Here is a 272,053-nt window from a genome sequence, read left to right as displayed (position 1 = left end):
TTAAAAATTCCATGTACAGGATGAACCTGTACAATACAGAAGAACTTAAACATAATGTATTTGACAGGAAATTGCTGGAATTCCTCAATGTGAACTACAGTGAGTGATGAATAATTTCCTAACGAGGTATCAAAAATGTGTGGAGAATGAAGGTGGACAGTTTCAACACCACCTTACAAATTTGGTATGTAATGAACCTCTTAACATTCTTTGTGTTACTGCTGTATGGTTTACCTTCTCGCTACTGACCTCGACTCACACACAGAAAATGACCGCACGCTCAGCCATAGTGAATACACTGCGTGCCGGAGTAAAGCACCCTGATGATCTGTAAATACCTACAAAAGAAAGTTCTAATTTTAATATAACGTTTATTGGTGTAATCTGCTGGTAGACACTGTGCAACAGTATTGCAACATTATAAACACAGTCCCAAACATGGCATCATTTGTTTACACCACCCCAGGCTCGCCTTAAATTCACTTTTATGAATCGGTGTTTGAGGTACATTATGAGAATATGGTGGCCAAAAAACCATCTCAAACAAAGACCTTTGGGAAGCCACAAGTCAAAGTCCCATACAGGAACAGATAATGAGAAGAAAATGGAGATGGATTGGGCACACCCTGAGAAGACCACAAGAGAGTATCACAAGGCAGGCATTGAATTGGAATCCACAAGGCATTTGCAGGTACATCAAAAGTGTACTTTTCCCATCACACTAAAAAACAATGAATTTTTCCTCAGCCTTTATATTATTAGTACATTTCCTCATGTAAAACCAGCAAATTGGAAGTTTATACAATAACTTCTCCTCTCTCCTTTATTTTAACTGAAGTGATGAAGATGTTCTCCTTTCCACATGATCCATGACGACTGGAAGAGTGACCAAAATGGAATGTTTTAACACAATGATGCAAGCCAAGTGCTGATAGATCACAAGCTACAAATTGGAAAAAGTGTCAAAGCTCGAGAAATTTCAAGTTATTCATGATCTTGAACTCAGTTGTGATGCACGTGGTGACTACCACTGTACAAGCTAGTCAGTAGAACAGGGGAATGATGCAAATAGATTTATATGAAAACGAGTCTTTTTTAAATGTTACGGTGCACATATAAGATGATTACAGTTTTGTAAAAACAGTCTTATATTTTGACCAATACGGTATTTCTTAGTTACTTGCAATTTTAGTATACTCAATGAAGCAGGTATTTATGATTGGACAGCAATTATAAAGAATCAAAAGTGTTTCTTTAAACTCACTTTTAAATGTAAAAGTGTGAATAATAGCATTAATGATGAGCTAATACTGTAGTAGCTTTAACAGAGGAAACTACTGTACAGTACTCCAGCAGTCTTCTTGAAATCAAATTTCCAGTACTGTGATATACCTTTCAGCATTATCAGAATACAGTGATTATACAGTATGTGACAGTCATTAATATTCTCTTCAGCTTATATAGGATTTTTCACAGAGATTGATCATGCCCTCAAGAAACATTACCACTGCATTGTTTACATTTCTCCCAGCCACCTCTCCTATAATTATAGACATGTAAAAAAAAAACTCTTAATAGCCTTAAGCCTAATGAAACAGTTTATGTAAGATTGTCAGTCAGGTTTAGTTGGAATTTCATTCCATGCATCCCTCTTGATCTCATACGTGGGTGAAAGAAGTTGAACAGTCAAATTTACTTCTGATATAAATGACTAATGTAAACTGATCACTTAACACAATAATTAGCTTACATTCAAATACAAAACCCACAGCATAACAGCCAATTAGAGACTTCGACTTGCCGACTGTTCAGCCAGTGTTAAAGGAGGTGACCGGCAATTATGTTAGCTGCTAAACAGACAGCTAACGTTCCTGGGCAAATAATGTTGCTGATTGTTTCAATATATACTATAAAAGGTATAAGGAGGGTACTGTATTAACAACTGGTCAGTAAACTATAGTAGTAAGGTGAATATTTTATCCATTTGTGTGAAGTAAAATCAAAATAATATTAGGGGGTGACTTCAAAGAAGAGCTACTTATCAGTATTAACAAAACTAGCAAAAGTTAAAGGGAAAGAGATGGGAGATGACTGTGCATGATTGCATGGTTACATTTCAGTAAGAATACTAGTCTATGTATATCCACTTCTTCAGCTGAATAGCTAGTAATGTGGCATTTGGTTCAAACCACCCTGGGTTCAGTTCCCTGCTGGAAACATCTGCATCATTCCAGGTGTTTGTGTTCATCTCATTACATAACACACTCAACAACCACAGTAGTGAATGGATCCCTTCACATAAGGTTTGTGTTAGGAAAGGCTGTAAAACTGGACTTACCCACACACATAGTGCTGATCCAAGTAATTGGAAAAAGGCCAGGAGGAAGAAGTCTAGGATCTAGACAGGCCATAAAGGACCATGACTATTTGTGACTTTGGCACTTAATGGGTTAGAGTCGTTGGATCTATGCCCAGCCACTGCCTTTCGTTGATGCAAAAAGAAACAGACCTAGATATTTAAAGCAGAGAATAAGAACTGACCCATTAACAAAATAAAACACCATTTATTTGATGCACAGGGAATCAGGAAGACTCCAAAGGAGCACAAGCTTAAAAACTTAACAAGTTCAACTTCAACTTAATTATTTCCTTTAATTCCAGGTGGAACATAGGACCTCAACGAAATTTCTCCATCCTGTTCTATCTGCCACCAATGCTTTCACCTCCCTCCATGTTAACTCCAGAAATCTCCTTGTCTACGGTTCTCTTCCAGGTAATCCTTGGTCTGCCTTGTCTGCGACTGCCTTGTGGATTCCAACTCAATGCCTGCCTTGTGATACTTTCTTATGGTCTTCTCAGGGTGTGCCCAATCTATCTCCATTTTCTTCTCATAATCTGTTCCTGTATGGGACTTTGACTTGTGGCCTCCCAAAGGTCTTTGTTTGAGATGGTTTTTGGCCACCATATTCTCATGATGTACCTCAAACACAGATTTATAAAATTCTGTAACCTTGTGGTAATGTCTTTGGTCACGTTCCAGGTCTCACTTCCATACAGTAACACAGATTTAACATTTGAGTTGAATATCCTTAGCTTCATTTTTATACGAATGTGAGGAGATCTCCATATTGGTCGTAACTGTGCAAAAGCTCCTTTGGCTTTATTTATACGACTCACCACATCTCTAAAAGTACTTCCATCCTGGTTTGCCATGCTTCCTAAGTAGAAAAATTCCTCTACCCTTTCCATATCCATTCCATCTAGAGTCAAGCTACAATTGTTACGATGGTTTATGCACATTTCTTTAGTCTTTTTGTTATTAATCTTTAAGCCAACTTCTTTAGCTTCTATTTTTAAGTCATTCAGTTTGATTTCCATGTCCTGAAAACATTCTGCAAGAAGACAGAGATCATCCGCATAATCCAGTTCTTCCAATCGGTTATTTAATCCCCACTGAATGCCACGCTTTCTATTCGTTGCCTCTCTCAGCATACAATCCAGTGTCATGATAAACAAGATTGGCGACAGTAGACATCCTTGTCTTACTCCAGATTTTACAGCAAAAGGTTCAGACAGCTTCCCTTTATCTTCTACTTAACAAGTATATCCATCATACATAGCCTTCCACATTATCCTCCGGTTGACAGAGTCAAAGGCCTTTTCAAAATCAATGAAAAGTATATACAGAGATGTCTGATACTCAGCAAATTGTTCAATGATTAGCCTTAGTGTGTTAATCTGATCCACAGTAGACCGACCTTCTCTGTAACCTGCCTGTTCTTGATGTAGTCTCCTGTCAATGGGTATGCTTATTCTGTTCAGTATGACTCTTGACATCACTTTTCCCCCATATGAGAGCAACGTTATTCTCCTCCAGTTATTGCAATCTGAGAGGTCACCCTTCTTCGGTATCTTGATGAGGATACCCTCTTCCACTCCTCAGGAAAGTGTTCTTCGTTCCAAATTAGTGTTAGAAGTGGCTCCATGATTTCCGCTGTTAAATCTGGATCTACCTTTAGGGCTTCTGAAATAATGTTATCTACATCCGGTGCTTTGCCACTCTTCATTTGTTTCACTGCTTGTGCACTCTCTTGTCATGTTGGTGGTTCTACCGAGATGTCTGGATCCTCCAAAATGGTTTCAACTTCTTCAGTTCTCGATTCCTCACCAAGATTATTGAGTACTTCCATGAAGTGATGCCTCCATCTTTCCAATTGTTGTGTCTCAGATGTCAAGGCTACTCCGTTTGCATCTCTGACTGGTTTCTGCCCTGAAAAGTTCCTCCTAGAAAGCTTTCTCGTAATGGCATATTGCTGTTGCCGACTCTTGCTGCTTCTTCTGCTTGTGTTGCCAGTTGGTCTGTAAACACTTGTTTATCTCTCCTCACTTTCTTCTTAACCTCCTTGTTGGCCTCCCTGTATTTTTCCATTGCTACTGGAGTTGACAAGTGCCTTGCACTCTCTTCGCTTTTGGATTGATTCCCAAGTGTCATCCGATATCCATTCTCCCTGGCTCTCTGTAGCCCACTATCTCTTCACATGTGTCATGAAAGAGTTCCTTGACTGTGTTCCATTTGGTATTTACATCTTCATCTGGTTGTTCGGCGAGGGCTTCAAACCTGTTCTTCAAATGTATCTTAAATTCATTTTGGACTTCAAGTTTCCCAAGTTTCTCGGAGTTGAAATGTTTCATTCGTACTGCTGCCTGTTTTACTGGTGCTGCCACCTTCAATCTAACATCAGCAATCATAAGGTGATGGTCGCTGCCTATATCTGCTCCACGTTTATTCCTCACATCCAAGAGTGAATGTCTCCATCTTTTACTTATTGCCAAGTGATCAGTTTGGTTTTCTGTGCAGAGATCAGGTGACACCCATGAGATCTTGTGGCAGTTTTTATGTGGAAACAATGATCCACCTATAACCAATCCAAAATGAATGTATAGGTCTATGAATCTCCGGCCATTATTATTTCTACCCAGGATGATTTCTCTTCCTTCATTTTCATTACCGATTTTTGCATTTAGATCTCCCATCAATACCACAATGTCCTTCTTCTTTATCCCTGCCAGTGTTGATGTCAGCCTATCATAAAACTCCTCCTTCTCTTCCTCTTCTGCTACCTCTGTTGGCACATAACACTGTACTATGGTCACAGGTCTAACTTTGGTTCTTATTCGTACAGTAATTATCCTGTGTGATACAGGGGTCCATTCCATTATGCTATTTTTTGCTTTCTTTGTGAGTAAGACACCCACTCCACTTGAATGCTGATCATTTTCTTCTCTTCCAGAGTAAATGAACACACCCCCCTCTTCCGTCCTCACCTCTCCGTAGCCTGTCACTCTTGTTTCACTCAACCCAAGTATCTCCAGTTTATACCTCTTCATTTCTGCCATTACTTCTCTCAGTCTGCCAGTTTCATACATAGTTTTCACATTCCAGAATTCGATTCGTGTCCTGTATTTCATTGCAAAAGTCGTCTCCATAAAATCCGGCCGGTATAAATTTCGTCTGGTTTCTGTAATAAGTTTAATTCAGGTGTGCGAGTTATTAGCCCACAGCACACTAAGTCCAGTGGAGGGGCTGCCTCCTGTCTGCGCTAAACCTCAGGATTTTTCTGTAGGGGTTATCTCCCTTAGCCTTTAAAGAACCCTCTTTATCACAAGGCAGTGGTTTCTTCTTTATTTATCCCCAAGAAGAAGGGTTGCCTCATCCACCAGCTTCGCCGTACCAAAGGACTCCTTGTCCACCGTTGCTGCCATTGAGGTCTTCACCACAGCCCCGTTAGCCGTCACTTTTCAGGGTTCCTGTAGGGCCTTTATAGCTACCGTAGCGGTCATGGGGCACACACAGTCCCCACTGAACATCACCCCTACAGGCAATCCCCTATTTCATGCCATTGCCCGCCCACCTCCCACGACGTGGACAAGGGGTTGGCCTTGTGGGAGGTTTAACAAGTTAGTCTATATAAAAAGTACTTGTCACAAACATCTAAATTAATAAACACTGTGACTTGTTTAGCTCTCATTCGAAAGATGATTTAAAAGAGCCCACTAGCATACTGGTACCTCTTGTGTGAGGTGGAAAGACAAAAAATCATATGATCTTGATGGCATAAATATTAGTACCTTATACTTGCTCAAAGATTCTCATTTTATGGGAAGCTGATATCTAAAACTAAGCTCCTCTTCCATGTAATCAGTGTTCTACTAGCATGGGCAAGGTATGTATAGGAATTTGTGTCTTGAAAATACTCCAAACACAGCTGTCAGAGCTGAAGGTATTATCTCAAATGCCGTCATGTCCACTTAAAAAAATAATATGAAGATTTTTACACACGTTAAAATAGTGCTAATGTTTTCAACTCATGTCTGTTTAGTATCATATCATTTGGCATTTGCAATATCTTACTTCACAACATGTCTCATCTCCAGCAAACAATGTTTGGCTGCCTAGCCAAGGTAATAAAGGCATGCTCAGTTCACCCAGAAGGATACAGGTCCAATTCCCAGGCAGGAAAGCAAATAAATGTAATTTTTCCACTTCTGAGAGGCATGTAACACTGAGGTTCAGTAAACCTACACAAAAATGAGTATCAGATTAATTCATGGAGGCAAAGGTGGCAGAGCATAGAGCCAACAACTCTAACCTAGTAAGTATCAAAGTCACAAATAGCAGAAGTCTTTTACCTTCCATTCCTCCAAGGGGTCTTTATGGCTTGTATGGCTTCCCTCTTTTTTTCATACTTGGTTTCCCTTCCTGTTTTCTTTTGCCAGTTTAACAAGAACCTTACCATTTCTCATTTTCTTTCATCTCTCTCCCTTTTTCATGAAACCTCTAGAATTCTGTTCCATTTCATTATACTGAACTTGATTCATGCTGAACTGACAGGTAATAAACATTTTGGCAATCTACTAACAATACTTAAAACTGATAGTAGAAGAAAAATGGTTGTATATTAAATTGGTATATTTTTGTATTAATCTTGAACACTGTTGGAGAACTGTTCAGATCTGTAAGAATCATATTACACTGCAGCACATATTGTTCGTGATTCTGCACAGTTTGTAAATATACTCAGGTTATTTATCTAAAAGTGTATGAGACTAGTCATCATACTGATGACGCCAGACTGTATAAATGGGACCAATAAAATGTTCTTGATATTATCTCAGAAATCAGTGATTTCCCATCATAGCCTTCAATTCCTGATAAGACAGATACCTACACTTTTCACATCCTTTAATTATTGACCTCAAAACTACCCTTAAACAACTGATCTTCTAAAGGAAAGGTCAGACATGCAGTTAAATTACATTGCATCAGTTATTCAATGGAAATGATTGCCCAGTGATAAAGGTGTGGGAAGAATGTGACAGTGAACATTTAGATATGTCTATTAATCTGTGCCACAAAAGCCTCAATCTAAACAGTAGGGTACGTAGGGTACAGTTTCGAGGAGTGGAGTAAACTAATATCAATGAATAATCATAATCACCATCGTCATTGTCTATTTACAGTTCCAGTTTACAGAGTACTGTTGATAAGGCTCTTACACTTTCCTCTATTCATGAATGTCATCTTCTTCTTCATTACATAGTCCAGTGTCTTTCCGTTGACCATATCCATCAGGTCTTTCAACCAGACATTTTCCTTCTCTCTCTCTTTCCACGAGCACTCAGACTGTTCTCATAGGCTCCATTCTCATCACCGTAGTCTAGATATGCTGACTAGTGATGGGCAGTCTGAGACGAGGTCTCGAGATTTCTCGGGATTTCTCGAGACTAGCGCAGAGAAATTTCGAGAGATCTCGAGAGCGTTGTCCCCGCATTGTGCGGCGAGCAGCGTGTCGTAGGCCTACAGGTAGTCGGAGCTGAATGTTGTCTGTGCCGAGTATGCGAATAGCCAACCACGGGCCTTCTCAATTTCGTACATACATGACAACAAGCGATTAGGGCTTTCATTTCTACCCACGTCTATTTTGACGCAGTATAACATAATTATAAAGGATACGAATTCTGGCATTGTATGCACTGCTAGGTACTTGAATGAGTGGTTTAAGTACAGAATCTGACTGCTACTGTAGGTACACGTACCTGGATACTAGAGGCGTGCATTATTCGAACTCGAGACGAGACAAGATGCGCCTTGCTACATATGCAACCACCATTACGCATGAGTGGAACGTGTAATATAAAATGCTTCAGTTTGCTCCAATTCTTTCGACAGGTAGGTGCACATCGTTATCAGAACCCACATTCAATAACATATGACCACTGCTTGTGTTAACCGATATTTTGGTGACGAAGGAAATAATTCCTTACAACGTTATAGAGTATTCGCGTCATAATTAGGTACTTCGATATATGACGGTGCAATGTGTAATTGTGTCTAGTTATACGTGACAACTTGAAGACGATGTCCGAAACGCTACGTAAGTCGTGGATGTCGGTTATTTTGAAGAGATGCCATATAGCACAGCCTGCTGTGTTGCTTATTCAAAAGAAGTAAAATACGTCGGCAGAAATACTTCTGGGATGATCCGGCACTTAAAAACACATAAGTTAATATGAATGAAGAGGAATCGTCACAGAACACCTTCCCGGTCTGGATCACAAGTAGCTACCCTGTCGACTAGTGATGGGCAGTCTGAGACGAGATGTCGAGATTTCCCGAGACTAGCGCAGACACTATTTCTCGCGAGATATTTCGAGAGATCTCGAGAGCGTTGTCCCTGCATTGTGTGGCGAGCAGCGTATCGTAGGCCTGCAGGCAGCCGGAGCTCAATGTTTTCGCCGAGTATGCGAATAGCAAATCACGCACCTTCTCCATTTCGTAAGACTATAACGTTCATTTCTGCCCAGGTTTATTTTGACGCAGTATAACATAATAATTATAAAGGATACGCATTCTGGCTTTGTATGCAGTGGTAAGTACACGAATGAATAGGGTAAGTACAGAAACTGACGGCTACGGTAGGTACACCTACCTGGATACTAGAGGCGTGCATTATTCGAACTCGAGACGCGGCAAGATGCACCCTGCTGCATATGCAACTACCATTACGCATGAATGGAATGTGTAATCTAAAATGCTTCAGTTTGCTCCAATTCTTTCGACAGGTAGGTGTACATCGTTATCAGACCTTACATTCAAAAACATATGACCACTGCTTGTGTTTACCGATATTTTGGTGATGAAGGAAATAATTCCTTACAGTGTTATAGAGTGGTTTTTTTGTGTGCTATTTGCTTTACGTCGCACCGACAGAGATAGGTCTTATGGCGACGATGGGACAGGAAAGGCCTAGGAATGGGAAAGAAATGGCCGTGGCCTTAATTAAGGTACAGGTTCAGCATTTGCCTGGTGTGAAAATGGGAAACCACGGATAACCATCTTCAGGGCTGCCAACAGTGGGGTTCGAACCCACTATCTCTCGGATGCGAGCTCACAGCTGCGCGCTCCTGACCGCACGGCCTACTCGCCCGGTGTTATAAGAGTATTCGCGTCATAATTAGGTACTTCGATATATGATGGTGCAATGTGAAATTGTGTCTAGTTACACGCGACAACTTGAAGACGATGTCCGAAACGCAACGTACGTCGTGGATGTCGGTTATTTTGAAGAAATGTCACATAGCACTGCCCGCTGTGTTGCTTATTCAAAAGAAGTAAAATACGGCGACAGAAATACTTCTGAGATGATCCGACACTTAAAAACACATAATATAAATGAAGAGGAATAGTCACAGAACACCTCCGCACGGTCTGAATCACAAGAAGCTACCCTGCCGACAACGATTGTGAGGCATCCAGGTAGGTTTACATCCTAATAAATTATACGGGTTATTCAGCTAAGAAGTCATCCTGACTTAACTTCATGAACAGTTTAAGATACTGGCATTCTGTCTTCACTTTCGTTAATGGTATTAAGGAGCTCATAGGTCAACATGCAGTGCTTTCCTAGGCTTTTGACAAAATTTATCGTCCACCACACATGTTTCCATATGAGAACTGCTGATCATAACTATCAAGCTTACACTCGTAGTTACTGGAACGTCGCGTCGCACAACTCGCAGCACACGAGAATCGGTCTCGAGAGCGTTGCCCATCACCCCTGCTGAATAAATTGGAGCCAAGTCGGGCATTTTAGACTACACGTTCTACTCATGTGTAATGGGGGTTGCATATGTAGCAAAGCACATCTTCCCCGTTTCAGGTTCGCATAATTTACGCCTCTAGCATCCAAGTAGGTGTTCATCCTATCTACAGTTATTCACAAATTATGGAGGTTTATTCAGCTAAAATGCCCACCTCAAATGAGCCGTGAACAGTTTAAGATACTGACATTCGGTTTTCACTTTCGTTAATGGTATTAAGGGGTTCATAGTTGAACACGCAGTACTTTTCCAGGCCTTTGACAAAATGTATTGGCTCACACGTTTTCATATGAGTACGTTATTTCACGCAATGACTGCCAATAATATACTATCAAGTTTACAGTCGTAGTTACTGGTACGTCGCACAGCTTGCACTACAGGAGGATCGGTCTCGAGATCTGCGACGTCAGTCTCGAGAGTCTCGAGCGAAAGCGTTGCCCATCACTAAGCTGACTGTCAAGCAGAGATGTAAGAATCCCAGCTTCCTGCCTCAATTTCTCCTTTCTTTACCTCTCCTTGTCTTCTGGATAATGGACCTCAAAACTCATCTCAGATGCCTGTATTCTTGATGAGTCTCTCTTCACAAGAGCATACCTTTTTTTCTTTTTTTAAAACCACAAGTCAAGATCAGTGTGAAGTAACAGTTGAGCATTGCTAATTTTACTTTCCATTGAATTGTCCCAAAACAGGGTCCTTGGTAGAAAACTCCTCTGTATCCTATTAGTGATCTCTCTCGTGGCTAAGCTGTCTCAGGAATTACACTGTTAAGCTAGGTGAAACTATCTATGCTCTCCAACTGGTCGTCTTCTAGTTGGCCATCATAGTTCACCACTTAGTCTCGCTTCCTAAGTGATATATAGATAATTTTCCATAGGTCAAGACTGGTATGAAGTAGCTGTTGAACATTGCTAATTTTACTTTCTTTTGAATCCTATCACTACCCCTCCCAAAACAAAAGACTTGGTAGAAGAGGAAACTCTTTTACAAGCTGTTTGTGATCTCTCTTGTGGTCCTAAGCTTTTTGTATAGTAAATAGTCAAGTTGGGAGATGTCCATTGCCCAGTAGACCATGTGCATTTCCATAGTGTGAAGACAATACTCAGTGGCTTCACTTTTCACAAGACAGATTACAGTGCAGTAGACCTTAGATTTCAGATGGTTTGGCATCTTGTGCTTATACAGAGTTCCAATAACTACTTCCCACTTCATGTAGGTTGCTTCAACTCAAACAAGAGCATATGCCAATGATTCCATCAACACCGCAGGCTGGATTCCAGGTACCAAAACCTGTTGCTCTTTGTTGTTAACTGATGCAATAAGCAGATGCACTTGCTTCCATATACAATAAAACCTCTCAATAACAGACACCTTCAGGACCGAAAGAATGTCCATTAATAAGGGTGACCGTTTAAGTGAGGGTATGAAACGGGTACCATTAAAAACAATTAGGAACACAATAATCCATATACTGTATGCGACAGAAGCCCTAGTAAATTAGTGTACTGTACAGTATACAGTACTGTATTTCTGCAATGAGCGGTACTCACATGAAAAAGTTGTAGATACGCTGTTGCAGCTGTGATGTACGGAAGAGACAAAACCACCTTCTAGAAAAACCTCTATCGAGCACACTGTACACTATTACCATACACAATGTTAAATTTATGACTAACATACAAATTTTTTGAAACTTTTAATCAATATGTAAATGTAGCAATCTATAGTAAAACATTAACTCTTGAAAAAGATCCCTAATATCTGTATGTTTTTTATACTTTGATTTATGAATGATATTTTCACCATGTGCAATTAAGTCTTGTGTCACTACCTTCCCCATCATTTTCTGTACAATAGAAGTTCTTCAGTTGCTTAACAAAACACAGAGTCTCAGTGTATGAGGTTATTGGCAGCACATCAATATCCATATTTTCTTCAATGTCAACATTAGCATTGCCTTCACTAAAGCTTTCATCAGAATCTTCATTTTTGTTCTCCTTCCTTTGGATTGAGTGAAGAATCATTTCCATGTCTCCACTTATACATACATTATCATTATAGACCATTATGCCTTTCAGCGTCCAGTCTGCAAGCCTCTGTGAATTTACTAAACGTCCTCGCAATCCTCTATTTGCAAACTAGTGCTGTGGCCTCATTTAGTTCTATACCTCTTATGTTTAAATCATTAGAAACTGAATCTAATCATCGCCGTATTAGTGTCCCTCTACTTCTCTTACCCTCTATAACAGAATCCATTATTCTCCTAGGTAACCTATCCTCCTCCATTCACCTCACATGATCCTACCACTGAAGCCAGTTTTTGCATACAGCTTCATCCATCAAGATTCTTAACATAGTCTTTATCTCCTAATTCCGAACACCCTCCTGCCATTGTTCCCACCTGTTTGTACCAGCAATCATTCTTGCTACTTTCATGTCTGTTACTTCTAACTTATGAGTAAGATATCCTGAGTCCACCCAGCTTTCGTTCCTGTAAAGCAAAGTTGGCCTGAAAACAGATCGATGTAAAGATAGTTTCGTCCGGTAGCTGACTTACTTCTTACAGAACACTGTTGATTGCAACTGTGAGCTCACTGCATTACCTTTACTTCAACTTGATTCAGTCTCACTTACTATATTACCATCCTGGGAGAACACACAACCTCAGTACTTAATTATCTGGATTCTGTTATAGAGGGTAAGAGAAGTAGAGGGACACTAATATGGCGATGGTTAGATTCAGTTTCTAACAATTTAAACATAAGAGGTGTAGAACTAAATGAGGCCACAGCACTAGTTTGCAAATGAAGGATTGTGAGGATGTTTAGTAAATTCACAGAGGTTTGCAGACTGGATGCTGAAAGGCATAATGGTCTATAATGATAATGTATGTATAAGTGGAGACATGGAAATGATTCTTCACTCAACCAAGGGAAGGAGAACAGCTATATATCACCAATCTGACATTCAGTTCTGTTGAATTTCTTTCAATTTAGTCTTCAAAAGGCTAATTTTCGTACCATACTAATTACACCCATTTTCAAGTTCCAAGATATTAGACTGCAGTCTTTCGGCACAATCTGCCATGAAGACTAAGTCGTCAGCATATGCCAGACTGCTTACTACACTTCCACCTAACTGAATCCCTCCCTGCCACTTTATACCTTTCAACAGATCATCATCTGGGTATCCCTCCAGCGGGCCAGGTAGGACTTTTGTGGACAATGTGCCTTCATTGGTTCCTATCGTTATAGAGTTCCTTTCCTTTCACATCCTGCAGTGTTGTTCCTTTCTCAATAAGGTCTGCATTTATTTGGTCCAGCCACCTTCTTCTGGGACGTCCAACAGCTATCCTTCCAGGTACTGCCATTTCCAAGTATTGTCTGGGGGTTCTAGTCTCTTCCATCCTTCGCACATGCCCAAACCATTTCAACCATGCAATAGGTAGTCTTTCCTCCATCGTACAGGTCACTTGCATGTCATTTCTAATGCACTCATTTCTATTTCTATCTCTTCTTGTTTTCAGCATAGCAGATCGTAAAATTTTCATTTCACATGCTTGCAGTTTGCTGCTGTCTCTTTTCAATAACACACAGGTCTACAGCCCATATGTTATGATTGGCAGGAGGTAAGATTTGAACATTGTTTGTTTGGCTTTTACGGGAACTGCTTTGTTGCACACCATGTTTCGTACCTGATAGAAGAACGTGGAACCTTTTGTCACTCTGTTCCAGATTTCCAATTTAGCACTCCCCTGGTTCAATACAATACTTCCAAGATAGCTGAAGCTTTCTACACATTCAATTCTCTCTCCATGAAGTTTGAGGTCACATTCACTGGGTCTTCTACTCAATTTCATTACTACTGTTTTCTTTTTACTTACAGTTAACTTATATTCTTTAAATTTGTTGACCCAACAATCTAATTTCCTTTGGACTTCTTGCTCTGTTTCTCCCCAAATGGTAACATCACCTGCAAACACTACTGCATTCAAATCTCCAGGTTCTGCAGCTTTAATTTCTTTAATGATTACATCCATGAGTGCAAGGAAAGGTAGTGGAGATATTGCACTGCCTTGTTGTACACCTCTCTTTGTTTGGAACCATTCAGATCTACCATTCCCTATTTGTACACTACTTTCACAGTTTTCATACAGCAATTGGATCTTAAAACTAGAGAACTTGGATTTCCTAGTTTATGCAAACATTCCCATATTTTGCTCCTTGCAACACCTGTCATAGGCTTTTTCTATATCTAGGAACACTACTATCAGATCTTTCCCTTTTTCCCAGTACTTTTCCATTAGTTGTCTAACGACAAACATTAAGTGTATTGTTCCTCTGTTGCCTCTGAAGCCGTGTTGTTCTTCTTCAAACTGATGTTCTATTCTTGTTCTTAATCTCTTCACTATGATATTTTCCAATATCTTGAGGCAGTGTGGTAGCAAGGTAATTCCTCTGTAGTTTGTACACTTTCTTCTGCTTCCTTTAGCCAACCATCAGAGGCTTTGAAATCTCCAATACCTAATTCTGCTGCGAATTCTAATGCTTTCGCTTCTATCATTGGCCCTAACATAAGGACATTCACACTGTTTATTTTATTGAACCTTTCTAGTGTTGCCTTGTCAATAAGAGCTACACTACTACTATGAAACCGTTTCATCCACTGTTCATTGCCAGTTAGGAGAGGTTTCATTGGAATTTCTAGTGACTACAATGTGTCTGTAATAGAGGGTGTCTGCATAAGAGGGGTAAATTACTCATATACAACATGGGATATTATCATAGACCTAGAAAATCATCTGTTAAGAAGAGGTGTGCGCCAGCACGAAGTGTCCATTAAATAGATTTTACTGTACAATAATAACCAAGCAATACACAATTAATGAACATCCTCACGTATTGATAATGTATCAAATTATATTTCTTTGCTGGCCAATTTTTGAGCGGTTGAGCATACACTGAGGTTGTAAACCAAGGAGAAAGGAAGAAGTTAGGAAGGAAGTGGAACAAATGTTGATCTAGTGCAAACATGAACTAGGAAAATGTGGCAAGTCCATTATTCTTGTATATTCATTTTAAAGGCCTGGGATATCTTGGCCAATCAGTCCCTTGTAGCTTACTATTGGTTGTGTTGCAATACAGGTCATGTAGATGATCTTGCATTCAGAGATAGTTGGCTGCTCTGAAGATAATTTCCTACTGTTTCCAATTTGCACAACATGTACATGGCTCAGTTGGACCTTAAGGCCATGGCCACTGCTCTCCCATTCCTGCACCTTTCCCATTCAAATATCACGAAAAACCTGGAAGTGTTAGTGTGATGTTAAACTACCAGCAAAATACACTACCTGACACAGCCTCGGATGTTGAGTGATCACTGTGAAGGACACGGAGATGCTGTGTACCCATGTGAGACAGTATTATCGGCACCTGACAGAGTTTGAAAGGGGACTCATTGTGGCTCTCCATTGACCAGCTGGTCAAATGTACAATATCTAGATTTGTGGGACATTCGGATGTGACAGTGGCTTGATATTGGACTGCATGGGGACGTGAGGGCAGGCATACTCGTCATCAAGGTTTGGGTCGACCACGTCTGACCGCCACAAGGGAAGATCGCTGCATTGTGCACAAAGCATATCATAACCCCTTCACATCTGCGCCTGCCATTTGAGAACAAGTAATGGAATTCCTGCAACATTCTGTATCAGAGACTAGGAGCAGTTATCTCATGAGTAGGCTGCTGTTAACACCACAACACAAACGGCTGCCATGATAGGGAAGCATGGACTGCTGATGAATTGTGTTGCATAATGTTCAGCAATGAATCACAGTTCTGCATAACCCTGATCATCTGCGAGTATAGCAGCGACCTGCGGAAATGTCCCATTCTTACAATGTTTTGGAGAGGCACGGTGGTGTTACTCCTGGAGTCATGGTGAGGGAAGCCATCGGGCATGACTTCAGGTAATGGCTGGTTGTAATTGAGGGAACTCTGACAGCACAACGGTACGTCACGGACATCCTACGCCTCATGTGTTGCCTCTCATGCGACAGTATTGTGGTCCATTTTTCAACAGGACAATGCTTGTCTACACATGGTATATGTCTCTATGAACTGTCAGCGTGATGTTGAGGTACTCCCATGGCCAGCAACATCCCCAGATCTGTCCCTAATAGAATGTGTGGAACCAGCTCCGTCAACTCTGTCCCAGTGCCAGTATCCAAGGTAAGTCATCTTCTGCAACAGCTAACTTTTGTGTAGTTGAGTGTACAAGTATTTAAAATAAATCAACAGATTATATTAATGATTCCTTCATTTATAGTAGTGATATTCTATGGTAAGTCAATATAACTGTTGTGCAATTCATTAATTCTTGCAAAAATTCCACATCATTTTGTCTTTCAGCATATTGGGGAAGATCTACAATGAAGTCTCAAGAAATGCAGTTTATGAAATTAACTGAATGAACATTTACTTCATAACTGCAAAACTACTGTTAAAGTAAATTTTATTCTTAAATTATATTTAATATATGGGTTCATATTCTCCTTCTCTTCTACTACATCATACCTGCCAACTTTTAGAAACCAAAAATAGGAAGATTTTTTAATTCTTGGATTTCATCATATATATTCCACCACAGTCTATGTGAAAAAAGGTCAGGATAAAAGGCATACATATCTACAGTTACAATGCGAATTGACCATTAAATTTAAAAACTTCAACTAAGAAAACATAAAAATGGTCACACAAAATTTACCTAATAACTCTCATTTTTGACACTTACATACGGATAATAATATTTATGTCACACCGACACACGCAACAAAATGCATAATACCGTATTTTCTCGCGTAATTAACGCAAATTTTTGAAGAAATATACAGGCGAAAACTTCGGATGCGTAAATTATTCAAGGACTTCAGATCTTTACAAATTATGTACAATTCATTTACATTTAAAAGATACATCAAATATAATATAAACACAATTGGTTCAACTCATTTGCGGTTATCGTCATTTGGCGTAAAATTCCGACGTGAGATTTTTTCTGAAAAGTCAAATAGGGTTCATCAGGAAAGTTAGACAGGTGGGTATGAAGTACCGACACTAGAAAATATTCTTCTCATTACGAGCTGACAATACGGCCTGAATGACATACCGGCAAAAAAAGAAAACTGTCCAACACGAGATGGGCCGGGCATCGAAGGAGGGACCCTGCTACATTACCCCAAACCGTTCGTATCCAATCTTGTACGAGTGACGTGTCCATCCATCCTTTTTCTTGAATACAGTACAAACGTGGATCACTCGCGGAAATTTAACTTTAAGCATTGTTTTTCATTTTAGAACAATGTAAGGTGCAAGCTTTCTGCCATCACCTGTTACAGCAAGCATTGCAGTACCAGTACATCGTTGTTTCTTGCTTCCGGAGCGCGTACGATAACACTGCATATTCCTTTCTTATCGATTGTTCGATTTTGTGGCATATGGAAACTGATTGGAGTCTGACCTGCGGTTCCTATAAGGGAGATCAAATATTCCTTCACTTTACGCTTCTCAATCACAAAGCGATGAAAATGGTTGAAATCATTCGTCATTTTTTGGCATAATGTTGTTCTTCGTCGACGAGAAAGTCCATTTCTCTTCATAAAATTAATCAAGCCTCGACTAACCTTCAAATCCGAGACACTGATTCCATGTGCCGCTGCTATTTATCATTCTTTAAAATACAGCATTTCGTGAGAAACGGCTTACCCAATATTGAGCAACAAAATCATATGTTTGAGCAGATACTCTACTTGTGCAAACTTGCCGCTTTTTGGTCCGCGAAATGCTTTTCGAGACTTGTTGGCCGCTTGAAGTGCACTTCTGTTACCGCGGTAGTGCATGTTTGATTTGGACACTGAATACTTGCTGCCCACTGCTCTATTCCCGTATGTTTCGGCGTAACTGATCACCGCGAGTTTGTATAATGCAGTATTACTCCAATACTGTGGACTGACAATTATGAGATCACAGAATGTCCCGTACCCGAAACACTCGTAAAACTAGTGCAGAGGGATTTCCTGACGGCTAATAACAGCACGTTGCCCTGTGTTTGGAATGCCCGCTTTCGCAATAGGAAGCCTGCTACTTGAGTACTGACATCTTTATTTCGAAACACATCCGGAGCTGAGTGATGGATGTTCGAAGTTGTGGGTGCGTCAAATACGTGGACATTTCCTTTTCTCCACTTTGGACCCAAAAATATTGGGATGCGTAAATTATGCAAGGGCGTTAATTACGCGAGAAAATGCGGTAGTTTCCTTAAACAGACGGTAAAATAAACGGAAATTTATAGGTATCCCTGAACACTTGGAGATGACGTTTGTTATATTTTTTGGCTATAACGAGAAAAAAAAATGCCAGAAACTGTCACCGACACAACACCCTTAAAAACATTTAACTCATTAAAATTATGCACTTAAATACGCGAAACTACCACATACTAAACAATTCAATATGTCCCATACATTATTAACATGCGACTTTGACAGAGGGGGAAAGCACAGAAATGCAAGGGAAGAAAAGTGGCCTACAACTCCGACGAAACTACGCACAGAAACGATGTTAACAGCGCGCGAACAACACAATAACAAACTCATTCTTTCGTCCCGATTAACTGAGTCGTAAGCGTGCGCTAGCATCTTGCTTGCAGGACGATCGCCGCCCCGAATCTCCAGCTGTATCAAGCGCACACGCTGCTGTGGTGAGCGGGAAACACGATACACGAAGGCGCCGGACGAAACACTCACGAAATAAAGTATCAAATAAATAGCTTGAAAATGAGGTTTCGTAAATTACATAAGCGCATAAGAATTTATCCTTTATCCTAGGGGAAGAGTATTGGCCGTACTAGAGGTTATTTTAGTCAAAAATCGGAAGAAGTAAAAATAAATCGGAAAATCGGAAGACGAGTTAAAAACCGGAAAGTTTCCGGGTAAATTGGAAGGGTTGGCAGGTATGCTACATGTACAAACTTTTCCTTTTCACCTCATCCTCTTCCCCACAAACAATGAAGAATGTCTCAAGTGAGTGTTAGTGTCTGTGTCCTTGATGATACAAAGCAGAAATAAGCTTGTTAGGGGCTGAGAAGAGACTATTTCTTTTTCCTAGTTTGTTTTATGCCACACCGACACAGATACTTCTATAGCAACTATGGGATAGGAAAGTGCTAGGAGTGGAAAGAAAGCGACTGTGGCCTGAATTAAGGTACAGTCCCAGGATTTGCCTGGTGTGAAAATAGGAAACCATGGAAAACCATCTTCAGAACTGCCGACATTGGAGTTCGAACCCACTATCTCCCAAATGTAAGCTGACAGCTAGTGATCCAAACCGTGCGGCACTTGCTCGGTAAGAGAGAGATCCAACAGAGCTGAAATTCAAGGGGTGCAGGCCAATGTAAGAAGGCAATGAGAACAGTAAGTGAAGATGGAAGTATTGTATATTCTCACTACTTTGTTTTTTCCAGTGTTGTCTTCATCTTCCTTTTATTTTCCACACTAAAGTGCACTGTATCCTTTGCAAAGGTCCCCATCCTTCTTCATAGCTGTCAGTCTTCCATTTACAAGAATAAATAAAAAAATAAATTACATTCATCTATTGCAGGTCAAGCAACTTTTGCGAGGTATACAGCATATACAAATACAAATTTTAAGGAAGACACCTTGCACTTTTTTTTATTTTTAATTATCACCCAATTTCTGTAAAAACATGTCTGAACATGAGACTAAACATTTGAATCTCTCTCTACAAAAATATTTTCTTTTCTCATCAAGCCACAATAAAATCAATGTTCTCACTCGATCACTGCAAGTGAAGTTTTATCCCTTCAATATTCGTACAGTGTTCTGAAGGAATGTACATGCCTGAAAATTTGGAAACAAATATTATGTTGTGTGTGACTAGAGCAGCATAGCATTGGCATGGATGGGAACAATATCTCTCCGTAACATCTTTTGATAAGACTTCAATGTTTGGTAGTAAGGTTCAGTATTAACTGCTGTATTCAGAAGTCTTACAGTTCCTCTGACCTTTGAGATTACACCAGACACACTTACTAAATTGTATCCTTCAGCAGTACAGTAGCAAAACTGACTAAACCAGAGGGTTGAGGATACACATTTCATTTATTCATATTTACTGCACTATTCTACCAAGAGAAGGCAACATTTAGACTACACTTTCTGAATCATATTTAATACCTTTTATTTTATTATACTGGAGTAATAACATCAGGAAGAAACGCAAACTTAACTTCACTGATGTTCTGGATGTCAGCACCTTTTGATTTTAGAGCCATTTTGTTTAAAATGACATTAGTGCTTAATTCCATAAAAATTGAACCAAATGTTCAGAAATCTATACAAGTAAAATTACAATCTGTACACTTCCAATTTTTGCCTCATACACGTCTTGGTTTAGATACATTTAAGTCAAAAGTACGTTCAGTTCAATGTTTATGTCAGTCTGTCTGCTTGTTACATCAGAGCAAAATAGCTCAACAGAATTTTGGGTAACTGGATATTTTTCAGTGATAGCCGGAAAGTGCGCTACACTATATACACACATAAAAAAATGTTTTATACCACCACCATGTCACATGTACCTGTAATGCTGGGGAAACCCTTATAGGCAACTGCATATGCAATTGCTATGCATGGTTAAGAGGGCTGCAGGTGTCGTCACCTCTTGGATAATTTCGTCCAGACACTAGAGCACTCTTACGCACCACATGTTGGAAGTACAGGTCGAACTGGAGGATCCCATCAGAGTGTCAACGTGTCTCGTAGGATGATCACACAATCTGACTGAACTTGTATTGTGATTCTGCATGAGCAAGGGCTGTCCGTTTGAAATGTAGCCGAAGTGATCTCCTTGCACGATAGTTGCATATACAGGTATGTGTGAGAGGTTGGTGCAAAACCTTTTCTGATGTGTATATAAAGCATAGCGCACATCCCAGCTATCATTGATTTGGAACTGCTTCCAAAAAAAACCCCCAGGAGTATGGAGGCTTTGCCTCGTACCAGGCGACCATGGTCAACAACAGTTGCTCAGGACTAATACCTTTGGATTCAGGCCCTTACGAACCCTGGTGACAAAGCAACGCAGCTGTGCAACGACTCTTGGAGGCCAATGGCATGGCTGTTACACCATCCTCAATTGTCTTCACGCCGTGAATCTGCATGCTAGACATCTGTGGCAATCTCCCTCCCCCCCTCACCTCGTAGCACCATGGTGCGTGGTAAAGGTGAGCAATGGAGCATGAAGGTTGGACGCTGAATCAGTGGCGAGGTGTCCTCTTCATGGACGAGTTGAGGATCACTCTCATCTCTGTTCTTCATCAAAATCGTGAATGCATATGCAGTTGCCTATAAGGGTTTCCCCAGCATTACAAGTACATGAGGCAGAGTGGTGGTACAAAATATTTTTAAATGTGCGTATATAGCATAGCACATATCCTGGCTATCACTGAAAGATATCCAGTTTCCAGAAACACTGAATGCCTCAATCATCCTACTCAACAGGTCCAGCAGAGAGGAAGGTCCATCATGGTTTGGGATGGAAAAATTTTTGGCTGCCTGACACCACTCATTAATGTTGAAGGCAAACTGTTGGCAGAGACATATCAGGACATCATTTGTGCTGTCTTTTCATCAACATGTTGGTGACTGATTCCACCTACAGGACGTTGCCAGAGTGCACTGTGCGCACCTATAAATAACTACTTCCAGGAGGTTGGGATTACTCTGATGGAGTGGCCTGCACATTCCCCGGATCTGAATCCCATTGAGCACGCTTGGGACCAATCAAAATGGGCTATCCGGGGTCACAGGAACCTACACTGGTGGGTGTCTGTACAAATGCCTTCAAGTAATGGGCTAGGCAGAGGACACCTAGATGAATTGGCGGACAGGATGCCTTGAAGGGTGCGAGCCTGCATCAGTGCCAGAGGAGGTGCAACTCAGTATTGAGATATTTGGACTGGTTTGCAAGAGGGCAGCTTTTTGAAAGAAGAGCTTAATTTTTTGTTCTGTATGTTTGTGTTTACAATACATTATGTTTCTTTGCTGTATAATGTTTCAAGTAACATGTACCTATCCCTAACAGATCATATGAGTTACTGTCCAGTAAAAACTAGAGTGGTGCAAAATGTTTATTGATGTATATGTTATTTGATCAGTATACAGTGATGTAAGCAATATTACGGAGGCCAAAATATGAAGTGTCAAATTTCACCATTACTATTAGCAGACTAGCAGTACTCAAAATCTGTATGTAACTAATGTTGTAGAAAATGCAATTTAAGATCTTTTATCTCTTGTATACTTTTACAGTATAAAATATTGTAACAGAGATATTCACAGATTTAGATTTCATAACAAAGTCCATCAATACCAAGCATCACTAACATGGAAATATTATTCATTTGTCATGCTAATGATTTAACTAGAAGCATTTGGGAGGGAAGAAAGGAAGGTTGGAGCAAAGAAAGAGTTGGATGCCCTATCACCTGCCCACAAGAAAATACATGTGATGGCCTAGCATATCCTATGTCTCTAAAATTAATCAATAACTACATAACAACAGTGACGAACTATTATTAGTTGAAGAGTGCTGTTTCTTCTGCTGCCACCCATAGATGACAGTACTACTACAACTGTTAAAAACCAGATCCATCAATAATGGATACAATAGCTAGTTATAATAAAGTTGAATTTTACTAAATAAATAACCTTCCTACTCTCACAGTGTTAGCAGGAATTGCATGCAGCTGAGTATGAGGCAAGTTAAGGAGGATTGTTAAAAATGGATATTTAGAAATAAATAATAACAATAATGTTACACACACAGTACACGTGAAATATTTTCCTTTAGTTACTTTTATTGTGTTGGGATTGTAAAATACATAGTTGTCAGTCACACCTCAATAAAATAAAATAACTTAAAAAAAGAAACATCCATTACTAAACAGGCTACAGTGTATTCAAAAAGGGACTCAGTATAATGCAATGTACATACAAGACCAGCTTGACAAGAAAATGAAGATAAACACATTCACTCACTCACTGATTCATGGAAGTCCTCTTGAACACTAACAAAGATGGCATCACAAAGATGCACTGTAATTTCACCAACAGTGAATAGACTGATATGATGATGTTCTGTACACAAGATGTCCAACAGATACAAGTATTTTTATGACTGGATGCTGATATTGTAGAGTGTCTGACATAAACCCCTCTCAAAATTAGCACTACTGCAAAGAACAATAAAATCTTTATTGAATAATTTTGAAGTTCAATACTTTAACTCTGTTTGTGACAACAAGAAAATGCTTAATAATGACAGTGATGGAGACAGGAAGGCCAACAAAGCCACAACCAGGAACTAGTTCACAGGAGGAGGTATGAAAAACATTCAAAAGGAAATGTTACATCATCTTTTTTAATAATATACCTAGTGAGCTGGCTGTGCAGTTCAGGCTGTATAGCCTGGAGAGTTAGAACCCAACTATTGGTAGCCCTGAAGATGATTTTCTATGGTTTCTCATTTTCACACCAGGAAGCACCTTAATTAAGACTACAGTCACTTTATTCCCAGTCCTAGCCCTTTCCTATCCATCATTGACTGTCAAAGTTGAAGTAATATTAAACCATTAGCAAAAAGTAATAATTATAATATAGATGTGATTGATGCCAATTTACAGTATTTATACTATGATGCTAGGGTAAAGGGCACTGCCTACTCTAACCATCCTTCTTGGATATTTTGATCATTAGAACTTACTTCCTGAATTCTAAAATATAAATCAATGATTAAAGTGACAGCAAAAATATCACCATTATATTTTCCTCAGATTCTTTAAAATAGATTACATAGATGTTATGGCACTAAATCAGACCTTTCCTTCTTTACTCATGACCACTGACACTATACCTGGCTATTTACTCTTGGCCAATAATTTCCTAGTTTTCTTATGTCAACATAATATTGCACTGAAAATAATTTTTACACCTCAAAAGGGGGTGTGATAGTTGAGTAACATTGTTACTGGCTTCTTACTAAGATGAATATCTCCCTCTGTAGATCAGTGATATAAGATCAAAAGGTTCAAACCCAGCAGAAGCAGCTGATTTTTGAAGGATGGAAAAAAAGTCTATTCTGCACTCCATGTCGTAAGATATAGGCAAGTAAAAGATTTCTGGTGACACATTCAGGTGTTTCCTGACAACATTAATTAAAACTCAGCCACAGATGCCCAAGAAACATACATTTCTCTGGCATTTGGTAGAATAAAATGGAACGTCAAAACTAACATGCAGCTAGTCTAAATGGCATTGAATTAAAATACCTGTACACGGTAGCCAAGCCCATATTATTATTATTATTATTATTATTATTATTATTATCATCATCATCATCATCATCATTATAAGAAGCCTGCCTGGTGTCCATGATCATTAAGGCATTAAGTCACAAATTTCACGAACAAAATATTGGCCGGCAGAGTAGAAGAGGTGGTGGTATATAATCTCTATTCACTACATTGCATGTCAAAAGCCTGGATTCAATTCCTAAACCTTTCAGTGTTCATACAGAGTGAGGGCATATGGCGTTGTTGATGGAAATTTAACCATCAGATGTGGACATAAAGCCTTGAGCAGACCCCTTTGTGCCTATTTAACAGGAGTAGACTACGTGCCAGCACCACGTTTCACCCTCTCCCTTCCATCTATCATACATTCCGCCATTCCTGTCATCTCATCAACTCCTCTGATGACGCTGATGTCACAAAGGGCATCTGGTTGTAAAAACTCACTGCGAAGATTCATCTCACCTCATACCCGATCCCATAGAGAAACGGGACAAGGGTTAGACACACATTCTAACAAGATGACTGTTTTAAATTCTGGCCAATGCAATTGAATTTTAGAAATAAAAAGTTATGTTTCCGTGATTTGGATTCCGCTCTGCGACTATGATTAATATATCAACAGTTGTATAAAACTGCAAGCATGCTTCATGTACAGCCACATCTTTCATTAGACTGAAATGGTCACAACACCAACATATGCAATATAAGAATTATAACCTAAGTCCATAATGTATAGTGCTGGTTACCTAGTCAAAGGGATAAAGATTTGCTTGGTTCAGTCAAAAGGACAGGGGTTCAATTTTCCACCAGGAAGTCAAAAAATTTAGAAACAGGACTTCCAGTTTTAGAGATACTCATGACCTTGGAGTTCACTCAGCTTACTTCAGAAATGAGAGCTAGGCTAATTCCTGGGGGAAAAGAAAAGGCACCACTACTCTTATCACACAAAGCCAAGTTTACAAGTAATGGAAACTTTTACCTTCCACTCATCCAAGGACTTTCATGGTCTTTACAGAAATGGTTTTGTTTTTGTCACAGTATCTACCAGGTGTTGCCAAAATCTAAATACTGCTGTAGGTAAACAAACTTGTATTCAGTGTATAAAAGAAACAAATGAACCACATCCTCATTTTATCATCAGAAAACAAGAAACTGTTTTTCTCTTCAATAAGTTTAGTAATCATGAGAAGAAAATGATATGAGCTAGTAATATACTTTAACAAATCACTGGAGTGATGAGTAAGGATTCTATTTTAGTATGAGGAGCACAGGTGTACCAGACATATTCTTAAATTTTTGGAAGTTATTGCTCCTGAGGCCAGGCTATTTACCAATACAAGCACCTATAATATTCATTAATTTACTCAGCAAAGAAAAATATATGGCAAGATCTTCAATGGGGCCCAATCCCACATACTTGTCCCAAATGTCACTTCATTTGTATAGACATTTTTTGACAGCAATACACTACTACTATTTAGCTGAGTACCATAAAATAGGTCATATTGGAGAAAACAAGTTATCAATCTCATCACTTAGAGTCAAGTGAGTTGGTTACATGGTGTGAGTCTGTATTTGTAAAGTTCACATTTGGGACACAGCCTTGAAGATGGTTTTTTGTTTTTACACCTATACAGAATACTGCTTAGAATCTTTTCATTTTAAGATCAAATAGATATGTATGCACAAGGACAGCAAAGAAAAATATATGGCAAGATCTTCACTGGGAAAATCATTAACAAGATTGTAAATGAGGGGTACAGATCTCTTCATATGGTTATGAAGGCATTTAGGGGTTGTAGTAACCTATTATGAACCCATACTAACTTATGCAGCTGGATTGTGGCCTACACCACAACGAGAGGAGAGTAGAATACAGGCAGCGGAGATGAAATTCCTAAGAGGCATTGAGGCCAAGACCAGAAAGGACAGATTTAGAAATGAAGAGATAAGGAAAAGGACAGAAATCTTGAAACTTTAAGACAAGATAGAAACAACAAAGCTAAAGTGGTATGGGTATATGATGAGAATGGAAGAAGAGAGAGTGCCAAAAAAACTTTCTCAGAGAAGTTAACAGAAAAGAGACCAAGAGGAAGACCTTGAAAGAAGGTGGATAGATTAAGTGTGGGAGTGCATAGAGAAGAGGGGAGGAAAACCAGAAGATGTACTTAAAAAAAGGAGAAGAGTGGTGGAGAGGCAGGCAGCGATGGAGTTCCTTGATTCATAACCCGACCTGGGAAGCTGGAAATGGGACATGATGATGGTGATGAGTAACGATGTAAAGGAGAGGGTGAATAAGTCAGTGGTAGCGGCCCAATTAGAGTAAGGTTTCAATGTATAGAACCCTCACAAGGATTACTTTATTCAAGATTCAAGAAATGGAAAAGATCCAAAGGAAAAGCAACATAATTTGTTCTGGGTAATTTTTGACGAAAGAGTAGAATTATAAAAATGTTAAAATGTTTGAGCTGGGAAGACTTGGGAGTAAGGAGATGAACTGCTTGACTAAGTGGTATGTTCTAACCAGTCGGTAGAGAGGTGGTGCGGAATAACAGTAGTAGACAAATAAGCTTGAGTGGAATTTATAAAGGTAGGAAAGATCATGATATGAAGTAAAGCTGGAATTCAATAGAATAAATTAGGGCAAATATTTGTTTATAGGAAGAGGAATTAGGGATGGAATAATTTACCAAGAGAGAGGTTTGATATCCTACTTCTTTGAAATCCTTTAAAAGAACCAATGATGGGGAATCTGCCACCTGAGTGACAGAATCAGTGGTAAATTAAATGAAATTGCTACCTTTAGCATCCCATACTTCATTAAATAAGGTTTTCTCATTCCTATCAATGGAGAATTAATTATGAAACAATGTGAAAGATACTATGACAATGAGGGCTAAGGGTGCAGGTGCTGGCAAGAGGTGGAAATGCTGGTATAGGGGTGACAATGTTGGTGGGTCCAGTGATGAGTAAACAACAGCCCTGGCGAAATGTTGAGGTGCGTGATAACAAAGCTCCTTAGATGATGCTGGAAGATGGCTAACAATGTAAAAAGGTGTACAGAAGGATCTGTAAGTTGAAACTGTGTCTTCTGTTGGCCTATATGAAGAGCAAAGTTGGGGAAGATTGAGATAGTCTAGAGGGTCTGGAGTAAGTCAGTCAATCAAAGTAATTTGGGGACACATCACCAAGAAATGAGACAGTCTTAATTATGCAAAGTGCAGGAGCTTGGGAATTGAACTGTGAAGTGAACTGCTTTGGGGATGACACTTTGCTGTGAGAGGCCACGCTGGAGAGCTGGAGTTCCCATGCACCAGAGGGCTGTGTGCTCAGCCACATTCACAAGTACAAACTTGAACGCAAGTGCACTTGTAAATAACTGTAAATAGTTCAATAAATTTAGTTGATAAAAACACACCACCTCTCTGAGTTATCATTTTAGTTTTAAGGACCCTGACAACCCACAACAATACTTAAAGTGAAGACATAAAACTGACCTCTGATCACGGGAAAGAAACTATACAAAATGAAAATGGAGATATCTACCTGAGGGATAATGAAATCAGAGAATGGTGATTATGTCTACATATGACTATCACCTCTTAACAACACAGGATTTTTCCTTGACCACAGAAAAGGACATTGTTTTACTTAGTGACTTTGCAGTCTTAGTTACGGCGATGATGGGACAGGAAAGGCCTAGTAATGGGAAGGAAGTGGCCATGGCCTTATGGTACAGCCCCAGCATTTGCCTGATGTGAAAATAGGAAACCACAGAAAAACATCTTCAGGGCTGCTGACAGAGGAGTTTGAACTCACTATCTCCCAGATGCAAGCTCACAGCTGCGTGCCCCTTACCGCATGGCTTATAATTAAAAGTAACTGGGTATTTTTATTAATTATATTAAACAGAGAAAATACTTCTTCAGCACATCATCAGCAGGATTACTATGAGTACTTGTTGAACATCTTGTATATGAGTGTGGATATCTCACAACTTATTGCATACAGACAATGATATGAGTCTATTGCTATCATTCACGACCACTAGTCATACAGTCATATTGCTATACAGAAACAAGAAAACAATGAGGTGAAACTACAGTCAAACACATGAACCTTTCACCTGGTTTATGGTTTTTGATGTAGCAGTGGATCAGCCCTCATTCTCAAAATCAGCGCATTGTTTATACTGAACAAACCACCTATTTGTGTGTCATTACATACCATACAAAGTAGAGTTATACTGGAAGATCCACTGGCAAATCTGTTAAGAGCTGAAGGTATCTGTGAAAGGTGGACCAGCAGAGAACAAGTGATCAGATGATAATTAAACTTCAACAACCAGACAGAAACTTCCTGTAAAACTTAACACAAGATGCAACATATGCTACTTGTCTTAACTAAGGAAATTGACAAATTTCATAATTAAGGTTCCATTAAAAGCTGACAACTAATAGGTATTTTTTTAGCTGTGTACTTCCTCCTGCTTCTTTAAGAGTAAACACTTAGCATTAAAATTGTTATAAATATCTCTAAAACATTTGTATAATACACCATTACAGGCTTGCAGTAAAAGTGCAACTGTGGTGGCCAATCATTTGCCTGGATGGTCTGTATGTCAGCCATTCAACAGGCGTGATTTAAAAAGAATGACTTCTAAATTATTGCACATGTTGGATGAACTAATCAATACCCATTTTCCTTCCCACAAGAAAGTAATACGCTCTCACTGACGACACACTGCATAGACCTGAATATAATTTAGTTTGAAGAGAGACAGGCATGTTGAATGACGTTTTTCAGTCAAGAGCTTGCAACATTTTACCCATTGTTACAGAAGCATGTTATCTGACTTTGCCAAGCTTTACTCTCTAATATGTATCTCCTGACAATCAACCTGAAAATGGTATTTCACTAAATGAATAGTTTCATCAAAGAATCCCTCATTTGTTTGAGGAAGAATTTCTCAGACAAATTGACCAAATCAATAAATGATTACCACACTTTTTCTTTAAGCTAATCTTCCTCTAAGTTTTACAAAATGTTCTTTCATTTACAATGACAAAGCATCACACAGTATCTTTAGTATTCTTTTATACTTTCAGTTTCTATGTTCAATAAACACAGGAACTAGAAAGATCCACTTGCAAACATGTAACAACCGGACAAGGAGCAAGAAGTTGTAAACCAAGGGGGGATTTACCTGTGTGGCAGGTATTGAGAATACTCTAGCAAAAAAATCAAACTTTATAAAAATCAGAAGGGTTTAAGAATACGTGAACATAGGAATGGAACATTAGTCATTAAATTTTCAAAGTTTCTCCTCATGACAATATTCTTGAAGGTAGAAATCAACTTGATAGACTAAATATTCTGGCAATATTAACACATAAAGGCAGTGATTTCAGAGTAAATCAATATGCAAGAGACTCAGTCAACCGAGTTCATACTTGCTTGAAGTGATCATATCTGCTCGGAGGCCTGTCTTCAAATTGCTCCCCAGATGATTTTTTTTTTTTTTTTTTCAACTGGTGCTCTCGAGCTGATCTTAAGCCATGTGCAGATTTAGCAACATTGCCTCGTGAAGTCCATATGAATTTGCCCGTGAAACAATCTGATTGGCTAACTTCAGCAGCTGATAAAATGGTAATGGAGTGAGATATCAAAATATCTGTTTCAAATTATTTATTAGAATGACCAAACCTCTAACGCTCATATACCTGGTTCACGCTGTTTCCGGCCACCCTGTATATCAGACTTTTCTGCATAGCTAAGCCAAGACGAAAGGATTATCGCTTCTAAGTGTGAATTCAATATCGCTACAAGGAAATTGTATATCCTAGCCAGCAGCAGCTGGACAAGAAAATTAGACTGGTAACGTGAATGGAGACTGAATCTTGGAAGAAATGAACGAGGGACTACAAGATGAGATCAAGAAAAGAAATTACACAATACCCAATTATTTGGTCTTATTGTATGAAGATTGGTAGAAAATTATTATGGTAATTGTGACTATAAAAAAGGAATTGTATTACAAATCGTTACATATTTTATGTATACTATAACTATTTATAATAGTTTATTTAAATCCGCCTTGATCAATACACTCATTAAATGAAAGAAACATTATTAATTAAACCATACATGTTTCGGGAAATCTCAACCATTCCCTTCATCAGTGGTTAGATCAAAGAATAACACAATATGACACAATCGTTTGTTTTACAATTTGAAGGAGTATTGTGTCCCAATACATCATATCAAAGAGTAAAGAGAACTTATGAAATATTATAAAAATGATCAATACATACAATTTTGATTGAACTGAATGAGAACACTATACAAATTTAGGATCTTCAAGTTTTTCTTCTTTTCTTCTTCTTTTTGTTCCTTAAATGATTATATGCTAGCCTAAACAGTGGGTTATCTTCTGTACTTTTTTCATTTAAACTTGATTCAGAATTACATTTTTGTGTAAGGTAAATTTCTAAATTTTCCAAAACATTCATCAGTTTTCCCTTTTTGGTCGAATGTAATAATTTCATGTCATTGAAAATGTCTGTAAATTTATGATTCATTTCAACCATATGTTCTCCCATTGCCGAATATCTTTTATGTTTGACCGCATTAACGTGTTCTTTGTACCTTACACAAAAATGTAATTCTGAATCAAGTTTAAATGAAGAAAGTACAGAAGATAACCCACTGTTTAGGCTAGCATATAATCATTTAAGGAACAAAAAGGAGAAGAAAAACTTGAAGATCCTAAATTTGTATAGTGTTCTCATTCAGTTCAACCAAAATTGTATGTATTGATCATTTTTATAATATTTCATAAGTTCTCTTTACTCTTTGATATGATGTATTGGGACACAATACTCCTTCAAATTGTAAAACAATTAATTAATAATGTTTCTTTCATTTAATGAGTGTATTGATCAAGGCGGATTTAAATAAACTATTATAAATAGTTATATTATATATTCAGACCAGTCAATACAGACCAAACACAATATTAACCTATCATGGTTAAGTTTATTAACATATTTTATGTCCGAATATATACCCTATATAATTTTTTGTGAAAATATTTTATCATCTTCTTACATAAATTCTATTAACTAAACTGTCACGTAAATTCTGTCATAGTGGCTTGAGTGCATGACCCTACCTATTCTTCTATCGTTTTCAGGAGGTTCAGGTATGGCTCAGATAACAGAGTACCAGATTTACAGTTTGCATATGTGCCCAGGACAATATTTTTCATCTTCTATCATATATAATTATTTTTATAAAATGGTTGAGGATTTCTCTGGTGCCTAGTTACCAGCATTTTCGGATTTTATCTTTTACAATTAAACATGGAGCAAATTGATGTTAAAAGTACTATTACGCATACCAATTGCAATGAAACTTCGTAGGATACTCAACTGGGACATCATAATAATAAGATACTGACAGCTAAAAAAAAAAAAAAAAAAAAAAAAAAAAAAAAAAAAAAAAAAAAAAAAAAAAAAACTTCGTTTCTGCAATTTTCAAATGAACACTGTGTATCAAAGACATCAATTGCAATGAAATTTAGTAGGATAAACAATTAAAATATCAGAATATCGCTGCATGCCTGCTTTGTTCCATAAGCTGTCCATAACATGACATGAAGAGTGTTTCTGAGCAGGAATTGGGCAGTTTCCTTGTGCTAATAAAACATAATAGCATGTACGTTTATATATAGAGATGAACAAGATTGCGTACTACATTATATTTTAGCTTCAATTAGGAAAGATACGTAAGCATTAAAATCCTAATATGGTACTGTATTTTGATATATTCATATACTGTATGTGTTTGTAAAATAAGATTGTAGAGCATGAAATTTTGTTTCTGTTGTCACCATTTCATTTTTTTTGTATAATGTAAACTTTCTCCAGCTTGTCCCAGATATTTCTAGGGTTGCTGGAGCCTCCCAGGCTCATATTTCTAGTTTTGGTGGGGGTTTAAGAATGGGTGCCCTTCCTGACGCCACGTGATTCTTGAGATTAAGATCTCGACCCAGGATCGATCGGGATTCAAACTTTGGCCTTCTGGGTGTGAAGCCAGCAGCTAAGTTACTGAACTAATCACGCTCGTTTTTGGTATCAAGTGTTTTATATAAATATAAAACAGAACTTTTGGTATATCAGTGCATGCGCAAGGTCACTGTATTTCATCATCAGCTAAATGCTCTGAGACACCCAGCAAATTTTCAGGAATTAATTATAACATTACCATTAAATTTTCTGCAAAACAATTATTACTATTAAATTTAGAATATATCAGTTAATGATTCACCCAAGTTTAATTCATATCTGTCTGTTAAACCCAAACAGTTCCCCTGATGTCAGAGGCCTCATGGATCCTAAAAATGTCATCATTATAGGTTATATGTTGTATAAAAATCCCAAATTTATGATCATCTAATATTGTGACAACATTTCTGACACAAAATTATTCTACCACTGATACACACAAAGTCATCAGGGATAAAACATGTGTCAATCAGCACCTCAAGCAAGCAGTCAACAACTATCAGAATATTACAAATGAGTTTAGGAATTACCATTAACTGAATGTTACAGCTGCTGCCCATACATCCAAGGCATCACTTCATCATTTATTATCATGAAGTGCTATAAAATTTATGATGAGGCAGGTAGGAAGTACACAGCCAGATGACACATATTTCTACCCTAAAATTAAAATGCATAAGTACTCAGAATAAATAACAGCAGAACAATCATCAGACGAAGGCAGTTTTCATTGGCGAGAGCATAACAGCATAGCTTTTTAAAAACCTTTTAAGCATGCATGGCTTCACAACATTCACACTTTCTTTCCTCACTGATGAACCTCCCTGCCATGGTACCTTGTCTTTATATCAGAATGTTGTTCTTCCTTTGTACTGAATTTCTCATCAATGCAAGTCATGTTATTTACATTAATTTAGAGCCACACACAGAAAGATGTGAACCCCAAGTTTCCATCTCAAAAATAAAAATTTAAAAAAACACAACGAACTGTAAGAAGATAATATGCAAACTGCAATGGAGTCCAAACCACTTGGCATTTGACTAGAATCTCTGTTTTGCATGGGCGATATTGATGGAAACTTTGTCTTTCTGCTCTCATCACACATCACCAATAAGTGTTTTCGATTTATTTACTTTTTCACCTTCAAATCCAACTTTTTGCAAAATTTGTGTATAGAGAAGAAAAACAAAACGTACCAGTGCACCTTTTTAATTACATATATTTAATCCATTTGGATCATTTTGTTCTTCAGTGTTTGTCCTGTATTGGCTTGGTATTTTGTCTCTCCCTTTCCTGTGTTCATGCAGCTTTCTCCTAATGCCACACTTCCCATTTCAACATTGAAGATCACTTTCAGGAAAGGTACCACCAAGCATAGTCGATGACTGCCCCTGGTGAAACTGGGAAGCAAAAACAAGCTTGTGGAGGGCTGAGAAGAAAATGCTACGAAGTTAACTGGAACTAATGAGAAAAGTACTCATCTATGAAAATAGCAGTGTGTAAAGATGCACAGTGTGTCCTTTCGCTGTCTCTTCTTTCTTACCCCTAACAAACAAAACAAAATCTCCTTGGTGCACATAGGCCATTGAGGCTGTTGGCTTGTTGGATGATCAGTAGATACTGGTACTGGAGTGCAGTCAGTGTGATAACACACTCAGTCACATTGCTTGGCTTCTCTCATATCATCTCCTTAGTTGGTCACAGTTCAGAATTAAATATTTTGCCCTGGGCCTCCGACTAACCCTAACTGACATGTCATAATATTTATCATGAATTAATTTTTATTCTCCTTTCTCCCAATTAGCTTTGAACTATTTACAATATCACAACGTATGTAATTGCTATACATACTGTATTTTATATTAAACAATTTCTTTTTAAAAAGCTTGCTGATTTCACCAATGTATGCTAAAGTATATATAGCTGAAGGGAACTAATGAAATATCCACAAGATGAACAGACAGGTAGGTGACAAAAAGTTATAAAGAGTTGACTCCAAACAGAAGCAAAGTTTCCATCACAAATAACATGAAAAAAAAAAAAAAAATCAACCCTATCTCAAATGTTTACAGGTTTGGACGATCCTGCAGACTTTAAAGAGTGAGAAACAAATGAACCTACAGTACATTGCATTAAAAACAGTAACATTATAGAACAAATCAGATCTTACTAAAGTCCTCTTGTAACAATGCATCACAAATTATCTGCGGTCCACCTCCAACAAACTTCTAAATGTCAAAGGACTACAAAAGTAGAAAATAAACCATTAATACAGAGCTTCTTAGGTTTCCCATTATCACCACTGCTCATACACCAAATGATTACATAACATTCACATTTCATTCAACACTTTCCAACATATTTTATAGTTTGCTTTTTACATGGAGTATACACAATATATATATATATTTATATGATACATCTAATACAACTGGTTACACAGTCTGATGGTTATGTAGACGACAACAGCAAATCAAACGTTTGTCGCTACTCTGAGAGGCGCAGGAAAGCTGCAAGTTGCTAGAAAATCAAAATCCTGGCACACTGAAACTAAATTAAGCAGTAACTTCATACTTGCTGGCAACTCTTCTCATGGCCCATAGAACAGATCACAAAATAGAAGCTTTCCAATTCCAAGGTTAGACAAATGTCTGCACAGGGAAGTTTTCTAGAAAATAACAGAATAGACAAGTTTACCACTCCTTCCCAGGTCTAGCTTATCCTAAAATAAAGTGTTCCAGTTCTACAGAAAGGGTAAGGGATCATCACTGTTACATACTGCAATGGAATTTCATACCCACTGATATAGAGATTTCAAGACTTCAACCACTTTCATCACATTCATAGAAATCCCTGCATATACACATAACATGACGGTATGCGACAGTCAATCCGGTTTTTTGTGACCATTGAAGAGTTTGAAAGTAACATAGGCCTAAAATACGCTAATGAGTGTAAAATAAAATAAATTTTTAAAAACACACAACCATGTCAATCTTCCTTGATGTTTGAGAAATTGCATATTACATGTATCACGTGCAAGATTAACTAATCCAAATATACTTTAAGAAGCTTTCATTTATGAGCTGTCATTCTAGGAAGGTTGGTTTTTGCCTCGCTAAAGTAATTAAAATAAATGTGATTAAAAAGGTTTAACAAAGTTTAGTTATATTCTCGTTCAATCATACTTTACGATAAAAGACAAACATGTAAAGTATTTTTTACTTGAATTATCATTATTAAGCAGTGGATTTCTATGACAAGTCATATTTCTTTCCTTAACATCATGTAGTCTTGTATTTTCAACACGTTTCCAAACATGATCATCAAAACTGAACAAGTTTTATTGCGCATATAAATGCATATTTAGACTTTTATTTTTAGTTTTGTGGCACATTTTGAACAAATTCTCATAACGACATATTTTGGTAATTTCCGTCTGAATTTTGGTTTATGAAAATCAGAGTAAGCTCTAGACATTATTTTTCAGGATAGACTGGAATATACTTCTACTGAAGAACCATTGAAAAGCAGTGTATGGAATGTTTCTAGCAGGTAAGAGCTATTGTTTGCTAGTTGGGTCAATTCCTGGAAACTAGGCTATTGTTTACACAGGAGCAGAGGCTATTCTGCAGTGATTTGTCATCGTTTGTATCTCTCTCCTTTGCTTTTCCTTCTTCCTACTTGAACACACTGAATGACCTTTGTTATTGAGGGAGTTCCACTCATTCAGTTGCATTCAGTATGCCCAAAACGAAAGTCTTGGTTATTGAGAAGTTTTGTTCACGGGTTTGGTGAAAACATATTCAGTAGCGATGCAGTGATATTATTCTGCAAATTGTGTGAGGTAAAAGTTACTGCCGAAAAACACTTCACTGTTCCACAACACTGTTATACTGCAAAACATAAGAATTGTGTAACAAGACATTCTGCACTCGAAAATAGGCAACGTCTGCTGTTCGAAACCCCGACACCAAGTTCACCGTGTTCACAATTTTCGCAAGATCTCGGCAAGACGATAGTTTAGTGTAATAATCCTTTAAATAAACGTAACTACCAAAGCTTCAGACAGTTTCTTGAAAAATATACAAAGCATCCTGTTCCTAACGAATCTACTACAGGTGTGGATGGAATATAGGTAGCAAATGTGATTGTCGGCATACTGAAAGATCAGTTCTCTTTGACAATTCAAGGAATCTGTTGTGGCCAAACGGAGCAAAGAGAGAACACATTTTTCTATTTTAACTGATGGTGAAGGCAGCCAAGGAATTTTAAAATGCTATACCCAAAAATGATGCATGTTACATGTCTTGCACATGCCTTGCATACAACTGTTAAGAAAGTGTTTGTCAAAGCTCTACTTCACATTCAGAAATTTCGTTGCCCTGATCTCCCCAGCCAGTTATAACTATCGGCGGACTTGACTTGATGCCGCAGTGTACTATTGCAACAACTTAGATGTCATGGAATGATAGAGACAAGGTTAGGTATGAAAGCTTCATTCAAATTGATCCTGCAGAACATCCTCCATAAAAACTACTCAAGATTTATTTTTAAGCGTTACGTTAAAAGCACACCTGGCATACAGAAGGTCCAATTTTAATTCTTTATCTAGAGCAATCAAGCAACTGGAATTTTCAGGTGCAGAACTAGGCGATACATTGGATATTGTAAAGTGCACTGAATAGGAATTAAAGCATGTGAAAAGAAAATAGCTTCTAGGGTGTACAGAAAATTTACTGGAAAAAAATAGCAGGATTAAGTGATATTCTTTGTGAAAAACCTTCACATTGGCAGATTTCCAGAAATTCTCTCCAAGTGACTCTGTTTATTATACAAGGGAAATAAGAAAATTAAAAAGAAAATGTAGAATAGTAAACAGGAAAATCAAAGAGGTAGTGAAAAAGGAAGCAAAAGAGAATTATATGAATGGATTACTTCAAGAGGGTAATGACCACAAAGGGAAATGGAAAAAGCTGTATTCATATATCAGGAATCAAAAAGGAAAAGGAATCCAAATTCCTACAATGGTGGGAGAAGGGAGTGAACACTATTTAACAGATACTGAGAAAGCAAACCTATTTAGTAGGGAATTCAGAGATTCAGTAGAAGATTGTCAGGAGTTGGAAAACAAAACAGAAGATAGAGAGGGAGACACACATAGGGAAACAAGAAGCTTCTCATTTACAAATGAAGATATTTTCAGAGAAATCAAACTGCTTCAGCAAGGAAAAGCAGCAGGAAGTGATCGAATTACTGGGGAGGTATTCAAGACAATGGGATGGTACATAGTGCCTTATTTAAAATTTATCTTTGACTATGTCATAAATAATAGTGTAATACCAAAGGAATGGAAGGTATCTATAATAATATCAATTTATAAAGGAAAGGGTGATAAAAGGAAACCAGATAACTACAGAGCAATCAGCCTGACCAGTATAGGTTGTAAAATACTGGAGAGTTTAATAGCAAAGTACATCAGAGGGATATGTTATGATAAAAATTGGTACATGAGGAGCCAGTATGGATTTACAGTAGAAAGAAATTTTCTTGTGAGGCACAACTGGTGGGATTTCAGCAGGACATATCAGATCAGTTGGATTCAGGAGGCCAGTTAGATGCATAGCCATAGATCTTTCCAAAGCGTTTGATAGAGTGGAACATGGAATATTATTAAAGAAATTGGAGGGAATAAGACTGGACGTAAGGGTTACACGCTGGATAAAAACATTTCTAAATTCAAGGGTTCAGAAAGTCAAAGCAGGAAATAATGTATCGCAGGAAGAGAAGGTTTGGAAGAGAACTGCACAGGGTAGTATAATCAGTCCGTTATTTTTCTTAATATACGCAAATGATTTAGGGAATAATATAACATCAAAAATAAGATTGCATGCAGATGACATAATAGGGAAATAAATAACATTGAGGATTGTTCAGAATTGCAAACGGACCTTGAGTGTATCCAACAATGGGTTGAAGAAAATAATATGAAGGTTAATGGAGGCAAATCAACTGTTACAACATTTACAAACAGGAGTTTTAAAACTGAATCTGAATATACTTTGGATGAGGTAGTTATCCCAAAAGATGGCAACTGCAAATACTTAGGTGTTAGATTTGCAAGTTATTTGCAATGGAACGGTCATGTGGATGACATTGTTGGGAAAGCATACAAATTGTTACATGTCATAATGAGGCTTCTTAAAGGATGCAACAAAGAATTAAAAGAGAAAAGTTACCTAAGTATGGTTCATCCATTATTCGAATATGCAAACAGTGTTTGGGATCCTCACCAAGAATACTAATAAAAGAAATAGATAGTGTGCAGAGGAAAGCAGCAAGATTTGTAACAGGGGATTTCAGGAGAAAGAGTAGTGTATTAGAAATGTTAAAGGAACTTGAGTGGGAAGGGAGAAAACTAGACTTATAGGATTATATAGAGCCTATATAGGAGAAGAAGCATGGGGAGAAATACGTGAGAGGCTTCAGTTGGAAAAATAATTATATTGGCAGAACTGACCACAAGTATAAAATTAGGAGGAATTTTAGCAGAAGCGATTGGGGTAAAATTTCATTCATTGGAAAGGGCGTGAAGGAGTGGAACAGTTTACCAGGGGTAGTGTTTGATCCTTTTCCAAAATCTGTACAGATATTCAAGAAGAGAATAAACAGCAACAGAGAAAATAAATGAAATGTTAGAGGGCATTCGACCAGTGCAGGATATTGTAAATAAAAAAATGTGTATGAATAAATTAATTCCATCCCCTGGTCTAAGGAGTTTGGACAGCCGAAGTAGGGGACTGCCTGTAGGGGTGAAGTACAGTGGGGACTTTGAGGGCCCTGGGACGGCTACGGTAGCTGTGAAGGCCCTTCAGGAACTCTGAAAAGTGGTGGCAAAAGGGGCTCTGGTTAAGATGCAGCAGGTTCGTTATGCTACTTAGGTTCCAAAATGGGTAAAAAATAAATAAATAAATGCAATGTAAATTTTAATCTTATACCAGTTGTATAGTATTATCTGAAGTAATTCCACATACTATAAATGAGTTGACTATGTTTGTAAGTACACGAGATATTATAAGTAGAATTTTGTAAGCAATATTAATTTATTAAGGATGAGCTGTGTGTTTAATAGAAAATATGGTTACCATAAATTGTATAATATTGTATTCTAGGAAAATTTTCTTCTTCTCTTGTTAACTTAAAATTTAGTGCTTGACAATACTGTATTTTAGTGTACCATTTGCCACCGAGGTAGACACCTCATTTGCAAATAAAGAGATTTTGATTTGATTTTGAAGTGATTTAACTCTATAAGGCTCCTTTTACTTCTTTTACTTTTCTTCAGCACCTACTCACTTTTAACTTTTATCCCCCTTTCCCACTATGAATGAACAATAGGAAATACAATCTTTACTGTACACTTCAGTCTATAAATTTAGACAACATTGCTGACTAATCAATCATAAGTTTCTCAGTTTTATATTTTTATTCTCCAGTTCAATTATTTTTTCATATTTCATAACTTTATATATCTACAGTGCTTTTTTTTTTTTTTGGCAAGAAAAGAGGTGGCGGTACTCACCCGAACTTCTTCATAAACTGAATCTCTACCGGGCAAGTTGGCTGTGCTGTTAGTGGTGTGCAGCTGTTAGCTTGCACCCGGGAGATAGTGGGTTCAAACCCCACTGTTGGCAGCCCTGAAGATGGTTTTCCATGGTTTCCTATTTTTACACTAGGCAAATGCAAGGGCTGTACCTTCATTAAGGCCATGGCCGATTCCTTCCCACTCCTAGGCCATTCCTTTCCCATCGTCGCCATAAGACCTGTCTGTGTCGGTGTGATGTAAAACACATTGGAAAAAAGAAATTGAATCTCACACTTTGCTCATATCTCCTCCAGATGTGCCCTCTTCTTCTCTTTACTACTGCCTCACTCTGAAGATATTTTCACTTAAATCAGGTTTTCTGGCCCTAAACTTGTAAAATCTTGGTACACCCTACAACCCAGCATTTTCTTTTTCGTGTAAAGCCATTCATTTCTCTGGAAGATATCATTTCTCTGAGTTGTCCAACTATCGGGCCCATCATGGTTAGAACTGCTTCCCTCTTGAACTGCAGTAACTCTAACGGTACTTGCGCTGTTTTCTTCACATTCACGTGATTCACTGTTCACAGGGTTAAGAAATACTTCAAAAGAATCACCATCATGCTTTCTTTTATTGCAGGTCGGAACAGAATATTCCTAATAATATCCAACTCATTCTTTTTGTTTCTTTCAAATAAAAGGTGCCGGTACTGCATACCGTTTCATACTGTCACAAAATATCTGCTCTGTTTCTTATCTACCACGTGCTGCAATTTTTAAAATCTTAATTTTCATATTCTTCAGAATAAGTTCATCCAGCTTTTTCTGTCTAACCAGGGACTGTGAACACTTTCCTATGTTTGAGAACATCTATGCCTGTTTTCTTATAATCTATTTATGGAATTTAGCAAGTTACCCTTCTATGAGGGAAAATGCAAGACTGTAATGGGACACATAGCCCAATACTTGGAAGGAAGATGAAGATGATGACCCTTCTATGAGCCTGTCTTCGATACATGTGTTTTGATTTTAATATCTACAAAATAAACAAGCTTAGAGTTTTATTCCTCTTATTAATCTTAGGTCATAATGACAGTTTCACATGGAATCCAAACCAATGGAATTTGACTTCCCATTTGGCCACCTTCATGAAAAGCTAGTGACAAAGCACTCAGATGGTTTCTGATGATATTCATCTGTATAGTAATCCTAGTGGGTGTATTTAGCACAGGGAAGATCCAAAGGTAAAGGAAGTCTGAGGTATGCGCACATGCTGCAATTTTTAAAATCTTAATTTTCATATTCTTCAGAATAAGTTCATCCAGCTTTTTGTCTTCTGTCTAACCACGGACTGTGAACACTTTCCTATGTTTGAAAACATCTATGCCTGCTTTCTTATCATCTATTTATGGAATTTAGCACGTTATCCTACCAGAGGATATCCTAAACTGCATAAATAATTTAGGCTAAAAACAAAAACAACGTGCTGGTCTCAGACAGTACGTTTTAATGAACTGTCAATTTCTCGGGGAAAGAGCCAATCACTGAATGCATGTTTTGTATTATTCCCTATTTGACTGTCACATATATGTATCTGTGTTAAGAATAATCATCACTCCATTAATGTCTGTAACTGTATTTTGGCTGGGACCTAAGCATAAAATCTTTGTTAGGCATGATTCATAGAATGTTGTTTCCTTTAATATCCTGAATCCGGAAGTGCTGTCTTTTGGACAACATTTACCATAGTGGCACAATTTGGTCCTGCAGGGTTTTCTAACATTCTGGAAGTCAATGGCATGTAGGTATTAGATGCCAATGATCTCAAATGGGATCAAACTTGCTATCTTGAGAAGAGAAGGATAACACCACCTGATTAACTGATTGTGCCATTGAGGCTGTCTCCCTACGAACTAATGCCAGTCACATAACATGAAATGTCCCAAATGTATCTAATATATTCTTTTGCAATAATTATAGCACAGCCTTTTATAACAGTTCAATGATTTCTGAATCACCATAACCGGTAGAGACAATCAAATTGACAAGAGACTAAGTGTAACAAGTACTACCTGCGCACCTTTTCTGGATAGATTTACACCCTAGTGCTGAACTGGTCGACCTCGGCAATCTTCGAGATTCGTACTGGCAACCTTTGAAATACAAACTATGAATCGCTTACGCATCGCTGTGCGACATCTGGCGTACACTTTACGTACCAGTACTGTTGTTATTTACACAGCAAAGCCAAACTATAGAATTCACTCTAGGAATAAGATTCGCATCGAGAAATGTTATATAATGTTATATAATGTGTGTGTGACACAGTTGTTGGCTTAAGATAACAAAGGTTTAGCAAAATTCATATCGATTCAATTCAGATTTCATGTCCATTCAGTTGGCAGTACTACTGGAAAAGGAATTGCTCCCTCCTTACTCCTCAAACCCGTACACAAATCTATCGATAAAAAGTGCGCAGATAGTAGGCACATTTGCATGTGAATGGTCAAGCTCAATCCCATTTAGAAACACAGCCAAATAAGAAAGTAATCTCTAACAATAATATTTACAAACATCAAGATACTTATTTGTGCCTAACTAAAGGATAGGATAGGCACATAAGCTGGTATAAGTAAATAATACAGTATAGATATTTTTAAGGCAAATGTATACACAAGAATTTAACTGACCATAATATCACTCTCAATTAAGGTCAATGAGATGAGAAGACATATGGTGTTCCTTTGACATACAGGTCAAGAACTTTTCAGAAAATTCAAGAATATGAAAATATAATCTTAAAAAAAGGCAAACAATTCCACTAAGATATATCAGACTCTGACAGTATAAGAAGAACATGATGAGAGACACTAAATTTAGAGTAAACTGTAGTTGTAAATCTTGTGAAAGTGTTCCCTTCAGTTACCTCAGTTGTTCCTTCAGTATAGGCTAATCACAACATAAAATACACTAATTTTAATTCACATGTTCTTTATTGTCGTATGAAAGATAAGAATCAAATTCTGGCAGTTTCCATAACGGAAACAGATCAAAATATTCACTACCCCAAACTCAGGAGGAAAGTTTTTGGAGATTAACTGCCATTTTCTATGCCCCTGAGGCACAAATCAGGAAATAACACCTATCAGCAGGCACAATATTCATGTTATAAAATGTAATTTTACATATTCCTTTGAAATAACTCGAGAAATAATAATATCATTATATGAAATACAAACTGACATTTAGAAACTTTTATATCTACTCCATCTTTTCTAAGCAAAACAATTTTCCCAAGAAAAGATGCAACATGAATATCAACTTATGAGTGTCAAAAAAGGATGAAGCCAGTCATCCATCCATATAGAGGATGATTTTAATTTTAATGATGTTCTTATTTGTGGGGCAGATGGACGGAAGAAATCTAAATTGAAGGATTTAATGTCTCAAGAAGAGCTACCAACAATTATGACATTTTAAATGCCAGGAGCTTACTTTATCTTTTTCATGCAACTTACACACAGTCAAAGACATGCTACAAAACTTCTCAAGAATGAATTGTAAAAATAGATTACAAAATTGGAGGCTTTTCTTTACAATATAGAAAGTAATATCCAAGTAATAAAGGAGCCATTGACTAGACATGAAATGAGCTAACACAAATATTAAATTAAAAAATATCATATACAATGAGATTTAAAGGAGATATCTCTTTTCTTTTGTGCATGTATAAACATCTGACTAAAAACAGAAATAACAAACAATCATGATAATAATACAACAACCATTCTTCCAGAGAGCACTACATCAACTGCTCACCAAACAGGTATAACTTGTGCAAGGATTCATGAGGTTTGGTGGGCAGTGCGGACAGTGCCAAAAACAGACAACACAATGAGTAACATATCATCCTTCATCAAAACATACAACAGGTCATTGTGGCTGAGTGAGAGAAAAGCAAATGGCAATAACTTGAAATATTACGTAGAAAACAACACATTTCCCTATCAGATTCCTGAACTTCTCGGTGCTAAAATATCTCATATAGCTAACAGAATTCAGCTACATTTAGCTGTTAGAATATCTAAGGAAAAATATGAACTAGTATAAAAGACATCAGATACATTTCAAGCTCCTAAAACTTTTGAAGATAGCAAAAGAAGCAATAAACATACTATACAATTTCCATTACTTTATAGTACCTTGTAATACTGAATACATTAAGAAAATTTCCATAAAACAACCTTCATAAAATAAGAAATAATCTTACAGACAGGTTCTCCTTCAAACTGCCATAACACTTGAGGAGGGAGGCCTGAAGGTACTACTTCATGATATCAGTGGACCTAAACATTCAGTACATTCTTAAACAGAACATAGATCAAAACATAAAATATTGCAACATACAATAAAATCATTACGAGCAAAGAAAGATTTAAGAGTTCCCTGTAATCTAAAATGGTTGAGAACAATGATTTTTACACACACACAAAAATTTTTAAAAATAAACTACACATACCCCATTTCTCTACGCACAACCTGTCCACTGTTTCTTTCAGCTCCTGCATCAGGGCCTGTGTAGGGTAGTGGTTTACACTAATGCCTTTCTTCCTCCACTGTGATGAACCAACCAGTAAAATTGTACTCAATAAATAAGTGCAAATATAATTTCATAAACTCCCAATGGCACTGAAAATATTAATTAAAGTGATCTGTTCCATATGTTTTTAAGCTGCAGTCTAGCCAGTCGTCCTATTACAGGAGTATGGCAAAAGCATTCTCATCAATATTTTTGGATAACTCAACAGCAATAGGTAATCACAAAGTTCTTACGATCTTTTTATGGTACCTCTCCCAATCCACGCAAGAGAGCAGAAGTATGTTAATGGTGTGCTTTAAATGCTCAGGTAAGAAAGTTAACAAGAGTAAAATATGTGTGTACAAAATATGTGGAAAGCAGAGATGCAAGCAAGAATGGATAGATTGTACATGCAAAAAACATATAAAATCAAAATTTTCGTTGCAGCCTTTGTCAGTAGAGGAAGGTCACTTACATTTTTGTTCTATCTCACACTAACGAAGGCTACAGTCAAGCTGTTAGAATAAGGATAAGAGAGAATAGATTAGAATAAGAATGGTAGTGGCCATCCTCCACTGTCAAAGGCTGCAGCCAAAAATGTTGGTCTCATGTGTATCTCTTATTCGCACTATTCACTCCTGCTTATAAGGCAAATTGCTGCTCTTTGACAGTTCTCAACATAAATGTAATAATGTACTTTAGTTCAATTGCAGCTTTCGTATCGCCTTGTGATTTTCTACTCTCCGAAAATTATTTTCATGTTTGCCAGAGCTAGTTTTATTATACAAATAATAATGTTATTTCCTTTAGGTCTCGCTAACTACTTTTATGGTTTTCAGAGACACCGAGGTGCTGGAATTTAGTACTGCAGGAGTTCTTTTACATGCCAGTAAATCTACACACACAAGGCTGACGTATTTGAACACCTTCAAACACCACCGGACTGAGCCAGGATCGAACCTACCAAGTTGGGGTCAGAAGGCCAGCGCCTCAACCGTCTGAGGCCACTCAGCCCAGAGTTTTATTATACATACAGTAGAAGTCCGCAATAGCGAGTACGGCATATAGCGAGAACTCTGTTTTAACGATAGACATTTTCTGTCCCTTGAAAATCCCTATATTAAACTATGTACCATCCTTTGGTTATTGCAAGAAACCAAATCCGTTATTACAAGCGAGTAAGCGTGCATGATATATCCGTTATTGATATTTATGCACTTCAACGATTATAATAAGTGTGATCGATCATCTTTGGTTAGTTTTCTCACTATGTGCACTAGCGAGCTCTTTCATTGAAGATCGAACATGTAAGCGATGCCGGAGTCAATGAGTAATACTCGTCGATAATGTTCCGTAAACACAATTTGAAATGAAAAAGAACGTTTCCGTAATAAATACTCAAATAACATGGCCGATAGCAGTAGCTAACATAGTAGAAATAAAGGTTGAAATAAACGATCACGTAATATTAATGCCATGTATTGAAATTAAGTAAGAATGTGATACACCTCAAAATACGGCACAGAGTGGATGACTGATTTCAGAGATTAGTTAATCCAGTAAAACCTCACCGGGATGTTTCTGCAGAGGAAAGAGAATGTGTTAAGCGAGAAAACTTACTGTTGAATACATAAATAAAAACTACCCAACAGTTATAAGTAAACACTTGATATGCTTTTTCTCTTTCTCAACATGCGTGCATTTTACGCCGTGTATGTACAGGTACTGTGAAAGGTATTGAATATCTACCATTTCTATAAAGATGATATGAGAGTATTAAAAGACGTGAAAAAGACGAGAAAGCAAATATGAAAACCTTTTCTTCTGGGGGTTATTAAATAACAACAGAGTAATAAAAGGTGTGTAAAACGCCAGACAACAGATATAAAAACATCTGCACTGTGGGTCATAAAAGTATCAGCGCATTATTGCAGATCACACACTCTTTCTAAACCAAATGTCACCTTAAGCCTCACGTTTTGGACCAATGGGTTATTAAACATTTTTTCTGGCCATGAATTACTTGAAGGTTAAACTCAGCCATGTGTCAGAGAATGACTTCGACCGCCAACTTTAATGCAACAACACTTTGATTGATTAAGAGTAGAAAATTGAAGGTGCGAGTTTCAACATACGCCCAACCGTTGAAAGATGCAGATGCCTGTCCACTTACCGTATTTTAATTTCGTCTTCATTAGGCAGCAATTCATGATTATTTCAGTATCCATACTACAAGACAAATATGCACCCACTAGTCAACTTCACATGATTATGTTCCTAATCCGCTACCCTTCACTGGATCACTTAACACAGAGTAAATTTCTAAATTCTGAATGGAATGGGAAATACAAGCACAAACAGGCTTACTGGGTTATTCAGCAATATCAATTAAAACCAGAAAGCAAAATTGAACTTTCCTGAGGCTAATGGCTTGCTTCCCGAAGTTGTAATTTACCCTCTAAAGTCAGGAATTCAAAGCCATTTCCCGTTTTCGCACAACTTTCCCCAATCTGCCTCTTGTACTGAGGGTTCTAATCTGCGTTGGAAATCACATTCCTTTCACAAGGGATGACAAAGAACATTTTCAGGGCTAGGAAAAATGCGATCATTTTAAATGGTAATGGTGAAAATTTGTGAAGCAGTAAGCCATATATTTTTATATAGATTTAATGAAACGTGAATCAGGACTTCGAAAATATGAGGTGCCAAGAGAGAAACAGTCGTATTGAGAAATGCATTAACGAGGTTTCACTGTGTTTTCTCGCGTTTGGTTAATTTCCGGCCCATGTCAATTTATAGAAAAAAGGTTATCATTACTGGCATTTGAAATATGTTTTCATGATTCACATGAGGTTAAGTTAGGTTAGGTGATGCTGTTTGAATAAAAAAAAAACTGAAACAATTGCCACAGAAGCCACTGGAGTGATAATACTACAATTTTTCAGAATGAAACTGAACATTAGTTTCACGTCTCGGAATTTAAAAAATAAACTAACGGGTAAACCGTGATATGAAATGCTAAAACGCAAGCGTTGAACAAACTGATTTCCGCTGCATACCGATTTTGATGTGTGTGAGCTTCATACCAGAATTTTACGAAAATGGGGTATAACGACGTTCCACTATAGCGAGTAAATTTTTCGCCATTATGAATTCTTGCTATAACAGACTTCCACTGTATTTAAGGGGGCACATACAGCTTAAGTGGTCAAAAAAAAAATGTATTTTTCTGTTTTGTTATGTGATTTTAGATTATACTCTTCTGTGTAATTCCATGAAAGAATTACATTAATATCTGCAATAGTTCTTGAGTTATGGCCTAAAACGTAATTTAAATCCCTGCAGGCACCATGCTCCATTCTGTTGTCACATAGGTCGGAACACGTTCATGCCTTGTTTCCGAGTTATTACTACAGGCAAATTCATATTTGCCGCGGGGACTGATTGTCATATGACTTGCTCACTTTCTCACACTTCCATGGCACTGGTAGCGACATCTACTTCCTTTTATTATTGTTTGTTACCATGCCTACAAAAGATCAGCTGTTTACAGATATTCATATGTGACTTCTGTTTTTATTACGTAAATCTATTGTCTAGCGAGTTGTGTTTTAAAGTGAAACATTGGAAAGAGGAAATCTTCCTGTTTACTATGGGAATGTTATTAGGGAAAACTGTAATTCTGTAAATGAGATGAGGAAAGCTATCTGGTCTGTATGGTACCACAAAGCATCTTCAGATGGCAAGCCATACCATTTTTCTGCCCAAAGGACCTAATTCTTGGTGCTTTTACCAAAATGCTGTAGTGGAAGGGCAAGTTCAGGCTTAAAAACACAAAAATAACATATCCCATTCTAGAATGGAGGTTGTCAAACCTGTGTATAAAGAATTAGTTAAAACAGATCTCCTGAAGAAGTGAGTAGGAGGTCACACCCAGAACAATAATGAATCCCTAAACTCCAAAATTTGGAGAATTTGCCCAAAATGGCTTTGCAGGGCATGAAGTGATAGGTATAGCAGTAAATGATGCTGCTATGACTTTCAATGATGGTATGCAGAGTAGATTGAAAGTTCTTGAAGAGCTACAACTTGTTCCTGGAGAGTTCTGCCTCCAGGCTTTCAGCCATATCAATGCTCAGCCTTAAAAGCCTTAAAAGAGCTCAACAATCGACAAAGGAGGCAAGGAAAGTAAGGAGAAGACTAAGGATGGAAAAAGGATCCCAGAGAAACTCACAAGAGGGAATCATGTATGCACCAGGGATGTTCTAGAGTTCATTCATTTCAGTTGTAACTTTAATGCTCATTTATCGCAACTTGAATTTTTCAAAACGGTTTCCCTTGTAACATGAACAGTTTTCAACATATGAGCATGAAAGTTTGTACTTTACATCACTTTTTAGTGTTCTAAAAAGGTTAATTAATTTTGTAGTAACATCATGGCCAGATCATTTTTTAAAAATATTTTTGAAATAAAATTACCTAAAAATGAATGTTTTAAAAAATTACTTAAAAATAAAATGTTTTAGAAAACTTAATTCAGTTTGTTTCCCAATTATTTAGGAGTATACAAAAATCAAAAAATATTAGAATCAGTCCAAAATTGTGGATGATACGAGGGAAACGCTACTCTTGTGTGAAAAAAAAAAAACCTGCAAAATTTGAAATGCCCAAAAACATCTTTAAAAATTTTAATTTTCTAAATATATAGATTTACAAGGACCCTTTAGTCATGCATGCAAAAGTTTAGCTAAGAAGGCTCTGTGGAAGCTGTAAAAATTGAAATTGAATGTTACCTATTTTAGATAGGTTTGAGCTGTCTGTGCCCCCTTAAATCCTTTATACAGAAGTAAGTGAGTAACTGTATGGCTTTTAATGCCACTAATACATCAAATGATTTATTAATATACAGGGATGAAACAACAGGGAGAAAATAAATTAAGATAATAGACTTCTACATGAGCAATATATTCTCTAAAAACTCTGAGGAGACTGTGCACTGCTGCAGCTGCCCACAAAAACATTTTAAAATTTTATGAATACACATTGGGAAAAAATAAGTTTACACACACTTCACTTGGTCAGCGTAAGTTTAGAAACCAGATTCCGGTGTTACATCTACGTTAGTAACATGAACTTAATTCTGGGAGTAAAATTGGAGTTATTGTTCCTTAAGTTTGGTTGCTAGCTCTATGTGGTTACTAGATATGCATACTGTTTGATAGTCTGTTTTATCATGGTGTCTGTACTGGTCAAATAATTATACTTTTAAATGATTGGTGTTTCAGTAATTAAAAAAAAAGGAAATAGCTCTGGCCTAAAGAAAAGAATTCTCCAAGAATTTTCCTCACAATGAAATAGAAAACCAATTCTGTAATGGCTGTCAGAGTGATTTAAAACCCATCAGGTTTTTTTTTTTTGGGTACACAGGTATCATTCCAATAGACAATGTCATAAGAGGTAAGCTACTTAAGCCAGTAAATAAAACTAAATGACAGTAAAAGATTCAGGTGGAAGGCACACAAACAAAAATTACAGATGTGTAAATTTATAATAATAAGGTGTCTGAGGACTCAAGAGGCAATGAAAAAAAATAAGACCCTACAAACTAAAAAGCCCCATGAAACTAGCAGTAGAGGGTCCACTTTTACAGTTGCACGAGAATAGCTCAAAAGAGAGATTTATGGCCTATAATGATGGATACCACTGAAGGAGTTTGTTATGGAGACTGTATAGCCGTAAACCTACATATAATACTCCATTCCTCTCTAAAGAACCAGAGAAGCAAGGAAATGCCATTTGGTCCTTGTTTCAATGACGGTGAACGACTGCATATAAAATATGACTGCATATAAAAATAATATTTTATATGCAGGCGGCTAACAAATGAAGGGACCGATTATCTCCCGGTATAAGGAGATCCGCTATACCAAGTGCCAACAGTCTCTTTGAGAGTGGATGAGCGGGTATGAGTAAGGGCACTCTATTGTCCTGTGCACAAGAAATTGTTCCCAAAGGCGGAGGAACCAATTTGGTCAATGGCATTAGGATGCAGAAGGCAACGGGAAACCACTGCATTAAAGATCCTGAGAGATATTCCAATAAATCCACATGGCATGGCTGCAACGTCAAGATCGGAGCTGGCCGTGTGGATCGTCTACCTCCCTTTGGAGATGACGTCTTAAAAAGAAGAATACTCCATACAGTTTGCCCATGGAATGAACTTGATTGGATCACTCATTTGCAAAGACTTTTCACTTTGCGACGAAATCGAAAAGTAAAACCTAGTGAAACATGCAAAGTTGAAAAAAGTTGCAAAGTTCGTTCGTGGAACAGGCCCCAGAACAGATGTTGCACCTTACATGCATAATGCCATGGGAGAGCTTGGGATTGCCTATCATTGTTTTGGTCCTAATATACTGTAAGACAAGGAATTTTACATTTTTGTGTTAAAATGTTATAAAACTGCAGTTGTTTTATTTTTTGCTATTGGCTTTACGTCGCACCGACACAGATAGGTCTTATGGCGACGATGGGACCGGAAAGGGCTAGGAGTGGGAAGGAAGCGGCTGTGGCCTTAATTAAGGTACAGCCCCAGCATTTGCCTGGTGTGAAAATGGGAAACCACGGAAAACCATTTTCAGGGCTGCCGACAGTGGGGTTCGAACCTACTATCTCCCGAATACTGGATACTGGCCGCACTTAAGCGACTACAGCTATCGAGCTCGGTGCAGTTGTTTTATTTGCGCATGTTACATTTAAAAAGTTCCTATCATTTCCCACTCGTACTGACTTGTACAGCGAACGTGCTTTCCAGCTGAGCTCAAGGTCATGAATAACCGTAATTTCTGAAGTTATGATATTTTTTCTATTTCCAGTTTGATTGTGATTAGTGATGGGCAGAACTGAATGTAATGCATTCTAGAACTTTTGAGAATCAATACTAATTTACGCAGTAGAAGATTTCCAGAAACTGACTATGAACAGTATACCAGTGACCAAATTACAATAGAAGATTAAAAAAGGGATTTTGTCATCATGTTGGGTTCATTTGTATCTAATGTGCTCTTTATTAGATTAGAGAATTAAAAACTACTTTGGTTGACTGTTGTTTGGCTTGGCATTATTACATTTTTCTGAGGATCAAAGTTGCTGAACTGAAAGAAGTTTTCACGGGAAACTGACAAAGTTTTCCCGATAAAACTGAATGTAAAGTTTCAAGATTTTTAACTCACGTACCGGTATTTAACGTTTGCAGCCTGCCCCGCGGTCTAACTTGCCTGCCTCTCACCCGGAGGGCCTGAGTTCGATTCTCGGCCAGGTCAGGCACCTTTACCTGGATATGAGGGCTGGTTCCAGGTCCATTCATCTTACGATTACCTTTAATTAAGGAGCTATCGACTGGTGAGATGGCGAACCCGATCTAGAGAACCAGGAATAATGGCCGAGATGATTCGTCACACTGACCATGTGTCACCTTGTAATCTGCAGGCTTTCCGGCTAGCAGCGGTTGCTTGGTAGGCGAAGGCTCATTGGGTCTGTATGGTTTAGGAGTATTTGTAAGATTATAATTATACTAATTTCATTTTTGTGATGTTTACCATATTGTTGATGGTTCATTCATTCCTGGATTTTCCGTTTTCCCGTGTTGTACGTATTTTTTATGTGGTCCCTCCAAAAACGGAGAAGCAACGTTCCTCTGTACCAGGAATTTCCCTGCGCTCTCCTAAACCTAGGCTGTTAATGAAGGATTCAGCATTTCGCCCCAGTGTGGCATCGAGCTTACCACTTGGATTGCCACACCTCTCTAAGATGGTGACTGCAATTGTGTCATTGAGCCCAAGCCACACTGTGGCAAAACACTGGTAATTTCATGACTGAAAAAGCCTAAAGAGCTTGAATACTTTTATAATACTGTATTTGCAACTGGTGAAATTACTGTAATTTATGGTTCCCTTTTGGGGATTTTATTCTCGATATCTTTTTTACTTTCCGACTTTCTGTGACAATTTAAGGGAATCGAATCAGCCACATGCATATATAACGCTTCATGGCTCACACATTTTCCCTCTTAAAACATCATCCGACCACCATCAATATGGCGACTCACGCAGAAACAATGTCTTGTATTGTATGTGATACAGACAAGGTCTCTTCCATATAAACATATGGTAAGTTGGCCTCAGGGCTGGATGAAACCTTTCCAATTCTATATTGATTACAGTCCCAATCCAGCAGAAGCTGGATGAGAGAAATGGATGATGATTATGTTGATGATAGGCTACTTGAAAAATTATGCTCCTAGGAAACTTTAGATCAAATAATTTATTCATACAATATTATGCGGGTACCATCTTGCACAACTTGCATAAGAGAGGTTCTTGGACATTACTATATGCCAATGACTGCCTAAGCCAATTTGACATGCATCTAAATGTCACAAAGAATGAATATTTGGGAACTAATCCAAGCACTTTCATCATCAAATGTCAAGACCTAGTGACAACTAGCCACTTTCAGATTTCAGGATCCCATTTGCAGAGCAATGGTGGCAGTGATCAGGAACTGTATGCAGTCTTATATGGAAACTTATCGCAAGGGTCCATCTTCATCAAAGATGTATCGTATTATGGTATTATCGTCCAGTAAGTTGTATAGGATAGAGTTGGCCAGACATCAAAAGTGCTGAATGTCCTCTACACACCATGTGAGAGTGGCACCTAAGGAAGTACAGCCATGTCCTAAAAGCAGCAACTGATACCCATCACTTAGGATGCCTACAACTTAACCATCAGGGGGCCGTTTTCACTAGGGTCTTATGGATAACCCACCCGTCTTACAGACAAGGTCTCTTCCCTCACGACAATCACATGTTTAGTCTACTGAAGGAAGCCCTGAAGAAGAAGCATTTCACTACCGATCAAATGGATCCTGATGCTATGGAAAAGCGGTTCAATCAGGAACCAGCATCCTTCATTGAGAAGGGTATAGAGAAAAGTGTTCAGTGTTGAGACAGGTGCCTAAATAGTGGGGATACACTCTCTCAAACTATAATCAGTATGCAGTCATTCTGACATAGTTTGCATTGTTCATTAAATATAGCTTCTAAACACCAATGCATGTTTCAATTGAACCACCATGATATTATAGCAGCCTGGTTATACAACAGGCAATAAATTCTGCATTTTTTAATGTTGCTTCAACTAATGTCAATAAATTAAATATCTACATAGACATCATTAAAGAAAACAATATATCGGGGCTTAGTTTTAAACAATTTCTACTACAATTGGCAGGTAATCCAAAAATTCTTTGATAACATTAATATTATATTGGGAGCCAGCCTTTTATACTGAAACTAAAAACTAATTAAAAGAGAAAAACAATTTACGAGTTAATGCAGTACAAAACTGTTAGTCTACAGTGCTTGACAAAGATGTGCAATTCCTGAAGCTCAAGTCCTGATATCAATAAAAAAGGTTAAAATGCTTAGGCAAATTCACTATCAAAATACGTTTAAAATATATATTTCTTATAGTCCCACATCTCATGAAACTCCATTAACTCCTAAACTGATGACCAGCATTCAGTGATTTCCCACGTAATACTTTCCCTGAACTCAGTATTCCACTAAACTGAAGAAGATAACACATGGAATTAAATATTTCTGCACCACATCTACAATGTGAGCAAGTCTGTGAGATACAAGACAAAAAGGCAAACTAGACCTTTTTGAATGGAACCTTTATCTTCCCTACCCACACTGAAACCAATTAAAATATGCTACATTTTAGGGTACATTGAAACATTTCTCTCACTCAACCAGGAGAAAACTCAAAACAGCAAACATTTTACAAACTAAGAAGGATCTTCACTATGCTGCAGCATATTGCAGTAAGAAGCATGATGCATTTCGCGGTTACGAGAAAACAAAGTCAGTACAGCAGCAGCATCCTTGATGAGTTGCTGCAGACCAAGTCTAGGGTTAAGTTGCCTGCAATCAAAAAAATATTACATCAGAATGTTACTTACCAATAATAGATTTTTTTCTATTTGTTTTACGTCGCACCTTATGGCGACGATGGGATAGGATAGGCCTAGGAATGGAAAGGAAGCGGCCGTGGCCTCAATTAAGGTACAGCCCCAGCATTTGCCTGGTGTGAAAATGGGGAGCCACGGAAAACCCTTTTCAGGGCTGTCGACAGTGGGGTTTGAACCCACTATCTCCTGGATGCAAGCTCACAGCTGCACACCCCTAACCGCACAGCCAACTCGTCCGGTCTCTACATAATTTAATTTAATGAACTGCTTGTAGAATACACAATGTCTGTACATTACATTGTACTACCTGCAGTACTTTTCTTAATGTACCACTAAACAAGGAAAATATAATGAGCACTGGGAAGGGAGCAGCTTTCCAAGGCAAGGACATGATAAAAAAAATATGTAAGTTATGCCATAAAGTAGAACACTGCTGGAAACATATTTTTTGGAGGCAAAATAGTATACGGTAGTAGAAAGGACTGGAAAAAACTAGTTCAGACAAGCTGCAATGTAAACATCATTATACCAAGTGAACTGGCGACGCAGTACAGATTGTGTAGCTATAAACTTGCATTCGGGAGACGCTGAGTTTGAACCACCACCACCACCACCACCACCACCACCACCACCACGAAGATGGTTTTCCATGGTTTTCCATTCTCCACAAAGCAAATGCTGTACCTAATATAAGGACATAGCTGCTACCTTTCCAATCTTAGGCTTTTTCTATCCCATTATGAACCAAAATTAGTGTGACATTAACCACATTGTAATAAAATACATTTTTTAAAAAGCCCCCAACCCATAAATGCGTAGGCTATCTAATACCCTGCGAGATCTGCAATGACAAATGTAATTATAATCATTAGAGCATACCACCTGCAACAGGTTCCTAAATGTGGAATGCATAATCAAATACTCAGAGGAACACCAACAACCAAGTTCACTGGTAAGTCACCCAGGTACGTAGAAACAAACCACTCAACTTCGTACCTTTAGCTACCTGGTTTAGACTTATGGCCTTAGAGAAATTATATTAGTAATATTTTGTCTGATGCTTGCTTGTATATGGAGCTGTCTTGCTCATTCATCTTTTCCATTCTTCACATTTTCCGAGTACATCTCTATCCTAATAACATATTTAGTCCCAATATTTTTAATGGGCAACAATTTTCTATTCATATTATATCTACCTATTCAATATACATTAAACTTGCAAAATTTTAATCGTTGCTCACACTACACTCTGAAATAATACCCCAAAAATTAGATGGTATCTTTTCATGGATGGCAGTATGTTCACATCTTGGTTGCTGCAGCCATTTTGAACCAAGAACTCACTGCAGCTGGGGACTGGCTCTTTATTTGGTACTCAGTATACCTACAAACATAATCACGTAGCGCATACAGAATTTATCCCTGACACCGAAGCAAAGCAAGCAAGAATATATTTCTTACACGACTGTTGATTTCTGATCATAGCGATGGGACCTCAGGTTTTAATAAATAATGTTATTGGCTTTACATCCCACCAACTACCTTTTTTAAAATGGTTTTTAAAGATGTTGAGGTGCCGGAATTTAGTTCCACAGGAGTTCTTTTACATGCCAGTAAATCTACCGACACGAGGCTGGCATATCTGAGCACCTTCAAATATCATCGGACTGAGCCAGGATCAAACCTGTCAAGCTGGAGTCAGAAGGCCTCAACCGCCTGAGCTGCTCAGCCCGGCAGCCTCAGGTTTTAAGTGGATCTAAACCACTAGGGCATGGAGACTACAACAGTCCAGCTCTTTGCCTGAATGGTCAGTGTAATAGTCTTTTGTTCAAAGGCTGCTAGGTTCGATTCCCAGCCAGGTCAGGTATTTTATTTTTGTCTGGTTCAATCCTCTAGCTCAAAGGCTGAGTGTTTGTGTTCACCTTTAAGACACATCTACATACAACACTCTCACAACAAATCACCACAGGAACACGCAATAGTGAATACATCCCTCCATGAAGGGTGGAGTCAGGAAAGGCATCCAGTCATAAAAACAGGCTAAATCTAAACCAAGTGCCAACCCCAGGATATTAGGAAAAGGCCAGGAAGAAGTCCTGTCAAGAACAAAATATTACAATATATTATGAAGCATTTAAGGATTTTTTTTAAGATACTGTTTGGAATTATATTCCGTTAGACTGCATGTGACACTATAATAAACTGAATTCTTATATTGAGTCATTTATAGAAAGACAAGAACATATAACAGAATAAACACAATGACAGGTCAGTATTGGGAGAGGGAGCAATAATAAAGGAGACAAGGTCAAATAACAAAATACAATAAGGACAATCTCCAAAAATTATGTTTGCCCTTGTCTCAGTTTCCATTGCTACCTCTCCGTCCGGCTCCATGGCTAAATGGTTAGCGTGGTGGCCTTTGGTCAAAGGGATCTTGGGTTCGATTCCCAGAAGGGTCGGGAATTTTTACCATCATTGGTTAATTTCGCTGGCACGGTGGCTGCATGTGTTTTGCCTTCATCATTATTTCATCCTTCTCATGACGCGCAGGTCGCCTACGGGTGTCGAATCAAAAGACCTGCACCTGGTGAGCCGAACATGTCCTCGGACATTCCCAGCATTAAAAGCCATATGCCACTTCATTTCTGCTCCCACTCCGATGCTGAGCTGCCATTATGTTTGTCCTATTATATGGTCTTATTCATGTCTCATTCTTATCTATTAATGACTTTATTTGTTTCTTGTTCATATCTTTCCATTATTTATATTGACCCATTTTGTTCCTTTTCTCCTTTTACAAAGTTTGTTCTGTGTTCCTAGGTTTTAACTTGTAGGATTCCAGCAAGATATAGCAGACATTTTGGATTCGGGAGGTCAAATGGACCACATTGCTATTCACCTATCAAAGGCTTTTGATAAAGTAGATCATGGGAGAATACTGACAAAAATGAGGGCTGTCAGACGAGACAAAAGTATGAATGAACGGGTGGCTAGATTCTAAAAAATAGAACTCAGAGAATTAGAGTAGGTGAATAATTATCTGATCCTATAATGATTAAAAGGGGAGTTCAAGGCAGTATTATTGGACCTTCATGTTTTCTTATAAATGATAATGAGTAAAGAGCTGGAATGAGAGATACAGCTTTTTACAGATAATGTTATACTGTATGAAATGATAGATACATTACAAGATTGTGAGTGACTGGAAAAAGATTTCGACAATGTTGTGAGATGGCAATGATATGATGGCAAAATGGGTGGAAAGTCAGGTTGTGAGTTTCACCAAGAGGAAAAATCCTCTCAGCTTTAATTACTGTGCTGATGGTGTGAAAGTACTTCATCGTGATCACTAAGTACTTACGTGTTAGTAGTGTATAAGGAAAGATCATCTTTTGAGTGATCACATTAGCGAGGATGTAAATAAAGGTTATAAATCTCTTTATAAGGTTACAGGGTATATAGGGGTTACAGTAAGTATGTAAAAGAGACACTGTAAGTCAGTGAGAAGATCATAATTTAGAGTATGGTTCTAGTGCATGGGACCCTCACCAGGATTACTGAATTCCAAAGAAAAGCAGCATGATTTTTCCGACAAAAGAGCAGCATTATGAAAATATTGCAAACTCTGGGCTGGGAAGACTTCAAGAAAGACAGACAAGCTGCTCGATTAAGCAGTGGAGAGATGGCATGGAATGAGGTTGAGTGGTATTTTTAGAAGTAAAAACAGATCACAATCTGAAGATATAATTGAAATTCGAGAGGACAAATTGCAGCAAATATTTGTTTATAGAAAAAGGAGTAAGGGATTGGTATAATTTACCAAAGGAGAATTCTTTGAAATTATTTAAGAAAATACTAGGTAAAGAACTGATAGGGAATCTGCCACCTGGGTGACTATCCTAAATGCAGATAAGTGGAAACTGGTTGACTGACTGACTGACTGACTGACTGACTGATTGATTGATGATAGCCATTTTCCACCTGAATGCATATTTATCTTTTTATCTCCTTCCTTTTCTGCATCTTTTTATTTCTTCCCTTTTCCTGTGTTTATTCAAGTTTCTTCTTATCTCATACTTCCCACATCAAGACTGAAGATCAATCACGATGGCCCCTCAATGAGTGTTGAAGCCTGCAGTCCTGATGAAGCTGGGAAGCAAAAACAAACTCTGCAGGGGCTGAGAAAAATGGATGGAGAAGAATTGGGATTGAAGAGGACAATCTATTTGGAGACAGAAGTACAGTACTGTATATGAAGATGTGTGGAGATCATCCTAGTCATTTTCTTTCATGCTTGTCTTTGTCTCCTTTTCTATCGCTCCCTTTTCCAATTTTTTTTTTCCTAGGGGCTTTACGTCGCACCGACACAGATAGACCTTATGGCGATGATGGGATAGGAAAGGCCTAGAGTTGGAAGGAAGCGGCTGTGGCCTTAATTAAGGTACAGCCCCAGCATTTGCCTGGTGTGAAAATGGGAAACCATGGAAAACCATCTTCAGGGCTGCCGATAGTGGGATTCGAACCTACTATCTCCCGGATGCAAGCTCACAGCCGCGCGCCTCTACGCACACGGCCAACTCGCCCGGTTTTTCCAATGTTGACCTGTTATTGTGTTTATCCTATTATCCATTCCTACCTCTCTATACAGAGTGAAAGGGAATGTTGTACCATGATCACAGAGGACAGCAGAGAATGATAATTGCAAGGCATATGTAAAAACCATTTTTATTTTTCAGATTTCAGATATACTGTTGTTGTGTGTCATAACACAATATACAAGTGCCATGGCTGTCTGATGGTCACCTGAGTGGAGTGAGTATACAAACAATTGTCACGTGCGCAACATAAAGCCAAATGGGAAAACGCAGACTTTTGTCATTCTGGACAGTAACAGGACACTGACAGCTGTACCATACTGCAGTAAACACACTTCCTATAAACCTCTCACGTTTTTTGGTATTACTTTCCCCTCACACACTGAATTTGACTTGATTTGTGCTTTCCATTACCCAAATTCTTACACTAGTGTAAACTCATTCTTACTCTCCTTTGTAGCTGCATACCTAAATTTGAATGCTCTTTAAATTCAAGAATGAGTAATATAATGAAAAATGATAGAAATAGATGGATCAAGTAGAAAAGATGCGGGTCACTTGGGATCACAAATTACGACGGGTTCTAAACAACAATAAGGTACAAAAGACTTTCTGGTATAAATGATATGGACCAACTGTGTTGATCAGGGGACTGGCATTACAATGGACAGACTAAATAAATTCTCTAGTTCCAAGCAAATGAAGTTCACTGGATTAACAAAATGAGAATATGAAGATGTAAGAAAATGTTAATTTCGCAGGATGGTCTTTCAAACAGGAAGTAAAGTTTTCACTATTGATGACCAGTGTATGGAGGGATAAAACCACCCTTATTCTGTAATGTCTAACACCTTTCAAGCAATAATGACACACACCTACAAAGATTTTGCTACACTAGTAAAAATATCAGTTCAACTACAAACAAATACTCTGCTTTAAAAGGATACCAGAAACAGGAAATCATCCTTCTCCTTTACTACTGTATATCAGAAGCACAACAAACATGTTATAGATGTTCAAATATTGTGGGATTTTTTACTTTACGCTGCAATGACAGACAGGTCTTATAGCGATGATGGGATAGGAAAGGACTAGGACTGGGAAGGAAGTGGCCGTGGCCTTAATTAAGGTACAGCCCCAGCATTTGCCTGGTAAAAATGGGAAAGCATGGAAAATCATCGTCAGGACTGCCGACAATGGGATTCGAACCCACATCTCCTTGATGCAAGCTTACAGCTGCACGCCCCTAACTGCACAGCCAAATCGCCTGGTCAAATATTGTTCTACCAATTTCTAATATTAAAACCAGGTGCATTCTCTTAGACTGTTATACTAAAAAAAATTCAAAAAATAATAAAAAGTGGTGTATGGCTTTTAACGTCGGGATGTGTCCGAGGACTTCGGCTTGCCAGGTGCAGGTCTGTTGATTTGACTCCCGCAGGTGACCTGCGCATCGTGATGAGGATGAAATGATGAAGACGACACATACACCCAGTCCCCATGCTAGGGGAATTAACCAATTATGGTCAAACTTCCCGACCCTGCCAGGAATCGAACCCGGGATCCCTGTGACTAAAGACCAGCACGCTAACCATTTAGCCATGGAGCCAGACGACTGTTATACTAAAACAATGAAACAAAACTAATAGGTCATGGAAAGTAAACAAGCAAGTGTACAAATATTTGTCAAAGATAGGAAGCTGTTTTCCTTCCCCACACAAAGATATCCCACAGGTGTATACGAAAGAAGACATGGAAACTCGTTTATTTTAATACTTCTCCCTGACAATAAAACACACATGTTCCTCCACCACTTTATCCTATTACAGTATATGGTACATTTTCTACTCGAAACCTTTTTTATTTCCATTTCCTTAGAACTGAAGTATCTCTTCAGCTTGCATGCCTATTGATTTTTGTCTGTAACGGTGCATGCATTTAATATGTAGAAATGGTCATTAACCAAAACGTGCTACAAAATAACAATGTGTTAAAGATTGATATGAAAAAGTCTAACTGAGACAGCAATGATATGTACAGAAATATTTTAATTTTTGGTTTCTTGAACAGGAATTAGCACTTACCGTATGTCTTATACTTTATGAAACAACTCCTCCTTTTTGTTTCATGGACTACCACTAGATTTAAAAAGTTCCTGGAATAATATTTTTCCCTGTCAAAATGAATAAAGCGATATGGAATATTTTTTCCATTAGTTGTTGGCAGCACTCATATCAACCTCTGTACAAACCTCATGTTCATGACCATTGTTGTCTTTGTGTTGCAAAGATCTCTGACACTTTGTGGTTTGCAATTGAGTTTGGCTACACAGCAATGTATAAATACAGTAAAACCTCGTTAATTCGAAATCGTTGGGATGAAAAAATCGGACTTTGAATTACGTGACTTCAAATTAACCACCAATTCGTAATTCAGAAATGCCAGACTTTGCGGCGTCACAAAATATTCTAAGACTCATTACTGCATGCAATTAACCTTGATTCACAGTTTAAACCTTTCACAAATGCCATGAAAAAAAAACTATTTTCAATATGTATCCAACAAGGTGCATTTACAGTACTCAAATAATGCACTTGGATAACTCACTGGCAAAAATAATCTCATGCAATTACATTTTAAAAAAAAACATGATTCAAAGATAAGGAGAAATCTAAATCTACACTGGCTCCCCTGTAAACGTACTTTATTCATTGGATTACTGTACTGTATGCATTTTAGGTGCCTTTTACTTGCAAGGAAATTACCCGATGCAGTTAAAACATCATGGCTTTTCAAACTTTCTTATGACAAGGGGAGAAAGTCTCTCGCTCCCGTCTGCATTAAAACACAGTAGTGACTCTATAAACCAAACCTAACCTAACTCAACCACATGGCATTACAGCCCTTGCAGGGCCTTGGCCTACCAAGCGACCGCTGCTTATCCTGAAGGCCTGCAGATTACGAGGTGTCATGGAGTCAGCACAATGAATCCTGTCATTATTCTTGGCTTTCTTGAACAGGGCTGCTAACTCACTGTCAGATAGCTCTTCAATTCTAATCGCATAGGCCGAGTGGACCTCGAACCAGCCCTCAGATCCAGGTAAAAATCCCTGACCTGGCCGGAAATCGAACCCGGGGTCTTCGGGTAAGAGGCAGGCACGCTACCCCTACACCACGGGGCCGGCACAGTGACTCTATACTTGTATGATTTCCTGCCATAGCACTTCTCTCGTAATTCAGAAATGCCAATCCTTGCCGCATCACAAAGATTCTAAGACCCATTAATGCATGCAATAATCACCCTGATTCTCAGTTTAAACCTTTCAAATGCCATGGAAAACACTACTTCCAAAATGTATCCAACAAGGTGCATTTACATTATTCATATAATAATGCACTTGGATAAAACAATGGCAAACATAACCTCACGCAACGAAAGAAAACAGAACATGATTCAAAGACAAGGACAAATTATGCTGGCTCCCCTGTGCAAATGCTTTATCCTGTACTGTTTGCATTTTTAGATGCCTTGTACTTGCACGGAAAGTGCCGGACGCCCTTAAAACATCGTGGCTTTTCAAACTTTCCTATGATGAGGGAAGGAATTATCTCGCTTCCGTGTGCATTGCAACACAGTACAGTGATCCCCACCCTCGTATGACTTCCAGCTGGCGCTTCTCTCCTTTAAGACCGTAAGTCCGTTTGGGCTCAGCATTGAAAAAAAAATAATCCAGTTTCATTGGCATTGACAATACTGTTCGGTGTGTACAAATTGATTATATGAGCCACGCTTTTTCGCCAACTGTCGGCCATTGCCTGTGTTCATGGATTCTCCTTCTCTGCACACTGCCTGCTATGTGATTTTGTAGCATTCCTTAAAATGCTGAATACAAAAGAATTAGGATTTCACTCGAACTTAGCAAATATGAAGCACACTGTAGACACGCCGAAGTGAGTAAAAATGCGGAAAGCTACCCCAGCACATTCCGAAAGGGCTATTCTTTCATGACGAGGATAAATTTTAAATTTAAATTACTCTGTAAAATACTTTTTTTCTAAACGTAAAGGCAGTTTTGAATTAAAAAGTTGAATTTCGGTAATGGGATCGACATTGTTGTTCAAATTACAAATTATCCATGATTCGAATTGATTTAAATAACATGCAAAACTGTACCTAATGCTTCCGGGAATGAGAGCTGCTTCGAATTAGGCGAGATTTTGAATTAACTGATTTGGAATTATCAAAGTTCTACTGTATTAAACTGTGTGTCTTGTTAAAAAATTTCCTTCAGAGACATTAAGAATGCTTGAAGAAGCTTATGGTAAACCAGGAATTTTAAAAAATTACGTATATATGAACCATCATACCTGACATAAACATCTGTGCGAAGGCTGTGCAAGCTGCAGTCAACTTTCATCAGTGACAAATAAAGCAAAAATTCAGCACATGCATGATGTTATGGTGGGAGATGGATGAAAGACTATTGAAGAGAGATCTGCAGAGATTGGAATTTCACTTGAAAGTGTTCGCACAATTCTTCACAAAAAACCGAACATGCATTACATTTATCAAAAAGTTGGTCCCAAAAACATTCACTCCTAAACTACAAGAATCACTCCTGCTGGGGACCTAATCACTATGGATAACTAAGATGGTGACTTTTTTCTAACAACGTAATTGCTGGAGAGAACACTTGATGTTATTTAAAGACCTAGTTCCTAAATGTCAAGCGTACGAGTGGAAACCCAAAACATCTCTGAAACAAAATTTTCATTAGGACATTAGCTATGCTAATATTTTTCTTGATACTCAGAGTCCACCACAAATTTATTTCTGAAAGTCGTATTGTAAACAAAGAAATTTATGTAGACCTTCTTCGTCGCTTCAGGAATACAGTGAGAAAGAAGCAAGTGACAGAAAATGGCTGGTTTCCTCTGCATGACAATGCACCTGCTCATCAGTTAGTCTTGGTAATAAATTACCTTGCCAGGTATAAAGAACCTACTCAATACTCTCCAGATCTGTCACAACCAGACTTAGTCCTTTTCCCACGGTTAAAATGTCATCTAAAGAAACAACAATTTGCAAGTGCTGAAGTCACAGCAAAAGTGACTAGAACATTTTACAAAATGGTTTTGAGCAATGCTTTAAAACATTGTATCATTGCAGTTGGAAACTATTTTGAAGGAAATGTTGTCTAAATGAATGCAGAGTAATTTATTTTTCTGTTATTAATTCCAGAAACTCTTTGAAGCTAGTGTGCACATACTTCATATGCGATGCAAAATTCCTTCAATGAGTTTTGGTATAACAAGAATAAGAAAGCTCAAGTTAGTGAAAAGTGTCAGGAACAATAACTTAATTCTTAAAATTTACAGTTATCTTGAAATTTGAGGATAAATATATTACATGCATCAACCATACTTCCCTCACAGTAAGAAAGACAACTCACCAACTTTCTGCCACCCTCATCTTCTGCAGCTGTTGTCATGGCAATAGGACACCATCTGTCATCTCCACAAAGAGAGGGAGCTAGAGTCACACGGTCCCGCACAATGGATCCACAAGACTGAGCCTTGTACAGACGACCTCGCCCAAACAGGCCAGGCAGGGGCAGACACAGTTTCTTGTGAACTTGGAAGTAACGACCTAATAACCTACCCTTTTTGCTAGAACTCTTCTGTTTCTCTGGCTTACAACAGTTTTCTTTCTCTTCCAGACAACATTCTGGCCTCTCCGGGACCTTCACGGCTCCGCGATCCTCCTTCAAAAGCGAGTTGCCCATTCGTAGGGCACTGCATTTCCCTTCTGTTGTGCCCAGCTTCTTCGATGCCGACCCAGAGAGGGACCAGCCCTGTAGCAGGCGAGCACCGAAGCTACGCACTTTAGGAGACGAGACGGATGTCGTGGTAGAGTGAGATGCTAAGACGGAGGAGGTAACTATGACTACGTTATTGTGGCACATATGTTCCGCTTCTTGAACTTCTGTTATTCGGTTCAAGGACTGACTCTCACGAAGCCTTGTCTCTCCAGGTCTCCGGCGTCCTGTACGATGCCGCCGGCCAAAGGGAGGTTGTTGCACAGTACCACTGCACTGTCGACGACCACCACCACCCCCACCACTGCCACCACCTCCACCACCACCACCCGACTGAGTTCGTGAGCCCTCTGAGACCCCGGCAGTCTGTGAAGGGGCCTGTTGTTTACACTCTGCACGAGTCCCACCACCACCTGCACCTCCACCTGTACTGCTTCCAGGATCTTGCGAATCGCTAGAATCATCATGAGAGTCTCTCCGCTGAGGTAAAGGCTTTTCTCCAGCTGCTGTTCCCAATTTATGAGCCCGTTTCTTTCTGCTTTCACTATCATCATCACTTGCATCAGATGAGCTGCAGCTTGCTGTTCTTGCTTTGTGAAACTTCGCTCTCCGTTGCTCATATGCAGCTCCCTGCTGTCTAGCCACAAAGCCACGTGATCCCGACCGGATGGCTGTCACCTCTCCTGATGCTGCTCCATCGCCTTCTTCAAAGATTTCATTCAGTGCCAACTGAGGTGAGCTTAGCACAGAGTGCATAGGACGGGTTGGAGAAGGCATTGTCTTGTATTTTGGAAGAGCTGTTGCACCAGACATTGCTGGTGTTATATGGATAGGAATAGATATGGTAGAAGATTCTGTAATGATAGAAGTAGTAGTGGATGGAGTCGTAGTAATAACGGAAATTCGCGATGGAGGAAGAGTGGGTTTTAGCACCGACAGTTCAGACGGGGGCTGCTGTTTAGATCCAACACGCCACTTAGTACTACCAGGAATATAAGCAGCAGTAGTACTGACTTGGCCTGTGGACGATACCACAGCTGACCTAGGTCTGTCAGAACCAATAACTGGCGAAGGTGGTTTCTTGCTTGGTGGTATCCAAGAAGACACAGGAGGTACTCCCAAGTGTGCAGCGACAGGAGCTACAGCAGTACTGGGTTTCTCCTTGCGTCGTTCAGATTCAGCTAGGCGCTCCTGTAGGGCTAAATTCAGCTTTCCCTCGGAACGAGAACCTCGGCGATTCAAAGAGTTGTGGGGAGGAGCCAGCTCCTCCCTCCCAGAGCAAGAGTTCATGTCGTCTTCATCTTCTTCTTCCTGCACGATGCTACATTTGCGTGCTCGGTAGTTCTGTAGACAAACAAAATAATTACAATGAAAGATGATGAAGTGTTACTTCAAATGCATAAATTAAGATTCTCAACAACTCACATGTGAGACTACAAATCAAAATTAATAAAAGGGCAAAAAGTGTTCTCAACTGAAGAAAGGATGTCAGCAACTGAAAGGTTAAAGAAATATTGGAAGCATAGAAAAACTAAATTTCCTTTGTGTAATTGACTGGAGTTGCCCTATGTTGGAAACAAACAAACAAACAAACAAACAAACAAACAAACAAACAAACAAACAAACAAACAAACAAATAAATAAATAAACAAATAAATAAATGACTAGTACAATCCTTACTCTATCTACAAGTTAAGACTGAACCAGGTTTGAACATTAGATGTCAACTAAAACTATCATCTGTTGAAGAAATGCATCAACATAGTATCAGTAAATATGTCAACATATTTTATTAATATACTGTAATGTATTTTTGTTATTGGATTAAGGGAGAAAAAAATACCACCACATATTTTACCAGAAACTCATGGTACATGCCATATGATTTTATTAAGAGCAATGTCGTATAATTATCACGCGCGCCGAGAACTCCAAGCTCGCTGTGTTTACATGTGCCAGGACAAGGCAGCGAGCAAACGAACAGCTGTGTGTGACGTAGAAGGAGCAAGGCAGACTAGCCCGCCCAACTCGTCAACCTACCTCGTGGCGAGAACTGGATGCATCTGGAATCGATGAGTCATGCATTTGAAAATTTTCAATTCAGAAATTTAAAAAAACTTCTTTAATAATGCCATTCTGTAGCCAATCACAAGAACATCTCTGTTGTCAAATCTCAAGAAAATCCTTCAAGGAATTTTAGAGTAAATCCACTTTGAAATAATCACGTTATCATACAAAGTTTAGGCCTTGACAGTAAAAAAGACTGCTCAGCGATAGACCGACATTCTTTGGCAAGGGCTCTGCCTGGTCAGACCCTGTGTTATTCTGTCCATCGGAAAGTAAAGTCAAGTGACAACATGGTGATTGTAAAACACGACTTGTAAATTCTCACGCCGAGAATTGAACTTGGTGTAATTCTCAAACTTCATGTTTCTTTGATCAAAAACCAAGTGAAGTGTTTAACTTATTTTGTTGCTGTGCAAGTGTTAGAACATCATTTAATATTTCAATTACTGTGATATTTGGAAGTGTTTGAGATATCTCATCATTATTAACACAAGCATTTATATATTTCTTACCATTCAACACTTAAATGCTCCTTAACTAGTGATAAACTATTAAATACGAGTGACTTAAAATGATAATCCATTATGGTGTTAATCTTAACTGGATTCGAACTGATTTCTGCACATAATAGTATGTAACTATTTCTAAATATTCTTCAGTGACTTTGTTATTTTATGAGACTCACTGTGCTAAGAGTGAATGACTAGTTATTATTTATTTCATCGCTATTAGCAGTGTTGTACAGATAAACTCTTTAATAGTTCTTTTTTGTGTGTCAAGTGTGACAGTATTATTTTTACGTTGTAGCAAGTAACCACAGACAGTGTATAGCAAGTGAACTGTGTTTAGTTTCATTGTTTTTAGTGGTAAATAACTATAAACTGTGTTCCATGATTATTTCATATTTTTCCCGTAACATTTTCATTTCTTAAATTAATACTTTGAAGTGACATTCATTAATTTCTACCTGCAAAAGTCAAGTGAAGTTTATTGGCACATTCCAAACAAAGTGTTATCGGCCTATATAAATTAAAGGCAGTACTTTGCAAATTTTGGCGATTGTGAATGTGTTGGGGGACTGTACGACTGTGGACACTCATATAAAGCTAAACCACGAGTGATTGCCCCGCATCAAGATCGCTGTAGACCTCCCAGAAATTCAAGACTTTCAGGTACGAGGTACAGGTTTGATTCCATGGTGGCGAGTGGACTTGGAAGCCGAGCCCAATTCCATGGTGACAAGAGGATCCTAGAGTACGAGTTGCCTGGAGAACCATTCTGGAAGACGATTCGGGAGATGGTGATTCAGTGTACCAAGGTGATATGAATTTCAAACTTGCCAAAATTTTGAATAAACCAAGAGTTCAAAGTACACTTATTTACTTACTTATTGTAGATAGAACCTGTCCTCATGTACCAAGCCCTAGCTATTTTTGCCTAGGAAGCACCTTGAGAACTTTACTCTTTTCAAATAACATGTTAGTACAGGCTATCTTTTACTGGTACACTGTTTTATATAGTTTGGTCTTCAGAGATGAATATAATCCTGTCGCATGCATGCGCACACAAAGTTCAAAGACTCAGTCTTCCCTTATCAGAATGAAAGCCCAATAATTTAGATAATGCATAATATGATTACAGGTTATATGTCTAATAATTTTCTTTTTCTTTAAAGTGAAATGAAAGATGAAAATGGCAGGTGGGTATACACATTTCATGCATTTGCAAATATTAAATTAGATGTCATAGGACCTCATAAAAAATACAGTAGAACCCTGTTTACCTGAAATAAAGGGGATGGAGCCATTTCACTTGACACATTTTTTTCGGATGACACATGGTAAATATTTTAGAAATATTTCAGAAGTTAAATGCCGAAATAAAAATTCGTAAACTCTGTTAAACAAAAGTGGATACAGTCTACTGACATTTATATGTTTACATAATGCCACTCATTGTAAAAATCAGTGATTTTCTTCTGAATTTTCTTGGTACAGCGCTGTTGTGCAGCTATGTCACGCCACCGTTTAAACAACAATACATCAGCTGGTTTAGATTCACTGCTGTGTTCAACAAAGCGCAAAGCAATCTGAAATAATGAAACAATTTATTTTGTTACTACTTAACTGAATACTGTATACAGTAATTTTATTACAATACTGTAATTAAAGCATGTGGAACTGTATTTTATTTTATTTTTTTGCTAGTTGCTTTACGTTGCACCGACACAGAGAGGTTTTATCGCGACGATGGGACAGGAAAGGTCTAGGAGTGGGAAGGAAGCGGCCGTGGCCTTAATTAAGGCACAGCCCCAGAATTTGCCTGGTGTGATAATGGGAAACCACGGAAAACCATCTTCAGGGCTGCCGACAGTAGGGTTCGAACCTACTATTTCTCGAATACTGGATACTGGCCGCACTTAAGCGACTGCAGCTATCAAGCTCGGTGTACTATATTTTAATAAAAATTTGAAATCAATCTTACCTCCAATGCATTAAATCCATTATCTGCTGTAACTTGATTCTCAGAACTGCTATTGTCAAGGTCGAAGTCGTCTGCTTCAACCCTTGGCAGTAACACAGAATTCACTATTTCTTGGTTTGTTAGATCAGGTTCAGCATCATCTGATTGTAATCACTCATTCACCTCACACTGGTTAACATTCTCACATCCTAGAATTTGTTTCACCATCTCTTGCGGGTTGTTATTTACCTAATTCTCCGAAAAAATCTCTTCATACAGTTTGTTCCAGGATTTTCAAAGAGTCACTGATGTAATCTTTTTCCAGGATTAGGCACACCAATAAATCACATGTTTCATGTTCATAGACTTTAACGAATCCGTAAGACTTTTACCGGATAATTCACAATCTCTCAGAATAGATCGTAGCAGAAACGCACGATAATGGCGTTTGAATGCTTCCAGAACACCCTGGTCCATAGGTTGAACTAAGCTCGTCACATTAGGGGGCAGAAACCGAACAACAATATCACACCACTTTCCAACTTCCCTGGGTGTGTTGGGGCATTGTCTATCAACAAAATTGCTTTTCTGGGCAATCCCTTAGACTTCAAAAAATATTCAATGCTTGGTACAAACTTTTGAAAGAACCATTCTTGGAAAAGTTGCAACGACATCCAGGTACTTTTTTGAGCTCTATAATATTGGTAATGCAGTGGTGGCAATATTTTTAAGAGCTCTAGGGTTTTTCGATTATCCTATGCACATTAGTGGCAGTCTATTGAGTGCCTAAAGCATTAGCACATGCTAAAACCCTAATCCTCTCCTTATTCCTTTAATGATCTGGTGCAGATTTTTCTTTTAATGATGCTAAGTATGTTTTGACAATATTTTAAAATTTCACCCTGTTTCATGAGCATTATATACATGATCTTTTGGCAATCCACCCCTGTGTTGTTCTCAGACTATGTCTCGTAGAGCATAGCAGCCAGATACAGGGTAAAGAGTGTTGGTGTAAGTACACAGCCTTGCTAAGGCCCATAGGTGGTGGGAAATGGTTCTGAAATTTCATTGTGGTACAACACTTGTCCACGAATATTATCATGGTATGCCTTTATCAATCCAACAAAGTGTTCTGGGCAGCTGAATCACCTTAAAACCATCCTCATTGCTTCTCTAGACACTGTATCAAAGGCCTTTTCCAGTTCGTAGAACACAAAAAATAAAGGCTTCTGTTTTTCTCTGCACTTTTCCTGGAGTTGTCTTGCACAGAAGATTATATCAGTGCTGCCTCTTGAGAGACGGAACCCAGATTGGGATTCAAGAAGTACCTTCTCAAAGATTATCTGGAGATGATTCAACACAATTCTAGCACATATTTTACCAGGTATGGGGAGTAAGGATATACCACGGTAATTACCACAGATGCTTCGATCACCGTTTTTGAAGATGGCGACAATGGTGGAATTCTTCATGTCAACAGCGAACTTGCAAGATGCCTATATTAGAAGTATTATGGAGAAAAGCCTGGTTTTCAGAGGTATGCCTCCACTTTGGATGAGTTAAAGGGAAATGTTGTCTAGGAGCCTTTCTTGGTTTTAGATTATCAAGAGCTTCTCTAAATTCCTGAAAAGTAGGTGGGACAGCCATCGAAAGTTGTGGAGGATATTGTGGCACACATTAGAGGAAGTCTTCAGCAGCAGAAGAAATGCAGTTTAAGAGCAAGCTGACGTGTTCCTTCCAGTGGTAAAAGGTGACCTGCGTATTAGCGAAAATGGTAGTATTGCAAGTGACTAATCTTATGTTTTAATCCGTATTGAAATCTGTTGATATACAATAATAAATTTTTATTATGAATCCACCTGTTCAAAATGTATTGAACAGGTGGATTCATAATAAAACTTTATTATTGTATATAATAGTAGTATTGTCGGAGGCTTTCAGGATGCCCAATGAGGAACGAACAGATCCGTACAAGTCCATAGAGGTCTTTTATTCCAGGATAAAACTTTCGTAGGTCTCTGGCATCAGACAGATTTTGGAGTTCCTTAGCCTTTTGTTGCCACCAGTTGTTTTTGATTACTTTTATTTCAGTCTGACATTTTTGCTTGAGTTCTTGATAACGTGCTTTCTTCCCTACAGAAGATGAATCCTGAGCAAGAGGTAGGTAGGCATTCCTTTTAACACTGATGAGACTCAGGGAATCTCTTCATTATTATCATCAAACCAGTCTTTTCTCTTCCTTACATCATAGCCAATGACCTTCTCCACAGTCTCTCTGATGGTGTTTCTTAATGTAGTCCACTCTCATCAAACATATTTTGTGTTGACTGGACATTTAGTTAGCTGATTTAAAAGAGTGTCTTGGAGAGCAGTGCGAACCACTTCATTCTGAAGATTGGTGATGGATTTGCAGTAAAAACAAAAATAGTGAAAGAACATCAGCTCACACCTATTCCAGTCAATGAAAGTCTCATTTCTCTTCAAATTCCTCTTGCTGTAGATAGATTTGTTACCTTTCTCTCTTTCAACATATAACTTAAAAATAGCTTATAAACAGCTCAGTAGTTTTCAGAAAAAGTAGGCTGATACTGTTGGTCCTATTTCAATGAACATTTTCCGGTATATTTTTGAAATATTGCAAAAGCAAAGAAATACATACTCTTATCATAAGCCATGAGACCTTCACTTCTACATGGAATCCAAATAATACTGCCCTTTTCTAATTTGAAAATATTCTGTGCATTAACCACAGCTGCCTTGGTCAGAATAATACACTACTCAAAAAAAGAAACTTAGTCCACGTGTTTAGATATTCCTAACTGCGTTGTATGAATGCAAAGTGGGATGGGGGGAGATGACTGTTATGGCAAAAACATATCCTGTTAACATAACAGAGGGCTCTACCATCATCCCGATGTATGGGAGGTGTCAGTGTCAGTTGAAATGTATGAGTGCCTCAATATGTGTGTGAAAATTGGTCTGTGTGTAGTGTAATGTTTACAAGTCATAGCTGATCATACAGACCAATGCAGGCAACAGGGAATGCAGCTATCACTGAATGAAGCCACTCATGCACCTACACTGTATCCAGAAGGCTTCTCACAGAGGTATGTAGCCAGAATGCTGGGGGTTGCTCAAAACACAATTTGTATCTGCGAAAATGTTTCCGGAGACTAGAAGTGTTGCAAGTGACTAATCTCATGTTTTCATCCGTATTGAAATCTGTTGATATACAATAATAAAGTTTGATTATGAATCCACCTGTTCAATACATTATAATGTTGTCACATTTAAAATAACTTCATTAGTTAAAAAGTTATATATGGGACATGTTTCGCTCCCTTATAGAGCATCATCAGCCAAATCTGAATCTCGAATAATTGTTATTTACGTAAATAATGACTTAAGAACTATTAGAACATTTTTGACAAACTTAAAACTTACTCTATTAGAATATCATAAAATATAAAATCTTTGTATACATGGCTTAATTACATGTGCTTAATAGGAAGATACATTAAAATTATGGAAGAGAGAGTACTAAAATATAAAATAAAATAAAAATATATATATCATGTCCAAAATCTTAGAAAGACGTGAAAATCAATCTTAGGAGCTAAATTTGAGGATTTTCTTGGCAATGAGATCTGGTAAAAAAAGTTATTTATCCCTTGTGGATAAGAGTCTATAAAAATTCAAATTTATTCCTTTTCTTGTTACAGACATTCAACAAGATAAACCAAGCAGCAACTTTCAATACGAACGTTGATTTACGTCCCTTTCAATCATCCTTATCTAATCCATTAGTTCAACGAACGGTCATTGACATCTATAAGAACATATCTTTTCAACAGCATTCGCCGAGGTCATATGACAACAAGCATTTAAATTTGTTGAAGACCAACATTTATCCTGTTACAAATTCAATCATCAAACTGACCCTTTATATTTGTGGCTCGAATAGATCATACTTGTCGGCGTGTCACTCGAAAGTTGTAGAATTTCTTTAAGTGCGCTTCTGATCATGTTATTTTCACCATGTTGGTCCGTATTGACTTATAGTCAAATTTCTATACAATATTTTCACCGCCTTGTCAATACTTACACATTTTATTTTATTTAATTTAATTACCGTACATGTACATGTTTCAAGAACCACCGCTCTCTTCTTCAGCGGTGTCAAACATTAATTGATCCTTGGACTATGGTACAATGATATACCGCTCTCTTCTTCAGCGGTGCCAAACATTAATTGATCCTTGGACTATGGTACAATGGTATAATATAACATATATATATGAATTTTGAAAATTGATACAATTTCTCTTAGTTTCACCTTTCCTATTTACTATGTCATTTGTTGCAGATTTTACTGGAAATTTCCTAACTAATGCAATCTATTAAATTAATCTCTATATATTAATTTATGTCCTTATTTACATCTGAAAGAATAATTATTTCTTTTTGTCTAAATTTAACATTTACTTGCCATTTAGTGGAAATACTTAAATAAATCAATTTTTAAAATAATAGATAACATCCATAAATAGTCTTTATCCTAAAATCGTAAAATCATAAATAATAAATATCAATTCGTAAAATATACATCTATATATATAAAATAAGAGTTTTGTCTGTACATTGCTCAGAATTTGAAAAGAATGGTATTTCTGTATCGGTCATGTCCACAGTAACAAGGAAATGCATTTTTTACTTTTCTGTAATTTCTGTCTGTCTGTCTGTATGTACACGCATCACGAGAAAACGGCTGAAGAGAATTTAATGAAAATCGGAATGTAAAGTCGGGTGACGAACCTCTACAATCTAGGCTATAAATTATTTTAATCACGCTGAGTGAAATGGTAGTTTAGGGGAAGGCCTGAAATTTAATTCTCAAATATTTGTTATTAATGGTCGTGTCTTAATGAAAATCGCTAGACAAAGATGGAAAATAAGCCGCTACAATATAGGCTATACACACTGAGAAAAATGGTAGTTTAGGAGAAGGCCTAAAATTTAATTGTCAAATATTTATTTTATTAGTGGTCGTATCTTCACGAAAATTGGTATGCAAAGTCGGGGAATAGGTCGATATAATCTAGGCCATCAATAATGTTATTCGCACTGAGTGAAATGGTAGTTTAGGGGAAGGCTTGAAATGTAATCTATATATCTATATATATAAAATAAGAGTTTTGTCTGTACATTGCTCAGAATTTGAAAAGAATGGTATTTCTGTATCGGTCATGTCCACAGTAACAAGAAAAAGCATTTTTTACTTTTCCATAATTTCTGTCTGCCTGTCTGTATGTATGTACACGCATCACGAGAAAACGGCAGAAGAGAATTGTATGAAAATCGGAATGTAAAGAAGGATGATGAACCAAACAATCTAGGCTATAAATTATTTTAATCACGCTGAGTGAAATGGTAGTTTAGGGGAAGGCCTGAAATTTAATTCTCAAAATATTTATGTTATTAGTGGTCGTGTCTTAATGAAAATCGCTAGACAAAGATGGAAAATAAGTCGCTACAATATAGGCTATGCACGCTGAGAAAAATGGTAGTTTAGGGGAAGGCCTAAAATTTAAATGTCAAATATTTATTTTATTAGTAATCGTATCTTCACGAAAATTGGTATGCAAAGTCGGGGAATAGCTCGCTATAATCCAGGCTATCAATAATGTTATTCGCACTGAGTGAAATGGTAGTTTACGGGAAGGCCTGAAATGTAATCTATATATATAAAATAAGAGTTTTGTTTGTACATTACTCACAATTTGAAGAGAATGGTATTTCCGTGTCGGTTATGTCCACAGTGACAACGAAATGCAGTTTTTTTCTTTTCCGTAATTTCTGTCTGTCTGTCTGTCTGTCTGTATATATGTACACGCATCACGATAAAACGGCTGAAGAGAATGTAATGAAAATCGGTATGTAATGACGGGTGATGAACCACTGCAATCTAGGCTACAAATTATTTTATTCACGCTGAGTGAAATGGTAGTTTAGGGGAAGGTCTGAAATGTAATTCTCAAATAAGTTATTTATGTTATTAGTGGTCGTATCGATAAATACTATAGAACTAACCTAACTTTAGTAATGTCGTAAGTTAGTAGTAGTTATGTAAGATTTATTAAATTTCCGATCACTTATGTCTTATATATTGTTACCGTACCGCATATAATTTGAGATATTCATGAATTTGGATTTTTGTTACAAAGTCCATATCAGCGCTGAGTCACGAGAAAATGGGTAAACAGAATTTAGTGAAAATCGCTATGTAAAGTCTGAGAATAAAGAACTACAGTCTACGACATAAATAATTTTGTAAGACACCCTAATATCACAGAGTCGAAAGAAAACTAATGTGAAGGCCTGCAATACAGAATCAACAATAACACTACATTGACCAATGTTTGTTGTGATGTGGTTTTTGTCTTCTCTTTCCTCTCATCCCCAATAGATAGGATTACTGCAGCGTACCGAGGATTTTTTTAATTTGCTTGACGTCGCACCGACACAGGTAGGTCTTATGGCGACGATGGGATAGGAAATGAATAGTGGTGTGAAGGAAGCGGCCTTGGCTTTAAGGTACAGCCTGGTGTGACTGGTGTGAAAATGGGAAACCACGGAAAACCATCTTTTATTTTTCTTAACGTCGCACCGACACAGATATGTCTTATGGCGACGATGGGATAGAAAATGTCTAGGAAGTGGAAGGAAGTGGCCGTGGCTTTAATTAAGGTACAGTCCCGGCATTTGCCTGGTGTGAAAATGGGAAACCACAGAGAACTATCGTCAGGGCTGCCGACAGTGGGGCTCGAACCCACCATCTCCCGAATACCATCTTCAGGGTTGCCGGCAGTGGGGTTCGAATCCAATATCTCCCAGATGCAATCTCACTGCTGCGCGCCCCTAACCACACGGCCAACTCGCTTGGTCGTACCGACTGTAACAGCCTGCCTGTATATTGGTGGGAATTAGCTGGGGTGTAAGATAACTTTCTTTCTTAGCATGCCGTTCCTCTGGTTCATACATTTTCTGATATATCTGGTACGTAACACACTGGTTCATCATAGTATTCGAGCTATACAATCCCTACTCTGAGCCACTCATTGGAATGAGTAGTGTGCATATTTAATGGAATAATGACAGAGGAGTGTTCACGGCAGTCTGCGACCTGGTTATTCCAGCTCTCGAACTTTGGACTCTTAGATCGGCACCGTAGTACTGTTCGTTGAAAGTGAGAAAGTGTGCGTTTTTTCATTTGATCGAGTATTTTATATCATAACATTGCTTTCAATTGCTACATTCCTACTGACGTTTTTGTAATGACCTATGTTGAATTCAGTCAGTCTTTCTGAGAATCCCGTAGCGAAGCACGGGTACATCAGCTAGTAACATCTATAAAATCAGTTATCCTTTAAGATGTTTCTGCTCTCTTCTTTCTTCTTAAAGTCTGCTATAATTTTCTAGACCTCTCGTATCAGAATATCTTCTCTTAATCTCGTCCAATTCCTTAAATAAATAAACCAAACAAACTAACTTTAGAGACCTTTCGCGAAAATAGACGGTTACTGAGATGCCTGGAGAAATTATTTGGGTCTACTTACTTCATTCCATCTAATTTATCCAAAAATTAAAATTTTGTGATATTGGTCTGAACCCAAACAATATGTCCTCCTTCCTTCTTTGTTGTCAATCTGCTACTCTGCTACTGGTCACGCGATGACCATGCTGGTCGTTTTCTAACCGTCAAACTCCTTTAAATAATAATAAACCAAAAACTAATCTTTAGCGAAGTGTTTATAAAAGAACGATATCTCAGATATTTAGAGAAATTTGTATTTACTTACTTCAGCTCGACTGGTTGCCAAAATTTAACCTTGACCGAAGTATTCTTGTACTAGTTTGAATAAACAAACGTGTTCTGCTCTCTGCTGGCAATGACCTTGTTAGGCTCGCTGCTACCTGCCGTTGTGCTGCCGGTTATGTAATGTAGGGGATGGAGGGGGCGCGTACTTGTGACTGGAACTATTTCTTTCGCTCCTTCTTTCTCTCTCTTCTTATACGATTGTATGCCAATCGGTACATTGCATTTTCTTCATTCAGTGGTTCGTTTAAGTTATTTTCATTATCCTTTCTCTGATCAATATATATATTTATTTTCTCTAAAGCGTCCATTAATTTTCCTTTCGTTGTCATGTGCAATATTTCCACATCTTTGTCTATTTCCGTAAAATTATATTTGTGTTCTTCCATGTGTTCTCCCATTGCTGAGAATCTCCTGTGTCTCACCGCATTCACGTGCTCCTTGTATCTTGTCTCTAAACTCCTCCCTGATTGTCCAATGTATTTTTTCCCACAATTTTGGCATTTGATGCAATATACTCCTGATTTATTAAACCTGTCGGATCTATTAACCTTATGCAAATTAAATAAAATTCTCTTATTATTATTGTTCGTCTTAAACGCCACGTCAATGCCCTTTTTATTAAATATCATTTTTATTCCGTATGAGTGTCTATTATGAAATGTTATTGCCACTACATTCTTCCTTTCTTTCTTTTCTTTTTCCAAGATTGATTTCTGTTTATTTATTAATTTGTCCTTTATTTTATCTACGTATTTCTTCATATATCCATTTCTCTTCGCGATCTCATATATGGTGGTCATCTCTTTTTCGAACGCTTGTCTTTTTAAGGGAAATTTAAGTGCCCTGCTGATCATACTATAAAATGTTGCCTTTTTCTGTTGGCCTGGGTGGAGTCCTTCCTAATAATAGTACTAGTGGTCGTTTCTTTCCTATAAACCTGATACTCTAATGTAGTGGCAATAACATTTCATAATAGACACTCATACGGAATAAAAAAGATATTAAATAAAAAGGGCATTGACATTTAAGCTTGCTCCTATGCTGCGGGCCGTGGACGGCGTAAGACGTTTAATGTTCCGCGCGAGGCAATGCTGTTTATATTCGTCATCTATGCATTCTTACACCTTAGTCAGCGTTACTGGTTGTAGCAGGAAGTTGGTTGACCTTTTTGAGATAACCCTCGCGTTGAGTGGGCTCATGTTTATCTTAGCTGTTTTAGCGGGAATATCTCAGTACTTCCTCGCGCGTCAAGACGGTACTTGAGGTTCCAATGCAGTGCGTGTCGTTCTTGCCGAGTGTAGTATAATGGCTTATAAAACAAAATTTCTTACGGAAGATTAATTATTAGATATTGTTCACAATGATTTTGGTGATGAACTTATTCCTGAAATACTCAGATAGTGAAAGCGAGAGTGACGAGGAAATTCCGATTCCCGAATCCGACAGGCCTATAGATCATCCTAGTTATTGTCCACCCGTTCCACCATTTACAGATAATTCAGCTATAAACGTTCAAATAGAAAATAAGCAGGATATTTTGAGTTACATGAGTATTTTCATGAATGACGAATTTTATCAGTATGTGTGTGAGCTGACCAATCTATACGCGAGTGAAGTGATAAGTGCGGTGCCCCGGCCTTTCACAAAGAAATCGATCATGCAATCGTGGAAACAGTCCAAAATCCTGATATAAAAATGTACTGGACCGAAGACGCTGTTTTTCATACTCCGATATTTTCTAATACAATGTTCCGAACACGCTTCCTTCATATTCTTTCATTTCTTCACTTTGGTGACAGTAATCATTATGCCGAAAATACAGATTGGCTGTATAAAATTAGATGTATTTTGAAACCTGTGACACCAGATATCACACCCTAAATATTTACTAGAGGTAAGCACAAAGTATCATTTTTCTAACATTTATAGCTTAGGAGTAATTATAAATTGTATTAAGTGATGCACGTCAAGAGGGCCGGGCATGAAAATGGCTGGTCCAGGCATTCAAGTGTCCCGCTCAGAAGCAGGTACTGAACGTGTTAAGGTATGTGCAAAATTTTGTTTCCATATCTTGTTCCGTTTAAAACTTATTGTGAAAATAATTTGCTGTTGTTTGCTGTGCCACTAACAGCTGGAATAGCCCGCTCAGATGGTGGCCATGAATGTGTTGATAAGAACATTTTAACATTCATAACACCATTCTTTCTTCAACTTTAAATGTTTTTAACTATGATATGTATATGTCAATTTTTAGCAATCTACTGAAGATGATCCAATTAGGATCGAAAAAAGTATAGATTTGAGAAATGTGAAATTTAAGTTTTTTAAATTCACATTAAATCATAAAGTAGTGAATAAGGAGGATAATGTTTGATAATAAATCACTGTTATAGTGATTTTAAAGATTATTAGTATGTGATAACTTCTGAGGAATCACGCTCTTATCACAAGTGACAGTAATACTGGAAAGTGTATTAAGCCATGAACAGACGAGGACATTTATTGTACAATAGATGGCGCCACGTCGAGATGTTTCCGTGTGTACGTTCACCTTACATGCCATCTACTGGCATACCACGGAATTGCTTGTAAATGGCATGCCATTGGAGCATGCTATATTCCTTACCATCTGGTAGCCATTTCGAGCAAGAGCTGACATGTGAAGTGTGTGTTACATTACCATGTAACTCTGCTGTATTTTTATCGTTAACTATTAAATTAACTATATATTGTAGTTGTTTCTATTTTTATTCATTTTTAATTGTTACAGAGTGGTCTAAAGTCACGATAGATGTCCTGATTGAGGCCTACAGCAGCGAATCGTGCCTCTACAATAAGTCGCCCTCGTACCACAATAAACATGTGAGACACGTGGCTATGGAAAATGTGCGCGAGGCTTTAAAAGAAATTAGACCATCGACAACAAATGGCGACATAATTAATAAAATGAAAAGTTTACGTACCACGTTCATGGCAGAACTAAATAAAATTAATAAGAAGAAAAGTGGTGCTGGGATGGACGAAGTATACAAACCTTCACTTTGGTACTTCGAAAAACTTATGTTTTTGAAGGACTATGTCCAGCCCAGAAAAGGGACCAGCAGTGCAGCTCTCTCCAGAACACACCATGCTTCCCAAGGAACAGCCAATACAGTAAGTACAGTAATTTGTAAGAATTATGTAAGAATAGAATATTATAAAATTATTATTATTATTATTATTATTATTATTATTATTATTATTATTGTTATTATCATCATCTGATAAGAGCATACCAGTATCTATGCTAACATTTTACAATAAAGTAGGCCTAGTAACATTTGAATTGAACTGGAAACCATTATAATTATCATAAAATTAATACTAACATTCTATTGCCTATGTCCTAGTATTATATTATGATAGATTATGGAAACTGAAATATGAATCCAACATTTAACAGTTATTCTTCATTTCAGGCTGAATTTACATGCGAAGCTGTTCCAACCCTTGATGAAGTCCCTGTAGTTGGAGACTGGAAAGTGATGACGCCAGTTCCATCAACATCTAGTGATGTACCACCACAGTTAATTGCTTCACTGTCACCATTATCACCAAATCAACTATCACCACATGAAAGGAGCATATCAAAGGCCAGAAAAGGAAACTAATTGTGCAAGAGGAAGACAAACTCCTTCAACAAGCCACTTCAGTTCTGGACTCTGTGACAAGGGAAAAACAGCAGCTGTCTGATCTGGATGCATTTGGTGTGTTTGTTTCTAGTTCATTAAAACAACTAAAGAACAAAGCTCTTGTCTTTCAAGGGAAGAGAAAAAATATTTGATATTGTACTGAATCTGGAAGAAGAACACAGGCTGAGTGTGTAATGAAGGAAGACTGGTTTAGATATTTTTAATTTAATACTGCAAGTTTTTCTTTATTATGTTACTTTCTTTTAATTTCACACTGATATGATTTTTCAGATACAACACAGTCAAATTAAAATACTATCACATACATGTGGAATGACAGAAGCATAGACTGAATTATAGTAAATTTTTCACCCTGTTTTCTTTCCTATTTATTATGTTAATTTTTGTAATTCACACTGGTATTTTTTTTTCAGATACAGCATAACATAGTAAAAGCTAATTTAAAAAATAAAATACTAGCACTTACATGTGGAATGACAGAAGCATAAGTTAGAATAAAATATGAATTATGATACATTTTACATTTCCATCTTAATTAATGCAAGAAATTAAAAAAAAATGAACTTAAATTTCTAGGAACGCAACATTCCACATAATTTAAATTTAATTTATTTTATTCACATTTATTGCAAGTTAGTTATATTTCAAAATATACTTCTGAAATGTTAATAATTACAATTCTTTATCGACTCCCACTGCCATGGTACAAAACCAGTAGTATTAAAATATTCCTGATAAGTATCTCTTATTTTCCTAGCATCCTCTGCAGACCTCTGCCGCCCTACCCTCCGTAATCCTACAAGATTCTCCTTCCTCCATCCACCAGGAACAACTACACACTGTTCTGTATCTTTCCTCTCTTTTAGATGTCCTACATATCTTTTATTACCTGTAGCTAATAAAAAATTATGCAGTGCACAGGCATGTTATTTCCACTGTCTCCACATGAAGCTCAATTTTTTTTCAATAAAGTTCTAAATCTGTTGCACAATATGCCAAATGCATTTTTTGATGTGCACTTAGTCCTGCTCAAGCCATAATTAAATATTTTCTGCTGCTGAGTGAGATTTCCTTTATAAGGCTTCATGATGTTTTCTTGTAGTGGGAAAGCATCATCTGCAACTATCACATGGGGAACTTTGACAGTGCTCCCTGGTAATTGTTTTGACAAAGGGAAGTTGGCTAAATTTTTGTCCATTATTGTATGTAATGTACTATTTCTCAACACACCCCCATCACTTATTCGTCCATTGCATCCTACATCTACATACAGAAATTTATATCCTGCATCAACTAGAGCAAGTAACACTATGCTATGCCCTCCTTTGTGATTAAAATAGTATGAACCTATGCACCTTGGTGGCCCAAATTCAACATGTTTTCCATCAAGAGCACCAAGGCAATTGGGAAAGTTGCCTATTTCTTCATACTGCTTGGATATTTCAACCCACTCACTTTCTATTGATGGCATCTGAAAAACAAAATGTGCCATGTGAAAGTTCCATTGCAGAGTATAAATATAATAATGGAGCCTACAAACTCAACAAATAATGCTACCAAACTATAGCATGAAACATTTATTTATATCACAGTTTAAATAAAACAGAATTTGTTTTTAAAATATTGGTTTACATGTTGCAAAAATTAGGCCTACTGTATAGTAGGCTATAGTTGCCATAAGCTGATGAAAAATATAGATACTATAACATATATCCCTGGTACCTACTAAGCATGCTAAACTCTACCAACATATCATGAGAATAATTAAATCTGTAGGCCTACCTTCAAGTATTCATCCTTCAGGCTTTCAAATAAGATATAGCTTTACATGCTTCTGGAATTATTGTCAAGAAAGCACACACAGAAATCCTAAAAGAATACATCAAACTTTTGTAGCTTTCTCCAGTTGCCAGGAACCTCAAGGTCAGCACTAATCTGTTGAAAGGGAAAATAGTGTTAATATTTCGGTTTTAGGTTATGTAGGCCTATAAGATATAGTGTGTTTTAAATAGGAACCATGTAACATTCATATTCGTACCTTCTTGATGCTGAAATGCTTTCTCGCATGTTGGTGTTCATCTTTATGATTCTGGGTTCTACCAAATTTAAAAGCTTTGTGAACGGGTACTTCATCCATTCTCAAGAAATTTTTGTAGGATTCTGAGTCTTCAAGCCGTAGCTCGTTATTTAATAAGTTATCCAATTCTCTACCATCTTCATCACGCCTCTGAATCCATGGTCAAGTCCGCCACCTTCTATTGTACCATCGTAACTCTCTTTTCCTGCGACGTTGAGAAATCACTGCAATAATAACTGCAGCGGCTATTGTCCTCGTATCTTCGGCGTCAGCCATTTTCTAGCAATAACTTGCCACAGGAATGGTAAGCATGTGTACAAGCTCCCGTACAAGATTGCATACAAGGCAGTGGAGCAAAAAGTTGCACCATCGCGTGGCACCATATGTTGTACAATAAATGTCTTCGTCTGTTCATGGCTTTAGAGAGGAGAATGAGAAGAAAGGTAGGAAGAAAGTTGCAAGAGGAACAGTATGGCTTTGGAAGTAGAAGATCTAAGTATACAATCATTTTAGCCTTAAAGGATTGGTAGCAATACACTCCTACTTTTTTCCAGATAAATAAATACAAGTAGAGGTAAGTAAACAGCCAAACTTATTCAACAGCTCAGGGTAAAAATTTTCCAACAAGACTAATGACATACCTGAGGGACATCTCCTGGTGTCCTAGACACACTCAAGAGAGACTGGTTCACTTGGGTAGGGGAGTCCTGCTCCGGGACCAGTAGCTTGTCCCCTTTCACATATGGTTTACTGCAACAAAATCAATTTTAAGCTATAATCATGCCACAACTACAGCACAATACATACAAAGCAAGAGGAAGAATTTCAATTAATAAGTTGGCATCTTCTCTAGTCAATGAATATTGTTTAGGGTCATAATTACCCTATGACAGCTCGAATTATGAAAGGGACTGGATAACCAGGGTAGGGCAAAATAACATAAAATATGGCTAGACAAATAAGCTTCCTTTTTCATGTTATTGTGAAACAATCATACATAAGCTGTGAATTTCACAGTTCAACCCAGGCACCCCTATTTACCCTGAAGTGAAAGGAAAGTGGTTCCCAAATTGTATGCTGCCAAAACACTGCCAAGGGCACTGCACCCAGGATATTGCTGAAAGCTAAGTGCTAGTCTTGCCCAAGTTTTATGGCCAGATACCTTTCCTGAAGCCAATTCTATGTTGAGGGATGTATTCACAACTGCATGTTTCTGTGGTGGTTGGTAGTGTGATATGTAGTGTGTAACTGAAGATGTGTATTAAGAAAAACACAAACACCCAGTTCCCGAGCCAGAGGAATTAACCAGACGTGGTTAAAATTCCTGGCCCTGCCTTCTGAACCGAAGGCCACTATCCTAACCATTCAGTGAAGGAGCCAGACAAGAAATGCTAGCCAACATATAAACAAAGAGTTCTTTGTTAGAAAAAGTTAGATACATTTTTGTGACTAGTATTATTGTACTTCCTTTTCAGGAGAAAAAACACTATGCTTCACAAAATGTCAAGATATTTTTAGACAGACTGCCTCAGCATAAACCATAACAACCATTAAAACATTAAACATCAGAATAATAGAGTTTATTATGACTTTCGATTTGATCTAATGGTGAATGAAAGTGCTCGCAGCATATGTGCATTTATTACATTTCACCCACATGCAAAAAATATTTTCTACCTGTGAGTGTGGCCCTCATCTGCACGATCTGCAAGTGTGCATAGTTTTCAGTTTCCTTTCTGTGTAATAGAAATTTTGCTCATAGTAACATTAAGTGAGGTTAACTTTTCATATGTATCTTCAGTGTCAGTTGTTTGTTAAACATATTTAGAATTCAGTTACCTCACTGGCAACATTCAGGTCGTTATGGAAATGACATTAGGAAGCATATAGAAAATCACTTAGTACATTTTATATTCTTTTCTAGACAACAGCATATCAACAAGAATGTTTTAACAACATACACTTTCTAAGCACCTTTGTATACCATTAATATCAATCAGTTAATAAGTTATATTGACAGAATAACATACAAAGGCTGTTTTTTTCCTTCAAGTTCCGTTTGTTTCCAAAAGTAAATTGCACAGTGGCAGGAAGTGTGTCTGCGTGTTGTACAATTGTGTCGCTCCCTTGTTACAACTGCCGCCAGTGCTGGCTCCAATCCCTCAGTCGTCGCCGAGCTACAGGCGAGTAACGATGGTTGCTACGATCGATGCTCCCGCCGATTGTGAGTTGCGAAGTGTGATTTGTTTCCTTCAAGCTGAAGGATGCAGTGCTGCTGAAATTCATTGCAGGGTGAGTGAAGTGTACTGTGAACAGTGAATGAGTGACAGTTATGTGAGAAAATGGTGTAGGAAATGTGCCGAAGGTCGAACAGACGTTCATGACGAAGGTGGTCAAGGATGCTAAAGAACTTCTCCGAAAGTTTAAGTGGGAAGTCTTTGACCACCCACCTTACAGTCCTGACCTAGCACCCAGTGACTATGACCTCTTTTGAGAAATGAAAGCGTGGTTAGGTGGACAACGCTTCGCTACCAATGAAGACCTTCAAGACACTGTAAGGACCTACCTGAGCTCACTGGCGGCAGACTTCTTTGCAGAGAGTATAGGAAAGCTAGTCTCTCGTTATGACAAATCCGTCAACCTTCATGGTGACTATGTAGAAAAATAAGAAAGAATGTACAAATCTTTTGGTAGGCGTAATAAAATCATCTAGTTATCTCAATACGTCTATTACTTATGGCCTATTGGAACTTGAAGAAAAAAAAACAGCCCTCGTATATCAAATATTTAAAATAATGAAAGGCCATAGGAAACCACCACTGCAATATTTTCCCTTGATAATCCCATTATGATTTTGCTCACCCTAATTATTTAGGAGTCTTAAGTCCACTGCATAGTTCTTCAATGGGGAAAGGTCTGAGAGAAGCCTCTGTATTAATTAGTCAATTATCCTTAGAAGGCATTAGAAAAATTGCAACATGGAATATTTGTGGTCTCTTGCAACCACATAAGCTTGCAATCTTCAAACGAGAAAATGAGTAAACACAAATTGGATCTTCTTGGAATCAGAGAGACACACTGGAGGGGATGAGGTCATTTTATCACCCATGAACTTTTCAGGATGTGACAATCAGAGCAGGAATGGTGTTGTCGCAGTGGTCCCCAAGTGTTTGAACAATGCTGTCCTGGAATATGAGCCCATCAATGATAGAATCATGTCCATCAAGACGAATATTTCTCCCAGCCGCAGCTGCTGGTAAGGAAATCGAAGAGTTCTATTAAGAGCTAAAACATGCCATCAACAACACACCAAACAGGGAAGTACTAATAATAAGTTAGGGAGACTAGTACCAAGATCGGGGATATTACAAATGATATTTACAAGTTACTGTATGTCACACTGACACAGATAGGTGTTATGGCGATGATGGGATAGGAAAGGGCTAGGAGTAGGAAGGAAGTGGCTGTGTCACAGCCAGCATTTGTCTAGTATGAAACCAGGAAACAACAGAACACCATCTTCAGGGTTGACAACAGTAGGGTTCGAACCCACTATCTTCAGGATGCAAGCTCACAGCTGCGCGCCACTAAACTCATGGCCAACTCGCCTGGTCCACTTTCTATCTGGGTCATGGTATGTCTACTATAAAAGGAGTTTCCACTGAGCGAGAGGCTGCGTGGTTTGAGTCACGTAGCTGTCAGCTTGCATTTGGAAGATAGCAGATTCAAACCCCATTGTCGGAAGCCCAGAATATATTTTTCCGTGGTTTGCCCATTTTCACTACTTCCCACTCCTAGGCTTTTCCTATTCCATCGTTGCCATAAGACCTATCTGTGTCAGTGCGACATAAAGCAAATTGTAAAAATAAAATGGAAAAGAGTTTCCCGCTCAATGAATTGGATCATTAGCTTCACAGATTAAGGTTTGACAGGAAAACCTGCAATCTCTCATGTGTTGCCAAGTTCTATATCAGTAATTTTGTTGAAAAATATTAAACAGTAATTCCTTTTTCCTACCCACAATGAGGTACAGTAGAAGTCCGCTGTAGCGAGTACGGCATGTAACAAGAACCCCGTTATAACATCAGTTTATGTCAGTCCCTTCGAAATTCCAATAATAAACTATGTATTATCCTTTCGGTTACAGCGAGACCTCTATAACAGACGCAATCTTATTACGAGTGATTAAGCATACATGACTTTTCCCGTTACCAATATTTATGCTCCCAGCGATTATATTGCATGCGATCAATCATCTTCAGTATCGTTTCCTCAGTATGTCCACTAGGGAGCTCTCTCATCAACATTCAAAGGCAATGTTGGAGTTGATTAGTAATACCAGTCAAATACTGTTCCGTAAAGAAAATTATAAATGAAAGAGGAGAACATGTTTTCGAAACAAATACGTAAATAACGTGGTCGATAACAGTTATTAACTCGTTAGTAAAATGGTTAAGTAAACGACTGCTTAATTTTAATACTCTACACTGAAATTAATTAAGAATGTGATACACCTCAAGATATGGCAGAGCACATCACTGATTTCAGACGTAAGTTTATATTTTCTTAGGTCTGGTTACATTTCGGAGAGGTTATTCCCATACAAATTTATAGCGAGAATTTTATCATTTCTCAACTGGTGCTTGGAATATGTTTTCATTATACATATAGTATGATTAAGTTAGGTTAGGTGACACTGATGAATAAGAGAATAGAAACATTTGACACAAAATGTGACTGATCATCTTCGGTACCGTATGTACACTTGCGAGCTGTCTCATCGACATTCGAAGGTGATGTCAGAGTCGTTTAGTAATACCGTCGACTGCTGTTCTCTAAAAGAAAATTCAAAGTGAAAAAGGATAACATGTTTTCGTTATAAGTGCATAAATAACGTGCTCGATAGAAATTGTTAACTGGTTAGAAATAAATAGTGAAGTAAATGATCGGTTAATTTTAATGTTATATACTGAAATTAAGTAAGAATATGATGCACCTCAATATATGGCAGAGTACATCACTGATTTCAGAGGATAGTTTATATTTTCTCGTGTCTAGTTAAATTTCGGAAGGGCTATTTCCATGTATATTTGTAGCGAGGAGATTATCATTTCTCTACGTGCGCTTGAAATATGTTTTCACGATACATGTGCGGTTAGGATAGATGATGCTGTTTGAAGAAGTAAACAGAAACATTTGCCACAGAGGTCTCTGGAGTGATACTGTATTTTTTTCAGAATTAAAAACACACTTTCACACAGTATTGGATTTCGAAAAAATATAACAAACGAGCAAGCCGTAGTGTGGACATTACCCGTGAAAACACAAATTTTAAACAAACTGATTGCCGTTTCATAATGATTTTATTGTGAATGGGGTTTTTCCAGACTTTTATGAAAAATCTGATATAATGACAATCCGCTATAGCGAGTGAATTTTTTGCCGTCATGAATTCTCGCTATAACAGACTTCTACTGTAGGTTGGACCAGAACTTCAGGATGTGTCATGTAACTGAGAAATTCTACTGAGGAACCTTGCATTATACCTCTGAATTATAGACCCAGAGAAGGTGTATGACAGACTAATAAGACAGATTGGTCACAATTCCTAAAAACATGTGTGTGATGATATAGAGCATCATCAAAACTCCAACCAAAAAAAAAAGATAAATATTCAAGAAAGTCTCCACTCAGAAGTTTAAACCTCACACTTGGGCAGTAGATGATGAAAGTGGCATCCTCACTGGAGACAAAAAAGCAGCCATTGACAAGAGGAAACAATATTGTGAAAATTCATATTCAGAAGGTAACAACACCACCACCTCAGGTAGAAGAGTAATAGAGTACCTTGAAATGGAACCTGCAATTCTGCGCAGTGAAACTGAGAGTGCCATTAAATATCTAAAGAACAACAAAGCCACGGGTATTGATAATATCACAGGAGAAATGATTAAAGAGATGGGAGGAGGCCAGCATAGACGTGTTTCGCTCATTTAGTAATGGAATACGGAGGGCTAGATAAATCCCAGGAGTCTGGTCACCATGGCGACGGAAAAGTGTGTAGCCACCTAAAATTGGAGAATGAATGATTTTCTTTCCTCAGGAAATTCATGAGATTTGTTCCAGTATTGTTAACATCAACAACTTTATGAGAAAAGGGGGATTTAGTACCATGAATTTACTCTAAAATAACGTGCGACCTTCAATGCACACAGATAGCATGAACCAGCTAATTTTGAATGGCCCAAGTCTAAAATATCATGAACAACCAATATCATCAGAGCATTGGTATTTTCAAACAAAGGGATTTCGACATGTTAGAGGGGGGGGGCTAAGAAGGAAGCAGTAGTAATAGTTGAAGGTGATTAGATTGCACTGGTTAATGCTACAGAGGTAAGCAAGTGAACTTTATTTTTCATGCCAGGCTCCTAAGAAATTTTGCTGGCACCTAGATTTTTTCTGATTTGTCCAGCCCTGGAATATGGAGTAGTGGAGAAGGCTGAAAGATTGCACATCTGCCTTCATACCACTGCACAAGAAAGGCTCAGTCAGAAACTGCTGTAACTATTACACTGATACCACATGCCTGTAAAATCCTCTTACCCATCATAAATCAGCGCCTAAAACCTTACATACAACCTCAGATATCCAAGAAAAAGTTGGTTTTGTCTCTGGTAAAGGATCATGTGATCAGATTCTCAACCTGAGGCAAATAATAGCAAAAGATTGAGAGTTGTGTGTGCCTGTCTTCATCTGCTTCGACTACAAAAAGGCCTTTGACTGCATTCCTTGGGAAAAGATGTGGCACGTGCTAGGTGAATTTGGTGTCCTGCCTCATCTTGTATCACTGATGCATGGTCTGTATGACTGAAACATGTATATATATATAAAATAAAAGTTTTGTCTGTATATTGCTCAGAATTTGAAAATAATGGTATTTCTGTATCGGTCATGTCCATAGTAACAAGATAATGCACTTTTTACTTTTCCGTAATTTCTGTCTGTCTGTCTATATATATGTATGTATGTATGTATGTACACGCATCACGAGAAAACGGTTGAAGATAATTTAATGAAAATCGGTACATGAAGTCGGGGGATAAGCCTCTACAATCTAGGCTATAAATCATTTTACTCGCGCTGAGTGAAATGGTAGTTTAGGGGAAGGCCTAAAATTGAATTCTCAACTATTTATGTTATTAGTGGTCTAATGAAAATCGATATGTGAAGTCGGGTGATGAGCCGCTACAATTTAGGCTATAAATGGTAGTTTAGGGGAAGGCCTAAAATTCAATTCTCAACTATTTATATTAGTGGCTGTATTTTAAAGAAAATGGGTATGCAAGTTGGGGAATAAATTGCTACAATCTAGGCTATCAATAATTGTATTCCCGCTGAGAAAAATGGTAGTTTAGGGGAAGGCCTAAAATTTAATTCTCAAATATCGTTGTTATTAGTAGTCCTACCTTGATGAAAATCGGTATGCAAAGTCAGGAAATAAGTCGCTATAGTCTAGGCTGTAAATTATTTTATTCACGCTGAGTGAAATGGTAGTTTAGGGGAAGGCCTAAAATGTAAATCTCAAATATTTCTTATTAGAAGTGTAGTCCGTACGTATTAAATTTCCTGTTATTCATGTCTTATACATTGTTACCGTACTGGCTATGATCACAAAGATATTCATGAATTTGGATTTTTGTTACGAAGTCCATATCAGCGCCGAGTAACGAAGAAATGGGTAAACAGTATTTAATGAAAATCGGTATATAAAGTCGGAGAATAAGAAACTACAGTTTACGACATAAAATATTTTGCAAATCACAGAGTCGAAAGAAAACTAAATGTGTAGGCCTCAATATAGAAAGCTCATAACATTGATCAACAATAACATTACATTGACCATTGTTTGTCGTGATGTGTGCTTTGTGTCTTCTGTTGCCCCTCATCTCCGGTAGATAGGATTACTGCTGCGTACAAAGTATTTTTTATTTGATTTCCGTTGCACCGACATAGATAGGTTTTATGGCGACGATGGGATAGGAAAGGGTACGAGTGCCTTAGGCCTTAATTAAGGTACAGGCCCAGCATTTGACTGGTGTGAAAGTGGGAAACCACGGAATACCATCTTCAGCGCTGCCGACAATGGGGTTCGAAACCACTCACGGAATACCATCTTCAGCGCTGCCGACAATGGGGTTCGAAACCACTCTCTCTCTCGGATGCAAGCTCACAGCTGCGCACAGCTAACCACACGGTCAACTCGCCCAGTCGTACAGAGTGTAATAGCCTGCCTGAATATTGATGGGAAGTAGCTGGGGAGTTAGATAACTTTCTTCTTTAGCATGCCATTCCCCTGGTTTATAAATTTTCTGATACTACTGGTACGTAACACACTGGATCATCATAGCATTCGGGCTATTCAATCCCTACTCTGAGGCACTGACTGGAATGAACAGTGCATATTTAGGGGAATAATGACAAATGAGTGTTCATGGCAATCTGCGGCCTGGTCATCCCAGCTCTGGAACTTTGGACTATTAGATTGGCACCGAAATCTAACCGCAGCACTGTTCGTTAAAAGTGATAAAACGTGCGGCTTTCCATTTGATCGAGTATTTTATATGATAGCATTGCTTTTAATCGCTACATTCATACTTACGTTTTTGTAATGACCTATGTTGATTTCAGTTAGGAAAATCACAAAGTCAGTCTTTCTGAGAATCCCGTAGCGAAGCACGGGTACATCAGCTAGTTGCAGCTATAAAGGTAGACTATGTACATAGTACATGTACAAACATAAATAATGTAAGATTTTTTCGTCATTAAATCCCTTCTATACCTTTCATATATATTTAAGTCTGAAGTGTTAACAAACTACAGAGGCGATTCCATAAATAATGCACAGGTGATAGCACTGCAGATCGGAACAGTTCAAGGCTTGTGCAGGATGTATGTGTGTTAATTTTCTCCACAGCATTCATTACTTGTGTGTAGATAACAAGACCTAGAAATGGAGCCTGCAAGGCGTGTTGGGTATTGTGACTGTTGACGATCAAAAATCATACATTAAGATAAAAACTTTACATGGTAAAAATCACACAGATATCCACTGTACACCGAGTGAAGTTTGTGGCGAGTCCACAATGGACCGTAGTACAGTTCTAGTTTTTATGTGGGTTGTACCAGCACAGACGATGACCCAAGACCTGGAATCCCAAAAAGATCATCAGATGAATGAAGTGTGAAAGTTGTGGCAGATGATCTTCAGGAAGATCGCTGTATGACATGTGAAGAACTTTCAGAAGCCATGGGGAATTCACCAGTCAGTAGTGTGTATTTTAACAAACGACTTCAAGACGATAAATTTTATTCGCGATGGGTCCCTTGCTGTTTGAAGAGAAGCAGAAATGCATGGACATTGCAAAGTTCCTGAAACAAAGACTGGATGTTGAGAGGTCAAGCATTCTTGTGTCAAATTGTTGGACTTCATGGATTAGAGCCGGACAGCCGGAGTTGAAAGCACAGTCTAAGGAGTGTACAGCTACCTTTTCCCTGCGACCACAAGAAATTTCGATGAATGCAATCAAACGTCAAGAAAGTGATTATTTTTGCTTATAATCATCAAGGAATCATTATCATCATCATCATAACAAACAAGAGTTCAATATGGAACAAGTGACACAGTATTGTATTACTGTGGCTACATGCAAAATCCTTGCAGAAAAATGCACATAAACCAACCTTAGTTGCTCAAGGCTGGGTCACTTATACTCCATGACAATGCTCATACACACATCAAGAATTTTGTGACCACTAAGCTGTGTGAATACGGATAGGAAGTGTTACCTCACCCACCCTACAGTCCAGACATGAGGACACCAGACTTTGACTTATCCCCTAAGTTGAAAAAGCATGTGTGTGGATGCAATTTTTCTTCTCTATAACAGGCTACCTGCTGATATTACGAAAGCCATTCGATACATGAACATCAGTGATGCTTTGGATGGAATTGTAAGTCTCCCCAAATGCTGGAATTTGGTCAATGAGAAACAGGTAGACTATATTGATATCCTGCCAAAATAAACATTTAAATGAAATAAAATATTGCGAGTTATTTATGGAATCATCCTCGCAATACTGAGGTTTAAGTTAGTTAATTGCCCTTGGACATGAAATACTGAAAATACCTGAATAATCCACATATGAATTTTCCAAAAAATAAAAATATGCAATTTATTCGGGACAAGGTTGGCAACAACTTATTTCTTGGAGCAATCGAATCTTCAGTTTGTGTTAAAAAAAACACAGAAAGAGTTTGAGTGTGTATCTCCCCCCACCCCTCTCTCTCTCACTCTCTCAAATATGACTTCATTCTTGCTTGGATGATCACAGACATAAGCTGTCTTTATTAGTTTTGGTGTTGGCATTTCGTAAGTGAATATCTGTGAGACAAAATAGTTGTGACTACGGATCGTTATTGCTCATAAACTGCAAGTGAAAAATTAAAAGCAATTAAAGTATCCGAAAAAGCAAGGTAACAGAGTTCTAGGTAGAAAATACAATGTTAGTAAAAGCTGCATTCCGCACCTGGCAAAGTAAAAAAGATATTATATTGGAAACAACCATAGCCATGGAGCTTTCTGCTCCCAAGTAGCAAAGTTTTGAGAAGTGGAAGGAAAACGATACGAGAACATCAAGGAGAAATGGCAATTTGGTTGTGTGGTTTCCACTTAAATGTGTAAGATAAAAGCATTAGCAATAGCGAAGAAAATGAAAAGGACGTAAAAGCTAGTCAAGGCTGGCTGACTAGAAGCTTCCGAAATATTTTTTTTTCAATAGGAAGAATGAATATCTGTCAATGGCATCCATATGAAGAGAAAGTCTTAAAATTACATCGTTTCATCATCAATTTGCAGCAGCATTGTAATGATCAACTTGGACAAATTAGCAACACAGATCGAACTTCAGTTTATTTCGATATGTCACTGGACAACTGTTAGCAAAAAAACGAGGAAAGGATGTTATACAGAGTGGCCCACTTAAAACTTTCACCGCAAATATATCTGGAACAACAAGAGATAATGAAGGCAGGGAAGGGTCTAATTAAAGTAAATACTATGAGCCAGTCAAAAACGTAAGAAAATATGATTTTCAACATAATGGACACCCTGTATTATTTCTTGTGCACTCTTTAACATGAAAAATCACATAAGGAATGAAATTTGTGTCATTGCAATAGGTAAATTACATCCCGAGGTATTGCAACGTGAAGTTGACGCTTGAGATAAACGAAACGCACTGCAGTTGCACATCCTGAGATTCAAGCACGAACCTCACGTTCCTCTTAATCGTGATGTGATTGACGTAATTTGATGCGACAAGCGCTGTATTTAATGTTATTTGCACTGTTATGAAGTTTGTTTGTCTCCCTCCCAGATCACACTAAAAATGACATTCTCAGGTAGAAGTTTGGTATCGCCCCCATTCAAGATAAAATGCGTGAAGGGTGACTGCATTGGTTTGACCATGTCTTACGGGCAGCACCTAGAGCATTTGCCAGTGCATCCTATCACCGTGCTGTTGACGGCCAATGACCATGTGGCAGCTTCAAAAAAGGATGGTATTGGCCGTGCGTGTAGAGGCGCGCGGCTGTGAGCTTGCATCCGGGAGATAGTAGGTTCGAATCCCACTATCGGCAGCCCTGAAAATGGTTTTCCGTGGTTTCCCATTTTCACACCAGGCAAATGCTGGGGCTGTACCTTAATTAAGGCCACGGCCGCTTCCTTCCAACTCCTAGGCCTTTCCTATCCCATCGTCGCCATAAGACCTATCTGTGTCGGTGCGACGTAAAGCCCCTAGCAAAAAAAAAATTTAAATAAAAAAAAAAAAACAGGATGGTGGGACAGTATCGATAAAGACATGAGAATTTGTGGAATTCATTCAACTCATGCCCAGGACCAAGTGAAGTGGCAATCAAAGGTTCTAAAAGTGGACCTATATGAATTCTACATTCACTAGTTTTGGTCGCAAACCAGCATTCTGTTCCATATAATGCCAATGGACGTACACCAGTTTGGTAGATCTTCGGCTTCAGGTGGACAGCCATTCTGCGGTCACACAAAGTACCTGTGAGTTCCCTCCACTTTGATCACGTTGCTCTGACTCACGCTCTAACATCACCACTTATCTCTGCAGGTACGATCACAGATATCTGAACAAGTTAGCTTTCTGAAGATCTACATCATTAATTTGGGTGAAACAATCAGCATAAAGCTGTCAATGATTACAAATGGGTGACAAAGTAGGGCTCGTGGCCCTCTCTTACACTTAAACACTTAATAGATCTGAAAAGGTTTTCTTAACTTATCTCATTTCAGCTCTGGTTTTGAACATCATCAGTTCTCCCCTGTCCCTCTGCCTGGTTTAACGTCAGATCACTGGCCTTCTCGGCCTCTCCCATACCTTGCTAACATAAATTGGTCTGTAAGGATAGACAATTGAGAAGTTGCACTGCACTGCCATGTTGTGCATGGTGTAACTGCCACCTTACATAAGTTTAAAATGCAAAACTTTGTAAAAAATCAGCGTGGCAGGTGTAACATCCATGGTCAAAGAAAAGGACCGGATGGACACAATCCTTGTGTGCTCAAAGGGGTACAATGCTTATGGGGGAGGGGGGATAGAAAAAAAATTGGAGGCACTGATAAACTTTAACAGGATGACTGTGATGGGAAGTTTTTGCTGGCACATGAAAGATAAAGTAAAATCTTGCCTGCATTAAGGGAACACAGACCAAGTGATTATACCTGGAGAGTACTCCCATTTGCACTTCAACCACTTGATGTGTGCATTAATCAGCCTTTCAAAGCACACCTGAAATGATTAGACAATAAATGGATGGCAGGTAACACCCATACATGCACGCCAACTGGAAAAATCAAGAGACCCAACCTGGAGCCGATATTTTAAGTGGATACAGACCACGTGGGACCCGATTACAACTTATAGTTGAGAGTTTCAAGAAGTGTGGTAGGCCTATATCAAAAGCACTAAACAGTACAGAGACCAACTTCTTGTGAAGCGAGAAGAATGGGCATGATGGCAGCGGTGATGACGACGACAGGAATAATGACGACAGTATAAATGGAGATGAATGTTAGAAAAAGCACTTAAAGGTTCAATGACATTAACATATTTCATTAAGTGAAAAAAATTCATTGCTTGGGTGGGAAAAAAAAAGTGATTAATTAGTATAGGCCTTACAACAGAAGACACCACAAATAAGATAAAATTGAATACAAAACTCAAAAATACAAACCTCTGCTTTACCCTTACACAAAACCAACCAACAACACGCATATTTTCAACCGAGGAAAGGGCACAAAGATCAGAGCGTCTGAAGAAGTACTGGGAGGACCGCAAAGCCCGAACAATCCCTTCAAAGAAACCTGAATGATGGACTGACTAAAGCGATCCTATGCGGTCATAAAATAATAATAATAATAATAATAATAATAATAATAATAATAATAATAATAATAATAATAATCAGAAGAAGAAGAAGAAGAAGAAGAAGAAGAAGAAGAAGAAGAAGAAGAAGAAGAAGAAACGCATACCAGTATCTCTTATGTTGCAAAAAGTGGCACAGTTCCTAAATTCCAATTCCCCAGAGTTGCTCACGAGTATGGTAAAATTTTAATGCATGTAATGATAAACTTATATTTACCTAACAAAATTATGCGTGCAAAATATTTGGGACTTCAATTTTTTTCTCTGTTCTCTCTGCAAAACTGAGGGGGCATGGACTGTTCAAGGACAAAGTATATTCAGTAACTGCTTTGTACCAGAATTTAAGAAGAGTAAATATGAAGGGAAAAAATTTGGTCCAAAATCATTCAAGATAGCTTCTAACAATACCACAATTCAAACCACAGATATCTTAATGGTTCAGTTTCCATTTCTCTCTTTAAGTGAATTTATCAGCTTGAGTCTATTGATATATAATACACACAAGTGACCTAGAAATAATTAACTTACAGTATCTGAGCAGATGCAGTGCTGTCACTGCCTTTCATTTTCCCTCCCTTGCATTCATTTAAAAACACATTGCAAAATTCAATAAGAATCTACACTTAAGAAAAGTAAATGTTTGCAAAAGAAGACTCAAAAGTAGCACTGTTTAATCTTGAATTAGCAAGATAAAATAATAATTCAGTGAGCATGACAAGAACATACCCTGGAGCAAGAGGAGAGAGTTCTGGCCGCATCCTCTGCTGGGCCTGCTCCTGCCTGTGAGCTCGCAGCTTACGCTCAGCCAGCAGAAAGTATGTAGCTGTGATATGGTTGTATTCATTCTTGTCCAAAGCCCTACAGCAACACAGACACACACATTTACTATACAGTCAATGAGAGTCTCACACTAATCCATGTACAAGGCACTTCACTCACTCCAGGATCTCCTCTTTGGTGGCAATCTTTCCATTCACCATCTTCTGAATAATGAGCGCATGGTCCTCATCAGATACATGTTCACGAGATACCAAAGGAAGGAAGTCTGCTGGCTCAGCACTGGGATCCTCGCCAAGCCATGCATCAGCAGCAATTTCCTCCAGCGAGGCACGGCGCTCTGGCTCTCGGATCAGCATCCGTGCAATCAACCTGCACAGACATAATTCATATTACTTTATGACCTTCTGTGCAGTCTCCTAAAATGAGCATAATTATGAATTTTGAAGTAATTACTTGATTATAAACATGGTAATATAGCTTTTGGGTAGTGGCATACGGTGACATTTTTCAGAGGGTACTAACTGAAATGCATGCATCTGCATTGTGGAATAAGAAAAAAATCCATTCAAAGTCTTAAAAAATATCTTGCATTCATTTACAAAATTAACAAACAAGATGAAGTTAAGCCGATGTGCATAACAATGTACAAAATGTGATAGGAGACATCTTTTCTTCACTATTGCCTGCAGACCATTTAAGTGGCCAAAAAACATTGCCATCTCTTGAGCTACGAGCTTGTCCTCACATTAAAATTCAGAAAGGATTCTGAAGACTTGTTCGCTTATGCAGCAGCGGAGCGATCTTTCCTGAGGTCAGTGAAACCTAAAAAATATTTCCTGAATTTCGCCCTTTTATATAACGAATGGCAGTGGAACATTGCGATATTTTTGCAACATCTGAAGTTCTGTCAAGCATTATTACAACAAAAGGTGCATCTTTTATTTCTTGTTTTACTGTGTCTAGAATTACGACACTGACATTTTAAATAATATTGTTTGGGATTCAATTTGATGTGGCTTTAAATACCATATTTTCTCGCATAATTAATACCCTTGCATAATTTAAGCATCCCAATATTTTTGGGTCCAAAGTGGAGAAAAAGATATGTTCACATATTTGACGCACCCACTTCTTCAAACATCCATCATGGAGCTCTGGATGCGATTCGAAATAAAGATGTCAACTACTCAGGTGGCACCTTTCCTACTGCAAAACTAAGCATTCCAAATACCGGGCAACATGCTGTTATCAGCCGGTAGCAAATACCACTGCACCAGTGAGAGAATCAGCACACTAGTGACAGTCTGGTACAAAAGTATTTTATAAGTATTTCAGGTACGGGACATAAGTTTTCTGTGATCTCAAAATTGTTTGTTAGTCCACAGTGAGCAAGTATTCAAGTAATACTACATCATATAGCAAGATGCCTATCATAACCATTACAATTCCACTGTAACAGTACCATAGTGTAGACTAAAAGAGAGAGTGGTAGGTTATGAGTGACAAGATGCTCTTAAACCTAAACACTATCAATATCAACATCTATCTCCGTACATGTAGATGACATCTCGACGTCCATCCTGCCATCAAGAGATGGTGGGACTGATGCCCAGAACTTTGACGTATTTTGGGAGCGGGATTTCGTCCTACGAGGAGAGCGCGCAGGTTTAGGACCAGGCGTACCTGCCGGCTCTGACTCATACCCTCCAGATGGAGGGCATGATTTCCCCTTCACAGGAGAAGTGCGGGAGCGCCTGGTACGGTCGTTCCGCTTCTCCACCTTCGTTTCTTGTTTAGATGGGCTGGGAGATATTTTCCCAGCCCTGGTCGACGATGCCACCTCTGCCGGCGTAGGAACAGCCTTTGCCGACCTCTTTGTGGGGGAGACTTGGTCTTCCCCTCCTGTTGCACCAGCTTAGGAGTCGACTCTGAGCTATCATGCTGTAGTCTAGTGTACTGGCAGGTATATTCGTGGAATTAAACTTACGGCATCCTTCCTGGTAGGAAAGACCATGCAGGGTCTTGATCTCCTGGATCTTCTTCTCACTCAGATATGTTGGACAGTTCCGATCTTGAGGAGAATGAAGACCAGAGTAGTAAGTGCACCTGTACGGAGTTGTGCACTCTTCGTGCCGTGCCGTGCCGTGCCGTGCCGTAAGCTGCTCTTCCACATATACCACACACAGACTGATTTGAACAATGAGATACCATATGTCTGAATCTCTGGCATTGAAACCCATCACATAGGAGGCGGGATGTAGGCCGCACATCGCAATGATAAGGTGTTACCTTGACTTTCTCTGGTAACAGTGACAACTCCAAAGAGACAATGAAGGCACCAGTGGCGACGTCTAAACCAGTGACTTTGCGCGTAATGCGCTGGATGTGTGTCACACCAGGTTCTTCATGCCTTCCCTCAACTCATCGTCAATGTTCAAAATAAGGTCACCGAAGATGACTCCGCGAAACAGATTCAAGGATTTGTACTCCTCCACTCTGACGGGGATTTCGCTAAAGTGGTCACACTTAAGCAACTGATCGGCTTGCAGTGCTGTGCGAGTCTTCAAAAGCAAACTACTGTTGCGCATTTACTTGAGATCCTCAAGTTCGCCATAGACGCCTTCAATGTGTCTACAAAAAAGGATTTTACCAGCTTAAAATCGTGCCCATAGGTTCTGATAGCAACAAGAAACCAAGGGAAGCTGGATCCCATTCCTTCAAGCTGCACACGTTCCCATGGCATTTAACCCTGAAGGAACCCTGAATGTCGAAGACGTTGTGAAGCCACGCCCGAAATCATTCTCCCCGAATGCCACCAACTCCGATCAGGGGCCTCTGTATCCGAACCAAGCAGCCAAGGCAATACCCACCTGGTTGTAGCCGGTATTACCCAGGGTCCGATATTGGACGAATGCCTAATATGAAATGACAGGCAATGAGCACTAGGATTTCCTTCCTCCAATAATAATAATAATAATAATCGTATGGCCTCAGCTACCGTGTGCAGACATTTCAATTTGACGCCATCTGGCTGTCTGCTCGTCAATTTCGACGTTCCGTTTTTCTCTAGGCCCCCACTAGGTGGCAGACCGAGTAAACCGAAACTCTCTTGGGCGTCTATGGCTGAGATTTAATTAATTTGGTCGGGTAAACACCAAATGTGTCACCAGAGATGTTTTACATGCCGACATCGTACGACATGGAGTGTCGAATGGACTTTTTTCCGCCCTTGAAAAATCCGACTACCTCTGCCGGGTTTTAACCCGCTATCTTGGGATCCGGAGGCCGACACTCCAATCACCCGCAACAGCATGTACAGAGTAATAAATATAGAGAAAAAAATAAAAAACAATAATAATATGTCCTTCTGGCATTCGGCTGTGTGGGGACCTGCGGATACTACTGCACGGGTACATGGCACTCCCACCCGCAGGATTCCAGAGCAGTCACGAGCGGGCATTCGGGCGCCATCGTACACGTAAGAGACCCATCTTCGAGTAGCATGCACATCAAGAATTTTGAATTGGTCTACAACTAACCCTCAAAAAATAAAAAATAATGAGGGTACCGATGGCCACATGACCCTTTTAGTCGCCTTCTACAATAGGCAGGGATTGCCCATGAATGTATTCAACCCCTCCCATCCACAGGGGGTCCAACAAATATCAAACCACAACCTAGATCCGCGCCTAGGTCGCCCCCTTTAGTCGCCTCTTACGACAGGCAGGGGATAGCAGGGGTGTATTCTCCATCTGCGTCCCCCACCCACAGAGGGTTACGAAAATTGAAACAGGTACATCTTTTCAAGTATTGAGAATGTGTATTCTCCCAGGATGATGCTATAGTAAGTGAAATTGTATCAAGGTGCAACAAAGCTAATGCAGTGAGCTCACAGTTGCGATCAACAGTACAACGGAACCTCGGTTCTCCGTTTTTGGAGGGACCACGGAAAAAAAAAACGTACAATACGGGAAAACGGAAAATGCGGGAGCGAATGAACCATCAACAATTTGGCTAAACATTACAAAAATGAAATATGTATACTTATAATCTTACAAACGCCCCTAAACCAAACCAAAGTACAGCCCAATGGGCTTTCCGCCTACCAAGCGACCGCCCTGGGTCCGAAGGCATGCAGATTACGAGGTGACGCATGGTCAGTGTGATGAATCCTCTCGGTCGTTATTCCTGGCTCTCTAGACCGGGTTCACCATCTCACCATTAAATAGCTCCTCAATTAAAGGTAATCGTAGAATGAGTGAACCTGGAACCAGCCCTCATATCCAGGTGAAAATGCCTAGCCTGGCCGGTAATCGAACCCGGGCCCTCCAGGTGAGAGGCAGGCAAGTTAGACCGCGGGGCTGGCTTCAAACATTAATTACCGGTACGCGACTTAAAAATCTCGAAACTTTACATTCAGTTTTACCGGGGAAACTTTGTCAGTTTCCTCTGAAAACTTCGTCAAATTCCTATGAAAACTTCTTTCAGTTCAGCAACTTAGATCAGCCACTCTCTTCGAAAAATCTAATACCCGTAACACCAAGCCAAACAACAATCAACCACAAGTAGTTTTTAACCGAATCTAATAAAATAAAGCACATTAGATACAAAAGCGCCCAACATGATGGTAAAATATTTGTTTAAATGTTTTATATCTTCCATTGTAATTTGGTCACCGGTACACTGTTCGTAGTCAGTTTATGGAAATCTTGTACCATGTAAATTAGGCTTACATCGACTTTTAAAGGTTATGTTGAACTCGAGAATATGGTTTTGAATATACGTATCGATCCTCTAATTCACGAATTCATTATATTCGATTCTGCCCGTCACTAATTACAATCAAAATGGAAAAAAAAAATACCATTAACACTTCCAAAATTACGTATATTCACGACCTTGAGCTCAGCTGGAAAGCGCGATCGCTGGAAAAGTCGGTACGAGTGCAAAATCTTACAAAATTTTTAAATGTAATGTGCGCCGGTTTTTACAACATTTTAATACAAAAACGTGAAATTCCCAGTCTTATATTAGGACGAAAACAGTAATAGGCAGTCCCAAAACCTCCATGGCTTTATGTATATAAGGTGCAACATCTGTTCTGGTCTCGATAACACAATCGTGTATGTACGATAGGCCTAATATTAAAATGCTAAATTTGTGTTATTTAGAAGAAGGAGAAGTTTCGATTCCTGCCTGAAACCCCAGTGATTATACAGTGCCCTGAGGGAAATGCTGAAAACCTGTTCGGCATACACTCGAAAAAAGTAAAAAATAAACATCTAACCCTGGACATAATGTAGACGTTTTGCAAGTATGAATATTTGATGAAACTCGTTCCATCTTCAAATAGAGACGTTGAAATGCGCTCTGTCTCCTTCCAATTGTTGTGGGCACACTCTGCTTTATGATTTCTGAGGATTCTCTAAACAATACCACCTGAATGCGATGGTAAGATGATCCCTTATGCAAGTTCACCGCCGATCATTTTTCCAGTATAGTATTCAAATTACTGCAATGACAGGACGTCAACATCAAGATCCGTAAGTATGCCGTAGCTGTCCTTTCGTAAGATGCAGTTTCATGAAAAACGTGTGATGCAGGATTTAGCGTTGATGCGACTGAAATTTATGGACGGTGGATCCGAGAAATCATTTCTTCGAGGAACGGATAATGCAGGATTTTTACAATGTAATTTAATTAGAATGCTCGCGGAACCACACAGTTTGAACGAATAATACGGGAAAACATAGTTTCCGGGAACGTATAATCGAGGTTCTACTGTATTCTGTAAGAAGGAAGTCAGCTCCCAGACTAAACCATCGTTACAATGGTCTGTTTTCAGATCAACTTTGCTGTATGAGAGATAAAGCCGGGTGGACTCAGGATATCTTATTCATGAAAGTATCAAGAATGATTGCTGATGTGAACATATGGGAACAATGACAGGAGGGCACTCAGAATAAGGAGAGAAAGGCTGTAAGGAATGAACTTGATGGATTAAGATGTATGCATAAAATGGCTTTGGTGGTGGGGTCATGTGAGGAAAATGGAGGAGGATAAGTTATCTACGACAATAATGGACTCAGTCATGGAGGGTAAGAGAAGTAGAGGGAGACTCAAGACGATAATGACTACACTCAGCTTATAATGATATAAAGAGGTAAAGAACTAAATGAGGTTACAGAGTTAGTAATAAATAGAGGCTTGTGGAAGCGTGTAGTTGATTTACAGAGCCTTGCAGAATGAACGGTGAAATTCATAAGTCTATAATGAATACGTATGTATGTATGTATGTATGTATGTATGTATGTATGTACGTACGTATGTATGCATGTATGAATTGATTATTTTAACCACGATGGTTCAATCTTGTCCGTATTGACTTATATTCAATTTCTATGAAACACTTTTCGCCTTGTAAATATTTTACATTTTATTATAATTATCTACCATACGTTTCAAGAGCTCAACTGCTCTCTTCCTCAGCAGTTCAAACACATCAAACAAAATCAAGTCAAGTCGTCCAAGGATTACAGTCTATGAATTTCATGTTAAATCCATAATGGCGGTTGAACTTCTTACAAAATTGTACAAAAACTATTTTAATCCTCCTAGTCAATATTATATATTTTACGTACAATTAAGACGAAACTTCACACATAATTAGACATGTTTTGACCCAGCATTGGGTCATCCTCAGTAAGACATATATGATGAATGAAAAACATATGAAACACACAAAATGAAATGTTAGTTTTTTTTTTTTTTTTTAAAGCATGATGAAAGTTTTAAAAACTGTGAAATGTTGATAGTTAGAACAGTCTTGAGCAGGAGTTCTTTTTGTTTCAATGTTTCTGTTGTCCTTTGGTGTGGCTCAACTGGTATCTGTATACTGTTGCCTTAGTTGTTGTGTTCCGACATGGGCTGATACACATAAGCATTACTGAAGTTGAACCGTCTGATTTTTAGTCAGTAAAATGGATAATACATATCGAATTAAGGCTGAAAAATGGTGACTAACAGGAACAACATTTAGATTAAGTTATGAAGAACGAAAATTAACTTACGGTACATGGCCCGCTTGTATCACCCATGTTCTCTGACTATGGATTCCAGCTCTCGACTGACTTGCTCCTGCAGTCAAGGTGCAAGACGTGTTGCTTCAAAGAAGTGCAGTGGGGAAATGGGGCGGGGCTTGTGGGAGTTTGGGAGTGTGCGGAATAATGGGCGCGGTGATTGACACCGAGTGTAATAATTGTGAGTTCTTATGTTCCTGGCCATCAGATGATATACAGTAGATGTTGATTCCCATAGGGAACCTGAAATATTTGTCCCAAATTAGTAAATGGACATAATCACCAATGCCCTAAGAAAACAGAACCTAAAAATTGCTTTCAAAACCAGCAACACTAATGGAAGAATATTATTTAACTCTTACACAGTACATACTAGCAATACATACACAAATTCTGGGACATAAAAATTGGAATGTCAGGGATGCGGGTCAAGTTACATCGAACAAACTAGTAGGAACTTACTCATAATATATACAGAACATTGCAACACTTCAAAATATAATCGTTTCTCTGCCATGAGTAACCATCACAAAGACTATAATCACAATTATACTACAATAGATCAAGATCTAAAAATTCTACAACATGAACAAAAAGGTCCACTACTCAACATTTTAGAGAATTTTTACATCAGTATGGATCAATATAAGAACCCAGCCCTCAACTTAGAGACAAATGAAAAAAAGAAAATATGGGAAATTTTATTCCAATCATTTGGAGTAAAAAACAGGAACATAAGAACTTACAATTATTACACTCTGTTTCAATCACCGCCCCCATTATTCCGCACAGTCCCATTCTCCCGCAAACTCCGCCCCATTTCCCCACTCCACTTCCTTGCAGCAACACGTCTTGCAGGAGCAAGTCAGTCGAGAGCTGGACTCCGCAGTCGGAGAACACGGGTGATACAAGCGGGCCGCGTAACGTAAGTTAATTTTCGTTCTTCACAGCTTAATCTAAATGTTGTTCCTGTTAGTCATCATTTTTCAACCTAATTTCGATATGTATTATCCATTTTACAGACTAAAAATCAGACAGTACTTCAATAATGCTTATGTATCTCAACCCATGTCGGAACACAACAACTAAGCCAACAGTATACAGATACCAGTTGAGCCACATCAAAGGACAACAAAAACATTGAAACAGAAAGACTCCGCTCAAGACTGTTTTAACGATCAACATTTCACAGTTTTTTAATGAGCAATATATTCCCTTAATCTTTAGGGATATCTACTTTTAACTTTCATCATACTTTTTAAAAACTTTTTAACTAACATTTTATTTTGTGTGTTTCCTATGTTTTTAATTCATCATGTCTTACTGAGGATGATCCAATGCAGGGTCGAAACATGTCTATTTATGTCTACTTATGTGTGAAGTTTCGTCTTAATTGGACGTAAAATATATAGTATTGACTAGACCTAAAGGAATACCTAGAATTGGTGGAAAACATATATGACAGGTTGATACAGGTCAGATTGAGACTTGAAATTGGTGTTACAGATATAATTCAAGGGTATACTCTGCAAACAGGAAATACAGATATGGATCTACAGGAATACCTTGAATATCTGGAAGGCCATATACAGGACAAACAAGTTGTGATCATAGGAGACATGAATGCTCAAGTAGGTCAGGAAAGAAAAGGAGATGAAGAGATTATAGGACCATTTGGATATGGGATGAGAAACAAGGCTAGAGATATTTTGGTAGACTTTTGTAGAAGAAATTAGCTGATCATTGGTAACACATGGTTTCGAAAGAAAAACAGTCAAAAGATAACAGTCAGTCGGGATAAAAAAATCAAAACTCAGATAGATTACATTTTGGTCGAGAAAGGTAACAGGAAAATGTTGGTAGATGTAACAGCCCTCCCAAGTGAATCTTTTGAAGATCACAGAGTTGTGATAGCTAAGTCAGAGATGGGAAAGATACAAAAGATGACTGAGATTAGGCAGATAAGGCTAAGGGTGTGAAAATTGCAGGATAAGGAAATAAATGAAGAGTTTCAGACACACATTAAAACAAGTATACCTATGGAAGACATCGGAAGGGTCGAAGAAGAATGGGCGTACTTTAAAACAGTCATGGTAGAGTCTGCAGAAAAGACCCGTGGAAGAGTATTAGGAAGGAAGAAAGATCAAAAAACGCTCTGATGGAATGACAGGGTAAAAGATATAGTTAAACGGAAGAAACAAGCTTGGGAAAGATGGCTGAGAAACAGAACAGCAGAATGCAAAACAGAATACAGGCACTGCAAGAAGGAGTGCTCCAAGGAGGTTCAAGAAGAGAAAAAGAAATGCCGGCAAAAATTCACTGAATCTCTGCAAGAAGATACAACCGGAAGCAAAAAGATCTTATTCCAGTGGGTAAAAAAGAAGAAAAACCCAGGTGAAGGTGCTAAATTCATCAAAAATGAACAGGAGGAAGTGATAACACAGAAGCAGATATATTGCAGAGGTGGAAAAAATACTTTGAACAGCTTTACAACATGCAAAATACCTTGGTACAAGAGGAAATCAAAGAACCAGATTTAGTGCAGATGGAAGATAAGAAAAACGAGGTGTCCATGGCAGAGATTGAGTGGGCCACTAAAAGAATGAAACGAGGCAAGGCAGTTGGAATTGACGAGGTCACCATAGAAATGATAATTGCAGCAGTAGCTGTTGGTCTACAGTGGTTGTGGGTATAGACTCTTCAGAGTAATATGAAGAGAAAAGACTGTTCCAAAAGAGTGGACGAAAGGTGTCATTATACCAATTTTCAAGAAAGGAGACAAGAAGCAATGTGAAAATTACAGAGGGGTGACACTGATACCTCATACAGCTAAGATCCTTGAAAGAATCTTTGATAAACGAATAAGAGAGAGTAGGGGAAAAATTGGCAGAACACCAGTATGGATTCAGAAGAGGCAGGTCCACATCTGACCCAATATTTACATTGCGTCAAATGATGGAAAGGTATTGGGAATATGGAAAGGACACGGCAGTAACGTATCTAGATATTGAAAAGGCATATGACAGTGTCCCAAGGAATTTGGTGTGGAAAACACTGACAGAGGCACAAATTGGGAATGAAACAATGCAGATGGTAATAGCATTGTATCACAATTGCAAAAGCTGTGTTAGAACCAAAGTGGGTCAAACTGAATGGTTCAGAGTTGAGACAGGTTTAAGACAGGGAAGTGTATTGTCTCCCTTACTCTTCATTATCATCACAGATAGAATTCTACATAATATCAAGGAGAAAATGATGGGCGAGCAAGTAAAGTCTATGCTCTTTGCTGATGACATTGTAGTTTGGGGAGATAACGAAGAAAAAGTACAGACACAAGTTGATTTATGGAATGAGGAGATGAGAAATTTTAGTATGAAGATTAGTATTGTGAAAAGCAAGACTTTGATCATGACGAGAGGTAACAGAAGATCCAGGGGAGTGATAAAAATAGGAAATGAGCCTCTTGACGTAGTGGAATATTTTTAATATTTGGGCAGCATGATGTCACAAGATGGAAATTTGGATGGAGAAATTGATTTATGAATACAGCAGTCTGCAAGTTTCTACCAGGGTGCAAGAGACATTGTATGGAACAAAGATGTGCCAATGAAGTGCAAGAAGGTTTTATACTCGTCCTTTTAGAAACCTATACTGACCTATGCTTCAGCAGCCTGGATGTTGACTAGGCGGAACCAAAGTAAGATACAAGCAGCTGAAATGAGATTCATGAAGAGCATACAGGATAGACAAGATAGAATACAAAATGAGGAAGTAAGGAGAAGTGTGGGAGTGTGTAAACTTCAAGAAGAGATTGATATAGCAAAACTAAAATGGTTTAGACACATGATGAGAATGCCAGGAGAGAGAATACCAAAGAGAACATTCATGGATACAGAGACTGGAAAGAGGCCTACAGGACGGCCTAGAATGAGATGGAGGAGCTCTGTTGTGGACTGTATTGCAAATAGAGGAGTCGATAGCAATAAAGTACTAGAAGAGGAATGGTGGAAAGATCGAGTAAGGTGGAGGGAGGGATTTGGTACACTACCCTACCCAGAGAGAATCTGGAAAAGGGAATGGACGAAGAAGAGGAGGATTAAAATAGTTTTTGTACAAATTTGTAAGAAGTCCAAGGATTATCCAAATTTAACTTCAAAATTCATCTCTGTATCTGTTACACGGTAGAATATAGTATATTTAACCTGTCAAAATACCCTGGAACTGTAAGTACAATTTTAGCTCTTGCAAACAACACTTAAACAAAACAGAGCTGCCGGGAATAAAACTTTTCAATGGAATACAGATTTAACTTACTACCATAAAATAATTTAATAACATGAATATATGTCAGATACCTCTTGCAGGCATCAGAGACATGCATGGGGATGGTGTACTTGCAGTCCATGATCATAGTGAGGGTCTCACTGTCATTAGCCTCCTGGAAGGGTGCCTGCCCACACACCAGCATGTAGAGGATAACTCCCAGGGACCACACGTCTAGAACATATCAGACAAATCAGTCCAATACAGAGAGCAGTGAATTACTACATAAATTTAAAGAAAAGAAAGAAAAATCTATTTCTTTAAACTTAAATCTGGACTATGAGCAATTATCTTTTCTAATTTTAGTTCCAATGATTGTTAAAGCAGTTTGAAAGGCACTGAAATGATAGAGATCACTACAACCATCTGAGAAAGGAAGAAAAGAATAACCTAGGTGAAATATTTTGAATAACCTTTTATTCTGCAAAAGAAGCTCTAAGGATCATTTTTCACATTCCGAACTGAAGTATTTACAAACATTTCACAACTAATGATATGACACTTTGTTCTATACTCAATCATATACAGATAGAAAGGACGAACAAGAGAACACACATACTGCCATTAACTTGATTTAACACACTTGTTTGTTCCTTTCCAATACTTTATTCAATATATATAAAATTATTATAACATCTGTAAACTTCAAATTCTTGTCTCATACTGTGTATTTATCTAAAATAGGTTCTGTTCATCAATTTTTGTCTGTTGACATAACAGGAAAACAGCTACAAAATTTCTCGTAACTCTGTATTTAGGTTCCAACGTTACCTGGGTGAGCACTATGCTATATACGCAGGTTGATTCAGAAATCATGGCAACCATTTTCTTTTCTCTCAAAATAACTTAAACACAGGAAATGTACAAAGTAAATTTGGAAGTATATGAGAAAGACTTTTTAAAAGTGACACTACATAAGGTAGGGATGCAGGAATCTCTGATAACGTAAAAGGACAAAAGAGGACATTTTGAAATCAGTGCTTTATTTGTTTTATTGCTGTATAACCTGTATACAATCATTTGTACATATCGTACAAGCTGTCCAACATCCTTCCAAGTAGTCTCCTAGGCTGTCCATGGTTCGTTGCCATCGATAAAGAAAACTGATATACCATCTGCTGCTTAAAATTCATCAATTTGCACTGTCTCATGTCGAAATGCTTTTACAATGTCTTATTTTTTTTTGGCAAATCGCTCCCCGCACAATGCCTACTTCACTTTGCGAATAAGATAGAAGTCGCACAAGCTATGTACGAATGCTGCTCAACTTTGGTTACTTCCATTCTGTACTGCTGTCATCAGACAAGTGACGTAGGGAGAGTTATCACAGCTAGAATGATGCACCCATACCCCATCCACTGCCAACATTACAAAGTTCATAAACATACCTTTAATTGTATACATTATATGTTCGGTGTTGGCTCATTTTCAGGAAATAAAACATTGTTGCCATTACTTCTGAATCAACCCTCATATACCTATAAATCTATTTACTTTATTGAGCACAAAAAAGTACTACTAGTAAAAGTAGAATTCACTGTTATTATTATACAAGAAAGATTATTATGACACAAGTTTCCATAGTTCTAAAAAGATGGACCATAGCCTATTTTGTCATCGATGGAATATATTACTCTAATAATAATAATAATAATAATAATAATAATAATAATAATAATAATAATAATCCACCAGCTTCCTGGTCTGCGTCTGATACCTTGTGGGTGCAGTGGCAATACCAAGCTCCAAGAACTAACAATCCCTGGTTCTAAGTATCCAGAATTGCTGGATCTCCTATTACAACTCAAACATGATTCGTGAGCGTAGTAATAACATTACCCCAGGTGGCAACCAATCCATCCGTTGCATTGAGACGGCAACCAGGCTATTGAATTCTGGGGAGCCTGGACGACCATTAAAACATGGGAGAGAGCCTGGACGACCATGAAAACATGGGAGAGAGCCTGAGCTCTCTGGTAAACTATACCACAAAACCCTCACATACATTCGTACATTCAATATCAACACTTTGATTCAACCAGGAAAATTACTAAATTTAGTCACAGAACTTGATCGGCAAAAAATTATTATCCTTGCCCTGCAGGAAACTCTATTCACTGATGATGCCACCTTGGATTATGGAAATGATCATATATTCAAGAGTAAAACAGACCAAAAGATTCTAAAAAGGACCATTTTATTTGGTATGAGCTTCATAGTACAAAAAAAGTATACTGATCTCGAACCAAGAACTCCATCAACAATTGCCTAATGACCATGAGGATTCACTGTGCCTATAAAATAATATACATTAATAAATGCAAATGCCCCTACAAATATAGACAACAAGAAGAACCCCCGAAACGTGGACAAATTAATGTCAATAATTCCAAAGGATGACGTCAAAATTTTCTTAGGTGATTTCAATGTACAAACCGGCCGAGAAAAGGAACATAGGAAAACCGTCGGACTCTACCCGGCGCACAAATTTACCAACAAAAACGGTTCAAGACTCATTGAACTATGTCAACGGTGCAACCTTAAAATCATGTCCACATCCTTCAGGGAGCATCCCAAAAAACAAAAAAACCTGGAGGTCCTCCTATGAATCCATTGGCGAATTTCAGTTTGATCATGTAGCTATCTCACAACCACTACAGAAAGAGGTACACAATGTACAAGTGAGAAGCGGAGCAAACATGCACTCTCATCACTATCTGACAAGAGTTAAAATAAAATTTACTCCAAGAAAATACCACCCCAAGAAAATCCAACAAAAGAAATTTGATATAAAAAGGATTCCTGTTACCGATCTAAAAGCAGCATGGGAAAATCAACCAGCGAAAACATGGGAAGAATTCCACACCAAAATCATACAGAAGGCACGAGAAATGGTACCCTTATAAAGGAATTCAAAACACCCCTGGTGGAACTCAACATGCGACCTTACCGAGCTTGATAGCTGCAGTCGCTTAAGTGTGGCCAGTATCCAGTAATCGGGAGATAGTGGGTTCGAGCCCCACTGTCGGCTGCCCTGAAGATGGTTTTCCATGGTTTCCCATTTTCACACCAGGCAAATGCCGGGGGCTGTACCTAATTAAGGCCATGGCCGCTTCCTTCCAATTCCTAGGCCTCTCCTATCCCATCGTCGCCATAAGATATATCTTTGTTGGTGCGACGTAAAGCAAAAAAAAAAAAAAAAAGCGACCAAGCCCTATAAATAAGAAAATCTGCATTTCAGAAATACAACAGTAGAAAATCTCAGAAAACTCAAAAAGAATTTTATGAGAGAAGTTAACAAGTATCCGAAACCATCGGGCAAGAAAAAAGAAAGCACCTGAAAGAACAACTGGACTCAATTGAAGAAAACTTTAGAAACCACAAAACAAGGGATTTTTACAGAATGGTCACAGAAAAAATCCAAGGATACATTCCACAGAACTTATGTTTCAGGAAACAAGACGGAAATTGGCGCTTACTAACAATACTTGCACGATACTTCTCAGAACTTCTTAACTGCCCCGGAACCCACTGAAAGGTTTCTTGAAGAAGCATCCAATTTCACTCACCCAGAATCACCTCCACCAAACCAGGAAGAAATTCAGAACCACATTAAACAACTAAAGAACAGAACCTCAGGAAGAGATGGAATTGTTGCAGAATTCCTAAAAAATCTGGTCCAAATTCACTCAAAGAACTTACAGAAATCATACAGAAAATCTGGAAAAACGAGAAACTTCCCGAAGACTGGAAATGTAATACCAATATAAAAAATTCCCTATGTGAATCAACATCTATATCGACCGGAAATGTGCCTTGATTCACCCACTTCATAAAAAAGGAGACAAAACAACTATAGAGGAATCTCCCTCCTTGAGGTCGGCTACAAAATTTTGTCTGCATGCCTGTTGAAAAGAATGCAAGAACAACTCAAGCATAAGATTGGTGAATATCAAGCTGGGTTCCACCCTCACAGATCATGGACTGAACAGATCTTCAATCTTAAAACCACTCTAAAATTCAGGGCCCTCAGAAACCTCCCAGTCATCTGTACCTTCGTAGATTTCAAGAAGGCTTATGATTCAATCGATCGTCAATCTCTGCTCAGCATCCTGAAAGAACAGGGACTACATTCTAAAATGCTAATCTTGACCAAACAGACTCTAACTGACACGAAGTCAAGAGTGAACTTCATGGGAGAAATCTCAGATGAATTCCTGATAAAAAATGGTGGCCGGCACAGAGATGGATTGTCACCCCTCCTCTTCAACCTCGTCCTAGATAAGGTGATGAGAGAATGGGTAAAAGAACTAAAAGCGCAAAATAGCTGGAACCCAGTAAACATTGGGACACCAAAAAAAACCTTGAAATTCCATGCTTAGCCTTCACGGATGACCTGGCCTTTTGTCCAGCGATGAAGTCCCAGCGATAAAGCAAGTTTAAATTCTCCAAGAATGTGCCAAAAAGATCGGACTTCATATCTCCTTCCAGAAAACTGAATTTTTCTGTTCAAAACTAGACATCCATAGTCTCAATACAAAATATGGACAAATCAATAGAGTCCCTCACTTCAAATACCTGGGCCAAATCCTCGAACCAACTGGACAAGAAAAAATAGCCCAAAACAACCGTGTCCAAAAACTCAGAAGAGCATATGGAAGAACAAGAGAAATCTACAACAAAAATATGTATGTCTCTCCACATTAAGATTAAACAATACTCTAATCAAACATGAGGCCTTATATGGAGGGGAAACTCTAATGTTTCATAAAAAGGGCGAGCTCGAAAATATCCTAAAATAAAGGAGAAAAATCATGAGCAAAATTTTAGGACCAAGACACACGCAATCTAATTTTGTGGCAGACCTCAGGAAAAGGAGAATAACATTTTATGGACATGTTAAGAGGTTTCCAGAAACTTGACTAACCCACCAAATTCTTGAAAGAGTTGATAAACTGAAGAATTTCCCTTGGACACAACAAACAAAAGCAGACATGAAGAACACACAAATTCAACCTGAAGAAATTTTGAATCGAAATATACAGTATATAGAAAGAAAATTGACAAGTGGAAAGTTAGTCCAGAGAATGAAGTACCAAAAAGAGCAGGTACCAAGTGGACGGAAGAAAGAAAGAAAGTATCTTTAGTGAACAGATGAAAGCATCCTGGATCCTCCGCAAACAAAATCATAAATAATGTTTCGTATGTTCCGAAAGAGACCATTCACGCATATTAATAATAATAACAAGAACATGAATAATAAGAATTAAATTCTACCAATTATTGAATTGTCTGTCTGTTAGGTCATCAGCCCAGAGGTTGGTTGGATCCTCAAATAGCACCACCAAAAGTTATGCAGTTATAAGGAAACCGCAAAAACCAATGGCAGCACCAAAATGAGGCATACTAGGCAAGACGAGGAGTGAGGTAGTTTGCCATTGCTTTCCTCACTGGGTCAGAAAGTGCTATTGCAGCACGACTGACCCTATGAGCAACACCTTTCATAACACTCAGATGCACTAGTCGTGCTCAATGTCATTACTCAACACCACCCATACCCCAGCAGCTTCCATATTGTCACAGCCATGGATGAGACTGGGACTTCGGTGGAAGCTACACTTTACTCTGGCCTGTGCCAAGAGATGGATACAAAAGTACTATTGAATTATAATTCATTATACTCACATCACTGGTGATCGACTGATGGCTTGGCAACACAGCCCACATCACTCAAAGTAACACTCTCCTTCACATTCCAGTCATCGCCCAATCAGTCACACAGTGAGAAAGAGCTAGGTATACAAGTTCGCACTATCATACCTGGTGTTTACAACATTAAGTTAATCAATTATCTTGTCTGTATGATGCATATGCACGGGCCTATACTACGTACTAAATTGAAAATGAAAATAGGCCTACTGCATTTCAAGCTAAAATTATTGTCTGAGTTTAATCTAACAGGTGAACATTCACAATGGCCTGATTACAATGTACGATAATTGAAATCCATACGCCACCTTTCCATTACAGTACTTTGTTGTTTGTACATGATGTTTTAATTTTGGTATGGGCCTACCCAACTGCTTCACTTTCAGTTCATCATCTTAAGACAATGTAGATTCCCGAGAACACCTACCAAATTCATAATGTAAAGCACATACAAATCACACTGCTGTGACAAGGAGCCTCTGTCACACACTTAATTTCCCAGGCCCGAGCTCCACAGGCAAGTGCAAATGTACGCCAAACACTTGATCGTCAGACCAGAGATGCCAGAAAGTAGATCTGCACTACAGCAACTCAGGTGCAAACTGCTGTTTTAAGAGGAAGTACAACTTGGTAATCATCCTCTCTGAACAAATTAAGAGGGGGGAAAAAATTAAAATAAAACAATTTATTCAATGAAGGAATTTTGAAATGAGTTACAAAATAAAAATAAAATAAATTGTTACTGAAATTTTCTATGTTGATTAACAAAATTTAATTCTTTACTAACTTATTTTACTAATATGTACACATATGAACATAGCCTACCAAAATATTAAGGTATCTGTATCATTTATAACAGAAGCTGAAATAATATGCAGTATGAAATCTTGGTCATCTCTATATAGAACTAACATGCTATTAATTTATTTTTTTATTTATACAAACAAGAATCACATCTCTGTTCTGACCTCTTAATTTATTATCCTAACAAGTTTTAATAAGTTTCATTTTAGTTGATGCCTTTGATAAACCACATTTAAATATAGAACTACAGCAACACTGTTCTTTTTTCTTGGAGATATATACTGGCAGAAATTAAGTTTATGATGTCTTAATCATCCTACCAAGTTTTATTGAAATTGGTCTGGTCCAAAAAAAAAACCAGTTCCTTTGTAAGCTATGCAATTCTCCAAATGTTGAACATTTATTTAGACATCTTACACAGTGGTTTATAGAATGTTTTCCCGACTCTAACTTGATTTTGTTCAAAATGGCTGACAAAGCTTTTCTGCAGAGGTATTCAATTGTCTGTAATGTATCGGTGTGAATTCTGCCAAAAGTAATCAATGAATTATAATGATCAGAAATAGTGATCAACTCATTATGTTCTAAGGCCTACTTAACAGTTATAACAATCACCTACCTACAGCAGGAGCATCATATGAATCACCCAGTAGAATCTCTGGGGCTGAATATGCAAGAGAGCCACATGATGTTTCCAGCTTCTGTCCTGGGTTGAAGCGATTACTAAAGCCAAAGTCTGTGAGTTTCACCATGCCAAGGCGCTCAAAGAATACTACATTCTCAGGTTTGAGATCACGATGAACCACATGGAGTTGGTGACAATAAGAGATGGCCCGCACAATCTGGCGGAAATACTCACGAGCCACCTCCTCTCCCAGTCCCCCATCATGGCGCATTATGTAGTCGTAAAGATCTCCACCATCACCCAATTCTAAGATAAGATACAGCTTTGTTTGGGTGTCAATCACCTCATACAAGCGAACAACATTGGGGTGCTGTACCAGCTTCATGCATCGTACCTAGAGCAAAACAGAGCAGCAGGAATGAATTAATAGCCTAAGTCAAAGAAATGGTAGAAGTGCTGTAAGGTATAATTAAATCAGTCATTATACATAGTCCAAAACAGTAAGAATACTACTTAAATAACTATACCATTCCATTAATAAGGAAGAAATATATCCTGTTTCTGAGAACAATGACCTGAACAATACAACATATTGATATACTCTAGAAATCCCATGTTCATTTGTTAGACAGGGTAAAAGCATTCTTCTGAAGTAAAGTTAAAATCGCAGAAGTTGTCAATCATTCCACACTATTTCCACGTAAACTGGCATATTAAAATTACGAAAAAATACATTAATAATAGTGTTATTTTAAATACTTAATATTAAAATTCACTTTAAATTGATACAAATTTACATATTCAAAGTGCTGACTCACTGCACATACTGACGAAGAATTAGATATGCTAGATTAATTTAAAAAGTCATCATTGTCATCCAAATTGGATTCTTCTCCTTCTCCTCCTCCTCAGCTAACTGTGGGACATTTTCTTGTCCACAGAATATACTATTGAAATGTGCATGCTGAGTCTCGGGAATGTAGGTCAGAAGAGCCCGGACATTGGCACAGAGTTCATGTAATTCACAGGTAAAGTGATTACTTAAAGACTGAAATGATTCTGACAATTTTTTGAACAATTTTTTTTTTTCCCCTTCAGATTTATAAGGTAAGGTTTTTCAGTGTTATCTGCCAGCTTGATACCAAATCCCATCTTGAATTGGTTGGAGATAACTAGAAACTCGGGTCTGTGAAAACTTGGCAGCCTGAACTTGCTGCTTTGTTATGTGATTCTGGAGAAGCCCTATATTTTTTGTTTAAGTTCTCTGTTCAGACACACAACAGTGAAAAAGATACTTTGTTCTGCTTTTCCAAAGATCCTTTTCAATATTTCCAAAATCACGGTCGCATGGCAGATAAGAATGACCAGGCATCACGAAAGTGTATTCAATCCAAATAAACTGACTGATCTGCAAGTCAGAACAACATTTATGTTTTTATTTTGATCTAAACAGTGCTCACTAAAAATGTGTGATGTCTTTACATCCTGTGATTTTACTGTCTACGTAATGCATCAGGCAACTCGCATTTCATCATATCCTCTTCTTCCAGTGCTCTCATTCCAGACATACATTGAAGCATTTCCATTCCTCAGACTGTGGATGCCAAAATTACATGTCCATAATTTCCTTTCATACAATTGTATACCGAGTTGTTGTTTTCTCTTTTTTTTTGCTAGGTGCTTTACGTCACACCGACACAGATAGGTCTTATGGCGACAATGGGATAGGAAAGAGCTAGGAGTGGGAAGGAAGCAGCCGTGGCCTTTAATTAACGTACAGCCTGGTGTGAAAATGGGAAACCACGGAAAACCATCTTCAGGGCTGCCGACAGTGGACATTAATAACTTATCACAACAGCTGAACTTATGCAAGCCATACTGATCTACCTCCTGAACAATACAACAATAAAGACCACAGCAAAAAAAACTACGATTCAACGCAATGGAGAAAAAAGAACACCAGATTTAAACATCGCGATGTTCACTTTTCATTTTAAAGCAACCAATAAGAACAGGACTAATTACTACACGTCAGCTAATAAGAGACGCATCTTCACTTACACCACAGAGGTCGGTAGGAGGAATTTCGGCATTCACAGTGACCCATAAGAGAATTGCCTTCAGCTACAAAAGCAACATCCTGAAACTATCGGATTTTCAAAACATATTTAAAGTTGTGCAGTCATTAACTTCAAATCAGGAGAAATAATTAACTGAATGCCCCCCGGAAGAAGAGTCTAAACCACATTCTCCAGCAAGTTGAGTTTTTGGCGGAATAAAGGTCTATATCATCTCAGGTTATTGCATACGAACTATGATAGTCATATCTTTAACAGAAATAGGTCATTTGTTTGTTAAAAACTTCTTTGCCTGGAAGAAGGGTCTATGCCACTCATTCAAGATGGCTGCCAGTGTGTTGAATGTTTCGTCCAACGAATTAAATAATAATGTTATTTGTTTTATGTCCCACTAACTACTCTTTTATGGTTTTCGGAGACGCCGAGGTGCCAGAATTTAGTCCCGCAGGAGTTCTTTTACGTGCCAGTAAATCTACCGACACAAGGCTGACATATTTGAGCACCTTCAAATACAACCGGACTGAGCCAGGATCGAACCTGCCAAGTTGGGGTCAGAAGGCCAGCGCCTTAACCGTCTGAGCCACTCAGCCCGGCTCCAACGAATTAAAAAACCGGAATAAAACAAAAACAAAAGGAAGAGAATATGAATAACTATAGGGATAATGAACGTAAAAGGAAACGAAATAGGTGTGAGGCTTATACAACAGGGAAAGGCGTTATAAAAGAAGCAAAAACGAGGCCACAACAGGTGAGTGGAATAATGGTCTAAAATAAATGGGTTATGTTGTGCTAAGGAAGATCCTTAGAATAAATTTGGTCTTTTTTAATACATAATACATTACACAAACAATTAATTTAATTATCCTTACGCTAAAATGGTATAGGGTATAACATTACAATAATTTTCTGCTTCTTCGTTGTTTAGGGGCAGTGTGTATTATCCAGAGATTTTTAACAGGAATGGGTGTATTCAGCTCACTGACTGTGAAAAGGAGGAGTGGTGTACGGAATACTATGCCATGGACCTTAATTAGCAGTCTTCGTTTCTTGTGAATAAGTGCTTCAAAATATCTGAACCAAAAAGGAGGTGAAATCAGAGAACAGATGCCACTTTACGTCGAAACTATTCTTTTGAATACCACATTCCAGCAAAAGGTAGTGACAGTAGTTCACTGCAGGTATGTGAAAGAACTTTTTCAGAAATGTTTAGTCCGTCTGCCCAGAGTTCTGACTTCCAAGACGCAGAATGTTGGTCAAAGACCTTAAATTCAAGGTTACTGAAGCAATGTGGCTGAAGTTTTCTGAAAATTACCCCACATCTGTGTTTATGGGAAGATCCCACAATTTGATTGCTCCTCGGTAGAGACATACCGTAGTTAAAGGTGTCAAGAACAGATGGAATCAGCCAATCCTCCTGCCTCAAGAATTGCCACAACTCTACGGCTCAACACTGCCCATTATGAGAGGAAAAAAGAATGACCTACTGAAGATGTGTGACGATATGTCTCAAGAATTCAAGGGATTCTATAGTGATTTGAAAAGATTCATCTGGCAATAACTAACACTGTATTGAACTGTAAAACTGTGGTTTAGACCCTTATTCCACGATTTCAAAATGAGAAAATGCTTTTTTACTACATTAATAAGGTTAATTTGTGATAATTCGGTTTTCAAGTTGCCTTTAATCGTTCTGATTTATTTCAAAATATGTATTTTTCATTTTCTCATTATTCAGAAGTTTTTTCTGTTTCCTGAACATTTTAGATTTGTGGCATAGACCCTTATTCCGGGGGGACCTTCAACTGATAGGGAGGTTGGAAAGTAATGTAAAAAATCGGGAGTCTCCTGCCTAAATCGGGGTAGTTGGCAGGTATGTAATGAGTAGAGACGGGAATTTGCCTATTTGCCTATTTTATTCCTGTGTTCAGAAACATAGGTTTTTGAGATATAAACCCATTTTAGGGTCCTTTAAGCTAGATTTCATTGGTTTTATTGTGCCTATAAATGCCTATTTCAGGGGTTTGTGCCTATTTGAATCTATTTTAAAGAAGCCGATTTTCTTCCGGTGCATTATACTGGAACTGAAGTGCTCGACAGTATTGTCGTCCCATTTCTCAAGATCTGTTTACCCCACAAACAAAAATGGGAATTCTTGAAAGTCACCAGAAATAGATCTTGGGAAATTTCCGTCAGTAGAAACAAGGAACAATTTGACCTTGAAACCTTTAACCCCTCCAACCTTCTAAGATATATGCGAGAACCAATCAACGTCGAACCCTTATACCTCCTTCTCGATGTGAACTGTTCTATGCGTACGCTTTATCTTCAGAACATGTTGTGATTTATTGTGAAGAGGTGTCTCTTTGGCAATGCCCAAAGCAAAATCACTGAGCGAGTTGGCTGTGCGCTTAGCGGCATCCGGGAAGATAGTGGGTTCGAGCTCCACTGTCGGCAGCCCTGAAGATGTTTTTCCATGGTTTCCCATTTTTACACCAGGCAAACGCTGGGGCTGTACCTTAATTAAGGCCACGGTCACTTCCTTCCCACTCCAAGGACTTTCCCATCCCATTGAAGCCATGAATTACAAGAGATCCCAATTTCACTATGGATAGAAAGGTAGTCTTCTGCCAAGCTTGCTGTAAGGAGGTAAGTTCGTTTGTTGCTTTTATCGGTTTTTTTTTTACTTAACTGCGATCGCATTACATTGTACCATTTATAGGCCTATTAATTTACGTATTGTGGAAAGTTGTTTTGTTGCAATGCTGTATTAGTCGTGAACTTTCAATAATTTATATTGCTAAAATATAAATAATCATTTAATTACCGAACAAGGAGTTTGAACGGTCGGTGGTCTCTTTTGACAGAGTGGATTAAAACTAAAAATCGGTATTTTGAACTCTGATTCAATTCCCGTGAAAATAGAGATTTACAACGGAAATATTTTCTTTCTTTCTTTCTTAATCTGTTTACCCTCCAGGGTAGGTTTTCCCTCGGACTCAGCGAAGGATCCCAACTCTACTATCTCAAGGGCAGTGTCCTGGAATGTGAGACTTTGGGTTGGGGATACAACCTGGGAGGAGGACTAGTACCTTACCCAGACAGCCTAACCTTCTATGCTGAACAGGGGCCTTGTGAAGGCCTGGGAAGATTGGAAGGGACAGGCAAAGAAGAGGGAAGGAAGTGGCTGCGTCTTTAATTTAGATACCATTCCAGCATTTTCCTGAAGGAGAAGTGGGAAACCACAGAAAACCACTTAGAGGATGGCTGAAGTGGGAATCAAACCCACCTCTACTCAGTTGACCTCCCAAGGTTGACTGAACCCCGTTCGAGCTCTCGTGCCACATTTCAAATTTCGTGGCAAAGCCGGGAATAGAACCCGGACCTCCGTGGGCGGCAGCTAATCACGCTAACTACTACACCACAGAAGTGGACTACAACTGAAATGTAATAAAAAATCGTGAATAACTTTCACCAGCGCTATGTGTAGGCTCTAGTGAGCTCTATTACACTTCCGCTAAGCCTTTGCGAAACATAGGGCAAGTTGGCCATGCGGTTAAGAGCGCGCGGCTATGAGCTTGCATCCGGGAGATAGTGGGTTCGAATCCCACTGTCGGCAGCCCTGAAGATGGTTTTCCATGGTTTCCCATTTTCACACCGGGCAAATGCTGGGGCTGTACCTTAGTTAAGGTCACGGCCGCTTCCTTCCAACTCCTAGGCTTTTCCTATCCCATCATCACCAAAGGACCTAGCTGTGTCGGTGCGACATACAGCAACTATAAAAAAAACATAGGTTGAAGATAGAATGTGGTGCAGCTAGGACGATGTCACATAGGCTAGACATAGAAGATGGCACGGCTTGGATGATGTCACAGCGTGTTTAACAAGGCTACGAATACTATCTTTACAAGACCAGGCCAGTGGGAAGACCGTTGGTCTGGATTGGTGAGGTCCGGTTAGTAACCGTTGTGCTGGGAGGGCAAGCAAAGAGTCTGGAGTGCGTAAACTCCAGCATCCTATCTAGAGTTTTGTTAAATTGTGACGAAAATTAAGTTTATGGGCGCATGCCACGACAATTTCAAATCACACGGTTTTTAAATTTTCAACGAGGGTGGCAGCCTTGTGGGCACACATGATGCAGGATATATTGCAGGCAACAGAAAATAGTCTTCATGACAGCTGACCTGGCTGACCAAAGCCAGCGAATAGCAACACATAAAATATTCACAAATCTGAGTTTTATAGTGACTCCGTTTTAATTCTTTTATGTAAGTAAGAATACTGCTAGGGGCAGTCGGTGAGTCCCTGGCAAGCATATAGGAAGAATCTCTCCTCTACGCTACTCAGGTATCGTTTCACGTCATTTTTATTTTTTCACCCGGTGAACTCTACAGGAAACTGCCAGATTATAACTGAACATTTGAGGACATATTTCCATGTAAATTATAAATTCTCTTGTTCCTACTTTAAAGTTTTGTACTTCTAGAAATATCACCACTAATAGTCTCTTTTTTTTTTTTTTTTTCATGAAGCAAATGCATGTTTATACTGTCCGACTCGTTGGCTGAATGGTCAGCGTACATGCCTTCGATTTACAAGGTCCGGGTTCGATTCTCGGCCTGGTCGAGGATTTTAACCTTAATTGGTTAATTCCAATGGCTCTGGGGCTTGGTGTGTGTGGCATTTTCAGCATTAGAAATCAACCTTGGTAGGGCCCTCATTTTCACAGACATGCAGATCACCTAATAGGCCATCTACTAGATAAAGAACCGCACCAGGCCTCTCCGGAGGCCATGCACCATTATTATGTTTATACTAAGCATTTTTGCCAATTAGCCCAGCTGTAAAAATATAAGAACATTGTGATTTAAGTCAAATTTATTATTTTTCAGATCAAATGTGAAAAGATACCATATAGATCAACACAGAAACACAGCGATGCATTTGACACGAGTACAGAAAGCGTTGTCATCGCAGCTTATCTACCAGTCCACTCTGAACAGCGACCAACAACAATATTCTATAGACCTCTGCACTGCAATGGTGGGAATTAATATCCCCCTGCATAAACTGGAGCATCTTCAAACTTCAAAAACCTGCCGGGAACAATCACCGAGTTGGAGACGAGTGGCTGCCCCCCGCTGGAGTCATTTAGGGTTGTGGAAGAAGTCAGGAGATAAAATTTTGACCAAACCTCTGGGAAGGTAGTCGCTGTCAGCAAAAAGTTCCATAAGAGTCCTGCAGCAGAATCCATGATGGAAAACGACAGTAAAAGTAGCCAGGGTGCTATGAGGTGAGGTAGATGAAGTAGTTGAAATAAAACCAGATGAAGTGGCTTCATTGAGGTTTTGTCCAATCACTTCCTGTGATGTTGAGAGATTTCTCTCAGTACAAAACATTCTGCCTGACAGGAGAACAGGATTGTTAACAGAAAGCATTGAAACGTGGCTTGTTGTAAATTCCTTTTATAGTAATTGAGCGTGTTATTAAATTATAAGTATTTTTTCATGCCTATTTTGTTGCCTATTTTACACGTTAGTGCCTATTTACATGCCTAGTTTGGCTAACTTAAGAGCCTATATGCCTGACTTTTTAACTGTTTTAGTGCCTATAATTCTCATCTCTAGTAATGAGGCATGGCCACTTTAATAATAATAATAATAATATATTATATTATTATATATTATATTTATATTATAAATTATTATTATATTATATTATACTGTTACATTATTATTATTATTATTATTATTATTATTATTATTATTATTATTATTTATAAGGTAGCAGGTAGGGACCCTCTTCGGAGGTAGCCCTGCCCAGGGATTGGCGCCCCTGCCTATGTGAGTCCCAGAGCACACTGACCCGGTGTGTAGCATCTGGTAAGGGTCCCAGCTCAGGGTTACGAGTGAAGCCCTCAACGGAATCTACAGCAGAGAAGATGGACTTCTGAATGGTGGAGATTGCGGAAGAGGCAGCCCAGTGCTTAGGGAATAATATAAGTACACTTGGCATCAGCAGCGTCTGTTTCCCATGTCAGGGGCGGCTGCAAGGGCGTCTGTTCCCCATGTAAGGGGCGGCCTAAATAATTGCTGGCAGTAGCTCTAAAATGCCTTTGGGAGTGGCGACCCCATTGTAATCAACGCTCCTGAATAAGATTCGGAGTGGCCAACCCTGAAGGCGTTTAGTCTTCACCCCTAGTAAATTTCTTTACTAGTTCGCATACGATGATAAACAACGACGCAGATGTCACTACCCCAGGGAGTATCCAATCTCCCGTCACCAATGGTGGCGCATTCAGGCCTTCGGATTCTGGGGAGCCTGACCTCATCGTGCGGGGAAAGACGGAGTTCCCCAATATCACCAACCTATTGAGACCCAAAACTGTCACACACTTTGGAACCATCAATATTCAAACCCTCTGTAAGACCGGAAAACTCAAGCAATTGACGGACATCCTGCATAAGCGCAAAATTGCAATAACAACAGTCCAAGAAACCCGATTTACTGATGATGTGGCTTTTGAGTCAGAAGGTTATAGAGTAATCAAGGGGAAACCAGCATCTAAGAACACACATGGCTCCAGCGTTTTTGGTACAGCTTTTTTAGTACGACGTGATATAATGGATTCTGTCATCGGATTTACATCAGCTAGCGAACGCATCTCTGTGTTATCTCTAAGATGTGGCAACAAGGGATACTCTATTGTAAATGCACATGCTCCAGTTAATGATGACAATAAGAAGAACCCTGAAAAGGTCGAAAGTTTCTGGCAGATGCTAGAAGACGAGATCGGTAAGATCCCCGGTCACCATGTCAAAATACTCGTAGGTACTTCAACGCTCAACTGGGAAAAGAACGACAGTACCAAGATATACTGGGGCCTTACACAGCACATAGATGAACAAACACCAACGGCAAGCGCTTAATTGAACTGTGTAGATTACATCAGTTGAAGATCATGTCCACAGTTTTCCCCAGAAAGCCAAAATACCAGACCACCTGGCAATCACCGAACGCAGCTATAGGATCATTTCAAATCGATCATGTTGCAATCAGTGTAAAATGCAGGAAAGAGATCATGAATGTCAGAGTTCGTAAAGGATGGAATGTTGATTCTGACCATTTCTTCACACAAATAAAGACCAGATTACTGCCCAAACGAAATAGACCTTCTACCACAGTTCCATCAAGGATTGATCCCCAATTCCTGTCGGAGAATAAAGAACGTTTTGCAACCGACATCTTGCAAAAAGATATGAAAGACTGGAACCAACTGAAGTCCACCATATGCGAAACGACCAATAACCTCGGACAACCTCGAAGGAGGAGACGGCATAGATGGTGGAATACTGAATGCGATCTTGCAGTTGATGAGCGTGCCGCAGCGTGGACGAAGTGGTACTCGACTAAACGAAAGGAAGATTGGGAGAATTTCAGAATGATGCGGAAACTGTCGAGTAAGACCATCAGACGTGTGAAAAGATCTTACGATCGGTCAAGACTGGAGAAGTTAGATGAAGAATTCAAAATGTACAACACCAGAAACTTTTATCGGGCCTTCAAAGAGGAACTTTCAGGTTATAAACCACAATGTCTTCACTTTAAGAATACACCTGCAACAGCCAGAACGTGGAACTTTTGGCAAACTACTTTGAGCAGCTGCTCAATTGCGAAGAGCCCACGGAAAGATTACCTGTTGAAGATCCTCCAGAGATACACCTCCCATCTAACCCACCAACAATGCAGCAAGTTGCTAATGCCATCGGACATCTTAAGAACTGCAAAGCACCCGGGGAAGATGGCATCATTGCGGAAGCTCTAAAAGCAGGTGGAAATAAGATCACAGAGGCCATACACCAGATCTTGATCGATTGCTGGGAGACTGGCAGGATCCCTGATGACTGGAAATCAGCTATCATACACCCTTTACATAAAAAAGGTGACCGCAGTGATGTCAACAACTACCGAGGGATATCTCTGCTGTCAGTAGCATACAAAGTGCTGTCAAGGATTTTACTGGACAATGTAGAAAGCCAATGTGATCGAACGATTGGTGAATATCAAGGAGGATTTCGGCGGGGACGGTCTTGTACCGAGCAGATCTTCAACCTAAAAACCATTCTCCAACTAAAACAAGTAAGGAGTATGAACATCGCTGTGGTTTTCGTCGACTTTAAAAAAGCTTATGATTCCATCGACCGCCGGACACTCTTCTCCGTACTGCAAGAACGAGGTGTTGATTACAACACACGCACCCTCATCCAACAGACTCTTACGGATACAACATCTAAGGTGAAGTTCAGGGGAAAACTATCTCGGACTTTCAAGATAAAAACTGGAGTACGGCAGGGTGATGGCCTCTCACCCATTCTGTTTAATCTAGTGCTTGATAAAGTCATCAAGAACTGGGAATGTACACTGAGGAATCTAGAAATCAAACCAGTTGCCATTGGAGCCGGGACTCGAAAGATTGAGATCAGGTGCCTAGCATTCGCAGATGACATTGCAATCCTAACCAACAACTCTAAGGATGCTGTCATTGCTATTGAAGCCCTGCACGAGATAGCGGTGAAGGCTGGATTACACATATCGTATGACAAAACTAAGTACTTTGAGACTCGGCATCCCGATAACCCCCCTTTGACGACCATACATGGAACGATTGGGAAAGTCAATCGCTTCCGCTATCTTGGTGAATGGGTCCACCCCAATGGTAGAGACGGTACATCCACCCTAGAAAGATGTAACAAACTCAATGCAGTGTACCAACTATCCCACAACCATTATAATAAGAGGTGCATTTCGAAAAATGCTAAGATCTGTCATTACAAAACTGTTGTCAGACCACAGTTTTTGTATGCCTCAGAGACCCTCCTGATGAACAAAAAAGGCACCATGGATGATCTAGAGAAAGCCGAAAGACGTATCCTCAGGAAAATTCATGGACCGAGATTGCTCCCAGATGGAACCTACAGACTTAAATCGAACTCTGAGCTGTATCGACAGTTAGAATCAGCCAATACCAGCATGCGACGTAGGAGGCTTAAGTTCTATGGACACCTACAACGAATGGACAGCAACAGGCTTACCAAGAAGATCTTTTCTTTGGTTAAAAGCTACAAGACTGGAAGCTTGTGGCTTAATGAAGTACAGAAGGACTTGGATTCGGCTAGGATTTCAGATATTGATATAGAAGATCGTTCCAAATTTTGTGCTATGGTACAGTCTTGGACCCCACCACCTAGAGTTCCTAGAAGTCGGAAGCCCCTTTCACAGGAGAGAAAGGAGAAATTATCAGCAGGGCTCAAGAGATATTGGGAACAAAGAAGAGCATCGAGGAAGAACTAGTCACCAGCGCTCCTTAGTGGGCTTAAATCAATAATAATATTATTATTTAATGGAAGAAGTTTGGACCTTTAATCTTCAGATGTCTCTACCCCTCTAGCGGGACGACAGACAATTAATTTTTAAGGGAACGTTCTGTTTTCAAGTTTTGAATACACCTTAAATATTCGTAGACTGTTTTTTTATGTGCTGAGGGTGTCGGCACTACCAGGGCTTCCTTCTTCCTTAAATTATTAGCCAATCAGAATTTTTTTAAAAATATTTTTGTAGCCAATTAAAATTGGGGGTATGTACAGGTATTCTGCCTAAAGAGTTTTGGAACTTTCCCCTCTGCTATATAAGCTGGGCGCTTTTGGGCCATTTTGTCTTCTTCACAGCTCCAGTTTAGAGTGCATACAGTGAAAGTGGAGGCAGGGGCAGTCTTTCCCATCGTCGGAAGGTAATAAGGTAATAACAGACATCTTTTAAAAATGTGATAGCTCCAGAAAGTTAACTCGAGGTGAAGGTTTCAAAATTATTTCTTAATGTAAATTTCTAAAGTTTAATACCACTGTTTAAATGTAAATTTTCAGGCAAGTCTAAGGACCCTGTTCAATTCCCGGCTGGGAAAAATGTAACTTAGGAAATAAAGAATGTTCACCCACTATTAATTCCCATTCAACTTGGTATTGGGGTGACTATGATTTTCTAAAACTTTAAATTCTTCAAACATTTATGGAACTTAATATTTTGCCATTTAGTCACCCTCTGCAGTATAGGCTTAGCCTCTGTAACTTTGGACCATAAGCCCATATAGGATTTTAGTGTTTTTTCAAAAGTAGTGCAAGTGCGTCGCCTCTAAGCATTTTGTTTATGGCCGATTTTCTTAAACCTTTTCTTTCTGTATATTTAGGCCATTTCGTATGGGCACTTATTGCCTCTGTCTACATTCTAGTTATTTATAGACTATTGTGGATCAGACTGTCGAGCAGAAATGAAAGTAAAACTGTTTTCAAAGTGATCTACTATAAAATTTGGATAAGAAACTTGTGCCTTTGAGAGGCTGGACTGTTGTAAATTGTGGAGCTCAGTCTACTAGAGTGTAAATGAGTGGAGCAAAAATGCTCTTTGAAATGAAGTACCTTTAGAGCTACCAGGCTCAGTCATTTGTAAGCTATTATATCATGAACTTTCTCCATTTTTGACTTTAAGTCATTATTGTGGTTAGAGCTGATGAGCATACATTTAACTGTTATTGGTTGTTGGTCATTCAGATTATTTATCAAACTTTAAACTCTGAGAGAAAAAAGGAAAGAAATAAAATTTCAGATTTTAGTGTTTTAAATTATGCTCTCATCTCTTCTCTGTCCAACCATTCAACCCTGGCACCTTCTTACTCCTATGCAAATCACCAAAACAACAACATCATCATCATCATCATCATCATCATCATCATCATCATCATCATCATCATCATCATCATGGTGAGATTGGTACATGTGTAACCACTTGATTGATTTATGCTCATTTTTGGTGGTTTGATAACTGTTACGTGCCACTGAAAAATTACAGTTGGGTCGTTTGGATCTACAGTATATGCACTTATTTGTGATATTTGAAAATGAGTCTAGTTGTAATATGATGGTTACACATTGTAAAACAAAGTGAAATTTTAAGATTACCATTAGACGTTGTGTGTGATGTTGCCATGATCTATTTCATTTAGGAGATCTCAATGGTTTTCTTCATCGATGTCCTACGGTAAAGGTCATTAGCAGTGTTAAAAGATAGATTACACGTGACATACTGGATATCAGTCAGAATATTAATAGCGTCAAATTTTAACAAAACCAGTCAGAAATCCTGTAATAATCAAGATTTAATAATAAAATGATAGACTTTGTAAATCAAGATATAAGTGTCAGGACCCTGTAGTCTGAATAGTAGTCAGTGCTTATTCTATGAAAGCCATTTTCAGGTTTTTTTTGTATGCTCATTTATTTCATGCATCATTTTTTGTGGTAACATGTTGGTCAAATGCATCGCTTATGAGGTTGTCTAGCACTGACCAGTGAATTTCTAGAAATAAAGAGATGGTTGCTCGGCAAGTTTACTTTAGAGTTTAATGATAATTTCTTGTACATAAGTTTTCCAGTGAGGCTAGTGATAGGTGTTAGGATGTTGGAAGAGCAAATCAATTATTAGAATGATAACTTATTGAAGTTAATGATCTAATAAAGCCAACAGTTAGGTCAAAGTGAATAAATGTATTTGATAACTGTAATATAGTCGATACAACCAATGTGTTAATGAATTTAGTTAGGTAAATAATGAAAGGATTGATAATGCATTAATGTTTCAAATGATTCAAATGAGTAAATGAGCAATGAATCACTGAATTAATAAAGCTAGTGATTTACCAGACCACTAACTTTAAAAAAAAAAAAATTAATTCAGACTTCAAACCAACCAGAATTACTCTGGATAACTATGCAAGTATGATGGTATTAAGCATAGAGCGACAGAATTTACGAGGGGATTAAGGTACAATCACATGAAATATGAATCCATCAAAATTTAAGGTGAACTTTTGAGAAAGTTGGGTGTTTACATTCTACAGATATATTAAGATTAGGAAACATATGGCTTGGATCAATTATGCTTACAGAAATGAGGTATGTCGACAGCATAAGCAAGATTAGTCAATTTCCATCATGTAACTTAATTGCTGCAAAATGGAGAAAATCATAAGGATTGAAATCATGGTAAATTAACAGACTTGAAAGAAACAAGAGGTTTTTTTTTTACTCAGAGCTATTTCAAGAACCCATATTTGTTGTTATTAGTTTGTTTCACCAGTTGTTGAGTTAATCATGCTCTGTTTTTGTAATAATTTTGTGCCGAGTGCATATATTATTTGTTTATCAAGGATGGTTGCTCCTTGATGTAGTATTTGCTTTCCAAGCTTCCCTTTCCTATACTTGTACACTTGGCTGACACACGGGCGCACCACCCCTGGCGATTGTGTCGCATGTGATTGATTGACCAGTACGTGCACAGTATGAAGATGTACCACAATACCGTAAAGATATCAACCTCTTAACAAGTTGATGATGAATGAACAATTAATTTCATTGCTCACTCTTGATTGATGGAAACCTTGATATTATATTAAAAGGATTAAGATGCCGTCTTCAAAATAAAACACAGGGATCTGATGAGTTAATGAATACCTAATTCAGGATCAAAGTATCCAACTCCCTGGACACAATGTAAGGAATTGCGAATGGATCATCTTGACTCATCATGACAATGGTGTTACATCCCTTAACAACGTTATGGTTTTCGGAGACGCCGAGGTGCCGGAACTGCAGGAGTTCTTTTATGCACCAGTAAATCTACCGACATGAGACTGACATATTTGAGCCCCTTCACATACCACCAGACTGACCCACATCGAACCTGCCAAGTTGGACTCAGAAGGCCAGCGCTCTACCGACTGAGCTACTCAAGCCCAGCTATCCTTAATCACTTCCCGAAAGATCAAGGAAGAGCACAATGTTAAAACACAAATTTGAATTGGCTACAATTGTAAAGCAGATTACCATACTTCTCAGCATGTTGCCAAGTGTCCTTTCAGAATCCAGCTTTCTTTAGGGGGATGACCTACATAGATGTATTTGCATGTTTCACTGCCTATGAGAAAGCATTCGACAGAGTCAAACGTGAAAAAAGAATCAAGATTCTCCAGCAGAAATGGTTAGACATAAAGGATATCCACATCACACAAACTCTTTATAGGATCCAGTGAGCCACAGTCAATATTGGACAAACAAGAACTAAGATAGTATCAAATGAGGTGTACAGTAAGGATGTATATTTTTACCTCTCCTAACCAACCTCAATGCCGATCACATATTCAAAGAAGCCTTCCATGATACTGAGCTAGGTGTGAAAGTAAATGAAGTCATGATAAACAATATTAGATATGCAAATGACACACCACTGAAAGTCTTGAGGTGTTCAGTAGAATTTACCTCAGTGGATTAAGATAACAGTACCATGAAAACCAAGTTCATAGTATTTAGCAGAAGCAACCATGAAGGTGTCCCCATTTCATTAAATAATCAAAACACAGGACTAGCAAGTTATACCTTGGGAACACCATACCAGACAATCTAGACTTTAAAAAGGAGATTAGATGCCTTATTGAGATTTCTAGATAATCTTTCCAAAAGATGAGGTCATTCTTTAGTGATGTTAACCTGAACCTCAAACACAGGCAAAAGCTGTTCAAATATTACATCTTGTCAACACTGCTTTATGGAGTAAAGACCAGGACTGTCAAAGCTTCCTCCATGAACAGATTAGAGACCTCTGAAATGTTGTTACATAGAAGAAAGCTCAGCAGAGAGAGCAGAGCGAGAGCTGGCAATCATCATCAAGCTATGAAAACAGCTTATTTAGGCCATGTTCTATGAGGTAGAAAGTACAGGCTTCTACACCTGATATTACAAGGCAAGATAGAAGGCAAACGAGGATCTGAGAGACCACCAATATCATGGCTCCAAAACATCACACATCACTGGCATCACACAACACCAAACAACTATTCAGGTTAACTAAAGAAAGGGGTGCTTTCTCCATGGCGATTGCCAATATCTGGGGGACCGGAAATGGCACTTGGAGAAGAAGAGGAAAGAAGAAGAATAAGAATATTGCTTCAAGACCAAATAGTAAGCCATGGCTTCTGGCCCACAAGAGCACCTGATTTCAACCAATATTACACTTAAGAGCATATGCAGAAAATTCTCACACATTTGAAGGACTTCAAAACAAAATACATCAAGTGATAAAGCTCAATGGGAGAGGGGAAATTAAGCATATACTGAAAATGATTTATAAGATTAAATGTGCATATTGGAGAAGATTTGACGCATTCACCATCTTTTACAATGTAAGGTTGTGACATAATTATGTTCTCTCTAAAGTAATTCATGATTCTTCATCATCATCATCATCATCATCATCATCTATTTTGGGTAGGGTAGTGCTGCTCTCCATTTTACTCTGTTTTATCATTCCTCTTCAATGCTCTGTCAATGCCAATTCCTCCATCCTTCAAGCACTCCCTCAATGTATCCTTTCATCTAGTTCCGGGCCAGCCTAACTCCCTTCCCTGTCATCATTTCCGTGTATCCTCTGGCATTTGTACCATGTGCCCAAACCACCCTGTATCAATCTTGTCCTGTAATCTCCCAACACTAACTCTTTGTCTTATCACTTCATTATGTACCTTGTCTCATCTGACATCTCCTGTTTTGCAACATGACAAAAAATTGTTGCAGAAGATGACTGAATTTTGTGAAGTTAAACCCACACTTATATAAGCATCTCCTCCTGCTGTTACCCACAGCAGATAGTATATCCCTATCAAATGTCTAGCCCACAAGTGTCCAGATCTTCACATCACAAAACATCAACACATCAGAAAAAATTCACAGTATTTTGAACAAGTTTAAAATCTTAGGGATTAGTTAAATGTACCTCCTGAAATAAGTGAGCCCTGGAGACATCATCGAGTTTACTCTTGTCGATCACCTTGACGGCCACTTTCTCTCCAGTGAACACGTGACGGGCCAACTTGACAACGGCAAAGTGGCCCCGACCAAGTGTCTCCTCCAAGTCGTACAGCCCTGCGATCTTACCATCATAGGAGCTGCGGGAACCAGCCCTGTGCATGGCGACCTGAAAAAGCAATAATCAGTGTGATCACTTCTTTCTTCACATGAACTTGTGTATACTGAATATGAAATGTCACTCCACAACCACATGACTACAACAGATGTGCCAGAGTTTGGCACTGACATACCCATAGGTACCGTTCTATACTTAAATTGCATCCCAACATGGAGAACAGTTACCAAAGATGGATTTAAACAAAATAATATTTTGGGGTAAGAAACCTTCCAATATTAGAGAAGCTTATTGCAAAATAAACATACTAGTACAGAGAATAGAAAAGAATTTTCCAAAAACTTTTGTTCATTTTCCTGGCACCCAGTACGTTGAAAAACAATGTCATTCAGAAGAAGTGAACGAATATTTTGAAGCTAAAAAATCTCTCCTACATTGAGGAATGAAAAGTCATGTCTATTATACTGTTTATGTATTGAATTTTATCAGAGAAATTGTATATTTTGTATAAACTACAACCCTAACATACCTTATGGTAAAATAGGGTTCACAGCACTTTGGAGATTAAATAATAATAATAACAACAAATTTAAAGGAAAGAAGATGCTTTAAAAAGAGATTCACACCTACGGGCAGTGGAAATGGTTGAAAACAGTAACGTTTACCATCCTATTAAGCGCTGAAGCTTTGTAAACAACAAGCGAAAACTAGGCTATGCGATAAGACATCACCCAGGGTTTATTCTAGCATCTGCTGTCTGGAACGATGTCTAATTACATCGTGTTATCAGTGAGAATGAAGATAACTACAGAGTATTTCATGTGCAACATCTTTGTGTATTCAGGGAAGAGCTTGAAAATTGTCAAATAAGGAACTGTTCAGAAAATAAACTAATTAGAGGCACAGAAAAGAAATAGAAACTTCCTTCTTTGCACACAGGAAAAGAAACATGAGTGCCGATGTATTTCTACATCTTTTTCTTCTTATTCTCCTCAACCCTAAGGTTGGTGGCTAACATGCATGTCTTTCAAGCGTTTCCTTTCTTTGGCCAACAACTTCAATGGCAATGTTGTCTATAACTTGCACTCTAGGTCTTCCTTAAGTCCTTCTATCTTCCATTTTCCCTTCAAACAGGGTGGTGCACCAATCAGAATGATGAAGCCAGTGAAATTATGTCTGCCTGCTTTCCCAAATATCACATTTAAATCACTGGGCAGAATTTCACGAAATTTTGCATGACATTCTTGGAGAGAACAGTCACATGACTATTTATATTTCATTTCAAAATGCTGACCTTAAAATGTATTAATTGTGCAATTACAGTACCGGTACTTGCAAAACTGTAAATAATAGCTTAAAATGAGATTATGTCCATTTCTTTCTCTTACCACACCAGAACTACAGAGCCGATGGAGCTGAACTAAATATCTGAGATAGATCCATACCATATTTCAGTTTCCTCAATTCTCAGAGAAATGATGCTACATGAAGGTGTGAAAAAAGGTGCAAATTTAAAATGTTAATTTTAATTGTAAACTATACCAAACCCAATAACGTTATATATTAGGACAAAAATGCATACAATTTATTAAAATGGCTGCCTGAGAGCGGCCCGAAAACACAATATTATTAAAGTCGCTCATCCAGAAACTAATATATTTTTCAATGAAGCTGCACCTCTGTTCTCTAAGTAATTACTTGTATGTCAGTATTCTCTGGATTGAAGGCAGCAGTGTTTTTCTAAAACCATTTTAAGGCTAAAGAGATTTCTTAGATGCTTTACCAAATGATTGCTCAGCTGTGAAAAAGAACGAAGACCTAGCACCTGAACAGGAATTGCAAGATTAACTTTTTACAGTGCATGGTCACACTTTCCTGACAAATGCCATTACAAAATTCGAGGAGCAGTGTCCTCAGAAAGATGGACAATGAGTTTTTCTGATAGGATGAGAAGGAAACACTTGAGGGTACTGGAAAGTGGAAGTTGGAGCACAGCTGCTGACGTAGAACATTCCTTTCCGACATACAAGTAATTACTTAGAGAACAGAGGTGCAGCTTCATTGAAAAATATATCAGTTTCTGGATGAGCGACTTTAATAATATTGTGTTTTCGGGCCGCTCTCAGGCAGCCATTTTAATAAATTGTATGCCTCTTTGTCCTAATATATAACGTTATTGGGTTTGGTACAGTTTACAATTAATATTTACATTTTAAATTTGCACCTTTTTTCACACCTTTTAAAACTAAATTATTGCACCTTAATTCCTAGCTCTAGATATTATGCAAGGACGGAAATACAAGCAGTTCTGGAAAAAATGATGCTACATGAAGTTCTGCTAGTCACCGCTAGGATTGCATTGTACTACCTTAGCTTCAGCATTTGCACCTATTTAACTCATCAGTTAGTGCAAATAATAGTGGTTATTTTAATGAGTATTTTTGTAAAAATGGTTTACTGCTATATTCTGTTTTGTTCATCTTGTGAGGGAAAGTGTAAATCTATTTTGTTTTATACATTTCCTGTTAATCAACAATTAATAAATAAGTAGATTTCAGTTGTTTCTCGACACGGTACGGTGTGGACTCTCTTTGGAAAGAACAACGGTTTGAAGCAGGCATTTTACAGAACAAAATTATTCTACTCTCCTCAACATCTGCCTTAACCTAATTCCAGGATAACACTCTACCCTCGTTCCCTTTCCTCCACACACTTTCCCCACCTGTCTTTTCCTACCTTCTACTCTACATTTCCCCTTCCTACCTTCTCCTTTCCTCCTACTTCCACACTTCTCAGCAACAGTTTCCTGTTCCTTATCTTCCCTCTGTTGTTCTATCTGCAGCGACTCCTGAATTCTGATCCTGAATACAACGCTTAGCCTGCAATATCCTTCTCCTTAAAACATTACGCCACCTATCTTCTACAATTCCCCCCTTTCCTTCTCTTCCCTCTTTTACACCTACTGTATCCTGTACAATATTTGAGGGATGCCTACTTTCCTTCCTGTCCTCTGAGAGAATCCTTATTATCTACCTCAAACTCTCCAGCTCCTCCCTCAAACTCCTTAATGTCTGGCCACACCCACATGAACAAGCAGCTGTCCGTACTTCAAAATGAAGCATAACAAGGTAGTATTAAAGCCAAATTTTTTGCTGGAAAATATTAACTGTAAAGGTTGTTTACAACCTATTTCTCTTCTTGCCAGTGAAAGCCTGCTCCTCAACCTCATACGTTTAGAAGATCATGGAGATCATGTGGCATTATTACAGCAAGTTATGCAATTCATTTCCCATGTCATCCAGTATCTGCCTTGGTAGAACTTGCTCACAAACTCTACAATTTTATTAAAAGACAAGTTTTTTTTAGAAAATTACAACATAAAAGTACTGAAGTTGTAATGAGTGACTGCTTGTTTACGATCTCCCAGGGAGTTGTTGATATGACTGAGAAACCTGAAAGTTGAAAATATGCATGAAAAGAGTCAGTATATTCTCTATCTCTAGAATACAATTCACATAAAGGGTGCTCATTCATAGGGTGCTAAAGCATGATCCTGGTAGCAGAGCTCTGACTCCAGTGTTACACAGTCACTGTGTGGCATCTCCCGGCCTTATATAATAATGTAGGCAACGCTTGTTACCTACTACTGTATAGCCTGAAAATCCAATACCGGTACCTATAACCAACAAATTTCCTGATTCAAAGAAGAGTTGCTCATCTATTCCCTGTCAAAAAATCTTCAACAATATGAGTATTAAAATAATAATAATAATAATAATAATAATAATAATAATAATAATAATAATAATAATAATAATAATAACAACAACAATAACAAAACTGACAGCTAAACATCTTACCAAAGTAGCCAATACATACGCTGTACCACTGCTCACATACTCTTTTGGCGTCATAAAATGGGCCCAAACAGAACTTCGGCAGTTAAAAACGAGAACAGCAGTCTCGCTCACCAGGTACCATTATACATCAAACTAAATCTGCAACCGAACGTCTTACACTTCCAAGATCAGAAGGTGGTAGGGGCTTCTTATCCATTATCAATTTATACAACAAACTGATATCAGATCTACGAGAATATTTCCACTCGAGAGCTGAAACATTTTGTCTTCATCAAGCTGTTTGCAGAACTCATATAAACTATACCTCTCAATCTATCATGGCCAGAAATGCCTGTATCTACCCCACCTACAAAGGAGATGAACATGGCCATGTGGAAGCAAAAACATCTTCACGGGAAATACCCGCACGAACTGGATCAGCCTCATATTGACAAACCTGCGTCGCACGCTTGGCTGACCTACTCCGGTCTTTTCCCCAGAAACAGAAGGATTTGTTCTGGCCATACAGATCAAGTAATTGCTACACGGAACTACCAAAGATTCATCATGAATGATCCAACAGTTGCCACAGACAACTGCCACTGCTGCTTCAGAACTACAGAGAACATACAGCACGTCATCTATGGATGCTCACACTTGGCCAACACTGATTATAAGCACCGACATGATCAGGTAGGCCAGTATCCAGTATTCGGGAGATAGTAGGTTCGAATCCCACTGTCGGCAGCCCTGAAAATGGTTTTCCGTGGTTTCCCATTTTCACACCAGGCAAATGCTGAGGCTGTACCTTAATTAAGGCCACGGCCGCTTCCTTCCCACTCCTAGCCCTTCCCTGTCCCATCGTCGCCATAAGACCTATCTGTGTCGGTGCGACGTAAAGCAACTAGCAGCAGCATGATCAGGTAGCTAAAATCATTTGCTAGAAACTTTCTGTAAAATGTGGATTTCTTCAGTCATGAAATGCATATTGGAAGTACATACTTCCACCCATTCTCGAAAACTCTTCATACAAGCTTCTATGGGACCGAGAAGTCATAACTAGGGAAAGGATTTTAAGATGGAAAGTATGGTCACACAAGGGGGATAAAAGGTTCTGAAAATACATACAAAATTGTGCAAAACAAGGTGTTGATGAAATCACGTTATTAAAGTTTAAAACAGTTACATGAACTTTCCTTATCCCATTTACTAGGTTCTAAGAATTAATTAACTTCTTATATTGGATTGCACACGTCATTTCAATGTTTTTGACTGTAAGTCACTGGTACTTTGAGCTCAGTAGATTCTTATATCGTGAGAAAATCCGCTTGACATCTACAGAAACCAACAAAGCATATCTAGTCAGCACTCATGACGGGAGTTCTGTCAAAGGTGTAAAGGTTTCTACACATGGATTGTTCTTCAAATTTAATTCGAATTTGTCTTTAGCAAATCCATCAAGGTTCTCCCTAACACTCATCAACTTCTTCCAAACTCAATCACATCACGCAAATACCTGTAGCCATGCACTGCAAAATTTTCCAACACTAGGGCTTTGTTGCCGAGTAATTGTTGGGCCTGCTTGATGGCTTCTGTGTCTGTTGAGTCTATGGCAAATTTTTGCCCAAGAAGCAGAGAAAAAAGATTCTGTATAATCTTTTAAAGATGCAGTTAAAAGTGCTGAAGCCTGAAATAGAAGTGATCTAAAAAAAGAAGTGTAACAAATTGTGTTTATTTCACTTCATTTCATGTCCCCAAATACAAATATTGACTTACCTGTATTAAAATAGCTATATTTTTGGAAAGGTGATGCACCATAAAATCCTGTTACTAGTCATAACCGATGTCACACTCAGCAACAATAAGCCAGGTATTATTCTAATCGATAAATCAAACAGATGCCTCTGCTGGCAGGACCTAGTGTTTACAGTGCACTATGTCTTCTGGTATAGGCCAGAGCAATTTTGTTACTTTCACTGATCTGTCTCTGTCTTATCCTTGGCTTTGACAGTATGAAAGTGACTGAGGTACTAGGTGGATCAAAGGGTTAGTTGCACTTACGCGCCGCAGCAGCGCGCTGTGTGTCGCAAACGTGGGCAAAGCAGAGAAAGGGACAGATACTGCCCACACGTCTGTTAGGCAGGTCGCTGTGGTGTCTCGTCTTAGTATTGTGTGAATAGCGGCCAAATGCAATGGCACGTCAACTGGACGTTCACTCCAAATATGAGGTGCGTGCGACAATCCGATTCCTATGGGCCAAAAGGAGGAATTGCACGGACATTCATCGTGAAATTAGGGCTGTGTATGGGGAGCGGACCATTTCCCGGCAAGGTATCGTAAAGTGGTGTCAGCAATTCGAAGCCGGACGCACGGATATCAAGGACAACCATCGCGAAGGCAGACCCGCAACGTCCAGGACCCGTGTAAACGTCAACAGTGTGAATGCGATCATTAGACAGAACCGGCGCATTAAACTGAGAGAAATCGCAACGCAGCTGAACATGTCGTATGGCAGTGTGTTCGCCATTGTTCACGATGACCTTGGATATCGTAAGCTGTGTCAAAGATGGGTCCCACGTCTTCTCACCGATGAGCACAAGGGACAACGTTTCCAATCCTTCCTGACATTTTTGCAACGCTATGTCGCAGACGGCAAAGAGTTTCTGCGGCGAATCGTCACAGGCGACGGAACGTGGGTTCACCACTTCACCCCCGAAACGAAGAGAACATCAATGGAATGGGTGCACCCCTCATCACCACAACGAAAGAAGGCCAAGGTTCAACCTTCAGCCGGTAAGGTTATGGCGACAGTGTTCTTTGACATGGAGGGTTTGCTGCACGTGGAATTCATGCCGAAAGGAACGACGATGAACGCGGCATCTTATTGTCAAACGTTGCACCGGTTGCGTAAAGCGATGAAAGAGAAGCGCCGGGGGAAATTGAGCGCCGGTGTGATTTTGTTGCACGATAACGCAACACTTCACAAGGCCCGCCGAACGAGAGAACTGCTGCAGCGTTTCAAGTGGGAGGTCTGGCAACATCCACCCTACAGTCCCAACCTAGCGCCATGTGACTTTCATCTGTTCGGTAAGCTCCAAACGGAGCTCGGTGGTCGACGTTTCCAGACCGATGAGGAGGTGAAGGCCGCTGTCTCCGAACGCTGGAGGAAATTTCTATGCATCCGGCATCGACAAGTTGGTTGTGCGTTCGCAGAAATGTTTGGAGTCTCTTGGAAACTATGTGGAAAAGTGACGTTACAGTGTATGTCGTTATAGTCGTGTTGCTGCTGTATAGGTGGTGTAATAAATGGCCGTAACTGGGATGTGCAACTTATTTTTTGATCTGCCCTCGTATGAGCGATGCTAGCAATGCCATTCCTTCTGCAGTAAGTCCCTGCTATGAATGGTATGAAAATGTTGCTCATAGGGTCGGTTGGTACATGCATTTCAGTGGGCTTGGCAGACTGATTTGTAATAGCAACTTCTGGCTCGGTGAGGAAAGCAACGGGAAACTACCTCACTCCTCCTTTCCCTAGTACGCCTCTTCAGTGATGCCTAGGCCATCTATGACAACTGATGGCAGAGCTGTTGAGGATCCAACTAGCCTTAGGGCGGAAGATTGAACATGCATACATACATACACAAATCAAAAAGATCAACATCCCTTATAGAAATTGCTTGTCCAAACACCTCCGATCTGCAAACAACAATAGCCACAAGGATATTAAAATACACAGAACTAGCAATAGAAATGCAACGCCTGTGGAAACTAGAATCGGTCATGACAATTCCAATAGTAATATAATGTACTGGTGTTATTCCGAAAAGCTTGAACAGCTCTCTGGCCGCATTAAACCTTCACCATCATTCGTACGTTGAACTCCAAAGCCACTCTCCGGAGTACCTGCTTCATAGTGAGAAAGTTTCTACGAACGACTTTTCCTCTGAGTTACACCAAACAGCACGACGATCCAGGCCGCAGCTCTGGTAATACTGAAAGACAGATTCCCGAAACGGGGAGAAGGTGTTTAGGGACATCATCTGTGTATATGTATGTTGTAATTATTTTCTTTGTAAATATTTCTAGATGTCTGTATAGTTTTCTAATTAGGCCGAGTCGGCCCATTGGAAAAAGAGAGGAGGAAAATAATTGCTGAATTTCACCGAGGAAATGGGTTTAACAACGTGTTCGTAAATCTACAATTATAGGTCTCTTAAGCGGAGGGATTCTATTCCGGAATCGTGAGCACAGACAGCGCGCTTTATTCCGCAGACCTTGTGATTACCAATGAGGTCATCATGATATCTAGACGTATCGGTAACTTCCAGCGATACGAGTCCGCAATCGTGAACACAAATAATGTGCACTATTCGGCAGATCTTGTGATCACTCCCGAGGTCGTCAGGATATATAGACAACTCCAATAAAGATGACATTCATTATTTTTTTGTGCTGAGCTAAGTGGCTTTCTGAGCCCTAGTCGGAGGGTTCAATCCCGGCTCAGCCCGATGGCACATTATCTGAAGGTGCTCAAAGACGTCAGCCTCTTGTTGGTAGATTTACCGGCACGCGAAAGAACTCCTGCAAGCCAAAAATCCGTGACTTCAGTCTCCAAAAAACCGTGGAAGTAATGAGTCGGACGCATTATCAGCATTACCACCACTATTACACTCCTCATCATAGTCTTAACGATTTTGCCCAACATGCTAAAAGTGAGCGATTGTGTTTGGGTATGTGTATAATCCACGTGTTTCTAATCTTTGTAGACAAACATTATCTATTTAACTGCAAGTTAATGGTGAGGTCAGTGTGCAGTCAAGAGAACTATACGTGAAATAAAATGTAGTTCATGTACGGGGTCAGTGCAATGATCAGAATACGGACTGTAAACGAGTGCGATTCTCTTCACTGTACAGCATGTAATGAGGTGGTGGTGGTGGTGATGGTGGTGATGGTGGTGGTGGTCACCGTTTTAAGAGGAAGTTCAACAATAATCAGGATGAAAATAGAAGTCCGACACTTCGAATAATGAAGATATCGGCAAGGAAAAGGGAAGGACCATGAATGGCGTGAAAAAAAGGAACTCCGTGGGATCGGGAAGGAACAAGAGTTGACCAAGGAAGGTCAGACTGGAAAGAGTAAAACAAGGAGCCTGATACTAGTAAGTGTAAGCAATGCCTCAAGCTAGAGGAACCGTGGTCGTCCACCCACGCTCCCAAGGTGGGAGCCCTCGGTCCCCCTTTTAGTCGCCACTTACGGCAGGAAGCAAATACCATGGATGTATTCCACCGCCCCAACCCACAGGAGGTTATTTGAGGACTTGCCTGATTTTAACTAGTATGCCAGTGGTGTTTAACCAGTATTTTATTAATGTACCATGAAATGCTTTTGAAATATATCAACGAAAGAAGCATAGCTTGGTTGTCCATAGCTGATAAACATGGCGAGGAGAGAATAGAACAGAAATGCCTTCAACCTCGGGAAAATGAAGGAATAAGAACCTGGCAGCAGGAAGTTCGAGAATGTTACCGAGTAGAAGGGGTAGAGGAAATAGCTGGGAACACTTGGGTACAACTGAAGACAAAGGGAAAGGAAGGTGAATGGATATGCAGGCGGATCTGTTGGAGATTGCTGCTGTGAGACAGATGATGGGTTTAGGTAACGCGAAGTAGTGCGATTTGAAAATGAGTGAAAGCCAAGCTACATTTAATTTGTGATATCTGAAGTCATCTTTTTTCAGTTTCGACTCGGTTAATTAGGTTATAAAATGAACATCATTTAAGTTGTTAAAGGTAGTTTGAATGAGATAGAAAAGTTGGTCTGAGATAGAGAGGCACAGGCGGAAATCACACTGCGATGGCAGCAACAAAATAAGGGCGAGGGTGTAAGCGGCGGGCTACAATATTCGCAAGAAGCTTTATATTAGGAAGATGGGACGGTAGAATTCGACATCAGGGGCAATTTGAACCAGATTTTTAATTTTTTTCTTACAAATGGCTTTATGTCTTACCGACACGATAGGTCTTATGGCGACGATGGGATAGGAAAGGGCTAGGAATGGAAAGGAAGCTGCTATGGCTTTAAGGTACAGCCCCAGCATATGCCTGGTGTGAAAATGGGAAAGCACGGAAAGCCATCTTCAGGGCTGCCGACAGTGGGGTTCGAACCCACTATCTCCCGAATGCAAGCTCACAGCTGCACGCCCCTAACCGCACGGCCAACTCGCTCAGTGAACCAGATGAGCCACAAAGAAAACGCATAACTAATGTTCAAGAATATTTACTCATTATTATTATTATTATTATTATTATTATTATTATTATTATTATTATTATTATTATTATACTGCACGACCTCGACTGCCGAAACCTCCGTGTGTTAACTAGCCAGGGAATCAGCTGAAATGTGGACATCAAGGGAAATGCCTAGTTGCGTGGCTAGCTGGACAGTGCCTTCTCTTTGAGGCCTCAGGGTTCCGAGTTTTTGTCACGAAATGCACAATACAAAAATGTGTAGATACTGTAAAAGTGAATATTTCAGGTCTCTATTGATGAGTGTCTGTCTGTTCAAACTACACTGTCCAACGAATGTCAATATTTCTCTCACCAATTATTTCGACATTTATTAATCGCAACGATGTCGTATTGTAGTCAATTAGTGCATGAACAACAGTATTCTAGCAATGGGTAGAACGACCTCAATATTAAAAAATGGACAACAGGGCTTTCCGATGTGAACGCAAGATATCTTCATCCCATCCAAGGAGACGCACAAAGGGCTGAACTCTTCCGGCCGAGCGCGCTCAACACGCATCACTGGAAACTGAAAGGTCAGACGTACCGGTGGCTAACAGACCACCAGCAACCACACACCTCTACATAGGTCCAAAGTTTCTTTCAAAAACACACCATTTCACCTTTCGTACGTCATTTGCTTCGGCTTAGCAGGAAAGGAACTTTGCTCAACTCCGCTTCTGTGTTAAGGCATCACTGGTTCGAAATCAATCCAGAACAGACGTTCAAAACATGGCCTCGTTGTTAACGTCCAGGAAATACAAACGTTTCCTACTTCATTGCCCTCAATGTTCCCAAAAGAACGAGTGAGTGTCTAATGCTACTAATTCTCCACGCCCTAATTACGAATTTCCATAAAGCTCAGGGTTGCAAGTGCCATATTCAAGATTTAAATAATAAGACTATGATAAAATACATCAAATTCTATTGGAGACACTCAATACAGAATCGTGCTTCTTAAAGCGAGGACTTCAAGTTCGAGAGCCGTTGTAGGGAACACATCCACACAGTGGAGGTTCGTGATATTTTATTTACAATGGCAGGGCTGTGCCGCCATCTTCTCCCTTCCAATCAGCCCACTTTTCACTGACCAGCATCACGATATTTTTGATGAATAATAATAATAATAATAATAATAATAATAATAATAATAATAATAATAATAATAATAATAATAACTACCCGATGGCACTGGCTGAACAGATCTCTGCTGGTTGCACAACACCACTAAATAATTAACTACCGGTACACTACAATGCCACTTATACACACACATTAACAAGCTAACAGCTACTGCAATCACGACTACTATGGAACTGCACTATTTCACTGATCATAATCACAAGTGACAATAACGACATTCATAAAAGCAAACAGTGCACGCCCGAATTTCTCTCGTCTTGCCCAAATCTCAAAGCATGAAGACATTTAACCATTTGACCAACCTACAAATAGTGCCGTCACCTTATGGTTACATTTTAAATATTTATTTTACCTCCTCTGTCGAACTGAATGGTTTCAGTAGTCAATATAATAGAAATCATTGTTTTGTGAAATGTTTTGGAATTGATTTCTAACAACAGTTAATGTAAGACGCGGGGAGAAAAGCCAAAGTACACTGTAAAATGGTTGCCGATGTCGCTGCGGGCTCTGCCGGACATATACCCGGCCTGCACCCGTCCTTCCCCTGACAAGCCCATCCTTTCAGGCCAGGCTCCTCCCGCACCCCGTACACCTGCTAAACTCTACAAGCCTACTGAGGGCTCTCCTGCCAGAGCCCGACTGCCTCATGATTAAAGAGAAAACATCGTGCTTGCTGGACAGCAGCCACGGTCTGATAGCCTTTGCCATATCTTTGAAAATAATAAAGCGAAATGTTTACAGCCAAAATAATAGAGATAGCATTATATAACTGAAAATGGCACATCACCATAAGTTCGACTTAGCTACATTTGTCTATCTCTTTAAGCAATCATCTACAGAGTGGAATTAAGTATTTTTGAAAAGTCGGTGGAGCGGCGTCCAAAAGCCCTTCATGCATGAACCGCCACTGCATCCACAGTACAAAACCAAACGCAACTTCTTGGTTACCACAAATAAGTTACGAAGATAATAGCGGAAAGCAAGCGTGAAAACTTGCGGCAGCGACTTTGACTCACTCTGATGTCTCGAAGAGCACACTAAAACCGGGCATCAACAGCTGTGAAGTAATACAATGTCAAATGTGAATAATATTTAATACTTTAAGGTAACAGGCCGGACCTGTTCCATGACTTCTTTAAAACTTAAAAGCAATACGGTTTCGTATACAAGTAAAATGTCAAGAACTTTGTTTCAAGTGCGTATTATGTCACAGTAAACAACGGGAGCAGACGACAGCTGTAAGTCGTTATAAACTCTAGCCGCTGGACAGCTATTTACTTTACGTCGCACCGACACACAGATAGGTCTTATGGCGACGATGGGACAGGAAATGCCTAGGAATAGGAAGGAGACGGCCGTGGCCTTAATTAAGGTACAGCACCAACATTTGCCTGGTGTGAAAATGGGAAACCATGGAAAACCATCTTCAGGGCTGCCGACAGTGGGATTCGAACCCACGATCTCCCGGATGCGAGATTACAGCAGCGCCCCTAACCGCACGGCCAACTCGCCCGGTCCGCTGGATACCGTTAGTGGCGCTGTCTCGTCGGAAAGCCATACGTGCATTTTTGAGAGAGTATCCGCTAGTATCTTTGTAACGTATTTGGTTATTACAGGGAGTATATTTTAAGAGTTCATCGTGGAGTACCAAGACATAGGAACGCAGAGACGCGGTGATAGCGAGCGCAGTGCCCGTAATGGCGAGTGGACGTAGTCTTCTCAAAGAAGCGGCATGATAACGCCTATAGAAACTAAACGAAACTGAACTCACTAGCTATATACATGTTCAGAATAAATAAATAAATAAATAAATAAATAAATAAATAAATAAATAAATAAATAAATGAAACTGAACTCACCAGTATTTACATAAAATTTTGAAAGTGATGTCCCTGAGCTGCGATGCAAGCTTCACATCTAGTAATAAGATTTCGAAACACACTTTGCACAGTTGGATGGAGTGCACAGTGCTCCTAATTTCGATTTTTATTTCTTCTGCAATTCGAGGATTATTCCAGTAAACTTTTCCTTTGAGATTTCCCCATAGATAAAAGTCTTAGGTGCTTAAATCAGGGGAACGATGGGGTCATAAGCCTTCACTGCTGATCTGATCATCATCGAAAACTTCCTGCAATCGTCGCAAAGAGCTACGCACCGCATGGGCCCGTCGCACAATCCTGCTGGAAATAGCCGTACCTTTCTTTTTCTTCAGTCAGTTCAGCAAAAAATGGTTCGAGAATATTGTGAATATAACGGTCGGAAGTAATTGTGTCCTGAAAAAATATAGGACCGATAATTCGTCGAGCACTAATAGCGCACTCGCACTACACACCCATTTTCAAGTCGTGCAGAGGTCTCTGCTGTAAAATGTGTGCAGGTTCTCTGTATCCCAAATCCTATTGTTCTATGAACTGACATATCCAATAAAATGAAACCCTGCTTCGTTACTCCTAAAAAGAAAGTTCGGATCTACGGTACCATCGTGGACAGTATTCATTAGCCTATTGCAAAATGCTAATTTTTGCAATGGAATCTGTAGGCTGTATGTTATGGACTGAATGAGTCCGGTAAGATTGTAAATGTAATAATTTCGTTGCATTACGTGCTGATGAATGTGAAGTATCCGTTTCCAAGTTACTCTCCGAAGCGACGTATGTGGACTGACTTGCAGTCTTGCCTGTATATATTCTGACCTCTCTCCTTTTAATTGGTTTCTTCTTCTTGTGCAAATGACACTCGATCAAAATATTCTCTGCGCCGTAGTGTACCTAACCATCGCGATAATAACCTAACAACACACCTCTGAAAGTCCCATCGTTACTAGCGAACTGAGCGACAGAGCTAAATATCCTGTTGCCTCAACTGTCAGCACTTCTTATTACGCCAGGCTTGACAAAGCCAAAATTATGGCAACCGCTTGGGGATTCCCACGGCCTGTGAGCAGAAGTGGGATGTCTTAAACTATACTTCCTGTAGTATGCTTCAAGGGATGCAATGGTCTCCATGGAAATGAGTAAAGTCTTGTAATTTAGAGAAGTCTGCTGTTGTTTACCGAGTACGGTGGAGGGCACTTCAATGGAAGAATAGACTAATTATTCCTCTTATCATGATGTTTAGTCCTCTTGTAAAGTGCTTTTCGATGTAGTGACGTTAATTTGAAGAAAAAGTGTTGTTGATGATGCTTGTTGTTTTAAGGCGCCGAATATCTAAGGTCATCGGCCCCGAATGGTACGAGAAGGACGGCATGATATAATTAAAATTTTAAAATATATCCACAGACTAAAATTAAAACAAATGAGGATGAATAATGATGGTGAACTTAAAACAATCAGTGGATCTAATTCGCAATACCTTATTTTCGGTAAAATGAAAGATGATAGGTTATGGTACAATAAGACATTGTCTTAAAATTCAATATTAGATCCAGGAAATTACTATTTTTTAAAACGCATTAAAATATACTAACAAAAACTAAAACCGAGTCAAATTAGTAAAACGTAGTGAACAAAAATACTGATTTTTTAAATTTTTTTATTTTTTTTAATTTTTTATTTATTTATTTTTTTTTTTTTTTTTTTGCTAATACGAAACACTATGTTTATATGCGATAAAACAAACCACTATCCCTCACAAAACAGATGACGAGGTCTGCTGACTGCTCGTCATCTCGCAGGATGAGGGAGATGATATTCGGGAGTTTTAGACTACGGCGCAGATAACCAGGTCCACGCACTCCGTAAGGATGTGTACCACGGTAAGATGATCGCCGCAAGTACACACCGGAGGGGGTTCTCCTTTCAGTAAATGCGCGATACTATACCATGGCCGATCGGAAGACGACATAATACCACTGCTTCCCTCCGAGAAGCCCGAAGGGAAGTCCTCCATGCCTTCGTTGTACCTTTTATAGCTCTCAGCTTATTTGGAAGTGGAGGATAAGCAAATGTCTCAGCTGAGAACGAATATCACTTTCTAGAACTTGGAAGGGCAACGGGGGCAATGCAACTGCCTCCTTGGCAGCCTTATCAGCTAACTCGCTTCCCTCTACACCCATGTGGCTTGGGAGCCACATGAACGTGATTCTGGTGCTGGCATCCGATCATCCGACCAGCAGGTCCTGGATCCGCTGCACAATAGAGTGCCGAGGAAAACAGGTATCAACATACTGTAGTGAGCTCAACGAGTCAGTACACAGCAGAAAGTGTCGGCGCTCATCGGACAGTGCGTACACTTCACAGATAGCACAGAGCTCTGTTGTGTACACACTACAGGTTTCCGGGAAAGCAAAAAGAAACCTATCATAGTCGACAACGAACGCACAGCCCACTTTCGATTCAGCCGTCGAATAATCCGCGTAAACGACGACTCAACCTGGATACCGGCCAACAACGGACAGGAAAAGACTCCGATAAATCGAAGGTTCCGTGTTTTCCTTCGGGCCAGTGTGCAGATCCAGGATTATTTCAGATCCACGGAGGTACCCTACTTGGTTGTCTGACAAGGCAGGGAACCGAAGGTACATCAAACAATCTGTGACTGCTATCCAAGCGTATTCCAACCAGCCGCATTGCTCGAGGATAAGCAGCGAATAGCCGACGGTTTCCATTGTGGAATTCGCAAGGATAGCTTGTGTGAAGTGGCATCTGTCCTAAATTTGGAGCACAGGACAGAAGCATTTGCTGGCGCCCCAGGTGTAAAGGCGGCACACCAGATTCAGCGAGCAGGCTAGCAATGGGGATTGTGCGAAAAGCTCCCGCTGCCTACTTAACCCCACTGTGGTGGATGCTATTCAGTTTCGCAAGGACGCTTTGCCTTGCTGATACATAGGCTGCACTGCCGTAGTCTAACCTGGATGAAATATGTGCCCTATAAAATCATAGGAGCACCCTGCGGTCAGCCCCCCCACCCCCAATTACTACTGCTAAGAAACTTCAAAATATTGAACCTCTTAGTATATTGCACTTTTAACTGCACACATATGGCTCCCACGATAATTTGCTACCGAAAAGGAGCCCAAGAAATCGGCAAGTGTCAACTACGTGAAGAGCGACATTTCCTAAATAAAACTCAGGATGCGAGTGAAGAGTGCGCTTCCGGCAAAAGAGTACAACAGAGGTCTCTGCGGTGGAAAACCGAAAGCCATATTCTAAAGTCCTCTGTTCCACTGTCCTAATAGCTTGCAGTAATTGTCGCTCTGCAATTGACATATTGTGCGAGCTATAATGCAGAGCAAAATCGTCCATATATAGCGACGATATTACTGCTGAACCAGCAGCAGCGACAGTACCGTTTATGGCAATCGCGAACAGAGTGACACACTAAGAAGCGATCTCTGTAGGATTCCATTTTCTTGAACGTGGTATTGCGAATATGTCCTCCCTACTCGGACACGAAATAGACGAAGGGACAAAAAATTCGCAATAAATACCGGCAAGGATACCATATCACCATGTGGTGCCAGGGGCCTTTTCTAATTCAAAGAAAACAGCCACCAAATGTTGTTTGCGGAGAAATGCATCCTGGATAGAACTCTCCAAGCGTACCAAGTGGTCAGTGGTCGAGCGAGCGGCTCGAAAACCACACCGGCACTTGTACAAAAATCCTTGTTTCTCCAGACACCACACAAGTCAGCGATTTACCATCCTCTAAAATATATTATACAAACAGTAAGACAAATAGGTCTGTAACTTCCTGCATACTTAGGATTTTTGTAAGGCTTGAGGACAGGAATGATTATGCCCTCTCGCCAGTGAGACGGAAACTCACCATTTATCCAGATTCGGATGAACACACGGAGATATAACAGACTATCCTCACTAATGTGTTTCAACACCTCGTTATGGACACCGTCTGGTCCAGGAGACGTGTCCTTGCAAAGCGCCAAGGCGCTGCGGAGTTCCCACTAAGTAAAGGGCACGATGTAGTCCTCTGAAGCTTGACTAGCAACACTAACGTGATGACGTTCTCCCTCCCGCTTCAGAGTGAGGAAATCGATGGTAATTCCCGGAGCCAGACACACCCGCGAAATGACTGGCTAGATGGTTAGCAATCGAGAGCGATACTGCCTCCAATGGAAATTCCCGGTACAGAAGATGATCCTTGGATACCCGAAATACGTCGAACTTAAGTCCACACTTGAAATGACGGAGTAAGACGTCACATACCTCTCCCACGAAGCTTTCTTACTCTGTCGAATAAGAACTCTCGCCTTAGCACGGAGTTTCTTAAATGTTACGAAGGTGCCCACAGTAGGCTGCCTACGATAGCGTTTATGAGCGCGACGGCGTTCTTTGATAGCTGCTGCAATTTCTTCGTTCTACCAAGGAACGAGTTTTCAGTTAGGAGTCCCTGGAAACGATGGAATGAACTTGTCAGTAGTAGGGAGAAGAACTTATGTTATGTAATTGATATCGCCGTCTACGCTCCGCCTGGTCACGTCGTTAAAGACAGTTAGTGATGTGAACTTTGGCCAATCAGCATGTTTAAGAATCCATCGAGGTGGAGCCTCGACGGATTTTTGTTTCATCAAAGTAAGAACAATGGGAAAATGGTCCCTGTCACAGAGACCATCACATGTGTATTCCACCGAAACAGGGGAACTAGCGTTCGGTTGCATAGACTAACGTCTGTGCGAGAGTATGTGCCGTAAAGTACACTGAAATGAGTTGGTTCACCTGTATTCAAAATATACAAATCCAGCTCTCTTACTAATGTTTCCAACTCCCTTCCCCTGGGGCAAGGTGTTTCAGAGCCCAATATAGGGTGATGGGCGTTAAAATCTCCCAACAGGAAGAATGGGGGTGGGTGCTGATCTACAAGATCAGTTACCGTACATCATTTATATTAAGAGTCAGGCCTGGTGGAAAATTAACATTACAAACTGTTGCTATGACAGGCAGCGAAACGCGCACTGGTACAGCCTCCAGCGGGGTTCTTAGTGGAACGTCTTCGCTATAGGCATCAGAACGGGCAAAAATGACAACGCCACCGGAAAACCGGTTAGCATAATGTCGTTCTGTCGAGTATAGATGACCTGGTCTGAGATTAATTTCCTGGATGCAGACTATACTCGTTGAATACCCACCGATTAGCTGGCGCAGCTCAGCAAGATGCCTATCATAACCGTTACAATTCCACTGTAACCGTGACATAGTGTGGACTAGGAGAGGATGAGTGTTAGGTTATACTTAAAAACACACACACTAACAACATCTACATCCGTACATGTAGAGGAAAACTCGACGTCCATCCCATCGTCAACGGACGAGGGGACCAACGCCCACAACTTCCGACTTATTTTGGGGGCGATGCTTCGTCCTACGAGTGGAGCGCGCAGTTTTAGGAATAGGCGAACCTGCTGGCGCTGATTCATACCCTCCAGATGGAGAGCATGGTTTCCCCTTCGTAGGAAAAGTGCGGGAACGCCTGGTAAGGACACTCCGCTTCTCCGCCTTTTCTTGCTTAGACGGCTGGTCGACGATGCCGCCTCCACCAGCGTGGGAACGGCTTTCGCCGACCTCTTGGTTGGGGGGAGAGACTTGGCTCCTTCCCCCAAGGCTCTGGAACACTATGGATCGATTGCAGTGAGGGAAACATTGAAAGAAGGTAGACCCCACCTGAATGGGAAAATGCAAAAATATTATGTACTATCATCATCTATATATATTAAAACGGTTTGCTAAAAGAGCTTTGGCAAATCCGTCCGTCCGTTTTACTGGACCGATTTCCTTCATTTATGTTTTATTCTCTCCGGAATGATTTGCCGGTGAATCATGAGACATTGACAGGTCTTTTAAGTTCAACCAACTTTGAGTGTTCACAAAAATCAAATCATTAAATGATCACTCCAATAACTGCATGCGAAGGCTTGCCCTAACCCGCAATACATTCTGTACTTAACACGTTGCTAAGCGACTAACGCTTTCATTAATATTCTGATATAATATTTTCATCCTTAGCACTGTCATTACATGCAGCCATGTTTGATTAAAACCTGTCAAGTACTCTAGTATTAAGGATTGTATATATCATACTTGTATCTTTCCATTTCGGTTCATGTCTATTTTGTATAAACTACAACCCTAACATACCTTATGGTAAAGTAGGGTTCACAGCTGGAGATTAAATAATAATAATAACCCGCCAAGCGAGAGGGTATACACTTCCTCTGTTCACGGAAGAATACTATCCCCTGCTAGATACTCTGATTCTCTAACCTTTCCCAGCTTCCAAATATATTATTCAACAGATACCAGAGAGTTCCTAATAACTTGCATGCTGCTAAGAGAAAAAAGTCCACGTACACCTAGACCCCATCATAACATACGTCTTCGACATTACATGGGAACACCTATCGAAGGATAACCTAGCTATACTAGTAAGAGTGAAGGCCATGTATCTTAAAGAAGTTCTCTGCCTGGCAAAAAAAAAAAAAAAAAAAACAACCACGCTCCCTCAAGACTAACCTATGAGCTCATTAGACAACAGTCCTATATGAAAGAAAATACCATTGCCTTCTACGACACAATACCAAGGTTTATATCAAGAACTGCAGGACAGACAAGCGAATATTTGGATAGATTTTTACCAAACAGGCGGCATGATGACGTCAGAAGATTAATTCTAACTACGAACTGCGGCATACCATAACGCGCTTCTTATTATATGTTCATAAAACTACTGAAAAGGGCAGGCAAAACAATATGACGATGACAGACATATCAAGACGAGTTATCTGACTTGTTTATAACGAATGCTGCGGAGCAGCACGGGTCCTCTAGCTAGTTATTATATTATTATTATTATTTTCTTTCTTCGTTACGTCCAACTAAGGAGCGCGATTGAACTTATTTAGCTGATGTCGCTGAGTTTTTCTTCTCCCAAAATCTCTTCACCTTCTCGCTGTTCCTTTTCTTGCGATCTTCTAACCAAGATTTGTTGGCGGTAGTGCTTGGATGATGTTTAAAGCGCTAACTGACGACTAATTTTCTGAACTTGTATCTGTCTAACACAATGTAATCTGTGATGCCTATTTCCTGAAGATCTTTTCCAACTTCGAGGAGCCAATTATTTTTTGTTTTTTTGTCTTCTTTGATAGGGCTAGGTTCAGAATTCTTTTGGTCTATCTCCGATTACTCATTCTGAGAATATGTCCATAAAATTTCAAACGTCTTTTCCTAAATGTGTCTGAGATTTTCTCTGAGTGTTGGTACAGGTCATGAGATTTCCTTTATCATCCAAATTCCCCCTGTACAGACTGGTCCAAAAATTTTCATTAAGATGTTTCTTTCTTGCTTTTCTACATCTTTAATCAATGAACTGCCCCCAATGATCAGTGTTTCAGATGCATATAGTGCTTCAGGCTTGATTAAAGTGTTATGTCTTAATTTTGCATTTCGGGATATAGATTTTTAAATTATATCTGCTCCAAGTGAGTCTGTATGTTCTTTGTAGTTTAGAGACCCTTTCTTTCCTTGCTTCATGATTGAGTCCTGAAGGTTGGATGACTTCTCCCAGGTATTTGAATATGAGTTTTCTGATATGAGATCCGAAGCCCTGTTATTGAATAACACTGCTAAGTCATCAGCGAAGGTCAAACAATGTCACGTAATCTGCCAAGGGTTATTCTTTTTAACTTCTTTTTCCCAAGTCCTAATCACTTCTTCAAAACAAGATTAAACAATACAGGGGACAAACCATCTCCTTCTCGGACTCCTGTTTTAACCAGTGTTGACAACTTAGCGGATGGACTTGATGTTAAGAATCTGTTCTGCGCACGACCTGCCTTTCCTGAACCCTGCCTGATATTCTCCAATCAAATGATCTGTTTGCATTACAGGACGTAATCTTGAGTAGGGGTTTTGAAAGAATTTTGTAGGTGACCGCTAAAAGGGAAATCCTTCTGTAGTTATTTATGTCAGTTTTAGCCACTTTCTTATGTAATGGGTGAATTATTGCACACTTCCAGTCTTCAGGAATTGTTTCACCGGTCCAGATACCTGTAAGAATTTTATGGATTTTCTGAGCGAGATTTCTGCCACCTAGTTTCTACATATCGGCAATTATATCATCTTCCCCTGGAGCTTTGTTGTTTTTTAATTCATGTAACATATTATTTGTTCAACTTCTTCTACTGTTGGAGGCTCTGAATCTGGATTTGGTTCTAATGTTTCAAAAGTGAGTTGGTCAGTAGGAGATTCGCAGTTTAGAAGGTCTTTGAAATGATCTGCCAAAAGTTTACAGTTTTCTTAATTATTTGTTTCTAAAAGTCCCATTCGGTCGTTTAAAACATAGAGTGGGTGCTCTGTAACTCGTCAGTTCTTCTTTAAAGGTTCTGTAAAAGTTCCTAATATTGTTTTTCTTGAACTCTTGCTCGATTTCTGCCAGTCTGATCTGACCATAGTGGCATTTTTGAAATCTTATAATCTGCGATGTTTCCTTCTGGACTTTAATGAAGATATACCACTTCTCTGTGGATTTCTGTGAATTCCAGTCTTGCCATGCTTCGTGCGAAGTTCTAACGCCTTGTCACAGGTATCGTTCCACCAATGATGTTTACGTTTCCTCAGTGGACTGTTAGTACACTTGGCTGCTTTTGAAAGTTAGTCTTTTAGTTCTATCCAACTAGTAGCATTTTGCTCGGAGATATTGGCCAGGAAAGAGACTCGCTGGCTGAATGGTCACCGTACTGGCCTTCGGTTCAGAGGATCCCGGGTCCGATTCCCGGCTGGCTTGGGAATTTTAATCGCTTCTGATTAATTCTTCTTTTTTTTCTAGTTGCTTTACGTCGCATCGACACAGGTAGGTCTTATGGCGACGGTGGGACAGGGAAGGGCTAGGAGTGGGAAGAAAGCGGTCGTGGCCTTAAGGTACAGCCACAGCATTTGCCTGGTGTGAAAATGGGAAACCACGGAAAACCATCTTCAGGGCTGCCGACAGTGGGGTTCGGACCCACTATCTCCCGAATACTGGATACTGGGCGCACTTAAGCGACTGCAGCTATCGAGCTCGGTATTAATTCTTCTGGCTCGGGGACTGGGTGTTTATGTCCGTCCCAACACTCTCCTCTTCATATTAAGACAACAACACACTACACTACCAACCACCAGAGACACACGCAATAGTGATTACATCTCTCCATGTAGGGTTGGCGTCAGGAAGGGCATCAGGCCGTAAAACAGGGTCAAATCCCCATGTACGTCGCAGTTCGCACCCGCGACCCCACAAGTGCGGAAAAATCTGTGCGAAAAGAAGAATAAGAAGATATTGGCCACGAAAGAGCTTGAGTTTTGCTACAGAATATCTGGGACGATTCGTGGGTTTCGCCGTCGCCGCGGTCTATATTGGGTCTATTAGGTTGAACTTCACTTTGGTTAGAGATATAAGTGGTGATCATAGTCGACGGTACCCTTCTTGACCTTTACATTCATGATCTCCTTCTGGTTTCTATCTGTAATAGCCACACGGTCTATCGAAATTCTCTTAAATGGATGTTCGGGAACCTTCAGGTTTTCTTCTGGGGGCGTGCTAGAAAATGAGTTGACAGTTTCAGATCAAAGGTTTCACAGACGTTTCTCCATTTTTTTTTATTTTATATATTTTTTTATGGGCAGGGTAGGGTCCTACGGTGGCTTTCTACTTTATTTCTGCATTGAAATCTCCCATCAAAATTTTGGCATGATGTTTAGGAATTTGGGTTACTGTTTCTTCTAGAAGTTCCCAGGATTCTTCCACCTTTTCTGGGTCTTTTTGGTTGTAATTATTTGTAGGTGCATGAGCATTGATTAGTGAATAGGCTTTGTTTCCTGATTTGATTGCTAGCACTGAAACTTGTTCAGAGGGAGATGTGATACTCATAATTTATATAATAATAATATAATTTATATATACTCATACTCGTAACTGAATGTATGTTGTTCTTTCTTACGGCAAACCCGGTGCTAAATTGCAGTGGTGTGTTAAGGACTGCAATTGCTAGTTTACCTTTGTATATTCTGTAGTTGCCTGATCCGAAGTGATTTTCATCCGGATATCTGGTTTCTTGAAGAGATAAAATTTGGATATCTAGTCTGTCTCTTAATTGAATCAATTTGCCAGTTTTGAGAAGTGTATTGAAGTTGATGGTGCCAAGAAAATGCTTGCGTTTGGGACGAAGAGATTTGGGAAGCTCCGATACATTTCTGCATGATGTTTTAGGTCCTCCAGAATCCGATGACCGAGAAAACCTAGTGGTATCACTAGAGCCTGGGGTAATTTCTTTACAGCTGACATTTCGATCATGATAACAGGTTGAAAGTAATGGGGAGACCGCCAATTGTCGATTTCGATGTTACAACTAAGGTAATGAACCTTAGAGGTTGCCTCATGATGGTTTCTGGCTGTTCTACGCCATCTGCTTGTCAGCCGCCTCTAATATGTGTTTCGTCCGCGAGAGCTGTTTTATTTCACTCAAGTCCGCCGCAAAGCCGGTTCGGACCCTCCCCTATCCACCAGCTGGGACGCGCCAAGTGGGAGTATCACCTTGACCCCTGTTACGACAGCGTAGTAGGTTCGAGGATTATTATTATTATTATTATTATTATTATTTGATCGCAAAAATAATTATGATTGCCGACACAAATATGTACGCCTACAATTAAAATATGTTCACCGCTCACTGATACAATCACTTAAACTGCAGTTATACAAAAGGGGTACAAATAAAAAGAAAATAAGAACAGTGTAGTAACCATTCGCACATTTAAATCTTTCGTTTAACTAGAGAATCAAAATCCATAAATATTCTCTGTTGTTGTTTCTCCATTCAAGAACTACTGGTATGGTATACAATATACTGTGTGAGAGAATAATGTACGATATGGTTATTCAATTAGTTTTCCTTCAGGCCACAATAAGTGATTACATATTTGCATACGGAGTTTTTTTACTGTGCCTAGGTGATAATAACAGAGATAATACAGAAGAAATATGCAATATTAATGACTTTGAAGAAATTATGGCAATTGCATAATTACAAAATATGCATTTAAATGATATCTTCAAACTGATGTGAGAAGTGGCACTTATTGTCACTTAAAACATGACAAACTTGTTCATACATCAGAACAATTATGAGACAATATGATTATATTTAAAAGTAAATAAGTTAACACGAAATATCGGCAGATAAATTGCGAATAATAAAAATAAGTCACCTAATGAACTTAACATAATGAAGTATTTTGTCCAGAGCCCAGTCTTAGGGGTCTCACGGGCCGCCAATTGAATAGGCCAGCTATATAGACAGCATGTGCGGTCTATAGTTGAGAGTAAACAAATCTTCAATGCTGATCGGTGAAGTACATTCCATGATATGCTAAGAGCTACATTATTCAGACACCAGGATTGAAATCCTAGCGCTGACTGTGGTTACCATGTAATTTTCTACCACACGCTTCCAGAGACAGATGGCTCTGAATTAATTATACGTATAAGCGGCACATTACCGGTAATGCGCCAAATTTATATATATTTAACTCATAAGTTACTTTACACTGTTTTCTCTCCCCGCCACCAAGACGGTTTAAAATCTAGTTAAACCCAGTACCGACCTTCCTGACTGGATAATTACGTACAGCTCTAGTTATTTTCTAAGTCTTCAACCATTAGATAAAGCGCACAAGCTGATATCTTTATCGCTGCAGGGACATTTAAGAAAGACGGAGAGAGAGAAAAAGAAAGATTTTTAATATTCGAGAGTGACCTATCACGAAATAAACAGGAGGGGCTATGAAAGATGAAAAATTGAGGGATTCTATACTGCAAATCCAGTATCAGAAAAAGAACAAGAGAAGATTAAGGGAGATGGAATAAACATAATTAAACGAATATAACACACTCTAATGGAATACATGTCTAACTCAGTTGAAATCCCATTATTGCAACAAGTCTTGTAAATAACTGCTGACGGCGATTGCAGCAATGAAATTAAGAGACGCTTGTTCCTTGGGAGGAAGACAATGGCCAACCTTGATAACATTTTCAAGAGTAGAGACGTAACTATAAGAACGAAAATTCGTATAGTGAAGGCTATGGTCTTCCCAGTAGCAATGTACGGAAGCGAAACCTGGACAGTAAGAAAGGCTGAGCGCCGAAGAATAGACGCATTTGAACCATGGTGTTGGAGAAAACTCCTTACCAGTTCCGTGGACTGCGAAGAGATCTAATAAGTCCATATTACAGGAAATCAACCCAGGCTGTTCACTGGAAGGTCAAATACTCAGACAAAAACTAAAGTACTTCGGTCATATTATGAGAAAACATGATTCACTGGAAAAGACCTTGGGAAGACTGATGGTAACAGGAGAAGAGGGCGACAACGGATGAGGTGGATTGATGGCATCAAGGAAGCCACGGCTCTCAATTTAGAAAGACTTCGGAAAATAGTATACGACAGGAAGAAATGGCGCACTTTGGTCTATGGGGTCACGGAGAGAGTCGAAAGCGACTAAACGACTAATAATAATAATAATAATAATAATAATAATAATAATAATAATAATAATAATAATAATAATAATAATAAAATGTTTTACAGCCTATCAGCATTCAGTTAGCAATCCTCTACGTGAGCCAAGCTCCTATATAATCCTCTATTAGCAACTAGTGCTATGACTTCTTTTTTGTCCATCAAGAGAGAAGTTTAAGGAATGAACACAATGGATAAATCTGTGTAGATGAGCCGCCTTTGATGGTAGCGTCATGCGAGGCTAATGGAAGAGTTACCCAAAAGAATAATGAACATAGATGGATCTACTAACCGCTTTAGATTTCACGTATTTCACTACTATCCCGGGAGTACTTCAAATAGACCATCTGTTCCAGTTTTGTATTCTCTACTTAGCATTCAATCCTCATAGGTTTCATCTCATGTCTTTGCTACATGTTTTACGTCGCAACGACACAGATCTTGATGGGATGGGAAAGGGATAGGACTGGAAAGGACGCGACCGCAGCCTTAGGGCACACCCGCAGCATTTGCCTGGTATGAAAATGGGAAAAAAGGGGAAACCTTCTTCAGAGCTGCCGATAGTGAGAGGTTCGGACCAACTATCTCCCGAATGCAAGAAGGTAGTAACGTGACCGTGTAGCCAAGTCGCTCGGTCATACCACATTTCACTTACATGCCAAGATAATTTGATTCAACACAGTCTGCCCACAAAACCATGTCTTCGGCATAAGTCAAGCTGCTCACCTTTAAACTGATGGATGATCCGTGTGAATGATGAAGGGTTCAACGTCTTCCTTAGCCGCTGTGACTATTTGAAACCGGAACTGAGCTCCACAATAAATTCTCAACTACAGAGCCTTTGATTGCCTGTAATAACTTAACGTGGTCCCATAATCTCTCTGTAAAACCTACCTCACTAAAAATCATATGGTGGTTGGTAATGTCGTAATAACCTCTGAATATCCATACATTTCTTACGTCGGTTATGATATCGTCGATTACAGATCCAGTAACCCTATTCCATAGCTATATGCTTGAAGACTTTAATTAGCAAATGCTAACCCAATACACACCAAATACTGTAACAGTTTCCCATTTCTGTTGGTTTTAATATCTTCCCCCCTATTCCCTTCTCATACCCTTCTGTTCAACTTCCAATTGTATGGAAATCACTCATCAATACTAAATTTACTACTGAACTATCTACATTACTCAGTGCCTCGGAAAACGTGTGTAACTGATTCTCATCTGCTCTTTCATATGGTGAATACGTTGCGACAATCCTAGTCCTAATCCTTGTAAACATCAATATTAATTCACTCGCACTGATGTACGCCATAGTTTTTTTTCAATGAACAATCCAACGTCACATTTTATCCTTTTCCTTTTTAAAAGTCCTTCCTGTCTCCATCAAGCCGAAGATCGTTAGTGTCTAAAGTGACCATACGCATTCCCTTTGTTTACTTTCTCTCTTCTAAAAAGCCCAGTTGAAATTTATAGTACACCCATCGAATGCCATTAATTTTATGGAGTTTTCGCAATGTTTCCCTTGCCAACCAAATGGAAGTTAACTTTCGTTACTCGCATACGCCCGTGATTTGCCAAAAATATTTCGAGCGTGCTCGGTAAATTTCTGTGAAGCACGATGCTGGACTTACACGTAGTCACAGTGAGATTTGACACTCTCGAACAGTTTAAGGACCACCTAAGTACAAGGAGGACGGCGACTCCGAATAGTCCAAGATTTTCCACTCCTAAAATGTCCACACCGACTCTCAGGACCACTTATTAGGCCATGCAATCCCACGAACAACAATTCCACTTCAAATAACACCATAACTGTGACACAGTAAAACCCCTCCATTAAAACAGGTGTTTTAACTCTTTTCCGCAGAGATGAGTTATGGTTCAGCCCAACTTTTCACCCCCGCTCATTTTACTACAGCCAATAAATTTAAGAAAAAAAAAATCAAACTGAGGAAGTAAAGTATGAAAGTCAAAGTATTGTCCTCTCTACACCGATAAAGAAGGAACAGAGTGGAAGACTGCAACAGAACACACTCCACTCTGACATTCGATGTGAAGGTATACACAGAATGACGTCAGAGGAGTAAATCGGTTAGGACTTCCATTTCCTGATACGCTCTCTTTATTAGTCGTCCCCATATCAAATATCATGCTGCTATCAGTAAAACTGTAGGGAAGCTTGCCTCTGATACAAAATGCAGTACCTATCGATCAGGAACTCCGTCGGAGACCTCACAAATAAGGGTGTTTTTCAGCCTCGGGCTTTCACTCCGTTACTACCAATAGACAGCCAAAGTGGCACATGTTTAACACGTTCCTATTCTAGTTGTCCAACTCTTAATGAGAATGCTTAAAACTAGCACTAACAGGCTGTGGAAAATTGATGTCAACATTATACATTGTCACTCATACTTACACCCCTTACCCTCTCAACACTTCTCTTTCCTCTATGTACAGGGTTCTTCGAAAGGAAAACGTGAAAGATATAAACGTTTTGCCTGTACATTGCGCAGAAGAATCGTATGCTATTTCTGTACTGATCATAACCACAGTACGAAGGACATGCAATTTTTAATTTTCCGCCATCTCCGTCGTGTATGTATGCATGCATGTATGTACGCACGCGAATCACGAGAAAATGGTTGATCGGTATGCAAAGTCGAGAATAAAGCAGTACACTTTAGGCTATGAATAATTGTATTCACACTGAGTGAAATTATTATAATTAAGGGAAATGCCTAAAATTGAATTCTCAAATATCTATATTATTAGTGGTCGTATCGATAAATATTACATAACAAAAGTTATATAGAACACAATTTCCGATCATTTAGGTCTATAACAGTTTTACCGTACAGGCTATGTTGACAGAGTTGTTCATGAATTTACTTCTGTTGCTCAGTCCATACCAACGCCCAGCAACGAGAAAAATGAGTGAACCGAGTTGAATGAAAATCGTTAAGTAAATTTGGGGAATAAGGCACTGTAGTCTAGGCTATAAATGATTGTATTCATCATGGGTGAAATGGTAGTGCAAGAGAAGGTCTTAAATTCAATTTTCAAATATCTATTGAACCCATGACCTTTGTGCCCTAAGAACATTATGCATAATGTAACAATTAAACTAAAAGTGGGATTCTCGATAGCATGGATTTGACACGTGACGAGGGGGTGATTACCTTCGGTCCCACGCTCTGGGGTACGTGACGTCAACCACACGTGTCGACGGCGGAAGAATCTCAAGTCATTTTTATGAACTATTTCAAAGCGCGTGTACATGGCGTGACCACGCCAAGTCAAAAAAATATAGTGCCTAACAAAGGAGGTCAATCATCTCACAAATCGAACCCGTAAAAATTTTAAATGTCCGTGAACACTACCGCCAGAAATGTAGCAAGCATGTAGTCACTTTCAAAACTCTTGAAATTGCAGTTTAGGTAAGTCAGAAAATTTATAGAAATTTTCTTGGCGGCAAAGGGAGAGATCCGAAGAGAGGGGGTAACTGCTATAAATATGAAGGGACGCCATGACGAAGCCTCCCTCTCCGGCATTTGTGATACAAAGCGGACGAAAAATTGTTGAGCTGCTCTGCGAAATCAAACCAACGAAAGTAGACTGAGTTCAACTGCAGATTTTAGCCATTGCGGCTAAGTCTTGACTCCATGAGGAGATAGTTTTCTTGAGTGAAATAATTGTACCAGATAGGACGGTCAAAGTACTGAATAAATTCTAATGTGATTAAGTAATTCGTGTGCGGAAATAATTATAGTCCATCGTGTGCGTTCAAGCAAACAAGTGAAGGGTATTTTCTTTTTTTTTTATGCTTTATTCCAGGAAACCTGAAGAAATAATAATAAATTGTGAAGCCATGAATGTAAAAATGGCTAAATAAAATGCCAGGGTCACAGGTGAGCCCTATGACGAATACTGGCGTGACGACATGAGGTAGGTGACTTTCCATCTTACTACCTCTTATATCTTGTCTCGTGATTTCTTGTATTTGAATGGGGATATACGACGCAGTGGTCACCCCTACTAAGTTTTGTAAATGTGAGAGTACGACTAAAAGAGTCATTTGTTTTATTTTCCACTTGGATAAAAGTTTGAAGTCTTGCGAGTGCCGTATAATGTTGTAAAAAGTTATTGAATAGGGTTCCGAAGTGATATCACGTCCAATGTAGATCGTCATCCGTGTGAGTGTACTGCCTATATTTTGTGATGTCAAATTAAGATCTTCATTCGACGTAAAATTTTTCTGTCTGCAATTTGACGTTAATAATAATAACCCATGGTCACTCATTTTCAATCGAGTGGAAGCGCGCTGTCGGGTGAGAACCTAGGGTGATGAGTTTTGGTCACGGAGAGAAACGTTTTTATTTAATGCCCATTTTAAACTGTGTCTGACTGACAAGAAAAAGATCTAGTAGAATGTTTCAGTCATTTCTCGTAAAAATCAAGTTATTAAATACGATATCATTTATGCGAAGTTATTCATGATTAATGCATTGTGCGATATTAGACGTCGGGATTTCTAGTGAGGATTTTATTCCAGTTCTTTGTCGATGATAATTGTGGAGCTGGGAAACAGAGGTTAGTTTGTGAATCAGGTTGGACCTGTCATTGAAGCCGGGACACGGAAGCCCGAGGAATGTTTTATATGAGTTGAGATGAGATGTGCGAATCAGGTTAGAGTCCTGCCATTTGAAGCCGGGACATGATAGCCCGAGGAATATTTTATAAAGGTGAGAATGGAAAGAAATTCATAGAAATCCATAGCGGTATCAATTGGCGACGCGTATAATTAGTGTGGGCATCTTGAAGCATAATCTGCGCATTTTGTTGGTTAGAATATCGTATTTGTTTAATTATGTCGGCCGAGTTTAAAGGGAGCATTTCGAGAAGTCAGTCAACTGTGCATAAACCAGGTGTTTCCTGTAACTGCCAAGCGAGCTTGGGGGGATGAGAGGCCTCAGCTATGATAACGGGAGAGGAGTGGAATTGAGATTGTACTGTAATTCTCGGCCAGGGAAAACGTTAAAATGCTGGATTTAGTTGAAATTCATAGCCGGTAATGATCTAAGTATTGTGAAATACTGTAATTGGGGACGTAATGAACATTTGAAATCACGAACTTTGAGTATAAGGAACAGAGTAACCTAATTCAGGGTTGTCCAAAATATAGAGCGATGGTCGTGATGATCGGTTTGTCTGTGAGGGGTGTGCAAAATTCATTACGGTAATGACGAGATATGACATCGTAATTATATGGCGAGTTGTTTGGTTTGTACGTAGATTATTAGGATATCCAAGTGTTAATAACGGTTAGGACTAGATTAGATTTTTAAGCGTGATATCACGAGACAGGATATATATAGCTGGACATGAATTATGTAAAATTCTTTTCCAGCCAGATAAACATCGCAATATTGAACTCACATCACAGCTGCGTAGAAATTTGTGAAGAAACCAGAGTCCGCGGAGATAAATTTTGTTGTTCGTTAATATTTCGTTAAATCATTTAAATTTATTTAATTATTAAATTCAGTGAAACCGCATTTGAAATAACTTTAATCAAGCGAATAACTTGGAGATGCATTCTGGAAATTTTAGTTTGTTTTCTGGGGAATGTTAACATGTAAAGTAACGATTAAGGGGACATATCCGAAGGAAATGGATTTTACTGCCACAAAGTTTGTGAGCATTGCTATTGTTGTAATTATTGAACTTTGATTGATTGAGCAGTGAATGTGCTGGGGATAGTAAAGTGGAACTTTGGTCATAAACCGATGTAACTTAATTGTGTTTAGCCTTCAGCCTAGAAACTTGGATGGTCAGGGGGTTCATCAACCTCAGTGACTTAGATTAGGGCCATATGCCATTGTAGCATCATTTCCTTGCGGTCATCATCCACAATGACTTTAAAGTAACTTAGAAGAGTAGATGTCGGTCCATGACATAGACGCAGGTCACATCGATTCAATTAAGGGTCCATGCCGTAGAACCACTGCGTGGCACACACCGATTGGACGGCCTTAATTATTCCCAGAGTCCAGAGTTCGTGTTGCGAGGGCTGGACCATAACGAATCACTATGATGGTACATGTGATCTCACATGGAAGCCGAATTTAAGGATTTCCAGACTTTCCTTTCTTAAATGATTAATAATTGAGATAATGGTTTCTAGTAAGAATGCCCGTCAGGCAGTTACGTTAAAGTCTCACACCAGTGTTCTGACGTTTATGTAAAAGTGATTGTGGTGTCCAGTGGACACAATTGACTTCTCTGATACTGTTGACATACCATGATGCTTCAGAATTTTCCTGAATAAATAGGAATCTTTTAAATAGACCTTTCATTCTCGTAGATAGATTAGAATTAATGAACCCTACCTTTACCTCAGCAAGTGACGAAGAACCCGAAACGACCCAAGAGACAGATCTCATGAACTTTGCTGATAGGTAAGGTAGGTAGGTATCCCTCAATATGGACCAAAAGGGTTCATTAAAATGGCTTTCAACGTGGTGGCTTCAGTCACTTAAGACAGGGCCTAAGTACATCGAGAGAAGAACTACAAGTTAGGTTGGTTGACATCAGTGAAACGATGACCAATTGTAGGATTGTTATACGTTGGTCGACCATTAAAATGTCGCACCAACGATGGGGCATAAGTCACGATAACGATGAGGGAACCTAAGTCACGATAACGATAAGGATATTTTGAAAACAATCGTGTACCAGGGGGAAAGAGAAATTATGTTGAGGCTATGCCACATTATGGATGATAAAATCGTGCGCCAGAGTTGATAGTGAACTCGAAGAAATAGATAAACGCCCGATGAGTAAGGCTAGGAGATACCACTATGAGAATAATTTATCTACTGAATGAAAGGTATAATTTAAGTGTGTTAGTGTAATTTCCCAAATTTTTGAATACTGGTTTGAGTGTTTTGGCTGATCACTTTGATCGAGTGAACATTGCAGTTCACGTTTTATTAAACAAAATTTTTAGAGAATGTTGCATTAACAGTGTGATGTGTTAGATAGGAGGATGTTGTGATGTTTATCGTTGTAGTCTTATTATACGCCGTTGAAGTCTCGGGCTCACCGATGACCTATCGTTTTCTGTTAAATACAGTATGTTTATGCAGGAGGGAGAATTGGCCCAAGGGCAGGTGGCCCAGATGATCAAGGACTTAATGGAGAGGATGGAAAATAATAAGAAGGACTTTATGGAGAGAATGGATGCCGATAGGAAGGTTGCGGAAGCCGATAGGAAGGCTGCGGAAGCCGATAGGAAGGACTTAAGTGAGAGTATTAAATCTATGGGTGTAAGGTTGGATAATAAGCTAGAGACAGCGGACAATAAATTAGATAGTGCGGATGTAGAATTAAAAGGTATGAAGGAAGTCGTAGGAACCATGGACAATAAATTAGACAGTGCAGATGTAGAATTAAAAGGTATGAAGGAAGTTGTTCAAAATGTTGACATTAAAGTGCAGGACACGCAGGATAGTTGTAAGGAAGCTAGCGTTGATATTAGGAAGGACATTGGTGACTTTAAACATGAAATAAATCAGCAGTTTATAGAAACTCGCGAGCTACATCGTGTTCTTAGTGAAAATCAGGACATAATTAGAGGAGACCTCGATAGGCACGTCAACGAAAGTAGGGAACTACATCAGCAGTTGATGTCAGATCAAGCTGAGCTTAAGGCCGATCTGAAGACAGAGGTAGAGAAGTTCAACATCATGCGTGAAGACGATAAGTCAAAGGTCTTCACAGCAATGAATGAACATAAGGAAATGTTGTGTAAAGAGATAGCCGTCGTAAATGACAAAGTAGACCAGGTAGCCGAAGACGTCAAGGCAACTGTAGACCAGCGTATTGAGGCCATTGACTTTAAATTAATCCAGATGAATAAAGAGGATATGAGAAAATTAGGTACAACTCAGGAAGAAACGGCTAGGAGTATTGAGGAGGTACAAGCAGATATTGAGGAACTAGGAAAAGATCTAGGCGATACAAGGGTAGACCTATCGAAACAACTTAAAGACACCCAAGATAAGGTCATAACACTGAGCGACGAGTTGACATCTGTTCATGAGGCTCTTAAGGGGGAAGTTAGTGCCCGGAAATTGGAACTGGATGGGTTAGTGAACAATATCGTAGGAGTCCAGGCCAAGATAGAGGAAGTGGTTAGTAAATCTCGCCGCACCTCAGATATGTCGTTCAGTTGCCCTAGCAACACTAGTAGTCCCATACATCCTACAGGGAACGGACACTTTGACAATTCTACCCATTCTCAGGGGCAAAACGTCACGAACGTCATAAACATGATTCGACTTAAGGAAGATCAGCCTAAGAAATTCGATGGCAGTGGTACCCAGACGCCAAAGGGTTTTCTTAGAGAACTTAGGGATTATATTCGCGATAATAGGATACCTGAAGATAGGCAACTAAGGACTGTGGAACGGTACCTAGACGGAGTTGCGTCGCTGTGGTTCAAAGGTTTCCGATATAGCTTTGACACGTTCGAGGAATTTCAGACCGCATTTTTGGGCAAATTTTGGAATTCTGAGATTCAACAGAACCTAAGGCTAGAGTTATATAGTCGCCGGTATAACACCGCAGGACCGCCGAAATTTTCGTTATATTTTACCGAACAATTAGTTAAGTTCAAGGAACTGGAATCAGCCCCAAGTCAGCAAGAACTGGTTCAGGCTATCCAGAAACAGTTCCCACCGGATATCCAGAGAATATTAATTGCTGCGAAGGTCGAAACCCCGATGCAGGCAGAATTGATATTGCGACAGCTGGACCAGACCCATTCGCATCAATCAGCCCCGCGAATAGTCAGGCATTCAGAGCCCCAGGTGAATGTCGTAAATCACAGCCAGGAGAGCGCGCCAGATAGGGAAGTTTCACGAGCACCGAGATATGAGAATGAGGGGCGGCGGTTCGACACCAGGCCATACCAAGGTAGGAAGAACTGGGAACAGCCCAGATACAATCACGAAGAGTGGGACAGACGCCGAGAACAATGGAGAAGAAACCAGGGTCGATACCAGGGGAACTCAGATCTAAGACGAAGGAACCCACGCGGGAATGAAGGCAACAGAAGAGGGGACGGTTACGAAAATTCCAGACGTTCTGACCGTTGGCACGGGCCTGAAGAGAGAAGGAGAGAAGGGGACCAGTATTTGAGAGAGCTGAGGTCAGGTACCGGACAGGACAAATGGAAGGACAGCATCCAACGAAGGGAAGTCAACACTGACTGTGTAGGAGCTCAAGACATGTCCCATACTGGAGCTATCCGAAAGACCTACCACCAGGATAGGGAATTAAACCCTAACGCGCCTCATTTCGACGAAAGTCTGAATTCATCAAATGAGCGGGGGGAAAAAACGCCAAATTTCCAGTAGTGGTTACGAGACAGGATTCCCACACACAGCCTGAATATGTTTCTCGCGACGGCTGGATAGTAGCCCAGATTGACTCCTGGATTATACAACCAGATGAATTAGTGGAAGACCACCTCAGACAGGAGGTTAGGAAAATAAGAGAGCTACCAATCATTAATGTCAGGATATGCAACTTTAAGGTGAGCTGTTTATTGGATACAGGCGCCAGCATCAGCTTAATTTCACAAAATTTCTTTAACGAATTGTCTACTCGGAAGAAATTGCCAGAAATTCCTGTAGCAAATATCAAAATTAGAGGAGTCATTCCCGACAAAACTGCCATTTGTAAAACGCAGACATTTTTGGATTTGCAGATAGGAGACATGACATTTTCGCATCCTTTTGTCATAATTTCATTTTTTTTTTTTGCTAGTTGCTTTACGTCGCACCGACACAGATAGGTCTTATGGCGACGATGGGACAGGGAAGGGCTAGGAGTGGGAAGGAAGCGGCCGTGGCCTTAATTAAGGTACAGCCCCAGCATTTGCCTGGTGTGAAAATGGGAAACCACGGAAAACCATTTTCAGGGCTGCCGACAGTGGGGTTCGAACCTACTATCTCCCGAATACTGGATACTGGCCGCACTTAAGCGACTGCAGCTATCGAGCTCGGTGTCATAATTTCAAAGCTGCACTATAATGTTATTCTGGGAGCAGACTTCATTTGTGAAAGTAATGCCGTCATCGATTTAGGAAGGGGAGAGGTGAAATTTAGGAAGGATGACGGACCGGAATTAGTAGCTCTAAACGAAGAATCATTGGGTCAGACTGGGAGAAGAATGTGTGAGGAAGAAGTCCATTTCACTACCGTTTCTAAGGAGACAGAAGAGGAGATAGAACAGGGAACAGAAGGGGTCAACCAGGAAGAGTGGGATGTCCTCGAGACTGAATTGGGAAAGGCTGTAGAATATTTGATAAATCAGAAAGTATCAGAATGCCCAGGGACGGCGGAAGAGAAGATGAAGTTGAGGGAACTACTTCTCAAATATCAGGATGTATTCGATTCAAAGCCAGGATGCATTCCAAATTTCAAATATGTGTTGGCTGTAAATAGTTGGGAGCCGTTCAAACGTAGGCCGTATCCCATTCCGGAGAAACATCGCCAGGAGGCTGGAAAAATTATTAAAGAGATGGAAGAAAGTGGGTTGATTTCCAAGGCAAATACACCATTCGTTAATTCCTTAGTTACCGTTCAGAAGCCCGACGGGTCCCTGAGGGTATGCTTGGATGCGAGGGTCGTAAATGACAGGCTAATCCCTGAAAATGATAGAGCTCCTCCCATCAAAGAAGTTATTAGGAGGTTCAGGGGCAAGCGCCGCTTCACTAATATTGATCTGACCTCGTCGTATCATCATATAATGCTCGATGAGAAGTCAAGATTGTTTACTGGATTCCTGTATGACCAGCACACGTATGTTTTTAACCGTCTCGCGTTTGGAATAAAAACGCCGGTGCAGCTCTCATACGCGCCCTAGATCGCAACCTCACCGAACAAGTTAAGGCCATAACTACGCGATATGTCGATGACATATTGCTTTCGTCGAAGGATTTCGAGGAAAATCTTCATCATCTCGAGTTGCTACTGGAAAATCTCAGGGTGGCTGGTTTTAAGATCAACTTGAAAAAATCAAATTTTGGGCAGGAGGAAGTTCTCTTCTTAGGACACATCATTGATGGTGAAGGAGTACGCCCTAACCCAGTAAAATTGCAGGCAATTGACAACTTTCCAAGGCCTATCAAGGTAAAGAACGTCCGACAGTTCTTGGGTATGAGTCAATTTTTCAGTGATCACTGTCCAAATTATACGGAGGTTGTGGCTCCATTGCAAGATTTGCTAGTAAAGAACAATCGATGGAAATGGTCTAGGGAACATGAGATTTCTTTTCGGGATACCAAGGAGATGTTAGCTAGAAGTGTGAAGCTAGGGTACCCGAATTTCGATAAGGCCTTTATCTTGCAAACTGATGCTTCCACCGTAGGGACTGGTGCAGTTTTATACCAAGAGGAAGGAGAGGAACCCAAGAAGAAGAAGAACTACTTGGCATTCTTTAGCCGTAAACTTAGGAAACACGAGCTAAAATACAGTGTCACTGAATTAGAAATGCTTGCAATTGTTCAATCACTACAGCACTGGAGAAAGATGATTTTTGGATTCCCTATAACCATTAGGACGGATCACAGGCCTTGACCTTTGTGATGAAGACGGTAGTTGCTAGCGAGAGAGTAGCTAGGTGGGCATTGTTTATCCAGCAGTTTGATCTGACCATCGAGCACTGTTCAGGAATGTCAAATGTCCTGGCGGATGCCCTAAGTCGAAACCCAAACGATAACGAACATGAGGTGAACTTCGTGGAGTTAACTGACGAAGACAGAACCTTTCTAAATGAGCTGACACGATTACCAGAATGTCAACGGCAGGACCAGTTCTGTGGCAGGTTAATTTCGTTGTTGAAGGGAGAACTTCCACATGACGACCCAGGACGTGGAGAAGTTGAGAAGCTAGCTGAGAGCTATTTGTTTGTCGACAACACCTTGTTGAAATTCATAGACAAGGATCACACTAAATCTCGAATTGTGGTACCACCACCAATTAGGAAGGGTCTTATATGGCATGCCCATAGGATAACCAGTCATGGTGGGATTGACAAGGTCACCGCCACCCTTCAGGAAACGTTCACCTGGGTTCATCTACGAGAAGACGTGAGAAGCCTTGTAATTACATGTGACACATGCCAGAGGGTTAAGGCGAACCCGTACCTCATTCGACAGGCACCGATACCTCTCTTACCAGCTAAACCTCGTGAATTGTTCGCGATGGATATTTACGGAGTCCTTCCCAAGTCACGTAGAGGGAATAGATACGTCTTGGTAACCGTGGACGTATTCTCTAAGTTCACATCGTTATGTCCATTACAGAAAGCAAACACTAAATTGGTATTAAGAGCTATAAATAGGACCATAATTCCAACTATGGGGAAGCCCATGTTTTTATTAACGGGCCACGGCACACAATTTACCTCAGCTCAATTTAAACAGGAGTTGCAAAGGCTTGAAATTCGACATATTCTTAGTTCAGTTCGCCATCCGGAGGGAAACCCGTCAGAGCGAATTATGCAGGTCATCGCGAAGTTCTGTCGGATCTTCTGTGCTCAAGAGCATTGGAGATGGATGGATGTGTTACCTATCATAGAAGATTGCGTGAATAACACAATCCACGATAGGGTGCGTCCCAAATGTGGTTCATTCCAATATTTATCCTCTGAGACCATGGCACGCAGTGGTGAAGTGTCCGAGCGACCCACGGCCGACTCAAGCGATGCGCATTGAAGAGACAGCTAGGCATCTTCGTCAGCAAGCTGACCGACGTTTGAGACGCGTCAAAAATAAGAGATTTCATCGGCCCTTGAAAGAAGGCGAATATGTGCTTGTTCGTAAACCCGCTCTCTCAAAACCTGAGGACAAGTATTACGCGAAGTTTGCACCGTTGTATATGGGTCCATTTAAAGTTATCCAGAGTTTCCGAAATAATTCCTATAAAATCCAGTCGTTAGATGGGCGCTCTGAGGCTATTTTCAATGCAGCCAACTTGAAGGTTTATCGCAAACCTGAAGATATGGCGGACCAGGAAGTTAACCTCATTGAATCAGTGGTGGATCAAGATGTGGAACCGCTCGAAGAAAAGCAGGATGACCCACTGAAATGATGTAGGGAATGCAGGCAAGTCCCAGACTCTGTGATATTGAGAGCATTTGAGGAGTATTGGAATCTTACAGAGAAAATCTCGATAGAACAGGGAGAATTTGAAGAAGGTTCTGAGGAGGAAGACTTTGACAGCGAGGAAGACTTTGACGGCGAGGAAGGGATAAATAGCTCAGTCGAAAATTCAGTGGAGAACTACCAGGAAGCTAAAGGCATCAACCAGTATCCGTACACCAGAAGATGAACAACTGCATAAGAGAGAGGAAAGGAATTTACATTCAAAGGTCATGTTTCAACAGACGTCAAAATTAGAAATTTCGCCATCTGGAGTATCTTAAAGGAAATTCCTTGTCACTGCGCGAAAGGAATTCGTGTCTTGGGGGAAATATGAACCCATGACCTTTGTGCCCTAAGAACATTATGCATAATGTAACAATTAAACTAAAAGTGGGATTCTCGATAGCATGGATTTGACACGTGACGAGGGGGTGATTACCTTCGGTCCCACGCTCTGGGGTACGTGACGTCAACCACACGTGTCGACGGCGGAAGAATCTCAAGTCATTTTTATGAACTATTTCAAAGCGCGTGTACATGGCGTGACCACGCCAAGTCAAAAAAATATAGTGCCTATCAAAGGAGGTCAATCATCTCACAAATCGAACCCGTAAAAATTTTAAATGTCCGTGAACACTACCGCCAGAAATGTAGCAAGCATGTAGTCACTTTCAAAACTCTTGAAATTGCAGTTTAGGTAAGTCAGAAAATTTATAGAAATTTTCTTGGCGGCAAAGGGAGAGATCCGAAGAGAGGGGTAACTGCTATAAATATGAAGGGACGCCATGACGAAGCCTCCCTCTCCGGCATTTGTGATACAAAGCGGACGAAAAATTGTTGAGCTGCTCTGCGAAATCAAACCAACGAAAGTAGACTGAGTTCAACTGCAGATTTTAGCCATTGCGGCTAAGTCTTGACTCCATGAGGAGATAGTTTTCTTGAGTGAAATAATTGTACCAGATAGGACGGTCAAAGTACTGAATAAATTCTAATGTGATTAAGTAATTCGTGTGCGGAAATAATTATAGTCCATCGTGTGCGTTCAAGCAAACAAGTGAAGGGTATTTTCTTTTTTTTTATGCTTTATTCCAGGAAACCTGAAGAAATAATAATAAATTGTGAAGCCATGAATGTAAAAATGGCTAAATAAAATGCCAGGGTCACAGGTGAGCCCTATGACGAATACTGGCGTGACGACATGAGGTAGGTGACTTTCCATCTTACTACCTCTTATATCTTGTCTCGTGATTTCTTGTATTTGAATGGGAATATACGACGCAGTGGTCACCCCTACTAAGTTTTGTAAATGTGAGAGTACGACTAAAAGAGTAATTTGTTTTATTTTCCACTTGGATAAAAGTTTGAAGTCTTGCGAGTGCCGTATAATGTTGTAAAAAGTTATTGAACAGGGTTCCGAAGTGATATCACGTCCAATGTAGATCGTCATCCGTGTGAGTGTACTGCCTATATTTTGTGATGTCAAATTAAGATCTTCATTCGACGTAAAATTTTTCTGTCTGCAATTTGACGTTAATAATAATAACCCATGGTCACTCATTTTCAATCGAGTGGAAGCGCGCTGTCGGGTGAGAACCTAGGGTGATGAGTTTTGGTCACGGAGAGAAACGTTTTTATTTAATGCCCATTTTAAACTGTGTCTGACTGACAAGAAAAAGATCTAGTAGAATGTTTCAGTCATTTCTCGTAAAAATCAAGTTATTAAATACGATATCATTTATGCGAAGTTATTCATGATTAATGCATTGTGCGATATTAGACGTCGGGATTTCTAGTGAGGATTTTATTCCAGTTCTTTGTCGATGATAATTGTGGAGCTGGGAAACAGAGGTTAGTTTGTGAATCAGGTTGGACCTGTCATTGAAGCCGGGACACGGAAGCCCGAGGAATGTTTTATATGAGTTGAGATGAGATGTGCGAATCAGGTTAGAGTCCTGCCATTTGAAGCCGGGACATGATAGCCCGAGGAATATTTTATAAAGGTGAGAATGGAAAGAAATTCATAGAAATCCATAGCGGTATCAATTGGCGACGCGTATAATTAGTGTGGGCATCTTGAAGCATAATCTGTGCATTTTGTTGGTTAGAATATCGTATTTGTTTAATTATGTCGGCCGAGTTTAAAGGGAGCATTTCGAGAAGTCAGTCAACTGTGCATAAACCAGGTGTTTCCTGTAACTGCCAAGCGAGCTTGGGGGGATGAGAGGCCTCAGCTATGATAACGGGAGAGGAGTGGAATTGAGATTGTACTGTAATTCTCGGCCAGGGAAAACGTTAAAATGCTGGATTTAGTTGAAATTCATAGCCGGTAATGATCTAAGTATTGTGAAATACTGTAATTGGGGACGTAATGAACATTTGAAATCACGAACTTTGAGTATAAGGAACAGAGTAACCTAATTCAGGGTTGTCCAAAATATAGAGCGATGGTCGTGATGATCGGTTTGTCTGTGAGGGGTGTGCAAAATTCATTACGGTAATGACGAGATATGACATCGTAATTATATGGCGAGTTGTTTGGTTTGTACGTAGATTATTAGGATATCCAAGTGTTAATAACGGTTAGGACTAGATTAGATTTTTAAGCGTGATATCACGAGACAGAATATATATAGCTGGACATGAATTATGTAAAATTCTTTTCCAGCCAGATAAACATCGCAATATTGAACTCACATCACAGCTGCGTAGAAATTTGTGAAGAAACCAGAGTCCGCGGAGATAAATTTTGTTGTTCGTTAATATTTCGTTAAATCATTTAAATTTATTTAATTATTAAATTCAGTGAAACCGCATTTGAAATAACTTTAATCAAGCGAATAACTTGGAGATGCATTCTGGAAATTTTAGTTTGTTTTCTGGGAAATGTTAACATGTAAAGTAACGATTAAGGGGACATATCCGAAGGAAATGGATTTTACTGCCACAAAGTTTGTGAGCATTGCTATTGTTGTAATTATTGAACTTTGATTGATTGAGCAGTGAATGTGCTGGGGATAGTAAAGTGGAACTTTGGTCATAAACCGATGTAACTTAATTGTGTTTAGCCTTCAGCCTAGAAACTTGGATGGTCAGGGGGTCATCAACCTCAGTGACTTAGATTAGGGCCATATGCCATTGTAGCATCATTTCCTTGCGGTCATCATCCACAATGACTTTAAAGTAACTTAGAAGAGTAGATGTCGGTCCATGACATAGACGCAGGTCACATCGATTCAATTAAGGGTCCATGCCGTAAAACCACTGTGTGGCACACACCGATTGGACGGCCTTAATTATTCCCAGAGTCCAGAGTTCGTGTTGCGAGGGCTGGACCATAACGAATCACTATGATGGTACATGTGATCTCACATGGAAGCCGAATTTAAGGATTTCCAGACTTTCCTTTCTTAAATGATTAATAATTGAGATAATGGTTTCTAGTAAGAATGCCCGTCAGGCAGTTACGTTAAAGTCTCACACCAGTGTTCTGACGTTTATGTAAAAGTGATTGTGGTGTCCAGTGGACACAATTGACTTCTCTGATACTGTTGACATACCATGATGCTTCAGAATTTTCCTGAATAAATAGGAATCTTTTAAATAGACCTTTCATTCTCGTAGATAGATTAGAATTAATGAACCCTACCTTTACCTCAGCAAGTGACGAAGAACCCGAAACGACCCAAGAGACAGATCTCATGAACTTTGCTGATAGGTAAGGAAGGTAGGTATCCCTCAATATGGACCAAAAGGGTTCACTATGTTACTAGTTGTCGTACCCGTCGTTGATGGATTACTGTTTGTATAATGGAGGCCGTAATCCCACTTAGCGCAGATGAGTGACAAAAAACCTCAACTAACAATAGTCAGTCAATGAAACATTATAGTTGATAAGCAGGCTATCACGTATGGTTTTCCTCGAGCTCGGTGACGGAGCAATCGAGACTTAGGCTTAAAACCACCCGATTCCCTTTCCCTTCATCCTTTGATTGATTGCGTTTTCCCCTTCATTCTTCGAGTGATTGACTTTTCCTTCTCGTTTCACTATCTTGAGGCCGAGCAGATTTGCAGCTCATTTAAACGGTCAAAACAACAATTAGCTAGTTTATTACCATCGCCAATACATGGTGGTGGTGGTAGTGGTGGTGGTTGTTGTGGTTTTAAGGGGGAGTACAACTGGGCAACCATCCTCTATTTTAATACTAACCAGCGTAAAAAATGGAAGGGGTCCGACACTTCGAAAAATCAACGTAGGCCTACCTGCCAAAGAAATAGAGGGACCACGAAGGGCGTGAAATTGGGATAGGGCATGACTACGAAAGAAGCAACCGTGGCCTGAATTAAAGAACAGCCCCCAGCATTTGTCTGGTGTGTCAACAGTGGGGCTCGAACGCACTATCTACCGACTTCACGCGCACAGCTACCATGACCCGAACCGCGTACAGATCGTTGGAGAGGAATGTGGCAAAATAAGGCTACAACCTACCAGCTAAAAATGTCAAGCAACTCAATTGAGCCAACGGATTTCGAAAAAAAACGTTAAAATCTAATCACCTCTTAACAGAATTAGAACAAAATGTGGCAGATATGCAGACTGCATAAATATGGAAAATATGACCAAGCTCAGAACGTGCTGTGGATTAGCCATCCATTCAGCACATAATTTAATATTGTCGTCCGAGTGTGTTTCCTAGCGATCCAGTCGAGTTCCTGTCAGCAACAGGAAGATTCGCAGATTATATTCGCGATTAATATTCTAGCTCGTGCCTTTCTTTTCTCTCTTTTTTTGTCCTCTTCGTAGTTTAAATTCAAATTTTTATTCAATGTTTAAACTTCAATTACAACTTAATTTAATAAAGGATTAATTTATTAATTCTCTGATATATGTAATGTACTTTCATATACTGCGGTGAAATATTAGCCATACGCTTAATAATCCTGAATGGAGCCCTGCATGTCAAATCACCGACGAAAAGCGTTTTCAGACGCCGCTCCTACTTCTCATTATTCCAAGACCATATTATGGTAAGTTTGTTCAGCATTGCGACCTGATCTAAATTCGTTAAGCTAAGTCGCAAGCAACTCACTTGTTCATAACATAAAAACCACTCTTGCACTAGGATTGTTAGATGTACAGTTTTACCTGGAACAATACAGTTTTTTCTCATTTTGTTCCACGTACGATGAGTCCTTTAATCGTACGCTGAATGTTCCGTGTATTTCTTTTTCTTTTCAAAAATCAAAAGAGTTTAAGGTGAGTGAAGTCACTCAGTTTAGAGGAAAAGCTCGATTAAGGTATTAGATATGCCGACCAACTACGTGTTGCATTAGCTCCCTCTCCTATGTGTACCTCTTTTCCTCAGGTTACTAAAGCCACTTCTTCCTTTTCTTCAAAGCCACGTAATCCTCGTGCATGTTTTAGTTGTGGTTCTCCTGAACATTTCGAGCGGAATTGTCCTAAAAATGGGTCCGTAGGCAATTCAACATCAGATGTGGGTAAAGTTTCATCCACCATTAATTCTTGTCAACATTTGTGGATAGAATAGGTATTTCTCCAGGCAGTGCCTACGTAATCCTTCTGGACCTGACATCCTGGCAGCAGTAATTCAAGATGAATAACCGCCAATTCTTGGGATTAATCACAAATGGCTGCTTCAAATTTTGTTTATTGTATTTGTATGTAAAAAGATGATTCACCTAATACTGAAGCTGATGTTATGTCTCAGTATAAACCCTATGTAAATTTTCCACAATCTTGTGGCATTTCCGCTATTCCCCCCTGTAAGTTAACTTACATATGCTTAGAGGTAAATAATGAATCTGTATATATACGCACTGGTGCATTCAGGAAGCATCACATTGATGAGTGAGAATTGGTGTAATTCCAAGAAAACTGTTAGTTACATCCCCTGAAATCAGAATCCTTAACTTGCCGCGCTGCCAATTCTAACACTTTGAATACAGTAGGATCTCTAAATGTAAAAATCAGAATCCGTGCTTTTACATGGCAAATGCCTGTACTAGTTTGCAAAGTTTTATCTTGACCATTCATTTTTAGATGCAAATGTTATTACTAAAACTGATATGATTTTGGATCTGAAGTTGAACGAATTCCAAGTAAAATTTTCCATAGGAATCTATAAGTTGTGTAAACCCTCCCCTATTTTTCCCTATCATGTCAATGGTATTCCTGAATATACTGGTGAACCCGAAGCTTTTGATTTCATATCTGCCTGATGATCAGGCCAACCAAATCAAGAACCTCTGCGGTAAATTTTCAGATGTATTTACTGACAAGTTAGGTGTAACTAATGTTTTAGAGTACAAAATTGAAGTGACAGATAACACCGTATTCGTTCTCCTCCGTATCACCTGTTTCCACCTAAAATGAAAACCCTTAAGGCCATTATTGACCAAATGCTTGCTGACGGTGTAATACGTCCTTCCAAATCTGCCTATTCTTCCCCCACGATTCTTGTCCCTAAACCGCAAGGTGGTTTCAGCCCGGTCGTTGATTGTCGGATATTGCTATCTGATTTACGTCGCACCGACACAGATAAGTCTTATGGCAACGATGGGATAGGAAAGGTCTAGGCAGTGGAAGGAAGCGGCCGTAGCCTTAATTAAGGTACAACCCCGGCATTTGCTTGGTGTGAAAATGGGAAACCACGGAAAACCATCTTCAGGGCTGCCGACAGTGGGGCTCGAACCCATTATCTCCCGATTACTGGATACTGGCCGCACCTAAGCGACTGCAGCTATCGAGCTCGGTGATTATCGGATATTGAAGAGGAAAGTTGTCCTTCAGTCTGTTCTCCTTCCAGATCTTCACTCTTGTTTTTCTTGGTTTGCTAACGCCAACATTTTTACAACTTTAGATTTGAATCAGGCAGATACCGCTTGCTGAGGAATCCAAGCACCTCACTGCTTTTGCCACTGATTGGAACCTCTATGAATTTGAAAGATTTCCGTTCGTAATGAGTACTGGAGCAGCTTCCCTTATTCGTCTACTAGATAATATTCTGTCAGGCATTAAATTAAGTTTGTGTACAATTATCTTGACGATTTGGTCATTTTCAGTGAATCATTTGAAGAGCACCTTAACCATCTCAATGAAGTCCTTGAAAGACTGCGTAAAGCAGGCCTAACCCTTACGGCTAGCAAGGTTACTTTTGCCAAACCCCGAATGTTATTCTTCGGGCATATTGTGTCAGAGAAAGGTGTCTCCATTGATTAATTTCGTACTTCTGTCTTCCAAAATGTTCCTACCCCCAAAGATGTCAAAGCTGTAGCCAGATTCATTAGTATGGTCAATTTCTTTCGTAAATTCATCCTCAATTTTGCTGAAAGAGCAGCTCCGTTAAACGCCTTGAAAAGAAAGGATGTCAAATTCGTGTGGGGTGATGCCCAACATGATTATGCTTGTTGTTTAAAGGGGCCTAACATCTAGGTCATCGGACCCTAATGGTACGAAATGAAATGACAAATTAAAAGTTCAAAATCATCCACTAACCAAAATAAAAATGTCATGAAGAATGAATGACTGGATATGAATTTAAAACAATCAATGGATCCGACCCAGAAACTGTCATAAAAATAATATTACTGACCAAGGGATCACTTCTAAAGCACAATCCTGAATCGAGGATGCTTGTTGTCTAAAGGGGTAGAAAATACAGGTTAACGGCCCATCATAATGGTACTTGTCGCTAGTAAAGTAGAACCTTGGTATTTGTCATGTTGGGGTACTAATCAAAAGTAGCGTAGACTCACGGTGTTTCACACATGATGGTACTACTCACAAGTATTGTACGTCGTACAGGTAACGCAGACCTATGGTTTTTCTCACATAATGGCGCCACTCACAGGCAACGCAAACCGATGGTATTCCTGACCTAGGTGTACTAATCACGGGCGCCGGTATTCCCGTGGTGTTCCTCATATACGGGGTACTAATCACAGGCAACGCAGGCCCATGGATGGTATCAAAAGTAGTTTCATGGTTCTAGTACAATCATCCCTCGGTCGCCCCTTTTAGTCGCCTCTTACGACAAGCAAGGGATACCGTGGGCGTATTATTCATCTGCGTCCCCCACCAACATTTCATTCTTCAAACAGATGCCTTCTCGACAGGTATATCTGGTGTTCTTCTTCAGGAATTAGAAGATGGACGTCGGCCCATTTCTTGTGCTTCACGTAGTCTAAATCCTGCTGAGCGGAACTATCCCATTTATGAATTAGAAGCTTTAGCTGTTTTTTCTGTTCTTTAGAACGGTTTAGCGTGCATCTTGAACACCTTTCTTTCGATCATGAAACTGATAATCAGGCACTGAGTTGGGTATTGGGCAAACCAACCAAAACGGACCGGTCGTTTTGGGCGTTGGGCAGTACGCATCTCAGCATTTCAATTTGAAGCTCGTCACATTCGTGGCACCGAAAATGTTATGGCTGATATCCTCAGTAGAATGTTCTATCCAGGTAGTTCTGATTCTCAATCAGTCTTCAGATCCCTCCCCTAACAAAGTTTCGGCCTTTATAAATGTAGTTTTAACTAACTCGCCTGTTATTTTCAAAGATATTTCCAAACATGAGGAAGATGATCCTGAATTGAAGGCTATTATTGACAAAATTAAATCTGGCGAACGTGTTAAACCTTATGTTTTTAAGGATGGTGTTCTATGTTGTCCTGCTCGCGGTAGAAGAGACCCCGTAATTGTTGTTCCATCTAACCTGGTTCGTGTTCTTTTCAAATATTTTCATGAATCCCCAGTTGGTGGTCATCTTGGAGTTTTCAAAACTACAGAGAAAATCCGTTAACATTTCATTTGGAAGTTCATAGACTGTGAAATTCTCACTCTTGTAAAATCTTGCAAAACTTGTAATAGAAGTAAACCTGCACCTAATACCCGTCTAGGTCTTTTGTCATCTGAGCAAGCTTCTCGTCCTATGGAGAGATTATTGATAAGACTACATTATTCCTTTCCCGAGGTCACGGACCGGCCAACGTTTCATACTCGTGTGTGTCGACACCTTCTTGCGTTTTACGCGGCTGTTCCCAACTCGTATGGCTAATGCTAATATTAGCATCGCCTGTTTGAAACAGATCTTTGCTTCTTTTGGACCTTGTCAATTCCTAGCGAGTGAAGATGCCAAAGTTTTTACCTCTGTTCAGTTCCGTAATTTCTGTTTTGATTTGTCCGTTTCTCACGTAAAAACTACCTCGTATTATCCGAGGCCTAATTACGCCGAAAGAGTTAATCGATATTTTAGATCTGCTCTTATTGCCTATCACTCTGCTGACCACTCTAAATGGGATTCATCGCTCAATTGGTTGCCTTTTTCCTTTAATACTGCTGTCCATTAGAGTCACAAGCAAACGCCGGCTTCATTAATGCTAGCTTTTACTCCCAATTCTCCCCTTTCGAATCTACGGTCCATTAACAATCTTCTTCCTGACGTCGCCAACCCAGAAACGATCCGCGCTACTTGGTATCGTGCGCGTAAAAATGTGAAGGTTTATTACGCTAATGTTCAATGTAACAACAATCACGGACGAAGGCCGCACAATCTGTCTGTGGGTGACCAGGTTTTTGTTAAAACTCATCGGGTTAGTATTGCTGTGAATCATGTTTATTAGTAAGTTAGCCCCCAGATTTCGAGGTCCCTGCACAATTTTGAAATTTCGAACCCGGTATCTTTATTGGTGAGTGATCCTGAAAGGAAGAGGATCAGTACAGTACATTTATCGCAGATAAGGATACCCTAGTTATTGGTGATGTGCATTCCTTTGTGTGTGATCATGTATGTCTTAGGTGTAAGAAATATCTGTATTAATTTAATGGCTGGCCAGCACACATAAGTGTTATCCATGTGTATAGAAACCTTTGTGTATGAATAGTATCAGTAAGTTCAGGAATAGGAATTGTAATTCCGATTTGTGATTATATTAGGTATCCTTGTTAGGTATTTTTTAATGTAATGGGATTTTGTGTGGTAATGATTACGTCATGTAAGATTTTGTTTTTATGGTCACGACTTAGGAAACTGTAATTGTAACACTATTTGGTCGAAATGTTCTAATACTGGGATCGAAGCTGACGTGATGTTCCTGCCGTTATGTGGTTGGACTGAATGTGTATGGGAAGTGTGTCGGCAGACAGCCGGTGTCGACAGCTACCTAAATCAGCGATACCCGAAAGAAAAGGAAGTGGATGCATATTGACGTTCCTACAGTGAATGGCATAAAAATTGTGCCGCGTGTGGCAAAACCTCCAATTAATGTAAAAAAAATAGTCAGTTTTCGAGCGTAGCTCGATTCTATGAGGTGGAGTATGTCGCAGTATTAAGACAGCAGTGGGAATTGATTGCAATTTCTTAATTTATTGTTTAAACATATTTGTATAAGATTTTGTTCTGTTTGGACCTTTGGGCTTGGAAGGATTCTGTTTTAGAAACTTTTATTTATGTGTTGTATCAACATTAAAATTTATCTGTGAATTTTGATATTTTCGTTTGTTGTCAACATTTATGAAACGGCGTGTACCTACACGCGCAATTCTGAAAGCGCGTGTCCTGTTACGTAAATGAAGACTTTCCTCGAACATTTGTCAGCAAGAACGAAGAGACTTTTGATTGGAGAAAATAAGATTAAATGTAATTGGTGAATGTGAAAGTCTAAAGTGAAGTCTGTTTTCTGATTGGTTCTCTTTGGTGGTTTCACCATGTCCTGTTTCTCGATCTTACCCCGCTCCTTCCGTGAGAGCGAGGTATGATCTGGGTCTTTTATCATCTGACCCAAGGTAGGTAGAGTATATTAGGTAGGCCATTCCCGCTCACAGCGCTCTCATTTGTTGATCGCGCGTGACGTAGCCGGGAGGGCTAGAAGCGCGCGCCTGCATTGCCTGCATGCATCATAAACCTCGATAATGAGGTAAAATAAGTTCAATTTCTTATAAATAATTAAAAGTTTGGCATTATTATAATAAAGTGGTACTTTACATACCACCTGCAATCAGTGATATAATACTGTTGATAGAAAAATAGAAGAAACTCTGAGTAATTACATATTAAAAGCCGGCTGTAAGAACAATACATACATAGAAACACTGGAATTGTTATAGGTTTAATTGTATTTAAAACTCACGTTTTGATGACTCAGGAAGTTGTTGAAGAAGCTGAAGCTGCCTACAGTCGACTCTTTTTTCGCTGAATACTTCATAGCATCTATATGATGTTTTTTGTTGAGGTGCTGTATTCTAATAAAAGTCCTAGTTCTGGCGTACAGTGATATATTCTCGTCAAGTTCTGGAAATTCTGATTTAATTATAGATATCAAAGTCTGCATTACTCTTTCACATTTATAAGTATAAATAACCGTGAAAACTTCCAAACAGTACCTCAAACTGCATAACTTTTTGATACCATTCTTCGGTTGGACGAGTAAGGCCTCCTTTAGAAATGATTGATAATCAGTCGTGAGGCACTTCCTGTGGCAAGGCAAACATTTCACTTTTATCACCCAAGCTGTCCTCAACAGAGCGACATTTGAATGCCAAGTAGCCTGCATCCTGGTTTACGTCTTCAGTTTCGAAGTCCTGGCTCAAGTCTTCCATCCTTAACAACTCCAACGTTTCTTGCTGTTCATCTACGGGTACAGGTGTTAACGGCCCCTCAAAAAAATCTTTACATAGTTCATTGCTTACGAAGCTCAAGAAATCTTCCTCATTGTCAGCATCAGGATGAAAAATACCCGTATCACTCGACGATAAATTATTTTCAGCTTCCACTGACACACTACAGGAGAGAGGGACTTCATTACTCCCTGTGAGTAATAGAAGTCGAATTCTGTTACGAACTTCAAAAGGGGACGGACTGCTATAAAAAACTCCTAGGCCACGGACACGTGAAAAAAATTCTCCAAGCATCTGACCATCGTAGCGAGCGGTCGTGCACCTCCTCCGGTCCCCTTGTGGGAAAACCTGGTCTCGGAGTAAGCACTGCTTCTACCTTTATTTCGGTTGTCAACTTCATTTAAATGTAATATTTTCTTTTTCTTACGCAGGAGTTTGTCTTCGAGTTTCACGTTCACCGCTAAATTTGTCGAAGTGACAGCTTTTCCGCTAAGATTGTGTACCTTTGTTTCGGAGGCAATAGACCTTTTCTTCTCAACTTTGTAACTTGCAATGTAATTATCCCTCGGGTTTGCCTCCCCGTGTTCCTGTGTCGCTTACATAAGTACTGAAAATCTATGCCCATTACATGAAGTGTTCTAGTTAGTGATGCAAGTTTTCTGTACCTCTGTTTGGTCTTATTTCTACTTTGTGTAGATTGGGATTAGCCCTCATTTTAATCGACATGTATCATTGAAGTGTTTCTTGATTCAAATTCTGTGATTAAATTTCTTTTAGCGTACTGCGCATGTCTCCAGGCGCGATATAACACTTTAATTTGCGTTTGTAAAGATCTATGTATTTTGAGTTTTGATTTATTTCCTTTTTCTTAAAATAAATGTGCGTGATCTAAGGGTGATTATCCTCTACATTTTCTTTCTTCAGAAAAGGCTACGTTCTATTACCTCTCAGGGTTCCATGCCGCTTTCCACATCCATTCTGTAGTTGTCATGTTTCCTAACCTGTTTGTTTACGTTTTGTGCTCCGATGCTTTGTTGAACCTTAAGTTTTCTCTTATTGTGTTACAAATTTAATATATTCAGAAGTCATTTAAATAGTCAAATTTTCTGGACAGGGTGGTGAAAAGCTAAAAGTAGCACAACTTTCCAAGTTAAACCATACCAGATGCGATGTGTAGATTTAATAACAAATGAATTGTTAGCGTACTTCAACTATGACGAGAATAATTGTAAGACATTTCACAAAAGTTTTTGTTGAACAATAATGTTTGGCATGTTCAATTAAGAAATACTTGTGAAGTGTACGTTTTTACTTAGTTTGTAATAAATATTTTACACTGTTATATTTCAATTTAATGTATCCCGGATCTCTTCTGTCATTCATTAAATGGCTGCGGTGTTTCGTTTACAGGTTGTAAGGTAATGAAGGTGTTCCTTTATTTGCCATCTGGCTTTGCTATTTGTCTTACACGGCAATGAAACATTCCATCTCAACGTCTTGTGGTGAGTCGACTGTGTAAACAGAGGTCTTCTTAACGCATAAAAAATGGCAATAAACAATCTCTATACGAGGATAGCACTAACATCAGCATGAACTGTACCCAGCGACCCTCGAAGCACTTTAGTCCGGCATTCTGCGTGTACCATCTGGTACATACAAACGACCTTTTTTCCATGCTTCGAGAGTTCAATGGGTGTGTTCCTTGTCTTTGTGCCTTGTGACGAACAGTGAGCAGAGGCAGGCTACCTTAGATAAGGTGGCTTCCGTACCTCACTGCGAGGAAGTGGTTCTGGATGATACGGCTGCCCACACTTTGTAGTTACTCAGCAGTGAATATGCGAATGATCTGCGGCACTGTAACTAGTCTATCCACTCTTACCCTCCAAGCTAGCCGACGACTCCTGTCATCAACACAATGTACGCTACGGCAGTCTATGATTTTGTCCGAATCCACGTACTCATGATACACACTATACACTCTTGAGACGGTGAACAGTGGAGAAATGCTTGCAAAATACTGAATGGTTTTCATTTCCGGTCCTACTTAGGAGTTCGAATGGCCCCAAGGCCTGGCACCGAAAACCTGGCTGCGATCATGTGAGCTGAGATCTCGTATCTTACCCATCCTGTACAAACACAGCCAGAGCGAGTTCCGACGACATCAAAACACATGCTAAGTTGTACTATTGTTTTCGCTGAGCCGACTACGACACCATTTCGCCAAAATGGCAGCTATCTCTAATGCAATTCTACATCAGTATAGCTGGATAAACGAAACGTCGAAACTGACACGCAGACGACCTAAAAGGCACAGAGCAGAGGGCATACGAACTTAATTCTACCCGCTGTAGACTAGTCTACTGTGTAAGTTGTACAATAATGTTGATAACCGTCACTTGTAACTAAAGTCTTCGTTTCTCTGTTTTCTGCTGTCACACAAATTCACGTCTACGCAACAGACGTAACTTTCAATTCCTGAAGTAGCATTTCTTAATTACTTGATGTGTACTGAAAATGCAGTCCTCGCCACGTATATCCAGTTAATAAATGAATTATCTTCATCCTTCTATTTGTTCACCAATGGTTGCATTCTCTTTTATGCAATACTGTACCTGAAGAGTTTATTAACTAGTATTTACGTACGAAAGCAAGCAGTAGTTTTACGAGACTGTGGTTGCCATGATCATAGCCATGGAACCTCCAGCTTTATTTGTAATCCGAACCACAGGGATGCGACATCTGGAACAGTTAAAGTGTATGGTGCTACGAAATCAGTATTGAAGATAGGCCTAACTTAATGTTAGTTTCATACATCACTGTTTTCCATGAAAATAATTATAATGATAATAATAGTCCGGCTCCTTGGCTGAATGGTCAGCGTAGCAATTTTCGGCTTAGAGGGTCCTGGTTTATATTCCCGTCGCTATGACCACGATATTTAACCGTCGCGTAAAACTGCAAGCTTGCCTGCTCTTTTTCTTCTATGAAACTATTAGGCAATGCTTTAAGTCCAGATTTATGACAGTTTAATAGCCTGGATATGCATTCAAGCAAAAAATTGAGCGCATAGTATTGTATAAGTTCCACGCAGGCAATCTTTTCCAGATGTAATGTTTATTGTGGGTATCCACAGGATTGGTATCTACTGTACATGGAAGGTGAATTATATTTTAATAATAATTAAAATTAAGTCTGATAAAATATCAAATGCGAGGAATGTACAATACCATGCACTCATTTTTTTTTTTTTTTTTTTTTTGAGCAATTGTATTATCTAGAAATAGCACTTAATCTGGACAGCGGTTTGAAACACGACTGCAATAAGAAGCTTACCCAACAGCGTGCTAGAACGTCTGTGGCAGTCCCATATACACCATAGGACGTTATCACGATTACAGGCAAGGAAATGGAGTGGAACTCATTTCATTCGCTCAATATTAAGAGAATACGGGCCGCTACTCCAAACACTGTGCTCCTTTTGTCCGGCTGGTTTTTATTTTGAGAGCACATAGCTCGGCGGGCGAGGGAAAATTCAATTAAACACGACACAATAACAGGCACATGAATATGGCGCTTTGAAGGGAACAGAGCAAAACAGCACATCACAGCGCAGCCCACTACACAGCTAAATTTGTACATACTCGTCAAGTATCCCAATTTATACATTTCTGAATAACACCAACCAGTTAGTGAGCTCAGAAAGGCCTTTAAGTAACCCTAATGTTGGCCTAACATCCTGTTTGCGTATGAGTGCTAGTGACCGTGGTAGTCTTTAAGACTATGACAAACGACCGCGATTATAAACGCCTCTGCACATATTGAAATAAAAAAATAACAAGTTGGAGTTACGTCTTACTGCTATCGCGCTGCAGTTATTCCTCAATGTTGCTTATTTCGATTAATAATTCCTTCCAAATTTTGGCTGACTTTGGTTAACCGAGTTGAAACGACAACTCTATCTCCATAGAATAATTCTAGAATCGTCGTCTTGCTACGATCTCACTCGTTCCTCAAGACAAGAATGCATAAAAATAAGAACGGACATTGATGTTTTCATTAACTTATACAGTAGAACCTTATTAATTCGGACTAATAGCGGGTGTAAGTTGTTCAAATTAATGAAAGTCCGGATTAAACAAAATAAATTATGAAATGAGCCAAGGTAATATTCAGTATTCACTATTCAGTAAAAAGAACGTGTACAGTACAGTATTTCAAATTTAAGAAATACAAAAGTTATTTATAATAGTATACAAGATATAATGCAATACAGTATTAGGCCCTACAAAATGCATAATAACTAGTGCAGTACAGAATTAGATCATGACAATCAAGACACACTTTCAATGACCAACGCTGTCACGCTTGCTGGTTTGAAGAAACTGCCATCTTCTTTTGACATTAATTTCTTTAATAATTAACTCACGCAGATGCCTGGAATGTTCGCAATATGCAGGTATGGTTTCATCGTTGTTTTCTTCAACGTACTTATGTTTAGATGGTCTTTAATTTCACTACGTTTTGGCTTAGGGTTAATAACATCGCCTGCTTCATCCCGGTTATATTCATCTGTTTCAGAGCTTTCTGAAGCGATCACACTCTCAACGATCTCCTCCTACGTAATATACAGCATTGCGCTCGTAACTCAGCTTTATACTGCAACTGAATGTATTTATGTATGTATTATTAAACGGCTATCCGGATTTAGCAAAGTCCGAACTAATGGGATCCGGATCAGCGTTCTCCCCAGAAATTTTTGTCAGCCGGATGGCAAGAATGAGTAGCCGGGCGGGGAATACTACGTAAAACTTCAATATGAAAAAAAAAAAAATCAATTCATTCCCCTGAGGGCGTTAACAATATCAGACAGATAAACATTAACTGCAAAATTGAACTATTTTAATGTTATTATCAGGAACAGGACATTCAGAGTATTTTGAACTTCTAAGTGTTCTATTGTTCCTTCCAAATCATGTAAGAGCGGACTTAGGCCTACCACTCGATTGCTGTGGACATGTGGACTGCCATACGGGCTTGTGAAGTCATGCGGAATAGAGGGCTCACATGCGATTCCACGCTAATCCAGACCCTCGCTCGCGACTACGTAGTGGTCAAGCTAAACATCTGACCTCCGATGTAACTGATGAAATTATGTTAATAATAATGATTTATCATTTAAATTAACAGATTTACAGTATTTACATGTTAATTTGGAGCACCCAATGACTCAAATATGTACCTACTATCAAGATACCCGTGCTTAGCTACGGTTTTAAATTGAAAGTTATTATTCAAAGTTTTACATTTTGGAGAGTCTACTGTTAGCTGAGCCTGTAAAATACGCCCTCAGTTCGTATGTCAAACGGTTCTGGGGGAATGATTATTTATTTTCTGATCTATCGCTCATTTGAACTCCATACAGAAGAATGAATGTTTTAAACCCTATCTCATTTAACTTATAGGATGTAAAAGCGACCAACTGAGAAATTTTGATTTTGTACGTCGAACAGTAATGGAGGAATGAATACTTTATTAAGAGGTGAATGTTTTTAAATATTTATTAATATCTAGGTAGGGTATAGAAGACCACCCTTCATAAAAAAAATAATAAGTTCGCGCCTGAAACGGTGCCGGAAGGATGGATATTGTGTTTCTGAGTATCAACCACCACCTAAACACCTTAGGGGAGAAATATTTTTAAGTATAGGCCTACATGCTTTACACCTCGGAGATAAAAGAAGACCCTTCTCGTAAAATTACAATTTTGTACGACAAACGGTTTTGGAGGGATGAATAATTTTGTTTACGGAGCTAACCTCATTTAACACTTTAGGGATGGAATGTTAAAAATGTTTCCTATTTCACACCTAGGATTTAAAATATATACCGCTATTTGGAATTTTGTCTTCATACGTTAAACCGTTTCGGAGGAAGGAATGAATGCATTTGTTTTCGGATCTTAACCCCCATTTAACTCTCTGAGCGGTTAAATTTGTTTCAAACCTTCTGTTATTTAACACCTAGGATATCACTTGAAATTTTAACTTCATAATTCAAACGGTTTCATATAAAAGCATATGTTTGTCATCATTCCTCACCCCCACCGGTCAAAATCCCCTTAGAGGTCTACTGTTTAAATCCACTTCTTAATTGTATCCCCATTTAAAAAAATCAACTCCTTTCACACACCCTAAAGCAGATTCCAAATACCAATTTTCATGTCTGTAACATCTTCAGGTTTGGAGATATAAGTATACTCATAAAACGAATTCAACCCCTTATTCAGCCCTTTTTACAACCCCCTTAAGTGATTTTTCCGAAAACAAAAAAATACGTGTTTATTTTTAAAGGCGTTTGCACATACCAACTTTCACGTGTGTAATATCTTCGGTTTTGGAGATAACAGTATCCCAATAAAAGTAATTCAACCCCCTTTCTCAGTCATTGTTTTTTCCAAAAACAAAAAATACACGTTACTTTATTTTTAAAGGATATTAAAAATTACAAGAGCCTCCGTGGCTCAGACGGCAGCGCGTCGGCCTCTCACCGCTGGATACCGTGGTTCAAATCCCGGTGACTCCATGTGAGATTTGTGCTGGACAAAGGGGAGGCGGGACAGGTTTTCTCCGGGTACTCCGGTTTTCCCTGTCATCTTTCATTCCAGCAACACTCTCCATTATCATTTCATAGCATTTATCACTCATTAATAAAAATCACCTTGGGAGTGGCGACCCCATTGTAATAACAGCCTATATATGTTTCATTCATTCCATCCCTGACCCGGTCAATGACTGGAAAACAGGTTGTAGGTTTTCATTTTCATTAAAAATTACAATATTCATGCCTGTAATATGTTAAGTTTTTGAGATATACTGTAGATATGCTCATTTTAAAAATTCACCCCCTTTAACACTTCCCCTTAAGTGGATCTTCAGAAAAAAAATATGCGTGTTCCTTTGCTTTTGCAGGAAGATTCCAAATACCAATTTTCACGTCTGTAACATGTTACGTTTTTGAGATATATTGTAGATATATTCATTTTAAAAATTCACCCCCTTTGTCAGCCCTGTTTACCCCCTTTTATGTATATTTTCCAAAAAGAAAAATTATTTCTTTATTTTTAAAGGAGATTCAAAATGCCAATTTTCATGACTAACATCTTCAGTTTTTGAGATTTAAGTATCCTCATAAAAGTATTCAACTTTTTTTCACCTTTTTTCACTCCCCGTAAGAGGATTTTTCGAAAAAAAAAAAGTTTTTCCTTATTTTTAAGGAAGATTCCAAATACCAATTTTCACGTCTTTAAACTGTTAAGCCTATTTTTTTTAAATATAGATACACCCATTTTTAAAATCCACTCCCTTTTCACCCTCTTAGCAACGGAATATCCAAATATCCTCCCTTAGTGAGCACCTACATTAAAAATTTCAAAATTTCAAATTTCAAAATTGCAAATCCTCAAAATTTCATTTCTTTACGTCCAGTAGTTTCGGCTTGGCGATGATGAATCAGTCAGTCAGTCAGGACATGTTATTTTATATATATATATAGAGAGAGAGAGATAGATAGATAAGGTCGGGGGGTGCAGAGTGGAACTCGGCCCATAAATGGTCACAGCTAGTCCGTGGTCCGACAGCCCTACACTCCGACCGGCCAACCGAGCAGAAGAGGGGTGGCCACGGCTCTACCGAGGCTCTATGCCTCTGTATTCCAGAGACAGAGTGGGGCTAGTCCTCACCGTCGGCTGTCCTGAGAATGGTTTTCCATTCTCCTGCACTAAAGCGAACGCCGGGACAGTTCCTAGTATAGGCCAAGAACGCAACCCTCTCACCGTATCCGAACATCTCCTCCGATACAAATCTCCTGGCATGAGAGACGGCGTCACCGTCTAGGAGGCCCGCCTCGCCCTTTTAAGGGAGGAATGAAAACATGTTCGTAGTAGTAGTAGTAGTAGTAGTAGTAGTAGTAGTAGTAGTAGTAGTATATCTTATAGACAAGCATACAGTACTGAATAGTATTTCAGAAATTATATAGTTTTAATTTAACGATTATATATACGAGTATATTGTAAACATAGTGAAATACAGCATTATATCCCTTATTATATGCAAACATTGAAAAACGCAAACCTCATGGCGCAACAGCCCCGAAGGGCCATGGTTTACCACGCCACCGCTACAAAGGCCCGAAGACCCGCAGATTACGAAGTCTACTGTGGTTGGCACGATGAATCTTCTCAGCCACTTTCTAGAAGAGAGCCGCTATCCCATCGTCACTTAGCTCCTCAATTATAATCATGTAGGCTGAGTGGACCTCGAACCAGCCCTCAGATCCACATCCCTGACCTGACCAGGGATCCAACACAAGGCCTCCCGGTAAGTGGTAGTAAATGGCAGGCACGCTACCCCTACACTATTTTAGAAAATATTTCTATAATTCGGACTTCAACTAATTCGGACCGGCCATCCCTTATTATAGTTTCAGAAAACTACTTTAGAAAACATGTCTATAATTCGGGCCAGCTCTCGGCTCCCCATTAGTTCAAATAGCCCCTGTAAATCTTTATGGAATTTGAATTGCTTAAATATATATCTTTCATAACTGATATGTCCGCCTCCATAGCCCCAGTTTGGTTTAAGAATGGCAGCAGGGTTAGTATGTGGTTAAAATGGTGCATGCACCTCACCTCCATTGGGAGTCAGCCTGAAAAGAGCTGCACCACCTCCGGACGAGAACAGGAGTTTGTCCGTCTGCGTAGCGTTATTAGATGCCATCCTCGGAGGCCTGGGCTCGATGCCCGGTACTGCCAAAGATTTAGGAATGGCAGGAGGACTGGTATGCAGTTGAAATTATACGCACAGCTCACTTCCGTTCGGAGTGTGCCTGAAGAGAGCTGCATCACCTCGGGATGAGGACACGAGTGAGTTTATAACGGAAATATTCCATACCTTGACGGGATTCGACCCGCGACGATATCACTGTTCTCAAAGATAAACCATCAAATTACACGGAGTGTAGAGCTGAAGAGAGATGATGAAAGGGATCACTCTAATAAACAGAGAGGAAAAAAAGTATGAGGCGAGGAGGGGTACTTGTTGAAAAAGTTACACAAGCACAGTAAACAGAGAGAAACGTAATACGTAATACAGTATACGACCTCTCAACCTGGAAGTGGCAAAATAAGATTCTGAAATTTTAAAGCGGACTGAGGTAGGTGGCATACAAAATTGAAATTACAAATTCCTGGAAATAAGTACTGAGATATGCAACATTATAAACAAACAGTCGAAGGGAATATTACCAAACGGGGAATATCTTAAATTATAACTCACTGTTTTGAGAAATGAAATAGTTCAAAATCTATTAAACAATAGAGAGATAAGAAGGAGTAACTGTAAGACATTTTTCCAAGAACCATCTTAAGGTAAAACCAAACCATCCCTAGCCCGACGGCAGAATGGTATCCGCTTAATAATGAAGTCTAGCAGCGAATGTGCCCTTGAGCACACAACTGTGATATCACTGCTACTGTCAACAGGTGGGAAGTGGCCTCCTAACATAAGTCGCTTGATAGCTGATACAGCAAGCAATGAAATGCAATCCGCACAGCCTTCAACTGACCTCGTACAACGACGTCTCCTACCGCGGGATGTCATCAAAGGGATTTGCCGCTATTAATTCACCGTATGTGGACGATTCATTTCAGAGAGCAAGTCAGCATATTGAACAGTGTTTTTTATACTTTCTATTTTCGCGTGGAAATGCTGCAATCACAATTTAGTTACCAATATGAACCCTGAACCTACTCCCTCTGGGTACATTTCTCAAAACCATACCAACTGGGAGAAATGAAACGCACGACAAAAATGCATTCATTCCAGCGCCGGCGTCTTCTGATTAAGATTCCAAACTATGAAAACAATCATTTGTATTATTTTTATCATCATTTCTCGTCACAAAGGAAAAGGTGTTGGCCGTAATAGGGGTATTACTGACAAGCAAAGCCATCGTTCCGCATCGAGATTTGATGGCAGAATGAGTTCTTACTTCCGTGTATATGGAAAGAGGCCCAACCGATGTCAGCATCAGCATTGGCAACCATGACTTGGTTTTTTTTTTTTTTTTTTTTTTTTTGCTTTACGTCGCACCGACACAGATACGTCTTGTGGCGACGATGGGATCGGAAAGGGCTAGGAGTGGGAAGGAAGCGGCCGTGGCTTTAACTAAGGTACAGCCCCAACATTTGCCTGGTGTGAAAATGGGAAACCACGGAAAACCATTTTCAGGGCTACCGACAGTGGGGTTCGAACTTACTATCTCCCGAATACTGGATACTGGCCGCACTTAAGCGACTGCAGCTATCGAGCTCGGTCCATGACTTGAAGATCTCCAAGCTCCAATACCTTGGGTCACGGGTAACATCTGATGGTAACGCTACCAACGATGTCAGGTCAATGCAGTATGGCTCAAGCGGAGGCAAATTACCGACGTTCTCTGTGACAAGCACATGGCCGAATATCTCAAGGCGAAAGTATATACGACAGTAGTACGCTCTTGAACCTACTCCCTCTGGGTACATTTCTCAAAAACGTACCAACAGGGAGAAATGAAACGCACGAAAAAATGCCCTGTAGCTCTCTGGGGATCAGAATGTCACCCTATGACAAGGAACTTGCCAAAACATCTATACCATTGAGTTGAAAATGCTCCGATGGACCCTCGGCCTAACACGCTACGAGAAGGTGACAAACGAGGAGATGCGATGAAGACAAGACGAGGCCCCGATTGTAGAAAAAGAGGCGCAAGGCCCGATGGTATGATCAACATCATGCGTCAAGGCAGTTCTGTGGCAAAAGTAACCCAACAGTTCGACCCTGGGGGTTGTCGTCCACGTGGAAGACCAAATGAACGGTGGATGGACAGAAGACATGCTGGTTGCAGACCTCAACCCAGAAGACGTACAGGATCGTGTATAATAGTAATTATATAATTTATTTAGCGTACGGCTTTACATATACAATACATACGTACACGATTTTGGAAAACAAACTATATATTTATGTTCAGGTTGTGTATATAACTAATTGGCTCTGGAAATGCTACCAGACATATTTCTTTCCTGGTCAGATACAATACTAAAATAGAGAAGTCATAGCAAGACAGCTGACCCCGTGCAGCGGGACATACGCTAGGAAAAAAGACTGAGTTCTTAGTTCAAGATAGTGAAAGGGATGAGACAAGGCTGTACTCTTTCTTTCACCTTTGTTGTTCATGCTGTACTATACAATGTTAATTTACTGATAGTTATAAAATGACAGAGAGGTGGTATGTTTTAAGAGGAAGTGCAACTGGACAACTATCTTCTAATAACACTAATCAGAAGGAAGAGATCCGACACTTAATCGGCAAAAGAAAGGGAGAGCAATGAAGGGCGTGAGAATGGAAGACTCCTTAGGCCTCATAAACTAATACCGTCGGAATCGGAAAAGAACAAGAGTTGACCAAATGACGTCGGACAGGAAACATTAAGGCAAGTAGCCTGACACAAGTGGACTCAGCTAGGAGACCCGTGGTATAACAGGGGGGATCCAATTGGGTGGAAATATAGTGTCGTAAACTTGGTGACTGTGCTGAAATACCTCGGGAGCTTGAAAGATGCAGCGAATATGATGAAAATGAGCATTTCGAAGACTAAAGTAATGTCACGAGGGAAGTAACCTAAGAGGATTGAATGCCCGGCAGGGAATACGAAACGGGAAGAGATGGATCATTCAAGTATTTCGGGTAAGTATTTTCACAGGATGGTAGTATACTAAGTAATGCTGAATCAAGGTGCAGCCAAAGCCAATGTGATCAACGGTATTCTGACTGCTGCTGACGAAGTTACCCTTTCATTGGTCTGTTTTCAGACCGACTTAACGGAATTGACAGCTAGGTGGACTAAGTATAGCTTATTCGTAAGTCGGCAGTTTTTTGGTTCGTGGTTTAACGTTGCACTAACTTGCGGAAGGTTTTCGGCGACGCAAGGATTGGAAAGGGCTAGAAATGGGAAGGTAGCGCCCGTAACCTTAATTCATTTATTTATTGAAATTAAACACAATTTGTACATATGCGTTAAAAGTTACAATTTGTCATTATTTTCTTTTGGTACATCACTTCGTTGTTGTTGTTGTTTTCTTACCAGTCTTTGGCAAGTGTGCTGATGCGTTGTGTTTGTTCAGTACAGTTCATCAGGTGGTACCTAGGACACGAGGCACATGTCTGTCATTTGCCTGGTGTGAAAATGGGAAACAACGGAAAAACCATCTTTAGGGCTGCCGACAGTGGGAATCGAACCCACGATCTCAACAATGCAAGCTCACAGCTACGCAACCCTAACAGCACCGCTAACTCTCTCGATAAATTGGAGTAACAGGTATGAAAGTAGCGAGAATGATTGCTGGTACAAACAGGTGGGAACTTTTGATTAGCAGCAACATCCGCTGGTATAATTTACTGATTTGTTTATTAAGAGTACGGCAACCCGGAAGAAGAACATTTGTTGCTGAGTTTACATAAACGAAGTAAAATATTTCCTGTGTAATGAGCGAAGTATATTTTTATAAGACCATGGAGCAGTTCTTACCTCTAATCAAACGATCGGTGTCAGTTCGCTATAGTCCATTTCCGTGTCAAATTCATCAACTACTGGCTGTAACATTTCATCTAAAATATCGAGGTCTACTCAGCATGATTAAATTGTATCCAGATCACTTCAAATAGAGGATATATAAAAATATCCCAATTATATGAAAGCGCGAGCGCGCGTGTTCTTCATACTGTGGTAAAATTTTAATTAATAATGTTATTTGCTTTACGTCCCACTAACTACTTTTACGGTCTTCGGAGACGCCGAGGTGCCGGAATTTAGTCCCGCGGGAGTTCTTTTACGTGCCAGTAAATCAACCGACAAGAGGCTGTCGTATTTGAGCACCTTCAAATACCACCGGACTGAGCCAGGATCGAACCTGCCAAACTGAGGTTAGAAGGCCAGCGCCTTAACCGTCTGAACCACTCAGCCCCGCGGTAAAATTTTAAGAGATCACCCGCCATCTGCCGTCAATTTTATTAATCACTACACGCTGAACCTATCTTATTCATCCACCAATAATGGTTCCATCAACTTCTCACACATTCAGTTCTTGAATGACCCCCTATGGGTGGGGGCTGTAGAATAACACCTACGGTATCCCCTAACCGCCGTAAGAGGCGACTAGCAGGAGCCCGAGGGGCTCTTAACTTGGGAGAGTGGGTTGGTGACCACGGGGATCTTAGCTCAGTCTTAACATTGCTTCCACTTACTTGTGGCAGGCTCCTCACTTTCATCTATCCTATCCAGTCTTGTTCATTTCCGACCCCGATGGTATTAGGTTTCGAGGCCTAGGGAGGCTTTCATTTTCACGCCCTTCATGGCCATTGTCTTCTTTTGGCCGATACCTACATTTTCCCAATCGTCGGACTATTTCAATTTTTTTCCCTCTGATTAATGTTAACAGAAGATCAAACAACCACTTCTTTAATGACCATTTTGTCAAGTAGACTCGTTCCTGGCACATCTATCTCTATTGTAAACTACTGTCTTTTTCTTTTTTTAATACATATTGGTGTGTGTATCTTTGTAATGAAACAATGGTTAAACAGCTATCTTCAAGGAAGAGAGCATGTCTGTCATCGGGTGATCACTTCAACTAGAGCCGTTCACATAAGAGGATGTGAAAACCTACGAATAAACCATATTCAGGATAGCCACAGTTTACGTCAGAATCAATCTCGGAAGCTCCTCTGGATTTAAATAACTAGTGTCTAGAACGTTATCTATCAGGGACATGTTCTAGAACAGGTGAGAATTATGCAGAGGTATAACGGTTCCTACATATTCAAAATTTCAAACCAGTCCGTGTGTACCTACTTGTTTTACATTCACGCATTCCTTTCGCATTATTACAGCTTGTAGTCAGAATTGAAGCACAGAAGCTGTTTTTAAAACCTCAAAATATAGCAGTACGAGATAATTACCACATACAATAAAAATTACAAACGTGTCTGTCAGAACGAGTCAAATCGCGGGAACTGGCTTCCTACGCCACAAACCACAAGTTACTTCCGAGGTTAGGTGGATGGTACCTAATATTCTAGAATGCAACAGATTCGAGTCAGTCAATAAACACGCATGAGATAGAACTACTAGCACCTGAGTAGTTAAAAAAAAGGCAACGGTTCGAATCTCGGCGACTGCATATGGAACTTCCGGAATGAAACGTCACGTCCCTGTGGTTCGGATTCCACGCAGAACTACTGACTATATGGTCATTTGCATACTTTCTGCTAGTGATGGGCAGTCTGAGACTAGGTCTAGAGATTTCTCGGGATTTCTCGAGAGTAGCGCAGACACTATTTCTCGCGAGAAATTTCGAGAGATCTCGAGAGCGTTGTCCCCGCATTCTAAATCCAGCTGCTCGCGAGCAGCGTGTCGTAGACCTACAGGTACTCGGAGCTCGGAGGTGAATTTTGTGTGTGCCGAGTATGCGAATAGCCAACCACGGGCCTTCTCCCGTAAATACGTGTCAACAAGCGACTAGGGTGTTCATTTCTACCCAGGTCTATTTTGACGGAGTATAACATAATTATAAAGGATACGCACTCTGGCATTGTGTGCACTGGTAGGTACACGAATGAGTGGTTTAAGTACAGAACCTGCCGACTTCTGTAGGTACACGTACCTGGATACCAGAGGCGTGCATTATTCGAACTCGAAACGAGGTAAGATGCGCCTTGGTGCATATGCAACCGCCATTACGCACGAGTGGAATGTGTAATCTAAAATGCTTCAGTTTGCTCCAATTCTTTCAACAGATAGGTGTACATCGTTATCAGACCCCACATTCAATATCACAATATGACCACTGCTTGTGTTTACCGATATTTTGGTGACGAAGGATATAATTCCTTACAATGTTATAGAGTATTCGCGTCATATGTAAAGTTAGCACAATTATCCAACAACAAGAGTACAACAAGCAATTCCATGGAAAGGAAATGTTACAAGAAGTACTACTAATTAAACATTCTAAATTCAGCATCATCATAAACAAATTCAGTATTTAGCAATTCCATGGAAAGAAAATATTACAAGAAGTGCTACTAATTTAACATTCTAAGTCCAGCACCATCATAAACAAATTCAGTATTTCCAGTGCTTAACACTACCGCTTACAATACTATAGGTTGAACTTTCTACTAGCTTAACATTGCAAGTGATAATACAGTGAAGTTAAACCATCATTACCCTACAACTATAACAACAACGAAAGAAAATATGGCAAGAAATATTACTAGTTTACCTTTCTAAATACAGCATCATTATACATAAATTTACACACAACTTAAGTATTTCCATTACTTAACACTATGGCTTACAATACTATAGGTTGAACTTCCTACTAGCTTAACGCTACAAGTGATATTGAAGTTGAAACATAACTACCCAACAACTACAACAAGAGTACAACAAGCAGTTCCATGGAGAGAAAATATTAGAAGAAATACTACTAGTTTAACATTCTAAATCCAGCAGAAAAATCACAAATTCAGTGTCCATCGTTCACAGCTTTTACTTTTCATTTTACACTAGCACAAATCATCATCTTAAACGATTTGATTCCGGAAGAGAATCTATGAAAGACTGCTGCAGGTAATTTATTTCAATCCCTTATGGTCCTGTTTACGAAGGAAAACTTGCCTACATCACTATGCTGAGTATTATTACACTACTGTAAGTGACCATTGCCACCGGGATATTTCCCATTTGCGATATATTTGTTAATAATAATAATTAGGTACTTCGGTATATGACAGTGCAGTCCGACCTGTCACCCGATGGTCCCGAGTTCGATTCCCGGCTGGGTCAGGGTTTTTGATTGTAAATGATTAATATCCCTGACTTGGGGACTGGGTGTTTGTGTCGTCCTTCACGCTCTTTTCCTCACATTTAGCATTCTACACTTCCTCCATTCCAATTACACCCAGGTTCATAGGCCTATCACATGGTGCAAGTAGAGGCAAAAAATCTCTTTAGGTCGACGCCCCGAACTAATGTCATTTTTAAAAAAATGACAGTGCAATGTTTAATTGTGTCTAGTTGTACGCGACAACTTGTAGACGATGTCCGAAATGCAACGTAAGTCTTGGACGTCGGTTATTTTGAAGAGATGCCATGTAGCATAGCGCGCTGTGTTGTTTATTCCAAAGAAGTAAAATACGTCGGCAGAAACACTTCTGGGATGATTCGACACTTAAACACACATAATATAAATGAAGAGGAATAGTCACAGAACTCCTCCGGCCCGGTTTGAATCACAAGAAGCTACCCTGCCGACAACGATTGTGAGGCATCCAGGTAGGTTTACATCCTAATAACAGTTATTTACAAATTATATAGGTCATTCAGCTAAGAAGTCCACCTGAGATAACTCGTGAACAGTTTAAGATACTGACATTCTGCCTTCACTTTCGTTAATGGTACTAAGAAGCTCATAGTTCAACATGCAGTGCTTATCTAGGCTTTTGACAAAATTTATCGTCATACACGTTTCCATATGAGAACTGCTGATGATCGAGAATCGGCCTCGAGAGCGTTGCCCATCACCCCTGCTGAAAGAAGTGGAGCAAAGTCAGGCATTTTAGATTACACGTTCTACTCATGTGCAATGGGGGTTGCATACGTAGCAAAGCACATCTTCCCTGTCTCAGTTCGAATAATGCACGCCTCTAGTATCCGAGTAGGTGTGCATCCTATCTACAGTTATTCACAAATTATGCAGGGTTATTCAGCTAAGATGTCCACCTCAAATGAGCCGTGAACAATTTAAGATACTGACATTCGGTTTTCACTTTCGTTAATGGTATTAAGGGGTTCATATTTGAACATGCAATACTTTCCCAGGCTTTTGGCAAAATGTATTGGCTCACACGTTTTGATATGAGAACGTTATTTCACGCAATAACTGCCAATGATATACTATCAAGTTTACAGTCGTATTGTAGTTACTGGTACGTCACACTGCGTGCACTACAGGAGGATTTCAACGCTTATAGACAAATAACAGAGTACATGACGACTTACAGTAGCCTCCGTGGCTCAGACGGCAGCGCGTCGGCCTCTCACCGCTGGGTTCCACGGTTCAAATCCCGGTCACTCCATGTGAGATTTGTGCTGGACAAAGCGGAGACGGGACAGGTTTTTCTCCGGATACTCCGGTTTTCCCTGTCATCTTTCATTCCAGCAACACACTCCATTATTATTTCATTTCATCGGTCAGTCATTAATCATTGCCCCAGAGAAGGGCAACAGGCTTCGGCAGCCGGCACAATTCCTATCCTCGCCGCAAGGTGGGGACTTCATTCATTCCATCCCTGACCCGATCATTGATGGAAAACAGGTTGTAGGTTTTCATTCATGACGACTTACAACTTACTCGACCCACTACAATCTGGTTTCGTCAAGCATACAGTACTACAACGACACTGCTGAAGGTCACAGAAGACATTCGAGAAGCAATGGACAATTGTAATACAGGTACTTCTAGACTTGAACAAAGCTTTTTTATTCTGCTGACATTGGCATTTTGTAATCTAAATTGCATTCCCTCCATTCCTAGGACAGTGCCCTCCTTTGGTTGCATTCCTATCCGCATGGCCGTCGCAGTGTGTTTCAGATAGGATAAACAAATCAACTTGGCGGTCTGTGCAGTGTGATGTACCCGGAGGTCGGTGTTAGGACCCCTTCTCTTTTCTATTTACATTAAAGATGTCTCTCAAACACTAACGCGCTGCAAATACTACATTTACGCTGATGATCTATGAGATGTGGGGTTACGTTAAACTCAGTAAAAATGGAAGCCATCATCCGTGGATATCCGAAGTTACTCTCGAAGATCAATCGACCCGAGATTCCACCTATAATGTCATGTAATACTAACATACCATTTATGTCATCGGTAAAAGTCCTAAGTCTTAAGTTTTATGAAAACACATCATGAACAACGCATATTACGAACATCACCCAGAAAACAGTCTTCGCATTGTGCATGCTGCGCGGGTACACTCATTTCCTGGAGAAAAAAAATGCTGGGTGAAGCTCTTGTTTTCCCTCATTTTGACTGGTGTGACGCGATTTTTAGAGACGCTGGGCGCAAGATAATGGGCAGATTGCAACGTGGTCGAAATGCATCTGTGAGATACGTCTGTAACCTACGTTACTATGACAATGTAACTCTCTCATACAACCACTTATCTTGGCTCCAACTAGAAATCCGTCACACTGAGCATACCCTACGCCTTTCTCCATAAAATTCTCCATTCTTCATAGCCATTTTACCTTACCACTATTTCGTATTTCAAATACCTCTCATCCTATCACAGTCTTAACACGAGATTCCATCCTTGCTTTACCTACCTATAAAACTGCCATTTGCGATAATTAATTCACAGTAATTGCCTGCCGTGGGTGGAACCTCTTTCCTGAAAGTATCAAATGGTTAAGTGCTCTTCACACTTTCAAAGAAGCTTTTAGGAGACATTTTATACATCAATAAGGATCATGTATAAACTTGATGCTGCTTCACAACCATTCTATTGACACGGATACCCTAGTAGAAGATGAGTTTAAAATTCTTAATTGTTTTATTTTACAAATGTTATTAAAATTTACTTACTGATATTAATTTTAAGAATTGTCCCTCCTATTACGTTTAATTTATCTGCATTATATTAATTTAATTGCACTTATAATGTAATACAATGTATATACCGGTGGTTCACCAGCCCCTTATTTTTGGAGATAGACAACCCAAATAACGCGTATAACAAAGATCCTCATAATTTAGTTTTATGAACACCAAATAAATTGAAATTTATCCCTATGGTCTCCTCTACGCGTCATCACTGAAAATTGATCCATGGACCTAACAAAGGAAAAACTACTATGCACAATTCCGCGCCAAATACTAAGGACCATTCTGCAAACACATGTTTTATTGCGCCTTGAAATAACACAGGTACCTGTAATACGATTGAATTAATAGGTTATGCCTCGTGCTTTGTAAAGTAAAGAAGGTAAATGAACACTATAAACCATCACTGAAGACTCGGACACGATTCGAGGTGAAACGGCCATATTTAAGTACTAAACCTCTACCAAGCATCATTGTACGTTGACTTCCTGGCTGAATCAGTTAAGGACTGGAGCACCAGGTGTGTGAGTATCGGCAACGTAGTGGTACGAATCCAGCATGCGGCAAATGTTTTGAACGAGAGAGGTGTTCCATTTTAGCGGGGATACTAATAATCAATACTTTTTTGCTATTGGTTTCAAGGGGTGCGCTCTGATTTGGCGTCTTTCCCCTAAGGATGGGTGGGGAAAGGATTGGTAAGGAAATAGGCCTTGGTCTTTTATTAAGGTACCGAATCGGCATTTGCCTGGTGGTGAAGATGGGAAACCGATGAAAACCATTTTCAGGACAGCCAGCATGGTATTCGAATCCACAACCCTCCGAGTCCAATGCACACAAATAATAATCCACATCTACCAGGTCACATCACAGCACTTATTCGTTTCCTCATGATGCATTCCTATAAAGAGTACGTTGAATTGTTAGTAATTTATGGAGAAAGTACGGTCGAATTAATATGTAGACTTATGTTTCGTGCTTCGTAATGGTAAAAAGTTAAATGAACACTATAAAGCATTATTGAAAACTCTGACACGGATATTTACTTTCGATGTTGAACGGCCATACTTAAATAGTAATCCTTTAGCGACCGTTTTGTATGCTGTCTTCGTGGCTGAGTCTGTTAAGGACCGATGACACAAGGTATCTGAATACTGGTAATGTAGTGCCTCGATTCGAACGTTAAGCATGTTTCTTTTTTCTTTTCTTTTTTCCATTTATGACCGACAGATCGTGACCCATTTTAATGGGCATACAACGTTTATTCCCACTTACCAGGTCACATCACAGCACGTACTCATTTTCTCACGATGTATTCCAATGACGGGTACGTTGATATGTTGCTCATTTAGGGGGAAACAAGGCAGAACGCAGTCCAGTCGCAACGTCCCTATCACGAGCGTTTTCCTGACAGAAGACTACCGACTACCAATACCTTCCGAAACCTCGAACGATGAATGCAGTCAACTGGGACACTTGGAAGGGTACCGTCCGTTAGAGACGCTCCTACAACGTATGGTCCAAATGAAGAGACTGTTTTGGACGCTGTCGGAATAACCCTCATGTTAGTACACGGACATTTGCACAAAACACCAACATCAGCCGGTCATGCGTATAGTGCATAAAAATGTTCACAAATACCACCTGCAGTTACACCAGCAGCTCCACGGACGTGATTTCGGTGCTAGAATAACATTTTGTCAATGGGCATTACGCAGTGTGACCAATAATGCAGCCTTTTTTTTTATTAAGAATCACCATTTCACAACAATGGCATCGAAAATCGCCACAATAAGCACTATTAGAGCGGGGAATATTCCCACTGGGTAAGACAGGGTCCATTTCAAGTGCAGTGGTGAGTAAATATCTGGTGTGGGATATTGGGCGACTATCTCATCGGACCGTACTTCTACAACGAACATCTAACGGGAGCACGCTTCGTTCATTTTGTTCTTTCAAAATGAACCCCTACAGTTGCTGAAGAACGTGCCGTTGCGCGAGCGATTACGAATGTGGTTTCAACAGGACGGGGCCCCACCTCACGGACCAGTAGTCGTCCGGAACCATTTTCATGCTTTATATCCAAATAAATGGATAGGAAGGGAAGGACCCGTTCACTAGCCCGCCAGATCACCCGATCTAACGCCACCTGAATTCTTCCTGTGAGGTCACTTAGAGCAGGTAGTGTATGCCCAGGAGCCTGAAGATCCTTGTCACCTTCGGCAACTGATCACCGAGGCATGCCAAGCTGTTACACCTGACATGTTACAACGTGCAAGAATGTCTTTAAAACGTCGTGCTGAAATCTACATACACCAAGGTGATCAACATTTCGAACAATTGTTACACTGAATATTCAGGACACCCTACTTCCTACCTACAGACCATCATGTCGTAGTCCAACCTGGCTACGTAACATCCGACAAAAACAGTCCCTTTTCAGGACCAAATAAAAATTCACTCTTTGAAACAGGATTATCTTTCTTCTTAATCCGGTTACCGTCCAGGGTTGGTTTTCCCCTCGGACTCAGCGAGGGATCCCACCTCTACCGCCTCAAGGTCAGTGTCCTGGAGCGTGAGACACTGGGTCGGGGGGATACAACTGGGGAGGAAGAACAGTACCTCGCTCGAGCGACCTGACCTGCTATGCTGAACAAACGCTTTATGCGGGGATGGAAAGATTGGAAGAAATAGAAAAGGAAGAGGGAAGGAAGCGGCCATGGCCTCAAGTTCGGTACCATCCCAGCATTTTCCTGGTGGAGAAGTGAGAAACCACGGAAAACCACTTCAAGGATGGCTGAGGTAGGAATTGAACCCCACACCCCAACTCAGCTGCTGACCTCCCGAGGCTGAGTGGTACCCGTTCCAGCCCTCGTACCACTTTTCCAATTTCGTGACAGGGTCGGGAATCGAACCCGGGCCTCCGGGGATGGCAGATAAAGAACAGGACGATATGCGGCCATATTAGTCACTGTAAACGACGTTAATAGAAAACAAGAAAAAGTGTACCAGCCTGTGAATCGAATCTACTAGCAGACAGCTTGGCTGTTTCAACAGCCGTGATGCGTGATTTAGCCACCTTAGCTACCGCGAGCCGTAGTGCACAGCTAGCACGTTGTAGTTTTTAAGACACTATCTGTCCAAACGTAGGATGGTGTTATTCGCAGATGGGATCGTTTTATACATTCATTATAGGTAAAAATAATAGAAATAGTTCTGCCGCGAATGATTTCTAAAATATTCGTGAACACTATATAAACGGTTTAGTTATACTAAGGCCATAAATGAGCAGGTACTAATAATGTGTTTCGGATGACGATGACATACGCGTTAGTTGAGTTACCTAACTCCGAAAAAATAAGGGTCTGGTGAACCATCCGGTACATATTTCAGTGCCTGGTGCATGGAAGAAAAAACCCGAAGTCCTTAATCTTGTCAGGTAAACTAAAACATCACTTAGAACAGGAGGCCCTGTGGCTATGATCACGATATAAACAGTCACGTAAAGCTATAAGTGTGCTTCCTTTTTCTTTTTAGAAGGGCCCAGAAATGCGAGAAAATAGATATCTCAAAACCCAGCACCGTTCCGCCGCAAGAGAAAGGCTTGATGGTGAGTTATTCTTAAAAGGCCAGAACGAGATTATTAGTCCCATTAGACGTTAATCGAAAAAGGAAGGATCCGATACCTCAAAGAATGATGGTATTGGTAAATAAAAGATGATGATGATGCTTGGTGTTTAAAGGGGCCTAACATCTGGGTCATCGGCCCCTAATGGTACGACATGAGACGAAATGTAATGAAAAAAATTAAAAGTCCAAAATCCTCCATTGACCAGAATTCAAAACTTGAGGACGAAGAATGAAACGCAATGCCTCACGTTACAGAAACTGACGTAAAACAAGATTATTACTGACCAATCGATGATGCTTGCCGTCAAAAGGGGTCCAAAATCCAAGCCATCGGCCCCTCATAATGGTACTTATCGCTAGGAAAGTAGTACCATGGTATTTGTCAGGTTGCGGTACTAATCAAAAGTAGCGTAGACTCGCGGTATTCCACACATTATGGTACTACTCACAGCTAGGGAAATTCGCACATGTACTACAGACCTATGGTGTTTCGCACATTGCGGCGCAATTTACAGGCAACGCAAACCTATGGTGTTCATCACAGAAGTATACTAACCACGGGGAATCGTACTATCGCGTGGTGTTCCTCATAGAGTGGTTACTAACCATAGGCAAGCGAGAACCATGATGTTGCTCACCCATGGTGTCGCTCATATAGTGGTACTAATCACAGGTACTGTAAAAGCCGGAAGTGCACTCTGTTGCTACCGATCACAAACCTACTTTGTACCTCACATAGTGGTACTACCCGCACGTAAATGCCGACCCATGGTGTTCCCCGCGTGGTGGTACTAATTACAAGTTGTCTCATGGTTCTAATTCGATCATCCCTTGGTCGCCCCTTTTAGTCGCATCTTACGGCAGGCAGGAGATGCCGTGGGCGTATTCTTCGTCTGCGTCCCCCACCCATTGTGGGTCGACAGAGAGGAAAAAAGAAAATAAGGAAGGGATCCGACACTCCGAAAAATGAAGTAACAGACGAAGAAAGGCAAGGGCCATGAAGGGAGTGAAAATGAGAGACTCCCTAGCCCTCGGAAACCTAATAGCGTCGGGGTCGGAAAAGAACAAGAGTTGACCAAGGGCGGTCGGACAGGATAGATGAAAGTTAGGAGGCTGGCACAAGTGGAAGCAATGTCAGGACTCAGCTAAGGCCCCCGTGTTCGCCAAATCACGCTCCCAAGTTGAGAGCCCCTGGGGCCCCTTTTAGTCGCCTATTACGACAGGCAGGGGTCGTCGGTGTCTAACTGGCATGGTTCGTGGGACGTCCTGTCGGTGGTGGCGAGTCGAAAGCGCGCGGCCGCCGTGGTTTTCCGCGTGCGGTTCCTGCGCGCCGTAGGCGGACCCCGATGAAATTCTACCGCGGTGCTCTTAACCGAGTGTCGAGGTGGGCCGGCACGTTTACTTTGAACAAATTAGAGTGCTTAAAGCAGACCGGCTGCGCCTGAATACTGTGTGCATGGAATAATGGAATAGGACCTCGGTTCTAGTTTGTTGGTTTTCGGAACCCGAGGTAATGATTAACAGGGACAGGCGGGGGCATTCGTATTGCGACGTTAGAGGTGAAATTCTTGGATCGTCGCAAGACGGACCGAAGCGAAAGCATTTGCCAAGTATGTTTTCATTAATCAAGAACGCAAGTTAGAGGTTCGAAGGCGATCAGATACCGCCCTAGTTCTAACCATAAACGATGCCAGCTAGCGATCCGCCGAAGTTCCTCCGATGACTCGGCGGGCAGCTCCCGGGAAACCAAAGCTTTTGGGTTCCGGGGGAAGTATGGTTGCAAAGCTGAAACTTAAAAGGAATTGACGGAAGGGCATCACCAGGAGTGGAGCCTGCGGCTTAATTTGACTCAACACGGGAAACCTCACCAGGCCCGTACACCGGAAGGATTGACAGATTGAGAGCTCTTCCTTGATTCGGTGGGTGATGGTGCATGGCCGTTCTTAGTTGGTGGAGCGATTTGTCTGGTTAATTCCGATAACGAACGAGACTCTAGCCTGCTAAAAAGGTCGCATCCGGTATCCGTTCGTGCTACCGGCGACAACACATCTTAGAGGGACAGGCGGCTTCTAGCCGCACGAGATTGAGCAATAACAGGTCTGTGATGCCCTTAGATGTTCTGGGCCGCACGCGCGCTACACTGAAGGAATCAGCGTGTCCTCCTAGTCCGAAAGGACCGGGCAACCCGTTGAACCTCCTTCGTGCTAGGGATTGGGGCTTGCAATTGTTCCCCTTGAACGAGGAATTCCCAGTAAGCGCGAGTCATAAGCTCCCGTTGATTACGTCCCTGTCCTTTGTACACACCGCCCTTCGCTACTACCGATTGAATGATTTAGTGAGGTTTTCGGACCGGTGCGCGGGATCTGCTTCGCGCAGTTTCGGATATGTCTGGAAAGATGACCAAACTTGATTATTTAGAGGAAGCAAAAGTCGTAACAAGTTTTCCGTAGGTGAGCCTGCGGAAGGATCATTACCGAAACTGTTTTATCAAAAAACATTTCGAGAAGGAAGAGTCGGACGGCCCCGCGCAATCCTCTCCTCCGACGAGGCTCCCTCGAGGAGCGAGACTCCTTGCCGAGCCTGTATTCTTCATCTGCGTCCCCCACCCACAGGGGGTTGTGTGTTTGGTCCGCGATAGGTATTTTATTTCCCTCAAGTCCGCCGCCCCCCCCCCCCCACCTGGGACGCGCCACGTGGGAGTATCACCCCTCACCCCGCCAGCGTAGTAGGTTCGTGGGTAAATAAAAGAGAAGGGCTACGAAATGTGAAATAAAGATTCCGTTGACGTCGCAAACCTAATACATTATCATTTCTTTTATTTCTTTCTTTTGTCTATTGGTTTAACGTCGCATTAAGACTTCGAAGAATTTTGGCGACGCAAGAAGGATGGTGGGCAAATGTTTTGACTGGATGAGTAGCGGCTGTGGCCTTGATTAATTAGGATACAGCCCTAGCATTTGTCTAGAATGAAAATTGGCGATATCACGGTAAAAATCTCCAGAACTACCGACAGGGATAGAAGATTCCGTTGACATCGCCAACCTAATACATTACTATTTCTTTTATTTATTTATTTTTATTTTTTTATTATTATTATTATTATTATTATTATTATTATTATTATTATTATTATTATTATTATTATTATTATTGTCTAGCGGTTTAACGTCGGACTAATACTTCGAAGAATTTTGGTGACGCAAGGAGGATGGTGGGCAAATGTTTGGACTGGGGGAGTAGCGGCTGTGGCCTTTATTAATTAGGATACAGCCCTAGCATTTATCTGTAAGGAAAATGGGCGATATCACGGAAAAAAACTTCAGGGCTACCGACAACGATAGAACCTACCATCTCTCGAATGCAAGCTCATAATCCGAACCGCGTAGCCAATTCGGCTCTCTAAAGAATGAAGGTATTAAAGAAAGGAAAATACCATATAAGGTGAGAAAATGAAATATACTCTAGTCTTCAACAAAATTTAATACCGTAGTGGTCGGAAGAAAAGTGTCAACTACGGGCGGTCAACTAAAGTTAAAAACTTCATGGTTGTTCCGTACTGAACTGAAAATCACATAAGTAATTTTAATGTAAGGAAAAGGTGGACTTCGTTACATTGTACTTGTATGGGCGGTCAAATAAGAAAGATGAAAGAGGAGATTGCTACAAGTAAGTGTAGTAGGTCAGACTCAACCGGGACCCGAATCGACACCCCACACTCACGTAAGAGCTCCAACAAGAAGAAAGAGTTGATGATGAAAGTTCGGATAGAACGGGGGTAGACTAGCACAAGTGAAGTAATGCCTCGTTAGGGTTACCAAATCACTCAGTTTAGCCAGGTACTGCTCGGTGTTTAATGTCTTTTCTTCGGCACGTTTAAACATTAAGAAAACAGGCAAATACCCTGGTTTCTATATGTAAGTGTAAACTGGAGGGGGATGCTTGAAACCAAAAGCTATGAATGTGTTTTATATTGTTTGTAGTTGTAACATTGGCAAATGATTAATTATTTGTAAAGAACCTGACGATGAGTGGGAAACTAGAAAAATATGCGTTGTAGTGTTGTACTTTACGAAGAGCTGTGGCTTCCCACGTCTTCTCCAGGCAAATGCTAGGATGGTAACTAATTTAAGGCTACGGCCACTTCCTTCCCTCTTCCTTGGCTATCCCTTCCAATCTTACCATTCCTCACAAGGCCCCTGTTCAGCACAGTAGGTGAGGCCGTTTGGGCAAGGTACCGATCCTCCTCAACTGTTGTATCCCCGACCCAATGTCTCACGCTCCAGGGCACAGCCCTTGAGATGGTAGAGGTGGAATCCCTCGCTGAGTCCGAGGTGGTGGTGGTGGTGATTTGCGTTTTAAAAGGAAGAGCAACTAGGTAATCATCCTCTCTGAACAAATTAATGGAAAATAAATTTTAAATAAAATAAAAATATATATTCAACGAAGGAATTAGAAACGCAGTACAAAATAAAACAAAAAAATATTTATTTAGGCCGAAAAATTACTAACGAATCAAAGGGAACGTGTGTTCCCTGAGTAGCAGTACACTTGTAATTTTCATACACGCTACATACACTAGAAAGCGAGATCTTTGTGCTCATATCATCGGTGACGAAAGAGCAACCAACATTTTTCTTCGAGTTTAGAACTATTCGTGAAGATGTGTTTCGCGGCCGGATACTGGTGAACGAAGTCTTGGAAATACCTCAGATAAACGGAGGAATCCGTGTTCACCTTGGGTCCACGGAGTAGATCTCCGGTCGCGGAACTAAGCACGGAGGTACCTCGCTAAAAGTTTGTTCAAGGCAACCACCGATATCTATATTTAAATCACAATTCGAAACCCAACCGGCCGTGTGGCATTCGGCCGGTCTTTGTACCTCTGGTGGTATTGGGTACTAAATATGCATTGACAGCTTGGATGTAGCGGCATTTCACGAATTTTGGCAGCGTACGTAAGGAGTAACTGCTGCCTTCTTATTCGTAAAGATGGGACTCCCGCTTCAGCGAGGAGGCCGAGAATGGGGCTAGTACGGAAAGCTCCCGTTGCCAGCCTTACTCCACTTGGTGAATAGTGTCTAAAAGGCTCAGAGAAGATTTTGATGCTGAGCCATAAAGCCGCACTTCCATAGTCAATTCGGGAGAGGACCGTTGCCGTGTAAAACATAGCAGCACCGCACGGTCAGCCCCCACGAAGTTCCGCTGAGAAACTTAAGCATGTTAAGTCTCTTCATGCAAGCAACCTTTAGCTGACGGATGTGGGGATGCCACGTTAGTCTCTTATCAAAATGGAGACCCAGGAATCTGCAGGTGTCTACGACTGATAAGGCACTGTTTCGCAAGCGGAGTTCTGGTTCAGGATGCATAAGCCGACGTCGACAGAAGTGTACAACTGAGGTTTCCGCCGCTGAAAATCGAAAACCATGTTGTAGGGCCTATCTGTCGACTAGGTTAATAGCTTGCTGTAGCTGTCTCTCAGCAAACGCCACCCTTCCGGAGTTGTAATGTAGAGCTAGATCGTCTACATGCAGCGATGGAACGACTGCGGGCCCAACAGCGGCAACTATGCCGTTGATGGCGATTGCGAGCAGCGTGACACTCAGTACCGATCCCTGAGGTACTCCATTTTCCTGTACGTAATATTGAGAAAAAGCATTCCCTACTCGGACTCGAAAGAGCCGGAGGGAAACGAAGTTCTCAATAAACGCTGGCAGGTTTCCTCGAAATCCCCACTGGTGGAATGTGGAGAGAATTCCATATCGCCAGGTAGTATCGTAAGATTTCTCCAGGTCAAAAAAAAAAAAAAAACGGCGACTAGGTATTCCTTCCGGAGAAAGGCCTCCTGAATGGCGCTCTCCAGTCTGACCAAATGATCAGTGGCAGACCGAAGGGAGCGGAAACCACACTGGTAGTTAGACAAGAGACCTTCCTTTTCCATGGCCCACACAAGACGCCAGTTAATATCCTTTCAAATAGCTTACAACGGTCATTTGTACGGAATATTGGCCTATTGCTATCCAGGAGTTTTGGTTCTTTACCTGGCTTGGGAATTCTTATCACAATTCCCTCACGCCATTGAGATGGAAACACTCCCTCACTCCATATTCTATTAATAGGGTGAGGATATTGAGGATGTTGTTCGGTCCAGGAGCCGTGTCTCTGCACAGCGCGAGTGCACTCCGCAACTCTAACTCCGTGAAAGGCACGTTGTAGGGATGCAAAGCACTAGAGGCGAAAGAGAGGTAGTGTGCCCCTGCTTCGCGCTTAATTGGTAGTAATGCAGGGCCATATCTCCCAGGGCGGAGCGTATCTGCGAAATGTGATGCGATGTGGTCTGCAATGAGTGAACTAATCGTAACAATATCTCCATTAATTGAGATACCGGGGACTGAGGGCACATTCTGTACTCCGACAATACTTGTGATGAAGTATGTGCCGTCATGAAAGACACATACTTTTCCCACGTAGCTTTCTTACTTGTTCGAATCAAGAAACGTGCCTTCGCGCGCAGACGCTTAAATGTGATGTGATTGGCCATCGTTGGATTCCGACGATAATGCTTAAAATCCCGTCGGCAATCACGTATGGCCGCTGCAATTTCGTCTGTCCACCATGGGACCTGTTTCCGGCGAGGAAGGACTTGTTTCCTCTGCAGCAGCCGAAATTCCAGTAATAATGGAAGAAACGTGGTCGTCAACAGACTCCAGCATATCATCGGCCATCACTGCGCGTTTGGAAAATTCTGGCCAATTTGCCAGCCGAAGTAACCGGCGCTTGGGTACTTGGGATTGTCTTTGATTCAAGAGAGAGAGAAAGAGAGAATTATAGGGAAGTGGTCACTATCACAGAGGTCGTCGTGTACTTGCCACCGTAGCAGGGGAACCAGCGCACGGCTGCACAAAGTGACATCCAGGTGTGAGAATGTACCATGTACGCTGCTGAAATGTGTCGATTCCCTTTATTATGCAAGCAAAGATCGAAGTCTGAGGGAAAAACCAACCCTCGACGGTAAACGGATTAAGAAAGAGAAAAGATGACAACGCACGGTTTGTATGTGAGCAACTAGGATCAATAAACAAAAAAACATTTTGGAAAATACCGTTTCATATAGGTGGTGTTATTTCATGAGTAGACATTCCGAGGACAATCGCACTTAACTGTTGAATTTTGTAGTTTTCCTTGCTATTCTGGCCATAATGCAGTCATGCGTTATCATCATCATCATCATCATGTAGCCACACAAGGAACATTTTCATTACTCGCTGGACGTATGAGAGAAACAGGATATCTGCAAAGCGCGTCAAGAATTTGCTATATGTCATGATGCCACTTGTCATGGCAGCATCACGAAATGAGTTACTCCAGAAGTTTCGAAGGATTGTGATATTTTCTCAAAAAAGCAAACGATGTTTAAATAAATATATGCAATTATTGTTACAATTCAATACAATTATTGTTATTCTATTGTAACTATGCCACATTCAGCCACTTCTAATTAGTTCAGGAGCCTTGGAGAAGGATGAAGTGTTGAGACTGGAAAGACTATTACTGAAAAACGTGACGAAAAAAAAAAAAGCAATACAAAAATGTCCTGTGTTTCTACCCTACCACATAAAATTCTCAGGAAGAATAGATGATCTGAAGTATGATCACTGGCACACTGAAGAGACCAGACATTTTTAACTCTAGTCTCACATACTAGAAACTATAAATCTAAAGCGATAAACAGATCATGCAGTGCAAACGCTCTTACATAATGGTTATGCACGTGTAGGGTTTTATGATTACCTTTTATTAACCGATAATGAAACACAGCTGCCCGAACGTTAAAGGTTGGGCACTCTCAAACTTATTCGTCTACTACTGTAATGTCATTCCATGTAATCTCTTCATTGACAGCTCGGAACATACCACTTAATCGAGCAGCTCGTCTCCTTTCTCCCAAGTCTTCCCAGCCCAAACTTTGCAACATTTTTGTAATGCTACTCTTTTGTCGGAAATCACCCAGATCAAATCGAGCTGCTTTCCTCTGGATTTTTTTCCAGTTTTTGAATCAAGTGATCCTGGTGAGGGTCCCATACACTGGAACCATACTCTACTTGGCGTCTTACCAGAGACTTATATACCACCTCCTTTACATCCTTACTACAACCCCTAAATACCCTCATAACCATGTGCAGAGATCTGTACCCTTTATTTACAATCCCATTTACGTGATTATCCCAATGAAGATATTTTCTTATATTAACACCTTAATGATCCTCATAAGGAACTTTCACCCCCATCAACGCAATAATTAAGACCGAGAGAACTTTTCCTATTTGTGAAACTCACAACTGTGGAGAACTCCTTGATAACCGTTACACATTTGTCTCAGTACCAAGACGAACTGCAATGCATTATTTCCCACTCAGCACTCCTTAAGACTATAACAGGTAGGAGCACAAAGTAGTCTTCGAAATAAATCAATTTGCGCAGTTAATACAGAATATACGGTATATTATTTGACTACGACACTGAAGACGCAAAAGAAGCATGATCAATATATAATATTCTCAAAGTATCTACATAATAATAATAATAATAATAATAATAATAATAATAATAATTCCGCCTGCAGTTGCCACTGGGTGGTTGAGTAGCTCAGTGGTTGCTGTTGCTGGTCCCAAGCCCGGATAAAGGAGGAGGGTTGGCTTAAAGCAGTAAAATAACAGCCAGGAAACACCCTGAGACAACCTCTAAGACTCAATAACTTAGTTGTATCGAGATCGACTTCGATCGATCTCCCCACTATCTTCAACTTGTTAGCATGATGAAAATGTCAGTTGACAAAACAATTACTAGTTTATCGCCGTCATCGGATTCTGGGAGACCGAGAATGGTTACGTGCCAGATGCGACCGTGCCGGATGCGACCCGGCCATTATCGTGCCAATAGCGACCGAGCGGATATGCACCGTGCCGCATGCGACCCATCAATCACTTACAATTGATCTGCATTAAGGGCTGTCACCAAGTGGCAGATTGCTTATCAGTAGCTAACTTGGTCTTTTCTAAAATAAAGGACTGACACCGTTGTTAGCAGGTTCGAGTGCCATTGGTCGAAAGAAAAATATTTTAATGTTGCTGGCTTTACGTCCCAGTAATTACTTTTATGGTTTAAGGAGACGCCGAGGTGCCGGAGTTTAGTCCCGCAGGACTTATTTTACGTGCCAGTAAATCCACCGACACAAAGCTGACGTATTTGAGCGCCTTCAAATACCACCAGACTGAGCCAGGATCGAACCTGCCAAGTTGGAGTCGGAAGACCAGCATCTCAACCGTCTGAGCCGTCGAGCCACTTAGCCCGGGTGAAAAAAAAAATTCACCATTATAATGTAGGCCGGCAGGGTAGGAAAGTTGGTGTATACAATTTGTAATCACTAGATTGCGTACCAAAAGCCTGGATTCAAATCTAAACCTCTTCGCAGTGTTCAAATGAAGTGAGGGAATATGATGCTGTTGATGGTGATTCGGCCGTCGGATAGGGACGTAAAGCATTGAGCAGACCCCTTGGTATTATTCGTGAGGAGTAGGGAACGTGCCGACACCGGGTTTCATCTTTCCCTACCTCATTATCATAATCTCACATCCAGACGCGCAGGCCTCCCATGTGCGTCAGGTAGAAAGACCTGTACCAGGCAAGCCGAACACGTCCTCGGACACTCCCGGCACTAATAGGACACGATAAGTAAGTAGGCCTAAGTCGTAAATAATTTCAGAGAATTAGGATCTTCTTACCGACACAGACAGGTCTTAAGGCGACGATGTCCGACTCGTTGGCTGAATAGTCAGCGTACTGGCCTTCGGTTCAGAGGGTCCCGGGTTCGATTCCCGGCCGAGTCGGGGATTTTAACCTTCATTGGTTAATTCCAATGGTCCGGGGGTTGGGTGTTTGTGCTGTCCCCAACATCCCTGCAACTCACACACCACACATTACACTATCCTCCACCACAATAACACGCAGTTCCCTACATATGGCAGATGCCGCCCACCCTCATCGGAGGGTCTGCCTTACAAGGGCTGCACTCGGCTAGAAATAGTCACACGAAATTATATATATTATAGGCGACGATGGGATAGGAAAGGGCTAAGAGTGGGAAGGAAGCGGCCTTGTCCTTAATTAAAGTACACATCGACTTTCACATTTGCCTGATTCGAACCCACTTTCTCCCGGATGCCAGCTCACAGCTGCGCGCTCCTAACCGCACGGCCAACTCGCCCGGTAGGAAATTTATTGAACATCTCCCTTGGTAAATTATTCCATCCCTAACTCCTCGTCCTATAAACGAATATTTGCCACAATATGTCGTCTTGAGTTCTAACTTTATCTTTATATTGTGATCTCTCCTACTTTTAAAAACACCACTCAAACTTATTCGTCTACTAATGTCATTCTACGCCATCTCACCACTGACAGATCGGAACGTCCCGCTTAGTCGAGCAGCTCGTCTTCTTACTTCTAAGTATTCCTAGCCCAAGATTTGCAATATTTTCGCAACGCTACTCGTGTGTTTTGTTACCAAACATTATCGATTGTTTTCTGAAAGGGATTCAAACTTAATTTCGGAGTCCCCGGTACAGCGTAATTAGATTCTGATACAAATTTAGATATGAGTAGCTAATGTACCCGTGCTTCGCTACGGAATTCTACATTGTATTCAGAATTCTAGGTTAAATACTCTACACGTTGTGAATAAGATTATATTAAACTGCAAAGCTCTTAAAGTTACTCAGAAAAGCGACGGGCAAGTCACCATACGTATTTTCGCATGTGAAGACTTGGTTAGGAAATTATAATGGCAGGTATTCTTGCCTACTGTCAGTCACAATCAACTTAGTAAGTTTTCATTATGATGGTAGGCCCACTTGCCTACTTCAAGTCAGTGGAGTTGGGCAGTTTGATGATAATGGCAGGCATTCACTCTCTACCTGTCTTTTTGCATCATCAGAAAGACTGTCTTTGTGGTTTTACCAACTGAAATCATCATAGGTCATTACAATGAAGTCAACAGAAATGTCGCAGTTACAAGCAATGCTATCATAATTATGAAATACTCGATAAAATAGAAAACCGCACGTTTTCTCATTTTTAGCAGTACTATGCTGCCGATCTAACAGTCCAAAGTTCCCGACCTGGAATGACCAGGCCGCAGACAGCAGTGAACAATCCTCTGCCATTATTCCTTTAAGTGTGCACACTGCTCATTCCAATCAGTGCCACAGAGAAGGAATCAAATGCGTGGAGTACTATGATAAACCAGTATGTTACGTACCAGTAGTACCAGAAAATCGATGAACCAGAGGAAAGTCATGCTAAAGAAGAAAGTTACCTATCTCCACATTCCCCTGTGGAGGGGGGCGGTAGGATTACACCCACGGTATTCCCTGCGTGTCGTAAGGGGCTCTCAACTTGGGAGCGTGGGTCAGTGACCACGGGGCACTGAGTTGAGTCCTAGCACTGCTTCCACTTACTTGTGCCAGGCTCCTCATTTTCATCTATCCTATCCGACTTTCCTTGGTCAAATCTTGTTCTATTCTAACCCCGACGGGATTAGAACTTTCTAGGCCTAGAGAGTCGTTCGTTTTCACGCCCTTCGTGGCTCTTGTCTTTCTTTCGCTAGTATCTTCCTTTTTCGCAGTGTCGGATTCCTTCCATTTTTCTCCCTGATTAGTGTTAAATAAAGGATGGTCACCTAGTTGCACTTCCTCTTAAAACAATAATCACCACCACCACCACCACCACATTAACACGTAGCATTTCTCCTCTAATGGTTGACGTCAAGAAAAGCATCCAGCCGTAAAAGAATGCCAAATCTGCTACACACCCTGACCCGCAGTAAGAACCGGATAGAGTGGGGAGTAATAGAAACGAGCCCAGTGGCATCACTGCTCGCTTCTCACCAAGGCAGTCCGGGTTTGATTCCCGGCCAATATTTGTGGGATTTACGAAATAAAATACCACGCCCATTTTCCTGGAGATGAAAAATGGGAAACCACGAGAAAGAATTTTCGAGGATGGCCGACGGGGTATTCGAACCCAGCAGCCTACCGAAGTAGCTGTAACTAGTCGTCCAGCAACGCACTGACCTAACCTGCTTGGTACCTTCTCCCAGACATGGAGGCGCAGCTCCATATATGGAGATATTTTAGGAAAATACTATTTATTTGCTAATGGCTTTACGTCTCACCGACACAGATAGGTCTTATGGCGACGATGGGATAGGAAAGGCCTAGGAGTTGGAGGGAAACGGCCGTGGCCTTAATTAAGGTACAGCCCCAGCATTTGCCTGGTGTGGAAATGGGAAACTACGGAAAAACCATCTTCAGGGCTGCCGACAGTGGGATTCGAACCCCGAACCCACTATCTCCCGGATGCAAACTCACAGCCGCGCGCCTCTAACCGCATGGCCAACTCGCCCGGTGGGAAAAGACGTAAACGCATCACCATATTTCGTGTTGTAAAACGAGTTTCCCCCAGAAGTGCTATGTAAAGTAGGGGCAGTAGCTGCTTATAAGACTTTTTGAAATTACATTGCACTTCGTTTAGCTTACCTTATCTTGGGTGATGACACAACTTATCAAATGACAATTTGCTTGTCAACGCCGGTAGCATCCTGTCAACGCCGGTCGCATCCGGCACGGTTACAGATTATGCGGTCGCTAGTGGCACGGGTCGCATGCGGCACGGTCGCATCTGGCACGCCACCCCGAGAATATCATGCGGGAATGAATCGGAGCTTCCCGAATCTCTTCCAACGAAGCGGATACACTTCATTGTTACTTTAAACATCAACACATTAGTTAAAACTGGCAAATTAAAACTAACAGACATATTGGACAAGTTTGACATCCAAATTATTGCAATACAAGAAACTCGATATGTAGACGTAAATAACATGGAATCGGAGAACTATAAAGTTCATAAAGGAAAGTCAGTATAAAAAATTACTTTAGAATTGTAATAGTTCCTCTTCACACCAGAGGGTGTAGCAGCAGTTTTTTTATTTTTTATTTTAGACACATCTGCAAAGAAAAGTCCAAACTTCTCGTATTTGTTGTTGCAAACTTTAGACTTAAGGTGGCATTCTTCAAGGCGCTTCATTTGAATGAACGGGACGGGTGTACCTACTAGTACAATTATTATTATTATTATTATTATTATTATTATTATTATTATTATTATTATTATTATTATTATTATTAACAAATACATCGCAATTAGGAGATATCCCGGTGGCAAATATCACTTACAGTAGTGTGATAATAAAGTAAAAACATAATTACCCAACAAGAGCACAACAAGCAATTCCATGGAAATAAAATATTGCAAGATATAGTGCTACAGTAGGTTAACATTCTAATTCCAGCATCACATACAATAATTCACACACAACTTAAGTGAAATGAAATGGCTTTTAGTGCCGGGAGATCCCAGGACGGATTCGGCTCGCCAGGTGCAGGTCTTTTGATTTGACGCTTGTAGGCGACCTGCACGTCGTGATGAGGATGAAATGATGATGGAGACAACACATACACCCAGCCCCCGTGCCAGGGAAATTAATCAATGATGGTTAAAATTCCCGTCATTGCCGGGAATCGAACCCGGGACCCCTGTGACCAAAGGCCAGCACGCTAAGCATTTAGCCATGGAGCCGGGGAAATTTTGGTCTTGTATTATCTAACCGTGGCTACTTGGGGGATTACCGCTCATTGGATCGATTCAAATGGAGAGTATCGTAATTCAGCATTACATGTTAAACATGTGACCAATGTCACCATGCTTTTTCATGGCAATAACATATGCTTAAATTATAATATTATGCTTAAGAATGTATCACTTTCATTATTGAACCCTTGCATAAAATGCAAAATGCAAATGCAAATAAAATTACCTTTTATCACACGCTTTTAATGCCACAATAACTTGCGATTGCTTCACCACTTCAATCCAGTCCTTTTCCTCCTTTATCTGAGTGAGAGCTGACTGATCAGTGGAGGATACGAGTTCAAAAAGGGTCCATTTCAAATTATAAGACCTTTATTTAATTACTTCCAATAGGCAGAAAAGTTCAAGCAGCCTGATTAGCAGGAAATGTTATTAATATTAGGTGTCACCTGTAGGTGATATTGGGCTTTGACAGGTTTAATAAAGATATCAAGGGCACTGTATGAACCCGAATAAAATTCAACTAATCGACCTATTCTCGATTAAAGACATTCGGTTAACCGATCAAAATTTGTAATCGAACAACAGCCAATGCCCTTCAGAGACAATGACGAGCCGAAATGTTACTGTGATGGAGGTTCTACAAGATCACAAACAAGTCGCGCATTTAAACACTTTCAAATACCGACTTGGCTCAAACAGAGTACCGGAACCTTGAGCACAGCAGACGAGCATCGAACGAAGTAAACCACCCCACAAGCCAGTAAAGCAAATAACCGAGATCAACTAACACGTAAGTTATGAAAATGAAAATCCACAGCCTGTTTCTAGCCATTTGACTGGGTCAGGAATGGTCCATTCTTCATTCACCTAAATTACGAATCACATTATTGTCTGTATTGGCAATTGATCACTATCATAGGGTGGACCTTTTTCCACCCTTTTGTTTTAGTGATCAACTAGCACCTCAAAACACAAGCTTGTTTCTAAACTGTCGGCAGGATCTTGAATAAATTAATATATTCATCAGATGGCAGGTTTAAAGATTCCGGGTAGACAATAAGAATGGTACAAATAACCCCCAGGAGTATAAAACACAAGAGTGGAATTGACAGAAATAAAAAAAATCTGTATAACAAAAGGAATGTTAACAATCCGGATCTTCAACATAATTCTGGAGCATACACTCACGAGGAACTGAATTAGAGATGGTTGCCGTGGTGGGGAATTAGCGCTGTGCTCAGCGGCTCTGCCCAGCGAATATACGAGGGCAAGTCCATATATATCTGAAATTTAATTCTAATTGTCTTTAGGTTGGCTCTATGGGGTTGTGTGCTCACAATCTGCTAGATGGCACCGTTGTCTACGTCTGTGGTAGGTTTCAGCGTTTATCACATCAGTACGGCTTGCGCTGTTGCGACGTAAAGGTGGCCGCGCCACACTCTGTTTGCACTTAGGAAGAACAATGTTCCGTAATCCGATTTTTTGTGGTCTGAGGGTGTACCAGGAGCGAAAATTTGTAGAATACTTTCAGCACAATACGGGGACAACGTTTTGCCACAGCGGATCCTTCCATTCCATGCTCTGACGTTTTTCTCTGGTTCGAAGTGGTGAACCCATGTTTCATCTCCACTGATGATCCGTTTCACCTTCGTTAGCATGACGGTCCAGTAGGTGCTGACAGATTCTCACACGATTGCGCTTCTGCTCCTCATTTAGTTGTTTTGGAGTCCATCTCGAACAGACTTTGTGAAAGTTAAGCCTGTTATGCATGACTTCATATACAGATCCATGGCTAATGTGCATATGGTTTGCCACGTTATCAACAGTCACTCGTCTGTTATTCAGGATCATATCGCGCACTTTTTCAATACTGGCATCAGTTAGGGCTGCAGATGGACGCCCCGATCTGTCCTCGTCCTTCACGCCCATGCGACCCATTTTGAACTGTTCAATCCACTGGTCGTATCCTCGTATGGGGACTGTTCACGTGGGAGGACATGGGACCCCTGGTATACGTGACAACGTCCCTCACTGGCGAACGTTACAGGAACCTCTTGATAAATGATTATCGCCTCCAGCACTCTGCAAGCGACCTGTAGGCTACCTACAATAAGACAATGGTCCAGCCCATCACCCCCGAATTGTGGCTGACTGATTCGATAAGCACTCCACGGTTGTGCAGATGTTTACTTGGCCCCGAAAATCCTCCACTCCTCCAAGTGCCTTCATGACCTGTGCAGAGATGACTTTGGTTTACTTTCACATCATACTCGGAGAAGTTATAAATGCAAACCATAAACGCTAGTGTTGGACTATTGTTTCTACTATATTTGGCCCAGTTCTACGGCCCAATGCGCATCCAGACACCACTAAGATGAAGAAAGATATATTCGCTATTACTTGTTTCTGGGATGGTTGGTAGCGTGGTGTATTATAAGAAGATGAAGAGAAATGAAGTAAAACACCCAACCCCTAAGCCAGAGGTTTTAACCTTACGCTGTTAAAATCCTCGGCCCTCTGGATCGAAGACCAGTAGGCTATTTAGCAAAGAAGCCAGACTAATATTTTTATTATTGTTATAATTATGTAAATGGCATTACACACCATTACTGCATATAAAATAAAATGAAAACAATATGATTCATTTAATAACAATATTTACAAACGTAGATACATCTTTTATATATTCTATCACCTATGGTGTAGCGTCCAAGATATCTGTGGTTTGCCAGAATACGAGTTCAGCAGGTACTCTTCAAAAATATATTTGTTACCTTGGCAAGCTGCAACTACACTCCGAAGTGAACACTTTTCCCCACTTGTCAAGCAGGTCAGCACTAACCTAGAATCCATGTTCTTTACATTCCTAGGGCGACATAGCGGAGTAGTATGATCAATATGAAAGAGGCCACGGTTCGAATTCCGGCCAATGCAGGGCGGATTGTTGAAATAGAAAGTAACATCCTTGTGGTTCGGTTTTCACATTAAGCTAGAAGCCCATGGCTATGATCACGACATCAACGGTCAAGCAAAACTACATACTTGCTTTCTATACCTTCACTAACACGAGATGGTATGGTAACAACTTCTCCTCCCAATCGTACAAGTCAAACACAAAAATCTTATAGAACAATTAACTGAACAGGTCTACATAGCTTTATTTTATTTTTATAATTGGCTTCACGTCGCACCGACACAGACAGGTCTTATTGCGACGATGGGATAGGAAATTGCTAGGAGTTGAAAGGAAGCAGCCGTGGCCTTAATTAACGAACAACCCCAGCATTTGCCTGGTGTGAAAATGGGAAACCATGAGAAAACCATTTTCAGGGCTGCTGACACTGGGATTCGAACCCACTATCTCCCGAATGCAAGCTCACAGCTGCACGCCCCTAACTGCACGGCCAACTCACTCGGTTCTACATAGTTTACCTCTTCCTCTGCTGAATTATGTTTTTCCTAGCTGAAGGTTGGTCACATAAGTGCCAGACTCAGAAGCATTTCGAAGAAGCGACGGGTGATGAATTAACAGAAGGAAAAGTCCCAATCGGAAACTACCCGTCTTCATTTTCCAAAGAATAGAGGACACCCAAAAATGTAAAACTGTAAACACAAAATTAAAGGAAACATCGTCATTGGCTAATAACCAGCTCGAATTACACACATCTGTGGTCGTGAATAAAACTATTCAGAACTGCCTACACCTGCTTACAGAAATGTCGTGTGAATCAGTGATCAAATGTTTTCCATTACCACTTACAGATCACATGATACACACAATATTCTTCTTACAACTCTCACAGACGTTTCGCTTTTATCGTTATTACGAGGACTGAATGCCAGGTAGGAAATACGAAACTGGAACAAGTGTAACATTTCACGTATTTAGGATGTGAATTCTCTCAGGATGGTAGAATAGGATGTGAAACTGAATCAAGGTGTGTGTAGCAATACTATTTAAAACAACAGGGTCTGTATTCAGAGTAAGTTAATGTAAGAAAACACACACTTTGAGTAAGTATTTTAGGACAAAAATCAATTTGATGCACTGTGCAGTGTGTTCAATTTCACTTTTTTAAGTTACAATAACAAGACTCAAAAGTAAACATGACAGTGATGGAATTTTTTTTTTAAATAGGTGTTCAATGGAACAGAAAACCTAAGCAAGTAACTTTCTTTTTTTTTTTTTTTTTTTTTGCTAGGGGCTTTACGTCGCACCGACACAGATAGGTCTTATGGCGACGATGGGATAGGAAAGGCCTAGGAGTTGGAAGGAAGCGGCCGTGGCCTTAATTAAGGTATAGCCCCAGCATTTGCCTGGTGTGAAAATGGGAAACCACGGAAAACCATCTTCAGGGCTGCCGATAGTGGGATTCGAACCTACTATCTCCCGGATGCAAGCTCACAGCCACGCGCCTCTACGCGCACGGCCAACTCGCCCGGTAACTTTCTTTTTATTATCGGGAGATCTAGATAAGGCATATGACTGAAGAACAAGGGCAAAGTTATGTCAGTCATACTAATGACTTACAGCATCAAATATATGGTATCTTGGGTGGAAGGCATGCTTCTGTTAACCTGTCGACAGATGAAGGAATTTCCAGTTGAACAAACATACATTATAATATAAACAAGAAGTTTCTAAAAGCCTAGCAAAATGTGAGTCCCTGAAAGGCATCAGACTATCAGTAGTACATGATATAGAAAAGCCCATCTAGTATCACCAGTACTATTGCAATCTATGGCATCTATTTGTCCTATAAACATATTTTATTAAGTTTATTATCTCAAGACCATAACTCATTAAACAGATACCAGCTCAAATCGTTATAGATTAAGCTACATCAGAGCCTAGTTGTTATTGCAGTGTTTGTATAATGCCTCTTTCAAACTACTGTAAGTCACAAATTTAAATATAAGCCAACAATTTAAAATAATCCCATCCCAGTTACAATGGCACAAATACAACATATTGTTTATAAACTTTACTAGGGTAGTATATTTAGTTAATTTGAACATTTACAAATAAGAACTTATGATCAGAAAGTAAATAGGTTGCACGGTTACATCTGTAACACTGGATACTACAGTTCAACATTAAACAGTCATTACAGGGCCATGGTATAACAAATATTTTAGTTATGATATAGGCTTTTGGGCTTATGCCAAGTCAAGAAAATATGGTAAAATTCTTTACATTTCGCAGAGAACTTTGCTCTGCGTCATCAGAAGAAAATCTCGACTGTCCATGAGAAAGGCTTCTCAAACAATGAGGTGTTTGAATTTAGACGTTGTAATAGAAGTGGAAATGGTACGTTCGTCACCAGATGGCTCCCCGGGCGCGGTACAGCGCTATCGTTCGAAGCGCAAGCTAACGGAATCATCAGAATCAGTCTGAGAGGGTCACATAACATAACATGTGTATGCGTAAATTCCATTCCAGGCTTGTGTCAATCTCATACCTTCATATGTGCATACACATGTTATGCTATGTGACCCTCTCAGACTGATTCTGATGGTTCCGCCAGCTTCCAATTCGAACGCTAGCACTGTACCGCATCCAGGGAACCATCTGGGAACGTACCATTTCCACTTCTATTACGTCTAAATTCAAACACCTCACTGTTTGAGAAACCTTTCTCGTGGACAGTCGACATTTTCTTCTGATGACACAGAGCAAAGTTCTTTGCGAAACGTAAAGAATTTCACATTTTCTTGACACGGCATAAGCCCAAAAGCCTATATCATGTCTATAAGTACGGCTCATAAAAGCATCAATGGCAAAATATTTTAGTTTTCTTTAATCTATTCCTTAAAGTATACCTATGAGGACGGAATGTCAGGTATGAAATACAGAACTGGAACAAGTGTAACATTTCACTTATGTGAATTCTCTCAGGATGGTAGAACAGGATGTGAAAGGTGTAGCAAAGCTAATGCCACGAGCAAATGGTTGTGATAAATGGTACTCCATACGAAAGAAGTGAGCTATTGCACAATATTACAATATTGCTAATGCTACAATTAATATAATATCCTAACTGTAAATAGGCTTAAGAGATGTGATAAAAATTACACGTTACATAGATTTAGGTCCTAAGCAAGCTCAGATACTAACTAACCATGCCCAAATTCAATACTGGAACTCTTTCTTCATAAATGTTAATATTGATGCTTTCACAGCTTTCTTTCTTCATAGTCAAATCTTACGTCAAATAATAAGGAAATGTTTGAAAGAAATTTGATCAGTCCTTGCTTGCAGTAGATAGTAAAATGTTTCTGCAAAACTGATCTTAAAGATACCGTTTGCTGCCACCTTCTGCATAATCCTATCGCAGATGTCTTCCTGTGTACCTATTTGACCCATATTCGTACTCCACTCACATAATAGTTGTGCTACACCTATTTCTTTTGTAGTAATAGAGCATAACTGTAAACAAAGACATATGTTTTAAATATTTTGTTATTCACTGATTAATAACTTAAGCACTTCCTCAGACCAAACTATATCAGTTTGGTACAGTACATCACGTCTATTGTAGTGCCCTTTTCCTGTTCCCATTTACTGATTTTTGACATAACTGGTTTCATTAAATAAAACAAAAGACTATTTGATGAAATGTTCAACAAAATATTGATTTCACATCAGTTTCAAAAAGTGCAATAGTTAAATATTCTGTCAGAAGTTTTATAAAATACTGTAGTTTAACAAAAAATTTGACCATGTGCAAATTTTATCATTCATTTTAATTTAGAATTTAATTACTAAATTTAGAATTATTACCTTAGAAAAGAAAAGGAAACGTCAAACTTCTAATTATCCCAAATTGATAAATATCTTTTATATTAATCGCAAACATTCATAATGACATATTGAATCATTTTGCTTGAATATAAATCTAATCACCATGATTCAATTCTTAAACTTCATTCAGCTTCCCCATAATGTAGCACTAATCACCAACTACTACCCAGAAACAATCTTGTCACACTGTATGCTAGTCGATAATCCAAATTTATACTTCACAAAATTACTAACTAGAAAAAATTGGATAAAATATCCAATGCAATCCAGGCAATTCAAATCATAATGGGGAGGGAAAATGAGAAACTTAAAGATTTTCATGAAGTGTTTGTTGACGTAAAAAAAAAAAAGAATATAATCAAGAATTGATTTGGAACGGCTTACAAAGTCAAAATACACTGACTTAGCAAATGTCATGGGATAGTCGCCTAACAGCGTGTGGGGCCTCCTCTGGCCCTGCAAACTGCAGTGAGACGCAGTGGAAGTAAGTCAACAAGTCCCCGGTAGTCCTCTGAACGCAGCTGGCACCAAATCGTTTGCAAAGCGGCCGCCAATGCTGGTCTGTTCGGGGGGGCAGGATCCATGGCACGGAGCCTGCATTCCAGGACATCCCAGATATGCTCGATAGGGTTCATATCGGGGCTCTCGGGTGGCCATGGCAGTCATTGGACCTCTGCTGCATGTTCCTGGAAACATTCCCAGGCGACGTGGGAGCGATGTGGCAGCGCATTATCATCTTGAAACACCGCGAACTATCTGAGCGCTGGAAGGCCAAAAATGAGTGGAGATGGTCTCCAAGCAGCTCAACATACCACGTATCATTCACTTTTCCAGAACAACTAGGGGGCCCATTCCATACCAGGAAAATACACCCCAGACCATAACAGACACCAACGCCCTGGACCACACCTTCGAGGCAGGCGGGATCCAACGCCTCATGTGGTCTGCACCATGCACGCTGCCTCCCATCGTCGTGGTGCAGTTGAAATCGTGATTCGTCCGACCATATCACGTTTCGCCATTGTTCCAGTGTCCATCTCTGGTGACTGGCGACAAATGCGCGTCGTTGTGCCTGATGACGTTGGGTTAACAGTGGCACCCGTGTGCGGCGCCGGCTCCCAAACCACATAGAACCCATGGATTGCCCATTGGGAGACGTGTCTAGCACGGCCTGTGTTGAATTGAGCCATGATTTGTTGCACGGTTGCCCGTCTGTCACTATTGACAATCCGTCTCAGATGTCGCCGGTCACGGTCATCGAGGGTGTCTGGACGGCCGGTTGTTCGTCTGTTGTGGACGGTGACACCCGCATTCAACCATTCACAATACACCCTGGACATGGTTGATCGTGTGAAGCCGAATTCCCGCACCACTTCCGAAATCGCACTTCCCATCCGTCAGGCACTGACCACCATACCCCGTTCGAACGGTGTCAGCTCACGACAACGTTCCATGTTACACCTGTCACATGCACAGCCACTGCTCACAAGGTCTCCTATACAACTGCCGCTGGCACAAGGGGCGTGTGGTGCGCAGACAACACACCTGCGCATCAGTGCACCGCTATCGCATGACATTTGTTCAGTCAGTGTATGCCAGAGTGGCTGGAAAATGCAGTGAAAAAGACCTACGAAATGCCACTCACTAAGGTCAAGAGCAGAGCTGGGGAGTCTGATGGCTTCCCCTGAGAGTTGGCATTCACCAGGGTTCAGTGCTTAGTCCAGTGTTTTAATTTGGTCATACACTACCTGACCAAACATCTCATCCATGATCTAAAATCAAGCATATTGTATGTGAAGGACTTAGTCTTGATGGGTAAAACAAGAAAGCTGGTTTGAAGAGGCTCTTGAGAGATGGAGCTAGCACTTAAGAGCCACGGACTGAGAGAGAGTAGGGCAAAGACCACATATATGGACATCAACTTTTCCAATCCACAACACGTTGGCTCACAAAGTAGTTTTCCTCGATGATGAGCTCTTAAAGATGGAAATTAATTTAGGTGCCTTGGATCCATCATCAACAAGCAATGGAATAGTGGGTGTTGATGTTCCGACACCGAATCAAGGTTGGTTCGCTAAAGTCGCAATCAGTGACCAGTGTGATGTGTGATAAAAGAATACCTGTGAAAATCAAAGGCATAGTTTGTAGAACTGTGACCAGACCAGCAATGATATACAGTGCAAAGACATGGGCCAGAGACTGCACATTACCGAAATAAGAATGCTTCGTTGGTCAATGCGTGTGACATGGGAAAATCGGATCAAAAACGATCACATTTGTGACTACATGCTAGTCTCTCCAGTAACAGATAAAATGGACGATGAACAGTTGAAATTGTTTGGACACAACGCAGAGACAAAATCACCTTTTTCAGAGAGCCATAAGTATCGAAGAACAACCTGCAAGAAGAGGAAGACCAAAATACATGTTGAGGAGATCATGCAAAAGACTTCTTTGTGGTGGTAGTGGTGGTGATTATTGATTTAAGACGGAATACAACTTGGCAATAATCTTCTATTAACACTAATCAGAGGGTAAAAGATGGAAGGTGTCCAACATTTTGACCAACAAAGAAAGATAAGGGCCACAAAGGGTGTGAAAATTAAAGATTTCCTAGGCCTTCACACCTAATACCGTCGGATTCGGAAAAGAACAAGAGGTGACCACAGGAGGTCGGATAGGATAGACAATGAGGATTTTGACAAGTAAATGGGCCGGGCTGAGTGGTTCAGACATTGAGGCGCTGGCCTTCTGACCCAAACTTGACAGGTTTGATCCTGGCTCAGTCTGGTAGTATTTAAAGGTGTTCAAATACGTCAGCCTCATGTTAGTAAATTTACTGGCACATAAAAGAATTCCTGTGGGACTAAATTCTGGCACCTTGGCATCTCCGAAAACCATAAAATTAGTTAGTGGAATGTAAAGCAAATAATATTATTATTAAAAGTAAACAGAAGCAATGCCAGGAGTTGGCTAAGGGCCCCGTGGCCACCAATCCATGCTCCCAAGTTAAGAGCCCCTGGTGCCCCTACCCTGTCGGTCAACATTCTGATGGTGAACATTTTTTCCACCAATGGGACTCAAATCGGCTAACCAAGATATCAGACCATTTAGACCTGATTTCTTAAAGATCATGGTCACCAGGCAGGCTTGTCTTTGTAATACCTTATATAACTTATACAGAATTATAATATTAACAAACATAATTAGCACAATCAAAATATTATGTGATATCAAATTCATATGGACAACCAGTAAGAAAAATTATTGAATTGAGGAAATTTGCCATGGTTTTATCACCATCATCCATAAAATTCTAAAATTATACACACACACACACACACACACACACACACACACACACACATAGCCAACGGCCGTAGCCGTGTTGAAACACCGGATCCCGTCAGATCTCCGAAGTTCAGCAACATTGGGCGTGGTCAGGAGTTGGATGGGTTGCCACGCACTGTTGGTTGGGGGTAAGGGAATGGAGGAGCGGAAAGGAACTAGCCACCCTACCGCACGTAAACTCCGGCTCAGGAACACCTCTACAGAGGTTCGGACCTGCCTTCGGGCAGAATAACCCTTACCTTATCATATACATACATACATACATAGTGTACCAAAACTCAACAGCAAAAATTTAGGAATGCATTCCTCACATAGAGAGAGAAGAAAAAAAAAGCTTATGACAACATGGGTCTGGAAACGTATACTTACGGATTTATTCAAACTCTGTGACACAAATTAATGTTAGTAATAATTTACATGTCCTGTTTTCTGCAAAAAAAATTTGAGACACCGGTTACAATTGTTACATACATAATCATGTTGTGAATTAATCTGATGTGAGCCTTAAAATACCTTAGCTCTCACACATCTGGAGACTGCTACGAGAAAACCTGTTGTATCCATATCATCCGCAGCGTGTACAAGCCTTGTCTCCTGTGGATTATCCTGCAAGAGTAATGTACTGCCAGTGGTTTCTACAACAATGCAGCATATCGCCTAACTTTGCAGCTGTTGTGTTGTTCACAGATGAAGTGACATTCCCAAGAGACGGAATACAGAATTTCCATAATCAACACGTGTGGAGTGATACAAATCCTCATGCAATCATCCAATCTTCTCATCAACAGAGGTTCGCCATCAACATCTGGGCAGGTATTGTTGGTGATTCCTTGTTGGGACCATACATACTTCCGAATAGGCTTACAGGACAGAACTACACGAATTTCTTGCGTACTGCATTGCCTTATTACGTGGAAGACATGCCACTTGCATCCCGTCGACAAATGTTTTTCATGCATGATGGTGCTCCAGCACATTTTAGTCTAACCTGCCCGCAGGTACCTGAATACCCATTTTCCTGTGTGCTGGATAGGTAGAGGAAGACCTATTGCTTGGCCACCACACTCTCCTGACTTGAACCCCCTGGACTTTTACCTCTGGGGACACGTTAAGTCTCTCGTGTATGCGACTCCTGTTCCTTATGGAGCAACTTTACGTGAGCGCATTGTGAAAACCTGTCAGGCAGTACGCACTACACCAGGCATTTTTGATCGCGTGCGTAACTCCATGCGACGACGAGCGGAGGCTAGTATTCAAGCTTAAGGTCGTCATTTTGAAAATTTCCTCTGATAATGCTCAAAGTGTTTCAGCTGCCGTTACAGACGTACAGTGTAACTATACAAAAGTTTGAATAAATCTGTACATATACATTTCTGGACCCATGTTGTCATAAATTCCTAAATTCTTGCTGTCGAGTTTTGGTACACCCTGTATATATAGAAGATTTTTTCCACCAACGGGACTCAAACCGGCTAACCAGAACAGAAATTTCTCTATGTTTCTATCTCAAAAAAAAAAATATTGCCAAGTACTGTGTGGTCTATTATAACTTGAAAGAAAATTTGCATCATTTTCAACCAGACTGGTCAAAAACATGCTACTGGACAACCTAATTCACAACTTTTATCTATCATGAAGTAATGACCCAATTACTCACTCAATACCCATACGGGTTCTAATATATATCACTGAAAGACAGTGAAGCATAAATGAGTCATTAAATTTCTCATCCAAACGACAAATGTCAACAATCATCCTTTCTCATTACAGAGCATTAAATATGACTGGTGTACTATATTGTTTAACACTTTATTTTTTGTACGGCCTGGTATGGTTCACGTATCAATTTTGAAGGTTGTGACATGTAACTAGTGTCTTATTCCATCGTTTGGTAGCAGCACTTGCACAGGGGCCAACGAATGCACTTGTCATAGCCATTGCATAACAACACTGTCAACGGAGGAGCAGACAACATAGAAAGCAACCATCAAGGACAACACTGTCAACGGAGGAGCAGACAACATAGAAAGCAACCATGAAGGACAGCGCTATACAACATGGTTCCTATGGAACCAGAAATTCATCGGTGCTTGGTGGCAGTCTGTGGAGAACATGTGCTGTCACAGAAAACAGTTTACAACTGGGTGGAAGGTTGGAAAACAGGGCACACATCCGTGGACAAGAAAACCAGTTCTGGAAGGAATATGATAGTCTCAACATGATCATGGCGTTGCAAAAGTTCTCTGCACACGTCCACAAACCTCTGCTTTTCATCTGCACACAAGAGTCTAGGCACCCACGTGGACGACACCTTCCCCAGCTGTAAGTGGCCGTGCACGATCCGCTGCAAGGCGTTTCGGCCAATTCCCGTGGCTGCCTCCATTTCCGTAAACGTGATGCATTTGTTTCTTTGGATGGCCTGTTCAACCCGGGCTATGTTGGCTGGTGTTGACGCTGTCACATTCCTTCCAGAACTGGTTCCCTTGTCCACCGATGTGCGCCCAGTTTTCCAACCTTTCACCCAGTTGTAAACTGTTTTCCGTGACGGAGCATGTTCTCCACAGACTGCCACCAAGCGCCGATGAATTTCTGCAGAGGTCAGGCCTTCTTTCCATAGGAACCAAGTCGTATAGCGCTGTCCCTGACGGTTGCTTTCCATGTTGTCTGCTCCTACGCTGACAGTGTTGTTATGAAATGGCTATGACGAGTGAATTTGTTGGCCCCTGTGCGTATGCTGCTACCAAACGGTAGAACAAGACACTAGTTACACCTTCAAAAGTGAAATGTGAACCATACCTGGACATACAAAAAATAAAGTGTTAAACAATATAGTACACCCTTTGTAATTCACAATTACACTAGCTTTAACATATGAGGAAAGAACCCACCATCCTAAGAGTGGAAAGATTGGGTGACGTTCTGAAAGAAACAATCGAACATGAAGTTAATGATAGCAACTATAAACACCGATAACTCATTGTATTATGACCACCCCAACCTGGAAACACTTAGTGCACCTGAAGTGTTGAGAGTAACACATGACTTGTTGCATGGTATTTATAGGGCAGGTTCACAGGCTTGCTGTTAGTAGCATCTCAAAGATCGGTATGGGAAAAGCAGGCAAACTGTGATGGCACAGCGTCTCTGAAACGGCAGCGGAGGCTACTCTTGTGCTGCTGTTTTGAGAACATATCAAAAGTGGTGCGAAGGGCAAACAACGACACGCCATCCAACTGTCTGGCGACAGCAGTTCACTGAGACCAGAGGAGGCCAATGACTAACTCAATTCATTTGGAGTGACCACAGGGCTACAGTTCAAGAAATAGCCAACAGGTACAATGGTGATGACCAGCTCAATGTTTTGGAGAACACTACTGTGCAAGGGACTGCAGAGTCGACAACCCAGTTCTACTGCAACGCTGACTGCACTCCACTAAAACAAGCATGAAGTGGGCACAAAATCATCGCCACTGAACCGTGGATGATCAGAAACAGGTCGCCTGGTGTGATGTTCCAAGATTCCCGTTTCATCACATTGAGGATCAAAAGTGTACGCCAATTTCCATCGCACACGATTACACTGTCTGGTGGAGGAGCCGTGATGATCTGAGCAATATTTTCATGCGAAACACTGGGGCCCATTACTCTGATACAACAATCCCTCACAACTTTCTGGTATCTGGATGCAATTGACGTCCGAAACGGGGGAGGAGCTTACCGTCACCTGTTTCCAATATGGCGGCGAGATAGTGACGGGATGTAAACACGACAGTGATCGGGTGTGCGTCTGTAGGATTTATTAAGTGTTCAAAATGTCTTTGGTGTCGTATGCGCAACTGTTGAGAGTTGTCGGAGATTTCATGCGTCCATTAGTGGAAGGGGAAGAAATATTCAAGCGTAATTACTTGATATGTGTAGGTAAAAAGTTTGAAACAGAAGATGAAACTGGTTGTGTTTACAATCATACCACATCGATTCAAAACCGCACAAAGTTAATGTTGTCTTGAACAAGGGGGTGAAAATGTGAAGTGCAACTATATATGTAAAGCGGGTTTGTCAGAGAAATGTTACCGCTGACACGCTAATTCACCTTAACAGTTAAGCTACTGTAATTTTCCACTATTAGAGGTTATGGAGTAATTTCTTAGCCAGGTGACGGGGGAGTTACCTGTTTTGTAAACTGTAATCTTGGGGAAGAAAGAAAATAATAATTCTACTAAGTAAATGTTGTAAAGCAAATAAATCCTAGGCTTTATACAGGCTTGTGTTGGAACAGCCCACATAAACTTAAATGTTCTTCCATTTTTACCATCAGCACAAAAGTTAGAACTTAGAACCGACAATAATAAGTATAAAAAAATATAACTACCTACAGAATATGCAGAGAAAAGATGGAAAATTATAATTTAAGAGTACTATAACCTCTACAGTCACAGCTGTTTGGGGTTGAAGAATACTTGGTTTGTCCAATTCTACCAAATAATTAGGTTATGGCTTCTAATTTATGATGACCGGGCGAGTTGGCCGTGCGGTTAGGAGCGTGCAGCTGTGAGCTCGCATCCGGGAGATAGTGGGTTCGAACCCCACTGTCGGCAGCCCTGAAGATGGTTTTCCGTGGTATCCCATTTTCTCACCAGGCAAATGCTGGGGCTGTACCTTAATTAAGGCCACGACCGCTTCCTTCCCATTCCTAGACCTTTCCCGTCACATCGTCGCCATAAGACCTCTCTGTGTCGGTGTAACGTAAAACAAATAGCAAAAAAAGCTAATGTATGACGGCAAAATACTACATATTTTCTTTCATTGATAGAAGTATTATATAGGCAATTTAAATTCAGTGCTTAATTACTATCAGTTAAAGATATTACTCACATGTAGATAGTTAATTTACTGTCTGCTGTTACACATATGAAGAAGTTTACAAAGAGCGGATTACATTCTATGTGCGGCACAGAAGTATTAGGCTACAAGTTTATCAGTATTTTTGATGTAGCTAAATCTTTGTGAATACAAATTAGAGATAATAACTATCAGTGAGTACAATACACAGTACTGGTACCTACGCTGTGGAAAGAAGTCGTCTTCACGAGAATGCAGACTGCGCACTGCCATGTATCGCGCAACGCGTTTTCCAATTGACAGCTCGGAAACCCATCTTTATCTCTGAACTTTTTGTACAGGAAGATTTCGCATCCGTTTTATACGATTTGCAACCTTATACAGAGCAGTACCTCCTCAAATTTGACAATTTTCTTTCTGTTTCCATCACGACGTCAATGCTTCGCCATGTAAATATACCTCACCAGTCACTATGTTGCAGCTTCAACATTCTACCGCGTGGCTGCGCCATCCAACTTTTCTGACGTCAATTGGAAACCAAGTCCATCCATTCGTGTCAATACTGTCCCCTGAGGGTGACGGCCATTTCCAAAAGGGCAATGCGCCATGCTACACTGCCAGGATTGTCAAGGACTGATTTGAGGAACATGATAGTGAACTTGCTTTATTGCAGTGGCTCCCAAATAGCCTCAATATGAGTCCCATTGAACATTTGTGGCTCGACTTGGAGAAGAACGTTCATGCTACATCGCAACTGCCCAGCAACGTACACCAACTGGAGGGCCTGCTGTTGCGCTTGTGGTATCAGATACCCTGATGCCTTACTGATTGGCCGTGTTTCTGCAGCAAAAGGTGGTCGTACACCGTATATGTAGGTGGTCATAATTTAATGGCTCATCAGTGTAAAGGTTGTTTGACTGAAACAGAGACTGGTGTCAACAAACTTGCACTACATTTATTGAACTACATACACTATATCAAAGCAACAACATGATGATGATAGTTTGAGAGAGTCTAAATATAATCACCTTCGCCATTTAATGACTTGACCCTACGCTGTGAACAAGTTTTCTGTACCCCACACAATAAATGACGCTGGCTGAACAACTCTTTCACAGCATCGAGAACTGCTTGATTAGTGGTGAAACACTTGCTTTTCAGGGCTTCCTTCAGCAGACCAAAGACGAGGCTGTAATAAAGGTGGGCATGAGAGATGTGTTAAAATACACCAGCTTCATTTCAGTAGTTTTACCAGCAATCAAAACTTCTGGGTAACAAATTTTCAGCACCTCTGTGTCTACAAAAACCATAAAAGTAGTCAGTGGGATGTAAAACCAATAACATTATTAATATCAAAACATTATCTAAGACATCTCCCTCATCTGAATATGCACGTCCCTTCACAAATTTAGACATTGACATGGGACTGAAGGACCTCAAACCTCTTACGTTGTCTGGTTTTGATGGCATCCATCTAGAATTCCTTATTAATTTTGGGAGGATATGCTAAGAAATGGTTGGCAGAGTTCTTCACTGACATCCTGACCGGTCAAATTCCATTGGAGCTCAAGAAGGCAAAGATAATTTCTATTCCGAAACCTGGCAAACCCAGCAACAAGGTAGAAAGCTATCAACCCATCGCCCTTCATAGCTGCTGCTACAAGCGTTTTGAAAGGTTGATATATAACAGCATAAGTAGCGCAATCCTAGAGCATATTCCAGTTGAAAAGGAAGGCTTCAGACCAAGGTGTAGCTGCTGTGACCAAGTATTGCCTCTTTCATCCTTCATAGAGGCAGAATATCAATTTTCTTTTTTGCTAGGGGCTTTACGTCGCACCGACACAGATAGGTCTTATGGCGACGATGGGATGGGAAAGGCCTAGGAGTTGGAAGGAAGCGGCCGTGGCCTTAATTAAGGTACAGCCCCAGCATTTGCCTGGTGTGAAAATGGGAAAACACGGAAAACCATCTTCAGGGCTGCCGATAGTGGGATTCGAACCTACTATCTCCCGGATGCAAGCTCACAGCCGCGCGCCTCTACGCGCACGGCCAACTCGCCCGGTGAATATCAAATGAAGCTGAAAACATCTGTTGAATTTGTTGATCTTACTGCTGCCTTTGACACTGTATGGAGGGAAGGACTTATCTACAAATTTCTCCGTATCATATCATGCAGAACGATGGCTCAACTGGTTAACATGTTAAGTGATCGGAAGTTTCAAATAATCGCCGGAAGCAAGATAAGCAAGGAGAGGAAACTAAACAACAGATTGCCCCAAGGATCAGTTCTCTCACCATTGTTGTTCAGCTTATACCTCTCAGACCTTCCTGACACTTCATCCAGAAAATTCTGCTATGCCAACGACTTGGCTCTACAAGTAATTACAAGTAACAACTTGGCTCTAGCCATACAAGATCAGGTAATGAAGACAACTGAAGAGATTCTGACCAAAGACCTGTCTTCACTGTAAAACTACTTCAAATTCTGGAGACTTCAATGCAGTGTGAGTAAAACAGAAGTGTCTCCCATTTAAATAATCATTTGGTGAACGTGAAACTGAATGTTAATTTCAGAGGCAGAATTCTTCATCATAAGTGGAACCCAAAATACCTTGGCGTCATCTTGGACCGTACACTATCCTTCAAACAACATCTCTTGAACTCAACACAAAAGTTCAAGTCTCGAAACAATATCCTCCATAAACTGTGTGGAACTACCTGGGGATCTTCAGCAACCACCTTGCCGATTTTCAGCCTTGGGTTTGGTGTATTCAAGTGCTGAGTATTGTGCACCTGTTTGGTTGAACAGTCATCACACAAGGCTTGTTGACACCAAGCTTAATACCACAATGTGCATCATATCTGGCGCAATCACATCTACAATGTTAAAAAGAGAGACGTTCCACCTATTCAATACAATAATAAACTGTTGCACACAATTTATATCACAACATGTTTAATTTGTTTGGGACCGGTTTCGACACATGTCTATGTCATCATCAGCCGACAGAAGAAATATAGCAAGAAGTATACAATTATCGACACACAAAAAACACATTAAAGGATAACTGTAACACATATAACACTTTCTTGAAGAAACATGTTGTGACATAAATTTTGTGCAACAGTTTATCATTGTACTGAATAGGTGGAACCTCTCTCTTTTTAACACTGCGATTTTCAGTTCAATACGGATCAGTTATGAAAAAAAATTTAACTTTAAATGCAATCACATCTACTCTACATCTATAGTAGCCCCTGTGTATAAAGGAAAGGGTGATAGACATAAAGCTGAAAATTACAGGCCAGTAAGTTTGACATGCATTGTATGTAAGCTTTGGGAAGGCATTCTTTCTGATTATATTAGACATGTTCATGAAATTAATAACTGGTTCGATAGAAGGCAATTCGGTTTTAGGAAAGGTTATTCCACTGAAGCTCAACTTGTAGGTCCAGCAAGATATAGCAGATATCTTGGATTCTGGAGGTCAAATGGACTGTATCGTGATTGACCTGTCTTAAAGAATTTGATAGGGTGGATCATGGGAGACTACTGGCAAAAATGAGTGCAATTGGACTAGACAAAAGAGTGACTGAATGGGTTGCTATATTTCTAGAAAATAGATCTCAGAGAATTAAGAGGGGAATTCCTCGAGGCAGTATTATCGGACCTTTATGTTTTCTTATATATATAAATGATATGAGTAAAGGAGTGGAGTTGGAGGTAAGGCTTTTTGCGGATGATGTTATTCTCTATAGAGTGATAAATAAGTTACAAGATTGTGAGCAACTGCAACATGACCTCGAAAATGTTGTGAGATGGACAGCAGGCAATGGTATGTTGATAAACGGGGTTAAAAGTCAGGTTGTGAGTTTCACAAATAGGAAAAGTCCTCTCAGTTTTAATTACTGCATTGATGGGGTGAAAGTTCCTTTTGGCGATCATTGTAAGTATCTAGGTGTTAATATAAGGAAAGATCTTCATTGGGGTAATCACATAAATGGGATTGTAAATAAAGGGTACAGATCTCTGCACATGGTTATGAGGGTGTTTAGGGGTTGTAGTAAGGATGTAAAGGAGAGTGCATATAAGTCTCTGGTAAGACCCCAACTAGAGTATGGTTCCAGTGTAAGGGACCCTCACCAGGATTACCTGATTCAAGAACAGGAAAAAGTCCAAAGAAAAGCAGCTCGATTTGTTCTGGGTGATTTCCGAAAAAAGAGTAGCGTTACAAAAATGTTGCAGTGTTTGGGTTGGGAAGAATTGAGAGAAAGAAGAAGAGCTGCTCGACTAAGTGGTATGTTCCGAGCTGTCAGCGGGAGATGGCGTGGAATGACATTAGTAGACGAATAAGTTTGAATGGTGTTTATAAAAGTAGGAAAATCACAATATGAAGATAAAGTTGGAATTCAAGAGGACAAACTGGGGCAAATATTCATTTATAGGGAGGGGAGTTAGGGATTGGAATAACTTACCAAGGGAGACGTTCAATAAATTTCCAATTTCTTTGAAATCATTTAGGAAAAGGCTAGGAAAGCAACAGATAGGGAATCTGCCACCTGGGCGACTGCCCTAAATGCAGATCAGTATTGACTGATTGATTGGCTTACACTGCTAACTGGTATTATGCCAACTGATCTACACCAATCTAATGCTCTTGTGAAGGAATTCCACAAGATCTCCAGGAATCCTAGTCTATACCCGTGCATAGTGACCTGCCACTTTTGAATCTTAATAGACTAAAATCACACCATCCAACTCTATGTAATGCTGCTGACATGGATGCTAAGGATTTTAAATCTCTTGATGAGTGGAAAGGTCGATGGGAGGCAGCAACAGATGTGTGCCTGCATACCTTCTTCTCAAGTCCCAGACTTCCAAGTGGATCCCACCTACCACGCAAGACCTGGACTGCCCTGAATAGAATCAGAACAGGACATGGCCGGTGCAGAGCCACTCTCCATAAGTGGAAAAAGCTACCTAATCGGCACTGTAACTGCGGAGCTCCACACCAGACCATTCATCATATTGTCAGGGAATGCAAGATTCGAGCCTTTCACAGTGATGAAGATGACTTCTTGCTGGTAACTCCAGATGCTGTATGCTGGATTGAAGAACTACATATTAAATTGTGGAGCACAAATTACTTTGTTTCTCATCTGTAAATATGTATACATATAGTCCATGAAACTTTTAGTGATACTTCTATTTACGGGGATGAGGAGTAAGGAGGGAGCTACCCTGATTCCAGCAATACTGCCAATTGAATGGAAATGAAATCTGAATTGAATCAATAGTATGATCGATCAATACAAATTTTCTAAACAGTCGTTCCGTGTAGGAGTTTTAGGTTGTTCCTGTGATGTACCTTGATATTCCTCACTCATGTTCAAGCTTAACCTATATTTTGACTCTGCTGTGTAAATAACAAGAGTATTTACAGTGTTGCAATGACACTGCCAGATGTCCCACGGCGATGCATAATGGTTTCATATTTTTGTGTCAGAGGTTGCCAATACGAATCTCGAAGATAACCGAGGTCTACCGACTCATCATTAGGGAGTCGAAGTATCACTAAAAGTTTGCATACTATATATATTACTGATATTGTCTGTATAAGCCATACGCTAAATAATTAAAAAATAAACTACTCTATCTGTTGTGTGGATCCTTGGCTGTATAGTCATCGTAGTGGCCTTCCATTCATAAGGGGACCTGGTTCAATTCCTGGCTGGGCTGGGGAATTTAACCATGTTCTTCTAGATCAGAGCGTTTGTGATTGTCTTATAGTTCAGAAAGTATAACTTTGGGCGCTTCCCATCACTATACACTGGTTTTAACGCAAGGCATGACCTTGAAGCCAACAATTACATGTCGACAGCACACAGTGTTTAGTCAACAGCTGGTAATTATGCCAGGAAGAAGAGAACATGTGCAGCGCACTTTACCGATCTTAGCTGAGGGGCAACTGTATACCTTGCCTGTAATCACTATTGCGTCCATGTAGATGTCGAAAAGTGTGTTAAGATGAACATATATACTGTATCCCCGAGCCAGAATAATCAACCATACACGTTAAAATATGAAGGCTTTCACAGCCGGTGTCAATATAATAAAAATCTTCCGGGCTATTATGCCATGGTCCACTCCTCTCGCTTCTTCCAGACGTTTCGACTACTGCTGCGGTTAAAATCTTGGCCCAGCCAGGAATCCAGGTTGGGGGCCCCCGAGCCAAAGACCAGAACCAGATTAACTCATAGTATTATTATTATTGTTATTATTGCTACTAATACTAATAAATACTAATTTAAAAAGGCAATCATCCTTTAATGATAGCTCTTCTACATGAGTACTTGAAAAAAAATAGTAAGTTGATCATGTTTCAATATCTACAATGAAATTCAGATTTCTCTCTTCAACACAAGACTGTTAAATAACAACGAACACCCAAAATGACCTGAAAAAGAATCATTACAAAAGATGGAAGCTGATTTTTCAGAACAAGTACGAATATTATCTTCACACAAGAAGGAAAACATTTTAAATACTTACTAGATCATACTTATAAATGTCATATTTTCCTTGTTAAGTTAGATGTATATAGCAGATAACATAACTGGTAGGCAAATATTAAAATACCACTTTACAAACAAACAAAAAGCTGAAAGACAGTTTGGGCTTTCAAAGCCAGCGCCTTGATGAATATAGACAAAATTATTTTCCAGGCTTGCAGGCTATGGTCAAATTGGATTATTAGCTCCCAGTGTTTCACCAAGAACTGCACCTGGCTGTCTCAAGGGGTCTGCTTTTTCCAAACCTCATTTTAAAATCTGAAGTTATGTGTCATCATAGGCTAATTAATTACAATGAAACGGAACTACATACAAACTTCCGGATTCTAAACTACCAAAAAAAAAACAAAATCTTCAATGACTGAGCACCCTATACTTAATGTTGTATCATTAGATGCAAGATTGTGTTCTAAACTGCAAAATTTCTCCAATAATCAAGAGCATACAAAAATATCTTATGCTATAGGCTATTTAAGTTATGTTACGGTCATCATCAGGAAAGACTAGTTTTCCCATTTTTTTTTTTTTTTTTATGGAGTTTCCGCCTATTAATGACTTTTGATGTCACGTGAACAGTCAAATGAGATGTTAAAGAAAGTTTTAAATGGTATTTCCTTGCCTTAAATCAATCTGCCAACATAATGGATATTTTTTGAAATGCCACATCACTGCAATTCTTAATTAAATTTGTACAGTTTCATGATTTTGCTAGTGGCTTTACGTCACACTGACAAAGACAGGTCTTATGGTGACAATGGGATAGGAAAGGGCTAGGAGTGGGAATGAAGCGGCCATGGCCTTAATTAAGGTACAGCCCCAGCGTTTGCCTGGTGTGAAAATGGAAAACCAGGGGAAACCATGTTCAGGGCTGCCGACAGTGATATTCAAACCCACTATCTCCCGGATGCCAGCTCACAGCTGCGCACCCCTAACCGCACGGCCAACTCACCCAGTAGTTTCATGATTAGTGTCAGAGTCCTATTCATGAAGGAAATTTACCTACAACCGTTTCAATGCCTCAGACCCTCATCATGTTTCAGACACATTTCTCAATCCTATGTAAGTTTTTTATGCCTACTTCGCAAAAGTATACAATTAGTTATCGTGTACAGGACATGATGCTGGGTTTAAAAAAATAAGGATGTTCTCAAAATGACTGATGGAGTAGTTATTTTAAAGGGCAAACCAGCAAGATTATCAACCTCATTAACTAAAGGTGGTTATTATTATTATTATTATTATTATTATTATTATTATTATTATTATTATTATTTTCCTGGTAGTCTGAGAAAGGGCAAGCTTTACATATAGTGTGCGAAACTTTTCTGAGCCCTGAGCTCCATAGTGCTGAATGGGAACTAGGGCTCAAGAAAAGCTTTGCGTACTATACACGGAAGTGCCTCCATTCCCACACGTATGTGTACATAAACTCTACTGTATATTTACATATATGTAGACAATTTTAAATTTACATATTTAGGCCTATACTCGAAACACTGTACTCTTAGAATAACTATTACCTTGATTTATTCTATACGGAGGTAATCCCAAAAATAAGGTCTCCTATTTTTTTATAAATGCATAGACCTGTTTATTTCTACAATGGTTTACATCATTTTACAGCTTGAACATTTAGCTATTTTTCTACATAATCACCATTTTGGTCGATGCATTTTGGTAGATGCTGTGACAGTTGTATGCCCATGTCATACCAGCTCACCGCCGTAAAGTCGACCAACAATACCCCTTTTCGATCCCAAAACACAGTTGTCATGACTTGACCAGCAGACTGTGTTTGCTTGAATTTCCGCGGCTTTGGCGAAGAGGAATGCCGCCACTGGTGTGATTGTTGCTTGGTCTCAGGTGTAAAGTGGAACGCCCAGGTTTCGCCACCCAACAAATGAGTCCAAAAAGTTGTCCTGTTCGGCTGCAAAGCACGACTTACCATACACTACCGTCAATTGGCGATGGATTTCAGTCGGTTCAGTACCTTTTGCATTAAAAAACCAAATAACTGCGCGCACTTCGCACTTGGCGGTAACATTCAACGGGAGCTCCATTCTCATGGCTGGCCAAGCCAAGACTGAGTGCAGCGTGCGCAGAATAAACATCTTTTCCAAACAAGAACGAAAGGCAAGATGACCTATTCTGACGACCTCCATTTTTATCAAAGGAGTCTCCAAAGAACTTTTATTTGTGCTTATTGTCAATGTTTTTCTTTTCAGTTCTTTATTTATACAGCTGATGAGGACCACTAAGTGGTCGAAACATGTCCTGTAAGTTTTAATTTTATTCAATTTTGCCTGAGGCATTAATAAAGTATCGATTAGGTGGTTATTTATACTTACTTCTTGTTCATATGCAAGCGCGGGAAACACTCTTCACAATATTGTGACCAACAGCCTCACGAACAGAGTTCTGTATTTATAAAAAAATAGGAGACATTTTTGGTATTACCCTCGTACATATTAAGAGTAAGAAGACCCAGCCATTTATACTCTCACTCATACCCCTGTATACACACTCATTCACAACCACTCCCACATGTGCACACATAGGCCTACACATTCGCCCACATTCAACTGTACTAGCACCCACCTTTCTTGACATTATAATTTATACAAGTTATATAGGCTTACATCACATATGGGTTTCTATTTACATATACATTTTCTTTACTGCGTGGACGAAGTGAGGTAGAGGAAGCTATTTTACCTAGATGGTAGAAGATTCCAGATACGAGCAGACCTTGCATAAAACCCATTTATATAGCCTAGGCTATATGACGTTCTGGGGAGGGAAGGGATAAGAGTAACTCCTTGGCCTCTCTTAACAGAGCGTTAATTAAGCTGCAGGCGGTGGAAAGGGGAGGGGTGTGTGTGCGTCTGTCAGGGATTTCTTAAAGAAGGGTACATCTATTTGTTTACATAACGAGTTCACTGGTGGCAATGACCTGGCTGTATTTAAAGGGATGTGTTTGTTAATTAATAAAACCTTCTCAGCCAAGACCAGTGGTACGGCATGCCATGCTCAACAATGTTCTCTTCTAACTAATCACTTCTTTTTACATTGCACCAACTCAGATAGGCCCTAGGTCTTATGGCAACGATAGAATTGGAAAGATCTAGGAGTGGGAAGGAAGCGACCATGGCCAGAATTAAGGACCAGGCCCAGCATGTGCCTGGTGTGAAAATGGGGAAACCACGGAAAACCATCTTCAGGGCTGCCAACAGCGGGGTTCGAACCATTATCTCTTAAATGCAAACTGAAGCTACATAACACAAACCACGCAGCCACTTGCTCGGTTTACTAATCACTTACCTTACTTAACATACAATTACCAACTGCTTACTAAACAATCAAAGGGATATCTTAAATAGGCCTATTGGTCTACATATGTCCTAGATAGTGCCAAAACTCTTTGGTCTAACACATCATAGGAGCCCAGGATAGAGCCTCTCAAAGGGAGTGTGTGCCCATGTAGCTGGGACTCTTATGTGGCAAATCATTGGCCTACAACTGAGGAGTTTTTATTGCACGGTAGTTTGTAACAAAATCAATCTGTGTTGAATTCTGGGAGTGATACCACATTTAATAATATTCATCCAATGGCAGTAGCTCTTCACTCGGGATGCATGGAAAATGTTGCACAATTTCTGATATTTGATACAGAAATACAGTAAAAATAATTCTGGAACACGATAATTGGTTCCTAGCACTGGCAATGAACAAATATATCTCTCTCTCTCCTAAATGATATATGAAGTAAGATTTCTAATAATCACATTCCTAAACTGTGAACTTCATGCCATGGTAAACTGTATACCTTTACCCCGTATTAATCTCACAATAATGGTAGGTTTGCCAATAGTATTTAGTAGCTTCAATTCAAACTACCTTTCCGAACATTCTGTATCTTCCAATCACAGTTTTCAAAAGAAATATAAGTTAGCTACCTACATGGAAAATCTTGAATAAACAAAATTTGAAAATATATCTTCAAATTCATTAGGACACTCAAATGAGACACTAATTTTCAGTGAACTACTAGGCCTAAGATTTTGCTAATCTTTATCCCTATAACTTGTTTCCATTGACAATCTGATATGATTCCAGATCAAAGACACTAAGTTAATTTTCTTAAGTTAGGTATGATAAATACACAATCAACCAAGAAACGCTAAATACCCAGGGCATTTTATTCCATTTAACTGGGTGTAGAACACAAGATGGTAAGGCAATCATGATTTTTGCCCAAAGTGCAGGATCAAATCCTGACAGTCCATTGACCTTTCATACTGATCAAATGCAGTAAGTGCCTTGAAAGAAGATAGGCTATACTAGTACGGTGCATTTCAAGACAAAATTTCAGCATTCTGCCATCTCTTTTTAAGACCACCAATTGCTACAAGGCAAATTAAATCCACAGTACTAACATTACGGTATCTTTCTGATTTGTTCAGCTAATGAAGCAATTTACTACCACAACATTTAAACACACAATTTAACTGTTCCCCTCATTGCTCCTTAGACCATGATCACAGTCGTGCAAGGATGGATTATTTCCTGATTCCACTCGTGTACGTTTTTCAAAGGAAGTATAATATAAGATCCCTGCGATGCGAAAGGATGGGCGTTTCTGCGCTTCTATACACCAGAATTAGCAGAATAATTGCTCGAGATTTCGAGGTTAACGCCCATGCCCCGTTTAACTTAGACGTGCAGGAGGCCAACGCAAATACTAAGTGTGCGTTGACATTCGCAAACTTGCTAGCCTTTTGTCATTAAACTTAAATACGAGGGCAATTCTTCATTCTGTTATTAATCATGTTCGAAGTGTTTCCATAACCTACAAATCCTGCATTTGAGAAGCAAGAGAGCGCAACAGCGTCTCACGGTCAACATAACTGTGCGCTCGTTAAAGAAAAATTCGAATCTATGTTTATGTAAAGATTTGCTAGTCATTTTACCAATATTAGGTTATACAGGTTCGCCCCAAACGAAGCTATTTCTACTTATTTGGCCCGAGAGGGAGCCATTTTCTAGATTTGTTACTAGCACTTACCAAATTCCCAGTGCAGGTCCCGTTTTAAGAGGAATAATCCTCTAGCAACACCTTTTGTCACTTCGTGATCACACACATCTCGCTAACAACCACATTTTTAACGAAAAAGACGACGATATCACCACACAACTTCGCTTCCGGACTTGTGGATGTTGAACAGTATGCGCTGTGTTCTCGCGCATTTGTCAGTGGAAATGGTTACTGAAATACGGCTGAAAACACTGAAACAAACTCTCACTACCAGTTTTATAAGTGCTCCGTCCACTGTACAAGAACGGTGTTCATATTCACTTGGAGTACTATAGAGCGCACAGGAGATATCTTTAAACCTGAATAACACAAACAAATTCCTGATGTAGTAAAAAAAAACATCACTGTATTGATGACAGGTAATCGGGTATGCGAACGCTATCTATGAGCATAGAAGTCAACTGCTACGCGTATTCTGAATCCTTGATTGGGAAGGAATTCTTAACAATTTCACCGATTGAGCGAGACAACTCATGTAATTAATAAGCTGTGCTTCGCGTGGTGTCCTTTAGAATCTAAATGATGGGCTTAGACCTACAACAAACAATGACAAAAATCATCTCCGTTTTTTATACCATGGTGCTCATTCTATATGGTTGTATTTTCTAAACAACCAGCACCGAAGAACACAGACACAGAAGTATCTCAGCCAGAGTACCTTCAGGAGCAGGGGCGTAGCTAACGGGCCCACACAGCCCACCGTGCGGGAGGGGGGTTCCATTAGCCAATCTATAGTACACTATACCTGAATACGTAATTTCGTCTATATTTGAAACTAGCTGATGTAGGTACCCGTGCTTCGCTACGGGCTTCTCAGAAAGACTGACTTGGTGGTTTTCTTAACTGAATTCAACATAGATCATTACAAAAACGGCCTTGGAATGTAGCGATTGAAAGCAACGTTATCATATAAAATACTCGATCAAATGAAAAACCGCACACTTTCTCACTTTCAACGAACAGTACTACGGTGCCGATCTAAGAGTCCAAAGTTCCAGAGCTGGAATAACCTGGTCGCAGACTGCCGTGAACACTCCTCTGTCATTATTCCGTTAAATATACACACTGCTCATTCCAATCAGTGCCTCAGAGTAGGTATTGAATAGCTCGAATGCTATGATGAACCAGTGTGGTACGTACCAGTAATATCAGAAAATGTATGAACCAGAGGAATGGCATGCTAAAGAAGAAAGTTATCCAACTCCCCAGCTACTTCTCGCCAATATACAGGCAGGCTGTTACACTCGGTACGACCAGGCGTGTTGGCCGTATGGTTAGGGGCGCGCAGCTGTGAGCTTGCATCCGGGAGATAGTGGATTCGAACCCCACTGCCGGCATCCCTGAAGATGGTATTCCGTGGTTTCCTATTTTCACACCAGTCACACCAGGCTGTACCTTAATTAAAGCCAAGGCCGCTTCTTTAACGCCCCTATTCATTTCCTATCCTATCGTCGTCATAAGACCTACCTGTGTCGGTGCGACGTAAAGAAAATTTAAAAAACCTCGGTACGCTACAGTAATCCTATCTATCGGGGATGAGTGGAAACAGAAGACAAAAAGCACATCACAACAAACAATGGTCAATGTAATGTTATTGTTGATAAAGTTTATGAGTTTTCTATATTGCAGGCGTTAGTTTTCTTTCGACTCTGTGATTTTAGGGTGTCTTACAAAATTATTTATATCATAGACTGTAGTTCCTTATTCTCAGACTTTACATACCGATTTTCACTAAATTCTGTTTACCCATTTTCTCGTGACTCGGTGCTAATATGGACTTAGTAACAAAAATCCAAATTCATGAATATCTCTGTGATCATATACGGTACGGTAACAATGTATAAGACATAAGTGATCGGAAATTTAATAACTTCTTACATAACTACTACTAACTTACGACATAACTAAAGTTATGTTAGTTATGTAGTATTTATCGATACGACCACTAATAACATAAATAACTTATTTGAGAATTACATTTCAGGCCTTCCCCTAAACTACCATTTCACTCAGCGTGAATAAAATAATTTGTCGCCTAGATTGCAGTGGTTCATCACCCGACTTTACATACCGATTTTCATTAAATTCTCTTCAGCCGTTTTTTCGTGATGCGTGTACATAGGCCTACATACATACAGACAGAAATTACGGAAAAGTAAAAAATGCATTTCGTTGTTACTGTGGACATGACCGATACAGAAATACCATTCTTTTCAAATCCTGAGCAATGTACAGACAAAACTCTTATTTTATATATATATAGATTTATCGATACGACCACTAATAACATAAATAACTTATTAATTTGAGAATTACATTCCAGGCCATCCCCTAAACTACCATTTCACTCAGCGTAATTAAAATAATTTATAGCCTAGCTTGTAGTGGTTCATCACCCGACATTACATACCGATTTTCATTAAATTCTCTTCAGCCGTTTTCTCGTGATGCGTGTACATACATACATACATACATACATACATACATACATACATACATACATACATACATACATACATACATACATACAGACAGACAGATAGACAGACAGACAGAAATTACGGAAAAGTAAAATATGCATTTCGTTGTTACTGTGGACATGGCAGATACAGAAATACCATTCATTTCAAATTCTGAGTAATGTACAGGCAAAACTCTTATTTTATATATATAGATTACATTTCAGGCCTTCCCCTAAACTACCATTTCACTCAGTGTGAATAACATTATTGATGGCCTAGATTGTAGCGACTTATTCACCGACTTTGCATACCAATTTTCGTGAAGATACGACCTCTAATATTATAAATATTTGACAATTAAATTTTCGGCCTTCTCTTAAACTACCATTTTCCTCAGCATGTATAGCCTATATTGTAGCGACTTACATCCCATCTTTGTCTACCGAATTTCATTAAGACACGACCACTGATAACATAAATATTGGAGAATTAAATTTCCGGTCTTCCCCTAAACTACCATTTCACTCAGCGTGATTAAAATAATTTATAGCCTAGATTGTAGTAGTTCATCACCCGATTTCACATTCCGATTTTCATTAAATTCTCTTCAGCCGTTTTCTCGTGATGCATGTACAGACAGACAGATAGACAGACAGACAGACAGACAGATAGACAGACAGACAGACAGACAGACAGAAATTTCGGAAAAGTAAAAAATGCATTTTCTTGTTACTGTGGACATGACCGATACAGAAATACCATTCTTTTCAAATTCTGAGCAATGTACAGACAAAACTCTTATTTTATATAGTGTATAGATATAGATGAAACCAGCGAGCGTACTCCGTGCTAAATTAAATTATGCAATGTGTGATTTTTTTAATTGATGTAACATCTAAACATATACTTAGGCTACGGCCACACTTGCGTGTTTTCCCGCAGCGGGACTGCGGAAAATCCCGCGCTAAAAATGCGCGGCACTGACTTTAATGGGATTGCGGGAAGAAGACACTGCGGGACAAGGGACAAGGCGCGTCTTCAAGGTCGCCCGCTCGAGAATGGGCCGGGGTCCATTTTCTTTGCGTGTTTCCCGCTCTCTCGCTCACAGTGCCTGGTCACATTTGCGGGAAGAAGATGCTGCGGTTTTATTGTGCTCTTGTTCGTGTTTAAAATTAGGAGAATGTTAGACAGTGAACTGATAATTTTGGAGGTACAAAGGAACCCGTGCCTTTTCGACAACTTAATGTCAATGCGAGTTTTTCTTCCTCAGGAATACATTCCCGCAGCCTTGTGTTTCTTTTGCTGATAGCTTTTTTTTTAACATACAGGAAAGCAGTTCAAATGAGGTCGCGTACATTCTTGGTTGTCTTTTAGTTTATTCTGTAGGAGCACAAATTGTCCATTTGATGACCAGTCACTTAATATAGGATGGATCCAATATTTACTTTGACGCCGACGACGACGAAGAACAACCAACGTAGCACATAACGCAACAACGGAGTTATTATTTAAAAATGGAATGCCTTCCATATGCAGAGCAATGGCGATGTTTTGCTACTCATAATATACAATACACTAATAAAATCACGCCATACAAACACGCAAGTGTGGCCACGTGTCTTCGTCAAGCTGCGTGAAAAACACGCAGAAATCCAGCGTGAACAAACCACAAGTGTGGCCACCCCCCTCGCAGGTCGTCCAGCTGCGTGAAAAAGACGCAGTCCCGCTGCGGGAAAACACGCAAGTGTGGCCGTAGCCTTAGTGATGTGATTCACGTTGCACATGATGATACGTTGCGTATACTGATGCAACACACGGTTGGTGCAGTTTAGTAAATCCCCGAACTGTGTATTAATTGGCAATTGGACGCGATAAACCCGATTGTCAGTCAGTGTTGCCAGGTCTCCCGAGAAACTTGCCTTCATTCATTGTTGGTTGTAGACTCGGATTAGGTTACTTCTCCTCTGTTGTTGAACTCGAACACATGTTTGATTGCATTGCAACATTCAAAGGGGAATCCCCGACCCGCATTTAGAATCAGACGAGTATTGTTAATTCACAGTCAATTGTGGCCAGTTCAGTTGGTCACTTAGTGACGTGTGCATAAGTTTATACCGGTAAAGCTAAATATTTAAGCTGTTTCCAAACATAAAAGTGAACAATCTGTTAAAAAGTTGCAAAAATGGATTATTTCTTTAAAAGTGAAGGTGAAGATTCCTTGTATGGTTCCAGTAGCAGTAGTGTTACGTCTTATAATAAATCCGTGTCCGGCGTGCTGATTGAGCATTTAAGTGAGGATGCAGCATTAAAGTCAGGGGAATGTGACGTTTGTGTTACCGTAGTGATATTTCAGCCCCGGGTGATTTTGAAATTTATGTTAGTGACAAATCACATCAGAGTGAATTTGAAACGGATAGTACGAAAAGTATAAAATTGACACTTATCGAGGCCAGTACAATGGGAAGTTAGATAAAGATCTGAAAATAAAAATTCGCGACCGTTCAACTGTTAAAGAACTGGCCGAACTTCAGATAGTAGAAAACTCGGTCATTGCTTGCAGTGCCCCTGATTTGAGTACAGTGCTGCAACTTTATCTCATTTTACCGGTCACAGCAGCATCCGCCGAGCAATTGTTCAGCAAACTAAAACTTATAAAAGCATTGAATGTACTCTCCACTGAACGTTATAAAACAAGCAGTATGAATGTGGAAAGTGTAGTAAATAAGTTTCTGTCAACAAAATAACGACGTTTCGGAAAATTATGATGGATGCCAGTTCTGGTGGATTTTAGTTAATTAAAATATATTTTTAGTGTGCAAGAATGCAGTGATTAATGTAGGAAACATCATTCTCGCAGAATTTGAGGAATCCGAGGAGGAGCCAAAAATTCTACGTTGCGGGTGGGTGCGTCCTTCCTTAATTACGCCACTGCTCGGGAGGAATAGGCTACCTGTGGAACATACTTCCGGAAAGGATATAACAGAACTTCGTCTCCAGTTTACGCAGAATGCGATCGCGGGCGTTCACATATCGGGGCGGAGGGGCTATCAGTATTCTCTCTCAACTGGAGAGTACCGATAGATAGGCTATACATACAGTAATTATGGGCGTTGTGTACACAAGTTCATTAAGTTCTTTCTTCCCTGAACCCTGTCGTTTGGGGTATAGGGCCTCAATTGAGAACGATGGAAGTCTAAAACAGATTATAATGTAAGCATCTGACACATTGTTCCATTTTCAAAACTTGAAAGCAGTGAGAAGAAACATCTCGCGTATTTCTGAGAGCTAAGCATCGGAGACTGATATCGCAGCCCAGACTCTCGTCCCTCTCCCCTCTACTCACTCCACAGCGGCTTGCTGCTGTATATCGGACAGGAGCGGTGACCGGGGGGCATAGGTGTGCTAGGCTTCGGTCCGTCAGATCACCACTACTAACACTAACTATCAACCATGCGTTATTCATCGTATATACTTCCACATCTCATACTTCTGACGTAATCATATAGATAACAGAGTGCTGGTATTTCACTCCCGTTTCCTTCTACATCCTTGTAGGAAGACACTGCAGGGCTGCTGTTATAGGAGCAATATAGTTTTATTTTTATAGGTACAACTGCTAAAATAAAATGCAATCTTTCAGGTTCTCTTTAGTTGGTTGGAATCGAACCCGAGATCATGGGTCAGACACCACCACTGATCTCCCGAGGAAGCTAATAAGCCAGTGAACGATGGGTACAACCGCTGTAATATTCAACATTTGTATTTAATGTCCGGCTCCATGGCTAAATGGTAAGCGTGCTGGCCTAGGAGACTGGGTGTATGTGTTGTCTTCATCATCATTTCATACTCATCACGACGCGCAGGTCGCCTACGGGAGTCAAATCAAAAGACCTGCACCTGACGAGCCGAAAACTTGTCATCGGACACACCCGGCACTAAAATAATGGTGCATGGCATCGGTGTAGGGTTGGTGGTATCCTAATGAGAATAAAATGAATGGCGAAGACGTCATAAGCATCCAGTCCCCAAGCCAGGGGAATTAACAGTATGAGGAGTTTGATTCTGAAAATTGATACCGGGCCATCGGACCAAAGGCAAGCATTCTTTCAATTTGGCCACGAAGCCAGACCTTAATTTGCTAAACCTTCGGCTACCATCTCCACTGATCAGCGGAACAGATTTCACGACACAACAGACTTCTCCGTTGGCTATTGGCTGCATTTCAAAACGCCGAAGGCTTGGCGTTCACTAAACCTACCATCGAAAAGGGGTAACCTAAGTCTACTGGTAGCCCACGTCTTGATCTCAGCAAAGCCACTGATCAATCAATCAATTGATCGATCTCCTGGGTGGGTGGAGTAGAATAACACCCACGATATATCCTGCCTGTCAATCAATCAATCAATCACCACTGATATGCATTTAGGTAGTCGTCCAGATGGCACATCCCCCAGTCTTTTCTTAAATAATTGCAAAGAATTAGGAAATTATTGAATATCTCCCTTGGTAAATTATTCCAATCCCTAACTCCACCTCCTATAAAAGAACCCAATTTCCTCTTGAATTCCAACTTTATCTTCATACTTCTTTCCTACTTTAGAAACACCACTCAAGCGTATTCGTCTACTTGTTGTATAATTCCACGCGAAGTCTCCACTGACAGTTCGAAACATACCACATAGTCGAACATCTCGCCCCCTTACTTCCAAGTCTTCCCAGCCCAAAGTTTGTGACATTTTCGTCATACTACTCCTTTGTCGGAAAACACCCAGAACGAATCGTGCTGCTTTCCTTTGAATAATTTCTAGTTCTGGTATCAAGTAGTCTTCAATTGGGGTCTTGCCGGAGACATGCATGCCCTCTACTTACATCCTTACTACACGCCCTAAATACTCTCATAACCATGTGGAGAGATCTGTAACCTTTCTTGGCAACCTCCTTAATATGATTTCCGCAATATACCCTGCCCTGTAGCCTACTATTCGTTAGTTTCTAGCCAAACAACCAGTAGTAACAACGATAATATTACGGGAATTTACCTCCAGAAGACCAGAGATGAATGCTAGTCGAGATGTGATGCTCACCATGACAGTGATTTCTCTTTTATCAGACGTAAAGTTTGTGGGAGAGCTTTAAAATACTTTAACTTGCCCTGCGGGTGGGGGCAGTAGAATAACACCCACGATATCTCCTGCCTGTCGTAAGAGGTGACTAAAAGGGGCTCCGGGGACTCTTAACTTGGGAGCGTGGGTTGGCGACCGCGGAGTCTTTAGCTGAGCCCTGGTATTGCTTGTGCCAAGCTCCTCACTTTCATCTGTCCCACCCGCCCTCAGTTGACCAACTGTTGTTCATTTCAGACCTCGACGGTATTAGGTCACGAGGTCTAGAGAGTCTTTCATTTTCATGCCCGTAGGGGAGTTTGTCTTTCTTTGGCTGATACGTTCATTTTTCTGATTGTTAGATCCCCTCTACTCTCCCCCCCTCCCTTCCCCACTGGTCAATGTTATCGGAGGATGAATGCCCAGTTGTACGTGCACTTAAAACAATATTCACCACCACCGTTATGACAACAGTGGTGCGGCACCACATTCTCTATGTGGTCCGTCTTTAATGTTATAAGTGGTGGCTGCAGTAATATCCTAATTTGAAGGGGGTATGCGAAGTAGCTCCTTTGGGAAGAGCTTTCGCATTACCGGCCATCCGCATGGTCGTTTGCAAGACTACATTTTATTTATTTATTCCCTCTCGACCGCGCGTCAAAATTTCTTTTTTATTTTATTGTCTTCTCTATTGTCTACGTTGAAAGCCTTGCAGGCGGCATAGACCAGGGGTGACAGTGGCTCTTGAGCGGCAGTGGTCTAGCGCCGGGAATGTTTTGGTATGACTGCGACAGGGTAACCAGTGCCGAAAGGAGATATGGGATTGCCTGGTGGGTTTAGGGAGGTTTCTCATAACTTCTCCTTTACGGAGGGGTGAAAGTAGCTGGCAGAAGACTAGCTTTTGCACCTCAAGTTATTCTGTACTCTTGTACTAGGCTATGTTCCTTTTTTAGTACTCGCTTGTCGGTCATTTGTCCAAACAGGTAGGTACATTTTAAAGGTACATTGCACTTATAACACATGGTACCCGCCATCCTTGAAGGGTCTGCCTTACAAAGGATGCGCCACTTTTTGTAATGAGCCAACAAAATACACCCTAGGGCAGGGATGGCGAACCTATGCCACCTATGTCACCTAGTGACACGCAAACACGGTTTCGGTGGCACACCACATGCGCCTATTAACGTTTTTATGTACGTCTTGTACTATATACTATACATATTCATGCATGGTATAGTTACTGTTGTGAATAGATGGGGAATAAGTTACGTATACCTTGCGTTGCACACTGTTTTATTCAACTACATTATTTACAAGATGGCTACCGCTCAGAGAGCAGGATGTACAAAGATATGTCACTCTTGAAAGTAGTATAGTCTTTATCTTTTCATACCGAATCCCCAACATCCTCCCCACCCTGGTCAACCTCCAGAGTTATGACCAGCTGAAGAGGCCTTACAATGCGAGCGCCGTCCGTCTTGGAGAGCTTAACTGTCCGGGCGTGTCCATCTCGTCCATAAGATTGCTTGAGAGACGTCACAGTCAGTTGCTTTGCTGTAATATCGTAGAAGTCGTGCTCCTACTAACGCTGCTAGGAGTTTAAGGCATGGTAGGGTTACTTTCTTCACTGGAGCTAGTCTTGATTTACTGCAGGCTAAGTGAACTTGTACAGCACCCTCATTAGCTGTACGGATGTACAGGGCTGCCCCGTAGGCTCGCTGAGAAGCGTCACAAAAAACGTGGATTTGGGTACCTACTTCGCTTGAGATATGAACCCAACGAGGTATGCGTACTTGTGAGAGAGAAGAGAGAGTTGATATCCATATTTGCCACTGAGCAGCAAGATCGGAAGGTAACAGTTCATTCCAGTGAACACCTCGACACCAAGTATCCTGAAATATTCGCTTCCCGATTAGGGATACCGGCGTTAACAAGCCAAGTGTGTCGTAAAAGCTGCTCGCGATCTTCAAAATCTGTCGTTTGGTTGTTGGTCCATCTGAAATTTTGCGCAGGATTTCGTCCACATTTATCGAAAAACAATCGCTTGAAGTGCACCAGTTCATGCCTAGAACTTGGGTCTGTAGTATACTGTTTCTTCCTTCTGCCTTCCAGATGTCCCGCAGTTCATCCGAATTAGTAGCCCATTTTGCGAGAGGAAGGCTAATGATCTTCATCAAGGCGGTGAGTTCATAGTAAATCGTGATCACTTTGATGTCATCACTCGTTCCAATAAGGATGTCGTCCATGAAGGTGTTGCTGTTGATCAATGGTGCAGTGTTTGGAAATGCTAGTCGGTGTTTGTCAGCATGTTCCCTGATAGTTGCAGAGAGTAGTAATGGGCTGCACGCGAGACCAAAGGGAAGCCGAACGAAACGGTACGCAACGATGTCATTCGTAGTGTGATAGTGTCCTCCTTCGTCCTGAGTCACTCTGTACCACAGAAATCTGGTAAGGTCTCTGTCTTTCTCATCGAGGACTAGCTGAAGGAATGCCTGTTGTATATCCGCGGTGACTGCACGTCGGTAAAGTCTGAAACGCAGGAGAATGGCGAGGGTCTCTGGCAAGAGAGTAGGTCCCATTTCGAGCATGTCATTCAGAGAGGGTGCATTAGCCTGATGAGCCGAGGCATCGAATACTATTCTTCACTTGGTCGTCCCACACTTCTCTTTCTTTACGGCTTGATGTGGGAGGTAGTACATGACGTCAGTCGCTCTCGTCGTATCCACTTTTTCCACTTGTTGTTTCTGAATGTAGCTCAACATCTGGAGGCAGTACATCTGGTTGAAGTCGTCATTGTTTTGTAGTCTCCTCTGAAGGTTCTTCAGGCGAGCTTCTGCATTCTGTAGGTTATGGGGTAGTTCGAGGATATCTCGCTTCTTCGGTAAAGATACTACACGTCGCTTATCTTTGATGTGAAAAGATGATCTGAATTCCTCAAGAATTCTTGACTCCTTGTTGTTCAGTGGGCGTTCTTGTTCAACAGTGATGCCGATAGTCTCCAGGTCCCAAAATCTTCTGAACTCGTCATCCGAGTGGAAAGACGACTGCTTCAAGTTGATATGATTGACAGTGGCTGGGTACGCGTGCATTCCGGATCTGTCCCCGCTGAGGATCCAGCCAACTGTGGAAGGAACCAGTACAAGTGATGGGGAGATACGCAGTGGTAGACTATCTCTAATTATTTTCCAGTAGTGATCACTATCGATAAGGATTTCAACAGGGAGGTCTTCATGTGAGGGGGTTTTAGGATCTGCCAACTGTAGCTTCCGAGCGTGTGCCAATACCGTGACGTCTTGTGGAACACATGGCTGCGGTAAGAGAACGTGAGAACTTTCGAAACCAGAAAGAGAAATAGTAGTGTTCGTCCAGGCTCCTTTCAAATTAAATCGAACAAGTTTCCGCTTGTTTGAAGTCGTTGGGTTTGACTCAAAGGCACATACAGTTAGTTCTTGTTGCCTGATTACCTCCAGCTGAAGATCATCTACCAGCGATTTGGCAATAAAGCTTGACTGACCGCCTGTATCGAGAACACAGCGAGTGAGTCTGCTTAAACCCGTTGGACCAGCAATCCACACCTGAGCTGTTTGCAAATAAGTAAAACCAGGGGACGTAACATTTACCCTTCCTACGGCAGTTTGAGAAGGCGGAGTAGATAAAGTCTTCTCATTCTCGTCACAGATTGCCCTATGGTGTGATTTCTTACAGTTGGTACACTGTGATTTACCTTTCTTGCTGCACTTTGAAATGGTGTGCCCACGATTTAAACAAAGAAAACAACGGTTAGTTGACTTCAGTTTCTGGATACGATCGTGTATGGTAGTTATCGTTCTGCAGTCTTGACCCCAATGACCCCGTTGTACACAGAATACGCAGAATGGATCATTAGATTGTTTAGTGTTTTTCGTGGGCCCCTTTGTTCTAGAATGAACTTGAAATGCCGCTGTAGTTGGTAAGACACTACTAGAGTTTAGGGGCTCTCCCCGAATCTTCTGTGTAACAAGAGCGCCTTCCACTTCTTCTCCTAGAAACTCCATTAATTGTATGTTGTCAGACTCCGGGATCTCGTTTCGTTTGGAATGAATTATCCACCGAGTACAAATGTTGTCAGGAAAGGCTCGGAGAATTTTTGGAGCTAAAATTCGTCCATATCCGTTGACATTTTCGCCTAGGGCCTGTAATGAACGGATGCGCCGGTTACATTCTATGTAGGTAGAATTCAGTGATTGAGGTGAAACAATTGTTATGGGTTTAATTTCTTCCAAATAATCGATGTGCGCCTGAATAATTCTGCTTTTATTTCCGTGCCGTGCAATTAGTATTTTTTTCGTGTCTTCGTACGTAGATGCAGTCACAGCGATACCGTCGACAGCCATCTTAGGCTCTCCTTCGAGGTAGCTGCGCAGGAAAATGTGCTTGCTTATTGTCGAGAGGGTACGGTTTTTATCTACAGACGATTCAAATTGTTCCCAGAAGGGCATCCAAGTTTCTACGTCGCCTGCGAAGGGTTGTAGTCTAATAGTTGGAAGCTTAACAGTGTGAGTCATTGTTCCGTCAGACATAGGAGTGGGGGTACTGTTCAATGCCAGTTCCGCAGTGGTAGTGGAAAGTTTATTTTCTATCTCCAAACTAGCCTTTTGAATTCCACGTTTTGCTTTGTCAATATAATCATCGCAGGTAGGTACGTCAGAATTAAACTCCGAATCTGACAGTAGATCATGAATTGAGTCGTCCAGTTGCGTTAAATGTGATAAAGATTCCTGGAGTCGGTCTCGGTAATACTGGTAATCATTAAGGGATGTGTCCCTCGTGAAGCTGTCAATAGCCGTGAGGAACCGAGTAACGTTATTCCTTTCTCTAGTTTTCTTTCTTTTCAAGTTGTGAATTGTCGCGGTCGAGTCAGCAGGGCGAGTGGCGGTCCCTTCTGTAGTTGCCATAATGTCCGTGTAGTAAATCCTGATTGACAGCTGCTCGCTCGCTGGGTCTGTTGTTTACGTGAGTAGTACACCGTAGTGGCCCGCAGAGTACGTCCTTCTCTTGAAGTCCAAAGAGTCTCGTCGTGTAATACAACGTAGTTGAGTTTTTGCTGCTAGATGGCAGCACGTGTCACAAGCATGTTGTTGGAAGTGCCTAGTGTGGTAGTTATTTGATAACAAATGACATGCGAAATGACTATCCGTTGTGACGATAGGTTATGAAGTTTATAGTTAACAAACAATTTCTATCAGTCATGCGAAAACTTCAAAATGTTCATGTTAACCTTCCGTATTCCTCAAAATATTCCCCAAGTATTGTAGTGTAAAAGGTATACTCATCCGTTGGTAATTTCCGTCAATGGCCGTCTTCTTTCATGAGGTCTAGTGATGGGCACTTCAATTCACCGCACTTCACATCGTATTTTCGTGTAATACTGCACAATACCTGTCTTCTCGTGAGTATGTGGTCCGCATATTGAACTGAAATGCTCCCGGGTTTCGGCACCAAAATAAATGTTGTGAATAGATGGGGAATAAGTTACGTATACCTTGCGTTGCACACTGTTTTATTCAACTACATTATTTACAAAATGGCTACCGCTCAGAGAGCAGGATGTACAAAGATATGTCACTCTTGAAAGTAGTATAGTCTTTATCTTTTCATACCGAATAGAACGAATCGTGCTGCTTTCCTTTGAATAATTTCTAGTTCGCGTATCAAGTAGTCTTCAATTGGGGTCTTGCCGGAGACTTGCACGCCCTCTACTTACATCCTTACTACACGCCCTAAATACTCTCATAACCATGTGGAGAGATCTGTAACCTTTCTTGACAACCTTCTTAATATGATTTCCGCAATATACCCTGCCCTGTAGCCTACTATTCGTTAGTTTCTAGCCAAACAACCAGTAGTAACAACGATAATATTACGGGAATTTACCTCCAGAAGACCAGAGATGAATGCTAGTCGAGATGTGATGCTCACCATGACAGTGATTTCTCTTCTATCAGACGTAAAGTTTGTGGGAGAGCTTTAATATACTTTAACTTGCCCTGCGGGTGGGGGCAGTAGAATAACACCCACGATATCTCCCGCCTGTCGTAAGAGGTGACTAAAAGGGGCTCCGGGGACTCTTAACTTGGGAACGTGGGTTAGCGACCACGGAGTCTTTAGCTGAGCCCTGGTATTGCTTGTGCCAAGCTCCTCACTTTCATCTGTCCCACCCGCCCTCAGTTGATCAACTGTTGTTCATTTCAGACCTCGACGGTATTAGGTCACGAGGTCTAGAGAGTCTTTCATTTTCATGCCCGGAGGGGAGTTTGTCTTTCTTTGGCTGATACGTTCATTTTTCTGATTGTCGGATCCCCTCTACTCTCCCCCCCCCCCTCCCTTCCCCACTGGTCAATGTTATCGGAGGATGAATGCCCAGTTGTACGTGCACTTAAAACAATATTCACCACCACCGTTATGACAACAGTGGTGCGGCACCACATTCTCTATGTGGTCCGTCTTTAATGTTATAAGTGGTGGCTGCAGTAATATCCTAATTTGAAGGGGGTATGCGAAGTAGCTCCTTTGGGAAGAGCTTTCGCATTACTGGCCATCCGCATGGTCGTTTGCAAGACTACATTTTATTTATTTATTCCCTCTCGACCGCGCGTCAAAATTTCTTTTTTATTTTATTGTCTTCTCTATTGTCTACGTTGAAAGCCTTGCAGGCGGCATAGACCAGGGGTGACAGTGGCTCTTGAGCGGCAGTGGTCTAGCGCCGGGAATGTTTTGGTATGACTGCGACAGGGTAACCAGTGCCGAAAGGAGATATGGGATTGCCTGGTGGGTTTAGGGAGGTTTCTCATAACTTCTCCTTTACGGAGGGGTGAAAGTAGCTGGCAGAAGACTAGCTTTTGCACCTCAAGTTATTCTGTACTCTTGTACTAGGCTATGTTCCTTTTTTAGTACTCGCTTGTCGGTCATTTGTCCAAACAGGTAGGTACATTTTAAAGGTACATTGCACTTATAACACATGGTACCCGCCATCCTTGAAGGGTCTGCCTTACAAAGGATGCACCACTTTTAGTAATGGGCCATACAAAATACACCCTAGGGCAGGGATGGCGAACCTATGCCACCTATGTCACCTAGTGACACGCAAACACGGTTTCGGTGGCACACCACATGCGCCTATTAACGTTTTTATGTACGTCTTGTACTATATACTATACATACTCATGCATGGTATAGTTACAGTGTTTCAGGTTTAAGAAATATATACCGAAAATCTAAATTCTAGTTCCATTCGGACGTGTATTATGGCAACACTTCAGCACTGATAGGTTCGGAAGTCAAGTGAGATAAATGCCAGATGCGTCCGACGAACCATTCGCTCACCCACTTGGCTTGTGTGTGGTTGCCAGCATCGCGTAATTATTTGTAGTGTGTAACTGTTTATTGTTTCGAATTTTGTAAGACAAATAGTTGCTAAGAGATTATCTCAACTTCGAGATTTGGATAAACTATCGCACTTTATTTCAAAACCTCATATTGCACAAATGAGTGCTATTAAGGACATTTTTTTTGAGTGGTTAGATATTGACAGTTTAGAAATAGAGTTGACTGAATTTCAAGAAAGCAGTACATCGGTGAATAAATCCCTACAACTTGCTGAAGAATTGGTGAAAATCGTGTGTGCTGTTGATGATGAATATTCTTTCCAGAAGACAAAGAACTTAATACTTGAACAGCGGAACAGCCTCCCACATATGTTTTCGGCCATGAAGAATCTTGCTACAGGGTTAGTTACTTTGTTTGGTTCATCATACGCCTGCGAACAGCTATTTTATGCAATGAACGTGTGAAGTCAACTGTTAGAAACCGTCCTAGTTCAGACCAAAGTGCTTCTTGTGTGTTATCGAAGACAACAAGTTAAGACCCTAACATAAATTAATGACATGGCTACTAAGATTCAGCAACAAGCTTCACACTAAAGTTGAGAACGACATTTCACTTAAAAGTCCTTTGGCATATTAGTAGTTTTGATTTCTATATCCAATAATACTCAATGACGAAGTGTGTTACAATGGGCGCTTTTTATATTTAAACAAAAATAATGTTAAGTATTCTTAAAACTTAGATGTTAAAAATGTATTTTTGCGGTATTGGCAAAATACGACCACGGAACATGCAATGAAATGTATTATTTTACGGTATATGCGTAATAACATATAATGAAACATAATTTGGAATTACGGATGGAAGTCAGTGATAGGTTGGGGAGGGGGGGTGGTTGTAGCCATTCCAAAGAAAATAACAAGTGGCACAGTACACAGTTGAGAAAATGAAATGGCGTATGGCTTTCAGTGCCGGGAGTGTCCGAGGACATGTTCGGCTCGCCAGATGCAGGTCTTTTGATTTGACACCCGTAGGTGACCTGCGCGTCGTGATGAGGATGAAATGATGATGAAGACGACACATACACCCAGCCCCCGTGCCAGCGAAATTAACCAATTAAGGTTAAAATTCCCGACCCTGCCGGGAATCGAACCCGGGACCCCTGTGACCAAAGGCCAGCACGCTAACCATTTAGCCATGGAGCCGGACAGTTGAGAAAAATAAACCAGACATAAAATGGCACACTAGTTGGAAAAGGTTCGCCATCCTTGCCCTAGGGTATAAAAAATTCCCCATACTTGCGGCAAGGTATACATTGGCCTAACATTCCGGTTCCATTAGTACTCGTATCAAGGAACACCAACGTAATATCCGTCTCAACCTGCCAGACAAATCAGCAATAGCTGAGCACGCCCTGCACGCCCTATCTATGTCGCGTTCCAAGATGTGCGACTTCTACTAACATGTTTTCATTCCTTCCTTGAAGAAGGTGGTGAGCCTCTTAGACGGTCACGCCGTCTCTCAGACCAGGAGATGCTTGGAGAAAGTGAGGGGGTAGGCGTTCGTTGCTTATACTAGGAACTGTCTCGGCATTCACCTTAGTGCAGAAGAATGGAAAACCACGGAAAACAATATTCAAGACAGCCAAAGGTGGGACCAGTCTCTCTCCGTCTCCCGAATACAGGGGCGTAGAGCCACGGTAGAGCCGTGGCCACCCCTCCTCTACTCGGTTAGCAGGTCAGAGTGCAGAGCTGTCGGACCACCAGCGGTGGCCACGTGTGGGCCCAGACTCACCCTGCATCCGCCGATCCGATGTTCGAGTTCTTACACTAAACACTACAGGTCTTGGACTATACGGGAAGCTGTGGAAATACGTATTTCAACAGGGACACTCCCTGTCACTTACGTAATAGGCCTACGTGGTTGCCAGCCGTTAAGGATTTATATAGGTGTCATTTCACTCTTATTATTTCTTTCCGATTTTTTCCAAATCCGTATTCTCCTCATCACGAGATGGTTCACACTGCGCACAGGGAGCCATCTAGTGGCGAACGTGAGTACCACTTACTATAGACAACAGTAAAGCATTCTTAAGTTCAAGTAATTCAAACCTTCATTCATTTTTAGAGAAGTCTTGCTCGTGAACAGACGAGATTACCTTTTCAAGACGTAGAGCAAAGTTCTCTGTGAAAAAAAAAAGCCCAAACGCTTATTATCGTATCCACATGCAAACTATTATTATCCACGTAATTTCATCATTCATTGTGCAAAATTTGAATCACTAGTATACTTTATTTCAAGGAAAGTGTGGGTAGCACAGAACACATCACAGGAGAATCGATCTCTCTATAGCGTGAACTGCTCGCTACTCCACAGTAGTGTTGGCTACTGAATGCATGATTCGAAGCAGTGTATCGATACATTCAAGTGTCCGAGTGAATCGATTCACAGGTACGGCGAGCTCACGGCATACGATTCAGCTTACTCCCAGCGGACAGTGCTGAGTGGCGCACTCACGGCTCACTAGCGGGACACTGGACGTTGGCGGGGAGCCGAGCTTCCGCTGCAGCGAGACAGTGAATCATGGCACACCGAAAGAATCGTGGGCACAGCACGGCTCAGTGAGACACAAGGTACACACGGCTCCTTATCGACAGACTGGACACTGGAGGAGAGCCAAGCTTCGAGACATACAGTGAGCCATGGCACACCGAAAGAATCGTACGCCGTCACGGATCAGTAAGACACAACACACACACACACACACACACACACGATTCATTATCGGTACACTGGATATTGGCGGGGAGCCGAACTTCCTCTGAAGCAATACATACAGAGCCATGGTACAATGAAAGAATCGTATGTCATAATGGACTTTCGAACTCAGCTCATTTGAAAATAATACCCAGTTGCATTCACTGTCCTCTTCTTACAAGGAGGTTTAAATAATAGATGGATTTATTTGCAGTGTTAAAAAGGTAGTCAAAACATAATTCTAAAGTAGCTAGTAAGTAGGTAGGCTGTTGGGTTATCCTATTTATTAGTTTAATGAATCTTAGTATTATAACTTAGTAGACATTTGACAGTTAATTAAACTCGACTCTAGCCTGTCCTATGACTACGAGTCATGCTCATGACCACTCAAAAGCACCTGTTTTATACTGGGAAGAACGGCTCAGTATTCTCTCAGTTCGTATGTCACATCGTTGCACAAGACTTCAATCATATGAGGACAGTAAGTGAGCCGACTGACGCAATAACTTAACCAGCAGCATGTTGAATCAGAAAACAATGGGCTACTGTACATATCGGATAGCCTATACAAAATAAGACGGTTTAAAAAATCCTCTGCTGATAGAAAATACATATTTTCAAAAGTGACTGAGCGAGTTGGACTTGCGATTAGTTCCGCGTAGCTATGTGCTTGCATTCGGGGGATGGTGGGTTCGAATCCCACCGTCGGCGGTCGTTAATATGGTTTTCCATAGTTTCCCCATTTTCACACCAGGAAATGCTGGAACTGTACCTTAATTAAGGCCATGGCCCATCCTGCCTCGCCGGAAACCTTCGATGTATTAGAGTGTCTAGCAGTTTTTTCTAAGAAAGGAGTTCATAGTTTGAAGACCAGATGGCAGCAGCGAGCACTGAATGCTGTTGCTGCTCTCTTACCAGTACATACTACACAGATGCAGTAGGAGCGGTGACTCTAATGTGATGTGAATCGGATCACTGTATCGATTCAGTAACGTGAACGGAATCAAATGAATCGATTCAGTAAAATGAATCGAATGTCCCATCATTACTCCACAGTACCTTTTCTTCTTTTTGATCGGCCGGATGGCTCCTCGCCCTTATTTCAGCACCCCGCCGCACTAAATAAGCAAATCGGCTGACACCAAGTAGGAAGTCGACCTACCCATCATGTATAGCTGTATCATTGTTAACGTTAATCCTGCCTACTCTGACCACGATATCCCCAGCGACTCCACGCAGAGGTCGTCCCAGCTAGCAACGTGTCCAGGATAATGAACGGCTCTGATCCAACACCTCTGGTCAGTTTACAGCTCCCCACCGAAGACGCCGTCCTGAACCGTATCAGCAACGGCGCGTGTACATACCGACAGCAACGCACAGTGAAATCTAGTCCGTGGTACACACCATCACCTCCACTTGATGTCGCTCCTACCACGCCCGCTGCAGCCGCACCATCCCCAGGGACACTTCAGAAACAGTCTTCGTCCTATTTCTGCACTACCACCACCACCACCACCACCACCACCACTACGACATCAGCCCATAACCTTTCCCACATTCCATTCCTATCACACAAGTAGCAACGTCCCATTCTTCACCAATTATGACTTCCACTCTCCCTCTGCTTTCAACACAAGCACAATCTAGTCCTAGGCACATATCAACCACGCAACCTGATGCAGTATCTAGCACGCTCGCAGCAGTCGTCCCTCCACCGCCACCAGCATCTTCCCGAGATGAAGCCGAAGGATCTGCCACGCCTGCCACACCCTCTGCAGCAGCCGCATCATCGCAGTTACCATCGCCTTCTAACGCCCTGTACAGCTGTGTTATCCGCGGCGTTGACCCTTCAATCGCCGACCAAGAAGTACTCCGGGATCTTCATAAAGATGGCGTCCCAGCCCGTCGAGCCTTCAGAATCAGGAACAGCAACGGACCAACGTATCTCGTCCGCCTACATCTCCCCACCGCAGATGATGTACAGCGCTTCATCCAACGCGGAGCCTCCAAATACCACCACCTTCACAAAGTAGAGCCATCTCGTTCCCTACCCCACCCTTCTACGAGACATCCCCCCAACAACACACGTCCTCGCCCCGGCCGGCCACAGCCCCTCCTCTATTTCCACCTCATTAACCCGCCAGCCCACCCCTTCCCCCAACTAGCTTCTTCCTTCAACCACCTCCGCCTCTCGATCTCATCCGACTCATCACCTCATTGTACAATGTCTCCACAACCTTACACCTCCTAAACTTTAATTTCCACCCTAGAACTCTCCTCTGAATTTTCACTCCTTACACACATCCCCGGTATTTAAATAATATCCGCGCACACCTCCTCCGCCTCTCCCCTTCAGGGTGGGGAATGAAAACATCTAAAAAAAGGAAAGTGTGTGTTTGGTAGTTACTTGCATTAATGCGTGTGTTTCATGTTCATCACCCTTTAATTGGTCAGTTTCGTTTATAATGGTCTGAAGGAATGCAGTTTATCAAGTTTCCATTGACTCAAGGAGAAGTATAACTGGGCGACCATCCAAAGTAAAATATGAAAAGTTCCAACAATGCTTAGAATGAATGTATTGGCCAAAGACATACAAGCACCATAAAGGGCTTGAAAATTAAAGACTCCCCAGGCCTCGGAAACCTAATACCGTCGGGCGGAGAAAGAACAACAATTGACTAAGGGAGGTCGGATAAGAAATATGAAAGCGAGTAGCCTGACACAAATAACTGGAAGCAATGTCAGGCTCAAAAATGCTACAAAAGTGAAAGCCTCTTGGACCCATTTTAGTCGCCTTTTACGACAGGCTAGAAGTACCGTGGGTGTATTATACCGGCCCCACCCACAGGGGGAAAGTAACATTATTATTGCTATTATTATTCCTGTTCTCTAACTAAATTCATTAGTCAGCCCGTTCCGTAGTTAGGTCTAGTTTTACGGCTGATTATTCTTCCTGACGCCAACGCTGTGTGGTGGGACGTCATCAGTATTACGTGTTCTTTTGGTGGATGGTAGTGTGAAGTGTTTTGTGTATATGAAGTGTATGAAGATAATAATAATAATAATAATAATAATAATAATAATAATAATTGTGCCGGGAGGTACACCCCAACGCCGCGCATTTAAATTCAGCGCCTAAACGAACTCCTCTAGTGGCAAAACAGTGAAACTGAAAGTACACCAACTTAGAACTTTACTCTGAAGATGTCACCACAGAAATATGATTTAATTTTGTTATTGTGCAGTTTCCTAACCTGAGTGAATTTCTACTTGTTTTGTTTGACATTCATCAAGAAGTTTGAACATTCTTCCACAGATGACACCACTTAAAACTATGATCATGCACTCTGGTGCGAAGTGAAAGAACCTATAATTTAAAGAAGTTTTGTATTTCTAGGTTGTTTAACTAATTGATGTTCATTTATTTTTGGGTTGGCAATATTTACCTTTTCTTTCCCCCAGTTTTGAATCCTACCAATCACTAATTTCTGTAATTAATTTTCCACCTATCACAGGCTTCTTCTCCGATTCTGAGTGTTACTTTTGAAATCTTCCAATAAAACTCAGTGGGTGTGTCTTGATTAATCGTGAATGATCTCGAACCTTCCCTGAGGGTTTATAAACTGCGGCTTTTCTCGTTTCTTGGCCAATTGATCGACATCTAGCTGAGTGTGTGTTAGTTATGCAGGAGGCGGGCGGCCTTTTCGTCGGCAACTAGAACTGCTACAAGGTATGGCCACATAATTACATCTTTCTTTCTTGCTAACTCCGCAGGTTAACCCGAGGGAAAGGTCCGAAACGTTAACTATGTAACCTCCTCTTCAAAAAATGTAACTTCTGCCGGCAAATGTAAAAACTTCATAAATCTTTAACTGTAAATCGGGGATAGAGAGTGATGTACCTTCTCGAGCTCCCCTTCATCTTGGTTTGAGGTGACTACGTTTCATAACTTTTCTTCATTCTGTAACGTGGTAATGTAATTTCTATACGAGTCACCTCAGTAGTTTGGGAATAGCCCCTGTTTCATCGGCCTAGTGCCCTTTAGGTTTTAAGTGTTCACACCTAGGAGTGCAAGTTTCGCCTCCATTCATTTTGTGTTCGGGCCATTTATTTAACCGTTGTTCTTTTTCCATGAAGGTCCAGTAGGTTGGGTATTAAATACCCCTGTATAATCCTTTTCTAATTGTAAGTTGTGCCTTTAGAGGCCAGAAATTTTAAATTGATGTTGCCTTGAGTAGGCTTGGGAAACTGCGAGCCTGTTAGCTCTTTTTCAAAGTTTTTGTAAAATTAATGAATGCCTCTTGAAGGCTAGATGTTGTAATTTTGGGAGCAAGTGCTCTTTGAATGAGGGGATTTCTGCCCTTGTACAAATTTGTGCTCTTCTGTAAATTTGAGCTAGTAGCTCAGGAAATGTAAAGCTAGGGGCTTAAAGCCCGAAGTGTTAAGATTCTGAATCTTGGATTTTTCCCCATCTTCTTTAATGATTGCTACTTGTCCCTGTAATATTGGCATTAAAAAAAAATGTTGAGTTTAAAGTTCTGAAAATATAACCTTCAGTTCAAGTTTTAAATTCTATTCTTGACATTGTAGTTAGACCCATTCCATGCCGCACCTTCTTCAATCTCTTCTGCTCCACGGGTAACCCCGTAACGATAATAATAATAATAATAATGATGATAATAATAATAATAATAATAATAATAATAATAATAATAATAATAATAGTACAAGGGGTTCCTGGCTATTTAAACTGCGCGCCTTGTCTACGCCCATCTATGCCAACGAACTTGAACTTGTAAATTCCCAAAGAATTTCGTCTTATACAGTTAGATGGCTCTAACATCGATTTGCTAGATCACTCTTACGCACTAAAAACGAACCTAGAACTTAGGAAATTTCATTTTTGTTATTAGTACACCTTTTTTTCTGTAAACTGTTTTTTTTAATGTACCGAAGTTGTCAGCATTTCAGCTGGTTCCTCCTCTATGGTAATCTAACTATCAGATGCTTGTAAATATGTTCTTTAGCCAATCAAAACTGGGGTTGTGTACAGGAATCCAGCCTATCAACAAAGTGTGGTTCAATTTAATCCGGAAGCTTCCCCCTACAGAACTACATAAGCAGGGCACTTTAGGGCCGTCTTGTCTGAATTGCTCCAGTGTCTGGGACTGTGAATTGACGGAGGTCTAGGAGCCAGGGCCGCGGCCTGCTTGAAGAATATCCAGCGATACAAGGTAGTGGCAGAATTTTCCTAAAACATGTGATAGCGCCTGCAGGTAGTTTGAGGGGAAGTTTTAGCCGTTTTCTTTTAATGTAATTTTGTAAACTGGTGGTTTAAATGTAGGATTTTCGGCGAAGTCTGAGGACTCTGTTTTTATTCCCTATCGGCAAATATGTAAGGAAAGAAGAGTGGTGACCCTCTGCTGACCCTCTGCCCTCTCCCATTCAACCTTGCAATTGGGTGACTAAAGTTTCCAAACTCTAAATTTTGTAAATCTCGTCTTGGCTTTAAAGGTTCCTCCTTCAGTCACCCTCTTGTAGTGTGGGATTAACCTCTGTATCTTTGGGCCGTAAGCCCACTTAGGTTTTTAGTAATTTCTATAAGGAGTGTTGAAGTTTCGCCTCCTTGCTTTTTGTTAATAGCCGGTTATGTGCAACCTTTTCTCTTTTACTCTTAAGGCCATGTAGTTTCGGTAAATATGCCCCTGTTTATCCTGTATTATCCATAAGGCAACTGTTCTTCGTTGCAGCTGAAAACGCTTGTCATTCACTAACCAACCATCGCAAAGGGGTAACCTAAATCTAGTGGTAGCCCACGTCTTGGATTCAGCATACGCCACTATATAGAATGCATCCACAGCATTCTCCGCCTGTCATAAAATGTGCCTAAAGGGGCGTTACCCTAGGAGCTCTCAACATGGGAGCGTGGATTAGTGACCACGGGGCTTCTATCTGCGTCTAGCATTGCTTCCTCTTCCGTGGGCCAGGCTCCTTTTTTTCAACTTTCCTTGCTAACTTCTCTTGATTGTCTCATGTTCTATTCCGAGAGACGATATTAGGTTTGAAAGACCTAGGGAGTCAGACATTTTCACGCCTTTCGTAACCATTCCCTGTCTTTTGCCGATACCTTCCTTCTTCGCAAGATCGAACCATTTCCTCTTTCTTTTCTGATTGAGGTTAGGAGGGGATGATTTTCTACCTGAATTGACGATTGCAGAAAGCATTTACGACCGTTTTTTATGAAACTGAGTTAAGACCCGTTTCAGTTTGGAAATCCTTGGGGATACCCCACTGTGTGTGGGGGTGGTAGAATAGCACCTACGGTATCCCCTGCATATCGCAAGAGGTGACTAAAAGGAGTCTCAAGGGTTCTTAATTTGGGAGCGTGGGTTGGCAACCACGGGGTTCTTAGCTGAGTCCTGGTATTGCTTCCACTTACTTGTGTCAGGGTTCTCACTTTCATCTTTCCTATCCGATCTCTCTTGGTCAACTCTTGTTCTTTTCCGACACTGATGGTATTAGGTTCCTAAGCCTAGGGAGTCTTTCATGTTCACACCTTTCGAAGCCCTTGCTTTCTTTTGGCTCTATATTCCTTTTTCGAAGTGTTGGACTCCTTCCATATTTTTCCTCTGACTAGTGTTAAGTTAACAGAGGATGGTTGCCTAGTTGTACTACCTCTTAAAACAATAACCACCACCACCACCTTCGGAATAAATACAATTCTTGACAATGCCAATAGACCCATTTTGGAAGAGCAGGAAATCGCACACATTTGGGAGAAATTCATAAATCAACAGTTTGGGGGTGATAGAGGCGATGATGTGAAATTCAGTGCTGCTGATGGCCCAGAAATAATAAGGACGAACTGCTGCATACTGTAGCTTTAACTCCTAATAATAAAGCACCAGAACCTGATCAGATTCCAGCTAAAGTTTTAAAACTGATAATAGAAGACAATATTGGTCATATCACTAAGCTCTATAACACAATAACAGTAGTGGAGAAATCCCAGGTGATTGGCTACATTCAACACCCATTTCCAAGAAATCACACCCAAGGAAATGTAATGAGCCACATGCTGAAGACATTTCTGCCTATTATACACGCACGCATAAGATCAAAGTGCGAAATGGACGACAACCAAATGGGGTTAAGAAATGGCTTTGGTACCCGAGAGGCATTGTTCAGAGTAAAACACGAATAACTGATCTACCGTAGATTCTCCAGCAGAAACGGTTAGACATAAAAAGATATCCGTATCATACAAAATCTTTACTGGAACCGGGGCCACAGTCAAGATTGCTGAATTAAGTGATGTTAAATTTTATATATTAGCCTAAATAATTTGTCCCGCTTTTTAAATTATAAATCCATCATTTCCTGAAAGAAAGTTCTGCATTTGAAACTTTAGACATGGCAACCCTACCACTCTGTTAATCGAGCGAGTTGGCCATACGGTTGAAGTCGCGCAGCTGTGAGCTTGCATTCGGGAGATGAATGGGTTCGAACTCCTCTCTTGGCAGCCCTGAAGATGGTTTTACGTGGTTTCCCCATTTTCACACCAAACAAATGTACCTTAATTAA

General features: G+C 40.2%; 1 protein-coding gene across 1 annotated transcript; it reads right to left on the bottom strand.

Moving 5' to 3' along the window:
* Positions 1-52,989: 52,989 nt before the first annotated feature.
* On the bottom strand, positions 52,990-247,070 carry Snrk (SNF related kinase). The gene is made up of 9 exons (XM_067135427.2): positions 246,760-247,070; positions 133,234-133,434; positions 116,279-116,678; positions 109,179-109,320; positions 97,904-98,113; positions 97,691-97,822; positions 84,097-84,205; positions 64,912-66,621; positions 52,990-54,813 (listed from the first exon to the last, which is right to left on the bottom strand). The coding sequence occupies exons 2-9, from the start codon at positions 133,426-133,428 to the stop codon at positions 54,805-54,807; spliced, it is 2,907 nt and encodes a 968-aa protein (XP_066991528.2). The 5' UTR covers positions 133,429-133,434; positions 246,760-247,070; the 3' UTR covers positions 52,990-54,804.
* Positions 247,071-272,053: the final 24,983 nt, after the last annotated feature.

The sequence above is a fragment of the Anabrus simplex genome, chromosome 1 (genome assembly GCF_040414725.1).
Source record: "Anabrus simplex isolate iqAnaSimp1 chromosome 1, ASM4041472v1, whole genome shotgun sequence".
NCBI lineage: Eukaryota > Metazoa > Arthropoda > Insecta > Orthoptera > Tettigoniidae > Anabrus > Anabrus simplex.
This window is presented reverse-complemented; position numbering and strand designations above follow the sequence as displayed.

What these genes read in the sequence shown, in the direction of transcription:
- Snrk (XM_067135427.2), bottom strand. Translation starts at nt 133,428, where the DNA reads ATGCACAGGGCTGGTTCCCGCAGCTCCTATGATGGTAAGATCGCAGGG. An exon ending in CTCTCTCCTCTTGCTCCAGG is followed by an intron (nt 84,206 to 97,690) that starts GTATGTTCTTGT and finishes ATTTTGTTGCAG; the next exon opens with TAAACCATATGTGAAAGGGG. An exon ending in CACCAGGAGATGTCCCTCAG is followed by an intron (nt 66,622 to 84,096) that starts GTATGTCATTAG and finishes GTTTGTCTACAG; the next exon opens with AACTACCGAGCACGCAAATG.